We start from the raw sequence: 241,578 nt of genomic DNA, 5'->3' as shown, positions 1-241,578 counted from the left end.
AGCATTCTAATGTTATTGATGATAGTAAATCTCATGTACACAAAGGTTCAAATCAAATCACTTTATGTTATCATACCAATTTGCTCTCACAGTCACGCACGCCAAATTGCATTAAAAAAAATTTCCAGTAAGAAAGTCTTGCCAACTACCAATGGATACATGTTTTGGCAATTAACCTTAATGAAGAGCATATGTGTACTAGGTATAAGGATTAAAAAGTACCATCTAAACAAGAATACTATGTCTCTACAACAGATCTATAAATTGATAACAGACCTCTCTTTTATAATAAATCATTTGATTACAAAACACCACATTGTGCTTCCAAGGTATCTATCAAGACTCAGATGTGTTCCACTGGTCGCAGCTCCTTTACTGTAACAGCTTGACTTCCACAGCTCCGTGCTGTGTTCTCATTGACCTCCGGTGGAAACACTGATAGGTAGACCGAAAGCTGCAGCTGATGTTACTACCGAGTTTCTAATAACAGAGGAGATAACATGTCTGAACAAACTGATGCAGACAATGGCACCGTCTTTGATGATTCACCAGTGTGGCTTGGTTCTTCGTTTCCTGGATAATAGCACTGGTGGGTATTATTGCTCTTGGCTGGAAGATCTGACACGTCTAAGAGATTTAAAGACAAAACCTCACGATTAAAAAAATGCGACAGTCTTCCACATCCTTAATTAAAGAAAAATAAGTAAAATAACACTTATCTTGAATCTAATAGCCTGGTGAAGACATTTACAACATTACTTTAGAGATAAACATTTGCATCATTTCAGTCTTCTGGAATCACATTCCTTAACATGTTGTGTGTGGTCCTGCTTTTACTTAACTTTTCGAAATAATAGCACTTTACCTTTCAAGCCATCCCATAACTCTCTATAACAACAGGGTTCAGAGGCTTTACATTCAGTGTTGAATACCACAGTGATGAGCTGCTGCTTTGCTTACAAGACTTATAAATGCGTGTGTGTCTACAGATGCACATCAACTCCGTCCTTAGAGTCTCATTTCTTCAAATGAAAGATGAAGTGATCATCATTAACTGTTCACCGTTAACACTTTTGTGCTTAAATGAATTTAACAGCTTACCATTGGGTCCCACAGTACCATCAACAAAGGCATTGTTCAATGTTTTGGGATAGACACATTCATTTGGCTGAGAATTAGAAGAGAAGGACGATACTCTCATGCCTGTGCGATAACTATAAAGCTTCTGTTGCAGAGTTTCAAAAGATATTCGTCTATAGCGTGTCTCTTGTTCTTATGATATGCATGTCATTATAACTGTGGAATAGAAATCCACCGAAGCTTTTATTGTCCTGTTTGTGTTTAAGGCCAAGTGACATAGAAAGAGGTTGTGGTCTAACTCTTTATAAATACATAATTTCAAAAGGTGCCTAAAAGAACATCTAACTGCGGTCTTGTAACAGTCTTTTATGTATTATTGTTCATGTCTTTCTTGTTTTGTCTGCTACATTACATTTATAATTGTTTCACTCATAGGGACTTGTATTACTATTGCTTATGAGCTACTGCAGGTGTATAAACCAACATCACTGAACAAACACAGGACAATGCTCACTCTCACATCCACACACATGCTCGCACACACTTGACACAATTACATTATTTTTTATCTTATCTTTCATTCTTTCTTCCTTTCTTTCGTTGTAATGTAATGTCTTATTCATACTTTATGTTTGTAATTTTGAAAAATTTTAATATTATATAGGTGGAGGCTTCAAATAAGCCCAGTTGGCTTTCTGCCTCCTCCTGCACTGTGATATTCATTTATCTCTGTTATGTTTGTTTGTTTTGAAATTTTATTGTTTGAATTGTGCAAATAAATAAATAAATAAAAAAAAATAAATAAATAAATAAGGGAAGTCATAGAAAGTCACTAATAATAGTGATGTTCTAGAGTATTTATCGAGTACGAACTGCTGTCATTTCAATGCATTAGACACTTACATATGCAAGTATCTTCTTGCAACTTGTATCAAGCTCGGTATCCTTCTTAAATAAAAGAGAAAATACTGACTGTAGATGTGGTAAATGACACAAAAAAGTCACATTTCAGCAAGTATTTAATAAATCAAATTGGTAGATTTGGGGGACTTGAAGCAAAGTAGCTCAGTAAGTATGTTTTTTACACCAGTCAGAACATGGAAATCAATAGTCACAGGTGGGAAATGTTGAGGTCTAGCTAAAGGGGGTGTGTGTAGTGACTGTATAATCCCTCCTATCATTTGTAGACAGATGACTAAGAAAATCCTCACACTGTGTCATCTTGCACAAACATTTCAGGGGGTTCTATCTGTCTCATTTGAATGTAATGTTTATTCTTATCCACCGGATAAACACAACAACTCTCTGAGGTCCTCTAGTGTTTCGGGGTAGAAGTACAAATTCATTTTACATCAGCAGTTCCTGCAGAGAAAGCCTAAAATGTTAATATCAATTAATCACCTCTGTGTCCACTTTGAGGGAGTCAATGAATCTGATGTGTGGATTGCTATGATTTGACTTTATTGGTGCCAGTACATGATTAAAAGTAAAGTAAATGAAGGTTCCAGTAGAAGGCACAGCATGATGAGTTTAAGAAGAGGCAGCACAGCCTCTACTAGTGCAAGTTACGTGCAAAGTGTGCCAATGTATATCTGTCCAACAGAAAGTAAATGTAAGACTGTGTGCTTGTTAGAGTGTGTATGTGTGAATATTGGTGTTTACAGTATTTTACAATATCTGAAAGTATCTTGTTCGACAATGCATACTTTTAATCTATAGACAATTAAACAACATCATCTGACTTCATTACAAGTTAATAGAGAACATTTTACTTTTCAAAGCTGAGCATGACAATGTTGCACCAGAATATAAAACTCATAGAAATTATTTTCCAGGGAAGAAACCTCTAAATTAGAGTATAAACTTAAGAGCGATATAATTAAGAATATGCAATAAATAAGATAACAGAAGCTGTTTACTATGATGTGAGTGTATTTTTTTGACATTTGTGTAGCCTGAGATATACTACTGCTCCCCCAGTAGAGGGCACCACAGGACTACAGTGGTTTGTTTCATTTCCAGTCACGCAGTATGACCAAAAATTGTGTGGTTTCGGAAGGAATGGTATTTGATCTTGTTTTTAAGATATGACTGTCATCATAACAGCTGAATGGAAATCCACTGAAGCCTTAACCAGACAATTGTCCTGTTTGTGTTTACAGCCAATTCATGTGGCTGCAGACAGAGAGAGAGGTTAAACGTTCCTCTTTATTCATATATATGGCTAAGGGAATATTGTCAAGGCTTGAAGTCAAACTGAGAAGACTGCACTGAACATACTTACAGTATGACAGACCTGACCATGTTGCGTGCTCATTTTTAACAACATGTCATTAAACAACATCGTCCCCAGAGAGCAGCAGAGATTCAGCCAGAGACTCTAACTGCATTTGAGATCAACTCGTAATTTTGTTCTGCCTTGCGTTGACAAAAGCTTTGTAGGTATTAATGAGGAATGGCCACATATACTGTATAACATGAAGAAAACAACAAGCAGAGTATCCAGAGAAAAAGTCACATTGTAAATGTCAGGATTTAGATACTTAAAGCAGAATGGAAACCTCGTGTTCTACAACAAGGCAACAGTAAAGTTGCCTTGTTCAAAAACCAACAGAAAGAGTAATGCCTCCCATCAGCTATAAGGATGAGTGTGTTGTACAGAGTTCAGCCTATACAATTAAGTGTAATATACAATGAGCTGCAACACTTTGTGTATGGGTGAAGTTTCCACTGTTGTATCACGCACTCTTTCAATGTCCTTTGTTTTACACCCTGCTGGCTTTTGCCGTCATGTTCAGACTTGTCTGTTCGTGACACTGCAAAAAGTGGAGCAATAATGGGCAAGTCGTGGATTAGAGAGTCCCTGTCCTGCCCATCCTAATGTTTTTGTGAAATTCATTCTGGGTTATTTGTTATTGACACATCATTACGCTTCAGTTCTCAGACATACACAGCTGGTAACTAAGCCACTGCTGCGCTTTTATCAGGCATGTGAGAGCAGATGAATAGATATCCATTTTACTTGCACAGATTAATAATACACACACCCATCTAGATGTGCTCCTTTCATTCCTCAAGATAAATGAGTTCTGCAGTAAATAGCACACAACGCCGCATGTGGAAAAAAATAAAAAAGGCTTTGGGGATTCCTCGTAATGGGTGAGAGGTCTTTTCTGTCCTCAAGGGCCTTTTGAATGGACTCCAACATGGTCTGGTTTTGTACATAATCACATAGACTTCCCTCTACAATCCTTTCAACCCCGGTGGACACACACAAACTCACACACACACACACACACACACACACACACACACACACACACACACACACACACACACACACACACACACACACACACACACACACACACACACTTCAGTGAATGGCAGCTTTCCTCACTCCAGTTAACTGCAGGGTGGACAAATGTACATAAAAGAGTTGAGAGCTGAGTGAAGGGAGACTTACATCTCTGGGTAGAGGTCTGTGATGAGGTTCATGTCTTACTGCCATGACACCTGCTCCGGTGCATGATTCACAGATGTGTTGGAAAGTTTCCTGCTGGTCTTTCAGCTCATTACTGCATCTCTTCATATCTGCATTTTTACCTGCGTGAATGAAATACACACTCATTGTTAAAATGTATGTTTACATAACTGTTGCACCTTGTTTACAATTTGCAAAGCTAAATGCAAAACACGTTAATTTGAATATATTTGAAACTTAATTATTTAACACTTTTAATTAGGCCTATACAAATTAATAAATGGATATTGATACAATCATTTTGTATCAATGTCCAGCTTGCATTTGTACCACCACTTAGTGTGACAGAAGAATCAACAATGAATTGATTTCTTTCCGCTACTCATTTCGTTTTCATGCACTCTCAATCGCAGCACAATGGTGTCAAGGTCTTACAACCGACTCAGGTTTGTGGGAGGTGTGTCCTGTACAACCAGCCTGTTATTTTGACTGTAAATATACTAAATATCATTATTACACAAACTCGTAATGCTATGTGTGTTATTTATTCATTAAACAAGTCATAATGTCCGTTTTCAAGTACCGCTATTTGGAAATCACAAATTAAAACATTAATAAATCTCACGCTACTGTATCTGAGATAGGCTATTAATTTGTATCACAGGATATAATTAGTTATAATGTAATATGTTGATTTACAATGTTTCTAAAGAAATCAGGAAAGAAACACAATATCTGTGCTGTGTGCGAATTAAGTTGAAAGGATGTACGACAGAATATGGAAGGATAGTACATCAGATGATGCAACTGGCCTTCATTCCCTCATCCTTCCATGAAATCTACTGCCTCTTACCTTTGCACTGATATTTTACAGTGCAGATGAAGAGTCTAAGGCTGCCTCCCTGTGTTTATTCCTGACTCCAGTGTACTGGCACGTGATGACAGAGAACTGGCAGCCTCTTTCATTCAAGAGGCCTTCCCTCTGGAGGCAGTCTGGCTCACCTATCTGTGTGTGTCCGATAGACTCATAAAATCCCCGGCTCTTGGCTGACCACCACATACACCCATAAATCTCAGTGTGTGTGTGTGTGTGTGTGTTTCTATCTCACCAGTTGAGTCAAAATGTACATGTGTTTAGATTTATGAATTTGCCCCGAGGCTTTGTTGTTAGGAAACCAACAAATCAGTAAGCAAAGCCAGTATATAGTCACTCGGTCACAACCATAACTAGGTCACAGCCCTGGGTGTGTGTGCGCAGATCATCTTCATCGCACACTTCCACATACAAAGTGGAGAATTACAGGAAACGTCAGTGGGTGCGTCACAGTTTCAGTGTGTGTGTCTGAGCTTGTCTGAGGTGAATTAACAGCTTCAGTCATGTTCACTGCAGCCCTGCCTTCCTCTCCCTCTCTCTAGTTACTTTATCTTCACATATGCTAAGGGTCTTGTGTTTGTGTTGTTTGTGTGTTTAAGGTCTACTCTTACTGGGCAAACATGCTCCGTTTTCCTGAGTGAGGTTTTGTCACTTTGTCTGAGCTCCTGGGTTGACCCTCACACACACTCTACCACATGTCCAAACACACACCTCAAAACAAGCTTAAACACAATCTTTTCCAGACAAAAAGCGGCTATAATCAATATCCTTATCGTAACAATGGATCACATGACTACGTATATGTGAAAGAAGCTGCTTAGTGATGGACTCACGGAGAATTATCACCTCTTCAGAGCTTTTTAGCATCTTTCAGCTCATTGTTTAGATGTGTAGTTCACTCTCACCAATTTCATCAGTGTAGCCGTTTTCAGTGAAAAGTCTTTTAAAACCCCATCGTACAGTACCTGCTAAACAGCAGACAGACAAAGTCAGCAGTTATCTGATGAACATGTGTTAAAAACACATCAGTGAGCCACATCACTGCACCGGGAACATGTTCCTTCATCAGAATGAACATGGGCTCTTTGGTTTGTTTTAGGGTTGATCCCATGTACACCATCCTGCTGGAAACACTCACTAGTGCACCAAATATGTATTAATCCACTTAAAATAGTCCCAAGCAAATGTACTACTTCCTGTGTTTGAGTACCATTTGCTAAAAACAGCAGTGCTTAAGGAAATGACCAAGCCTTTTTAAAGAATATATTTAATTGTGTTTCTTTTTTATAGATGAATGTCTTCAGTATCACAAAATGGGCTTGTTGGGGCTGAGTGTCACAAAGAGGATATGAAAGTCAGAAAGTATCAGAAAAGGACTAACACGTTGTTGGTTTTGGTCTTTTTAGGGTATTAATAACAGCCTTATCCTTTAACTGTCATACTTGTTTCCATCACAGTATTTATGTAAAGTGGCACACCTCGCTGTAACAAGCCCTCCAGGCAGAGGTCTGCCCAGCAGAGATAATGACAAAGACAGAGAGACAGAGAAAGCTCTGCCTCTCAAGAGTGACATTTTGTAAACTTTGAAGCTCTGAGTCTGTATATAGAAGCCTGTGAAACCGTCCTGATGTGTGTACCGGCTTGCTGGCCTGTTACTGACATTGGTGGGCTCTCGTGGCGTGTTGTCTTTGTGTCGGGATCCTGGGCCTGGCACCCATCACACACAGGAAACAGGCCCTGGCCCTGAGCTCCACATTAAACACACAGGAAATACACACAGGAAACCGTGTCTCAACTCCTTGTGCACGGCTCACACACTCCTCCGCTCCTGCATGCCTCTCCTCCAGATCCCAGAGGAGGGCCGGCCGCCAAAAGCCCTGCTGCACACTCAGCTGACAACCTGTCTAATTTCTTTGCCGTGTGTACAGTCTGCCGTTCACCCTCCGACCCCCTCTCTCCACATCCTCCTCAGCCCCCGCGCCAGACTCAGATCTACCATGAGCCCTGGAGCAGAATCTGTTTTTTGGAAGGCAGGAGTCAGGCCAGAGTTCACCATTCTTTCTGCAAAATGCTTCATGAATTCACTATCATTGTATTAATATTGTTACAAAACTATACTTTTGAATAATACACCTTGATGTGAACTGATGCTTAAGATACATTTCTGGACATTCTTCTCAGAATATGAGAACGCTTGTGCACTAATAATGTCTTTGCGGTCTATTTAAGGTGTTAAAATCTCTACAGCTCAAAATTGATCTCCCCTCGGTTACCCCTCTTTTTTTCTCGTGAATCGTCTTTCTCCTGGACTCTCCACAACTTCCGGGAACATCACACTCATATTTCCACTGTGGGATACATCTCAGTCCATTTCATTTAAAGCATGTAGAAGGGGAAATGTTAGCAGAGCCATAATGCTGTGAAACTGTCCCAACATGCAATAGCAAAGTTGATCCTGTCAACTCAGCTGCAAAGTCACATTGCCCCGTGGCGCTAAATTCACAAAGTTAATAGAATGAACCATGGAAAAATCAGTCATACAAATACCCTGACAATAAGTCTTTCTTTCTTCTCTGCCCCCCTCCTCTGCAAGCTCAAGCCATCATTAAGTCCTTAGAGACTAGATAATGAAGACTCTATCTGTTTACTGTTGATTAATCAATGTCACGTTTAGCTCTGCTGCTTTGGGTCAGCTCTCCTGCTCAGAAATATCTGTTTCACTCTGGTGCCAAAAGCCCAAGGCACTTATACCGACTCTTCATCAAACTGGGATAAAAGTATTGTCTTTTGTTTTCTTCTATAACCAAATGTAGCCTATTCACATTGTTTTTCAGGGTCTTGATTCATTATCTGTATGAAAACAACACCATAAACTCTGGTATATTGTATTTGTCATTAGTGAGGTCCAAACTCTATTTCAAACGATCTGGATCATTACTATGAATATACTCACGGAGAGCATTGTGTTAACTTTGTGAATATATCTTATAATAACCAATACTGATGTAAAAAGACTACATTGTCTACATCGTTGACTATGAAGTGGCGCTGTTAGTCCTGTGACCAGTGAGTGACCTCTGAATCAGAGCAGTCCTCCACTAAAGAGAGTCTTGGCCAGTGGTGAAAAGCAACTCAATACATTTGCTCAAGTACAATATCAACATAGTGATGTAAATAATAATGCACCCAATAATTAGAATACAATCAAATAATGTACAGTACTGTATGTATGAGTACTTTTCCTTTTGGTACTTTAAAGTATACTTCAGTGCTAACACTATTGTACTTAATAGAATATTGTTCCATCACAGGTATAGTGATAATACTAAAAATACTAAAAATAATACTCATAATCATAATAATAATCATAATACGCAACCCGGAGGAGTCTTTCTTTACATTTTGACAGGCACTCTCTTCCAAAACAATTGCCCGTGCTCGTGAGATCAAGATCTTTATGTCATGTTTCCACGAGGCAGTGCTTCATGGAGGCCACTAAAATCAACACAAGATAAAAGTCTGATGTGGTTTTAAGTAAAAGACCTCAGTTGTTCACCATTGTCCTCAGCTGACTGGTTTCTTCAACTAACTGGTCAATAGACTCTTTCTCCGGCATTATTTCCCTCTGTGCAGAGAGAGGAATGTATTGATGCCGAGGGGCCTCTTCATTTCCAAAAACCGAAGCATTTGCTGAATGTTATAATGCCGGGGTTGTTTCAATCATTAACCAGCATTTACTAACGACAGTATGCTCATTCCTCGATAAAACCACTCGTAAAAATAATCACTAATTGACTTTAAAAAATCACATTTGTCCAAGACCCTGCAACTGGTCATCAACTAATTGAATAAGAGGGAGCACTCACATTTAAATGTGAACCTCACTTTCATCCCATTTATCAGTTGAGTCCTGTTTCGATTGCCCGTCCACCATCTGGTTCACATGTCTGAGTTTCCAAGATGGAGCCATCCATCAGTGAGACTGAGGTCTCCTGAATTTTTGCTCTCTCTTTCCTGTATTTTATGATCTTATTTAGTGTCTCTGTCTTCAACTTTGTCTGGGTTTCTTTCCCTGGTCTTTCTCTATCACTAACAGGCAAACAGATAAAATGAGCACATTTAATGTTGCACAGCTACTGGGGGTAAAAGTTAATCTCCTGAGGTTAACACAAGAGCAATACTGCAAGCCAGAGCAACAATACATTCCTCACAAACGACATTACATTCTTTTCTTTTATTTAACATCGACGATGTGTGGTAATATGTGCTGAAGCTAAAATCTTACATACAGCGTTAATGAACCATATGAGATCATTTTGAGGCAAAACAAACATCAGGCTGCATCCTGTATGTGATCAGAGATGAGGAGAGACTCAAGGAGAGCACGTACGTCTCAGAGTGATAAAGTGTGATAGATAGGGGAACGAGACAGAGTCACGGTCATGTTTGATAAAGACATGCGCTGTCTTTGATTCCTTTGAGCTTGAAATGGAAAGATGGATTAGGAGTTTCATCTCAGAGAGCCAGCGGGCTGTTCATATATCCTTGTGACACTTTGAGCTGTGACTTAATTGAAAACCGACTCCTGGAGTTTCAGCCTATTCTGCACCCCCCCTATCAGCCCCCTGAGGTAGACTGACCTCTCTCTCCAACCCCTGGTGACCTTGTGTCGGGACCAGAGTGCCTGATTGATACTCACCTGGTTTTCATTACTTATCAATCAAAACACCTCTCACTCCAGCCGCCATCATTTCATCAAATGCAAAGTTAGACTGAAATGTCTAATGTTAGGTGGGTTATATTCTTTGAATTTCGAACATGAATAGGAAATGTCGAGAAAGTCTACATGTAACTTAATACACGTGACAGCCTGTTTGTTCTTCTTTGAGCACGGTCAGGAAGCCTGTGTGTGTGTATAACCCCACCGTTTTAGTGACCTGGTGTGGAGAATCAGATAAATGACAGGTTAGCTCTATGTAAAAGCTCATCATCTGTGCCTGTATTCTGTTACTTGGCGCTGACTTACCTGACATGTGTTCAGAGAGCAGGATCCAGATGGAGGCACGACACATATGAATAGGAATGGCCACGAGGATCTCTATTACACACAAGGACAACACACACACACACACGTGCACATCCATGCGTCTGTGCGCTAATCCTCTCAGCTGCATCGGAAAAGTAACAAAAGAGAGGTCCCATTGGCCCTCATTTTTCCATTTAGGAAAGTTTTTCTGAAATGTGAAGTGTGTTTTCTGGGAATAAGGGTGCATGTGACATATCAGCCGGATGTTAATTAGGCCCTACGCTTACTGATAGAGCATGTCCAGAGGCACACTCTCACCTGCTACTCTATGTAAAGTTATTCTGCACAGCATTTCAGTACAACATGATTGCTCTCTCTCTCAAGGTCTAACCTGGCTGATGTCCATGAGCTTAATGATCCAAAAAGCAAACAGCCCTCACAGGACCATTACACCATAACAACACTCTCCGTTTACACCTACGCAACGTGACCTGTTCAAATCACTCGCCCCAAGTATATTCAACATAACCCTCATCCCCCTCATGTATTCTAGAGTTACCATACTAATTAAATGTATCCCAGCAGAACACTGTAAATGCCCCTGGAGCCAGCACAAGATTGGCTACAACTGAGCAGAGAGAAACGATGGTCTCACTGCACACCTCATGTCGTATATGTGATCTTTTGTTATGGTTACAACTAAAAGAGGACACCATAGTGAAACCCAGGCGTGTGCTATGTATGTGCATACATCTGGAGAAAAGCACACCATGTGTTCATGTTCACTGTCTGAATCTGATCCTGTGCCCAGACTCACTGGGTCACTTAGTGCTCACATAGTGTCAAAGAGAATTTGTCAGCTTGTGTTCTCTCATTAGTGACGTAAAATGGAGGTCGCTGAGGTAGAAGAATATATATTGTTCTTTCAAATTACATCTTCTAAATTAGCTGCAGATTTTCTGAGATATTTTGTACGTGCTATTTCAAGCTCAAAAATGAAATAAATGTGAATATAAAATGTTAACACCCTCTAATCAGACCCCCCCCTCCTCGCCTCTCCCCACAGCATCTATCGTTTGGCTGGCTCTCAGGTGAAGTGGTCTCACAGCAGTGTAGAGTGAGGCGCAGGGAACATGCACATGCCATATCGCTATTTTCCCACCTACTGTAGCTGTCATATTTGCAGATGCTTCGTCGAGCTTTTCGTGATAAGAAAGTGGCCGTGGTCTCATCTCTCAGCCCCTTGCTCACATATATTCTGGAAAAGAAGGAGTAATGTTATTTGAAGAATTTTAACTTAATTTAATCATTAAAAAAAAGTAATTAACATTTTTAAAACATGTCTGGGGGGGGATCTTTATGTCACTTCTCAGTGTGTGTTGAGACATAGTTTCCATGACAGAGGGGAGTGACAAATACAAGCGATCTGTGCGGACAGTGTCAAAACACACTGAACTTATAATACGCTGCTGGATGGAGTCAGGTCACGTTGGCCCTCGGGAGGGTGTGACCTCTGGGTTAACTACTCAGCAAAGTGCTGTAGGTCATAAAACTAAACGTGCGAGAAAAGGACCATTAATGAGGAGCGCTCATTGTTAGGGCAGGACTGCTGCTGCGATGAGGTGCATCTCTCAGCCGAAGACCCTTCCTTCCCTGTTGCATTGTCTCATATATGGAACAGGATGGGGCCTCAGTGGATCCAGCTGTCATACAGCACAGTAAGCGCAACCACATTCCAGCTGTGGCCTGATGTGATCTATTTTGTAAGGCAAACAGTTTAAACATCTCAAAACAAGCAAATGTAAAATGATACGCTATTATTCTTAGTACATTTTATAGCCGGTATGAGTTCAACAGTCTCTTCAAAAGGCAGAAAAGTCATCACTAAACTGTTTAAAACATCAAACATTTATTTGAATATTCTCTAAAGCAGTCTTCATATTAAATGCAGCAGCTCACAAGCTATTTTATCTGTATAAACGGTCAAGTCATCTGACCTTGACTTCTGAAGGTAAATACTAGCTAGCGAAGCAGGTTTGAGTGTCTGAACTAGTAAGTCAGTATTGAAGCTGCTGCTGATTTAAAAAGCAGGAAAAAGCCTCTTTGATTCCTGTCACATCCTCTGGGTTGAGCCCGGGGCCTTGAAGCCTGTTGTGGTATGTGGTGGGTGTGATGGCGGTGTGTCCCGTGGGAAATATTGTGTTACACTGCTGGTTGTTGGATCAGAAATAAGAGTCAGGATCCTCTGCTGCAAGGATTTTTTTTGATCAGTGGATAAGGCAGTTGTTTTAAAAGTATTGATGTCACATTGGGATAATATTCCATCATGCAGTGAAACAGAGACGTAAAAAAATACCGTACTCCTCCATACATTTCTTCCTTTAAGTGGGCCTGTGTTTGTACTTAATAATTATTGTTGTCATCTTTTTTTGGTTTGTTTTGACATCACACATCATAGCACACAGTGAGGCCTTTGGATACATAAGCCATCTGGGCAGTTTAGAAAAGGAGAAGAAAAACAACCAACACATTCTCAATGGCATAAGCGTAATCCCGAATAATGAGATAGAAAATAAGCATGTAATTAAAATAATGATCAAAATGACTTGAACGCAGAGATCACAGCCTTATGCTTTAATTTTGCTTAAAAGTATATACAAGATCGGGAGCATTTCGATTGCTTCTCAGTGTCTCTCACCATGGCGACGGCTGAGCCGGAGGCTCACTTCTAACGGTGGACCTGAAGGGGAACCGGACGGTGGATACTACGCTTCTGACGTGACGCTGTCGGTCGGCACAGCATTATCATCTGTAACCGCAGTATGAGAGCAGCGGCCAGCTAACCAGAAGGGCACGCTCACATGCACGAACACGCATTAAAAACATGCACGGTCGGCCCGGCTATGTCAGCAAAGCACAGAGAAGCTCAGAGAACAACACACACAGAGGGAGAGCGACTTCATTATTCCACTACATCTTTTCATAGCAAAGTTGTTTGCTGCTATATTAATGCTCTGAATCCTGTAAATTGCACCTTTAAAGTGATGCTTTAGGGCAATTACTCTGTTATTGAATTGATCTTCACATGTAATCATAAATCCAAATACCATCTTTCACTAAATATCACATTTTCCATTTCCCATCTATTTGGAGATCGGTGTTCTTTTGGGTTGGAGGGGTACTGCAGGCTCCTGAGCAGAAAGGGAGAGAGAGGAGTGCAGCAGCTCCGCGTTGATTCCTGACAGGCCTTGCTTTGTGTGGAGGGCCGTTTCCTGCATTCACAGGAAACGCTCATATTGGAAACAGATTTTCTCTGACAGTTGATTTGAGCCTAAGCCCGGCTGAAACCACTCTCAGCTGCTCCAGCTTGCACGCAGAAAAGGGAAGAAGGAATTGAGGGGAGGGGGCAGCTTTGAAACTCATCTCCCTCATCTTACAGGGTGTGGGGTATTTCCTCCATTATTTTTCTGTTTTACAACCACATATTTTCCTTCTCTCTCTCGCTTTCTTTCACTCTCCTCACTAAGTTGCTGCCTTTTTCTCCTCGTGCAGGGCTCATGTTTCACTGCTGAGTGCTGTTTGGTTTTTCAAATGTCAACACACAGGAGCCTGCCTGGGTGGAGGAGTTTTCCCATCCTGAGCAGCACAGTGAGGGTCCATGCGGAGCTCTGGTCAGATGGAACTGCCAGACATAAATACGGCATGCGACACACCATCACAGCACGCTTTTAAACCCTCAAACAGAGGATCTGAACATCGCTGTGCAAGCAGCTTGTCATCTATCGGGTATATAAAACTGTCAGGAGAAACCAACTGACCCTGGACTCAACCCAAACATCTCTCTGCTGTATGCAGCATGTGGAAACACATGCTGGGAACATGCACGCACAGGAACATGGGTACATTCTTATATACGGTAACACTGAGAGCCCATCAAAATAAAGTATTACAATGTGTTGTTTGGATCTGAAAGCAATGAGAACGTATTGTGAATTTGTTGTTTGGTTTGGCTGTTAAGACGAGGCATGATTAGCAATGTGAGAAAGACAGATGTGGTTGTTTCTATACTGATGCAGCAAATGACTACTCAGGAGCCATCTTCAGTCTGTCCAGGCATCACCCAGTAGCCATTCCTCATGGGTGCTGTAACCTGGATTACCATGGTGATAACCCTGAGGTCAAGGGAAGTGTGCCAGGGGCGGGACCCCCCACACTGCAGGCAGGGACCCCAGGGGCCACCTCTTAGGAGACTATTGTTTACCTCATGTCATTTCAAATTGGTCAAATGGATCAAGCAGAATACAAAGTTAAACAAGAAGTCTGCATTACGTTCTCCTGTCACAAGCTGTTAATAAAACATTGGTCCAGAGGGTCATGGTACAGTGCAGCTATCACTGGCTAAAAATATCAAAAACTCTACTTTGTCAATCTGATTGCAAAACCTCAATGTTTTACAGTGTGAGGTATCTTATGCATTTCAGTTTATTAGGATGGCTATTTATTCCAAGTATGATTGATGTGATATTTTTACTTCTGCATTTCAAAATACTAAAACTGAAGTTCAATCTAAATTGTCCAAATCAGAATTTTTCGATTTGATTGGGATTTTGGCTGTTCAATAAGAACATTCAATTATTTGTTCCTTTTTTTCATGTAGACCATCTGGCAATCAGAAAACCCATTGGCATGAGTTTCAGGCAAAAGTTCAGCATCACCACCAGCTCATGATCCACGTAGAAGACATGTAAACCAGTTAGGGTTTGTCATTTTGCTGCTGTGGTCGATCCTTGAGGATTTCCCACCTTTTCCTCCTGGTGTTGTACTTCTCTATCACCAATCCTCAACTCAGTGATCATCCTTTATTTCAGTTCAGCCCTCTTCTCTCCTGCTGCGTGCTGGTTTGGCCGACTTACTATATTTTGTCCTGCCGTGCTGATGGGCGGGGCCTCATCTTACCTTCCAGGTGTCCTCAATGAGCCGTAGGTATCCTAGCAACCTGGCAGTGAGCTGCGTCTTGGGGAGCCGAGGCAGATGTGGGTGCTCAGTCCACACTTCATCAGAATCGCCTATATCATTCAAAACAACCCTCCTGTTGGATCTTGTGTTTTTCCCACCATGCTATAACTCCATTCATGCTTTAATTGTGGCACAATCCTGACAATCAACCTCACGCAGCAATGCACATAACACAATAACCAACTGAGGACAGGGATAAACAGAGGGGGCATCTGCTTCAGGCTAAAGGCTTCTCTAGCTCTCATGTGGGAGACAGCGAGTGTGTACGCAGAGCCCTAAACTTGTAGTCAGGGAGCTCTAATCAGGGGTTAGTGGGAGAGAGGTTTACCTTCCATCATATTTTATTCACAAGAGTGCCACGCTGCCCAACAACATGTTGATTTTTGGACGAGGCTTCAGGGTGTGTGCTGTAACCTTCTGCTGGGAAAGAATGTGCTCTCTCTGTGTCATTTTGTGCCTCTGCTCTTGTCTATATTTGAACATGAGAATCTCTACTGTGGTAAACCAGGCGCTTTGCTCTGGGGAGGTTTTTCTTGGCGTGGCTGGTGATTAAATACTGGGAGAGAGGAGAGCAGCTGAGCAGATTGGATCTCTCACCACAAGCCAGGTTTCCCAAACTGCACAAACGGCCCTGTGGTCACAGCTAGAGGAGAGCTATTATCTTACGGACTGCAAAGTATTTTTTTATTTCACATTTCATGTGTAATTTGTTTTGTCATGATAAAAAAAATAACATTTAATTGTCTCTTATCAAGTACAATATGGCAAACACATGCATTTGTATAAGATAAGGAGCAATGCAAATGTCAACAAAACATTTAAGTTCAGCAAAGATGTGAAATCTTGAAGAAATGAGCTACAGAAGCAGACATGTGTTTATGCTACACTTCCTATTTTTATTCTGCCTATTTTCTATCTTGCCACCACCGGTATCTTGCTTGTCATCCCTGTGCGAACCTGAAAGTGCATATGGTTGTGATTTTGTTGGCCTGGATCCAGGGAGAGTCGCCCAGTTGCCCACTGCATTCAAAAGCTTTTCACACCTGGGTGTCAGGGGAGGGGCAGCTGCTGCACAGAACCAGTGCAGCACTCAAACATCTATAATGAACTGTTCACCAGCTGGATTTAGATCAGCAATGGACCCCAAAGGATACAACATGTCCATCTAATATACATGAAGCTCACTAAACATGAAGCTAAAGTTAGCAGCCGGTTAGCTTAGCTTAGCATTAAGGCTTGAAGCAGAGGGAGAAAGCTAGCCTGAATTTGTCGAAAGGTAGAAAGAAAAACTCTAAAAATTCGACAATTTATAATGTATCTTATATTAAATATTAATGGGACTGACTTGAATTCAATGTAAAAAAAAAAAGCTTTGATAAAGTTAGACTACGTTTGCCATGTTGCTGTAGCTTAGCTTGCTAGATTTCTCTGGGTGGTAGCTTTAGTGTATTTAAGATAGAGTAACACTGACTGAAATGAAAGAACACTGAAGTTACCTTTATAAACTGTAAAGAAAAATTGCAACGGTAGTTTTTTCGAGGCAGTTTAAGGTCATCTCTTTCTAGTGCTTTTGCCATATGCAACTTGTAAAAGCTCCCAGCCGATGTCTACTATAAATGCAGAAGGATAGATAACAGAGCTACAGAAACAACACAGTGATATTTCTGAATCAATCTTCATGGGGGTAGCACAGTATTGATTCAATAAATCCTAGTACATTCTCTTGATCTGGACTATAATAAACAACAAGAGCAAAGAAGGAAAGAACGAACCCTTCCTTTGTAGATTGCAGTCTGGGGCCAATTATCCTGATTGGACAGGGCCTGCTGTGTAAAGGTGATTACATCCAACACACCATCAGGTGTGGGACCACATGAAAGACCTGAAATAAGAGATGGGTAGTGGGGGGGGTTGGCATTGGCGTAGTCAAGCTGTTATTCACTCAACAACATTAGAGTTTAGTGTTGTTCACAGCCAGACTAATTTAAATCGGATTCCTTCACAAAATAGTGCACCATTTTCAAAAGTAGTGAAGCAGAGTGCTTTCATTTCCCTGATGCTTGCGGCAAACTAGATTTTACAAGGAGGTTAGCAGTAAAAACAAATATGTGGGACGTGTTACTTTGGTGGAAAGGCAGCAGCCCATTCATCTTGAAGAATAGCAAAAGTTAAGGCCAGATTTAATTTTGGGCCAGCAAAAGCATACGAGTGTTTCCACTCAATAATATCAGGGAGCAGGCATGTACAAGTATTTCCTCCAGTAGCTTCCTGTACCCCCATTTAAAGCTGCTAACACAATAACTTTAGAAAAGGTGCTCTTCTTATAAAGTATATAGAAAGTATCTGCTTTAAAACACCCAAGGTGTGCTTATGGTGCACAGGTATACTCTATGATAAACAGCATGATAAGCCACAGCTGTCAATTTCATCCAAATATGGTCTTGCATACATAAAGCGAAAGCTTTCCTCTCTATATCTGCCTCACTTGCTATTGTTTAGACAAGTTGCTATAAACGTCCGGCCATATAGCAGAAGTTAACCACTGCATTTAAACTCACCAGCGTTCAGTGCTTCTTCAGCCCTCTCCTTATATAGACCTTGTTCATCAGTTTTGTTTGGCTGCAGCATCTCATTTCCTCCAGAGCGGCGGACAGCGAGCCCCTCTGAAAGGGCAGCACTCGGGGTCCATGAGGTCACTGGCTGCAGGCTCCTTTTAGCTCTAGTGGACCCTTTTGTCTTTGTGAGAGCCCCTCTGTTCTTCCTCTCTTCACATTGCCACACTTTCTTCTTACATTATTAGCAGCTAAAGTTCCAGTTGTCCGTAGAAGCCTGTGTTGTAAAATGCCCGACTACACTGAGGACCAGTCTGTCACCACTGACCCTATTGATCTTCTCCAACTACTGTGACATCTGCTCAGCACTAATTGAGAGAAGTTTCATGTGTACAACTGTCAGACACTATTGTGCCAGACTGTTGTAAAACTAATTCTCTCAATGGCGTTAACAAGTCTGTGTTGTTTACTGGCAAACACCAGGCAGGTACTAAAAAAAGATAACAAGATACGTCCAAGATAAGTCAAAATAAATGTTTGTATTATTCTTTTTCGTATTGAAATTCAGCTCTTAATGTGCTGACTGGGCCATATCTTGTCTTATGGATGACTTAATTCATCTGCTAGAATCAATGTTTTAAAGAACGTTTTTCATTTAAATCAATTGTTAAAGGAAAATTTTGATATTTTGGGAAAGGCACTTATCTGCTTTCTTGCTGAGGATTAGATGAGAAGATCAATACCACTCTCATATTTGTCCATTAGATATAGCCTAGCTTAGCATAAAGACTGGGGAAACAGTTTTGTAAATCAAAAGCAAAGAAAACAATTGTCATGAGAGATTTGTACATCAACTCAATCAAGAAACGACTGAGAATTGTAACCTTGAACTACAAACGTCCATTTGAATTCATAAGATCTCTGTGACAGGGCATATGCCCTGCTGCCGGTCGTCTGCACTGTATGGCACATGGGCGTCAGATATCCCAGCACAGAGAGCAGACGAAAGGGTACACATCACCTCAGAGTTCAGGGGTCAAGAGGAGCCACACTTCCTGTTGCCTGTCGAACCCCTGCTGACTGCTTTACTGGCTCTCTCATTGTTCAGATTTATCATCCCTGCCATTGATGTGGCCTCTCGCAGAGGCCATTAAAGACCAAAGAGCATCACCCTAAACCAGATGTTTCACCTGACAAAGTCCTTTGTGCAGTCTGTCACTGAAACATACAAAGTGCATGAAAGACTGATGGGTTGGTGAACAAGGTTTAGACGTCACCAGCCAACATAAAGCACGTAAATGAAAGGATCTGTCCAGGTGTAGGGCATTCCTGCTATGGTTTTAATTTGAACACCCACATCCCCCATTAGAAGAATTATACATACAGTATATAATAAACTGATAGATGAGATGAAAGACATAGATGCTTTGTGTTCATCATTCTTCAAAATGAATAAGTTCAGGTCACATTACCATAATTACAATGACCAAAACTCAACCATGTTGCCAATACTATCACACTGAAAAATGCTGATGTTACAAAATCTGCTATGGCTTTAAGTTGTATTATTAAGTTTAAGATGTTTTATCATATTGTAAAAAGTACTGTAATGGGAAACTGAAGACTTTTCATCCCCTGTTGGACATAACAATATGTAGACTCAACAAGATTGTCATATCACACACAGGCAGCAACCTCCGGGTCTGAAGTGCCTAAAACTTTCATTTGTTCTAATAGCCATCAGGGGGCAACTCCTCTAGTGGCAGAAGAAGTCTTATTGGAAAGAAGTGAGAAAATGACCTTACTTCTCACTTGATTTATTAATTCAGTACAAATTGTAAACATAAGAGTCTCAATCTCCAGTTTCAAGTCTTTTTCAATACAGCGTGATGTTCATGGAGTAAATGATGTACTTCTTAAGGGTGAAATAGACGATAAAGCAGTTATGTCTTAGAGCGGGGCTACTTTGAAGGCCCCTACCACAGCGGTGTCTGGTCTGGGAGTTGTCCACATTTTCGTCTTAGCACTTTAACCTTTTCACAGTGTGTTTTCAGTTCATAAAGGTTGATTGTAACCGTTTTGGTCGACTAAAATTTCTTATTTAGTGTTTGGTTGTATTCACCCTCTACTGTAATCTCTGGTTGCAAAAACCAACATGGCGACGGCCAAAATGTCGAACTCGAGGCTTCAACATCGAAGTTCACAAACAAATGTCACTGTGACTACATTCACTTCCTATATAGTCTTTGATTACACATTAACATGACACACATGGCACTACTGAATGAACTGAAGTAACGCCAGGGGAAGAAATAGCATCCAAGAGACCTGAACAGAGCCAAAACCTCTGTCAACAAATATTTAACTGGATAATATTTTTAAGACCGAAAAAGATCATGAACTGGGAAGGTAATGTCCCCAGTCCACCACCAACAGTTTAAGGACAAGTATAGCATACAACATGCATTTCACCCATAATTTAGCTGTCAGAACCCACTATGCACAGCTTATTTTGGAGTTATTTTGGTGGATATGTGACGTTCTGTGGGACAGCTCTGTGTTTGTTGTGGGTGAGAGAGAGTCCTCTAACGTCCGAGGAAAGAGAGAGCAAGAGCACAGAGACTGTGGGAAAGTCGGTGTGCAGAGCCTGGTGTGGTCTGATGATGTGAAAGCTCTCTTGTCATTCTGGAGTCAGGGTTGTAGGATCACCACCCTGCTGCTGCCTGCTGGGTTACAGAGGCTGGATGTGGCTGCAGAGGTTGGTGGGGGGGGGCTAATGTGATGACATCAATCCTATTAAGAGAGTGCATATGGAGAAAAGCAGCTGTACACAAAGAAGCACAGTGTTCACCTCTTTGGTCTAATAGAGAAGTGTTCCAGATGCCAGTGTGGTAATGACATTAGCATCTAATCAAAGGCAGCAGTACAGAGTGCTCCCAATGTAGATGATGCACATTTATGCTTGTGATGGCAGTGAGGTTTCTCATTTGCCCAATGGATGAAGTGGGGCAGAGCAGTAAACAAGCAGCATTCTCTCTGAAATTTAGAATAAAAAAAATATACTCGAAATGAAACCCCTTTGAGAGAGATATGTCAAATGAGGGACCATTCTGCTGACTTAATATTGATGACAAGTTGAAATCGTCATTCTCAATTAACACCTCTGCAGGGTTCACAGCTGTGTGACTGACTAAGCATAAATACAATATGTGCTTCTGACAAAACAACAAATCTTGTGCCGTGACATGTAAGAAAACAACACATCATATTGCACACGTCTACAATTTATTTTTCCTATAGTCAGCAGCATTTAAGTAATAGTTTGATATTTTGAAAACTACTCTTGTTGCCTTACTTGTCGAGAGTTAGATGATGAGAAGATAGTTTCTAAATATGAAGCTAAAGCTGGCAGCCAGTTAGCTTAGCATAAATACTGGATAATAGAGTCCAGCACCTTATTAACACGTTACATCTTGTTTGTTTAAACCGTACAAAAGCAGAGTATGTACTGTATCATTTTTGTTTTCCCACTGTTTACACCCTATGCTAAGCTAACCGGCAGCTAGCTGTAGGTTATTATTTACTGTGCAGTTTGTGCAAGAAAGGGATTAGTGTATTTCTCTATTCCTTTAAAGAAATACAGGGCTCATTGCCAAATCGCAGCAGTATAGATACATCCCACCATTAAAACTATTTTTTGCAGTTTAATTGAAATATTGAAAATCAAAATCTCATCTTGAGCTACGAGTAAAACCCATTCCTGGCCTAATTCAGCTGGACTTGCAATAAAAACATCAAACACAGCATGCTTGTGTAGTTTACCACTCAGTAGGAATGTGGGTGTCAATTGCCGCTGAGCCAGTGTATTTGATCTGAACTTAGCAACATGCATTACTCAGCCTTGCAGAGTGACACACCGCTGAAAACCAGCCAAGAGTGCAGCCTGAATTCACTGTGTCAACACAAGCATTATCTGGGGTTTATTTGCTCTAGTTTTTCTGATGTATGTGTTTGTATTCAAATACAGAAGGTGAAAAGGCAGCGCAGATAACAGAATAAGAATTATGTGATTAATAGTGCTGATAAGATGATGCCGGGATGAGTGAGCTCTGTTAAATGAGCTGATATGGTGCTGAGTAGAAGCCAGTGGGAGAATCGACTTTCATTTACATCTAATCGTGCTTTCGATGTAATCAGGAAAAGCTTTTTCTTGCATATCGTATAGCTTTTAATAGTTTTCGTCTCGTTTTTCTTCTTGTTGAGTCAAGGACTTTCAATTTTGTCAGAGGTCTGGAACTGTGTTTGGGGGAGGGGACAAGTCACAAGGGGACACAGAGGTGACAGAACTCAATGGCAGAGTAATTAGCAACACAGCAGTCAGTCTGTGTTGTCAGATGTGAAAGCTGCTGTACTGTTCGGCCCTGCAGCTACAGACCCCACGGTGCCACGAGTCACCACCGCCGCCACCGTCATAAAGTAGTCAACATCACAAGATTATTGCTTATGTGCATGTGTAAGTGTGTGTATGTATCTTTGTGTCTCTGCATAATAGATCGCATGCTCAATCATTCAAATTCTGGCCAAATGAGGTCCGTTCTGATGCTTCTCTTTTCTTTACCCAGAACTTTTTTTTGTTCAATTTTGATTCTTTTTATCATCGAGTAATCTGATGATTAATTTCTTAATAAATCGAGAATCGTTTTGTCTGTAAAATGTAATAAAAATAATAGTATAAAAGGGAAAGTGAAAGTCTTTTTAACAACACATAATTGCAATGTACCTCTGAGAAAGCCTGTCACCAAAGTGGACCGACCTGCATTTCCATTCCTTGAGCCATGTTGCTCGCATAGCTGGAAAAATCAGTTTCAACATTTAACTATCAACAGGCATGCATCAGTGACACCAGTAGTATTTTTCCCACGCTGCATCCTGCTTGGATGCTTGCTCTCGTTACGCAGCTGGTTCGGCCGGTCTGGAGTCGGATTGATCAGAGTTCCCACATTGCTCTGCCTTGGGTTTAACAGACATCCATCCCGTTTTCTGACTCATCATGCAAATCATCTGTTATATCATTCACATCCTTGTGAGGGCGTGGCAGCAGGAGGGACAGCAGGTTATTTTTGGTTGAGGCCAACCAAGATCCAGAATGATGTTACAAGCAACACACCTGCTGGAAGATTTATTCCATCTCATGCCTGGATGGTGACAGCGGAACATTACAACTAACTAAACTGTCTACAGCATGTTGTTGTGATGCTGTGGGTCGTTTAATTTCAGTTTCCCATCCACTCTGACCTCCTCCCAAGCATTAGCACAGTCATGTGTGTGTGTGTGTGTGTGTGAACAAGTCTGGTCATGTGATGGGCTCAGTCTTGCTATTGAATTAGTCTGTTTATCAGTTCTCAAACACTGTTGTCAGATGAGACCAATCAGAGGGTCCAACAATGATAGTAACCACATGATGCTACTGTGCGTCTCTCTGCCCTATTACACAAAAGTGTGACTCTCTTTAAAGTAACTGGTTTAACTTAAGAGAGTAAGTTATCACTGGAAGAGTCCAGCTAAAAACCAATACCGTTTATAAATGAAAGCACTTGTTCATTTACAGTAACTGTTCCCGCCACATTATGACTAACCTGCACTATTAAAACAGTACTTTTGTGTACAAGTCACCGAACCTGTCTAAGTGTCTGGTGCACCATTGAATCAGCTAACGGATTACAACCAAGTCAAAGGTTGAAATTCAGGTTATGAACTGTAAAACTGGTTGTTGTTGACAAATGTTTAAGTTTCACTCTGACTTACATTTATACTTATCATGTATAGATAAATAGAAACTTTGTCCAGAATGTAATCATACAGATGGTTTCGCACATGCATGGGTTATTCAAAACTTTATTAAAAGAATATGAAATGCATTAGAGCATATAGGACTATAAAAATAACTATTCGTCAGTTGACAGTTTTAATCAACAACAATTTAGATGATTGATGAATCGTTTAACACATTTTTAAGCAAAGTTACCAAACATTTGTTGGTTCCAGCTTCTAAAATGCAGCAATTGTGCTTTTGTTCTCTGTTTTGTATCATTATAAATTCAATATCTTTGGATGTTTGACTGTTGGTTGGACAAAGCAAGGAAACTGAAAATGTCTTCGTGGGCTCTTTTGGGGTATTTTTCACAATTGTTAACATTGTTGACAAACAATACTCATTAGATTAATGATGACTGATAAATGACAAACATTGTCCACTGCTATTACCCTAAGAGCACCAGTGTACAGTAGCCTCACAGCGATCAGTATTCAATTCAACGATTCAAATGTACCAAAAACTACTGGACCAGGACGATGTGTGCAGTGTCAAATGGGAGGGAGTGAGGAGGCGAAAGGGGCTGAATCATTAAACTCTAAGTTTAATATTTGACTCCATCAGTCGTACAGAGGCGTTCACTCAGTCATGCGGTTTGCATTAAGACCGACAGCTTTGTTTAAAATCAACAGTAGTCCAGGTGCGGCAGACGGCCATCTGGTGCCTGCAGTAGCCCACCTTCACTGTGGCGTGTGTTGACACAGGGGCCGCGAGGAGGACGCGTCTCTCTGCCAGCCAGCATTTTTTAAATCTGCTAAAATACTGCTGCACTGGGAGATTTTGTCTCTGGTCTCTGTTGGCTGCAAGTGTACTCTATAATAGTTTACACCAGATAACTCAGACCAGAGGGGTTGAGTGTATTTTAGTTTTGAGCCAAAGAGAAAGAGGTAATGCGAAAAAAATGTTAATAGTTTCTGTGAAATACATATTACACTACCCTCCCAAATATAAATAATAATATTGTCAGTGAATTTGGTTGAGGGTGGAGGCATCTGGCCTCACACATGATCACATTACTTCACCTTCTGACCCTCCCTTACCCACACGAGGCCTTTTCCTCAAACCCACAATCAGCCCAGCTGATCCTCTGTGACACATGATTTGAACTTGGGTTACACTTGGGTTATTTTCGATACGGCTGTCAGCTCCTTGTAGAATGATAGCAATTATTAAAGGTTTGCCATTCAGCAGTGGAGCAGTTTTAAAGACATTGTTGAAGCTTAATCACTGACTACATGCACATCTGTTTAATAGAGATGCCTACATTGAAACCATGGTGGTTAAACTGGTCCAAGATGACCAAAAAGGGGGTTAATATTTAGAGTCACGCTGCAGTTCCTCTATACTCCAGCACATTAGAAATAAATCTCTGAAAATGTAAACAAACAACCCGAGGAGTATCATTATGATTATAATTTGTGTGACTGCATGGCCTCCGTGGACATTTTCTCTCATTTTTTCTCAGCATTTGTATTTACACTCAGCCTGCTCTGGCATATATCAGGACAAGAGGTCACTACACAAGTTCAGCCGCCATAACAAATTATCCATAGCCAGACACAGTGGGAGAGTAAGTCAGCCATGAACAACGGGTTAGACAGCAACTTAAAGCAAGGTCTGCACAAACAAATAGCACATCTTCACGAACAAATCCTTGCTCTGATGGGACAAAGTTAAAATGCTAATTTGTTTATAATTTTTTGTTGCAGTGAATTCAAAGGACATCATACGATTGAGAAGATGAGATGAAGGGGGATGTCAGCAGGAAGTGAAAATGTCAGAGACAAAAAGAGTTGGAGGAAGCGGGAGACTGAGAGATCTTTGAGACCACACAATGTCTGCTTTCTGTCTGTCCTCTCAGCGCAGCCCATCTTAGACTGAAGAAGGACTCTATTGTGTGGACGTCTAGCAAGGGTCTTCTGTCTGGAGCTGCGGAAGGACAGCCAGTGGCATGGCCATGCTGTGGAGCACCACAGGAAGACAACTTATCAAGGTCACTCTTCTGACCTCGGTTTCCTGCTCACCAGAATCACCAATTGTGCGACCGAGCAGCTCACAGGCTTGTCAGAATTCTGATTACAGCTTACAACCCAGATTCTTCACTTTCACTCAGATCCTAAACTGTGCTCTTGTTCATCTCTCTTCTGGTATTTTATTCCTCGTCAGCATATGCTCCTTCCCTTCCCTCTCCTTCCTCATAGTGCAGAATGTATGTCTCCTCTCTCTACCTCCTCTTATCTCTCCACACCTCGAGTTCATCCGACTATGAGCCAGGCAAGCCCACTCTCCCACACTGCCGTGATGCTGCCTGTGTCTGCGATATTTGGGCAAGACAGAGGTTGCATTACTTCCCCTAGCTTTGAATGTCAGTCACATGAGCTATTTTCAGCCAAGAATGATGGAGAAAATATGAGGGCAGATATTGACATTTATACATCAAGCATCTTATACCCAGGGGCGGTTTTTAAGAAGATCACATGCTGGTTACTTTGAGTAAAAAGGACCCCACTATGCCCTATAATCAGAAGACATTAGGAGTATGTGTGTGTTCTTATGAACAACATCTTTGCCTCCTGATTACTCTGCCTCATTAACTGTGAACTGTGAACTTCTGTGTCTACTGTATCAAGGTATACAATGTGACAACGTTTGTGTGTGAGAAAGTGTGAATATTTGTGTTTGGCAGTGAAAGTGTGTGTTTGACTTAGCCAGGCTGCGGGAGGGGATGCCTTGCCTGTGTGACTATAAACACACATTGGGCCATGTGGTTGTGAATGGACTCTGAATGCCCAAGACTCTTTCACAACAACAAATGCAGGGAGCTTGTCACCAGATGTGACTTAGGCATCTTCCACAGGCTTTGTTTGGAAAGCCTTCTTTGTGGTATTTATTGTAACCATTTTCAAACGTTTCCAGTTTTAGCCCTAAAAAGTGAGAGAGAGAGGGCTGCACGACGATAACGTTGAATCTACATATAGCTGTATAAACAAAAATAAATATGAGTCTCTGTCCTATTGTCACAAACAATTGCCTTTTCCTTGTGGGCTCTAAATTCTTTTAGACACAGATGGGAAAACTGCTTATTTATGCCAGTGCTGAAACATGAGGCTCTGCAAGAAATAGAAAAAGCATTAATTGTCTCCAGAGAAGCTAATGTTTTTTCCGTCCTCTTTACTGTGATGGCTTTCTCTGTTTTTTCCAGAGGCTGCAGGCTCTGCTCTGTGAACGTGCTGGCTGCAGGCTCTGCAGAGACTTGCGGTTTCAACACTGACTGAGCCAATTGTGTGTGAACTGGGACGTGACACAACACAGGCTCAGGCAGGTCCCGACTAACGTGCAAATATGGCAAATTCACAGTAATAATAGATGGCAAAGAATGGAACTACATTCCAGAGGTGGTTGTTTATTCATGCTTGAAAAAATATCTGCAAGACAGAAGAGAAGGACTCTTTGTAATATTACAGAATTTTAGAAAGAGCTTAAATGCAGCAAAAAGCTTATGGAAGCACTAATGCTATTATGCATATGGTGAATGGAATATATATGGATTGTACACAGTGGATCACAGGAAGCAGTAATATCACAATAATAATAAGTATAAGTATAATTGATTTTCTGCAGTGAAGTAATTGATGCAGAAACGCAGCTGATTCTGCAGAGAGCCTATTTAATGTAATTTTTGTAAAAGGTTTAACGTTGCTAAAACCTTTTGTGCTCATGTAGGAACCGTTCAATCTTGTATCTATGCTGATGCCGTAACCAACCAATCATTGACATGAGCACAAGCACGGTGTGTTATTTTGGCCTCTAACGAGGCAGTTTTATTTATGCTATGGAATTGTGGGTTTGCTTGTAAAGCCGTGTGTTTTAGTGAACAGGGGAAGTAGGGTCTGACCTAAGAGGCCCTGTTTAGCCATGAGAACCAAACCAATGTCCTCTGGGATATTTCGCCTGTGTCATCTCGTCTGTTATGATTCCCATGAACCTCGTCGTCCGGTTTATAGTAAGCAGAAGAAGAGAGCAGCTGTGTGGTTTCTAAATAAAGCTTGTGTGAAGATCCCCTGAGTCCCCTTGTTCAAATCTTATCTGGTCACAACAAGGAGAATATTACTGTGTTATGTACAGTATATGTATGTATTTCACAGCTATGAAAGGAGATGGCGAATGATAGGGACTTAAAAAATGATACAATTATATTTTCATTATTTTTGAAAGATCATAACTAATGACAATTAGTGCTAAAGTACCTAAATGCTGTATATCTACTACAGCGAAGTCTGTATTTTATTAAGATATATACGAATACAAATTGAAGTGAATTAATGACTGCGGAAATTATCTTTTAATTCTGGCCAGGGTATAACGGGGGAGTTTTACCCAAAAAGAAGGAAAGAAAACAAAAAAAGACATTAAGCACATTCATTATTTGTTAGACTGCAGGCTAAACACCCCCCACACTTCACTTCCTGTCCCACTCTCTGCTGGCTGATAATAGGAGTAGCCTGTGAGTGTGTGCGTGTCTCAGCAGTCATGAGAGGAGTCCCTCATCAGTAACATAAAGTGGTAAATAGATTGTCTATCTGTGACGGAGCATTTTTCTAGTAGACAAGCTTTTAATCGTCCACTGGTTGTCCAACAGATATGGAAGCCAAACAGTGCTGGGCATCTGTCCAAGTATTTTAAACTCTGCACAGCTTCATAGACATTTTGTTTGGTACATAGGCCGATATCTGAGACAATAGGCCCCCCGGGCTCTGAGGCGTAAAAGGCAGGCGATGTATCCAACAGCACAATAATTACATTTTGCAGCATATCAGCATATTCACCTACATCTCAACAGGATTTACAGCACAGGGAAACTGAAAGCAACAGCACAATACGTAGAAATACATTCACCTGTATCTCAACAACACAGGATTTAGCTGGTACACCAGCCAACAGCTAGCACATTAATAAAAACCACAGTTCTCTGCAAGGCATGGCTCTAGACAACAGGCTGCCCGAGGTAAGATTTTTCCTTTGGGGGGCCTTCCATATTTTGTATCTGTGTTTGTGTGTGACATTAATTTAACACACACAAGAAGGGTTCTTTAGGGTGATGACATCAATAAATATGATGTACGACTTTCGAAGCTATATTAAAAGCCTAAATCAGGGGTGGCCAACCCGCGGCTCCCGAGCCGCATGCGGCTCTTTGCCCGGTTTCATGCGGCTCTTACGTTCATATCGAAGTTTGTATTTGTGTTTTTTTAATGTGCGTGTTCGCTTCGCTTGAGTTAAATACGGTATTTTCTTCAAACGCGCATGTGCGGCCACAGATTACGTTCCTCGTCGACCCATTTAACGCCGAGACGGACTGTTTGAAAGCCCCGCTAGTCACAGATGAGGATGCGGCTGAGTTGGAGATGATCGATCTTTGTGAGGAGGACCAACTCAAACCTGCTTTAAGGGACGGGACCATTGAGTTCTGGAAAAGTGTGCCAATGAAAAAATACCCCAATGTCAAACGGGCTGCGCTTAAGATACTGTCAATGTTTGGGTCAACATACGTCTGCGAGTCTGTGTTTTCTACCCTGAAACACGTGAAATCAAAGCATCGATCTGTTCTGACTGACACCCATGTGAAAGAATTGCTTCGAGTGGCAACAACGGAATACAAGCCAGATTTGAAGAGGATTGTTCAAGGCAAGGAATGCCAGAAGTCCCACTAAGTAACATGCATAGTAAAAGAAAAACCCTATTGTAAATTATTATATTTTTGTTTGTGGACTTGGTTGAACTGAGAGTTTGTCTGTGTGAGACAGTGCACACAATGTTCATTGTTGAAAATGACTGGCCTGTGGTCTTAGGAGTCAATTTCTGTCATTATCATGTTGGTGTGTGACATTTACAATAAATCTGGCTGAGCAAAGGTATGTGTGTGTGTGAGGAAGGGATAGGGTGATGTTCATGTGTGCCCATGTGTATGATGTGGCTCTTTGCAGTAACACAGTAAAAAATGTGGCTCTTGGTCTTTGACTGGTTGGCCACCCCTGGCCTAAATGAATTATAAAATAGTCTTACCTTGTGCAATTAATTTTTCCTGGCAATAAATAGGGCACCCCTGATTTTTGCAAGAGGAGGGCCCCAATAAGATATTCAAAATATATATTTTGTATCTTCGTGATAGGATTCTCACTTCGTGCAACGTACAAAGGAGCATATAGTAGAGTGATACATAAACATATAAGGTTAGTGAATGAAGGTTGTCTGACATGCTTAATACTTCAAAGAGCTTTTTTCAAAAAGTACCAAAAAAGGCCCCATAAACAACATTATGGGGTCTTCATGAACCATGACTTGTAAATGCAAAGTTAATAACAGCGTCCCACTGGAGCATTTGGCCGCTGGATCTGGGCCCGGTTCACCACAACATGAACCCCTTAAATTCTAAATTACGCCTGAACTTGACAAAGCAGTCCACTGGGATTCATTCAGAACCCAATGTTAATCACATACATTAATTTTCTTATCTTTCGTTTTTGGAGGAATTTTGTTACGTACACTGCAGTATCCTTTCATTCCAACGGACACTTGCTTTCTCTGGAAGCATCGCAGCTTGCCAAGTTTCTGTACACATGACGTAATTCCCCTCTGATTACCCGGTAAAATGGTTTTGGGAGGTGTGGAGGCAGTTGCAGATCTACATGAGCTGAGTCAGCAGCCCTCTGATGTAAAAGCTGAAGAAACTTAAAAACAGTGGCTTTCTTCTTCTTAACAAAATGAAAATAAAATCACCATTGTGACAACATTTATTCTGACATCTAGATACATTTCTAGATATTGGTAATAACAGCCATTAAATCTGCTGTGCAGCAGGTAAGCCATGGACTATTGTTCTACTGGTTGAATGTGATAATCGGGCGTAAAACACCATTAATTTCTGACCACTTTCTCCCATTAGTTGTTCACCTGGACAGAAAATGACCTCTCATCACTGTAGCTCTGTTCACTCATTTCATTTCCCATGAGCACTTTTGCCTTTCACACATTTATTCCCATTAGTGCAGTGAAGGAGTACAATGGTCGATAACATTTAAAAGTCCTATATTGAAACGATGATTAGAACAACTGTACTCAGCAGCACAAACATCAGCATCCACTATCCTGCACTGCTCAAGCAAGGAACCTCGAAGCTCCCTTAGATGACACGTGTAACTGTCAACTGAGATGAATTTAAGATCCTTTTATTAAGTACACGGAGCAGTCGTCCTGAACATGCCTTCTATTTTAAAGGTAGCAGCTCTAATTAGAGCTTGTTTCTATCAACACACACCAATCACAGAGATGAGGACACATCCATCGGAGGACACATGGCTCATCTTCTCCTTCTGTGTACTGAAGGGATAATTACAACATGGGTGATGGGAATGAGGGATTAGTGAGGATGAGTTCATGCTCACAGCACCCAGGACTATCAGTGAGGACCAGGAAAAAGAAAATCCTCACCGCCGCTTTTAATTAACAGGAGGTTTGTTGTGTGTCCGCTACATTAGACTGGGCCACCCTGTAAGTGTGCGATGCCTCAGCAGAGCATCTTGTGTTTATGGCAACTGGCACTCATATCTGCCAGAGTCTCACATGCTCTAATCAAACTGTGGGTGGCAACATTCGTTCATCCTTAACAGCTAGAGAGGGGTGGTATTTTATTAAGCTGTGGTGATGGGCAAACTGTTGAGCAATCTTCTTGGAGCTTCTTTACGTATGTGTCTACCTTAAAGTGTCCCTCTAAAGGTGGTTTGATGCATTAACAAAGTGCGGTGGCAGGCTCACAGGATAATGCAGTCGTGAATGCTGACTAATTGCCATTATTTACAGAATAATGTCTTGGCTTGTAACGGGAACGTTTACATTTTAGAGATAAAAGTATTTAGGTGGACCCCAGCTATGCCATCACACACAGCTCCTGTCCACATATCTGATAAAGGAGGACATATATATTTAATATGGTGGTCAGAGCAACGAGGGCAAGTAGCTGAGGTTAGTACTGCAGCAGGCCCCAGACCACGAGGAGAATGAGCTCAAAAGGTGCAGAAGAAAGAAAAAATCTAAATGCACTTGTCTGATGGTTGGATGAGGTCACGTGAACTTTTTCAGGAAAACTCATTTTCAGGGACGTGTAGAGAGAATCTGCATGTAAGAATCAGTGTTGAACTGATCTAGCTTCGTGAACTCTCCCTTCCGCTGAACGTACACATCACTGATGCAAGTTTCACCCACTGGATCACAGCCAACCTTATATTTGAATCGTGCTATCCTAGTAAACTGGCTTCAACAACTAGATTCTTTCACATACACCTTTTTCTGTCTGTTAGCTGTGGTGGTTTAGTCTAATTGGGATGGTTGTTCATTATAATATGCATTAGTGTAACCTCAATTAACAGTAGCAAGGGATTCATTTCCTACCATTGAAAATGCTTCATGTCTACTACTCACAACATACATGACAGGCGCTCCTGCTATAGACATACAGTGTGGAGACTATGTGTAGTAGAGATGAGTAATGGCTGGATCCATTGCTTCCACACTCTTCTCCTCTCAACTCCTCTCCCTGAATGATTCTCAGTCAGCTGGGGATGGTGATGTATTGATGCACTTAAACAGCTGCAGACCACTGGGAACCAGCGTGTGCTAAAAAAAAAGGAAAAATCAGCAGTAGAGCCAGAAAAACCTCTGGAAAAAGTGAACACAGATTATTTATTCCAAGTTCTCTCTGCAAAAGGTATTCAACGTTTCTATCGTGGGCTGATACACGGTTTTACAAACTTCCACTGCAGTGTGAATGTTATAGATGTGTCCTGATAGGTGACATAGATAATGAGGCTAAGACTAACGGCACCCACTAAGAACCATTCCTCTTCTGTAACCTCCCATGCCCTCAGTATCAGACATGATTGGTGAGGCTGGCTGCAGCCGGGAGCATGGGAATCAACAAGAACCTTTTCATGGGAAAATTCTTTATCTTTATAATGTCTGGTGCTATTTCTCTTCTAAATTGATGAACAAAGCGAATAGGTGAAGCCAAAGGTGAAGTGATCATTAGCTTATCCTGGCTAATGTGTATTTCACTCTTTGCGTCAGTGTTTTTTTTTACCCTCCTCAGTGGGCCTAGAACTGATAGTACCGTATACCAATGTGTGTGGATGAGTTGGCACCACCTTTGTGGCTAGCCCACAATAAGAGCAGGGCCCATGTTAAATGAAGCAGGGGGCTGTTAGTGAGAAGTCATGCTTCATAAAGCAAAGGGAAGAGTAAACCTCTGCTCCATCTGCAACCAGCTGCTTCACCTCTTTCTGCATGGACACATGGGGAATTACCTCATCAGGCACACGGCGCCCTGTGTTGATACAGCCTCTGTTTCTGGCCTGTAAATAGCTTTGTTGCCCCGTTTATAGCCTCTCCAAAGGATTCAACTTTTCGTTGAGTAAGAAGAGAAGCTTTTTTTTTTGAGAACGTTGAGTCCCTTGGTATCTAACGAGTGCGCTCCAAGTTATGATCTAAAATGGACTTTACAAACTCAACTGCCCTTATTAGTCCTGGAATGACTGCATGTCTTCTCCTCTGTGATATCATCATGTTTTTTAATTTATCTTTTTTATTATAAACCAATTAACCATGCATTTACAAACTCCACCATGCCTGCCCAGAGTATTACATTTCTAATGAAAACAAATGGACTTACATTCCATAATAGCCTGCCGTAATCCGGCGGTCCGGAGTCGCTGTTGAGCAGTAATGAGCAGTAATGAAACTCAGATGACTATGGCGGAAGTTTTATTCAAATAAAAAAAACTGTGTTTGTGTGTCTTCTGGGAATTCAAAATGATATCAAACAAACATACATTTCCTGTGTCACATGCAAGACACAGATAATACAAATAAATAGAGTTTAAATTATGAGAACATCTTTATTTCCAGTAGCTTAGTCACAGCATATAAGAAGTGAAAAAAACAGTCATATCAAAAATAAAGTGACTCTGAGGATTGTCCAGTCTTTACATGGCTTTGTGTCAGACGTAGCCAAGGATATCTTTGCAGATTATGGGCTGTCGGCTGCGTGATTTCAGGAGGGCTGCAAAGTGGTAAAACTCTGTGTTCATCTCATTAATGCCTGAGTAAGACTGGTGGAAAAAAGGGACTTTGGGCTGCGATGCCAAGACTGGACAGGACAGACGTTTTGGGGCATTTGCAGCTCTGTTAATATTTGCAGAGTCTGTGGATCTCATCCTCACTCTGTCCTCTACACTCTTGGAAAGCCCGGCCAGTTTCCTCCTCATGTTGACAAAGAAACCTCTTCCCTGTCTTGAATTTGGCTTCAGCTCAGTGGGCTCGGGACACTCTGGTAAGTCCATCCAGTTCTGTATGAGGTCTGCAAAGCTGTTGTCACCCAGAACCAGAGGTTGGCGGTTGCGTCCTCTGGTCAATAAAGAGTTCGTCCAGTCCTCTGGGTCGCTGACCTCAAACGATGTCCACCTCTCCAGACAGGCATCAGACGTGGATTTGGGTCGAATGCGTCCACTTGCTGCTCTGTTTGTGCGGAGGCAGGCTGAAGATGACACCCGCACGTTCCTGGTCCTCCTGAGAACCACCCCTTCGTCCTGCCATGACGCCTCAGAGTAACCTGAATCAAACTCCAAGCTTTTCTGACTGCTGGGAGAGCCCAGGCCCAGCCGGCTGTTCAAGTTGTCCTCGTCCTCCTCCAGATGGCTCGCCAGGCAGCAGGCCGAGTCGTACGTGCTGGCCGTGCTGGCATCAGACATCCGCAAGCGTGTGCGCTGCTCTCGCTGCAATGCTCGCTTCTGACAGGCCCGCGCCACTGCCGAGTGGCGCACCAAAGCTGGGAGTTGGGTGCTGAGGGGGCGTTTGGCTGCGGGGCAGGTTTTGCGTAGGTTTCTCAGGTCTTGCAGTGACCTCATCATGTACTGCATCTGCTCCCGTAAGCAGTCGCTTGAGTCACGCAGGCAGAGCTGAGGAGACAAAAAGAGTGAGAGTCAGACACAAGTTGTCAATACACTGTATCACACACAGTGGCACATCAGCAGGTAGAGCACTGACTATTTCTAAGCCTTTCTGATGAACTGCTGCAGAACGGATCTAATAATAGGAGTTTGAGTAAATGCAGAGGCTGTAGGCATGCTCAGGCTTGTGAGTTTCAACTTATGAAACACTCTCTTGTTGTAATGTTGGAGGCCTGCCGACCTGCTGATCAAAGAATACAGGTCATCAATAGACCAATTTCAACACAAAGCAAACTCATCTGTCGGTTAATTTACTCGACCGCACCAGCGACATTAATGAACGCCCTATTTTCATTGAGTCAGGCGTGATTCAACTGAAAACCCCAAACACATATTATTACAGGGAGAGCTGTACTAATGTCTAACCTCAACTATTTCGACATCCTGAGACAACTCCAGGGGCAAAGCAAAAACATCTGCAGTATATCAAGTGGTAACTGGGATCTTGTGGATCTAGATTAAGCTACAGGGGTCCTGCCTCTTTAAGGGTGCAGCGGGTTTGCCTATGAAATTCACCAGTGACACAGTGAGGAATATAATACTCCCGTTTCCTCTCTGACTCACTGTGCTGATTGGCCAGAATCAGCCAGTGAGCAGCGGTGGCTCAAACTCAAACTCAAACAGGGAATAAGAGATCATGTGACAGTGTGTGTGTGTGTGTGTGTGTGAGAGTTTAAGGGTAGACGTGAAGCAGAGGAAGAAAGATGAGGTCCCATATTCTTTGTAAATACAGTCTAGCCTATTCTGATCTCTTAACACTGCATGGCTGGATAAGTTAATGTACTTCATATTAGCAAGTACTGCTTTACTATATGAGTTTGATTGCTTCATTTAAATCAAGATTTAAGAACAGCGATGTAACATTGTGCGATGCTTCCATTTAAATAAAAGAGCCAGAGGTGAGATGTGTGCGCACAAACATCAGAGGGGAACCACAGGATACAGGTTCATGTGCGTCCATAGAGGTCACATCCAACACAAGCCAACACAACCAATGTCAGTCTGCTAACCTTTAAACCTGGAATGACCTCTCTGCTCTGAGTCTACACAATCCATTTGAGTATTTGACCCTGCTGCAAGACCTTCTGCCCCCATTGGCTATTCATCATAACTCTGTGAGATGTTGCAAGAATTTGAGAAAGTACCCAAAGCTTAGGTTTTATATGGATCCAACAAAGCAGGGTATGCAATACATGTGAAAACACTCAATAGTTGATCATATAAGGAAAATAAACTCCTCATCAAAAGCAGTGAATGTCCGTAAAACACCAACAAATAAACTGTTGTTATTTACTCCAACAAAGCTGTTGTGTAGCTAGAAACTCACACTATGGAGGCATCTGAGCATCATTGACCGTTCAGCCGTCTGCTGCATTGGCAGATGTTTTCTCCATATGTTGGGCGACAGCCGGACGGATTTTCTATTCAGGTTGTACTAAATAAAGTTAGCATATCGAGATGCGCAACTACTAGTGACCGCTGTCTGAAATAAAAGCGCCCCAGTTTTTATGCTTAAAAAAGTTAGTATAAAATAGATTATTAAGAGAAAACGAACTCACCATCTCTTCTCCTCTCATCTGTAAAACTCAGATCCTACAAGAAAAAGAATGAACCAGTTTTAAAACAAGACAAACACATGCAAACACTGTAAGAAATCAGAATAGCGTATAAAAAGTAGGCTAAACAAACACAAACACTCACTTCAAATGTGGCAGTTTCCGTCTAAAGGGAGTCACATCCCCCGTTAAAAGAGGAAAATGTCCCGGGATTGTTCAGAAGGTGTTGCGGGCTGCAGAGGCACCAGAGGGGATCCTTGAACAGAGGCAGATGTGTGCTGAGTGAAACGCTCAACTCAGCTCGTCTCCTTTTTACAGCTCCGCGCTCTGCGGCCAGTCACTGCCACTTGTGTCTGAATGAGCCAATCAGAGCGCAGGAAGCTAACACGAGCCATTTACAAGCCCACCTCTGCGTGCAGCCAAACACAACTGCAAGAGAGACGTGAGGAAAAGGCCCCAATTCTTAAACCACCAGAGTATTACAAAATATGTATTTTCCTTCTCCCTCTACACTTGATTCACTCAAGTGATTTGGAGTATACGTTAAATATAAATATGTTTTTTTTTTTCACTTAGGAAATCTTTGACTTTAAATCTGCTTCAAATGCATTTCACTTCATCTATTTTGTTGAATTGGGTGGAATATCACAACTAAAGATTGTGACTTCTGTGGTCCCTTTGAGTTTGTTCGGTTCAAGGTTTGCAACTTTGTGTCTCTGTCCATGATTTCATGTATTGCATCCATCTTAATAGTAAATGTGCCAATTACATCCTGGATTAATGATTTGGTCTATAAAATGACATACAATAGCGTAGACAACTTGCAGACAAAAGTACAATTTCCCAACAATCCAAATATATTTGGTTTACCAGATTAATAAGAAATAATAAAAACACATGAAAGATGCTGGAATCAGTGGATTTTTGCCATTTCTTCTTCAGCAATTGATCCATTTTCTGTGAACGGTCTAATCAATTAATTGTTTCAGTTCAATTGTGATGCATTTGTGTGTGTAATTAAACCTTGTGAAAATGCAGGCAAGACATTTTTTCATTTCCAATAAATTATTTTTCTTTTGCAGGATTCTTTTTAAGTTACATTGTAAAACAATCCAAACCATTCCATTGCTTTTTTGGCTGCTTTTAATTCTAGTAGATAGAAGTCCTGCTGGTAGCTCATTGCCGATCACTGAATCAGAGCGTAAACAGAATACCTACATGTAAATAGAGTAATCTGCCTCCTAATTGGGCATTGAGCCTGTAACCCTGACAGTCGTTTGGCACTCGACCTTCCATTCACATTATTCAGTTAATGGATGTTTATGCAAATCTAAAGGGCTGAGAGGAATCTCATCTGTTCATTTCTGTTGGGGGTACATCCAGATCTGATGGTCCGCTGTTCAAGTGCAGATTTGTCTCCACAGCAAGTCCAACATTAGCATACAGGTACTTGCGGCATGTCCAAACCTGTGGAGCCGCCTTGACCCAACATTCTGTTCTCATTTGGCTCTTTTAGGTAGATTTTAAGCACTTTAAATACAGAATATCTGTCTGTATTTTTCTGTATCTGTATTTTTCCCCGATTGATTTCTAGTGTCTAATCCTTCCACATATGTTCACCTACAGCTTCAATATACAGTATAAGCTACAGTACAGACTAACATTGGAGTTTAAATATAGCTATTTGACAGAGTGCAGGTTCCTGCAGAACTCCAGTCTTTCACTAACATCAAGATTATGCTTCTAAAAGATAATAATACCCGTTAAAGATGGAGCCACCTTCACTCTGACCGCCACCAGCACATACACTCTACATTATGCATTAAGTAATTACGCAGGGCTTTTAATGGAATTGTGATTATTTCAATTTTCTACACAAGCCAACCTTTGGTCTGATAATTCTACTTTTAGGAATCCCTAATGGATATAATTATTATATGAGTTGGTACTTGAACACAATCCATTAAGTCCAATGAATAGTTTACTCTCCTTCTTTATAATACTTGATTGTATAATGCTGATGTTTTGTCAGTTTTCTCTGGTCACTGCATTTGTAAGTATTGCAGTAGTACGGGTCATTAAGGCTGAGCGCTCAGATAAACAGTGTTTTGTTCTGTTGTGTTCAGCCGTACAGCTAGTACCATATTTGTCCAACGTTCATCAGGATGAAAGTTTTAAAGCACCAGATTTTATGTTTGTATGTCACTGTCTTTTAGTGAATCTTGGAATTTTCACAGATATTATTGCAGCCATGTCTCACAGCTTGAATGCATGAATACTTCATTTATGGCAACATTTAAACATGAAATGTCTGTTTCAGAGATTGCTTAAATACGTCAAACAATAATCTTGCCTTTAAGAAATGAACCTTTACTTTGAAAGATTTACCTAACACAACAGAACATGTTCTTATACTGCTGGGTGTGCAAACACTGAAATGTTATACTGGTTTTAAGCCAGGAGTTTTGCCTCTGAGAGTCTGGACGGCAGAGTGGGACTGATCGAGTCTTTCAGATGATGAACTGCAGTGCCCTCTAGAGAAAGCACTGCTGAAGGGTTTATAAAACACGATTCAATCAAATCAAGTGCAGTTTTGTTACCCACTTTTTTCTGTGCCTGCCTGTGCTTCATCTCTTAACAAATAATGCTCATGTGATTAAATGTGTAATAATTAAACGTTTTCCCTGGCCTCCACTGCTAATTGAAAAGAAGTACGATTGTGGTCAAAGAGTTAACGATACGAGCGACTGGATCAGCATTAATTGAAATTCTGCGAGGCTCGTCGGGTGTTCAGTGTGTGAGGTGTCTTTATTAAAAGCTGATCAAAGCAGAACTCATGGTCGGCCAGTGCAGTCATTGATGATGTGTGTTCCCCGTATCTTTATGGTCATCAGAACTCTTCAAGTAATCGAATAAAGCACAAAAAAAACACAAAATGAGTCATTTCAAACAGGCTTCATTTTGTGACCTGTTAGAGAGCTGAACCACTTGAGTCTGAGTCATTTCTCTGAACTCACCCTGACATTTTTACAAGATGGTAGTAGCGCCACATGTAGCAGCGACATTAATGTTTTATTGGTTATTTCGGACAAATATACTGTATACATCATAATTCTTTACTATTGATTGTTGCAGAAGTATGTCTTGGTAGTATGAGCATAACAGTAACACTGTTCAGTGACGTACAGCTTGACTTGCTAGAGGATAGATTTCAGTTGAAGCACACCAGTGGCAAGGTATATTGAATTGGCTGAAAAAAACACTTATACACTTCTATGATATAACCTTCGAAAAAATGTGCCGAGTTCCTGAGCAACCTTATCTAAACTTTACCTATTTGCATGCAGTAGTGTTCAACAAAATGTGCCTAGATTTCTTTATTCACTCTTCATACTACCTCTGAGTTGAAGCTAGAGATTCTTCCCCCAGGAGAGCGTCGACAGGTCCGCTGACTTGTCTCCGCCTTTTAGAAAATATCTTTTGGGGCATTTTAGCTTTATTTCAAAGGTGAACAGCAGAGGGGTCAGGAAATGACAAGAAAGTGATAGAGAGACGAGTAATGACACACAACAAAGGTCCCTGGCATATGGTATGTGTCTTCACCGCGAGGGCACCTCATCGACCCTTGGCCAGTACTTTTTTCGATTAATGATTTTGTATTCAATAGAATTGCAGAAGTTACAGTCCATGCTCCAGAGAACCTCCGAGGCTCCAATGATAGTACACACTGTATTGTCCTCTTTATTATCTATCTCACTGGATAAATGCATGTATAAGGCTGCTAGTTTCTCTGCCACATGTCTCTGCAGTTCTATGTCGTTCAATGTAGCTTGTGGTTAATCCGTCTCAAAATCAGTATTACTATTCTGGGAGGCTTCAGGATGAGTGTGGGGGAGCTGCCATTAAGCTAATATGAGCATCATTGATTAGCCTTCTATATCTATATGATAAGCTCTTATCTGTGAGATATGGATTACAACAGCCTCTCACACACTTTATATGCTTCTGAATCAAGACATGAGACAGGCATATTGTAAATGTGCATCTGTCAAATGAGGCTGTGTTAATACTTAGACAATAAATATTAAGTTTCCACAATACTAAGGTAGATAGTCTTATTCTGTCTTTATACTACAGCCCAGAGGTGTCTGAGACTATTTAGGTGCATGTGGACACGACTAACAGCAATGAGTCTCTCACACTTGCGGACTACAATCATTTTCTCAACAAACTCCAGTTCAGAGACAGACAACTGCAGGTAAAGGGAAAGATACAGTTCAGCTCTGCATCTGGACAACCAGTTGGTGACTAGATCTCTTAACTGCGTAGAGTGGGATGTCCTCGTCATGGGGTTTTAGGTTCATTACCAATTAGGTAGTTATACTTAAAAGGCACACTTTTGTTCGAAAAAAAAACGAAAAACATACCTTTGGGCAAAACTGAGCTGAATGAGACTGAACGCGTAAATCTGAGGTCATCTGGTAAACGGTTGAGTGTGAGAGACTGTACGGGCTTGAATTGGTGTGAATATGAATGGGACTGCACTTTGACAACGTCAAATTATGTACAATTATGGGTATTTATTTGTACTATTTACTCCCTGATTTGAACGTATTCCAGGCTCTTTCCTCACCAGATGAGAGGTCATTTTAAATAATCCATTTCTCGTTTTTGTCAAAACAGCTTCAATTAATAAATTCAATGTTTGATGAATAAATCTGTAATATAATCTCTGATTCCATTCCTCTTGATGTTATTTGTTTTTATGTTCCATCTTTCATCCTTAATGTTTCTGACTAAATGTAATATTTCAGGCTGAACACACATGTGCCGTCCTCTTTGTTTACCCTCTTTATTTTACGTCTCCATGCTTCCACTAGTAACCCTGTGTTAAGAGTCACATTACTATGAATTGTGGGTAATTCCCTTGGGCAAAGTCTGCATTTAATGCAGGGAGGGAGCACGCCTGAAAATGCGGACATTGGGATTGGGCCTTCGTCTCTGGACCCTATGACGGCATGTACTGGAACATTCCACTAGATGGTGCCATCAGCCTGTTTAAAGACTTGTCTCCAGTGGGAAGCTGCGGTTAGGTCGATGACTTGTGTGCTTGTGTTTTCTGCATAAAACTGAATCATTATACCAAATATGTATGTTGCAATAAAACATAAAAGTAACTAAACAGAGAGGAAAAACAATGTGCAAGAGTCAGGTGATCTCTACTTTTATTTAAATTAAATCATAAGACTTTTTAAAGCATTTTAATATTTACCAAAAACACTAACCTTTTTCTGAATTAGATTTTCGTCTCTCATTAATAATCACTATATATTCATAGGTGCTAGGCAGAAAATGCAAGAAAAATATAGGCGCACAGTAGGTCAAACGTACTGAAAGCATATCTAGGAATCGGTTGTAAACAGAAGTCAAGGCACAAACATACTGCAACAGACATGGAAATGGTACTATAAAAAGTGACAGAATGTTAGGTACACACATACTTTAAATATCAGTTAGAATTTTGCCATAATTTCCTCCTGCAAGTGAAGCTTTTTTTTTTTTTCCTTCTTTTTAACGTTTTAACATTTTTTATTTTCATTTTAACGTTTTAACATTTTTTATTTTCATTTTGTAGGAATGTTAGATAATTTGTGCAGATTACAGAGCTAATATTTGCCATGTTGAGTCATGCAGAACAATATACAGTTTGGCTATGAATGAAGAACTTATGTAAACATTATTAAAAAAAAAAAAGCACTTTCCTTTATCAATCATATTTTATGTCCATGCCTGTGCTTCATCTCTTAAAAAATAAGATTCATGTGATTAAAGGTTTAATAATTTGCACATCAGAATTTCTAAAAGTAAAATGAATGCATTTATATAAAAAAAAGTTTTCCTTTGCCTCTAGTAATTGAAAATAAAGAAGAAAAAAATAACCAAAATACAATAACAAATGTGAATTTTTGTGGTCATAGCCCAAAGAGTTAACGATACGAGCGACATTTATTGAAATTCTGCGAGGCTCGTCGGGTTTTCAGTCTGTGAGGTGTCTTTATAAAAAGCTGATCAAAGCAGAAATCGTGGTTGGCCAGTGCAGTCATTGATGATGTGTGTATATTCCCCCTATCTTTATGGTCATCAGAACTCTTCAAGTAATCTAATAAAGCACAAAAAAAACACAAAATTAGTCATTTCAAACCGGCGTCATTTTGTGCCCCGTTAGAGAGCTGAACCACTTGAGTCTGAGTCATTTCTCTGAACTCACCTTGACTCTTTCACAGACATGTTTTTAGAAGAGGCCACAGTCCTTCAGGTTGTTCTTGATGATGACGTCAGTGACAGCGTCGAACACAAACTGCACGTTCTTGGTGTCGGTGGCGCAGGTGAAGTGGGTGTAGATTTCCTTGGTGTCCTTCTTCTTGTTCAGGTCCTCGAATTTGGTCTGGATGTAGGCCTGGGCCTCCTCGTACTTGTTAGGTCCTGAGGGACAGAGAGTGTTTGGAGAGCTCGAGTCTGCTGAGTTCCTTAAAGTGTCACGTTTTCATAAGCCACTCTCATGTACAACCATCATCTCTCACAGGAAGTAGATTTGTTTTTCTGAAGATCAACTACCCAGCGATGTTTGAAAACCCACACAGCTGTTCTGGAATTATTTCCAGAATCCTTAAAAGACACTTCTCAATGTCTAGATAAAAGATAGTTTTCTGCTCAAAACAACATTATGTCTTTGCTTAATTTATATACTTGTATCATCAGTTATACTACTATATTGAGGTTACTTCTATTATCTTACATTCTCACACAAAAGACGACGATCATATTCTTTTTGTGTTGTACAAAACAAGGAAAGGTAATTTGGGGATTAGTAAATATAGTCGCAATTAAAGAAATAAGTAAAAAACTCAACAACCTTCTAAGGTCTTAAAGATTGTTGGGGAATCATTTTTCCAGACAAACTGATGATTATGTCTGCGGCTTAAATGTAATGGTAATATGTCAGAGGCACAAACTGGGGCGAGATGTTGCCCGGTTTTGATTCTGTTACGGGAACAAAGACGTACAAGAAGTGGAAGTACCACATCCTATAAACAGAATATTTGACTTGCTTTAAATAACTGGGAAGGTTTGCAAAAGGGAAGGTTTGTATTGAGACATTCAGACTGTACCGTTGTACTCGGGGAAGCAGATGGTCAGAGGGCTGTGGGCGATCTTCTCCTCGAACAGGTCCTTCTTGTTGAGGAACAGGATGATGGACGTCTCAGTGAACCACTTGTTGTTGCAGATAGAGTCAAACAGCTTCATGCTCTCATGCATCCGGTTCTGGGTGGGACGGGGGCGCAAATGTGGAGATAAAGAGATTATTAGAGAGCACAAGCAGTGCACATAAAAGAAATGAGTTCACTGAAACCCAACCTCTCCTCACCATTGGGAACATCCTGGGAATGGGCTCTACTGCAAAAAACACATGCAAGGCTGCAAAGAGTGTAAGCTAAACTCACCATCTCCTCGTCCTCAGCCAGGACCAGGTCGTAAGCGCTCATGGCCACACAGAAGATGATGGCTGTGACTCCCTCGAAGCAGTGGATCCACTTCTTCCTTTCTGACCGCTGGCCTCCAACATCAAACATCCTGCACAGACACACACACACACACACACACACACACACACACAGTATAAACAGGAGAATCAACACTTTCATGCTGACAAGCTTCAAGATCCCCGTCTCCCTGTCTATACACTGAATACATTTCTGTGTCCTCGTCTCTTCGGGGCAGGGTGTTCTGCTGCACAGGCCTTGTCATTTTTCCTGGCATTTGTTGGCATTTTGGTTCAGTGCAGTTGCTGTGGCAACAGGCGGCCTAAAGGCAGGTTGAGGCACGGCAGCGGCAGGTTTTCTCACTAAGCTCCAACATGACTTATTCATGAAGATGGAGCGTACCTAGATGGATGAGAGAGAGAATGCTCATCTGGACGGTGCCACGTTGAGGATTTTCTCCATCTTACACTGGGAGGAAGCTTCTCAGCTGGCAGCTGAAGGTGGAGCGTTATCATTCGTAGCATCGCAGAGAGACACATTTGTTCTTCCTGCTCAGCAGTTTTCACTTTGCAGAATTTGGCTCATTACAGAAGAACTTTGAGTCCCACGAAGGGCCGGCTTTACGCCGAGTAAGCAGAGCTCATAACAGTGACACACTTAAGACTGTTTACCTCAACGGTGCGTTCATCTCCAGCGATGCTTACGTAAGCTGAATATATCGCGGCAGCGCAGCAATAAAGAGGTGCTAGAGGTAAACATATGCAGGTTGGATTTGGTCCAACTGTCTTCCAAAGAGAAATAAAATAAATCAAGACATAAATGTGAGACTTAAATATTACAGACAGACACACACCTTTTTATTTCCACTGCCTTGAAGCAGCAGTAGTGACTGATGTTGCCATCAGATATAAAAAAGGTACAACGTGTTTGTTTGTGGTTTTATTCCGTTATCTCAATGGGGATTATATGTCAGAACACATAAACACAATGATGAAACATTCACATTGTAGAAATAAGAGAACTTCTGAGAAGCGCGGCTGAAAACCGTCATTCAAAGTAACAAACTGAAAGGGTAATAATGAGCTTGTATTCCTTCATTTCTTTATTGATATGCGTAATCGTGCTGTGGTAACTACTCCGTTACCTACATATGTATATTGTTTGTGTGGGGTAACAAAAAAGAAATTCCGTTTCTGTGTTTTCACTAAAAGTTCTGTGTTTGTACTTCAATGAAGGTTTTTCCTTCTTCTTCCCAGGTTGAACAATGTGTACGGAGTCCTCATTGTAACAGTTGTTTGGGTTCAAAACATCTTAAGCTTAGCTGCTGAAATGAGGCAGCAGCTTCACAAATCGGAAAACAAATGTTTTCCTTTCTTGGAACTTTATTGACTTACCAAAAAGGGGAAGCATTGTGCGCTGGCAAACACACAGAACACTCTTAGCACAAACACAAATGCATGACTCTTGAGCGCGCACACAGATTTTCTACAGTCGGCAAAATGTCATTGATGATCATCACTGTCAACAGCAGTTCATATTTTCACAAGATATGCATTTCTGATTGCTTTCTGATCAGGTTTTGAGTCTGTTATCGTTCTGTTTAATTAACACAGTGATGCACTGAGGACGTGTTGGAGATCAAAAAGGGTGTCCTTTTCTGTGTGAACAAGTGTTTTACTTCATGGAAGAATATTGGCAGAGGCGGTTGTTGAATAAATTAGTCGGGTATAACCTTTTGCAGGTGGAATGAAATGTTGAGCTGCATAATATCAACCGATTTGCACCTCTAACAGTGTTTCACAAAACGAGCGGTTGCAAACGGTAAAAGGGGGATTCTTACTTGAAGTGCAGGTCCTTGAAGGTGAAATGTGTTTCCACAATGCCGGTGGTCTTCACTCGGGTCCGCAGCACATCTTGCTGTGTGGGGATGTAATCTGGCTTGCCTATCCTCCCCAGGTCATTTAGGTAGCTGATGGGAACACGGACATAAACAAGATAAAGTACATTTCTCTCACAGCTAGAAAGGGGTCTTACGGTGTCAGGGTTGTTTCGAGGTTATAAGACTCATCTGTTTTTTCACACAGACATGAGAAGGACTCAAGGTGGCCCTCTAACAGCGCTGTGTCGTCTCAGCACAGTCGGGTTCAAACTCACAGTCATATTACATGAGCTGATGAGCTGTCACAGAACAACACAAGGCTGCTGCTTTACCTCCGCTCACTCCACCCCGTTTCACCTCACTTATGCACATTCTTCTTAAGGAGTCATAAATCATTATTTCATACGTGTATAAGTTAAGGAAACATTTTCTGAAACTTTGTATCTGCTGACATTCTGAATGCCTTAAAAAAAAAAAAAAAAAAAAGCACCAGCTCCACTCACTGGTAATTGGAGAGTCTGGTGTATTGTCCGTGAGAACCAACCCACGCTATTGAATACAGAGATTGCAAAGACGTACATCACATACAGCACTATCACAGCCAATCACACAATGATGTTGTATGTAAACACAGAATCCTGCCGAGGGACACTGAGGTGCTAGTCTTTTCATATGCACAGGGTCTTTTGTTTAAGTCGTCTGATAAAGTACGACAGCCGAGGCACGGCTCCTATAAACTCCTATTGTTTCTGCCCTTCAATGTAATGTGTTGACATTCTGCTTTGTTTGACAATATTGTCTGCATATTTTGGCTTGTGTGTGTGTGTGTGTGTGTGTGTGTGTGTGTGTGTGTGTGTGTGTGTGTGTGTGTGTGTGTGTGTGTGTGTGTGTGTGTGTGTGTGTGTGTGTGTGCACACAGACATGGCCAAATAAAGTAATCTGGCTTTTCAGGCCAGCATGCCTAAAACCTGATAAAAGCACCAAATACAAGACCACAGTCAACTTGTACACATATATTGTAACAATGGGAGACACAAAATAAGCCAAATGTATTTTATGTAATTCTTTCAGCACAATATAAAACTACATAAAAAAAAAAAAGAATAGGTTGTATAACAAAGTGTTGGTGCTGAATGTAATCCCCTGCAAGCCAGAGCCTGCGTGTAGATATTAGAGCCTCCGCACCACTACTTCATGCCACGTGTTTGACAGTTTAATCGTTATCCTCCTCCCCACAGAGAGAGGTTTAGGCTGCTTTCGGAGTCCACACATCAGATATTGTAGCACTGCTTGATTTGGCACAGGGTTTATGAGCCTTGAAGATTAATTGAATTTGGTCAGCTTACACTCTAATAAAAGAAAGTACTCGACTGCAGTGTGGCAGAGAATCATCAATAACCAATCAATAATGGCTGTTTCATAAGATTTTACAAGAGATGTTACAACCACCACTTTTTGTCACTGAGTAAACAATTATCAGAGAACTGATGTGGAGCCGTTATAGACGTCACATTGCTGCACACACATAACAGGTACAGTGCAGGGACAGACCATTTCATTTTTACACATCCAGACGTGTGAAAAGGTCTTCATTCCTGAAATAATGGCTGATGGATCCATTAGTTTCAGAGTGCACAGTACATGTCCCTTTCTATCAAACCAGTGAGAGAGAGAAGAGAGAGGTCTCTGTTAATGTGAGCTGTGCCATCTCTCTCTCTCTTTCTGTATCTTTCGCTTCCTTTCTCTGGCTCTCAGCAGGTGCTCAGACATGGATTATGGTCTCGTACGAGACTCATTAGTCCTCTCACATAGCAACCGACTATGTCACTGTCCACTCTCTCGGCCCGTTAGCGGTACGCTTCCAGGTCCCCTCGGCTTTAACACGAGCAGCGAAGCAAAGATGGAGAAGTTATGATTATAGCGGCCAAAACAAACAGAGAACAATATCACTCCCCCTGGAAGTTAAATACAGCCGTGACTGCGAAGCAATCATTTGTGAAAGACTTAACACTCCCCTGACATTTTACAGCACATTCTGGAGGTGTCCTGGTATTATTAAAGGCTTTTTGTATGAAACAGAAATCAGAGCAGTTAATTCCTGCTGCAGCTTGGTGGTGATCGAGGCTAGAGCTCTTTGTTTTCACTGGATTTCCATTTTCAGAGCAGCAGTGCATCCCAGCAGGTCAGAGTGATAACCACCTCTCACCTTGTAACCAGCAGCCTTTCACAATTACCTCACCCCCTCTCCCTGTTATTATACTGGTGCATTATAATAACGCGTCCAAAAAAAACTGAGTGCTCAGAAAGGAGCATCATTGAGGTAATTAAGACCCGCGGAGCGAGAGGCTGAGGTTGATGTGTTGTTGCGGATTAGCCACTGGTTAAACCAAAAAGTAATGCCTTCACCATTAATAACTGCAGCTGCTCTCTATGGGGCCCTTCTCCGCAGCCTGTGCTGTGACGCAGAGATTATTAACAAAATGAGAAATGATCCAATAGAATCCAGCAGAGAAAAATGTTAAACTACTAAAGCAGACAAGAGTAGTAATAGTGCTGGTAGTAATGAATCCGGTCACCGAGGTTTTCTGTGCACAATAACGGTCATTTTATTTTGAAAACCCGATGCTAGATAAATTAGCTTTGATGTTATTTGATGTTATTAATGCACTCACTAAGCTGCGGAGTCATTGAGCTGGTACTCTCTGGCCCGTGTGAAGCAGCTCTGGACGCCGGCGTCAGCCCACAGTCGTTGGATGACGTTGGACAGATCTTCTGGCAGGATGCCCTGCTCCTCTGCTGCTGCTGACAGGGCAAACAGCTGGCGGGCATCGTCCTGACAAGAAAAGACAAAAAACATTAGATAGAAAGAAATGTGAACGCATATTAACCCGAATTCTTTTTATAAAATCGGCAAAGCTGATAATTCAGACATGCATAGCTTTATTTAGGACTTTCATTTCATATGGCTCGTATTCCACTCATCTCTTACAAGGCCCAGTAATGGTGGGCCTCCATGCATTTTAACATGTATGATTCATTTCTCAGAGTGCAGAATTGCGGTGAAAGGAATGTTTAATATATACACCATGTATATAGTGTGGTTCTCAATACTGAGGTTCATGGCTAAACTGAGGCTTTTTGGAAAGTAACCCGCAATACCAAGGAAAACAAGTACAAAGCATAGATTCATTGGGCTGGTTGTTTTCTGCATTAACTTGCCTGGCAAACGTTAATCAGATATGGTAAGTGGTTTTCAGCAAGCTGACTTGCCAAACTACAAGCAATAGCTTGCTTGTGTTGCGGGTATCTAGTTAAAAACACCTGTCTCAATTTGCTTTACTTAGAAATTGCAGATAAGAGCTACAACCACTGGAAAACGTTGCACGATGGAAAGAAAGACTGCATTTTTCTTTCCATGTAGTGTAATTTGAAGTTCGTCCACAGCTTAAGTCACCTTCAACGAACCACTGTGACCCGTTGTGTTTGACATTGGCTAAGGGCTAGAGAGCAGACTTCCATGTATTAGTCAACCATTATCTGACCCTCCGCTGTATCTCAGCTTTAGGTCACAGTAAGTACGCAGCCCTTTGCTGTGTACCACGTGGAAGTAATCAAAATCCTGCGACAAACACAAGCAGTTTTAAATGGACGTCAGGTGAGCAGAATGCAGAATACCACGGCTTTGCATTTTCTGTAGAGTCCAAATCAAACCTGAAATGCAGTCATAAAAAATGTCTGCAACTTCTGATGTGAAAGCAGTTGACAGCGGGTCATGGAAGAACTGATACACATTTGTTAAATGTGACATATGCCGTCAACTACTAGTTGGTTACCAATAGTTTGTAGCAATTGATATGTTTGTCAAACAATGAAAGCAGCTTTTTCCCTGTAAAAAATAAAGAGATCAGACGAACCAGTTCAGTCACACACAGATTTGTTCAGAATATTGCTGAATGCCGACTCTGGCTGTGAGGCAAATGTTGTCTTTTTATTTGAAATCTGTGAAATGTTCCAGGATACTCAAATAACTCTGTATGCCATTGCAGTGGGGGAAGGTGTTTCTCAAATATACTAACTCACACAGTCCAGCAGAACTTGTCATGCAGAGCTATAGCTACCTTGGCAGAGCCAATCCTGAAAATATACCAGGTGGTCAAAAAGCTCTTTCCACATAAAAACCATGTTTATCTAACTCCTCTGGAATGAAGTTCGACAGGGAGAGGGACATTTGGAGAGAACAAAAGGTATCAAAGACGTACATGCAGTAAAGATTATTAGCATTAGATTAAAATGATCTGTGAGAATAGGATATATGAATCACATTTATGAGATAACGGGTCTGTATAAAAATGTTCTCCTCTCATGAGTAATGCCTGAATTTTACTTCTGTCATCCTATCTCCCTGTGTGTAGATGATTTATTGTTTCAGCAGCTCTCACACACACACACACACACACACATACAAACACACACACACACACACACACACACACACACTCCCACACACACGAGCGGGGAAGTAAAATGCATGGTCCTACTGGAGTCCATCTTAAGCATCCCAGAGTTGAATTCCAAAGAGACGGTCACATTGCACTCTTGAGCTGCCTCAAATCCTCAAGGTTAGATATGGGCTGTTAGGATGGCGGCAGAGTGCAGGCTTTGGTGGCGATTAGTAGAGATGATATCACTGAGCTGAGTGCCGGTATATTACACTGTACTTAATCAGGTTCCCAGAACCTTTGTTACCTTCTTTAACATGGGAACAATATGGCGCTTAAAGCTACTGTATGGCTGTATCTGGAATAGTTTTTAATTAAGCTAAAATACTTTAAATTAATCCAAAAAAAGGCAAATAGGTTTGAGATGGTTAGTAGTAGTTCTAGTCTCTCGAGTTACGCTAGCAGACACACAGTCTTCGTTCAACAACAACGCTACCGCCTCGCTGTATTTCAAAAAATAATTTCACTTCCGACTCGCTGCTGCAGAAGGTGACGGCATTCAATAAGTTACCCGTCTCAGTGTCAGATACCTACCGCTCTAGTAACTTCCTCATAGTCGATCTTAAGGTTGCCCATAGCTTTGATGATGGCCATAATGGACTGGATTGTGTTGCTGTAGACAACGGCTCTGTACTGCTTGCACTCATCTTCTGAGTATCCATCCTCGTGGATAATCCTGAGAACAGAGACCAGAGGAAGGGAGGGGAAGAGCAAGAGAAGAAGAAAAAAAGATTAGTATGTAATTAACAATGTCACAATGAAACACTATAAGGACGTTAATACTTACGATTACTTACATACAATGGTGTAAAATAGTGACTAGACTTTTCCCCCCAGCTTTTTCCCAAGATCTTGCCCAAACATCTCATCTCATTATGAAAACGTTGTCTAGTATTTGTTACAATAAACCTAATTAAAAAGTGTAAATGTAATTGATATTTCATTAGATCCATTAAAAATGCCTTAGTCCTCCATGTATGAGATCACAAATCACAATACTGCTAGTTTGGGGTTCTGGGGAAATTCAGATGTTTTTGTATCTCTCAGCTAGAGGACACTAGAACAAATATTGACTTGCTTTTGGAGCTGTGGACAGAGATGGAGAGAAAGAGGCATGTGGTTGAAAAAGCATTGGGCTGACACAGAGACTGCTGGGCAGGAAACCAAACAGAACCATCTCCCTTGGCCTGTCACGGCCCAGAGACAAGAGTCACACGGCCAGGACGCTCATTGGTTGTGTGATGAGCTGAATGGGACCTCATTAAAATGCAAGGGAGCCCCCTGTGCAACAGTGTGAGCTGCAGCCAAGAGCACTGAAAGCCTACAGTGTTTCCCCCACATCCAAACAATACTTCAAATACTTTCCATACAATCCTTTGATCGACTTGATTGTGAAGCACTTTGCAAACTTTATTTATTTAATTTAATTTCTAAGAATTTTATCGCATTCTCACATTAGGTTGGCACATGTGGACGAGGTGTAGCTGGACACAAAGTGGGATATTGAACACTTTAAATGTAGACTAAATATTGCTGTGTGAAAGGATGAACTGCATAACACTTCCAGTGAGTAATACTCTGGAAACCACTTCTAGGAAAACAGTACAACCAGATATTTGATATAACGCAAGATTAGATGTAATGTAGATGTAAAAACAAAATGTGTTGTTGAAGATGGTCGTGGCTACATGTTGGACATGCTGGGGTCTAGACTAGGGGTGTGAAACTCATCTTTGTTCATGGGCCATATAACAGCCAATCAGCAGACTCTTATTAGAACAGCACAACCCCCGGTGGACAATGAGGAAGAGCGATGCATTTAATTGAAAAATGTAAATGAACGACTTCTCTGCAATTTTCATACTTTGAAAAGTTATCCAATGGGCCGGATTGGACTCTCTGGCGGGCCAGTTCTGGCCCTTGGGCCGTATGTTTGACACCCCAAAGAACTAAGAAAGAAGAATGTTGCCATCTGATTTTACTATAACATGTTGGGTACGTTTAATTTATCCTTCGCACTGAATCAGACAAACTGAACTGAAAACTTGGCCATTGTAATCATATTGTATAGACTTTGTAAACTGCTTCCTTCTCATTTAAATATTTAATTGATGCCGTGTTAAAAATAACGTGCAAGCATAGCGTCAACCAGGGGTACATTTTTAGTAGAATACAAAAAATGTTTGATTAAATTGATATATCCCATTATTAATGCCGTCATATCCTGTGGCGGTCACATTTTTGTAAGCATAATTATCCTTTTTGTCACATCTAAGACTAGAGTCAACCGAAGGGATTTTTTTCTTCTCAAGAACTTCTAAACCAGATTAAAAGACCATCATTAGTACAGCAGCTTCCTGTGACTCACAGAAGCATAATGCATCCTTTTGTCAGAATTATGAATAGAAAAAGCCCACACATAGTATCTCTGAAATGTATTGTTTTCCATCTCACAAAAAAACACAACCAAGGAAAATGTTTCCTCTTACAAGTGCGAGTCTAGTGCGGACTGTTCGTTCTATTTTCAGGTAGCCATAATAATTCACTTGTACTCTATGTGTGACGAGACGACAGTGTGCTAAAGGGCTCGATAGACCTTTTCACGACAGTCATTTTGATATGCCATATCCAGGTCCAGGGCCCTAATATTGTCTATGAATCATTCATGTCATTCATTTCTTGTGCTTTTCTTGCTATGGCAAGACAAAATGGAAAATAAATCTATAAAAGTGGGTTTAAGCAACCTTAGTAAGTGGAATAAAACGTGTGAAAAATCCAAAAACGTGTACAGAAAATATAACTGGGCCATCTGGAGACGTCATCATCATCTGTGTTTTGTTTGTGTGTATATACATGTGTACACCGGGGGGGGGGGGGGGGGGGGGGGCTTTTGTTAATGATGTATCAAAAGGAATAGTAGCATCAAGCGCGTAGGTGTTCACTGATGTGTACATTTGAGCGGATTTTAGGGAACAGAGTCTCTCAGAGATTTAGCAAATTGCTTCAGTGTAGCAACACTAAATAGGGAGACTAACGTTGAGTCATCAGCTGTGGAAAAATGCACATTTAGCACCAGCTTCTCAGCCCTTGTTTTAAGGACACGTAGGGAGTGTTTCAGAGAGACTGATAAGAGCGAACCTTCAAAGACAGAAAAGCAGCCGTGGAATTTATGCTTCACGACGCAGTAATCAGAGATTAGGCTATACAGCAGGCAACAAAATACTAGACTGTAGTTCCTGCCCTGCCAGTTGTCGCTGGTCATGTCAGCTTGAACATATTCAGCCATTTCTTTAATTGCCAAACTGGAAACTTTTAGAATTATTGATTTTAAAACATCCTCCCACAGTAAGTTTCAAGTGGCTCACTTCATCTTCATGTAGCGAGCTATTATGGTCTTCCTTGCATGATTTTTGTTTTATAAACATCCTTTGAGAAACCTTACGGACGGAAGCAAAAACAATCAGGAAATGTTCAGATGCCGGTTAATCATGACATGACTCACTGCCTGTCGAACCTCTCAAATGTTGTGTACTTGTATAACTGCTCATCATTGCAAATGAGAAATAAAACGAATCATAATTCACCAAATGCATGTTCAATTTCTTGGCTTGAATTGTTACATACTTGTATTTCAGTGTTGAGAAGCATTGAAAATCATCTTTTGTACAATCTGAATAATGTTGCCTGTCCTACCAAAGCCTTGTCAGATCAGTACAACAATGGTGGGCTTTCTTTGCCAGGATAATTCTGAATTGCCCACTTGCAAAAACATGACTGGGAACACATTGAATTAGCTGGTACCCTAACAGGTGCCAAGATGAACCCTGGTATCTGCTGTGTAGATGTCAGAAGACATCTGTATTCTGCCCATGTGACTCGACTCCCCAATCGATTTGGCCAATCACTTAACAACCGCTTCTCTCCTCCTTAATGCTGGTGATAAGTGTTCACGGTGCAAAGCCTGTTAATGGCCTATTTCAGGCCTGTTGGCTCTGAGCCGAGCAGTGCCAAGCTAACTGGGCCAAACTTTATTCATTACTCATCGTATCAGCTAGCTAAAAGACTGCATTTATCAGAGGGGGGAAGGGGCATCCCTGTATACAATGTCAGCTGCAGTGCAGAGGAGGATATAGCGATATAGCTTATCTGTGTGTGTGTGTGTGTGTGTGTGTGTGTGTGTGTGTGTGTGTGTGTGTGTGTGTGTGTGTGTGTGTGTGTGTGTGTGCGTGCGTGCATGTGTCCTAATAGAAACTATGCCACCTGCTTTACTTGAATTTAAATCATAAATATTCATATTTTGAAAGTGAAATTAGTTGCATCTTTTATAGTTGGAATGTGCAAAGTGAACACTTTCAGAGCTTCCGGCTGATCTAACTGATGTGGACCACAGAGACGAGAACCCTCCCACTTATGGACTCATGCTTTCTGCTTTCCTCAGATCATCTGTCCAGTCTCACTCTGGATTTTCAGTTAAACAAAAACAACAAACACGTTACATGCCAATAATATAAAACGTGTGACAGGCCTCGACAATGCTCGAGTTTAACAACCAAGAGTTTTCAATCAAATTATTGGCCGTGGGGTTTCTAACCGGTCTACATTAGACCTTTCTCTTGTGCGATCGGAGCAAAAACGTGTCTTACGTCACACAGGCTGTATGTTGATGTATTTGATTAAAACCGAGTGTATCAAGTCAGACACTAGGATCCCACATTAGTCAAATTAAGCACAAATTTTAAGCAAAACATTGGTCAAAGAAAATGCTAATTAATTAGCGGTTCCATCTACTACTGTAATACGAATTTTGGGGGCCAAGTCTGTTTACAGGACAAGTCTGAAATCTCAGCCTAGTTCCTCATTAAGAGCTGGATACACAACAGCATCAAGTAACTTATCAAGTGGAACGCCACCTCTGGGGAAGTGCTCCACAAACTCAATACCCTCCACTTTTAAGAGGCTGTTTCCATTATGACAATTATTCTTTTATTCCTGTGTTTGCATTCAGGTTTTTCAGTATGCGCAAAATTAAAACATGGTTCATGGGAACATGGGAGCTGACGAAACATGGAAAGCACCAGAGATTCAAACCTAGGATATTATGATGTGAGGCGACATTTGTGCTGCGCACTTGCTTTAATATCTACAAATGAATGTGCTGCTATAATACTTCAGTGTAAGTTTATGCAGTAGATACTGATAATCAAATAAATGTTGGAAAACCATTTATATGTAATTATTCCAAATAGATTTAATTGTGCTGTGAAACCATATTTTAAATTTGTCAGAGATGATGGGAGGAAAAGCAAAACAAAGAGCAGTCACTCACTTCATCTGCTTCACAATGGTGCTCTTCCCCGACTCTCCAGCACCTGCAGAGAGAACAAAAACAGGCAAAAGGTTAAAAATACACTCCCGTTGGCTGAGAAATGTAAACAGGCAGCCAGCGAGGCCGCCTCACATCTGGACCCTTGTCTTGCTCCCCTCCCTTTACCTCCCAGTCTTGCCTGCAGCTCGCCAAGAGATCTCAGTTCTCATTTTCGTCCTGGACAGACCTCCTGCTCTCTCTCTTACTGTACGGCGATTCTGCTCAGTTCTATCTGCAGTCTGAATTCAAATGGTAATACGGAGCTCTCTCAACCTCGAAAAGGAGCAAAAACCAGCTGCCATCATACTCCCCTCTTCTTTTTACGCCGCTTTATTATTGTTACCATTTTGATGCAAACATCTTGCACTGACAGGATATGGGCTTTTCTTATCCACGGCTATGTTTATTCTAATAGCCTGAGGCCAGAGAGAGCGCATCTGCCACAAGGAATCTAACACTACACCCACACACACACACACACACACACACACACACACACCCAGGGGTGACTGTCAGTGCACTTTCCATTCGTACTCGCCTGGGGTCTTTCTGGGATGACCCTCAAAATACACTACTACGCAGCATGCGGCACGCACATGCAGACGAAGGCCTCTGGGTAGGAATGGGCAAAGATAGTTTCCATGGACAGCTGTCAGCTCAGACTCCTTCGTGGTATAAGAGCTCAGACTGGCTGATAAGAGCACAACGTGTGGTTGGCCTTGAAATAAAGACTGTTTCAACAAATATCCAACAGATTTCGACAGTCTAACGGTATGGCTGTGTATCAAGGCCGAACAAATGTGACCACAAATGTAACAAAACCCAAAAGGGTCTGGGTGGGTGATTTTACCTCCAGACACAATGTGACATTCTACATTTTACATCCACCTCATGCTTCTGAAGTGCCGACCATCCCCACCAAGCAGTTTGCAAATCGCACTGTCCATCTGCTGTACAGTCTGTGGGCGATATTGTTAAGCAGAAGGAAAAGTGAGAAAAGAAACGCTCTCTCCCTCTCTGGCTCACTGAATACCTTGAAATCAAAACTGTAAACAGATTCCCTAATGAAAGAAAAAGTGAAATAACCAAGATGCCGACTGATTCAGTGGAAATGAGCAGTGTGCATTCCATATAAATCCAGCTGTAGATGGAATACTTTGCTGTGAATAAATCACATGTGCCACTACAGACTAGCTTTGTTTGATTTAAGCTGGTTAAAACCACAATATTGGTTTCAAGCCAAAAGGCCATCAAAACAGTTGTCTCATAAAACTCCACACACTGAGGTTTAAGCACTAATATGGCAAACTAATCATTTTGCAATTCTGCACAACACAGCAAGACACACAAAACAGAGTTTGTTCCTGGAGCCTCTGTGGCTCAGAAGTAGATACGAGAGTCTGGAGATAAACTGCCAGAACATACATTCTAGACCTGTGATTTCATAAATCTGACTGACCAGGGCCGAACTAGCGGACATTTCTCTCATCTAACACACACACACACACACACACACACACACACGCACACGCACACGCACACGCACACACACTCCTGAGAGTAGTAAACATGCCCTTTGGAGTTTGTCCAGTGAACCTCAAGCTGCTAACAGTTAAGAGACGAGTGTTGAAGTTTGGTGCTTCTGCCGCTTTGGTTTGCAAATAGCTAGCAGCTCTCTTTATTGTATAATACAAATACACTTAAGCTCTTGGTAGACTTTGAATATTCTCAATTTTCAAACCTTCGCGTGTGGAATACGTCTGAAGTTCAAATGAAATAACTGTAAAGTACAGTCTGTTCCTCATTACACGTGTCAGTGACTTAAATGTGAGATGGACAACACTCTAAAAATGTAACTGACAGAACAATGGATCGGAGTATTGAGTGGGGTTTTATGTACACCCCAAGAAAGATGCATTGCTGCTACAGTAATCCTTGTTACGAGTACTTCAGCGAGCACAATGTACTGTACACATACATATGTGCAGAGGCCAGTGACATCTCTGCACTGCACTGTTACACTTTAATATTGCATTGTTGCTAGCTGGCGGTAAAAGGCTGCCAACAACTGTACGAGCGCTTGTACTTTAGATGGTTTGCAGAATTCCTACAGAACTGGACACACTTCTTTTCTACTCATCAATCCTTAACTGGATGAAACACACACATTTAGCTGCTGAGGAATCACAGAGGACGCTGTCACTGACGTGATACGAGTTCAATCCCTGTCAAGATTGGGCAATAAGCATGTTTGTTGCTGGTGGTTCTGTGGGGAGAACTCCGGGCCTGATGACAGTTGGACTCATCCCACTGATCCTGTCGCTATTACGCAACACTCTCTGATCTGTGGCTAATGTTGCATTAGCACCATCGCTCCCTTTGGACCGTGGAGGCTCAGGACTGCAGCTGCATGCAAACACAAAACACACACACACACACACACACACACACACACACACACACACACACACACACACACACACACACACACACACACACACACACACACACACACACACACACACACACACACACCATTTGCACATGCCCTATTGATACTAGTACGTTTCAAAGATTGTTTGGAAGAAATTGAATGACTCAGCGCTGAAGAAGCACGGCTTCTCTCTCCAGTAAGCTTTAAAACTGTTGGCCTTGGTGACTGAATAGTCATCATCAAGTCTCACACAGTGCCAAAGTAGAAGAAACCAAAAGGTAGACTTTGCTTGGCTTTCAGCTCGAACAGCGCACAAATAAAACACTTAACAACTAAACTTAAACTTGATCTGACCTAAAATATAACTCGACAGACCTGTAACCCATCCCTTCTAAAAATCAAACTGGACTGACACGAAGATGAAATGAGAAGCACATTGAGGCGTTGAACTAAACAGTTTTGACCAAGACGCAGAGGAATCAAGACTGTTTGTGCAGCGCAGGGGATGAAGAAACGTTGAGTCTGTAGGAAAATAAATAATGTCCACTGCCTAGCAACTGGGCAACATGTACGCCAGTTGTGGTCGTCTTTGGGTCATGGTAGAGAATGAGGAGAAAATACAGGCAGAGGGGGAAAAATAGAGAGCCAGTTCAGTCCTTAATTTCATTTGAATGAGACGAGTAAGCTTCTATATGTCTATCACAATTCCTTTACGCTCACTGATAAAATACAAAAGATGATGAAAATGGATAAAAAGGAGGACAAATGTTGGTGTGTGCATGCTTACATATCGTCTCTCTGCGTGTGCTTTGGGAAGAAGGGGGTAATAGCATGAAAATATGCATAACTAGGATAAATCAGCGGGGAATTTGTAAATCTCCCAGCAGGACAGCAGGAAATTGCCTGATTGCAGATGGGTTCCAATGTGACTGGCAGACAGGCAGTGCCAAACAGGGAGACGGGTACCAGGGGAGCCCACAGGATTAACGGGGTCCAGCTGCGGACTGTATTCACAGGTGGAGGTGTCATTAACAGAGACACAACCAGGTCACATGACAGTCCCGGTAAGAGGATGGTCCTTTATGGATGCATTCCATCGCCACATACAAACAGAAACGGTTTTAATCAAGTCCCAGGTGTTACAATAAGTACACCCGTTTCCTCTGTTTGGAGATGAGCAGGTACAGCAGCTGCTGGGAATGAAATACTATCATCATTATTACACCAGGGGGAATCTGTCAGCTCCCACTGTGCAAACAGGTGGCTTTGGAGAATCTTGTCCCGTTGTCTACAGATTCTACGTGAAGAATCTCTTTACAGAGATTCGGGGAAAAGTGATAATAAAGAGGTGTCACACAGCACTACCACCTGTCATCACCCACAGAGTAGAACGTCACTGATGTGGTCCAGCCTTCTACCTGTGCTTCATCAGACATAAAGCCTTGGTGATTGTAGGTCTTTAGGTGTCATATCCTCAAAAGTGAGCAATGGCCATCAGCCCGAAAAAGTGAAGCAAAAGCCACCTGAACATGTGCTGAGGGCCGGGGAACAGGGCCAGCAATTTCTGATTTACACTCATTTTTTTCTGTTTAACAGTGAAACCTAAGTCCAAATAAGGAATTTTGGTTTTCTTTTGCAGAAATATGATCTGAGAGAAGAACTGACAACGCTTTTATCGACTCCCACATTTGACTAGTGATGATACTCGTCGAGAGGAAGAAGTGTGCCAGCCAGCTCTTCTGTGAGAAAACCCTGGCACGCTCGCACCGTCTCTGGAGTTTCGTTATTCAGTGAAGCATGATGAAACTGACAAGTCCGGACATAAAGGGAGGAAAGAGTGAAGGGCACTGGTACGCCCACTGTTCTGTGTCAAGACTGAGGATAAACAGCTTAAAACTAATCAACTTATTTCTTCATCTTCCAGCAGTGCCTATGCGTTGCATCAGCATCACGCAGCGACAGCCTTATCAAGTTTAAAATGTTACCGGTTTCAAAAGGTCTACCTCCTATGGTACGTTGCTCCGAGTGAATAAATGTGCATGTGTTTGGAGCAAGTGTGAAGCATCCTGGTGATACTGGGAGCAGGACACAAAGGAAGCAGTGTGAACCCCTGCTAGCTGAGAACACAGCCCCGCTGTTGATGTTTAGGCCTGGACCGTTCAACGCAGCTCAACACAAGCTACTCACACAAGCTCCGCCTCCTATCAGTCAGCATGACAACTGCCTTCAACAGCCACAGCGAATCGTTTCATGGCCGCGAGCAAGAGAAAAGGCTTGAGGGTGACGCGACTAAAGAAGTTCAGTCTCACTGCTGATGAGAGGAACACGTGTTCAACTGTGACTCGCTTTCAGACAAACAGGAATAAAGACAGTCAGCCCCCAGATTCCCTCACAGCTTTAGAAAAAACAACAATATCAGGGGATGTATCTTTAAAGCCTCATTTCTGATATTTTGAATTTATAATGCTGCAGATACAATTAAAGAATGACAGTTGGTGTTTTGATTAGGGAAAGAGAAGTTGAATTCTATTGTGTATTACAAAAGACACATTTTAATCAGCTGAAGAAGATGCGCACACAATAGGAAAGTATTACGGTGCATTTTTCATTTAGCCTTTTTCTCTCTTCCTAGCTGACAGCAAGCGCTGAGTAACGGTTCGGCCTAATGAGTTACAATGGCCTTGAACACAGTGTGAGCACTGTGTTCACTACGATATAATAAAATCCAATTGAACCATTCTTCTGGAAGTCAATAGTACCACTTTGCACAAAACGGCATATAATATTGTAAGCACATTCTGTGGGAGTGGGTTGTTTGATACTCCTCCTCCAGTATGTTCACAAAGTCCACATTCAAATATGCTTTTGAGCTTTATAGACTGCATTTGTGTAACCAGAAAATGTACTGAAAAATTAATAATGCGTCGGCTCTGATGTGAGAAAAATGAATGCTGCATGCTTTAATGAGACACTTAGTTGACTGACTCTTCTGCTGCCACTGCGAGTGCAGAGAAAGTTCAGTAATAAACAAAGAGGACGTTGAATGCAACATTGGCTAGAGGCAGAGCACAAGGATACTTTCTTAAGTCCGGGCTCCTCCGTCCACCAGATCTATAATGGAATGTCCCCGTGGTCCTTCCTGTCCTCACTTCAGAGCAGATCTGCTGAATAAATCAATACCTGAACCCTCGGTGACAGGCTGACCCATGAATACCAAATCCGCACGCGCTTTTAAGCCCAACTCCGACGACATTAGAGGAAGACACTGGATGTCATGTGGTTTTCAAATCAATATACATTTGGGGAGACTGAACGCTGTTTAGCATATTTGAATGTGATTTCTCCTGCTTTTTTTAGCATGCTGTGTGGTGGCAGTGCAGAGAAGGGTCGCTTCATTGTTAGACATTGCCTCTCATGAAGTCGAGACTTTTCACAGTCTCCTCTCTCTCGCTCTCAGCACCCGGAGACACATCGAGACTCGAATAAACACAACGAGAGGCTTGAATTACAACAATCTCCCCGTCAATATACAGCACACTAAGCATACAGGGGGGAAAGTGATGAGGCAGCTAGTGTTAATGCCAAGATGAGCAAGTAAAGAGATGAAGAAAAGCAATGGCAATTCAAGGAAACCGAGGTAGAGAAGATGGGAACGCGGTTAAAGAGGACAATAAAAACGCTGAGTTGGCAAACTCCAGCCTGCAGCAGGATCCAGTGAGACACCACTACTCCCTGTACTAAACTTTCTGACACTCTCATCTCTTACGCAACAAAATAGCCTTCATCACTTATCCATCTCCCCATTAGTTACTCTCTCTTTATCCTATAATCTAATTAATATCAATTCCCATCATTTCTCAAACTCTCCCTCCCACTGTTCTCGGACGCCTACACACCAGCCGCGAGGCGGCCCGAGCGCCGCCTGTTCCTCTCTGCTGCGCGTCGAGAGAAATGTGCCAATCCAGACTCGAGACCAGAGGCCCTCTGAGAGACACATGTGCCACTTCCTATTCTCAGATCCAATCAAAGGAGGAAATGGAAGCAGCTTGTATAAATGCATGTACACTTAAGAACAGAAAATAAACACACACACAGAGACGGGCCGGGGGTATCGGTCTGTTTGAAAGACAGGGACGGAGAGATGCAGTCTCCTTCAACAGATGGCCACCATGCCTCGGGCTAGGAGCGAGCCTGGGCCGCGCGCCGACAACTGCTGCCAAAGAAGAGAGGGATGAGAAGCAAAGAAGACCAAATCTACTTCCTCTGTGCATATTGAGTGACACATTGTCTGCCACAGAAACTATCAAAAGATGAGTGATTAAATGTTTTAAGTGGTTAGAAGAAGGGCTGCAAGGACCAGTTTGGGAGAACTCGGACCTTCAACATGTTTTATCGAAAATCCCTCTCGCCCCGCCATCAGCAAGGCCCTGCTCATGTTCAAACTCGATCATCAAGTCAAGGCACTGTGTGGTAGTCCTCCTTTAGAGGTTATTAGTCACAAAAGAACCACTTCCTGAGCAATTAGATGGTGTAAAGATCAACCAATTCATATCAGAACATTAGGAGGGGAGAGAAGAGGAGAAGGAAAAAAGGAGACCGCCTTTAAATTTGTCAGAGACAACAACACATAAGAGGTCAATTTAGTGAGGAAAATCAATACAATTCAAGTATCTAGTCTGTGTGATTCATAGTGTATATCTGTATTGTTTTGGGATTGGATTGCAGAGCCATAGACGTGTTGTAGAGTCGTAAAGGTTAATGCCTGGCTACCAGCAATACACCTTGTTAACCTTGAAGGCAAGGATGCTGCACAGACATCCTCCTTCCATCAATACCAGACTGGAGCGCAGACGGTTGCTGAGAGAGGAAGCGCAAATATAAGAGGGGGTAGTAGCACTCGAGTATTGTGTTGAAATGTGTCTGGCAAAAGTGCAGCTGATAACAAAGCATGCATGTTCTGACATGCTACTCTGGAACAAGATGTCTGTCTCCTTATTCCCAGTGAGGGATGTGGAGAGACGATGAAGGAGTCAGCAGCTGGTTGTATGATAGACTGACAACTAGTAATCGTAGAGATTACTAACTTTCACCCGTCTGCGGGTGCTGCTGTATCTTTATGGCCCCTGACAGCTGATAAGGACCCAAATAACATGCAAAAGTTATCTCAATCTTATTTTTCTAGTCAAAGATCAGCCGTAATGGCAAACAATTCTTTAGCGAGATACGATTGTGACGAGAGTATCTTCAATAATGCAGCGTCATGTGCCGGCAGTTTTGATGGGTCAAAGAACCAGAGGAGACATTTCTTTACACAGCAAAAAAAAAACATTCTCAACTCCCCTGGAAACAGTGACTTCTTTAAAAAGTCTTTTCTACACATGCAGCACACAAAGAGAGACGTGTCAAGGTAATTAGGAAATGATATGTTTCCTTAATTGGATAGGTTGAAAGCTGGACGTAGAGCAGGTAATATATCTAAACCACCTGCTTTTCAAGGTCTACAGAGAGGGGAGGCCGGGGCCCGCTGAGACTGAAAAAAAAAAACAGAGGGAGGAGAAAGTCAGCGGGGGTCAAGAAAAGCAAAGACGTTGATGGGAGACTGAGATGAGCGGGACAGCAGACCATTAATCGTAGCAGACAGCAGAGAGGATCAACTGAGGAGAGTGAGAAGGTGAGGAGAGGAAGAGAGAGAGGTGGCCTTAAGAGACCCTGAGAGGACGCTATGGATGGAGGTCTCCCTCTGAGGGGGGCCAAAGTAACTGCCGGGTTTTTGGTCTGAGCTGCCGATGATTGAAACAACCTTGAAATCCAGCACACCAAAGAGTAGACAAGCGCATAAGAATCGACTGTAGAACCACTACGGAACAGGGACGCAATCGGGATCAATCGGGTACCAATCTGAGTCAGCTGACATTTATTACAAATGACTCAATCGTGCTCTTTAAATATGCTGATGATGAGAAAAAAAAAAATAGGTGAGGTCTCTTCCCCGCTCTCATCTATTTCTTGGCTTTGGCCCAAGTGTCTCCTCCTGCCTCATTTCATCAGCTCTGAATGCTAACAGTGAAACCTTTTCGACAGAGCTGTGAGCAGGAGCGGCTATCAGGCCGGCTGCAGCACTGGGAGCAGTAATCACAGCCCACCAGATGGAAGGAATTCATAATTGATGGCGATTTTCAAAACTGTTTGCAGGGATGAAGAAGAGTCGAGCAGAGGGGACGCTGGAAGTCTGCAGCCCAGTGGGCTTTTCGTAATGTGCCGTAACATCTGGAGCAGGCCTCCTCGGCCGTGGCCCACGGCGCTACTAGCAAATAAACACGCTCGTTTCCCTATAAAGGATGACCTACACTTCACAAAAAGTGGGATTCTATGATGACTAACATACTGTAGTAGTGATTTAAAAAAGTCCCAAAATGACTGAATAGCTTGCTAACCAATGGATTCAGCCAACTGCACTGCAGAACAATCTCAGCTGCTCGTTTGAACGAAGTGTTTTAAGCATTTTGAAATCAATGGAAACTGAAATCTATTTGCAAAGAGACACACACATACAGTATGTATTTTGCTCCCTCTATACACTTCCATAACACAGCTGTACTGCAACGGATTACTGTGTATACCTTTCATTTATATCAGTAAATAGATCTGTGCCAATTAGTTATTCAAGTCAATTCCACATTTCACAGAATTACTCAGAAAATAAAAAGGCCTACAAAACACGCACGTGTCGCAAATCAAGACACCGAGATCATTTTATCTGCTGAGGCATGCGTGTCTTTGTCTCCAGCATCCTCTCTCCATTTTCACGCCTATAATTTGATCAGAGCTTATACATCTCGCAGGCATCACACGTATTGAAAGATGATCCCTCTGCATACAAAAACACACATGGGCACACACAAACACACGCACCAGCTACAGGCACATTATCCTTCATCTGAAGCAGCACTTTGGTCTACAGTCAGGGTCAGGCACTGACTTTATACATCATGCAGATGTTCGATCTGCTGCAATGAACAGAAAACACTCAAACACGTCTTTAAAAGGATAAAGCAGCATCCAAATACAGCTCTGCCTGCTACTAAACATAATGATAATTGATATTATTGCATCACATTCCTCCTCCATTTCCGTCTCTCTGCATGTTTGTTCTGTGCTTTGCGTATCTAGATTTAACTCTATTGGAATATTAAAGCTTGGTGTTAATCTCGGATTACAACAACACTTGGTGGTGTTCTTAAATCGTTTTTTCTAGTATACAGGCAAAATGTGTCCCTTTGCATATCTCCCTCCCAAACAATTGAGAAATATCAAATACCTCAAAGTAATCCGTAACTGCAAGCTCCCCCCATCACACGTGTGTCAACAGATTACATGGGGGCGGGGGGGGGGCCTTCTAATTTTGCCTCGCACTGCAGTTTTGTGTCACCCAGAAAGCCACTCCACACTCCCACTACACTCGCAGGAGGAGCCACTTCACACTATCGTCACTTGAGCCTCAGTCTCACTTCCAGCAGCAAAACAAAGCCTGGAGCTTAGCGCCTCTCTCTCTCTCTCTATCTGTCACAACAGCTGCATCCTCCCAATAATGAGGCTGAACCACTGGAAGGAGTGCTAGTATACTCTGCAGTTGATGAAAAACACTTCAGAACATGGATTTGTTCAACTGATCCTTCAAATAGGCAAATTAAAAGTAGGAAAGGTGGTCCCGAGCTCACTGGAGGCATCTGCTGCATCACTGGATGCGGGCCACTGGATACAGTGTGAGCTGCTGATGCATTATACATGCATCCATTAGCAGCCTCCCTCCTGCACTAACCTTTGTGCTCTCGCACACACACACACACACACACACACGTACGGGCACACAGACAGAAGAATGGAGGAAAAAAGGTTCAATGAATTATGGATCGGTGCATCAAAATATAAGCAATGAGATGTGGAACAGCCATGGTATAAACATGCTCAGTAACAGACAGTGAGGCAACAGTTACATAAGCTTCTTGGATACACTCTAACATATTCATGGTGAAATCCTGGAGGTAAATCAGAGAGTCTATTAACTTCATTAGGCTAAATGACAGACAAAAAAAAAATCATCTTAAGCTATTTTGGGTAATCAAATATGTATTTTGAAAAGAGGCATTCATTTGGCTTTTCATTTAGGGCAGTAAACCTTTTGAAAATAACCTTAAACCTGCAAGTTATCACACGTAACCAGAAGTTTAAGGTTTATGCACCTTTGGTCCGCGAAGTCACCGGCCTCCCGATCTTGTCTGGGATGATTAGTCGGGACTGAAAGGCCATCGATCAAAGAGCAGACGAGGCGACCGAGGCTGCCCGAGACGACCGGCCTTCTCCCCCGCTCTGAAACTCAGAGGCTCCCGCGGCCTTGAAGCCCGCCGACATGAAAGGAGCGACCAGACCTACGCACCTGACGTGACCGGAGCAAAAGCGTCCTCGCTCAGCATTTCAATTCAACTTTAAAATGAGACACCGTGAATCCAATTTGAACTTTCAGATGAAACCCGTTCTCTTTTAAGTTGAACTTTAAAGCTAAATAATAAATGCAGCAATTTAGCAAACATTTAAAAGTTTTAGCATTGAAGAAGTAGACATTACATGACCGTTTGAGAAATTCTTTTTAACAGCTGGTTAGGAAGAGGAAAACTTCCACTGCTGTGCTGCATGATGCTCATGATATCGAGATGACACCACGTCATCTATGAAGCAATCTCTCTCCGTGTGTCTTTCCTGCTTTTGGGACATTTACAACAAGATTGGGAAAAAGAGTTTTGCTCATAAAGCAAACTGTACCGTGTATGTTATAATTATCTACATGAAACGATGAATGGTAGCGGAAGAATATGTGTGCCGTAAGAGGCCGCAATTACCCAGGGGAAATAAGACAGGAAGTTTATTCCAATTCTGCGCTGCTATAGCAACCTAGAAAAAAAGCACAGGAAATGAAAAGCGTTGAAAAGGGAGGTTTCTCAACGGTTCACACGTTTTCCTCAGAGCACACAAGATGAAACTTGCTTTGAATGAAATGATTCAAATCGATTTGTCACTTTATGAAGGCATTCAGCAAGTTAATAGTCTCAACTTTCACACTGAGCTCATGTTACATTTGCAAGTTATGAGTAGCTGGTGAACAACAAACTCTTCAATTCTGGTTCTTATACAGTGCCTCTCTTCCGTGTGCTGTTATATGTTGATATTCAAGGTTTTGACTAAAGAGGCTCACCGACAGGTAAAACAATATATTGACGAGAGATGCAACGACACCGATACTGATATTGGTCCGATACCGAAGCAAATATATGTACATTATTGTAGTAAAGAGCAATTCAGTACACAGCGGCCTCCTGTTCCAGCCAGTGGAGGAGATGTCTGCAAGCACATGGAGATGCTGTACTACAACAAAAAGCTATCCCTGTACTGGTGTCAGTTGATCTCAGATGATGAGACTCACTGTGCAGGCGTCATAGAGAAACCCTCAGTCCTTTATTCTCATTTCAAGAAGCTGTGTTGATGAAACAACATTTGTGAAACAGAAATGTAATTAATAAGACCTGAGTGATGAGGTAAATGAGACCATACGTCATTAGCAGACTTCCTGTAAAAAATAGCTTCCTGTACCGGACTGAATAATTCCTCAAATTAATGCTCAAGTTTGCATATAACACCATCGTGGTTCTGGCCTGGTCTGTGCTGTGTGCACTGGAAATAAACATGCATGTGAGGCAACGCATGACTCCATGAAATACAAGACAAAACAGCATTTTAAAAACTCTAGGGGCATAACCCTGCGCCTAGACTTTATACTTTCTTTTCCACATTTTAATGACTGACCCACAATTGATCCTTCGCTAAGTCCTGCCCTAAGTCCGGCCAATCACAGTGTAGCATTGAGCAGCTCCGTCCAGGGTCATGCAATTGTGTCAACAACAAAAAAAAGAGCTGGTTTTATACATTTTGCCCTAGTCATGGTGAAAAGTTGGGCCTGGGGCACATGTAATAGTGAATCTGGTTGGAAGGAGACTTCTAAAACGTTTCTACGTAAAAACCTGAGGAGCTAACATTAGCAGAGTTACCTCAGCATGAACCCTTCTGTCAGCTTCTCTCTGAAATCGCTTTCTTGTTTTTGTGATATTTACTGAGGGACCGCGGTTGGTGAGAGTGTGGCCTCCACGGTAGCTCTGACAGCTTGACGGAGTAGCAGAGGGGGGCGGGGCTTAGCGAAGGGTCAAGTACCTGTGTACTCTTCTCAACACACATTGTGCTACGACTGTAAGCCCGTTTCCTCTGCATCTACGACTCTGATCATGTTGTTTATCACTGCAGATAAGAGAAACGTCTGTCACTGCTTTTCCCCCCCAAAATGTGTGTTGAATCCATGCTGGTATCCCTGGTATCCCTTTACTTGCATGAGACAGCCTGCGGGACTGTGGTTTTGCACTTTAAGCAATAAACCTAATACATCAGCAGAGAAAAAGCTATTATGTACCAATCCACACTTCACTGAACCCTTTCCCACCATTATGCTATAGTATAGGCCACCGTACACATGAGGGGAGGCATGCAGGAGATGATTGAGAGGGGAAAAGATCAGAAAGTAAGCAGTTGTTTACCTCTAACTATTTTGGTAAGTCTCAACACTACAGACCTCTGAGATTCAGGACAGGTCACTTGTGTTAATGTTTTAATGTAATGTGTTTATGGTAGCCGTGTGGTGCAAGCACTGACAGAAGCTGCCGTTCAGAATCCGTTCAGACACATTTAGCTGAAACGCAGCCACAAACTAATTACTTTTTGACATTTCGACAACAGTTATGTAACCCAGAGAGAGTAAGCAAATGTCACCAGAACACTAGTGTGACATTTAATATACAATATATTGAAATCCTTCCATAAGGATTACTCACTACCACTGCTGGTTTCAGGAAACCTAACCTTATAATATTTATTTTCAAATCAGAGTTCTTTTAGCAAAGTTTACTTCTGATGAGTGTGGACTGAGCCGTGACTACAGACACCAGCATCACTCTTAGTGGAAGAGAAGATTCCACATCGTGTCGTGAAAGATCAAACATACTTAAGTTATCTCTGTGTACGGTTGCTGTGTGTGCGATTGTCCTGCCTGTGTGTGAGCGAGGACTTCCCAGGAATACGGAGCACCGCTCCTCTCACAGAGAGCTCTTTGTGTGCGCACGTTGCCCCTGAACTGGCACGTCTGCCCAAAGCCTCATTGCAGCTTTGTTTGGCTCGCTCTCCTTTTGTTTATTCCACTTCCTTTCAGGTTTCCTCTCTCTGCAGCTGACCAGAGCGACGGCCCCGCACTCTCCGAAGAGACTCAGTGAGAGACAGACAGGCACCAGACAAACAGACAAGTGCTCTGTGGAGTGAATCCGGTTAAGAATGGGGCAGAGAAACAAAAAGCTCTCCTAACACTACTTTTATTGTTGTCACTTTGTCTGTTACAAACTTCATAGCAGATAAGAATGATGGCCAAAACTATGCAAATGTCGGAAATTTCCCTTTAAAAACAGCCACCAATGCGAGCGCACACAGTCACCTTCATTGCCGTCGGTGACATCCTCTCCCCAGTCGGCCGTAGAGCCAAAACACACTTGTTTGCTTTCAAAACACACTCTGCTCCAGTGATAATCGCCATAGAAACCGGAGAGCTGGAACCCGAAGCTATCGGGACCTTTTTTCCACACTTTAAACATTAGAGTTCACTGAAGCCAACACGCCAACAAGACGTCAAACACGGGGTCAGAGATGATCCACACAAAGCAGATTAATTCATGACCACCGTCACAACGCAGCCTGGCTTCACCCGGGAGACAAAGGAAAGGTGGAGATAAGGAAGGAGTGTTTTCATACCTGAATTTATCCAGAGTCACACTGGAAGCAGCCCAGTACAACCACAGTCTGATCTAAAAGGCCCGAGTAGAACCATTAACCAGTAGAAAAGTTAGGGCGCAGTGCTAACAGTATGTAAGAGTTGTGTCACCATTTCAGTTTACGTTACTTTTATATTGTGATTTACATTTACAATTTCACTGTCCTTCGTCCTTCACGAGGACAAAAAAACGACGGTGGCTCACTGCTTAAGGGGAAGTTGGCGTCGAAGGAAAAACAAGAAATAGAAAAAGGAAGTCTTTTCAAGGACCCTCCTCTTTCTAGCAGCGTCTACAGGAAGTCAGAGCAAACTGAGGTCAAGCCGAGGGACGAAGACACGGCGCTTCAGGGGTTAAATTAAATCTCCCGGTAAACATTCGTCATTCATGAGCAAAGTCTTATCATGGACCAAACCAAACAAACAGAAATCGAACAATTCAAAAAGAATGTGGTTACCCGAACGCTCTGTGAAACACTAACTTCCTGTCTACGAGAGGAGCGTCAGAACAGTGCGAGAGATAATCCGGCTTGAAGAGAGACATCGGAAGTACTGCAGGGTTCTAGAGTGTGTGGGCTGAACTTGTGGTGGGCAATGAGTGCAGGTCTGGAAAAGATCGGGGGCCTTGTCACACTTTGTGTAGGACACACACCCAAATAAATAAATGTATGTAAATATATTAAGTCATACTAAATGTTTGATATAATACACCATATATGTGACTACACTCCTACGGCTTTAGACCACGTCGCTGTCGGAAGTATCAGCTTCTTGAGGCGACATAAGCTGAATACACATTTAAGTCGCACTGTTTTCACATTTCTTTGCCGACAGCTTATCCCAAACTCATAAATAAAAAAAAGTCAGTCCCATTATCGTTATCTGGATCTTGTTTTCATTCTGACAATGAAGCAAAAATAAAATGTTGCCGGCAGAAAAAGCAAGAGTTTCGAGCTGAGGTCCTTTTGCCGACTTCCAAATAGTTATCACATCCTATGAGTGGCGCTTTAAGGCAGGAACCGGGGTGGCCTAACTAACGGCTCTCTGCTGGTTCAAGAGGAGAGGAAGGATAAATGATCGATCATTTTCATGGCAACTGCACTGAGAAGTAAGACTATGTGTGCATTGCATAGTTGCAAACAAACAAGTAGTGGCACAAAGATGCGTTTCTTCTCCTCTCTCTCTCTCTGCTGGAATCCAACAGCAGATATAAAGGAAGAGGAAGGTGATATTTTCTCCTCTCTTTGCCAAACCAGTCCATCTTCCAACCCCTCTTTTCTTTTCAGTATTATCGAGATGGGGCTATTTCATTTTTTTGTTGATGCAGTGGTTTGTCTGGCTCTGTTGTGCCACATGTTCTGTTACGTCAGGCTGTATACTAACAAAAGGAAAGAAATCACAGCAGTTTTCTCTCTTAGGATGGACTGAGAAGTCTTTTTGCCTCCAGGGTTAAATGTAGACTATCAACATAATGCCCCTACATTTTAGAGGCATTGTAGGCTAATTGCCCACAATTTATGCAAGGTTATAGTAATTATGCTTTTAAAGAACGGGGCTGTTCCTCTGAATAGTCAATATTTGTTCACTTCACAGTGTCATTGTAAGAGATTCATCGGTCAGGATATAGCTGCTATACATCGGAGTAACCACAGAGAACGATTTACAATGAGCAGAACAACGCGGCGCTGTGAGAGCACCCCCGGACACAATGACAGCCTCGCTGAATGGTGTAATAAAGCAAAGTTTAGTGTAAAAAGGTTTGTGTAACGGTCCACAAGGTCAGTCGTTTACGAGCAGGGAAAGCACTCGCAGCAGTACATCAGTTTGACAACGATATATATATTTCTGGTGAAGAGAATTTTTAAAAAGGCAGCCATCCTGCTCAGATTCATGATATAAAAGTTTCCTGATGAATAAATGATACCTCACAGGTCACGGTTGAGGTGTCACCGGTGTGGGTTTTTTTCCCCCTTCACTTTAACCCTTTACGTCGTGTGCTTTCAGTGCTTTCTACAGATAATTAGAAGGTAACATGCCACAAGCATCACATGAGGAAACACCATGCGTGTTTGCCCACCGGCCAATCACATTCTCAAAAAGGGAAACGAGACAAAGACGAGTACAGCCGGACATCACACCAGTCTGTAACAGCTCGTCTCTGGGTGCGTCTCTAGATGGTGGGTGGCGTCTTCACGCTAGTGGTGTCTTTCATATAATATAGTACTACAGTCCATATAGTCGGTGCAGTGCTGGTGTTCATGCAGGCAGGTATAATCTAAATAAATATGATATAGATGTGAAAAGTTGCACAACAGTATGAAGGGTGTTAGTCCGGTACACTCCCCTCTGCACTAATGACTTGTGTGTCTGTACGTGTGAATACAAAACAAAAAAGGGAGCAACGGAACACAATACTGATGTCAGCATAAACAGCGTCGACCCAGACAGCTGAGTCATGCATCTCTTGGCTCCTTTAATTCCTCTCTCCTTTCATGTGAAAGGTCACGGTTTGATCCTCAGACGAATGTCGAGGTCCTATCTTCCCTCGTACCGCGTTACGAATTAGCTCTTTTCAATCGCACAGTAACCTTCAGGAGCCGACATGAACACAGGTATAGGGATCAGGGGCCAATGCGTTTACAAGTTAAGAATCCGCTCTGAGGAGGAAAAAAAAAAAAGACTACAGTGTCATTTGCTGACAGTAATACAAAAAACTGAAAAGTAGTCTAATTAATGTAAACGTTTGAAATCAGAGGGAAGAGTGAGGCATGAATGGATTGTTTATTTTGGCTTTTGGCAGCAGCAGCTCAGAGCAATAACTCACGGTGCGTCTGTGGTCTGACCCGGCTCACTTCCTGCCTCACAGGAAACACGCTGCATCGCCCCAGCCCTGCCTTTCCTGTTCCCTCCGCCTGTACTCGTACACTCACACAATGTGCCTAAGTTGATGACCGTTTCTTCCTCTCTTTAAGGTAACACCAATCAACTCACTCACGCAGGTAACTATCACGTGAACATAACCCTAAACTGGATCATTGTATCCTGCAGGGTATATGTGGTATCTGAGAAATGAACGTTAAAACTCTAAACATTGAAACTGTAGACGTTACAGCTCATAGATCCGCCTTCTGCTTTCCCAGACTGCAAACCCCGAACTACGTCGTCTTTGCTCCTCCTGAACCACAACATGAGACTCATCGAGCCAATGGAAACACAGAGAGTAGAAAACATCAGGATTACACATGTGCATGGGCTGAACTGGGCTGTAATTTAGAAGTGACATTGTTAACAAAGACGAGAAAAGCTGTATTTAGGGTCCCTTAGACCAGAGAGAGCAGGGAGGCCCTCCCCCCACACTGCTCCACAGCCTTTAATCAAACCTGAGCAGAGAGTCAGTTTTCACCACAGGCCATAGAAATGGCTAAAGATTTGATCTATGTGATTCTAAGAAAACTGAGCCATGCGGAACCAAACCTTCTTGAATCTGATCGGATATTTCTTTGCATGTTGTCACAGAGAGTCGCAGGCCTGACTGTGTTGCAGTGGGTGTATTTTTTGGGGTTTTTTTGCAGGCAAAAAGAGAACAACAGGAAATCCACCATGCTGCAACTGGAAGCTTTTGTGGGCAGGTGTGAGTCAACGCATGGCCTTCTGCATTTGTCTCAGTCTGCTTTTAAGGGCAGAGAGGAGTGATCAATACACAGATACAAAGAAAGGCTCTGAGTCACGGCCTATACTCGGAACGTTAGACTGACAAATTCAAAAAACTATCAACACTACTTTAAAAGTATTTACTGTTGAAAATACTCAGCTTCCAGGCCTTCAACCAAACTCAAATCAATATCACAATAGGCTATTTCGGATATGCAGCCTATGGTATTACATCTTTGCACACGCACTGCAATTAAAGTGGCATGGAAGCATAACAAGCTGTGCTGCTGCCCTGTTCTTTAAACTCATCAGTACAGCTGTCAGCTCTCTTCAACCTAACTGGCACAGCTCAGCCACCGACTGACAGCAATCCAACACTCCGACACTTTGTTATCATCTCTGCTCTCCCCTCAGCCTCCTTCCTTCTCACTGCCGTCCATAATTCCTTTGATATCTTTTCATGTTCAGTTGGAAGACACCTAAATCTGTGACTTCCCTTATCTTTTTTATTTTTTTGTGCGTTTGTTTTTTGTTTGTTCAACACACTGCAGCCCATTTGTCCTTTCCTCCACATTTACATGACGGGATCCTCTGTCTCCTGAGGCTGCCAAGAAGAAGGATTCAGGTCTCATAGCTGAGCCACTCCAGAGCCGACCGCCATCTCTCAGTCACAATCACACCAACTGGCTGACAGCTCTGCAAACTGCACCAGCGTGTTGTAATCTCACAAGAAAATAAACAACCCATCAATGAAGATATTTTCATAACGTGCTGCCCACCATAATCCACTGCAACTTGTGTTTGTACCACACATTGCTATAGTGCAGACAGATCCAAGGCTAAAACATTCCAATCAAAAGGAGAATAAGCAAGACAAAGGTTTGGGACTATTCATAATCTATTTGCCATGGTAGGAATCTACAACCAAGTCCAAGATGTACAGTACCACTACCAGTGATTCAACCCTAACTGATAAGAATTCTGCTTATGGGTGTAATCAAAACGCGCTATTGTCTTAATCTGATTGCTCTGTATTTGTGTGCATGCATGTAAACATTGTCAGGTTATAGCTGGAAATATTGTATTCATTTTTCCTCTATGATTGCACTTGAAACTGTTATCTTTATTTTGCACTTAATACTCTGTATTTAATTCACCATTTGCTCTCATTTTACTGTGTAAATGACAGAAAAGCTGTGGACTGATTGTGGTGCCCATTTGAACACATACCTGTTCTTTTTATAAACACATCAGCAGCTTCTCTCGTCATGCACATTTTTTTTTATTGCTTCCTGCACAGTTCAAACACCACACACACACACACACACACACACACACACACATATTGATCCCAGAAAGGAAATGGCGAGAAAACAACATGAAAGTTTACCCTTATTCCAACAAGTCACGTCTGAATTCAAATATACACCAGACTGTTTCTGAGTCACAGCTTTGTGGCTACACTCCAGCTGAGCTCCAGCTCATGTCTGATCATTCTTGGTTTAACAGGAATAGTTAACAGTGACCCCCGGCCCCACCCTCTCTCTCTGTTCTCCTCCTCAGTATTCCCCGGCTAAAAGGAGCCTCAGTGTGGGAGCGCACCAAACTGAGGCCCCAAAGAAAAACCACATAATTACAAATCACAATAAAGCCCTCAGTGATGTGTCCCTGCCAGAGGCTCAGCTGCACCCTGCTCTGCTCCAGCTCCGGGCTTCTTACACGGCCCCCTTCCTTTCACTACTCTCTTTCAGTGTGCTAACCCATGCCCTCCTTCCCTACCTCACCCGTCTCTCTTTCTCTCGTCCCTGCTGTAAATCCCCCCCCCCCCCGCAGTGCAAACTGGTTGTTTAGATCATTTGAGGAGAGCTGCACTGTTGAGCAGCATGAAGTAGAATTTGCTGGAGAGAAAATCTGCAATAACTGATTTTTTCAATTACAATAACTCCACCACAGTCACACAAACTCATACAAAAAAATAAGCTGTCATATTAATGTACTGTACCAGCAACACCAACAGGGGGACGGGTATACTTTCTGAGTGAGCGCTGAACACAAATGTGCTTTTATTAGGATTCGTGCCAGAGCAATACAAATCTAATACAGAGCTAAGCTTCCAACTCTCAACAAATAAAACTAAGCTAATCGCTAAGCCGCATTCAAGTGTAAGGGGCAAACATCTCCAGTGAGTTAAGCGGTAATTATGGTTCTATTATTCCATGGTGGGGGTCTGACAGTGAGGTCACCTTAAGAGACAGTCACTTGATTAAAACGGCCATGCGTGTTACTGTGAGAAGAAGGCAAGGGCAGAGGAGTCATTGTTCAAAATGATTAAGTGTGACTGACCTCAGCTTTGTAGACTTGGCTCACAGACATATCAATAAGGGAAACTACACAAGTAAATATAATAAACAGACCGTAACTTAATGATTAACATGTTGAGTTTCTTTCTGAAAATGGTGCACATTTGGTGTTGGACTCAACTGAATGTGATAGCATCTAACTTAGTCCCCAGAGCGGCAGTGGAAAAAAACCCAATGACGTATGTAACTTTGGTACTATAGGGTCGGGCGATAGGACGAATACATCTTGGCCAATTTTTGTATTGCTAATTTAATGGTCTGCCTCCAAAGAACGAGTGAGAGCCACTGCTCAGCTGGCGAGGGCGACACACACCTGCGCAAATATATCGGTTGACTGTGGTCAGATATATGGTTTTAACAGATCACCCAACCCTATAAAAGGTAGCAATCAGCAGGAAAAATACTGTCATGTTTCTAAAATGTTTTGAACTCACATAGACAAGACAGATTGAACCATCATTTAAGTGAAATCTTTCTTTCTCCTGTATCCTGTCACTGCCCCGTATCCTTATCGAGCCACTCTCCAACTACTGTAGCTACAAGCCTCATGCCAGAGGTTCAACGGTCAAACGTGGAAATAAAGGGTCATAAAAAGAGAACGGGTTATCATGATTTTTATGATCATATGCGTCGGGCCATATCTAGCTTCAGAGTTATCTTGACTAGTCAGCCAATGTGATTGTTTATGTTTGAAGCCGGGAGAAGTGTGTTCTTCGGTACTTATTTTCTCTCTCTTGCTCTTTCCTCTGCACCACCGGGCACACACTCACCGATACCTCCCTGGCTGTAGTTGCGTTCCTTTTGTCAGAGTGTCCTTTTAATGATTACACCGACACACGCGTCATTTGAACCAAAATGAACTCCCCCGTGTGTGGGAAGGGATTCTTAATAATGTGGATGAGACCATCTTATGCTCCACTTATTAGTTTTCCTAACCTCCGGCTCTCTAACATTAAAAAAAAAACTGCACTAGGAATGGAAGGCACACACAGCTCCTGGCGCTATTGGCACAGTTGTTGCAATTGAGTTATTTAAGAGGAAAGTGCTCGACCGGAGGAACATCCAGAGTCCACATTAAAATGGAATAGAAGGAATGATGTCAAAGTGAGGATTGAGGAAAAGTTAATCATTTTAAAAAGGGATTTACAGCCCAAAGCGAAATCTAATCTTTATGATGGAATTCTTAACCTCGTAAGAAAATAGTACAAGTGACTTGCGGCATGTTAGTATATCATACGTGAGGGAATAAAACCTTGTTTCTACTGGCATGTTAACACATGTCAACATGTTGGTGAGATCCTTTCATAGAAACCAGCCTGTTTGAAAGGAACCAGTAACATTTGTTTCCTGGGAATTTTCCCTCATTTATGTTGTCTTTTACCTCCGAGTCATTAGTTTGCAGCTGAACATTGAACAGAACAACAAAAAACACAGACTAGTCAGGGTGAAGTTATTTTCACTTTCAGTGCAATAAGGTTCTTTCCCTCCCCGATAATAATCACACATACAAACATATGCAGTATAGTTCACAATACGGGCCTGCACACACACTTCTGTGACCATAAAACAGCTGAAACACGAGCTGTGAGTCTGTTTTCATTGAGACTCTCACACACACACACACACACACTCACATACACACACACAGCAGTAGCAGCAAAGTAAAAACAGCTCCCAGGTTGCCAACAGGTCTGATTAAAGCCTTCCTGGAGGACATAATCTCCCGAGGCCGAGTCAGCGTTTTCTCCCCATTCCCTTGAAGATGACGACTCGGGTGATAAAAGCGAAATGCCTTTCCTAAACCATTAGCCAAAATTGGCCCATCGATGGCCAGGTGTTGCTTGTGTGTGAATGTGTTAGTTTGTATCGTATGGTGGACAGAAATGCTGTTGACAATATTTCTATCACAGCAAAAAAATCATGATGATTGTGATGACATTAGTTTTGTCACATCTTTTACACACAGTATGTTATTTGCTGTGTTATTATAATACAACACAGCAGAGTGGACACTGCTTATTTAACCGTTTAGACCACCTGCTTTAAATACAACGGTTCTGTTTGTATGTCGTCTCCACCGTCCAGAGTCTCTGTGGGCAGGAGACACAGCGACAAGCTTCGACATGCAAAACTAATAAATCGCCTTTTCATCACGAGGGCACAGAGGAACTCTCAGCCGACTGATCATATTTCCCGGGAACGTCTGAACGGGTTTTAAGTTGAACATTGTGCATCGAATTTGAGGGAACGTCATTCCACGTTTCAAACTGTACGCCGCACGAAAGCCCTCCATCATACACACCAACAAATTCACAGTGGCAGCCTGCGTTGCCAAGGATATCTTTTTAAAGTTGTAGAGCTTGGCATGGGGTTTCCATTATGCCCTGCTGCTTTAAGAGTTGTTATTTTTATAGGGTGGGAAACAAAATACACCAAAAACATATTTTACGGCTCTGCTACATTCCTTCCAAAAGTCTCTCTGAGCTTGAGGGGCGCATTTCAGGACAATAACAATGATGACCGAGTATTATGTCTCAAAGATGAGTTCCAACTGTCCCAAAGTATCACAGCTAACTCTTTTGTTTAAACTCTAGCAGACACAACATGTTGTTGGCCCTTTTAAGGGGTGTGTAGAACATGTGGCATTTTTACGAGTAGTCTTAACACTGCCGATAATTCTCAGAGAAGTGGAGAGGAAAAAAGAAGGGCAACTGCTTTCCTTTATTATAGGCACAGGGATTTTAAATGCAAAAAAAAAACAACCCCAAACTTAAATCAGACTTGTTTCAGGGCTTCATTGTTTTATGACGAACAGTGGTGCCTACAGTCTGAGGACCAGAACCAGAGAACTGACACAGGATGGGCGTGCTGGTTTCCTCCACCAGCCGAACAACAGACTCACATCTACTTCTCTTTTACATGCAGCCAGCTGAAAGAGGAAGTGACAGATTGGGGAGGGTGACAGGTGGCTGAAACAGGAAATGACATCAATTCCATCCGCAACACAGTTAACAACCGTGATCAAAAATGGTAAAAGAGAGAAATAGAGAGATCTTAACATGATAGCAAAAGAAAGAGGTGTATTGAGTGATGTCCCAAACCTATTCTTTTATATATGTATAAAGTACAACAAATTATAATTACTAACCCTCTTTTTTTCTTTTTTCAAATCTTCAGAAATATGAGGAAATCCAATGAAGACAAAGAGCTAAAATAAATAGTTATGGTTTCAATCTCCCCTCCATGTGTGCCGCTCCTATTTGATAAGCGTGAAATGGCTTCTACAGAACAGAAGGAAGCTCTGATTGGTTTTGGAAGGTGAACACAGTGTTTTTGATACTACGTTATTTGATATATATATATATACATACATACAAAAGAGATTAATTTCCTTCAAAACGCAAGTCTAATTTTTTGGCATAAATCGATTTCACAGCATCGACTTGAGTCTTTTGGTGCCGTTGATCTTGGTGGGGCTATTTGGCTCCGAGTGTAAGAGTGGAGAAATTAGAAAAATAAATTCAGAGAGCATGTCAGGCTCCAGAGTTCTAAGACTGCATTCACACCAAATCAAATCAAAAACACTAGCACTCCCATTCATGCAAATGTGGTTTGGGTATTTGGGCTGCGGCGGTGGGGACAGCAGGGTGGGCCCTTCATTGATTATAAAAGGCTATAATGTGACTGTGATCCAGTTTATTTATAACCAATACTGTGAAACAGTGTTAGAAGAAACCTGTAACGCCTTTTCACAAACCACATGGGCATTTCGACTGTCTGGTTTCTCAGTGACCTAATAAATGTCAACTGTTACCTCATTTAGGTTTGGGTTCATTGAGATTTAAATAGAAAATATGAGAATGTTGATTTGAATATACGGATCTCATTGAAGTTCACTTTTTCAAGAAGTCAGAGGGACCTTACAATAAAAAAATTAAATAAAATCACAGCAAGGCTTTACGTTTAGTTTACTTATGATTGAGATGACATGATTGGAGAATACACACCCAGCAAAACCTTTTAGAAAGAAAAGGTTTGGATCAGAGATTACAATGAAGTTTATGGATTATATAGATCCTTTGAAGTTTCTAAACACTGATAACTTACGTAAGAGTGCAAACGCTTGTCAAGCTATGCAAGGGATTAGCATGCTATTAGCAAGTGGCCCAATATTTAGTGGTCAGATAGATACATGTATTTAGAAAATGGGCGCTATAAACACAAGCTTTTAATGATCAGTCCATTGGTAATCAACACGTTTAACAGCGTGCAGCCATGGACGCACGCTGGTGTTTCGGTTTAGTGAGTGACCGTGTTAACTGGTGAGTCTCAACCGAATGCATCTGTGGTTGCTCGTGGGTTACAGCAGCTGTTGAAAACACAAACAGAACAATGTAGGTGTCCTCGTAAAAGGCCCTCCGCTTCATTTTAAATGCATACTCTACTAATCTGTGTGTATTATCTACACCAACCATTTACTCAAGTTACTACAAGCAACCACGGACGCATTCGGCGGAAAGTCACCAGTTAAACAGAAACACTCGGTACTCCGAAACGGTCGTGATCATGTCGGAAATTCTGTAGAACGCGAGTCCACTGTTGGAATACATGTCATAACCGGACAAGTTGATGCCGTTAACAGTTTTAAATCAACGTTTAAAGCTTGCTAACTCGCCTGGATGGCTGGGGGCAAAACACCACGTCCGTTGCCAACATGCGCGTGCATACGTTTGATGACGTCGGCTGTAAAAGGGTCTATCTGAACGGTTGTTAGAGAGCGAGGAGCTGGGGACAGACGGTACTACTGCAATGCATTGCGCTCTAAGTTAAAGTAACACAGTGCAGCTGCCACAACATTATCACCCTGAGCCCCCTGGGGAAAGAAAACACACCCTCACCCAGTGTGACATTTGAACTATTCCCACCGTCTATCCCCTTCACACGGACCCATGCTGCTCGAGTTATGTTAGGCACCTCGCTCGATGCCCCTTCTTCACTGATAAACACCAACAGAAGCCAGAAGCGTGTGGAAAGCCAGCAGATCAAGTGGGGTGTAGAAAACTTCACAGAAGTGAAGATGGGCCACACTGATGGAAGAGATTACAAGCAGCTCCCCGCTGCTTCCTGTACCTCTGGGAGAGAGACTCCTCCCCTTTCCTCTGATGGCGGCTTTCTGACACGTTTACCACATCACCGTTTCACATCTCTGCAGCGGCACAAAACGTCTCATCAGCTAGAAACTGCCTGCCTCGTTTTCCCCCCCATTCTGCACTTTTTTTGTTCGTCCTTCCAAGTTTTCTCGACCACCTAGAAGACATTTGAACAGCAGCTATACTAAAAGAAGAGGTGAAGGGACTGAGAGGGTCGAACCATGGCCGCACTGACACTGAGTGTTTTCACCATACCGGAACTTCTGACTTCCCTACAATGCTTTGAAAATATCGATATTCAACACCATTTGCAATACCACACAGAAAAATTGACACAACTTAATGAGGGCGTAAAATTCGAAATTAGTGGTGTGTTTGTCAACTCGGCAGCTACCCGTGTATCAATACAGTGGAAAATTAGTTTTGAAACTGTTTTAATAATCCAGTATAGATATGTATTGATATTTTTGTAAGACTTGCTCAACCTTCCACTTGGTTAAATATGAACTGTGGCCTGCCCTCTGCTTCCATCCTTACTTATTATCTCATGAGCTTTTCTACTAGGATTATGTCGCCAATTAAATTCCTCCTCTCTTTCTTCTTCTGATCTCCACAGTAGTCCCGCCCACTTCTCCAAGATTGCTGGGGTAAAATGTACCAAAAAGTCACATTGAAAACGGAGAGCTATTTTCTTTTATTTTTTGTACATTTGGTTGTTTAAGTGTACTTTGTCTGGTTTCAACATATGTACACAAAGCTGAGAGTGCAGGCTGGCCCCCGGGGGACGCCCAGGAGCACCGGCCCTTCCAGTGCAGAAAAATGACCCAATGCGGATTGAAGGGAAGTGAAGTGAGCGCATTTCCTATACTGGCAAGAAGAAGGAAATGGATTGTGGAAGGGGGATAATGGTTTGCTGTATATGTGTTTAATGAAATGATCAGACAAAGAAAGCCCCAGTCCCCCCCCCCCCCCCCCCCCCCCAGTCCCCAAGGGTGCTTGTAGCAAAATAAAGCAGGAACTTTGACATTTCTGGTGACGCTGAGGGGGGGTCATGAACTTGAGGAGTGGAGAGTGTTTTTTCAGGGCCCTAGCAAAATAAGCAGCACTACAGGGAACACTATATGGACTTTACAGAATAATGGCAATCAAGTTTGGCTTGAAACTGGAAAATAAAAAGGTTTTTCTGGCCCTGGGGCAAGAAAATGGAAGAAAGCCAGAATAATCACTGATGTGCATTAGCAGGTCAGCTAATCCAAAATACGGAAAAAAAGACGTCTTCTCTTGCCCTTAGTGGTATCTAGTCATGCAGATACATTTGGATTTATTCATGATGCCGTTAACAGTTTATAGTTAACAGTTTATTTATTCACCCAGGTTTTCAGCTCTGCAACCGCCCCAATGCAATGCAGGTGAACACAACTTTTGTTTGTGGTACTCACATTCAGCTGATCGTCTGACCACAAACACTGCCCTTGTTAATCGGGATAGCTCTGGATAACGACAGGCAATGTTTGTTGTTGTTTTTTTAATCATTTTTTGATCTTTGGTAGAAAAAAGCTCCTATTGAAAAAGTGTGTGCCAAAATCACCACAGTAACATATTCTTGCAAAACCAAATGACTGATGTTTGAGTACTTTAAGCAGCAAAAAGGGAATTCACATTCAGTGTCAACTGGGCTGGCTCTAGAAGCTCTGCCAAATTATATCTGCAAGGCTGCATCCTCTTATGATTTTTTCTTCTGTAATTTGGGTGAACTGACTTTAAGAAAAAACAAAGACATCAAGTGAACTCTTTTGTACATTCTGTATCCGAGCCCATATCCTTCTGCCTCGCACTAAGAGCTTTGCATTTTGCAACAGTTCCGGTGTCTGTGCAGGGCTGTCTGCTGGCCGACAGGCTGCAGTATCTACTTCCCTCCTTCTGCACACATTATCGGAGGTAAAGGGGGGTGCACAGAGAATTGGGCTTTTGTGATCTAATCCTATGTCAAAACATCTTCACACCCTGTGGTGAACGGAACACCCAAGGTGAATCCTGAGGGCTGCACTCAAAAAAAAGGCAGCTTACTCGCCACACACCTCGGGATGCACACAGGACACAAACTGCCTTTCCTACACTAAATAATGTAGGTATGAAGCAGCAAAGACATGCTGCCGTGTGGAGGCAAGATTTTGAGGTATGGGTGGAGGATTTTCTGAGCAGAGAGGGTAGTGCAGCCACGTTCCCTGTGGACCTGCACTGAGACACGCAGTCTGTAGGAGCAGGCTTTATCTGAGGAGCTCTCGCTGTAATTGCAGGATATTCTAACCCCTTCACATACACACTCTGCTGACCGGTGCGTCATACGGCTAATTGGGCGGCACTGTGGTGCAGACTGTTGAGTAAACACGGTCAAGTCATCCCAAAAAAAAAAAAAAACATAGGGCAGCAGCTCGTTTGATAAACCTTACAGAAGTGGCACATTTTTGCAAAAAAATCCGCTACAATGTAGCCGCTAAGTAGCGGATGTTCAGATGAGATTTCTTGTGTGCTCCGCTGCCAGAGTAGGCCTTCAGACATGGAGCGGTTTATACCTGAGGAGCAGGTCAGTCTGACTCGGTGCCTCTATAATCAGTCTGCAGTAATTACACCCACTGCAACTCAGACACTAATAAGAGGGAGGAACTCGGTGTCTATGCAGCACAGACCGCATGGGCTGACCATTGTGTTGTCATCAAACATGACTATATACAGTAAATAGGGCGACTATTTGGGCTACGTTGCGCTGCCTGCTTGATTTTTTTTTTTTTTTCCAGAGAAATACTGCAACCTCATTTTAAAACGTTTTATTTGTGTTGTGTTTGACTTCTTGGGTGTTTCTGATCACATGTCCTTTAACCTGGAGAGGTTTAAAAAGAGGAACTGGAGAAGGAGTTAAGCCTGACCGGAGCAGCTTTCCAGAGTTTTGCAGACGGGTCAAACACCTCTAATCACCAACTGAGATAAGAGATAATAACAGGATCCGAGCTGCCTGCCTCTCTAACCATACTACCACAGTAGCTATAGCTCAGGTTTCCCAGCTCAACCAATGGTAGCAGTGGCTGGGCTCGTCGATAGAGGCCCTCTTTCTCTGATCAATACTGAGTCTGCAGCACTAAGCCTTGAGAAAGTTACCTAAACAAAGCATTTAGAGACACGAAGGTAGCCGTTTGTTCTACTGGAACCCACAGGTGCAGACTGCCTTTGAAGATGTGCGACAGTGGTTACAACCCAATACAATTAGAAGAGCTGAAATGTCACCCCAGGGTGTCTGGCTTTGGCTCCGGAAAATGTATTTGTGCTATGAATGGAGAGGCGCCAATTTCACATAACGTGGTCAGAGCCGACATAATCATCAATGTGGGATAAAATATATTGAAAATGTATGAGATAAAATGGTTGCAACTCCTAAAATGAAGTATTGTTAGTGCTGCACTGCAATGTTGCTGCTGTCAGCAAATAGATAAAACATTACAGAAAACACACAATGTAGCAATATATACATTTAGGTTCTATTCAAGGTAGTGTGTGTATGGGTTCAATAATGCCGTAAGAGATACTGCTCTTACTATTACAGACACCCCATGCTGCTGTGACAGTATAAACGTCCTATATGTAATCAGCAGGTGTTTAAAACTGGTAGTTATGCCACAATTGCAGTTGGCTCACTCCTTTTGATCTTTTTGGCATCTGTATGGCACATACTTCATGATTTTCACAGCAGGTATTTGATAGTGTTCATAGTTTTCTAGCCAAGAAAGCATTGAATATGGTAGTATCCACTATTCAAGTGTATCTACCCGGATGTTTCGTTGGAGTGCATCTCCCTACTTCCTTTACGAAGGCTTTAGCAAAGTATGCAGATGAATGAGCAGGCGCCCTCACGCACACTGCAGAGAGCCGAGATAAAAGAGGAAGTGAAAACGACTGGTTTCATATCATGTGTTCTTCCTTTCTTCGGTGGCAAAAACCATTCACTGTCGGTTCATAATAAAGGCCGGTGTCTTTAGGTAAAAAGAACAGTCAAGGTGACCGTGCTAGAGTTATACAAGCTTCTCTTTACAGCCCCTCTCCACACCAGGATAATATATTCTTAGCCTGGAAACATTAACAGCACATTTCTCATTCCGTGGCATGAGGGATGAAACGTGGCTGCCGCCTTCATTTTAGGCTAACCATTTCATGCTTTGATCAGGAATAATACCAGCTGCAGGCTAAACAGTATGGCGGCCTCACCGCGGCTGTGGAAATGGAATCAGATTCAACACAGAAGCAACGACCAAGTCATGAACCGAGTCTATAATGTGTACTGCAGCGAGGGCCTGCTACATCATGTCATGAAACAACAACACCTCCGCCGATCTCAATGGAAATGAATAACAGCGCCGCCACACTGGTTGTTTTTCCAGGACTTTAAATAGAACATGATCAGCATATTTTTCATCATCTTTATTTCCCTTCATTTATCACCTCTGCCCCGTCAGGCTGACAGCTGTGGGGGGAAACAGGGAGTATTCCACTCCACACTTGTGCTGCATGCTTCTTTAAATGTGCACACACATCCAAGATGTTTTTAGTCAAATGTCTTTATATTCATGTTAGAGGTAGATGTGGCTTTCTACTGTGGCCACAGGCAGCATGCACTCAGTATGCCAGCATGTTATTTACATAACAGCATTGCCTATCAAGCCTCTGAGCCAATGTGTTTATGTACAATTAACGCAGAAGTGTGTGTGTGTGTGTGTGTGTGTGTGTGTGTGTGTGTGTGTGTGTGTGTGTGTGTGTGTGTGTGTGTGTGTGTGTGTGTGTGTGTGTGTGTGTGTGTGCTGAATCATGCAGAGATATTCCCTACTACTAGGCTGCTGTTCTTACAGTTCAAGCAGAGCATGCTGCCAATAGGAACTTCTCATTTGTGCTGAGCTGAAGGGTTGGGAAGCCAAAGAATAGAGAAAATCAACTTAAGTGAGAGGAGAATTTATGACTGTGGACGGGGAGGAGATTAAATGTCAATCAAAGAGCAGAATCAGCAGGGAAGCCTGTGAGTGAGTGCTTCCCGTTAATGAAAGCTTAAGCCTCGGCGGTATATGAAGTCCTCTATGCTTCATTAACTAATGGCTTTCTCTGGGGACATCTAACGAGACAAAACTATCTAAAACAGCCTTCTTTTAGGGAAAACGACGGAGATCCTAACTTCATCCGTTTGTGGACACCAGGTAAAAGTACTTAAGTGTGAACATTTCGATGAAGCGGTTTGTGGTTAGACTTCCTCTGCTTGCTGAAGGAAGGCAGCGGTTCAGAGTCGATTCAAAAAGAGTTCCGTCATTTCAGTAGAAACGGGCATCCTTCGACTTCCACACCTCGTCTCAAGAGTCTCTGGAGTTTGCTTTAGGAGGGACATGAGATTACAATTTCCAAGTCAGGCTTTATTGGTGTGGCCACTTAGGAAGAAGGGAGACTTCTCTCAGCTGTGCCAACAGATACCATGGCAGCAGATGGGAGCGCTGAAAAGCATACCTGGAGGCGTGATGTAGCACCTCTGGAAGGATGTCACACCTCGGTCACACATACTGCGAGACAGATCATGATTTCAGCTACAACCACAAACCTATTATTCAATGGATCACATCTCCCAAGAAACAATAAAGCCCTGAAACACTCTCTTTGACTTCACTAGAATTTACATTTCACTTTTCAGAGACCAGAAAATCCTCCTCATAATCCGGATGCAGCCTTTGCATGCCGGGACACCTTTTTATTGTTTTTTAAATGCACAAGGGGAAAAGTCTTTCTTGCATGACGTGAATCTTTACGCACAAATTGACAAACCCGTGGCTCTGATTCAGACCTCTCCTATAATTCCTCTCAACCCTCACACACACACACACACACACACACACACACACACACACACACACAGCGCCGGATGGTAATTACTGATATGAGACCTGCTGTACAAAGCAGAGTATGTAATTAGCCTTCTAACCAGGGGCACAACTTAACAAGCAGCCGTCTCTTCAAAAGACCCAGGAGACAAGAACACAGCATGTGTTCCCTCTCAATTTAAGCATCACTTCCTGTTTTGTGTCAGGAGAGAGGATGACATATACATTTGTGTGATTCTGTGATCACCAATCTGTGTTAACTAAATAACCAAACTACTTCCAATTGACACTACAGAAAGGAGGGTATGTTTTGAAAGTGGGGGCGAAAAAATGATAATATTTCAAGTATATTTCTTCGCTCACAGGATCAATATTACTTTGAACCCGAGCGTATGTTCAGCGAGAGGTTTTCAATAAAAATCACAGTCTATTCTAACAAAACTGTACTGATTCCCTTGGAGCAATAATTACAGTAACTTCAGTGTGAATCACTGGGTGTGAGATACAACACATCATGAGCAGGGCTTTAATGGTTTTACCTATTAATACATCAAAAGTATTAGTTAATAAGCAGCAGCCAATGATACTTGCTACTTTCTTTCTTTCTGCATGTCTGAGCTGCAAATCAAGTCAGGTTTGAAATCTTAGTGTGGAACCATCTCAAATGGATCAGTAAAGATAAGAAAAACTAAATATGGCTTCAATATTAAAAGACGTTGCAGACAAAAGCAGTATGTCCAGTCGCTTTATGTTGCATTCACAAAGCAGAAAGTCAAAGGAACCAGGGAGACATTTGAAAGCCTGGGAAAGTGTCTATTTGCTACCAGTATACTCTCAATCAGTTGTTTAGTGTTTACGTGTGTGTGAGCTCTGGCCAGTGCTGGGAACAGTCAGGGCTGTTCACCCTCTGTCCAAACAGCGGCCCACTCATTATCAGCAGACCCCGGCTCACGTCTGACCCCTCGGTTCAGCCCTGGTGGGAGGAAACCACGGCAAATGTAGAAGACGGACTATTTTTGACCGCTCTGTCCAAAAGACACTCTGCTCTGAGCTCTCACTCAACATCCAGGGTTTAGCAATTAACGCCATCTTTTAGCTGGACGGGGACATGTGTTCAAGGGTGGTGTTTTAGTGTCCAAAACCTTACAAAACATGCTGAATAAAGCACATTTGTCTCACAGCAGAGCCTAGAATTAAGGTCAGAGGGCACCGAGACATGCTACTTTTAACATGTCAACTTGGGCGGTGGCAGGTCACACTCACACACAAGCTGCATTTTTTTTTTTCTGCCACGTTTGTCTCTTAAGGAGATGATTGAACACTTAAAGAGTTCTGGTGGAACTGAAAAACAAACAAAAAAAACGCTTCAATGGTGGCAGTATTTGAATAAAAGCCACATTTCAAAAGGGCAACATGTATTAATAGAATGTGTCACCAGTGTAACTTACTCTTGGGCTTTTTGTCTGATGTGCTGCTGTGTCACATTTGTACAAATTGGTCAAGTGTTTCATGCTGTTGCGCAATTGGTCTGTAACCCTTAGTGTGGTACTTTAGTGTCGGCGCAGACTACTCACCCAGCAGCAGCAGTTTCACTTCTCTCGCCGCCTTCTCTCCATCTTCTCTCAGGTTTTTATCAATCATTTTAGACCTCTCGGCCGCGGCTTTATCCTCCTGACTGACTGTACACCCCATGGTTCCTAGTGCGCGCTTCAGGACTGCTGCTTAGTGGGGAAATATCAGCAGGAAAAAAATATATATATATTTATGGGTTGTGTCCGAAAAAAAAACCCTTATTTAAAAACAAGGGTTGAAGTTGAGTAAAGGCGACTTCCCTTTCTGATCAAACGTGACGGAGTCTCCTCCTGCGACGAGAACTTGGATTTCTAACGCACGAAATTCCCAAACACTCGTTGGTTATTCAGTCAATCGGGCCAGCATTGGTGGTCTAATGAGAATGGAGAAGTTCTCGAGCAACTTTTTGTGGACGGTTGACTTTTTATCGGATTGGGTTAGTTCCCACAGCAGACCATTAGAGCAGATTAAAACACACGAGAACGAGCCACGAAGTTCAGCGCAAAAAAAAAAAAAAAAAAAAGTATTCCAGCTGTTGAAAAGCGAGCACACGGATTCCTGCTGCCAGTGAGGCTTCCAGACACACACACACACACTACCCGCTTTTCACAGGAGGAAAAGGAGAGGATTTTTTGGGTTGTTTTTTTTTAATCCCTATTTGCTGTTGCGCATTCTCTCCCCGCGTTGAGATTTATCACGTTTGAAGCCACACCCGGAGCCGCCGTGAAGTTCCCCTCCGTCCGACACACAAACAGCGAGACAGCGCCGGCGTCACCTCCCAACTCCACAGCAGCAGGGCCAGCCCTCACCAGGAAAAGAAACGCCCACTCCGAGGGCTTCATGGGAAATGTAGTCAAAGGCGGGCAAACGTTTCATTCGAGAGCTGCCGCGCAGTTTCATCTGCATTATACTGCCTCAAGTGGAACAATCTGGGGGTGTATGAGATTCTACAGTTGAGAAGAGAGATTAGAGGTGTTTTTTAATAGCTTACATTTTGGGGTTAAAGCTAGCACCATTAATCAGTGTACCTGTGGATGCCCCCCCCCCCCCCTTCACAACCTACTGTTTTAATACATACAACAGGATTGTTTACGTAGGTAAAAGTAGAAATACCACCGCGTAACAACACTCAATTACAAGTAAAAGTATTGCATTCAAAGTTGTACTTTACTAGCTACAAAAAATATGAATGCCTAAATGTAGCCCTCTAGAAATATATAAAAGTAAGAATACTGCAGAATCTCCCCTCTTAAAATGTTATATTGATATAGAAATATAATTGATTATTATTATTGATGCAATAATACACAAACATCATTTTAATGTTGTAGCTGGTTGAGAGATGGAGCCATTTTAACGAACTGTAGATCTAATAGGTTTAACAGAAACATATGTTTATTCTTAATCTGCAATGTCATCTGTAACTACCTTTAGGATAACATAACTCCACAGCTAATGCCAAACACAGCACTTTAGTGTCACCTTGTGGACCGGCTCCTGACCCTCAAGAGACACATTAACAACTCCCTTTTCTTACACCTTTTTGTCCTACAAAGTGTTACTGATTTAAATATTACATGAATGAAATATTTTTGGGCATAACAATATTTTTTCAGGTTATACAATGCTTACAGCTTAGCCACAGTGGTCCATTTAAAGCTGTTAACATTTTTCGTTGAAGTTTATTTTTATAATCATCATTCGTGGAATTAACGATTTATATAAAATACAAAGAATAGTCTTGAAAGTCTTTCCATATTTGATCTCCTGTTTCCAGATGGCCATATCTGACAGATGATGAGAGATCAACGTTTTGTTACCTCATTATCTTTATTGCAACATTGTTTACAGTACAATAACTGCCAGCATCATATTAAAATATAAAGAGATACAAGAAAATCAACATGAAATGAAGGACAAATGATTACATTGATATTTTTAATTGGACTAAAACTTTAATAGCTATCTACATTGTACAAACTAGATATGCATATAGAATATAAAGGGTATACATTTATATACAGTATTTATAAATGCTGGCAAATATTTAATATGTTACTATTCAATCATACACATTTCAATAAAGCGCACAAAGAGGGAGATTAACAACACTGAGTTCTAAAAAGAGGTCATCAGAGATCATCTTGTATCCGCCACTAACCCAGTGTATCCCCTCACTTTGTTGCCTCGTGTTTACGTCTATTTTTTTGCATGTTGTGAGGTTTACGTGTGCACCATTGAAAAACTCACCAAGGTCAAACCAGGAACAGAGAAGTTGGGGATAAATATAACACTTGCATTGGTTAAACAACACCAAACACTATGTTATGCCCCAGTGGCTGATTCACATGATTCCCTCTGCATACACGTACATTAAGACAACCAAATATCTAGATACAATGGATTAAAAGAGGTTTGTTTAACCAATTGACTGGACAGTACTGACTTATCTTCACGGCACTCACTGTCGTCTGGTGTAACAGAGTTGATCATAAAAAAATATATTGAAATATATGCCAGTACACCAGCTCACTAACAACTCAGAGTTAAAAAGTTACTGTCTGCCAACAAGCAGCGAGGAAGTCAGAAACAACCCAAACGTTACCACTGATGATATGCCACTGACTATAAAAGACAAATATAAGAAAAGAAACCCACATCAAATCAATCATTAACAGGATTTGTTTTTCATCACTGGATCAGATTCAACCAAATAAACATTAAACATGAAGTTCAAAACAACAGTTAATCTATCAACGGCAGGAGAGGAATACTAGAATTATACTTGATCAGAGTATAGGTCCAGGTTTATCACCACGAATGCTTATATAGTTCAAATACAGTGGAGCCATGTTTTCTTTTTTTAAACGACACGGACACCAGTACATCCAACCGATTAGTTGTTTTAGCTACAGAACGGACCAGAGGAGGAAACGAATGGTAGCAGGGGCTCACAGGGAAACTAACCGTGACATTATTTCAAGTAATGTTTGAGAAGACATCCATATTATACCATCGATGCATTGCTAAATTGCTCATAATCTACATTAGATTGATTACATCACCAACGATTTAGTTATAAAAAAGGGACATGCCCTTAAATCACATCTATCGAATATGGGATTTGCTTGCGTTTAATCTTATTAATGGCAACAAGACGTTGTGCTTATCAGCGGAAAGTGCTATTGCTAACCACAAACTTTTCAAAAATTGTTAAAGAGACAGTCATCCCATGTCTGTCATTTCTGTTAGGGATCAAGCTTGTGCTGGACACAGAAATATTTACAGACATCAAACTGTTACTAACCACTTTGTGAAGTGACCCTGTTGTTTTTTGGTTATCTCTGAATACTTCCAGTAAATGTTCAGAAACAACACATCTTTCAGGGAAAGAAATCTTCCCTCCATCATTACAAACACTGAGCAGTGACTTTTGTTTTGTTTTCATTTAGTTTATCACTTTTATCTGTACAATCCAACTGATGAGGTCTTCGGTATACCATTCCTTTCTTTCATTTACACCACAGTAACACTGAAAAACAAAACTGCACACACAAGGCATTGTTTTATGTGGTGATCTGGACAAGCCACGAGTCATTTAAAAACCTTCCTAACCCTGAAATGACGAGCTGAGGATCAGGTCATCAGTCCATCCTGCATCTTCTGAGATTCCTAATAAAAATATACATCTTGATCATATTGTGTCGGAATGTTTTGATAAATGTGCTCACAACACCACATACTGTCTGTGTGGTTTAGCACCCCGCTCGGTCAGAGGCGAGAATGTTGACAACTCCAAACCCTAAAATAACCACGTTAGTGGAGTAGGAGCGAAAGGGTGCACACACTAAAACATCAGTTCAACATTTTCCGGTCTTTTTGCTATGCTAAGCTAACCATCTGTTGGCTGCAACTTCAAATTTGCTGTACACGGCATTGAGAGTGGTATACATTTAAGCGTGTTTCCCGAAAATGTTGAACTATTCCTTTAACTTATCTTTCTTTCTGTGCAATAGCTTTTACCACCACTTCCATCTGCAGTTGCACAGAGTGACAAATATGTAGTTATTCAAATAACTTAATAATAATAATAATAATAATAATAGACGTAATAAATTAATAATTGTCCATCATTGAGTAGATTTTTGTCAACAGTTCAAATGGAGGTGCCTCAGATGGTCTACTCTAATCTGAGTAGCAGATTGCAGATCGTAGATCATTTTAGGGAAAAGACAGGGATGGCAGTTGATCACAACCAACGCAGGGACAGGCGTATAATGATAGCTGCTTTCTATATTGTTACCTATCTAGTTTTAACATCCATCTCACAAAGCACAGCCTCCAAATGTCAACATTAATCTCTATGCACGTGGCCAATTTTGTAAATTCAACGATCAACTTTGCAGTCAGTCGACCGGCCTGGATCTGCAGTCACTGGTCAAGGTAGGGCATGTTCAACGTCAAACATAATTCAAAGTAAAAACTTTAACATCACAACACGGATCTAAATCAACAATATAAAACCTGGGGGAAAAAATGGAAGGTGGTGCCTAGTGACCACTGCTGGCTTTGCTGCTGCCTGATGTCCAATCAATGATGATAAAGCTGAGGCTCATTATCATAAACAGGACGCCTATCCCAGCAAAACAGACGGCCTAGAAGAGAGGAGGAGTGAATGAGTTAAAGAGAGTGACGGGGGGATAGAGGGATTATCGTATCGCATCCTTTTCCGACAGCGTCACGATATTCACAGTAACTGCCATCGTATATCATTGAATACGTGAATGGCTTTAACCAGACATTTTTGTCTGTAGACAAATCAGATATATCCCATACTGATATCGGACATCGGATATAGGTCCGATACTGACTCAAATAGCTTGATTGAGTATTGTTAACAATATGCCACTCTGGCAAAAAGTTGGATTGGTGCATCCTTAGTAAAAATCCCAACCAATACTATTTATTTAGTTTTGGTTGACACAAACATTGATTTGTGAGAATAAAAACAAAACAACAACATCATACTGCAGTTAAAGGGATAGTTTGAATACGTTGAAGTCGGGTTGTAGGAGGTACTTATCCATAGTCGGTGTATTACAGACAGTAGATGATGGTCCGCACGCTCCCAGTTTGGAGAAACATACAGAAATACCAACACAAGAGCAAAGCAATGCACTGCTGTGGACTAAACAAATCAATATCCCTTTAAGTGTACGCCACACTGAGAATATTTTCACCGCTTTATCTTGTTGACAGCCATTTCTAAAAGTGAAACTTATTTATGCTCTGTACAGTATGGATAATTCACAGAAAATATTCTTTTAGCTGGATAAACCATGTTGTGATGCTGCCCCCGTCCACAGCAGTACATGGCTTTGCTTCCGTGCTGAGTGCTCCTGTCTGCTTCTCCAAACTGAGCGTGTGATGACCATCACAATCTACCATAAACATCCCCACTTCAAAACACAAAAACTATCCCTTTAAGTTTCTCTTTACATTTGATTTTAAAGGTATATAATGTTATATCCACCTACCCTATGTATACAAAGCAACCTGTTACAGTAATCATTCTATATTTATCTATATTGTCTTACTGTCATGCTCACCGAACCCAAAACTAAAGTTACTACTTTGAACTTAAATTTATGTTTTTCTCATGGGATGCTCACCATGACTTTGGGGAAAGAGCGCATTGGCTCCTCTTCTTTGGGAACAATACGAAGGTAGAAGACAGCAGGGAATATGAAGATGAGACAAGGGGCAGATGTGGCACCTGGAAAGCAGAGAAAAAGCAGAAAATTATTCATGAAACTGATTTTCCGTGAATTCTCACTCCCTTCAGTTCTCATTAAGTGCTGCTGCAAGACTGACCGCACTGTAGTGATGATATGGAAATCAGAAGAAATGGAAGGGAAATAAATTGCACGCATAATAATCTACTTGCATGTATAAAATAAATATGAATATACATGCATAATCCGCTAATATATAGGCTTCAAAGAGATCCTGGAAGCTATACTCAGGATTTGTCAGGGTGCATCTTCTAGTAACTGAGTCTGTCTAAATGTCCCAGCCAGTGCTGCTCCCAACCTACCAATGACCCCAAAGATGCCCAGGATGTTGGGAGCAAAGATGACGAGCATGTTGATGAAAGTGAGCAGAACGAAGGCAATGGCGGTGTGACGGGGCCAGTTGAAGGTCTTGTTGGGAAATGCCATCTGCTGGATTGCTCTTCGCACCTGATTATAACAAAAAAAAAGAAGCAATTTTCAATTGTCACTGCGTGAAGAAAATAACTTCCAAGACTTTACAGGAGGGAGCCAATGTGTGAACTAGAGGTGCTAAAATTGTACTTACAGGAAAGAGCACAATGGGTACAGTGAGTGTGACAGCAGTGAGTACAGCCACACGCACGCACAAGATCAAAGTATCATACGGGTCAATGCGACTGTAGGTGTGAAGCAGCTCTGGTTCCACTTCACCTGGAAGAGATTTTAAAAAAAGAAAATAGAGTAGTTTGAATGATGGAAGAACACTTGTCCTTTCCTCATATGGTGATAACATTAATCAATAACAATATACTTATAATACAAGTCAAATATTAATATGAACTGGTATATATTAAAACAATACAGATAACAATAATGCAAAAATCATGCTTTATTAACATCCTAAATATAGGTAAAATGCTACTGTATTCAACAAAACCTTCATAAATCATGATATCTTTTCATTGCAGTGGATTACATTAGCGGTATATTTGGTTAATGTAAGGTCTACAATATGACCACTAGAGGGGGAAAATGCATCACGATAGTTTTATGGCCTTCAGGATGACTGTTCTGCTAGATGTAGTGATTTGTGCTGATAACCTTGTGACATTAAATTAAAACAATCAACGTAAATGGAAAAATAAATTAAGACGCGCAGTGAGATAGATAGATATATTTATAGATATATTTATAGATAGATAGATAGATAGATAGATAAATAGATAGAGACATATTTATAGATATATTTATAGATAGATAGATAGATGGACGGATGGACTGATTGATAGATAGATGTGCACAATGTTCTGCGATGGGAGGAGGACCAGGCCTCACCATAGAAAGTTAGGTATCCAAAGAGGGCAGCCAGAAAGTACATGACGTACATGACTGCAATGGAGATGTTGGCCACATGCTGCATCTTTTTCTTGGTGGGACTGAAATCAGAAGATATTGCCATGTGATGTCACACGCACACACGCACACGCAAACATAAACTCATACGCACACATAACATCAGGGCATCCTCTGTCATATAGAAAGTGTGTGGCACAGTTGAAAAAAAACAACAATCTTCAGTTGTGGGGCTTCTTGAACTGTAGGAAACTGCAACAGGCAGGATGATACATTCTAACTAACGACATGCCTCATCATACAAGCAGTGTCAACGCATTTCAAAATAAAGTGAAAGCAGTGCATGTGACTAGGTTATGATCAGCCAAGCACAAATCAGACCTTTCCTCTTTGCTATGCAACTGAGTTATTGTCCAAAACTTTGCAGGAGTTTTCCATCATAAGAACATACTTGCGCAGCTCTGTGTAGATGGGCAGGACCTCGGGGTGGCACACAAAGGCGAACGCCAGGATGGGGATGGTGTAGGCAGTCTGAAAATGAACCCCAACAGGTCACCATAGATACAGCAGCGCCATCCCAGACGTCTTACCACCAACCTCGCGCTTTACTGCCCATTACTCCCTCAGATATATCACAGAGAGCTAATTGTTTCCCTGCGATTAACTTGGGCCGGGCCAAGTTTTAGCCTATTTAAGAATGCCTTACTTGTAAGCTGCTGAGCAGCAGGGATTGGTCTTTTGAGTCTGGGTTAGGAAAGTCTCATACATCTTTAAGGGACAATAAAGACTTGATATGAACAACCGGTCAGTATTTACAAATGCTCTGGAAAGCAACATTGTTTCAATGAAATTAAGTGATGTAGAGTTAAAACAAATTAAACATCCAGCTGTCATTAAGAGTCCTTCGAGAGTACTTTCCTGTTGTGAATGTATGTACTGGGTGTACAAAATAAGGGTACTGAGAGAATTGTGAGGTCTTTCCCATTTAATTCATTACCCATCGCTCTGGCCCACAAAGAGCAAACTTGATGATCTCACTGTAAGCAACAGAATGTCAAAGCAATTTTTATTCCTCCGCTGACAGGAGAAGACAGGTCGGGGGTCACTGTCAATCTTTGATCCTTGCATTAATCACAGACTATTGTCTATCATTAACAGCTTGATAAAAGCCCTGAGTGCTTCAAACCAAGTGCAATATCCATGCTTGGATTGTGAACCGTCACTGGCAACATGCTAAAGATGACTATGACACATGTGGGTGGCGGTCAGTGAACATGACAGTGGAGGTGGATTTGCAGTTTCAGACCGAGTATCATGCGCAAAAAAACCTACTTGTGAGTTTAGGTTGGCCATTTTGGGAATACAGGCAGGATCAGGCGCCCCACCAGGATCCATGGCACTGATATTCAGCCCAGTGGCAGTGCTATTGAATGTAAAGTCCAGAAATGGACACGGAGTATTGAACTTCTTGTAGATGACCTGTGCAGTGCAGAGGAGAGGCGTTAAGCAGCAACAAAGTCTGTGGGACACAGTTAGCATAAAGACAGGCTGAAAATATGGTACTGAGAGAGAGAGAGAGAGAGAGAGACAGAGAGCGATGCGTGGATTACAGATCGCACAGCCAAAACTAGGTCAGCGAAAGACAAGAGAACCAACACAGCCTGGAACCGCAGCATGCAAACATTAGTCCATGGCAATGAGTAGAGAGAGTAGGGAATACTAAAGAGATGGTAGGAAGGGGAAAAAAAGTGTTATGGACTGATCCCAGTGCACGTGAATATGCTACCTTGATGTTTCTGCCAAACAGACAAGAAACAAGAAGCAAGACATGATGCCTAGTTTACATGTAGGTATAGAGGACGTACCGAAATGAGGAAGAAAACCATGCAGCTCAGGGAGAAACCACTGGTGTATCCCAGGTATCCTAAAACACAAATGCTTAGGGTTAGGGTTTGAAAATAAACAAATGCTGCTTATTTCTAATTATTAATCACTAGTGCGGTACATTTTCCTTTTGAACTGTATCTTCTGCTGTATGTTCTTCAAGCCTTGTGTTGAACTAGACTGATTTAAAAGTGCAACATACGAGATTGGGAGCATTTCAATTGCCTCTCAACGGCTCTCAACATGACGACGCCTCAGCCAGTGGCTCATAGCTAACGGTGCTAACAGCGCTAACCAGGATTTATGAAGAGAACTTGATACGGCGTCAGCGCCCCGTTCATTCCTCTGAAAGTTGCTCAGTGGAGCATGGAGCAGTTCTGATGAAAATGCCCACATCTTCCAGCGATCTTCCGCATCCATGGGGGCCCATAGAGCAAGGGCACTAGCGATTCCTTTAACCTCACCTCCCAGCCCTCGGTGCAGCATCGTTCTCGGGCTCATTCACACGATCGAAGGACGGAAAAATAACTTTTGGCTATGAGCGCATTTTCCAACTTTTAGGACCTAATATGGGGTCTATTCATGTATTTGTAGTTGATTTACCTAAAGAAATATTCATTCAATAAGATACAGACGTCTCTTCCCAACTCTTTTTGCTCCTTCAATGTGCTGGGAGTCGGAGCTCATTACTAGATTCTAACTGCACCGACTGCCTCTGTTGTCCTTGATGTCACAGCAGGAGACAGACTTCTTAGAAGAGGTCAGCCAATATGCCCCCTTTTCACACTTCCAAACTGGCTCTCCTCGCTTTTTTATTCCTCTTTCAATCTGTTTTGGTTCATGTACTTTCTCATCTAAAGCGCTGAAATGCAGACAGACCCATATGACCCTTGACCAAACTTGCGAAAACACATTGGATTTGTGTTAAAAGAACAAAAAAGGCATATTAATATAAAAAGAGTAAACCCTCTGCAGTCTCGCAGTGTATTGGCAATTATCAGGTATGGCTGCACAATGAATTCAGGTGTGACTTGAAGATGCAGGGGTATAAGCCATGTACCAAGGGACATCTCAGGAGGACAACAGTGGGAATGGTCACGGAAAGAAGAAGAGAGTGGGAGGGGAAAGACTCTCTCTGCCAGTGAAAATGTGACTTAAACAAATGCAGAGTTCAGCTCTAACATGGAAGCTCTAAAATAAAAACGAAAAACATCCAGGATCTCAAACCATTGCATTACCCCTCTTAAAATACCTGAAAGGTATGGCATTAATTCAAATGTAGAAGGTGCCTTGGAGGAGATTAAGGATTAAAGGCAGTTAAGGAAACATATTCAAGCACAAGACCAAGATCCAAGCCTTGAGGCTGAAGTGTCCTTGAGCAAGTCACCACATAAAACTCCATGAGCTCCTTTACTGCTTCTAGCCCTGCAGGACGTTGGGATGAAGTAAGTTGGCAAGCAAAGGCCACATTTTATAAACAATATTCATGGCTTAATTCCCATATTTTCATATCTGAGGACTTTTAAGCATTTTCAATTTGATTTAATAGTAGTATAGTTGTGTTAACATTACAAAACATTTGTTAAAGCAAGACTTTGCAAGTTTTAAGAGAAAAAAACACATTCTTCTTCTTAACGGTGAAAGGTTGGATTGGATTGTCTAACATCACCGGCAGCTTTTGGTGGCTACTGCTAGCAAACTTAGGGTAAATATTGCTGCTTAACACACATTGCGGAGTCAGTTGGCAGACTCAGTAATGTCACTTGTGATGCCGTAGCTTAGCATTTTTGCTAAATGCTAAACAGTCCAGCATTTAAGATAATCCCGTAGTTGTCGTTTGCAGCTGCAGTGGCCGCTGTTCAGCAAGCTACATAGTCTGGCTTTAACCGATTCATGCAAAACGTAACACAACACAGAATTTGAAAGTAAGCCCAGAATAAATCACTAATGAGATGGGATTCACTGTGAGAAGGACATGACATACTTACCTAGCTGTTTCATGAGAGCCAGAGGTAATATCACTGCAACAGATACAATGATCACAAGGTAGTTCCCGTTCATGTACCATTCACTGCAGAGAGGAAGAGAATTAAACGTATTGATTTAGAATTACTCGGCTCAAACACTCCTCTCCATCACGTTAAGCATTTGCACTGTGTCAGATATTGATTGAGAAGACACACGGGGGGGGGGGGGGGGGGGGGGAGTGTGTGAACAGCTAGAAACTTTAGGTGCACACAAATAAGGCTTACATGGTGGAAAAAGCAGTTGCTGATTGAGGATTATTTTGCCACAACGATGCCAAGTATTTTTATTCACAGCTGAATAGAAGTGAACACAAATTAATCACATGGTCGCCATATAATCAAATTTCTAGAGTGGAAAAACTAAGCCTCTTTCCTCCCTGTACCACTGGACACTAAGAACTGTGGCTGTAGCTGGGACACAGAGGTCATGTCCTCTGTATTGTTCACTGGAATATTTTTAGGAGAGGTAAATACAACACACAAATTACACATGGTTGCTTTATACTAAATATTTAAACATTTGACAGCAGAAATAAGAATTATAACCCAGGCTTTGAGATACAATTTAGAGAAAATTTCACGAAATATATATAATGAAAAATAAAATACACAAAGTGAATGGTCAAAACATTTGACTGACTTTTTTGATGGCGAGTCAAAAACGGATTATTTGATAAACAAAGAATCACAATACTCTGCAAGGATATGAGTGACTGACTGCATAACTGAATGGCTGGCTGACTGGTTAGGGCAGAAAAATGGAAATATTATACTATATATATATATATATATATATATATATATATATATATATATATATATATTATATTATACTTTTTTATAATTTGACTTGTTTACTCCTACTACTTAGCATGGATTACACTGACATGGTGTCCACTGACTGACACAGAGGGTAGTGGAAACTAACATTCAAAGGCAGTGTAGCTACATTCTACTGCCAAACAAAATAAAAACCCATCATGACTAAGTGGATGACATGTGAGACGTGTGGCAAACCATATGACAGACAGACTGACACATGTTGCTGCTTCATGCACAGCTATAGGAAACAAACCTCTGTGAGCTATTTTTAGATTGACACAGTAGGGTTGATTCATTTCTTGACTTGTATTAGGTGGGAGGCTCTGCAGAGACGTTTTTGGCCACACACACACACACACACACACACACACACACACACACACGCACACGCACTTCTCAAAGAAAAAGAGGCTCATCTATCCTCTTGTCATCCTGCCCTACGGCCACCTGGACCAGGGTCACAATATCTCACCAACTCTGATACACACTTACACAAAAACATACAATATTTTACAAACACGCAAATGCACAATCACTAATAATCACAAATGGTAATAAAAGCTTGATAAGCAGATATACACTCTCTACACCAAAATACCAGCGGCTCTCTGATAAATTGACTGGTTGAACAGGCACACAGACACAGCCTCAGGTGTTAAGTGATTGTGCGTGTGAGCTGACCAGGGTCAGCAAAACACACACACAGAGACACGAATAGACACTCATGTGTGAAGCAGGAGGACAAAACAGAAAGGCCCATACTAGACAGAAAGGCCCATACAATACAATGCAAGGCAACGGCCATGTGACAACAACTGTCTGTGCGAAGGAATTCATTTTCAGTTTTTGTTGACTCTGTGCCAGTACAAGAGCACAACAAACTACCACAAATCACAGAGTTGAACTAAAATATATGACACTGTAGTTAAAGAACTTCTTTTCAGTCTTCAATCATTTTCACAGAAAAAACATGCAGATCGGTTTTAATGGATTTGTTTTTCATATCATTTTATATTCCTAGGCATGCAGACATTCTTGTATTTTCTGATGCAAGAAGACACTGTACATCATTTACGTTCCAGAAATAGAAAATAGAAGGAAAGGAAAATATGGTGAAAATACTAATTAGGTACCAGACAATTAAGAAAACAAGCAGTTACATTGTTTGCTCTGCAAATGTTTGTTTATTTATTATTTGATATTCATTTGAATGTTTGTACTATTGTTTATTTTCCATTTTGAATTTAGATTGCTTTTAAAAATTCAAAATAAACACTGGATTCATTGATTTTTTTATAAAATCCCCAAATCATGATGCAGAGATGCAGTCAGCTCTATGATTACAGTATAATCATATACTATTATGAAGTAGTATTTGTTGCAGAGCTATTGTATTTTCTTGCATCGGATTGTGAGGTGTCCCTGTTATTTTGTCCACCCCGTGAGCAGTTAGCAATATAAACACAGACCCATTGACGGGATGAAATGCCACTGGGACAATCTAGTTTGTCATTTTAAATAAACAGTGATTGTTGACCATGTCCCAGATCACTGCTAAACAGAGAACGCAGAGCTGACACCAGAAAACACTGTGGACATGTTGTCACACTACATCACCTCTATAGCGACTACATGTAGTGGGACACATCAATCTAAGCATTTACGAGCAAACGTGGTAGCACGTAATAGATTGAGGAAAGCGTAGTTCATGCACTTTTATAATAAACTCCCATTTCTCCCCCTTCCTCCTCAAATACTTCTCACAAACGATGAAAAGTAGGTGAAGAGAGGCTCTAACTGGGGTAAGGGTTAATGTGTAAGAGGGTAACATCACACTTGAAATCCCATCCAAAGACGTGAGTGTTGTTTGTCTCTGAGGCCACCTGCACTGGCCAGTGATATCCCATGGTTTACGTTTTCAGCCGTGGAGTCTAGCTGTGTTTTGTCAGTGGCTGCGCTGCTCTCCTTCTCCAGGGTCGCTATCACAGCTGTTCTCACGCCAGGTGCTCCCTACATCCTGAGCATCACCAGGCCCGCCAACTGGCACAGCCTGACACAACTCTTTGTTGAGGCTGAAATCCTTGTACACGCAGGACGGCGGCATACGGTCCCGTAGTGAAGTGGCGGGATGCCCACTACAATTTCTTATCATGAGCAGGTTACTTTTTTACCTTTAGGAGGCATGGCAGTGTTTACAGATGTGACACTGATCCAGATGTATGTCAAGCATTAATTCAAGTGAGTAGAATTACTTTTATTTCAATCAAGTTTCTTTGGCAGCGCTGTAGAAAGATACACCAGTTGTTGTATTTCTGACAAAGTCGCTGCTCGAGGAGTGTTTGCTGTAGTGTTAAACTATAATTGCTCTTACCACCAGGGACTATGGGCATTTCTCATTAACTAGGACTGAAATCTTCAGGATTACAAATTCAAAGATATTGTTTCGTGTGAAGTTGAGTGAAATAATTAAGTATTTGATTTTTGATTTGTTTATTTTTTGCCAGTGATTTTCTCACAAGGACCTGAAGTCTTATAGTATGAATGAAAACTTTGATGTCATGTATTGACCACTCACCCTGCAGGTTTATCCACCATCAGAAAGGCCTGGATGACCAGAGGAAACTCAGACTTGACTATGTACAGGTAACTGGACATGGCTGTGGAAAGGAGATACAAACGATGAGTTAGTATTCAACTACACGGTTACTTATACAGTAATACTCCCAAGCTTCTGATCTTATAATAGAATTATCCCAGAAACATCAGAAGAAATTCAAATAAATGTGTAAGTGTGTAAGTGTGAGGACAGATGGAAGTGTGATCTCACCTCCAATGTTCTGCAGCGTGATGGCAATACCTGCCGCCATCTTCCCCGGGGTACCAAAGGCCCTGTAGCCGAGCTGCTCATACGCACGAATACCTGAGCCACGAAAGCCAGATGAAAAGCATTTTATCAATGTGTTCAATTCATACTAACAAGGTCTAGGACTGTAAAAAGAATGTAAATCTAATTATGGTCATACGTTACAACTTGTTGTGCAGCAGGTCATAGAGTATTATGTGTTCACACACTGCAATCTTATCATATCTGACTTTAAAGGGTAATTTAGAGGTTTGGCTATTTTGCAGATAAAACCACCTTTGTTGACAATGAACAGTCCGACAAGAGAGATGAGAGCGCTTTCCCTTAGGTGCGCTAATAATAACCTGTCAATGTGAGCAAAATCAAAAGTGATCAATGATTAAAAAAAAGAATAGGACCACCCACACAGATGATGTTTCTGTCGAGGTTGTGGATAGTTTTCTAATTCCTCAACATAAAGATTTTCTAACACTATAAATTGGTCTAAGAACACTGACTGTATTCGGAAAAAGGCAGAGGAGATTTCTGTTGAACATATTCTTACGGGAGGTGTAATAGTGTTGTTTGGAATTTAACCTGAAGCAACTCAGGAGGCATCCAAAATAATAGGAAGCAGTAAGTCATACCTGGATGAGATATATATGATGTCAGGTGCAAGGAAAGAGCTCAAACCATTATCAGATATCATACAAGCTCAGATATCATACAAACTAATTTTCACTGCTACCATTGGTTAAGCAATATCGTGGCATCGATGTACACCCATTTAAAAGACCGCAAATTTCCTACTTGCTTAAACTGAAAGTGTTTATTTTTGCAATGTAGTCAAGATCTTAGGTCACGCAAATGGCTTCTGTTTAAAGTGCCTTCTATCAGTGCAGAGGCTGGCCAAACAAACCTGTTCCAATATACTCCATGGTCCTGGAACAATCCGCAGACAAGGCTTATACTTGAGACTATTATGTTTTTTTAATTATTTTCAACTTAAAATAAAGGAAGTGGTCACTGCTAGCTGCAGATGCTTTAATTAACTGACAAAACACGACCAAAATGCTGCCTTGTTAATAAATACATAATCTGATGTTGTTGTCCTATTATGTATTGGATGCTGCTATTTGACCTGTCTGGGTCTCACTTATCTGGGCACAAGAGCAGGAAGCCGTAGTTTTCTCTTCTATCTAACACTCTGTGTGTACCAGCAGACTGTGTATATGTTGAACGTGTCGATTAGAAAGCAGCCAGGGCACAAGCTATTAATTGACTGGAAATGCACGGGTTGCATTTAAATGCAAATGATAATACATTGCATGAATCCTTGAATCAGAAGATGCATATTGTCAGGATACATACATACCTACAATACCAGACAACTTTAGCAGTAAATGGATGGAATACGACGAGAGGACTGCCACCACTGTTAGAAGTACCCTGAAACAAACAGACATGCAACAACAGACATTACTGACAGTATTACTGCCTCTTCTTCTACCTGCAAAAAAACTCAATTTTATACTCATTATACCAAGAATTCTCATTTCTCAACAACTTCATATGTTATATGTTTACAGCACACATTACCCTGCAGGCTATTTATACAGCTGCAGCATAGGCATACATTTTCTGCATGCCGGTACATAGATTGTGTTGGAAGAGCAGAGTCCCTGTGGCTCTGCTTTAGCCTGGATTGTTACTCAAGCTGAGACAAGGAGGCTGCCCTGTCAGCCTCTCTGCCCTCTGACACAGTAAGTAAGCACGTACACACAAACACACACACACACACACACACACACACATAGACACACACACCAGATGGACAGTTTCAAAAAGAAACGTTTCCAACGCAATGCTGAGATTGACAGAATGAGAGAAAATCCTCTGCAAACATTAATCTTCTCATCTTTGTTCATCAGTGTTGGAATAACCCACGTCAGTCACAACAACAGTCATTCCTTCCATTTTCAGTCAGAGTTGTTTCCTCAAGAGGGAATAGACTCGCCACACAGACTCATATTAACCGTTTTTTACATTGTTATTCCTCTTCATGAGGAATTTAGTGTCTTTTTTTGTTTTTGCCTGTCCTGGCTCTCTGTCCCTGTCTCCAGCTCCCGCTCACTTCCCCCCCAGGCCATGAACCCTCCTCTCACTCCCCAGATCTGCCGTCCTCTAACCGTCCACCAGATGCCCTAAGACTCTGCTGCCAGTCCCGCTCACCTGGCATCCCCTCCCACCTACACACCTGTTGCCATTTCCCTCATCAGCTCTGCCTGGCCTTCCCCGTCCTCCTCCTCACCTGCATCTCATTCTCTCGTCAGCCACTCTGCACATAGTTCCCCTCCTTGCGTTCCTTGTCAGATCATCATAATTGCTATTCAGTTTCTTGTTACCTGCAAGCTATCTGCTATCTTCTACCTGTCTGCTGGACCCACTGCCATTTGGACTCTTGATCACTGTACGCTTTTTGACAATAAATAGTACTGATGTAGTGATTACGTTAAATTATTTTGCGTATTTCTGTTTGGTTCCTTGGATATTGTTAATAATGCCAACATCATATTGTTGGAAAAATGACACGCAGCCTATTGAAGATTATTTACATGACAGTAGCATGACCAAATAACTACTACTTTAACATTAATGTTCTTAAATTAGCCCGTGAGGTGCACAAGCTACATCTTTTACTTGGATTCAACATCTGTGTTTAAGAATCATCACTTAATAAGTGAGACTTTTGTAAGAATCCACAGCATGGGGGAGTTTTGTGAATGGGTCCCTGATCTACTGACTTTCCCTGACCCAGTCCAACTATTGTTACCATTGGCCACTTTAGCTCTCTCTCTCACACACACACACACACACACACACACACACACACACACACACACACACACACACACACACACACACACTCCATTCCTCTCTCCTTTTGGAAAAGCCAGGCCACACGTCTTTCAACTGGACTTCAACTCTTGGCCAGTTAACAGGGGGTTTTTTTGAGGGGGGGGGTGTAATACTATGTGAAAGAATGTTGGGCTGACTTGCAGTGGAGGATTTAGTTAGTCAAGTGGCAATGGGAGGACGGATCTGCTGACAGTCAGACAGACTGACACACTTGGGTAACTGTAGCTCTGCTCACAGCTTTCCGCCCCGCTGCATTCCTCGCGGGCCAAGACCACTGACCGGCTGAAGCCTCTGCACCCGCCAACAAAACTCTGTGTGATATGAAACATCGGGCCATAAGGGAAACTGAAACAAAACACAGTCCAAAATCTAGACTAACAACATCGCTCTTCATTTTATTTCTTTTGAGAATATATTTATGGTTGTATGGTTATCATTCAAAAGACTTTAACGATTATGAGCAAATGTTGACATATGTGGAGTGAACTGATAGATCGACCCTCACAGATCTCCCCCTGGGGATGAATAAAGTATCCATCCATCCAAAAGGTTCAGCAGACGACCCATCAGTGGAGATAAATGAGAACAACCATTTAACAAAAAATACTCAGCAACAGGCCTATTATTTTGCATGTTGGTTTTTATTTTGCATTTATTTACCTCCCCGTGTTTGACCAAACATGGTCGCCTCATTTGTAGGTCTTCTGTCCCCTTAAGGATCAGGACCAAAGGTTCAGAATGACACTGTTAAGAAAAAAAGGAAAAAGGCAAAACACCAGCCTGGAGTCCAATGTGAAAAAAAAGAAAGATTGTCACTGACCCTGCCTGTACTTCTCAGTACCTACTCCATTGTTTGATACGAGATCGTGCAGATATTCACACAAAGACTCGGCCTTTCATCCCTAACAGGACGGATAACTACACGCTAAGTGTTGCATTCAGTCACGTACTATCAAATCGCACAGGAGTAGGTTGCGTGTTTTCATCAGAGTTAAATGGGGTTCAACTCAGCTCCTGTCCTGGTGTCAAAGACATTGGTGTTCAGCGACACAGAGTTCAGCCAGTCCAGACAGCAGACAGCGTGAAAAGCCACAGTCACACAACTCAGCTCAAAATAAGAAGCTTTCTTTAACACGTGAGATAAATCCTGACATGAGAGAGCTCAAATCACGTCCTTGGGGAACATTTAAACCTAGCTTTACATTACTCCCAGATTGATGGAATCATGAAAGGGAACATGAATATGCTTTCACCTTTATGTTGTGTTGAGTTTGGTATGAAATGAACAAACTGCCTCTGGCCTACAAAGGGAGAGCGCATCAAGTTTTTCATCATGACTACAAATCCACTTAAAACCAAGCCAAGATTTAAACAAACATCCCAAAGATTGCTTCAACTCTCACTAATACTCTGTATTGTCATTTCAATTTAGGGATGCTTAGTTAACAGCAGTGCCTGCATTTTCTAAGAAATATAAATCTGGAGGGCTTAATCTTTGTCAGAAAAATACTTTCCTCAGCCAGTTTCCGCAGCGCACACCTAACAATCTCTAGCACCACTAGGAAGAGGTGTCGAAACAGCACGAGGAAACGAGCTGGGGAAAGTGTTGATGTTGTCAGTGCCATCTGGTGAGATTACCCTCTGGAGAAACCAGCCTGATTATTCTTGAGAAAAAGACAGAACACAGCTGGAAACCTCGTGAAAAAAGTGAAGATTTCAGAAGCAGTGAGCGCATGAAAGACCTAAATGAGCACGCAAACCTTTGAGAGCCCATCAGTCCGATATTATACCACCACCAAGGTTGAATTATATTCCACCACAGAGCTTCATGTTTGCATGTTTAGGCAGAAAATTCAGGCAGGATAAATCTGAGACCGATTGGATGGTCAACAAAAGTGCCGATGATGAAGCTACTCCACTACATGACACCCAATGAAATGGTGATGCTTGTGATATTTCCTGAAAGCATGCTACAAGTCTATAAGCTTTAAGGGCTGGAGATATTCTGTATTTTTCTTATTGTCGATAAATACCATAAAAAGACTAAAACAACTGTGATCACTCACTGCAGCTCAAATGTCAGAAGACCTCCAGTGAATTTAAATAAAGTAGAAAAGGCATCTGCATTAAAATAGAAATGTTCAACCTGAAAGCTGCAGTCGACTATGACGTCTTTATCCTGACAGACAATTCTGCTGCAGAGGTTTTTATACGCTAAGCCCCTCATATGTACAGCACATACGCCAACTGGTTCCAGGCAGAGAATCAACCACACAGAAACAATCTGGTTATTTGTGCATCCTTGATTACGATTGCGCCTGTTTATAGCGCGAGTAAATGATTGCCAGTAGCTTATTAATCTGGGCCTTTATTTATCAAACAAATGTGCCCTGTGTCATCGGCCTCTTTGTCATAACCAGGGACTACAAGACAATTACAATACAATTGGATGCTATTTATGTGTGAAGGAAGAAAATAAGTCAGACAATATCTGTGAGACTGTCAGTCACTCCACCAATATGAAATCATGGAGTTACATTATTGAGTGTATCTTATGCATTTGAATATCTTACAAAAACAGGACGACTCCTGTGTTGGCCATGGCGTATGCCAGTCCTAGGATTCCACTTCCCATGATCGCATTGCCAAGGTTGAAGACAGACATCCCAAACGAGGTTTTCCCCTCAAACTATAACCGATGCAAGACAGGGGAGAGGAATAAACATGTTAGGTCATCTGATAGTGCATGCAAGTCCATCTATCTATCAGATAGATAGATAAATAGATAGATACTGTATATATAGATATATATATGTCGATGTGTATATACTGTATATATAGATATAGGAATATTGAACTTACATCTGTAAATTGAGGGGTCTTCTTGTCATCCATGCCCGATGAGAAGTCCTGGCTCTCTGGGAGGTTGGCCTCTGTATTCTCAGTTCTGTGGGGACTAATGGAAAACAAATACTTGTCAAAGCAGTAAACACTACATTAAACAAAAACAGTCAATACTCTTTATAAACTATGTCATTTCTTTTTTTTACAGAACAAGCTCTGGTTTAGAATAATTCCTTTACTGTGTAAAAGACGCACACTCTGAAATATAACACACTACAATACGAACACATTCTCTGTTCCTTATCAACAAGCATACCTATCATTCTGGGCACTGTTGGGTACAGTTCCCCTACAAGCAGTGTAGAGAGAGTCCATCCATCACCCAGCGAGAGCACAAAGTGGAAAAACAACACCCTCAGTCATTATATAATCAGGAAAATAATGCAGTGAAGGGACCATCTATAAATGATCATCTGTATCTCAGAGAGAGATTTTAATGAACCAATCAATTACATAGTAAGAAGACACAAAAAAACATTGTTAGACAACCAGTGACATGACAATTAAGCATTTAGCTATCTCCATTATCCAGTAAAAATGAGTGTACCATGACCATCACCAGGCAGTTAATGGACACACAGTATTTGCAGTTACTGGGATTGTGCTATTTTGTATCTCCACCTCATGTATTGTTAGCATTGAGGCCTTCCATTTAGGCAATATTTTTTGTAATAATTTTATCTGATTCATACATAACTAACAGGTACATATTGCGCATTGTATCTTGCTTCTACAAGAGAGAGTCAGGTCCTTCTCGTGTTGAAGGAGTAAACATAAAGATTAGTCAAGGAACAGGCACAGGCATGCTACACATGACAACTATCCTATTTCACTTGATGTTCTGTTAGCACACAGGGTGAAACGTGATGTGACGCATTAGAGAAAACATGTGAGGCCTTCGGTAAGTGAATCAAATCGCCTTGCTTAAAATGTTTTTTTACATGCTAAGATTTGTGGCAGACGGCGGCTCAGATTGCACAAAAAGTAGTGTTATGATGTTGGATGTTACAGGTGTTACACTGTGATATGCAGATCCCAATGAGCTCAGATTTTTTATATATGATGGGTGTTTTTACACGATGACAGTTTTCTACAAATTAGATTTGGAAAATTTCAATATATCGGCACATATTGAACGGTAACCCCTGTATCGTGATATGTATTGTATCGCCACATTCTTGCCAATAAACAACCGTAATTCTAAAGCGATCAACGAAATAAGGAGGATTAGACTCACTTTTCACCGGCCTCTGCAGATGGTGTTTTGGCCGATGCTGTGATCTCCTCCTCATGGCCTTTTCCATTGGGAATAGCGTTCACCTCAGCAGGGGCCGTTTCCACAGAATCCGCTGGTTTATCCTCACTCATGTCTGCTGTGGTGCCTGCGTGTGTATGTGGTAATGAGTCTGTTTAAATGTGTAGGTGTATGAGGCTGTGTGAGTGTTTGAAAGGTGCTCTGAGGTCTTTTTCCTGGGATCTGTGGGGAAAAGAAGAGAAATCACAAAATGTAGAGATTTGTGGTTTTGAATGGACACTATACAGTATAAATACCACAGTTCAATAAACTAATCTTTTAATCAGAAACTTGTACACAGACCAAATATGAACATTGAAGGCCCTGATTGGACCTTTTCCTGAAGATGGTGTGAACGTGTACAGACTTTAATCTCCCTCTCTCTCCTGATGGCTTTGTCTTAACTGCTAGGGTGGAACAAATTGCAGCTTCATCTTTCATATTGTAGCATGGAGTTCTAATGAACCAGACTAGCAGGGCCTATCATTTCTTTATTCTCTGTGTTACATATGTTAGAATATATAACAGTCTAAATATTAGGATCCCAGAGAGATGAGCTTTTTCTTGAAAGTCACCTGAAGAGGATCTGAATTAAGGATGTCAAAAGGACATGTACAATTTCTGTCTAATGACAAGCCTGTACCTCCAGGTTATTTTATTTATTTATTTTTATAAACAGAAGAATTAAAAAGATCCTTTATTGTTTGCATTGGGTTTTTTTAAGAATCCTTTAGATTATCAAAAAAAATGCAGTCCCAAAGCTAAAAAACTTTTTCTTGATATTTTGGAGATTCTGCAACAATTTGTAACTGTTGCTTGAGACTCAACATAACATTTGCTTTTCTTGGGTCCAAGGACGGCTGTAGCTCAGTGAGCGGGTCGTCTTTTAACCACAAGGTTAAAGGTTATGTTCCCGATTCCTATTGTCCACATGAAGTATCGCAGCGAGACACTGACAGCAGCCCACTGCTCCTAAATGCTGAGGATGGGTAGTATGCAGAGGTCAGATTTCATGTATGTACCCATATATACGTATGTGGCGATCATAATTGACATTGACTGCATTGGCACTATAGCAATGCTTTCATTCCAACAATAAGAGGCACGTGAGAAGATAACGGATTAAAGTGAGTCTGTATCTTCCTTATTAAGGCCCAACGGGGACGTGACTGAACTACAAATCTAAGAAAAGGGATGTCAAGATGGAAAACATACACCTTGCAAACCTATTAAAGTACTTAAGTGACTAAATTACATATTGTAGTTGTGGCTTAATCGGACTGACGACAAATGAAGATTCTGACCCAATTGACCCCATTTAGAGCATGCCACAAAAATTAAAACTGTGTCTATACTGACAATACCATTTACTATACTGATACTGTAAATATGAATGGGTGGAAAAAACATGGGCAAAATCCAGCTATGTTAGTGAAAATATAGAGTTGACAGTAAATGGACGTTTGGGCAAATCCAATGAATAATTGACACATCAACTGACAGGTCTATACGCTCAGAGGAAACAGGGCTTTCAGAGAACTGTGACACACTGGGCTTTGCGTCAGGCCTCTATTTCCTGGGCATCCTGCTGTGATGTCTTAGCTGACCAGCTGACTTGTGAGGCCTACAAAGGACATGTATCTCCTGGATGCAGTTGACCAAAGCCCCCCATCCGGCGGGCCCTGAATGATCTCCTTTGCTCTGCTGCATAAACAGCAGTGGGGGCTTTAATGGAGAGCACGTTGGGGGCCATAGAGGAGGAACACTCACAAAATGTTTGAACCCCCAGATGAAAAGAGAAGAACCAGCTAGGACCAGCTCCGAACCAGTTCTAGCCGTCTTTGTGCCTTCATTTTTCTGCTTGTCACTTTTCTCCTGGTTTTCTCTTTTAGTGAGGAGGGTTCAACTGAACAATGCTCAGGGTTTTCTGTAGTACCATTCCTGGCAACCACTCAGCTGTCCCTTTTTCCCTCAGGCCTCTTCCGCTTCGCAGACTGGCCTTTTAAATGTAGCTTTCTGTAATATCATTTTAACACATCAAACGCAGTGTGAGGCGATGAATACACCCTGGTCTTGGTCTTGCAGTCCTCTGAACCTGTCCTACCAACCACGTTGCTGTGAGCTCCACTGCACAGCCAAGCCTCTCGGTGTCTCTGGCTAAAGCCGGGCAACGTGGTTGGGCAGCAAAGCACAGTGCACAATGGCACATGTTGTGCGGTTTCCTGGGAACGGGTTAGAGAACAGTGCTACTATTGTGCCAGGCATCATTATACTGCTGGGGCCCCCTTGGCTGTAGTTCGCCAGACCACTCGAGAGGCTGAAAAGGTATTTCACTGGGCTCTAGTTGAAAAGACGCCACCTTGGATTCAGCAAATGCCAGTATCCTGTATTCATGCACAGTTGTAGCAGGGTTGCTGACGGTAGCAATGGCAGAGGCAGGGCCCTTGTCGAGGGACAAATCACTGCACAGAACCACACTGCCACTCAGATAGTCTACAACTCACGGGGAGGTTGGGGGGAGCCATTCTAAGACAATATGCGATGGGCTGTCCGGCTACAAGGGTGCCTCTTCAATGGCCTTAGGCGGTGGAGCTTTCAGCAGACGTGATTGGACAGAGTTGTGACTCCAATCATCAATATATTCAATAACAAAGGCAATACATGACATCCTTGGAAGTAGTTGAGTGAAAACACACTAATTCAGTGAGTAATTTTAGGAAGCTTGTTCTCCAGTCCTCCGAGTTTGAAGCAAATGAAGGTGAAGATGAAGGAGCTGAAACGCAGTGGGGAAAATCCTCATTTAAAAGTAGGACAAAGTTTTGGCAGCAGATATATAAATCCCAATACCATGTATTATTTGCTAAAAAATATACTGAAATATCACAGATTCAGTTGAAGATGTGGATATCGTATGGGACAAATCCTGTAAGGTCAGGTTCAACTACATGTATTTGCACTAAATGGAATCAAACTAATATATGATTATATATTATAATTATATTATAACCAATTATTATAACCAAGAAAATGAAGGAAATGAGAACAAGCACAAAGACAATTGAGTTCAGCCCCCCGGGCTTGAACACCAGTTACCAAAGCACCATTGTGGAATATAACAGAGGAAGAGTTGTGTGTCCATGAGGAAATGCTCAGCAAAACTGAAATGCTCTGTACTCTGGAGACTCCATGTAATCCAAAAACACATTTGCAACTGTCTGCTTGAGCAATTACTGTTTACCCTGATTTCAAAATGGGCCATATCTAAAAGAAAAACATTTGTCAGATTTGTCAAAAAGCATCAATGTAACTGAACCACAAGACATTTTTAAAATATCCACCAATAATAACGTGGGTTTATTTTGTGTGTTCATTTTCCTAATTGCACCCTGCATTGTGCAGAACATAAAGAGGCTGACAGGGTGATAATCAATCTGCCTCAGTAGTGCCCTCTGTTAAAGATACAGATTATCGCTTCTCAAGAGCAGAAGCACAGTTTAACAAAGCTTTATAATAGAAAATAAAACAATAGTTGTATAGGAGAAAAGAAAATGAGAATAGACAATAGAAGGACCAGATGGAAAAAAGATTCTCATTAGAAATCCAATGTTTCCGCACTGGTATCCATCTGAAACCTATGCAAGAGTTAATCCCACTTTGTGATGCTCTTGGTGGGAGTAAATGAGTCTTTTCACAGCAACAGCAGAGGCTATGTTTATTCAAGCCCTCATCCAAAACAGCACCTCAGTTTGCCAACACACAGCGAGTGCATGCGCCTCCGTTCGCAGGCTCTGACGTAGGCAACTGTGCTGAGAGACGTCATCCCACGAGGAGGAGGCAAACGGAGCCAGGCAGTTCCACTGATTGTTATTCCTGAATGGATACCTGAACCAAATGACGCAGCGCATGCTGATTCATCCTCACTTATTGCTATGCATGTGTGCATTTGTAGTTCATTCAGTGAATAATGCACTGTGTGTATTTGTGTGTGTGTGTGTGTGGGCAGTTTATGCAATGAGTAATCTCAAAGTATAATACTGCCTCCTCTGTCACTACTTGATGACATTCTCAAAGTCCTCTGCCCGTATAAGCTTTCTTAATTGAGTCTCCATGTAATTTTCAGAGACTCCTAATCTGCTAAAGTGCATGTGGACAGTCATTGACTGTTTTTCACTCTTTTTTCTCTCCCACCCAGGTCTATGGATGCACTAAAAGCAGAGCTTTTAAATGCATTAAAGAAGCTTGAATACCTTGTCTTCACATGGAATCTCCTTAAAATAATTTTGAAACACGGCAAACCTACAGCAATTGGAAATGAAAATGAAAACTCACTTACGAAAGGATTTGCTTTGGTGGCACTACAGCATCCAAAGCTAATTCCTCATCCTCCCTTTCTGCCCATGAACAGGAAGAGATTTCCTGCAGATTAAGAGATCATGCCCACTGATGAGCAGCTAATAGATCTATCAGAGAACATTTTATTGTAAAACAGTGAGCTGAGACTTGGGACCTCTGACAGTCAGGATGATAGAGTAGATCAGATTAGGGCCCATCTCGCTCGAGCGGGAAATCAGGATCAAACCGCCCAGGTCACTCCACACTCTCTTGCTCCTGTATAAAAATAGCTGCAGAGGAGTGAATAGCCTCACTGTAACCCCTACGTCATGTCACACTCGGAGCTCTGTTTAAGTGCCACTGTGCCCTGCAGCTGCCTGAAATAAGCAGTAAACACTCCAACAATCCAACCACCATCTGTCTGTATTCTGGTTTTTCACACGAGGGTGAACATGGACATAAATACACATGATGAAAAAACACACACACGCGACAGTCTAACTACGCGACGAAAACATTGGATGAAAATAGAGCGATCATCACCATGAAGGATTACACTTGGTGTAGAACAAGATGTTTGCAATATGTGAGATGTGTCTGTGTTGCTATTATTCAAGAGCATGGGCATGAAACGATGAATGATAAAATCACTTCAATTAGGGATCTGAGTGGATTTTGAATGAATTGAGCAACTATAGTGCCGTGTTTTGTTCCCACCTGCAACAACAGCTACGATTTGGCCCTCTGACAGTCTTCTTCTCCACAGCAATGGCGACTGAGGCTCATGGGTAGTGTAGTTTTATTTTTATGTAGTTATACCAAATTTGCCGAAAAGTTGAAATACTCAAAAAACATACGAAACATAAACCTTTAAGAGCAGACAGGTTATCCAGGAGGTGTTTTCAAGTCTTCAATCATTCTCGCTAAGTAGAGCTCTGCTCAGGTGGACAATGAGGCGAGGTTACAGGGCTCCATGAACTAGTAACAATGACAAAGGTGAGAGCTCCCAATCTCTCTCCCATTATTTCCTGTCATCCCTCTAGTGTTGCCTTTCTAAAGAAGGCAAAAATATGCCCCACAAAAAAAGTATTATCTCTATTTTCTCTAGTGGTTTTAATTGACTTTGATAAATAACATTTTTCATAACATCCACCACACACTGAGCAGAATATTGTAACTGTGTGTTGGAGTCTCATTAGACACTACTTGCCTTACGGGCCTCTGTATCCTCTGTTTCTCTTCCTTTACAGTGTTGTCTGGCCATCTCTCTCTCCCTCTCTGCTGCAGGCCCTGAGTACCACTGTGATTAGCCAGCAGGAAGAATAGAAGATTAACTTCTGACTAAGAGATGTGTGTCAGTTTGTGAGATGCTCCTCATCTCCAGGGTCCTTATAAGCTGTTGTGAGATTCACACGTCAAAGACTATAAAATGATGTGGTCTCTGTTTGGCAGTGCATTTAAATATCTACTGTCATGAGGAAGGTATTATCTCACAGCGAGTCTTTAATCAGGATTATTGTGTCTGGTCAAAACAGGAAAAAAAAGATTGCAATAATTTGCCCTTAATTCTGATGTGTGTAGGTACTGTATGGAATGGTGAATTGCATGGCACACTATCAACAAAACGTATTCATTTATATATTTACACATAAAAGACAGCTGTTAATCATGTGAATGCATTTTAAATAACATCCAAATGATGCAGTATATTACAGATAAGATCTCTGATGGACAAGCTTGAGACTATTACAGAATGTGTAAAAAAAGAGGTTCAAAAAATGTGGGGATGTGGGTGACATTTGTTCCACCAATGGTTGCTAAGTTTCACCATCATGTATTTGATTTCCTGCGCTCCAGACCGTGCTTCAATGAAACAGTCTAGCTTCTTTTTTTCTTCAATAAATCGACTGAAGCTTTTAGTGCAGGTCAAAGCAGGGAGACAACTGTTGTTGGATTCACTGATTGCTGTCGGGAGAGAATTTCATAAATATAACAAAAAGGTTCTAAAATACATTACCCCCCACTAGCTTTAATTATTCCAGTTTTGACATCAGTTTACTCAGATTTCCTGATGTCAAAAGGTTGGTGAAACAGTGGGCGTCACGCACACCTCACAATTGCAATATACCGGATTTGACTGTTCTCTTTTGGCATACAAGGCGAAATCATCTTTTAAAAAGTTGGTTAAACAGGGAACAGAACCAAATTCATGCTTCAACGGCTATTAAATAACATCTTAAATGTTATAAACAGGCCTCAGAGATATGGGTATGTGCTGGATTGATTCTGGTCTCAGTTTGGAACCCTGAACTTGACCCAATACCAAAGTTATATTCCACTCCATTTCATCCACTCGCCAGGCTAATGCAAGAAATCAGACCCTGTGTGTTTCTCTTCTCAAAGTGCATTGTCTATATGCTTGCAACACATGACACACACACACGGACGCAGATGATCAGCATAGTCAGAAAGACAAAGCGAGGAATTTATTTTACATTTGGAAATAACCAAACACAAGCCTTTAGTTGTACACAAACAAAAGCTTTACACGACAACTACTGACCCAAATCCTAATGATTTAAGACACATGTTGTTTTCCACAATACTCCCTCTTTAAGACTATATTTGTTGATTTTCTGTCGTCACTCGTTTGGTCACTTAGATTTGTGCATTTCCTCTGTTTTGTCTCCTGGCCCTGCTGGCGCGCCGTAGCTCGAGTATGACGGGTGTGTGTACCGTACAACCTAGAGCGAGGCATGAGGCAGTGTGGATCGTCTGTCGTGTCTCGTGACGCACCTGTGTGTCGGCACCAGACTGATGACTCACTGAAGATGTGATTTATTTATAGAATCACACAACACGTTGTGTCACTCTGGCTCATCTCTGACACTGGACACCCCACGGACAAGGAAGGGACACTAGAGCAGCAACGTAACCGCACATAGAAGTCCAGAGACTTCTTAAAAACAGTGCAGGCGGGACAAGTGAAAACTGCTTCTGGGACGAGCTTGAGGATATGAGCGTAGCCCTATGAGAGAAAACAAAGGGGAGCGTGGCAAGATGCAGGACTACAGTAATCAACTCCATGTTAAGGTTCAGATTTACGTACATGAACATGCCGGGAGCTGAGCTTTGCTTGAATATGCGCTTTGAATGTAATTAGCATCTGATTCACTCAATGAGACGCACAATGCACGCTGCAATGTCTTGATTAAACATTCAAACGATATCGTGCATTAGCCAAAACTTTTCATCCTCTTTTTGTTTGGTGCAATAAAATAGTAAAGTATGGTCTTCATTCATTATTATTGCATGTATTTATTTATTTATTTCTTTTATTATTATTCAATTCAGTGCAGTTCCCAGTGCAATCTTTTGGAGATATTTCCATTTATAAGTAATTGTTTGTGTGAAGGACATAATGTTTCATCAAGCAGACTTCCTCCTGTTATTTTCACAATCCTCCATTAAACACATCTGTATTTGCCTTAGATGACAGTCAAATTGTGGCTCCAGGCTGCCGTGCACGTTGGATACGTAGTAAAACACACACACACTTCTCCAGGTGCACCTGTAATAATGCACTAAAAGCGTTGTAAAATAAAGCCACTTGTTGACTCAGGGAAAGTGTGAGTCCAGAAACAGACACAGCCGATCAAATCATTCGAGGTATAACCGGTGCGGACACAAACGCTGTTTACAGCAAGGATGCCGAATGCCATGTTGCTCTCGCGGTGATGAACTGCTTCGAGATATTTGACAGGTTATTACGATTCTGTACAGTCCTACATCTATTTCAACAAGATAATTTGTGTGTCGAACAAATGATTCACTTGATTTGAATGTGGCCTGAGCCCTGTGGCTCCTCGGCTCACAAGCTGTCTTCATCACCTCTGTGCGCAACACAGTAACACCGTGCTAGGCTGCTGAATATAGGCAAAGCTGTGTGCTTTAATACAAGATGCCACATTGTGTTGTCCAAAAAATTGGATTATACATATTTCAAAAGAATATTAACCCACAATGTGACATTGTGTATTCATTGTTTGTAGAAAGGTAAGTACAACTTGTATGCCCTTTGGTAATTCAGTCAACCTCGCAACTTCCTGCTTAACGTACAAAATTAGTCATAATTTAACTCCTTTATGCACTGAAAGAGTTTTCTTCACTCTGCTAAGATAAAATCAGGCAAACAAGTGTATCTACCAGAGGCAACTGTGTTCTACACGGTCCTACACAGTAAACAATGCTTTGATGAAATGTTTATTCCACATACCGTCTGAATTATAACTATATCTGATGCCATGTTTCTGTTGTGGATTTGCCTGTAGATGACATTTAAATATGTTAACTTTGGGACAGCCAATGACTGTCCATTGTCCCTGTTACATAAACAGGGTTGAAACAGAGTGAAATGTCAGCAAAGAAGGTGTAGACTTAAAATAAGATATTCATACATACATTACAAAAACAGCATACATTTAGATAAGTGATGAGATAACTGGGTTGGATGTACAGTAACTGTGTTTTTTTTTTACTTACACATGTCACATGTGCTTCATTCATTCTATCTGATTTCATAAAGAGTGATAAGAACTGGTCTGGACAGGAACACAATGCTGGAATGGTAATGTCAAATCAAATTTGGCCTGTTCTCAGATTGCTGTTGATTACAGCACTGGAAGCAAATGCCAGTATACTCACTGCCAGGCTAAGAGGTTTGCAAGTCATGGGGAGAGCAAACACGATTTGCACACTCTTCAGAATTATTTTAGTACAACTGTATGAATATATATGAAGAATATCTGACAAAAAACATATCACACGATGCTGCTGACACACTGTGTGTGCAAATATGTCAACAAGTTCGGCAACAAAGTTCAGGACAAACTGAACCACTGAGTGGCCGATATTGAGAGTTTTTATAAAACTGCTACTGATAAACTAACTTTTCGAAGAAATATAAAACAAAAATAAAAAATATGTATGTGTCACTGCTCTGGTGGACAAACTATTAAATGGTGACTCTGTTTTAAAAAATATCTTTGGCATTTCTGGACTTCCATCTCTTGTAATTTTTCAGCTGAAATATACCGATACTAATACATCTGCAAGCTGAGATCAGCCGATACATCAGCCTGGCTGATTTATTGATTTATTGATTGGGGTCCAATGGAAACTTCTCAAACTACTCCTGCAGCATTATCCACTTCCACGCCAAAGATGTATACCCCATGAGCATGCTCAATTCAGTAGGTATCTCTGCAACACAATATATAAACATTGTTGATATAACACTGTAACCTCTTGCGACCTCTTCACCCTTCATTCTGTTGATAGTGTGAGTTCCTTTTTTGGATGTTTTCAACTAAAATTCTTGCCAGATCTCACACATTGCACCTTTAAGAAGTCCCTGATTATAGGGCTGCAACGAACGATTATTCTCATGATCAATTCATCTGTAATAATTCATTTTCTTGTTTGGTCTGTAAAACATCAGAAAACAGTGAAAATGCCCATCATATCTTAGGGCAAAAGGTGACAATAGAAACCTGTTGTGGAATATTTCTATGTAGATGCGGGATAAGAGTTGATTAAATAGACAGAGTCTGATAAATGCTCAAAGTATTGTGTCAATGTAATGCTTGCAAGCAGGAGAGTGGGCACACAGACACGTATCTCAGTGAACTGTGCAAACCACTGTCAAAGAAATACAAGGCACATCATGTTTTATGCATACAAAAGGTCACGCCTTTAGTGACCTCACAAAAAGGGAGTATAGGGTCTCTGGACATGGGTTGATTTGTTTCTGCTCCTTATCTGTTATCTCCAGGTGCGATCAACTGGGGGTCAGTTCATGCAGAAACAGGAAACAGTGGTTCCCTGTTTCTCCTTTTAGTGTGCATGTAAACATCAACACTGGAAAACCGGACCTAGGTTTTATGACCTGATTCACCTCTGTAGGAATGCAGTGTTTATCTGCATCTTGTACCTTCCCCTCAGTAGAACACCCATCTTCCAAAACATCCCAATATACTAGAATATATTTTACCATTACAAACCTCAAAATGTTCAATTCATTATAATGTGAGACCACGAAAAGTAGCAAATTCTCATTTGAGAACCTTGAATCATCAACTGTGTGACCGTTTTGCTGAAAGAATAGTTGCAGTTGACTTTTTCTGTTGATCGATGAATCAACTATTGGTTACAGATCTACCTGTTCATCAGGTGTCTCAGTACAGGAATAGCAGTTTTGGACCCAGACGCAGAGATCACTTGACGAGGTCGCAGCAGGTGGTTTAAAGGATTTCATTTAAGAAATAAAAAGAGTCCAAAAACAGAGCAGCAACACTGGATTACTGGGAAACAGGCTGGACTACTTAACACAGGGTCAGATGACAAACTGAATGCACGACTAACTGTTAGCAAGACTAACCACTGACACTAACAAAGAAAAAATGTCAAAAACAGTTAGGAAAACATACAAAGACAGGAAGTAAATCTGACATGACACATGGGGAGAGTGAACTTACAAAATAAAACAGGAAACAGAAATCCCTGGACCATGACAACAACTTACTCCATTAGCAGATTGTCTAACGACTGAACATTAGGGACGGCAGTTACACACCGTATGCCCGTTGTATACTAGAACAATAGCACAGGACGCAATCAGCCAACCGGCCTCCCATCCAGAGAGTGCTCCCTCAACACCACACTGCTCAATGCCAGCTCTGTCTTCTCTCAATCATGCGCCCTAAAAACAAAGTACCATCCTCTCCTGGCATCGGCCACTCGTCTCCCTCCTGTTTCCTCCTCATCACATGGGAGGAGAGCGAAAAGGAAGAGCGTGCACCGTGGGGCCGAATGCACTCATTCATCTGGAAGCACAACTCACGCAGTGTTCGACCACCATGGTGGATGTTGCACTGCTGACTCTGTCACATGCCGCAGCACCATGGACGTCCAAATCCCACTCTACTGACAGAGGACTCTGGAGCACAGCCGGCACCCACTGTAAGCAGATCAATGCTCGGCTTAGTATCAAATCCCTCATAGAACTAAGAATTGGGCTGAGAACAATAAGCCAACGACGGATAATGAGCAAAAACACGGCCGAGACTCAGAAGATTGTATTCAGACTTCGGGGTGTTTAAGGTGGCCCATGCGTAAGACTTTCCTCTATCAGTCCTCCTGAAGTGTCGTTGGCAGTTCAATCAACCCCGACAAGAAGCAAGAGGGACTCACACCAAGCGGACTTCCTTATGAGGAGGACAAGTGAAAGAGATGCCCTGTGGCAGTGGTTCTCAATCTGGCAGTCTGGAATAAAACCTTTTGGTGAACTTTGCGTTCCCTTTCTGTATAGTGTCATCTATCCAGGCCAAATCAATTAATTAAGAAAAACAATTACTCCTCAATTGAACTGCCCACAGCTCTTAGAAACAGCCCCTTTGAGGAACCACGCTCATATTGGGGTTAATATGGTATTATGCACACTTTAATAAAAACAGGGCAGGTACATTATTCAGCCAATATGAAGTTTCAATTGCATTAGACGGCTGTTCCCATAAGACATGATGTGAGACTCTGCTCAATCTATTGCTCATTACTGGACAAAACAGTGTTGATGGTACAGTTATTTTCTCCTACTTAGGATGAATGGCAGCCGATTGGTTAGATGAGCTCTAAGTGGTATGACCTTATGCAAGCTGCAATTCATCTATGATATCCCTCAGTATGTCCAAACAACTCTTTCATAAACCGATCTGCACTTAGAAAATGTAGAAATACTGTGATATGACTCAGAACAAGCCCTCAAAGGGACAGATAGACCTTATGGTTTTCTATTCCATCCTTTCTAAAACACAAAGCAGATCACCTAAGAAACTGACACAACATAATTGTTACAAATGTTTTTTGTAACCAGTGTGAGGGTCGAGTTAAGACCAAAATCAAATCCCTGTAAAACTTCAAGTCCGTTCATAGTTTAATACCGTTGACAAAGTCACAGCAGGGTGTTCCTTTCTTCTCACGGTGAACTACAGCCATCCCTTCATGTGTTCATTTCAATGAACTAAATACTGATGCAGGAGAAGAAGACATGGGGCACAGAGCTTTGATCCAATCAAATAGGAACTTAGTGAATATCTATATCTGTCTTATCCAATAGAGAAGAAAAGAAAAGGCAGGAGAAGGAGCCATGAATAGTTCTCATCTACTAACCTAAGATTGAAAGAGAAGAAGAAATACTAAAGCAACTTCTGACACCTTCTGTTTTACCTCACTATAGTTGTGAATGAGGTCTGTGACCTTTATTGCATTGCACTCCTCACTCTTCCCCTGTTTCCTTGTCAGTCGATACCCTTTGTAATCAACCGGTGACGTGATGTTTCACAATATCTCTTCAATCTCTAATCTAACATGTGTACATGTGTAATGTGCATTTTCCACACACATGCACACATGCTTTCACTCTCAAACACGTACAATGATACAGTCTGAAACACACACACATGTGCAGGCGGTGATTACATACGCGCCACATCAAAAGCTCAGCACGACACAGTGCCGGCTGAGGCTGGATTAGTCTGTTCTCACTGGGATTTCATTCTGGGATGGGGTTTTGGACAGAGAAGGCACAAGGGCCCACGACAAGCCAGAGAGAGGAGTCAATTAGAACAGCAGGGGCCAAGCTGGCCAGACGTGATCTCTCCCCATCTCCGGACTGTTAAGTCTAACAGTCACAGTCTCACCTGCTGCCCACAGGCCCTTGAAGTGACTCATCGTGGAGGAGTGAATGACTGCAGGTGACTCTAGAAACCATGCTGCTTGTTAGGAGTTTTATCCAGTCTACTGGATGTTTTGCACCTAGCTGGAAAAATGAATAACTACATTTGCTCAATGTAATTCTTTGTATATGAGAAATGCTAGAAAATTACGTTCTTACATGTGTTGCCTTAAATCAGACCAATCAAACAAAAGTGATACGCAAATGATTAAAAGCAGTATATTCCCTTGTCAATATTATCAGATATAGATTTATATATCTGCATACAATGTATATTATCCGAGGGCTGCTTTGGCCCCTTCCTACTTGGACATGGCCTTCCACCAAAGGCTTTGGTCGGACTATGCAAGATCACCACACAGGACCAGATGGCACCTGTAGCCGAGCTGTGACGTGGTGTGAGCCAGCTGCGGATGCTTCGCCGGCACGACTTCAAAATATGACAGGCAATCCAAAAATGAAGCTTTCAACTGTGCAATGCATTTGCAGCAGCATATAGCTGTGTAGCAACCCCACTGGAGGCCTCACACGTGCATTACTGAAACAGCATCATTAGGCCTGAGTGACAGTCGTGCAGTACAATTGTTGCGTGGAGAGCATGCGGTGGTCATTTGTAGAAATGAAAGTCATAAAAAGCATGCAGGGTCATGGAGGAGCTCCCCCCCCCCCCCCCCCCCCCCCCCCCCCCAATTCCCAAGTTTGATCTCACTAAGCTATTTCATCATGGTAGTGAGAGTGTTGTAATCAGAGGATTCATCCTAAGCAGAGTAAACATGTATCCAGTTAAGTAATCATTCCTGCTGATTCTAAGACAAGCTGCCATGAAGACAGCAATTTCAAAAGGGGGTCTGTGTAGTCCAAGTGGTCGCACTGAATCTCAGTAGTATGTTATCCAGCTGCACATGAAGATCAGGTGCAGCACGGTTTAGTGATGCCCACCGGCTGGGTATCTGGCGACCGAGGACCTCCTTGCACGTCGCTGCATGAAAGCAACCACAACAACGCGGTCTCAACTTGACTTTTACTTTGCATTTAAAAGCTGTTAAATCAATGTCACAAGCGGGCTTTGCAGCACCTGCACGCACGAAGAGCGTCGTTTAGGTTTTATTCAAATGTTATCTAATGTATATTTTCCCATAGCTGTGGAAAAAAAACCTGCTCGTTGATAAGTTTAAAAAAAACACGTTATGTCGTGAGGGCTAAACGTCACCGTTAACGCGTACAGCATCCTGTCAGTGCCTTACCAGAGAAGTACCAGCGTCCTCCTCCAACTCCAAATATCTCCACACAGATCTCGCCTCCGCTCGCTGCTCGGCTCTGTCTCGACCCGTGGCGTGTCGACCTGCCTCTGTCCCACTACATCCGTCCGCTTTCCCTCCAAACTGCGTTCATGTCATGTGTTTCTCACCGAATTGTCCGCGTAATCTTCTCAAAAGTGGGATGTGAAGAGTGCCCCGGGTTCCGCCTACCGCACGCACATCGACCCCAATCAAATAAATGTTGTGTGTGTATGCTGTTGCGAAGCCAGCACGCGCGCGCGGGGACACGAGAACCCCCTTCTTTAGCACGCGACTTTTTCTTTAATCGTTTGGAAATGATGATGAACCTACGTTGATATCGTCGGTCCGTTAAAGGGTCGTTTCCGCTGCTTTTACGCGTTGGAAGTGTAGCTTATCTGTCATTTCACACGGTGACGGTGGCGGGGTATATTTCATGTTGCTCACGGATTTATCGTCGTGCTTGAGCGCGCATTTTCAGACAATGACACTGAGACAGTGAGTGGTCGCGAGGAGACCACTCACCATGCATTTATTCAATCTACTCAAGTGTTTCCCCTTTAATTGGTTCTTTAAAAAAAAAAATCATTTTTTCCACGTAAATCAACGACGTAAACAGCTAACTGAGCTCACTGGTTCCTACGCACGCTCCATTTCTAGGTCATCGGCGATGGCGCGTTTTGATGTCACATTGCTCCAGGGTTAGTCTTTTTTCACTCTCCTCTAGCTCATGTTCATATTCATCTGTATTCATGGGGAACAGGAAGAGCGAAACCCACATTTTCCACGGAAACTGACTCATTTATAAGGGATTTATTACCCAACCTGCATCACGCTCATGGTATAGATCTACCAACCCAATACAATTATGAGCTGAGACATTCTACACTTTCTCCCACAAATACTGTCATCTCACCCCTGAATGAGACCGAAACCACAATTTCCTTTGTAAGCCTGACCTTGTGGAAAGCAGAGGACATTTAACCTCTGGAACATATGAGCTCAACATCTGCTTTGGGGTTGACCCAGTGGGGAATGGCTACCCATAGAGGAAAGGGCCAGAGATGCTGAGAAGGTGGCTGGAGCTTCCCAGAGGTCAGCAGAGGAGCTCAACAGATGTAGGCTATGCTATAGTTCAAAGACATAATCTCAAGTGTGTGTGTGTGTGCTTTAATGGTTTCATTTAATAAGCACTGTCCTCTGGTTGTTCCTCTTCCTTTTCACAAATAACACGTTGGTATGCTGATTGAAGCTCTAAACTAATGAGGAGGAGAAGGTGAAGGCAAAGGACATCCGGCAACATGGCTCTGGAGGCACAGCATTTTCATTCAGCTGTAACTCCCCCTGCTCTTTCTTCTTTTAATGGCGGGTGTATCAATCCCACCTTGCCTCACCTATCCGTCAGCTTAAATAGTGAGGCATGCGTAGTGCTCCAGAGGTATTTCTGAATGCCAAGAGCAGTGCACAGTAAGGTGTAACCATAGAAACTGGGTGTAGCAAAGGTTGCAACACAACACAAGTTAGATGACCACTGAGCAGAGATGCTAAATGAATAATGAAGTATGGCAGCAATTCATGTATTTGAGCTATAATGCCATTCATTGGTCGGGGTACTCTGACCCTATTAATTCAAGTAACTACACTGAAATGGGGGAGACCGCGCACAAAATACTTATTCCAAATAGTACTACATGGTCGTTCTAATGTTATTACAAATACAAATCTACATCAACAAGACTACAGGCATGCTTGAGGTTCCGTCAGGCACAGAGCTTCGAGCTTAACGATAATGTCGCCATATACTGACATGCTCACAGTGACAATGCTAGCATGTTGAGGATTAGCAGGTCAAATGTGTACCATGTTAAACGTCTTGGTTTAGCATGTCAGCGTGCTAATGTTTGCTAAATAGCTCTAAATATAATTTATTCTGAAGAATATTTGAGATCCAAGACAAAGCTGACAGAAGGGCAAGATTCAGAAAAGGTCATTACAATTCTGCTACTTCAGCACCACAGACAGTGCCATGGATTCATCAGTACACGGCACAGTTAGGCTACTGATATTTCCGAGCCATGGTGGGGTCCACAGGCTAACTTGCACAAACCTCATTCAGATGAAGGATCAGTGAGTCAGGCAGACTAGACTAACATGATCACCTTAACCCCTCTGCCTCTGCATTCTCTCTGGGTGACGGGGGGGGGGGATAACATTCCCCTCTCATCCTCCCTCAAATCACCAGTACAGTTGAGGCTGATGGGGATATCAGTTTTGCAGTCATTACTACATATACCAAAGTATTGGACAAACTAAAATGTTATCTGAATATGGCGCTAGATGACATCAAAGCTATTACAATTCATCCTGTGGGAGCATGAATGTCTGCACAACATTTCATTGCAATCCATCCATTTTTGAGTTATTTCAGTCTGGACAAGTCGTGGACCATATGACCGCTGAAAGGCACACAAAAGGTAAAGGAAAATAGTGTCTGGCTGCATTCTTTCCGTCTTTGTGCAGAGACCACAGGTGTACTTTGATCACCAATTTCATTGCTGGTTGGTAGAATCCCTGGCAAAGACATAGCACTCAGTTTTAGACTGCACTGTATTCAAAATAATGAGCTAAACTACATGCAATGCAATGTGCGTCTTCATTATGATGTGTTGATCAAAAGCAGTTTCATTTTGTCCTGCTCTCACCAAAAGAATGTGGTGGCATAGCAAAAAGCGATAATTCACCTTTGCACAAACTGCAATACACACACTATTGAACATCAACAAAGCAGTACAGCCTTCTGAAGAGCTTTGAATGGATTTCTGAAAACAATGGGAGACTGTGACTTCTGGGAGGTCAGGCAAATCTTCATAACAATATTGGAGCTTATAACTTTTGACGACCGTAAACTCATAAGTGGATTTAGACTTTTCAAAGGCAGGTTCTAGAAAAATAAAATGAAACCAGCCAATTATTTTAATTTGTACAAATCTCCTTTCCCTTAGACTGTTAGTATCCCACACCAGATAACAAAAAAATGTCTCTCTCATCTTCGCTCGACTGACTTCAATGAGATTTAAAACTATCTTGACTGTGGGTCTGTTCCAAGGAGCTTCCCTCACAAGTGTAGAGCTTAATTTGTGTCCTCCTGTTCATCCTCCACAGCCCCACAGCTCTCACCATGGACATAATTAGGAAAAACCAGAAGAAAAGATCTCATCACAGACCACTAAACCCATTCAGTATTTTTTTTTTTTTGCTGCGCCCTGCTGGAAGATGCTGCAATCAAATTCAATTAAGGTCAATCTTCTAGTGCATTCATCATGCGAGGTTGAGATGCTCGTCACTGTGTGCTTTATCCAAAGCAACATGGTCCACCTCATGGATGAGCAAGTAATGACCTCGCCGTGGAAATTATGTGGTTATGCAATTACCGGAGAGCAGGTTTCAGTGAGATGGTGCTTTATGTGGGACCACAGGCAGTTTGGTGAAGGTTTATCGAAGCCTTGTGAATCGAGTGTGGCGGTGACTCAGAGTCACGCTGCGTGAACATCAGCTAACACTGACGACACTCGGCGCATGCCTCGGTGACTGCAGGCATCAGTCAGTTTGTAGGTGTTAAAGAAAATGGCACGCCTGCTCATCATGTTTGTTTACATTAATAATATTATTAAATCACAAGGAGAGGAATATGATCCATATCAAATATGTCAACAGTCATTCAATTGCTTATTTTCTTTTCTACATTTTCAGCATTGGTTTCACTTTATGTAGGCTCTGGTTATTCGGGGGAGAGAAATGTTTTTTTTATAACCCTATAATTGATCCCTCAACATTTACAAATGGACACACATTTTTTTTTTAAATCAGTGATTTAAAAGAAATGTAAATCATTTTCTGTGACGTGACACAACCAACCCAACTCTACTAGCTTTTTTTTGCCAGAGCTTTCAACCATATAACATGGTCTTCATCAATGGTCAGCGGCGCTAGAGATGGATCTGTTGATATGCAAGCTTGAAACATTTCACAATCCCACCTCAAATTGTACTTGTTAGATTCTTTGCTTTCAACCACATCACACTGTCTTCATCAGTTTGTTCAACTGACATGGAGATGGATCGTTGTACATGCTGTTTTAGTTAGCAACACTCAAGAAAATATAGTCTCATTTCATTTTACAGAACCGAATAGGACACATCAGTTGAAAACGAAACGGCATATTGTCAGCAACAGTAAATGTTACATAATGCCTCGGTAAGCTAGAGTAATCAGGGAGTTTCTGAAGCATTTATCAAGAGGAGACATCTGTCATACCAGGGGGATGATGTTTGTTATCCTCGCCAGACTTCAATCATCTGAGAAAGTTTTTACAGAAGAAGTTCACAAAGTGTCCCCTCTCCTACACACATAAACATACTTGGGCCACCTGCCCATCCTCCTCTTTTGCCATCAAAGAGCCTGCACTGTATTGTACATGCACGCACACACACACACACACACACACACACACCCCCTCTGGTCCCGAGCATTATTCCTCTCTGCAGGAGGAATTCCCTGAAGGAGCAGCATAGCCGTTCCAGGAGGAGGGAACTGAGACATCGAGGCCCAAAGAGGGAAGAAGGCCAGGGTGAAACAAAGTATGGCCAGCAGTGATGAAGAAAAACACATTCTGGGATAAAAGTTTGGTTTAGTTCACTTGCAATGTAAATCATTTGTCCCTTACACGTGAACTTTTCAGAATTGTTTAAAAAAAGTTCTGATGTCGAATGTTCTGCTGTTTTGTGTTTACCTTGAAGTTCATTAACAAAAATGAACTGAAATTTAAACTTAATGTGGCAATATGAAATCATCAACAATAGGAGGATTCTTTTGTTCCAGACCACTATCACAATATGTCATCTTAGCCATGCTAAGTGACATGGCTCATTGGATGGGGATGCCAGTCAGTCAGTCCACCACTTTGGTCCAAACAACCTTTGGATTGTTTGCCACTAGATTTGGTTCAGACATTCATAGTCCCCAGAGGATGAATCCTAGTCATCCATGCAATATAAATGTAATCATCAAAACAACATTTGTAAAAGAATACTTAATTATTAAAAAACATTTTCCAGGTTTGACATTGTCTTGTGCATAATACCACCAAATACTGGTGCATTCTTAAAACAGGTTATCGTGTTATCAATGTACTAAAAAAAAGTCATTAGATATAACCAACTTTGTTGGTTAATAACATTCAAAGTCAAAGTATCCTCCCCAAACAGAGTATCATAAAGTTGTCTTAAGGGCCCCATGGGAGAAACATCCCAAACATTTTTGAAATAATGAAGTTGACATACCTCATTTTATGAACGCTCAGATTTAATCACATATCTAAACTCTTTCTAAATGAATGTAGCTCATAAGTTCCTCAGTTATTGAATTCAGTTTCCTCCTGTTTGGACAGCTGGCCAGAGTTTTAAGCGACTTGCCTGCATGAGACATCAGTATTACCAGTGTGAGTCCTTCTGTTTGTCATGCATTTATTCCTCATGTTTGTGCACAAACGTCCAATTTATTTTGTTATGACTGTATAACCTTCTCCTTGTCATACTTGTACAGTCACATCCAACATTTTCCTTTCAGCGAGCCTCATGATTTAGTTCTCGTTTTTTAGATTCCATTTTCCATGTCACTGCTCCTCACGTTGAAACAAAACATATCATCCAATCTATTTCAACATTTCATGTTTCCTCTACACCAGGGGCAGTTGCTCTAGTTTCATGAAATGCCATCTTTCCTCTTAAGTGCACAGAAAACTGTAGCAAAACTGTATGTGCAACCTCAGCTGTTTCAGGTCTTTCTTCACATTTTCTGTTTAAATGTTGATAGCAAGGTTGAGTTTTACAGAGAGAGATTTAATTTGTTGCTCTGCAGTTGTGAAATGTAAAAAGCGATACATTATGCTACTTGCTGAGGCAAATGCCATTACTGAAGTTATCTGCCCTGCTCCAGTGTGGCACAGCAACATGTGACAAAAGCAGGGACATAAGGCCTGTTCAACAAGGTTGAACTTAAAAGAAGGCTGCTTCTAGGACTAAAAAAAAGCTGAAATCCTCTACATATCACATTTTCTTTACATTTGGAACATGGTGTACACCGTTTTATTCAGTGTGGTCACTGAATGTGTTACGCAAAACGGCTTAGTCAACTGACACAGATTCTGGTAAGCCGAGCCGGTGCCATGCTGAAAACTGAGTAGGCATTCACACGTGTCCCTGTGAGGCAGTGAGCACGGTTCATTTTGTGCCGCGGTATTAATCAACAGGCAGATCAAAGCCGTCACTCTGCTACTACGGGTTTAGTTCAGTCAAGAGGAGAGCTGGGTGAGCTCTGGACACCTGCTATGAGATCTTGACTGAAGCGAAAAAAAGGGAAGATTTCCTCAAGAAAAACAAGAGGAGATGATTCAAAATAACCTCAAGCTGAACCATTCCGACTGTTGTATTATGACCCAAAACTAGAGATGTTAATCCCCCCCATCCTGTGCCCTGCAGCAGTGAGGACATCACCGTGTCACTGCGAGACAGGCAGGGTGAGGGAGGCTGCTGATGTAACCAGCTGCACAGATATAAAACTACAACCCCAGCAAAGATGCAGAAAAGATTTGATCCGACAAGGAATTCAAGCACTCACATTATTGCCAGCATAAAAACACATTTAACATCATTCGTGTACTATGAAAAATACGAGTTTTGGAAGCAAATATGATCTCACTAAATTCATAATCAGGACATTCTTTAAAAATTCCTTCCAAAACTGGCACTGCCCTCTAGTGATAGGAATCAACACAAATGTATGTTTTTTAAACACCTGTTAATACAACAGGGACATGTATGTACAAAACACACAGAAACAAATATTAGCTCTTTAATCATTTGTCTTAAGTCCTTCACTGAAACCTCGCACTGGAATTTGAATGTTGGTCCAAACTGTTAAGAGTGACAGAGAAAGGCACCACAAATGACTTTAAATTCACCGACATGATCTATCCAAAGGAAACAGGTGAAGCTCTTATCAGGAATGACGGACTAAACAACCACGCTCTGAACATTCGTCATTACGGAGTTAAATAACTGGGAACACAGTCTTCAAGGTGGCAGGAGCTACTGCACTGTATCTTTGTGGCTTAACACAACAGTCTGTCCTCAAGCTGTAGCGCTCAGTTAATAGCGGAGAGGTGGAATGCCCCAAAACGAAAGCAAAGATTCTGTTGGGCATCTACAAAGTCACTGGCATTCCCACTGAAGCGAGAGCTGGTGGTAAAACATGTCGGCCATTAAGCCTCAGGAAAGAGGATATGAAGGCAGCCAATAGAGGGTCTGGCAGAAATAATAGACAACATGTCTGTCTAGTGGGGGATGAAAGATGGAGATTCAGCAGAGAATCGGTATCGTTCCAGTGTTTGTATGATGGACCCGTTCTATATGGTCATACAAAAGTAAATGAGCATTTATATACACAAGCCCAGCCTGTCCTTGAGTCTAAGGATTGTGGATGTATTAAAAGAAACGAGAGCACAGAGAGCAAGATGTTCAAGGCTGGAGGACCAAGTCACTACAATAACAGCTTGGTATTCTCTTACAGCACAACTATACGTGGATTTAAGGAACATAAAACCATAGCGGAGGCTGAACCTGTAATGTCTGAGGGAAACTCAAACAATATTAACCTGACCTCCTAAATTAAGTCTTCCCTTCTGATCCTACAGTATATATCCAAGACATTAAAGAAACATTCTTAATGCACATTGGTGCCTTGAAATCCACATTTAACTAGGGCTGTTTAATAACGGTGTCATTTTGTTGTATTATTTTATTTTTCTCGTAACAATTAGTTTCTTGTAAAGGGAGAAAACATCAAGTATTGTTGAGCACAAAAGGTCAAATTTATTTGTCACGTTGATTCTTTAGATTTTCAAGAGAAACAAAACCTCAGCAGGTCTGAATAATTATATGTACAAACGCTATACAACATTTATATTTACATACTTTGGAATGACAAAATATTTAGCTATATAAAACACCATTATATACATGGAGAAGATGGAAATGACAGTTTGCGTCTGTGCAACTCTTTCTATTCACAGTATCATTTGGCCACAATATGACTATTTCCTGGTTCAGTAGGATTACTTTTCACTCTATTTCCGTGAAGCGTGCAAACATGGCCTTTCGAACAGCATCCTTGTAGGTGTCGGATGCCGAGAGTTCATACGAGCTTCCTTTAATACCCAAGCCTGTGCCCTTGGTCCTTAATGAAGCCTGTGGGGAAAAGACGGTGATTAGCGGAGACAGATTGTATGCAGCTACTCTTCAGGTAACACTGCTAATTGCTATGCGAGTGAAAAAAAACAAACAAACACACACACACACATTGACATGCATATTCCATCTGCCAGGATGCTGGTAGGGAGATAAGAAAGAGGCGAAATAATTTAATTGTTGGCCTGCTCACCGAGATGGGAGCGGTGATGCCCTGCTGGTGGCGCCCCAGACCTTTGCCTTCCTGCCAGCCCATCGCTTGCAACATTTTGTTTCCGATGTTATCACTCGTGAGGCCGTCTTTGGTGGGCTGCTCATAGTTTCTGTTGAAGGGTGAATGACCGGAGGTGTTAGAAATGAAATTTGTGAGAAAATAAATAAATAAATAATCACAGATGTTTGCGGTGTAATGCGAGTCTTACACGGTTGGAGTTGGTGGTTTATAGAATTTCTTCTTTGGTGCAGGAGGTTCAGGAACCCCATACTTCTCCCTTCTCTCTGCAGCTCTGTCTCTGTACTTCAGCTGTTAAGAAAATGACCGCGGCACTTTATCGTGTCCTCACTTTTTGTGACCTCATTGCAAAACAAATAATCACTGATAAGAGAAAGCTTTGTGTAAATTCTTGAGCCAAATACCTCCGTTTCTTTCCTCTCCAGCTCCTCCAGCTCAGCTTCTGTGAGTTTTGATCTTCTTTGAATTTCCAAGTTTTGCTTAAACAAATGAAAGAAACTTTAATTGCCAAATAAATATCACATTCACATATATGTATTCAAGACAGCACAAGATTAATAATGTTCTTTCCATCTTGTACTGAAACTTTAAATGTTGAACAGAATATTCTCAGCTACTTGCAGATTAAACACCCGCTGTTTCTCCAGGCTCACCTTGTGGAGGTCAGAGAGCTGCTGGTGACGCAGCAGAGCATCCTTGGCGGGGAACTGCCGTCGACACAGCAGACAAACCATCTTCGTCCAGTCCGTTATTTTCCCCTCCTCGTCTGCTGCTCTATCGGAGCTGCCCTCCTCGGGGTCACTGTCTCCGTTGTAAGCGGCAACCAGGCCGCTCTGTAATATGACAAAAAGGATTAAATGGTATGAGATTCATCTTCATTCATAATTGTGGAGATAAAAAGGCAAAGGCACAAACAAACCTTGGCTGAAGTCTCCTGCTCGGTGATCTTGAATGGTTCAATCATGAAAGACGGCACCTCAAAACCTCCCATTTGCTGAAAAGGAAGCGACAAATTTCATCAACAAATAACAAAAATAAGCTGCATCGGAGATTCTCAAAGTGGGGTCCCTGGCACTCTGTCAGGGGTCTGTGAAAGGTTTTCATATTCATTCATTTAAATCATCATACACAATAGTTATTCTTTTTGGGGGTTTTTTAACCAAAAGGTTCATAGTTCCACAAGTTATATTTTAATTTATAAAACTACAGTGTAATAGATCATAGATTACGTTCTAGTGTAAAACATTCAAAATCAAATTATTATCATACGATTGTCCAAAACACAAAGGCCGGTCTATCAATGTCAGTCATGATGTGAGCAAACTTAATAATAAACTTATTATTACTTACTTAAACTTATTTCATTCACACAAAAGAAATTCAAAAAGTATGAATTTGAATGAATGTGAGTTCCCAGTTCGCCCCCTCTCAGTCTATATTAGTACCGTTTCAAGTATGCTATGACACTAATACTACGCACAACATACTCGGGGCCAGTAGTCACTACTAAATACCTTTTTCTCAAAGAGGAAGAAACCTGCATCGGCAGCTGCAGACTCTCTCCTTTCCTCCTCCTTGGATGGTCCAAAGCCTTGGAAACTGCTCTTAAAACTTTCTTTTTGCTTATTTAAGGTTTTTGCCCACCGCTCCATGTCCTTTGCAATCTGCAATTGTATTATCAGTCAGTACGGGTATCATTTAAATGATGAGATATATTCCATACGGAGGATAACTTTTGAAAAAGTAGCATTTACCTGCTGTGCAGACTTGCTTTTGGGCTTTTCTTTTCTCTCTTTGGGCTCTTTACTGTTAGCGGCTGAGGAACTGTTGGCTAAGCTCGTGTCTGGTGCAGGGATGTAGCTCCCTTTCTCACTGTCCCAGTAGAGGTACTGCTGAGTCTCAGAGTTATAGTAGTACTGTTGATGACAAGCAGAAGAAATAGGATGTAAAGATCAAACAAATGACCGTGTTTGGCAATATATATTCTGCACATAAAGCAGGACTACGGGGAACATACTTGGCTGCTGGGATCATAGTACAGGCCCGTCTGTGGATCATAATAGTACCCTGAAGACTCCTCATACTGGTATGCTGAGGTGTCAGGGGCAGCTACAGAAACAACAAGAGGACATATGAAACAAATCAATTGTTGATCTATTCATTGACAAGCAGAGGAGCCACAGTGAAGCTAACTAATCTCACCTGTCGTGTTAACAGCTGGGGCCGCACAGACGACAGCTGCAGCGGTGGAAGCTGCTGGTGCTACCAGTGGTGCGGCGCAAACACTCGCAATCTGCTGCGCTGCATCAACAGCCCGCACTAACTGGTGTGGCTGAAAGCGAGGAGGGAATAAATCATGATGTACGTTTGGAGCCACCATACGACACTAAGAGTTGTACATAGATGCCATGTTAATACACGGCCTACCTGTATGGAAGGCTGGCTGATAATGACAGGTTGGTAAACCTGAGCCGTCTGAGATATGACCACACCGGCGGCTGCAGGGATCAATGTCTTCATTCCTGGAGCAGCTAAAGACAGTCGGTAATGATAGATTAGCATCCCAGTCGAAAAAACGAAACAGCTCCGAGTGATTTGACCCTCTTTTTACCTCCGAGTAATCCATCTCCGATGACAAGAGCCAAGGCTTCAGGCTGCTGCTGCTGCCATAGTTGATAATTCTGTCCCGACATGAGGAGGAAAAAAAACCATGACGTCAATCACTGGTCTTCCTTCTTAAAGTCAAAGCCACGATAAAGTCGAGCGTGAACTGACCTGTGTTTGCTGTGCATAGCCATCTGGAAGGGCAATGTAGTCAGAGGCGGTGCCAGAACCTTGCTGTAACTACAAGGAAATACAGAGAAACGTCAGCAGCAACACACAAGAACCCCCAACTAAAAAAAAAGAAGTAAAAGTTGCATTTGCAACTGAGCCAATATTTTGCACAAAAAATGTGTCAATTCAGTTAAGACGTATATAAAAAAAAAGTCCACTAAACAAACCGCCACGAGGCATTTGTACTAAGTCTATGGATGGCAAGAGCTTTTAAAACTTTAAGAGGGAATTTTAAGTGCAACAAAATGACTTCGAAGTACAAAACGGCACAAGTAGAACCCCGATACCTGGCTGGATGACCACTGAGCGGCAGCAATGGCTGTGCTGGCAACAGAGAGAGCGCCTGCTCTGATCCCATCGGGCTGAGTCGAGTCTCTGGAAAGGACACGGAGCAGTTAGATAAACCTGAGATTTGCAGCACACGCAGGATGAAAATGAGCCGTTCATTTGCCTCAACTATGATTGCATTTGAATTACTGCAGGACCAAATAAGCACCCTCCAGCAAAATGTGATTATGAATCTAAATTCAGATATGAAAGAGCTTTTATGTGCCATTTTCTAATAATAGAGAGCTGAATCAAACCGTATGCGTCTACGTCTGTGTGTGTGTGTGTGTGAGAGATGACTCACTTCCTAGCACTCTTGGCATAATCCACACCGATTGTTTTTCCGTCCAGTTTTAGAGGTGGCTGGAGGCTCTGGAGAATGGTGAGCAGCTGCGAAGCCTCCTATACAGGAAATAAAGATGAAAACTGTCAAACGTGTGTACACGCCCAGAAGAAACGTACCGACGTATATCCTGACTCCAGAGATAACGTACCAGGGGAGAGGAGAGCTGAACAAAGGCAAAGCCTCGGTTCTGTCCCGTTTGCTTGTCTTTGATGAGGCGGACGTTGCCCGCTGACAGGTTGGCATAGGGGGCCAAGATGCTCAAAATTCCATCAACAGTTGAAAGAGGAGCAATGTTTCTCAAAATGATTGCTGTAAACAAAACAACGTGTCCAAGAATGAATGTGGAATACGATTACTGGGGGAAACATATTTGAATATGTGGCGAAAAAAGTCACTTACTGTCTCCATTGTAATCTCCTGGCTGTTGAGACTCCGCAGTTAAACCACTGAGTGCTGGCGGCTCTCCATCTGTACTCAGCAAAGACGAGGCAGAGGGACACGCAGGTTAACACTAGTCAGGGCGGGTCACTGACATAAAATAGTGCAGGACCCATACAGGAAGTATTTACTGAGAAGAACAAACTCATACTTATAGTCTGTTGAAGTAGCAACTCACCAACTTTGGCTGCTCCACACCTGAAACACTTCAGCCTCTTCCGAAAATTGTACAATCCACACTGTGATAAACCAATGACAATGTTGTAAAAACATAGAATATATCATTCTGGGATCACAGTTTAGTACCAAATGTATGCATTTCTTTTACGTAGTTTTGTATTTATCCTATTTTTTACTCGGTGTATGAGGTAGTTAGTGTGTCTTGATCTTCTGAATGATCCTCCCGGAGAGAAATACATGAGCAACATAGAGGAAAACATAGACGAAAGACTGGGACGGTGAAACGGAATTAAAGAATGGATAAAATGTTTGGCTAATACCAAAGCTTAGTAAATACATAGCATATTCACACATATGTGTATATCATTACAATGTTGTGAAGGAACAGGATAAGGTGTATCAGTTAAAACAACATAAACAAAAACAGTACAAAAGACAAATAAAGTTGCACTCACTGCGTTGCACAGCCAGTTTTCAAACTTCTGTCTCCTGTTGCTGTAGTGCACCGCAATGCTCTTGCCCTGGATCGCCAACTTGTTCTGCGGAGTCAAAAGCCGCCAGTTATTTCAGACTCCACAGAGAGGAGTGAGAGCAGCTGGAACGGGAAAGAGTGGCTAGGCTTACACTCGTAGCTGCTTAGGTAGAGTGTCTCAGGGAGTGAAAAGGGAACAGAGGTAGAAAGTGAAGTTTAGAGAGAAAGCTGCAGTTCTGTGTACGAGGTCTCAAAACAAACCGCTTCTAAGTGTTTGGGATCGGAGTGCTGCCAGCTCGTCCATGTCTCACTCCAGTCTTCGGATTTTAAATGGAGATGAGAAAATATCCGAGCGACTGAGCTGGAGCAGAATGTGCTATGGAACCACTGTTCAGTCTTCTTTCATGAGGGGCAAACACTTATTCAGCTTAAGGCCCTAAATATGTTCTCATATTTGTAACAGAGCCGACTGAAGAGTTCATTGCATCTCCAAAAGCAAAAAGCCTGTATACAGTGACTCAACACTGAACTCCTAGCATTCAGTAAACTAAGCAGTTGAGAGACTATCATGTCTGAAAAAGCTGCTGTATACAAATAAAAAATCAGACAATTGTGTGATTATCAAACACATTTACGTTTGATAATCACAGTTTTGTGTGCCCACGGTTATGATACAGTCCTGCAACTAAACACCAACATCTGTCTATTGCAAATATGCACAGCTCTCAATGATCAGTCATGTATCGGTTAACTGGGGCTCTAATCTCCAAGAATAACTCGAAACTTGGTGATTGTTGAGGCAACCTGATTGGTCTCCATCCATCGGGTAGAATCTTGCAAGTGATAAAACTCCACGAAGGCGAAACCTCGGCTTATACCTAGAGACAGCATTCAAATATAGACGGGAGGCGTGTTAGTTAGAATGCTTTTGGTGCAACATTCAGACTCACAATGGGCTTGTACACTCCAACTCAAATCAAAAATGGAGGTGGGGAGGGTGCTTACAAGGTTCAAAGGGGATGGGGGGGGGAGATTTTGTTTACCATAACATTTCATGTCTGTACATAAAAAAATGGTAGAGGAATAGTACATACAGTTACCTCCTTACCTGGCGATACTATGACCAGACAATCTATGCGACACAAAGGATCCCCTGACAGTTGTATTAGGAGTAGGTTTTTTTCATGAGTTGCAATAAGTACATAAATAGGGAATGTGGGTTGTAAGACAGAGTGTTGAGGTGAACGTGAGACACTCAGCACTCACCGGTCCTTTTCTTCATTAGGCGAATGTCCACAGGCTGGGGCCCCTGGAGCTGCTCGAGTGATGAGCGTATCTGGAGGTTTGGAGCAGAGGGTCAAATTAATCAGAATACAACTCCTCACTGTTCTGCAACAACGTTTACAACAGTTCTCCATCAGTTCCAATAACATACAGCTAACACTATTGTCAAACTTTATGTCATTTCCCCATTTTGAGAAAAGGTGCGCTGCCTCTTCCTTACTAAGTTAAGTCACGTCACAAAAATAATCTGACATTAGTTGCATTCCTCTAACAAATTAATCGTCCAAAATGATACAAACTGAAGAAATCCTCAGAAATTGCAGTAAAGCCGGACTGAATGAAGCCAAAACCTCCCGCAATCAGCAGATTCACCTCTCCGCCTCTAATACCCTCACACTCTTTGCAAGGGAAATGCAGCTACACCCATCTCCTTACGCTGGGTGTGGCTTTACCCTTAAAAAGCATCAGTGGGCTTACATCATCCTCTGTGACATGAAGAGAGAGGCCCCTCAGCATGATGGTCTTGCTCTCCTCCTCCTCCTGCTCCTGCTCCGTTTTGTAGTCCTGGTCTGGATAATCCCCGTCGTACTCATCATCAGATCTGTCACTATTGCGCCGCTTTCGGCCCCTCTGCTGCAGACAAGAGAAAATAAATAATACTGTTATTATGAACCGAGATGTTTTGTATTTTCCTGTTGCATGTGTGAAAGAAACATCCACAATCCACTCACCTCTGGACTGTCTCTGCGCTCATCGAAACGTTCTCGTTGTCTGTCATCGCCCCATTGTTGGTCATGATCCCTCTCCACGTCTCTACCCAGTCTATCGTGCCATTCTGGATCCTCTCTCCTCCCATCCGAGCCATATCTTCCACTACGTTCACTCCGACTAAGCCTGAAACAGAGAAAAAGGGAGTGTCAGCGCGAATACACTGGATATATGTGCCACTTCCGTATTGGAGGATGTCCAGCTCACCTTTTATCAGCTCCCATGGTTGAATGGAGAAACGTTGGATCAAGGAACTCTGTAGAAAAACCAAAAAGTGTATGAAACGTTAGCTAAAAATCAACCCTGCTGACCGGGCCTTTGCTAACACATTCGCAAGCAGGCCAGTGTAACTAACGTTAGCTTTGACGTTTTATAGCTTCCGAGACCTTACGTTAACTTACGCTACTTAGCTTACGTCAGCAGAAAAAAATACAACTTCATGTTACATACCGTTTTGATAACGCAGACTGCTTTATCTGTTGGTTACCGGAGTGGTTTGAAGCTAGAAGGTTTTTTTTCTTCAGTTTCTGGTCAGTAGAGTCTTCTTCTCTATTACAGACTGATGGCAAACAGATACATTGCGCTTTACCGCCCCCTACTGGTCAGGAGACCACAGAGCACACACAACAAACAAGCGAATGATAACGCTCCATCAAATGATCAAAACATCTATTTAAAAAAAAAAAGCAGAGTAATTTACATTGATTCAATCATATGTCACTTCAAGTGTTGGTTAAATCTACACAGGCCTTATTGTATATATTTATACCACTGACACAGCACTATAGTTTGTGTAAGCAGTTTATAGGAGGCCAAACAGTTTGCCTCGTCTAAAAATGCATGGTCAATAAATCTGGTTCTGTATCTGATTCATTAAGAAAGATAATCAAAGATGTTTAAATCCATATTACTTGTCCTAAACCTGGTCACAATAGTAGGCTGCTTCCCGTTTCTCAATATCTCTCTTGCCATCATTCATTTCTAAATATATGACATGTGTCTATTTGTTATGCTTGTTTCAGTGTTATACAATTCCTTTTGGTCTCTGCACTTTTAATGAATACAATTACTGCCCTGCATATCTATCTTCACTACTTTCATTCCTACATGTGCATCAATGGGAGTATAATAGAGATATGTTAAATTCTATACAATTACAATGGCCTTGTGTTGAACTCAAATTAAATTGTTAAGCTTTTACTGTATTTAACATTTGGAAGCAAATAAAGAAACAGTATGGAACTGCTATTCCTCTTGTATTTGGTTGCTGTAACCTACACCATGTCACCTACTATTGATTGTGTGCTGTTCAGTGATGGAATGTAACTAAGGACATTTCATTTAATCATGTAAGGTACTTGTACATTTTTCTGCTACTTAATACTTATACCACACTACAATTCAAAGAGAAATATTGTACTTTGTAATTAATTACATAAATTCCATACCTTTAGTTAGTTACTTTGCAGGTTAAGATGAATACGAAATAAGACTTCATGTATCCTTAAGGGACATTTAATAATTGACCGGCAGTATCAAAAGTAAATTGATTTATCAGCTGCAACTCAAGTGATGTACAATGATTATAATACAATAATATAATATATATGATTCTGGAATGGGCCATTCTGCATGGTGAGTGCTTTTACTTTCGGTACTTAATGTGCATTTTGATGCCAATACTTTTGTACTTTTTTTAAATGTAGGAGTTTTACTTGTAGATCATTTGTATGCTGTGATATTGCTATTCTTACTTAAGTTACAGAGTATTTCTTCCACCACTGGTGCGGTTATATCTCTGACAGAGGAACCACTGGCTGGCCCGGGCTGACAGTTCCCCCCATCACCGCTGGGTGTCGCTGCAGTCCCGATGAGGTGCGGATGAGCTGCAGAAGCAGAAATCTGCTCTCATCCACAGACAGTAGGCTCTCATCCCGCAACACCACAGCGCGATGGTCGCAGCGGTGGATTCGAACTGTTAAATGTTGTTTTAATTATTTTTTAACTACCTCACAAAGCGTATGCTTTGCGTCCCTCGCAGCTGTGGTAAAAACACATTGCAAGTGGTCAACACTGCGCTAAGGACGACTCTCCAGCTCCCACATACTGTGACCCCGGGCACCAGGAGCAAGGTAGCCAGCTGGTGCTAACGTTACCATTAGCGAACCACTAGCGTCAGCTAATCGGTGGTGGATTACATTCATTATTGCTGCTGGTTTTAGTAGACAACAGATTGTGTTTCTACTCTTTGCCGTGGAGCTTAGATTAGGTGGTTTAACGTTAGCTCTTTAGCTTGTTAGCATGATAACGTACGTGACCTATTAGTAACATTACGGTAATGACGCTGGCTAGCTAGCTAAATGGGCTGACAGCTCTGTGGTTTAGCTATAGCTATGTTACATCTTAGTACTTTAGTAAACTATCCCAATAACAACGCCTTACATTAGTTAGAAGCTTACCCCAATAGTTGAGGCTACTTAAAGCTGTGTTTAACTTGCCTGCTGTGTATTGAACGTATGTACCTTACGCTCGCGTTGCTGTTTCATTCTTCAGTTAAGCTAGGAGGCTGGATGGCTGAGCCGGAGCTTCTGCTGGACTCTAATATCCGGCTCTGGGTGGTGTTGCCCATTGTCTTCATCACGTTTCTAGTCGGGGTGATACGGCATTATGTGTCCATTCTTCTTCAAAGTGACAAGAAGTTGACGTTAGAACAGGTTTCTGACAGGTAGGTCATCTTTAATTGTAAGGTGGATCCTATTTATACAAACAAACACTTGAAAGTCATGTGAATTAATCAATTTACTTTCTTCTCCAAATCCAGCCAGGTTCTTATTCGGAGCAGAATCCTCAGAGAAAATGGAAAATACATCCCAAAACAGGTAGCAAATGTCATCATCCATCTCCGACACGTGTCCGAGTTATTGTCCACCATATATGAAACACACTCTCAACACAAACCCACTGGTCTTTGCACTTTTGTCACAACTACAGCGTGTCGGACAATGTTACTAAATATATCTCCTTGTTTTAGTCTTTTTTGATGAGGAAGTTCTTCTTCAATAATCAAGAAGATGGATTTTTCAAGAAGACCAAAAGAAAGGTTATTCCACCCTCTCCAATGACGGGTAATCATTTTAAGTATTTACCACTGAACATGATGCGATGACGCAAGCTTTAGCGTTAAAATGCACATTGTAAATTAAAAATGTCTGTCATTAAACAATTAGGCTTTCTGTGTTTTGTGCCTGATTTGTTTGTGCCAAACATGCATATATATATTTAAACAGTACTTAGCAAGAAGTGCATTTTGTCTCTTTTCACAGATCCCAGCATGCTGACCGACATGATGAAAGGAAATGTCACCAATGTGCTTCCCATGATCCTCATTGGAGGCTGGATCAACTGGACCTTTTCAGGATTTGTTACAAGTAATTATGTCACTCTCTCACAGATCTGGCAGCTTGTGGGGGCAGAATGTGACCCGCACTAAAAATAACTCTGAATGTGTCTTGCCACCAGATAAGATGTGGTTTTATATGTGAATCCTACATTGAGTTCTTTCTTCACTCTCTTCCACACAGCTAAGGTTCCCTTCCCTCTCACTCTGCGCTTCAAGCCCATGCTTCAGCAAGGAATAGAGCTGCTTTCACTGGATGCCTCCTGGTAAGCTAATAAAACCAGATCTGTACAGATGTACTGCATTAGTTGTTGCGTATTAATCTCAACATGCTTAAGCTAGTGTGGGCCTCTCTTGACATTTGTTTCTGTTTCTGTGTGCGTTTATCCTCTAGGGTGAGCTCGGCGTCGTGGTATTTCTTGAACGTATTTGGACTACGAAGCATGTACTCATTAATCCTAGGCCAAGATAATGGTAATTGTTGCTAATTTTAAGATCATTTTGAATGTTGTGTCGGGTCAGATTGTTCGATGATAACGTGAAAATGTTAATTCTACTCATGCTGATTACCAGAGGTTTCAACAGTAATAGCAACTGTGTCATAATACAAGTAGCTATTTAATTCACAGGAATGTGAGCATGAAAACAATATTTAATTTCAATACACACAATCTGAGGGTTACATTTTTAAGATTTAGCTTCAGATGCATCCTGGTCAGTGCTATTTACAAATGCAAATTGCATTCAGATAATTATTTTTTATTCCCAGAAGATGATTACTTCAACTTATGTTGTTCAATCCGCACAGGTGCAGATCAGTCGAGGATCATGCAGGAGCAGATGAGTGGTGCAGCCATGGCCATGCCTGCAGATACAAATAAAGCTTTCAAGGTATATACCGCAGTGGTTTTAGCATAATTAATTAATGTGGAGGGGCTTTGCTCGGTTGTTCATGTGACGTCTGTCCTCGATTTCAGGCAGAGTGGGAGGCACTGGAACTGACGGACCATCAGTGGGCACTGGAGAGTGTAGAGGAGGATCTGATGAGCAGAGAGCTGGACTTTGAAGGCATGTTTAGCAAGGAGCTGCCAAGCGGCATCTTCTGACGGCCTGGTCACTTCTACTTGGAACCTTCAGTTTGAATTTTGATCAATGCAGGGATTTGTTTTTGGTTAGAGCCCCAGAGATGGGACAAATCCCTTCATGTTATGCAAAGTTTACATTCACTTATTTGTTGTCCTTGTCTTTTCACATGTATTATTACCTTTCCATATAATATCTGAAATGACTTAATAATACACTGGTTCTGCTGCTGTTCCATCTCTTTTGAGACAAGGAGATGTTTGGGAGATATTGAGTGGCTTTTTGCTTGTTGGAATGCATTATTATTAGCTTGTAACTGTATGCCATCATGCCGTTAGGTAATAGAATGTGAACTACCTAGTGCTTCTTTTTTTTTATTGTGTCATGCACAGCTAGACTAGCTGTTTCAATTTCCATATGTGTCATGTTTCAAAAATAGACGTTTATTTTATTATACTTTAACCATCATTAATGACTCCTTTGTTAGATGGATCAGCTGCCAAATGCTGGAAATAGACCCAGAACTGATTAACTGTTGGCAGGGAGAATGTTTGTGTGATTGAAATATTGTGTTTTTGAAGTATGTAGATGGTTTATTTTGTATTGTAACCCCTCTGTGTTTTGTACAGCATAAAGCCTGTTTTGACAACATATATAGTTTTCTTTGTTGCAATGCACCCCAACGCAAGCAAACGTCATCCGTCAGGCTAACTACAGTTTTTTGATTCCCTACAAGATGTTCTGAGGACATAATAATACAAAGTTGTTGTTTTTTAGTAGCCCTATTTGTACACTGCTGGCCTCCGACACATTGCTATATGACTCCTCTGTGATTTCCTGGCGATGCCAGAGCACTCGCATTGGAGTGCTACAGCAGCTCTACTCGATTGTGCAACGTCACTGACCGTAGAGGAAGAACGTTTCCGCGAGCAGAGCGCTGAAGCTCGCTCAAGTCGAGTATGCGCCTCTTCCATTCGCGCGTTCACGAGACCGGCACACTCGCTACATGATGGCCGAGGGAGGCGGACCCGAGCCGGGTGGCGCGGCAGACTCCGACTCGGAGCCGGTAGCCGCACAAATGCCAACCCCATCAACCGAAAATCAAAAACAGACTATCGGGTCACTTTTGAAGACGACTCTGAGAAAGGGCGACGAGTGGTAAGAATCGTCCACGGCCAACGTTACCTGTGTGTTTTCAGCTATCGTTAGCTAGCTAACGTTAGCTAGTGAATAACCGGAAATGCTAACATGCTAAATCTAGCATGCTAACGGAACCAATGGTTGCTAGTCAGAAATCGAAAGCTGCTGTGCTACCGATACTTTGTCCAGCTAACGTTTAACAAGTTTGCCCGCTAGCTGCTAGCCAGCTCGACTTAAATATTTGCATGGTGGCTGTAGTAACATATATGAACGTTGGTTGTGTACAACGAAACTAGCATGACTAAGTGGGTCATTTGTAAATGTTAATGTCGGGGTTGTGACAACTTAAGTGACAATGTCTGATGTGGTAGCTTGTCGGCGGGTAGAATAGGCCCTGGATTCAGATGGTGAGTTTATTTGCTAGTCAGACCGGCTCGTTGTTGGATAAGTAACGTTAGGTATCAGGAAATGGGCCCGTTGACAGGATTATTTTTGCGAGTCTGCTTGTACTGACGTACCAGTTGAAGTTGTCTCACAGGTTTCTTAACCGGCCAGCTTCCGGTATTGGCTAACAATGTTTCAGATCCTAAAGACCGCCCAGGCCTGGGCACAATGCAGCGAGTTGTTTTTAAAGAGGTTTCACTATTCAATTTTTCAACATAGAAATGCGAGATAAGCAATAATTTAAATAGCCTTCTGTAGAAATTGGCCAGAGTTATATTGACTATCAGCTACTAGCTACTGAGCTAACAACACGTTCATCTAGTTGTTGAAAGTCAGTTTATGCCTATATAGTGTTTCATGAAACTGCATTATCACTAAATAAAAATGGACTTCTATCCCATGGCGTTCACGCTGAAATGTAAGATTTTCCACAAGCATGTTCACACTGTTTCATAGCTTGGGGAAGTTAACCTCAGGTTAAAGGGCAAAGATCAAACACCTCACTATGATTGACGCTCCTATGTGAAGTATTGATTTTCACTGACTTCTATGAATGACCCTAACATCATATTATGTGAATGCTTGCTAACAAGTCTACTAACTGGAGGAGATTCTCTTGGGAGGAGATTAAGTCAAACTAACTTGCTGTTACAATATCTGCACATGCCAAGGCAGTTTGGTATTGCATCATTTTCTGGGTTAACATAGGACTTGGTGCAATGTCTCTCCAAATTCCATGTATCACCTCTCGATCCTGTGCTGTCCTTCCATATCATAAACATATTAGGTGACCAAAAATGCTTTATGAATTATAAGTCTTACAGGTTCAGAAGAAATGATCGAGGGTCTTTCAAAGTGTGATGTGTTTGTTATTAACTGTTCCCAACCTATTTGTTTTAGGTATCTAATAGACAGCCGGTGGTTCAAACAGTGGAAGAAGTATGTTGGATTTGACAGCTGGGACATGTACAATGTGGGAGAACGTAGCCTCTATCCAGGACCAATTGATAACTCCGGGCTTTTCTCAGGTAAAACCTTCATCTGTAAACAAACATCTATTGGGCTTGGCTTGCGCTTGAGAACAGCACACATCCCACATAGAGATTAAACGAGCTGTACAGTCTGTAGTCATCCTTTTTGTTATTGTTTCCTTAAAGACCAGGAGACTCAGGCCCTGAAAGAGCACCTTATCGATGAGCTGGACTATGTCCTTGTACCCACTGAGGCATGGAAAAAGCTCGTCAGCTGGTACGGCTGTCTGGAGTGCCAGAGACCCATCGTCAGGAAGGTAACGCTGTTGAGGATTTTCTTTTTTACTTGACCATTCGCTTGTGGTTAGGGTTCTTAAATGTCTTCTTTCTTCCCCAGGTTGTTGAGCATGGCATGTTTGTCAAGCACTGTAAGGTGGAGGTCTATTTGCTGGAGCTGAACTTGTGTGAGAACGACAACATGGACAATGTTGTTACGCGTCATTTCAGTAAAGCTGATACTATAGGTGAGGGCTGACATGAGTTTCTATGGATTCAACTTTGCATTGAAAGTGACGAGATAAATGGCTGCCTACACAAACGGAAATATCATACATTGTCAGTCATTAAATGTGTTTTGTGTAAAAAAATAAGCAGGAAAGATAATAATCAAGCCTCGCAAATCCCTTCTTTTCAGACACTATAGAGAAGGAGATGAGAACGCTGTTCAATATCCCATCAGAGAAGGAGACACGGCTCTGGAACAAATACATGAGCAACACCTACGAGCAGCTGAACAAGCCAGACAGCACTGTACAGGATGCTGGTCTCTTCCAGGGGCAGGTAGGTACAGCTGTGGTATTCAAATACCCTTCAGATTACCGATAGACTCCTCATTTCTTTTGAAGAACACCACGGCCCAGCAGTGCACTGGTACTCACTGTGCATACATAATTAATGTACAGGCATGGTTCAGAACAACATGAACTGTAAGAGTCTATTGCAATACAATACATTAGCTATGTATACAATACAAAACTATGGGGAATATCAGTTACTGTAGAGGTAAGCTAATACCTCTGTGACATTCCCATCAACAAAATGATCTCTGAAAAGGAAGTTTCACTATTCAATACTGTTTTATTAAGTTACATTAACTTGTAAGTGTTCATGCTACTGTGCCCATACTCGTGTACACTGTAGTCACAAGTATGCAATGTGAAAGGTGAGAGACAAAGTTTCAATTCATCACAGCAGCTATTTCCCTAAAACTGCAAACTAAAGCTAAAAAACAGACTTAATCACACATTGAAGTAAGTGCAGTTGATAGACCCACCTCCAGCTGCTGAAGGTGGCAGCACTCGACACACATTAGTATTAATTCAAGCCTGAGACATGATAGCTTTGACATGAAGGTCAGTTTTGCCGGCTTGGCTCTCAACCAGCTTGTTTTCCCACAGGTGCTTGTGATTGAGCGGAAGAATGAGGATGGCACGTGGCCCAGACAGGCCTCCCATCCCAAGTAAGCAAATACCTTGTTTGTTTTGTCGTTCTCTAAGAGCCTGTAGGAATATAAATTATATCCTAGTAGTTTTAGAGAATTTAAAATATATATCCAAACATTAAATGTAGTCAGTATTTTTTTTTTTTAAACAAATGTTAAACACTGTCTTGCTCTTGCTCACCAGATCCAGTACTACCCCATCCAGGAATTTCACTACCTCCCCAAAACTCTCCTCCAACTCAACAGCCAGTATCTCCTCAACAGTAACCAATGGAGACAGCAGCTGTAGCCCTGGCTACACACTTAACAACAGCACATCCTCTGGTAACAGGCAAGTGTCCTTTTCTGATTTTTTCCTCCATTCCTCCGTCCTTTACCTCTGGTGCCCATTTTCTGTGTGCTTTATGTGGCACCGACTCATTAGAACCAGCAGTAAACTTAACTTACTGTTCTTTTGTACCACTTGCTTCCTCAGCTCCTGTGCTATTCAGTTGTTACATCTCCAAAAGACTCATTGTATGTTGTGATGGAACTTGCACATCAAATGTTTCTCTTGCCGGTGTTTTGTAGAGCAGATTAAAATGACAGTCCCGCACACTACTCTTGCATTTACGACATTTATTGATTCAGTACAGTCAGTTCAGCTCCTCCAGACCTCCATCAGAGCACCACGTCTTTAACAGATAATTCATCTTCTGTTGCTCACCATGGAATTAAAAGTATGTTCTTTCCCTCTTCCCATAATGTCATTAGTTCTTTTCTTTTCGTTGTTTTAAGTTTGTCAGTCTTTCATTTGTAAATTTGTTTTGGGTGTTTTTCGTTTGCTTTTAAATGCAACGCTGTGTCACCCAGTAAAGCAATGCAAGTCAACACCCATTTGAAGGCGAGCTGGTATCAAATATGTACGAACACTACAGTGCTGTATCAGCATAAAGTTAATTCTATTGCAGAGTGCAACATGTAATAAAAAGGTGCACTGTAACTGTGCTGTTGCAGCATGGGTCATCGTGCTTTGCTTACTTTAAAACACATTATGGCCTTAAAGTGCTTGCATTTGCTCTTTCTGGAGTTCTCTGCTACCTACAGCTCAGTGGGATTACTGAAGAGTTGATTACTTGTGACTAACTGCACGCTAGAGACACTTTGATATTCAAAATGCACTCAAAATAAAAGATGGAACATTTGACTGAATTTCCACATGTCATAGAGACGTCTTTTAGTTAGACACAAAATAATTCAGTTATTTAAAATGTTGCATGATCGTGAGTTTTTGGGTAGAGTGTGGTGGTGACAGCGTGGCAATATTACTTGTCAATTCATAGAGGTACGCATGACAAGTGGTAGTAATATGTTCTCTTGAAGTGTTTTTATACAGGTACCATATCTGAATGTCCTGTTTAAACACACATGGCTTCATCACAACACTGTGTCTTTAATGATACCCACAGTAACCTTTCTGCTCTTCCAACAGATTGGGGGGCTACAATTCATACAGCTCCTCCTACAACTACAGAGAGTCACAGTCACAGCCTGGCCTGTGTGGTCTCAGTAATTTGGGCAACACCTGCTTCATGAACTCTGCCCTCCAGGTAAAAACGCCACAGATCCAACTTCCATTCAGAGAAAGTCAGTTGCCAGTTTTGGGGTTTTTATGTTCACACTATCCATCTATGATTCCTCTTCTTCCAGTGCCTGAGCAATGCATCTCCACTCACAGAATACTTCCTCAATGACCAGTATGAGGCTGAGATTAACCGGGAGAATCCGCTGGGAATGAGGGGGGAGATCGCAGAGGCCTATGCAGATCTAGTGAAGCAGATGTGGCTGAGCCGCAGCAGCTACGTGGCCCCACGCACCTTCAAAGTGAGACTTCTTCTGAAGAGAATGATTTACATATCAGTTATCCATTCATAATCTTAGAGGTACAAACAACATTCATCTCCCCCCCCCCAGACCCAGGTCGGACGTTTTGCCCCCCAGTTTTCTGGCTACCAGCAGCAGGACTCCCAGGAGCTGTTGGCTTTCCTGCTCGACGGGCTCCATGAAGATCTAAACCGCGTCAAGAAGAAGCCTTATCTGGCCCTGAAGGATGCAGAGGGCCGTCCAGACGAGGTAATGGAGCAGACATAGAAATGGAAGAAGAAAAGGGAAACTAAAAACTGCAAAGACTCATTCTGGTGCCGGAATATGACGCTGCTTAAATATTTATATCCACAGCATTCCTGGCTTTGTTGTCTTTTGATTCCTGAAATTGGCTTTAAATTTCATCGAGATTGACAGAGCTGCAAGACACAGCATAGGCTTTTATTATGAAGGAGCATATTGTGTGCTTTGATCTGCTCTGTTTTATAAGAACAGAGGAAGAAAATGCTTCAATGAATTACTTAACAATATCTAGTCACACCTTTTCTTTCAGAGGCTTTGAAAGGTCATCTAATGAAAGTCTTTCTCTGTTGTTTGTGGAATTACAGATTGTTGCAAAGGAAGCCTTGACGAACCACCGCTTGCGCAACGACTCTATTATAGTTGATATTTTCCACGGCCTCTTCAAATCCACTCTGGTGTGCCCAGAGTGCTCCATGGTGTCTGTAACCTTTGACCCATTCTGCTACCTCACACTGCCTCTGCCCATGAAGAAGGACCGGACTATGGAGGTGTTCCTGGTGCGGTCAGACCCTCAGTCCAGACCCACACAGGTGAGGTGGAACTAGAGTTCTAGCTCTAGACTTGGAACACCTACAAATGATAAATAATACCAAATTACTAATACTAGCACTTTTCCTTCTTCTTTGTCTTACAGTATCGAGTGGTGGTCCCCAAACTGGGAATAGTGACAGACCTGTGCAGCGCCTTGTCCAAACTCTGTGGATTCCCTCAGGAAAACGTGAGAACTGTTTTCTTTTCTTACCTCCAGCGTTTCATTTTCTTTACTCTCGGTTGAAATGGAAAAATGTGCTAACTTTGCCATTTCCTTCTCTCTAGATGGTGGTGGCTGACGTTTACAATCATAGGTTCCATAAAATCTATAGACGGGATGATGGTCTCAACCAAATCATGGAAAAAGATGACATCTTTGTGTAAGTATTGTTGTCTTCAGTGAGTCACTGTGGCCACTGTTTAATGCGATAGTTGTATTTGAAGCGCCTGCAGGGGTCGCTAGCGAGCCATCCGGCCTCTCGCTCACTGTGAGCTTTACTGGAGCTCTCAGCAGACGAGAGGCTTTTACTTCCCTGCACACACATTTATTTGTTTTATATGTTTTCGAGTTGTCTGTACATACGTATGTATGTCACTGTCCATTCTCGTGAAAGGGATATCTCGGGAAATTTCTTTAAATTTGGCACAAACTTAACTTTCACGTAAGGATGAACTGATTCGAATTTGGGGGTCAAAAGCCACAAAACTTATTTTTTTGTCATAACACAAGAATTCATGTGTTAATTATGACAATTTCACACACGTCTAAAGGAAAACATGATGAAGTTGGACAATCCTGCAGGTAAACTGCAACATGACGGAGGCATTCAACCGCAAGGCTTTAATTCTAGTTCTCCTGTGCTTTAAGAGCCTCTGCTAAAGACACTACTAGCATACGGCTGTATGTACTCCATACTGCGGTCATCAGTAGAATGCAGTGGACGGATTCAAATACGTGTGTGTAATGTTTGTGTTCTTTCTCTTTGCAGGTATGAGGTACAGGAAGAGGACAGCGAGAGGATGAACCTGCCTGTCTATTTCAGGGAGCGCCACTCCAAGCATGCAGGAAGTTCCTCAAGCACCATGCTGTTTGGCCAGCCTTTGCTCATCACCGTGCCCAGACACAACCTCATAGCAGACGTTCTCTACGACAAGATCCTAGAGAGAATTGGGTAAGGACCTACTGTGTGGATAGAAAGGAGGGAAACGGCATGGCAATAAAAAAGTGAGTTCTGAGTGTATTTGGTGGTTAACTTATCGCCTCTGTTCCATGCTGCAGGCGCTATGTAAAACAATCCCAGAGCCCTAACGGTGAAAGCAGGGCCTCAGCGTCGGCCTCAGCGTCGGCCTCAGCGTCGGCCCCAGCCTCGGCGTCGGCCTCAGCCTCGGCCCCGGCATCGGCCCCGGCATCGGCCTCGGCATCGGCCCCGGCATCGGCCTCGGCATCGGCTCCGGCATTGTCTTCGGCCTCGGCATCGTCCTCGGCATCGGCCTCAGCCCCGGCATCGTCCTCGGCATCGGCCTCAGCGACCTTTGCCAGCTGCAGCCAGGCTCCTGAATGTTCCACATCGTCTAGTCTCAATGCCGGCCTGGGGGGCTGTGGCAGCCCCCTGTCAGACGGGGCCTCGTGCAGTGCCAGCTCCAGTAACGGCAGCAACCACTCAGGGACCTGCAATGAAACTAATGGGTTATATGATGGTAATTATCTAAGATTCACCAAATTCAAAGGAAACCTTGATCAGCTATGCAAAGAACTGCAAAGTGATGAGATTTCATTGTTGTCTGTTCAGGTGAGGAGGAGGCCATGGACCACCAGGTGAGTCCAGAGCCAGAGAATGGCCAGTCTGAAGAGGATGAAGAAGAGACCTCTGACTTGGAAAAAAGAGACTCAGCCAAGCAGCGCTCTTCACCAGCCAAGCTCTTCACTTTCAGCATCGTCAACTCTTATGGCACAGCTAACATCAGCCCGCTGCCCTGTGATGGAAATGTCCTCAAACTTAATCGTCAGTGCTAATCTTTTTGAACTTACAATTGTTCGTTTTATTTTTCAAAGCCCCTTTGTGTTGACAGAGCCTCTCCCTCATCTTCCTCTCTGCAGCACATTCCACGGTGGCCATCGACTGGGACGCAGCATCAAAGAAGCTGTGCTACGATGAGCAGGAAGCAGAGGTCAGTAGGTTGATAGTCAGCAGAAAAAAACCCTGTGACCAGACATGCAAGCAACCTATTTATATCTGTGTGAATATTGTGTGTAGGCCTATGAGAAGCACGAGAGCATGCTCCAGGCCCAGAAGAAGAAAGCCACCGTGGCCCTGAGGGAATGCATCGAGCTCTTTACAACAATGGAGACACTTGGAGAACACGACCCATGGTAAGGGCTCACAGCTGCAGCCTAGTTCAGTGTCAAACCACTACTCATGTCTCCATCTTTGTCATATAAACATAATCTGTTTTTTTTTATGCAGGTATTGTCCAACATGTAAGAAACACCAACAGGCCACAAAAAAGTTTGACCTGTGGTCGCTGCCACGCGTTCTGGTCGTTCATCTAAAGCGGTTCTCCTACAACCGGTGTTGGAGGGACAAGCTGGACACAGTGGTGGACTTTCCCATCAGGTTTGCAGGAGGCATTATTGCTCATTAACATTATTGTGAACACATTTAAGAACAAACGCTTAGCATTATGACGATACCTCATTACTGAAAGTTCCTTTCTTTGTTAATCATTAACATTAGTTGTGCATTTCTTTAGAAAAGAATACGGATCAGGTTGTGACAAACGGGAGCTTTGGATGCTCATTAAGTTTGTCATATTTTAAGAATAGTGTTCTGAGAAAGTGCAGTATCGGTGGCGCTGGTACACCAGGGGGAGCTGTAGCCTGACACAAAGTGACCTGAGGTCTGAATAAGGAAATACTGTCTTTATTGTACTTTGAAGAAATGGACTGTTGCCTCAGAGAACTGGCATCAATACATCCGTGTCCTAACTGTCCTTATCCGTTTTAGTTGTGTAACTAATAACACTTTCACCAGGAGCCTTTCATAGCATGAGTCATTAACCCGGTACAAATGGAGAAGTTGCAGCTATCTGTCTCTGTTTTTATGTGTGCAACACATATCGACTCGTGACTGGCTTTTAAAAACAGCTGACTCGTGCTCACTAAGGTTAACTTAACTATACAAGCGGCCCACATGCTGTGTTATACATTGAATGTGACTTTAAGAGAATCTTCTCTTTTGTTTCTTGGCTGTTTTAGTAGGTGGTGTGTTTCAGTGCGGTGCAAATGCCATTTTATTTCCCTGTGACTGAAGATCTGTTCTTTGCAGGGATCTGGACATGTCCGAGTTTGTGTGCGACCCGAAGGCCGGCCCCTACGTATATGACCTCATTGCCGTGTCAAACCACTATGGAGGAATGGGAGGCGGTCACTGTAAGTCAACTGTTCTGTCATTTGAATCGCTTTGGAAATCACAGGCCAATATCATAAAGAGCTGTTAGTAGCTTATTTTAACATACAACTATTATAGTTTCAGCCGGTAATAAACTCCCTCTCTTGTTCTTTTTGTTTGTCTTAAAACATACACACAATATGAGTCAACAGCTGGTCTGCTGACCAACCACTGTCTCCATTGACACTAATCGGTTACATTTTAACACAGCAAAGTGTCTCGTGCATCTTCTTTCTCTGTGGACTCATTGTTAGTTGTCTTTGTGTTGGCTTTGTCCCTTCAGAGTAAACAGGTGTGCATGAGATTGTTTCTCTTTCTAGATAAACAAATGAACTGAACAGCTCTTTGTTTAACACTTATTTCCTTCTTACAGACACAGCCTATGGCAAGAATAAAGTGGATGGAAAGTGGTATTATTTTGATGACAGCAGCGTCTCCTCTGCCTCAGAGGACCAGATTGTGGTGAGTTGTGACGCTATAATGTTTATAAATGCTCTGTGTCCTGTATTTGAATGCCTCCAGAGATGCAGTGTTTGGAGATTTATTTCTGTCACTGACTGATGTTTGACTCAGATAAGCTTTCAGCCCTCTCAGCTTTCTGTCCTTGGTGTCGAGTGTCCCTGTTGTTGTATTGTAACCGTGTCCTTGTTGCCCCACGCAGACTAAAGCAGCCTATGTGCTGTTCTATCAGCGCAGAGACGAGGAAGCCCCCTCCAAACCTCAGCCTTCGGCCTCACTGGGAGGAGCCCCGGAAGCAGCCGATGACCACATGGACACAAACTGAGGAGCCCTTACGCGAAGGGACACGCACTGAAACATATATATGGCAAATAGAGACACTCGGACGCACACACAAAGCTACTTTAGTGACAGAGGACTCCACAGACTTAACATTATTAACCCCACCTTCCCCGTATTTTATTTGATTTCTGTCTCGAATGTTGTCAACTAGAGCCAACGGCCTTGTCAGAAGAGTGACCTGAGAGACTTCTTCCCTGCAGCAGATGGCCGACTGATTTCTGATCATAGCTTAGTCTGGAACTAAAGAGGAGTACGGATAGAGATCCTCTCACTGGATGAACAGAATGTTAGAAGTGCCCTCAAATGCGTAGATAAACAAATGTTTCTGTCAGAAATATTAAAAAAAGAAGCCAAATGCACATGTTTCAACCAAAGCGTTCCAAGGTTCTTATGATTAAAATATATCAACTGTTAAGCCGTTAGCAGGATACTGGCATTGTGCCTAGATGTATCTCTGATGATCTTGCTGTGCTGAGGGAAATGCAGACTCGTGACAGTGTGGTGTACACAGAACAATACATGCCATGCTTGTTGAACGAGTCCTGTGACCTTATTCCACCTGCGTAGAGCGGATCTCTGATCGGCACCGCCGGGCTGCCAGATCTGTGTTGCAATGTAAACCACAGAGGGGACGTCTCGGTTCAAGGTTTAAGATCTGCGTCTTGACATGATTTGTGGCAGAAGCAGTTTTTCTTGCTCTTGTTCAGCCATCTTTCTTTTTGTTTTGTTCTGTGATGCACAGAATGGGCTCTGCTGCCTCTCAGACGCTAAACTTATGAGAGGAGTCTCACCCTGCTAATGATTTTTATTGTCCTTCTTTTTTTTTTTGTAATGACAATGCAAAAGCGGCCTTTTGATTCCTGCAACCTGACTAAAGAAGGGGGCACTTTGAATTCTCCATGAGTACATGATCTACCTGCTTCTGGTGCATCAAGAGATCACAGGATTGTATGATTTGGCCGTAGCATTAAGGGCTATGGTCGGTCATACACTTCCAGATCATTTGAATGTGTCTTATAAGCATATTTTCATTGCTGCCTGATCAGACCCCTGGCTCACCTGCAATGGCTTGTCCTTATTAGTCTTGTACATTAATGCAGCGCTGTATTGAAATGGCTTTTATTTGATATCCTAAAAGCACACTGAGTGAAGCAAAATAAAGTAGTATAAAAGCGGTGCTCTTCTTGATGAAGCTTGAACTTGCTCCCTGTCATTGGGAACAATCTACACGTGTCATCAGATGGGGTCGGGGCAGCAGTACCTTGACTGAGTGCAGCCATTTGCTTCCAGTGGTCACAGTACACCGTTCAGCCGTCAAGTAAAATAAGGCCACGTTGTCTCTGTTGGTGGCGTAAGAGAAGAGTCCCTGTGTCTCTTTACAGAGACACAAGTACCCCAGGAAGCAGTTATAACAGGTGTATAACTGTGAGTGGGTATGAAACACATTTACTTCTACTCGGTCTCAAGGGTCTTTGGGTGAAACCAGATGGCAGTTAGTACTTCATGGATCTATTCCAGTAAGTCTTGTTCTGTGGCATAAATTCTGCACTTTGTCGCATTACAGCATGTTGATATGAAGGACCAAGTGCCCTTTTTGCTGGTTGGTCCCGCCCATCAAGTCTTTCAGAGATGACTACCTAAATATAATCATTTAAGCCTATGCCTAGAAAAGCTTTACATCATATTTGCAATCCTAGATACTTGGTTGAAAACAAAATCCAGCCGCCGAACGCAGCGGATCTTGTTTTCCCTCTTTAATTGCGACAGCAATTCAAACTAAAAAAAATAACCGAAGACATGTAAATAATCAGACTATTGAAAATAGGTGTAAAAAAAATTCTTGTCATCATATTTATCTTATTGCCAATATCTACAGTATTTGTTTTTAATTGAGAAATATTTGAATTCAAAGTACAATAAAGACTGGAGGCCTCAACAAAGTGGTTTGTTTGGACTGATTACGTGGTAGTTGTGGAATAACTATTGCAAAATGATCTTTTATTGGCACGTGATGCAACCTTGATTTAATGCCGACTGATTGCAAAATGAACTGATGTGCACTCTGCTGTTGGCCCTCTAACAGCACAGTAATCACATTGTTGGTACAAACCCAGGGTTCCCTACAGAAGTGCTGGATGGGCAATTTTACCCATTTACTCAAGATCATGTTTTTAAATGCAGACTAAATTCGGCCTTTATCATGCAGGTCGACATAAATATATATTCAAAAGAACAACATCAAATATTGGTACCATGATTTCACTGAGACAGTCAGGAAATAGATGAAAAAAAATGCATTTATTGGTCCTCATTACAAATCAAAACACAGCTGTGCTTTGCATACACACAAGGCAGCTGACAACATTCAGGCTTTTACGCTGCATCAGATACCCTCCTCACAACTAACTTGGTTTCAGAGGATGTCTTCATATTGTAAAAGAGCAGAACACAGCCATCATGTGTAGGAGAGCACAGCTGGTCTGGACAAGTGTTGCACACCATCTACAGAAGCTTTGGGGGGGAAGTAATGAGCATAAAGGTGATGAGCTCATGTTTACACACGTGGTGCTGAAAAGCTGCTACAAGTGGGTGAACAACACTGATGAGGACGGGCGGTTTAGTTTGCCTGGCTGAGGAGCTTCTTGATGTCCCCCTCGATGTCGCTGGTGAGGAACCTCCTGCTGTAGCGCTTGAACGGCGCTCCATCCGACCCGATGAGGAACTTCTCAAAGTTCCAGGCCACGTCGTTCCTGCTGACCGGGCTCCAGGTGATCAGCTTGGGGTCGGTCATCAGGGCGGATGGGTCGTCGCTGGGGAATGGCATCTTTCCCCTCAGGAACACGAACAGGGCGTGGGCGTCTTTCCCGTTCACATCTACTTTCTCCAGGAGCTGAAACTTTGGCTCAAAGCCATTTCCAGGACGGACATACTTCAGGGACAGGAGGATTTCCTCATTCTTGCAGTTCTCCTGAAAGGGTCAATCAGAACAATAAGAGTGACTGTGTTACATTTTGGGAAGCAGGGAGGTCCAGGTCACTCTAAGAAGTCCCCTTGATAAAGTCCAACATGGCATTATGTCTCTACAGACATGTATTACACAATTATGTTTTATGAGGGAAGTGGTTCAACAATGAAACAATAACGGTTTGAAGTTCAAGTGGGATGGAAAACTTCTCTGTACTTCAGCAGTCCCACATAATATCAATACCACTCACTCCAGGTTTGAAATTGGAAACAATTTAATGGCTAATAGATCATTTACATATCGGTTCTGATCAGTAAACCATTCTATCTAACTTTTGGTTTAAGGCTGTGATCCCACTGTCTTCTCTATCTTGAAGAGCACTTCCCTCTCTAGACGGTTTAACTTCCTGCTGATTTGAACCATCATTTCTGTAACCGTCTATTAATGAGTTACTACTGTTGTCATAAAAACGTAGTTAATAAATGGCATATTGCTTATTCTCTGCATTACAATTGTGAAGCGGAACACGTTGCATGCATTACGTTATATAAGGAAGAACTTAACTCGTGTTTGGTCACTAACACTACCACAATTTCCTCTTTCCTAAACATTCAATGCTGAAACTGCATCTCAGAGGAACTCAGTTCCTCACCAGCACAACGTATCCTTGAGTTATAAGTTTACTTTTCAAAATGTTAATTAATTGGTTTAGATAATATAATAATGAACTTGAATTAGTGGCTGTAGCAGATACTTATTGAGTAAATATAAGACAAGCTAAACCTCAAACCCGCCAGTAAACTTGGATATATAAAGCAAGTTTAAACCAGGAACACAACTCCTTCCACCTGAATATATACCCTAGAAATTCATTATAACAATATATCTGTATGCTGTTGTATAATTGTTGTTTCAAAATTATAAACGCAGGTGAGCTATTTCAGGGAAAATATGTCAAACGAATAAAAACAGAAGCTATGAATAACCCCAGTATGCCTGAAAGTGAAGAGAGTACACCTGGTGAATATAACATTGTTTCCTCACCTGATGGCCGAACTGGTTACAGGGCACTCCCAGGATAACGAGCCCCTTGCCGGCGTACCGCTCGTGGAGCTCATTCATCTGGGTGTAATCCCTGGTGGTCGTACCTCAGAGAGACGCAACGTTCTCGATGAGGACAACTTTGCCCTGCAGGGAGGAGAAATTAAACGTTTCTCCTGTTAACAGTTTAGCCGAGAGGTCGTAAAATTTCGCAGCCATTTTTGCCATTCTCGATACCTATTCCTCTGTGTTGAGAGTCACAATGATCCCTTTATATGCGAGTCGCTCTACTTTCTTGAGCAAGCCATGAAATATAGCCAAAGATCTTGTATTTAGCGCTCAAGATGGTTCACTTCCTGCAGCCTACGGGACGGGATTTGAAGGTTCCAATATACCGTCACATTAATATGAAAGTCATCAATGATTGTATGTCAAAATAAAATCATGCAAGAGTAAGTAAACATTTTTGATTTACTAAACCCTGATTATAAATGCTTTTACACATACCATACCATGAATTTAGTAACTCCATGTTGACATTTTATCTTTAATTAAGTCAAAAGGTTGCCTCAACATGATTACTGAATTTTGTAACATCCCTTTTGTTTTTCCTGGAAGAAATGATCCTGCTCTTTTTTTTCAAAAAACAAAACGGCTCGTAAATCACGACTTGAATGGACTATATCGCTGTAGTAAACCAAGTGAGGCGAAGAAGGAAGCAGGTAGCAGTGAAGCCGCTCAATGTACAACACACTCTTTGGATTAGTTGCGCAGGTACATCGCCTTGGGGAGGGGTTGTGTGTTTCATTACACCGCGTATCCTGGAAAAAGTAATCGTGAGTGAATATGTCGGCAGAGTTCTCACCCCGCCCACCAACGGACAAAATGGTTGTGTAAAACATGCAATCTAATGCTAGAAAATTAGGGACCGTATAACATTTGTTGTAGTCGTTGTAGTGTAGAAAGACGGACCACTTTTAAAAGCACAACATTAACTTCAGTCAACAGACTAACTTATAAAGGAGCTATATATACAATCTATAGTCGCTTTATTTGATTATTCTCAGAAGAGTTCATTTCTTCACAGCTGTCCCCCTCGGTTCCTTAAACTCTATGAAGATCATCTAAATAGATGATCCCTAACCGGTTTGTGACGCGCAGGACACCTTTGGCGCGAGAGTTTGTTTTGTAATTTCTGTGTCTTTAGCTTGAGTCGTAACATCGCCGTCTGTGTGTTCGTCTGTCTACCAAGCGTACGTCTCACTTTTAACATTTAACATAACCTCGATATAACGCCACATACTTAAATATGGCATGTTTGTATTGTAGCGTTATTAGCTAATTAGCCACATTATAGCAGTTTGCTGTAACATGTCCCCAGTGAAGTACACTTGTTATAACGATACCTTAGCTTGTTTGCTACTGTCGACGCTAGCACGGTCTAACGTTAGCCATTAAAAACCTTGTCCTTCATATGTCATCAGATGATGCGTAAAAAGCGACGCTCGTCTGTGGATAAAGGAGAGGGAGCAACCACGACGACTAGTAAGTGTTATGTAACTTAACATCACAACAGTGTATAACTAACCTATGTGTTAGTACAGGGTTTAAGATATCCAAATTCTCAGAGGCCTGTCATTATTTACATTGAGAGTGACGTCACATCACAGGAGTATGACATCATCTAACATAACAGGGTAACATCTCACTCCCTTCATTAACTGATGGCACCTCGTCTCAAGTATTGTCTTTATGTGGAGCCCAGTATTCTCTGCTGGATTCCGTTTTATTTAAGGTTTATTCTCTTCTCTCTATAGAGGCAAAGAAGAGTCGCACCACTGGTCGCAAATCAAAGCAACCTGCTCCAGAGGAAACTAATGAAAGTGTGTTTGGGGTCTTTCTTCGAGAGGCAGGTGTCACCTTGAAACAAGGCGGAACATCCAATGAGATCGGTAAAAACACACTCAATCCAAGTCTCAAAACATACCAAGCCAGTGAATGAAGTTAGTTTCTGATTTTTCTGGTCCTTATCTTTTCCCCCTCTAGCTGTCGACCAAGTCGTTTTCCAAAAGAGAATACAGAAACAACTACAGAAGAGTCCCAGGTACCCGGGGGTAAGTATACGCTATACACCGTCCCTACACAAGATCAAGGGTTTTAACACGAGGCGGTTGTGTTTCACGGACATTTCTTTGCTCAGATTGTGCAGGAGTTCACCGCTGGATTGGAATCTCACATTGAGGACCCTGAGCGCTTTAGGAACTGCCTTCTTCCATGTGTCCCACGATTGTCTGATGGAGACGCCAGGTGACTCTCATATAAACACACTCAATGCTAATAGAGGCTACGTGGGCAGAACTTCTACAGAGGAGAGCTACGGCCTAGACCAACCGTATGTCAGGAGTCCGACTGTATGGTGTGACATACTGACATGTTTTTTAATCTGTGTTGCAGTAATGGCAGCTCTTTTCAGGAAAGTCTGCTACGCATGCTGTTGGGGATTGAGATGCTGCAGGTGAGATGTTTTCATAGAATCCATGCATCGCCCACAAAATGTATTTTTCTGCTGTAAGGTGGGCAAATGTGAATTGTGCAAGTGCATATTCCACTAATCCATAATCTACTTTTCTTTTTCACGCAGACCTTCATCATCAAATCCTTGCTCGAGAAGCTCCCTGAATTTATGTTCGATGGGTCAGTATTTAGTTTTTTACAGCATTTTAAACCGTTTTACACTTTATCTTTTTGCCGCTGTGTTATTTTTCTAAATGTGAACTTGTTCTGTCCGTCACAGCACTGGAGATGGAGGGCTCAGTATTCCTCACACAATCATCAACCAGTTCAAATGGCTCGACCGAGTTGTGGACAGCAAGGTAGTCATTTCTCTGATGATAGGGATGCATGTGAGAGCCAGTCACAGATATTTAAAGTCAATAACAGTGTTTTTATTTTTGCTGATCTGTTTAATTAGACCTGTAATCATCATCACGAATGTCTAGACGGCGAGGTCTTCATGTCAGCCCTCTTCGTGGCCGGTTATTTTGCAGGAGTTGGCGGCGAAGCTCATGGAGCTGGTGTCTGTAGCACCGGTGGAGGTTCAGCGTGACATCATCAGCAGTCTGCCAGAGATACTGGAGGACTCCCAGCACAATGATATAGCCAGAGAGCTCAAGTATGTGCAGTGCATCTCTACTACACATCTGTGGTTGTTGTGCTGTATGAGTTGCTGTTTTCATCCCGGTTCTCTGTAGCTCTTTACTCCAGGAGAACACTCAGCTGACTGTCCCCATCCTGGATGCCCTCTCTAGTCTGAACCTCAGTTCCTCATTACTTACTGAGGTAGTACACGCACACACACACACACACACAGATTATATTTGAATGTCACTGTGTTGTTACCGGTCACTGTCTGCTCTCTCAGGTCCGTGGAGCCGTCATGGTCACCTTGGCTGCTGTGCAGCTGGAGGACCTACCGGTGGTGGTGAAGTTCATCCTGCATTCTGTCTCAGCCTCTGATGCCTATGAGGTCAGACTCAGAGTCCACACCATTATGCAATTTCGGGAACACAAGATAGTAGTTGTGCTCTGTATATTTTGAAATCAAGAATGTGGCGTGTGTGTGTGTGTGTCCTGCGTGTAGGTGGTGTGTAGTCTTCGTAAAAAGCTGGAGCTGGAGCAGTGTGTCCTCCCCGCTGTGCTGCAGGCCTCTCAGAGCCGCATAAAGAGCAAAGGATCCGCCGCGTAAGACAACACAGATTCCAAATCCCTCACAGCTATTCATCGGTGTATTTAGTCAGGAAGATATTTTGAAGTAGGCGTGAAGGTTCTTGGTATAGTTGCATTCCTGAAGTTTAATGGAGTAAGTCTGTTCTTGGAGCAGGTCCGCTTCCACACCATCAGCTGGCAGCAGCCAAGACAGCGTGACGTTGACACTGGACGGCATCAAGTCGGCAGTGCGATTCCAGAAAATGATATCCGAGGCTTGGCTCAAGGTGGGAAATGAATCAGTGTTTTGTTCCCCCTTGCTTTAATTGATTAATAAATGCTGATGCTTTTGAATGACAGTCTTGTCAATTTCAGTGTCGCTTACTGAACGATCACTGTGTCGTTTTTTAAATCAGGCAATAGAGTCTGTGGACGAAGAGGAGGACCATAAGGTGAGAGTCATCTCCTTAGTTCAGGGTATCCAAAAGTAAACAGTATAAATGTGTAAACAGAGCACTTACATACCATTCTGGGCTGATGTGCCCACACATATACAATTAACAAAATAAAAAAGGAATTTATTCATTTTGACGACAGTTGTTAATGAAGTCTGAACAATGATAGAAACATTTATCGCACTGTAAACCAACTGTCATCTTCAAAAGCAATCACAAAGTTTGGACACAATGGACATTTTAACAATCAAGGACCTGTCTGAGAGCTATTTCTATGTGTCACATTTCTGTGTGTCTGTGGACCTGTCTATCCCTTACAATGTGCTCGGCCATGTCAGGTAGTAGATCTGCTGGTGCTGTTCATCCTCCACTCCACCAACGCCAACCAGAGCCGGCGGGGGGCAGAGAGGGTGCTGAAGGGGAAAGTGAGGACTGGACTGATCCAGGAGGCTCTGCTCCAGAGGACCTTCAGGGACTACGCTCAGGTGGGTCAGTCTGCAGACGTTCAAGAACGTACACGTTCAAATACAAAGACAGTAGCACCGTGCATTTTGTTTTTATATATATTATTATTATTTGAAAGATTGGTTGTATTAATCAATGATGTCGCTCTAGGTCATGCGAGGGTATTTCCCCTCCATCCTGGCTCTGGCTCAGAGCTTGTTGCGCTCCCCTGACCCCTGTGTGGTGCCTTTTGGTGGACACATGTACCGACACTCGTTCACAGCTTTTGACTCTTACTGCCAACAGGTGGGTTTGGGATTCATTTTAGCCTTAAGCCTGTTTATCTGTTGTTTTTGCCGCCGAGTCATTTTAATTCCGTCCTGTATGTGTTGTAGGAGGTGGTGGGCTCTTTGGTGACCCATGTGTGCAGTGGTGTGGGTGGCGAGGTGGACATGGCTCTGGAGCTGCTCTTGTGCCTTGTTACAGAAAAACCCTCAGAAATGGCCCTTTATGCAGTTTTTGTCAAGGTAAGGAGGCGATCCTTATACCTGCTATTGTATTTGCTCATCAAAGCGCATAAATGATGGATCTGAGCTTTCAGGTCATTATATGTATATACAATTTTAAATGTTTTTCCTCATTGTTATGAGAAACAAAACTATTCAAATAAATGTATGAATGAAATTTGAGCTGAAATGATGGACCGACAGCAGATGGTCCCTGGTGGCTTTCTTACAAAGGTTTAATATTGTTGCGTTTGGTTTAGTTTTTAACTGAGAACTACATTTGATTCAGGGAATCTTAGATTACATGGACAGCCTCACACCCCAGCAGATCCGCAGACTCTTCCACCTCCTGAGCAGCCTGGCCTTTGGGCAACAGCAGCAGGGATCTCACATCCAGGTAAACATTCACGACATAATTCAGTCTTTTGTTCTTGACCACATCTCCCCCGCTCACCTAGCTCTCTGACTCTGTTACACTCAGGATGACATGCACATAGTGATCCGCAAACAGCTCTCCAGCACTGTGCCCAAGTACAAGCGCATTGGCATCATTGGTGCCATCAGGATTGTAGGAAGCATGGGGGCCATCAGGTAAGAGGTGGTACTCACAGGCAATAGACGTGCAACACATTTTTCTTCTTCATTCTGTCACTTTCTGCCCCCCCCCCCCCCAGGCTTAAAGGGAAGGAGTCACAGAATGGGTCGTTACCTCAGGAGACGCTCAGACAGGTACATGTTCTGCATTAAAACAATCAGAATGCACAATGTGTGTGTTGCACGGATATTACAGTTTGTGATTTCTTATTAGTTTGGTTTTTATTTTTTATTTTTTCATTTCAACATCACTTTTATTCTAGACTCTTTTGGAGAAGTGCAGCAGAAAGGTCTGCTTGAACCCATCGTAATTTGGCACAAGGGAAAAAAAAAAAATCTTCTATGTTGTTTGTTTGTCTTTAAATCCATCACAGTTGTCTAAGGCCAGGGTGCAGCAACAGTGTCCTTGCAAAATAGATAGTGGGAGGGGAGGAGAACTAGCCGGCCAATGGCTACTGTGGGTCTGACTACTTTTTTTGTGGCTTACAGTTATGGTGAGTTATTGAGTTATAGCTGCAGTCCATAACTTCAAGTACATACAGATAACAGTAACGTTTTATGTTCTTCAGCCCTAGATTTAGTTTAATAGGGGATAAGGGTATATCATATAAAACAATAAGTATCATCCAAAAGCCTGTTAATCCTTATTTTGCATTTAATTTGGCTTTATAAGCCGATAAGATGACTTTGGTTAACATTTGTGTTTATACTTTTGCCATCTTCTTCACTTTATTATAGAAAGCAGTGGGACTTGTGAATAACTTTGATATTAACCTTTATATAATATACAATTTCTACCCCAGGATGGTATATATAGTAAATAGATAACCCTTCATTTGGGGGTTGGGGGTCCTGTATTCAAGCCTTTCGGTTACAGAGTCAGTGTCTTGATTCAGACACTGCACACCAGCTACGGGTTACAGCAATGACTTCTCCTGTCGCAAACTATAAAAGGCAGATTATTATCAGTTGAGAGCTGAGACCTGAGATGTGTTTCCTCTTCATTCCTGTTACACCTGTCCGCAGAGCGCGCAGTGAACCGTAAGTACCTGCAGTTGACTGGTCTTTAGATATCTTCGTGTACCGCTTGTTGCAGGTGACGGCGCTGTTGGAGCTGGTGAAGTCCAGCAGTGAAAGCTCACCTGAGGCTGCAGCTCTCTACTATGATGAACTGGCCAATCTGGTGCTGAGCTCGAGCCTGGACCCACAGGTGCAGGTGTGTCTCCGACAAACACTTCCCGTTGTTACTCTCTTCGTGTACAGTGTCTGATATGCATCCAACAGAAGACACAACTAAGGCATCATTAAGCATTCTGGTCGTGTTGTTCTCCAACCAACAGCAAACAATCGGAAAGAGTGTCATAGAAGACTTCCAGGGGGACTTTGTGGTGGATCTCAGACCAGAAATATCCGGGTTAGTGATGGACAGCTGGCAGCATAGGAAATCGTTTAAATAAGCATTGATTCCTGTAACTCCTGACATGTCCGTGTGTCTCTCAGTTCCTTTCCCTTCACGCCCCGTGTGATGTACGACCTGGAGGTTGAGGGCAACATTGTCATCGACTTACTGCCGCTACTGGCCAAAGATCTCCAGACCAAAGGAGAGCAGCAGAGTCAAACCACAAAGGCCCACAAGTCAGTCGCCTCACTCCCACCACCTTTTAACCAGCTCCGATGAGTGATGACAGAATCTGTAGTCAATGATGTATTTCACTTGCAGTAGAGTCAGATTTGCAATTTCAGTTCATTTCATAATATCTTCCTGTGTTTTGTGGGGACAGGCGAGTGTCTCCTCTCTGTCTGTCTCCATTTTTCCGCCTCCTGAGACTCTGTGTGCACAAACTGCACCAGGGAAACCTGGAGGAGATCGACGGCCTGCTGGGTGAGGACGTGGAAGTTACACATTTCTTCTGAAAACGAGTTTGATCGCATCTCTATGGCTGTAAAGTGATTTGTGTGTGTGTGTTTGTTTACATTTGCTGGACCACAGGCTGCCCTCTGATGCTAACGGACATGGATGTCATCGAGAAAATTGAGAGCCTGTCAAAAGCTGATCGGGAATTCTTCTGTTCTTTGCTGTTTCACGCCATCAACTGGTTCAGAGAGGTTACTGCATGTGTTTTGATTTTTTTACAACACCTTTCTTAAATGTAGCTAAGACACGAGACTAAAGCCTGTTTTGTGACAGGTCATAAATGCCTTCTGTGAACAAAAAGAAACCGAGATGAAGATGAGAGTGATGACCCGTCTGCAGAACATCACCTACCTCCAGTCACTGCTGGAGAGGGCTTTGGCAGGTGAGTTTTGGATCCATCAACACTGAGCATCTAAAGATCTGCCCGTTGTGCCACGTGGTGTCAATTCTTTTAAAAATGTTTCAGAAACACCTGGCTATGTTCCACCTGTTGCCAACTTTGATGGAGAAAGCCCAGATGGGGTCACACTTAGTTCTGCTGCTCCTGTGAGTAAGGCAAAGAAAGGTACCGGAAGATATTTTTCCACATTAATCAAACCAATTACTCATAATAAGGAATAAATACTCACATGATTGTCTAACTCACATATGTTATTTTAGATGGCACAGGAAAGAAAAGGAAGGCCCCTGGTAAGAATTCCTCAGAGAGCAGCTCTCAGCTCGAGGAGATGACTGAAGCAGACAAAACTCAGCAGGTAAACTTCAAACCCCACGTATTAATCTCGTTGTTATGGAGCTACGCTAAAAAGGGGATTCTGCTTGTGCTCAAGGAGCAGCCAGAGAAGGAGAAGGAGAAGGAGATGCGGCAAGGTGTCAGTCTGGTGTCCTACCGACAGTTCTTCAGGGAGCTGGACATGGAGGTGCTTGATGTGCTGCGGTGTGGCCTGCTGACCTGCTCACTGCTCGACTCTGAGCTCAACACCAAGGTAAGAAAGGGACTAAGAAGGTTTGTAGGGCTAAAATAATATTTCCCTTATTATTATTTACTATATCAAGGCTTTCAAACTTTAAAGGATGACTTCTGTATTTTCCCTTGTTGGTGTGTCCAGACCTCGTTCAGACTTCCAGCTCAAATCCATTTTTTAGATTGTATCCAGATACATTTTAGATTTCTTTGCAAATTGGATCCAAACCACATTTGGAGGTGGTTTAAAATGTGATTCGGTCTTGTACAGATGCGTCTCTGTCTTTTCGCGAGAGTCACAAGTGTCCGCATGACATAAGTGATATCACACCATCAGACACGGCCCTTCACTGGGTTTCTGTGAGGCAGGTCTTCGCCTGTCTGTGCACATCCAACATTTTCTAAATACACAGACAGTCGGTAGAAATGTAGAGCGAAGAGGAGCTTTGAGAATGTCTGTTTGCTGTGAGGAGAAACAAGCACGACTTGTAAAAGATCCAAATGTTTCCTCGTCACGATTCTGCATCAGCTCACGTGCAACGGTCCTTGCGGATAACCGAGGCTTAACATCGCAGTGTATTTACAGCCTCCTCCTTTGCACCAGACAAACTCCTGGACCTGTTTAAAACATTGTTGTAACCATTAGTCACTTAGACATAGAAACATGGGATATAGGGTCCAGGTTGAAATACTTAAATTACCCTTTCAGATTAGGGGTGGGGTTATTCAGAGTACATCAGCTTACATATGTGTGTGTGTATATATATATATGACAGATTGTTTTGTAGTGAAATCATTGTCAATGCAGTTTTGAATCTATTGCACAAATGTAAGCAACACATGCATCAATACACAGGTGTTCTACATCTCTGCTATTGTTCTGTGGTTGAGGTGCGGGAGGAGGTTCTGCTGGGTCCTGCTGAGCTGGTGTTCCTGCTGGAGGATATGCATCGCAAGCTGGAGTTCAGTCTTACAGCTGCTCCCGCCAAGAGACCTTTTTTCTTCAAGGTGCAGAAAAAACCTTAACGAGAGAAGTTATGAAATACCATCTGTTTGCAATATTCATTAATGATTTCTTAGGTTTTTCTTTAATACAGGCAAATAAAATGAAGGCCTGAAGAAAGTACATTTTCTGTCCTGTCTGCCGAGACGCATTGGGTGTCTATGATATTTTGTTCCAACTGTATAAAACTAATATGCAGGCTCATATGAGACCAAACCTAATGACATATTTTCTTGCGCAGGGACGGACCGATAAGAGCGTGGGCTTCTCCCATCTACAACAGCGGAGCTCCAAGGATATTGCTTCCTACTGTGTCCAGCTGCTGCCCGCCCTCTGCTCACACCTCGAGAACTGCCACAACTATTTTCAGGTGCAAAGAAATCTGTAGATACAAGTGGAGAGCGTACCTCTTTCTCCCAGTTGTCTAAATAAATTGTTGTGTTTGTTTACATTTGTGAATTTGTTTCCCCCCCCAGACACTGCTGTCTGAGAACAACGGTGTTGTGGACGGGCCCGCCACAGATGTTCAGGAGCACCATGTGATGTCATCAGGCTACCAGCTGCTCCTGCAGGTCCTGAACACCACCTTCAGCTGGTGAGGAGGGGACATTGAATCGTTTAACTCTATAGAATTACAGAGCAGTAGGCCTTTGGAAGAGTCGGTGTGTCTAGCTTCTGTTTAGACGGATCTACGTCTGTGTGTGTTTGTCAGGTCTGGATTCAGCCAGCCAGGACAGCGGAGCTTACTGAAGAAGGCGCTGGGAGTTTTAGCTGAACGACTAAAAGAGGAAAGTGCTGATTTGACCTTGGGGCAGCTTGTAAAGTGAGTGATAAAGTTTAAGAGACATAAAACGCAACATTCACACAGGGATGAGGAACTCTTAATATCAGAATCTTCTCATAAAATCGAGTGGGTTTAGTTGTGTTTTTGCCCCTCTTTTGCTCTGTTTAGACACGGCTTCGAGTACCTGGTGAACTTCCGCAGCACAGTGCCAAGTCTCAGCACAGCCCTGTGTCTCTCCCGGCTTCTGTCCACTGTGTCAGAGAAAGGAGGCAACCCTGCTGCCTACAGAGAGCAGACTGGTCAGTCGGACACGTTGCCTCACTTAAATCAACTCATCTGCGATCAATTGGACTGTGATGATAAATGCCCGATTTGTCTTCCAAGCTTCTCTAGCTAAAAGATTCCTCAGCCAAGACTGGGTGACAGCCAGTGGAGCGAGGGAGCGAGGGATCAAATCCAATGAGGCACTTCATACTCTCCTAAGGTGTGTCTGTTTTTCAGAAATCAATTGTGCACAAAACAAAAGAAAGTTGCATACAAAATTGATGGAAAGTAGCAAAAACGTATTTTTGTTTTAGAGCCTGTCTGATACATTGGCAATAGCTTTAAGGTTATCACACATACTGTGCATTGTGTTGTATTGGTGTATATGATGCCTGATAAGATTAGATGAGAGAAGATTTTCAGGAGCATCATCTCTACAGAACCTTTTGAAGAAACATTTATTTGTCTTTTCTCCTCTCTCTGCAGAATTTACCTGGAGCATGTCGACGATGTCCTGAAGGCAGTGGAGGAAATAACTGGAGTGGGAATCCCTGAGCTCATCAATGCTTCGAAAGATGAGAGCTCTGCATCATGGCCCACTCTCAACAGGTAAACCACCATCACTTCATTGTGCTTAGTCGTCTCAGGGCAAAATGGAAGGCCGCTGGTGAGTTAGTGATTCTACAAAAGTAGCTTGATTGCAGTTGGATTGATTCATGTGCTCCTGCCATCCAGCACTCCAACTGTGATAACAATACATCAATAATAATCACATTAAAGAGTTTTTTTTATCCATAGCGTTATTATTTATGTTGTAAATTCTTCCATTTTTTAAGGCACACATTCCTGGTGTTCTACAAAGTGTTGATGGCAGAGCTGGAAAAGGCCATCAGGAAGATTCCTGCTGGCAAAGTCAGTGACAACACTGAGGTAAGCCATCAGGTGTTTGTACACGGTGTTCTCTGAGAATTAGGCCGTAGTGCCTTTTTGTGCTTAACTAACTATATGTACGTTGTGTGTTTTAACTACAACAACATGTGACCCATGTTCTCCTTCAGGCTCAGAGTGAGAAGCTGCTGACATGGACCCTGGCTGTCAGAAATCTTCATGTCCTGGTTGATCTAGTGAAGGTCTGTTGGCATCATGATCTAATGGCTGTGAATGTCATTTAACGTCATCGTTTTCCAGCATTCAGTCCAGTATCGGGTCATATTTTGATTCGTTTTCGGTTAAATTAGATGAGCAATCTCATCCCTTTTATCCCATCTATTCTTTTATGCATTTGTTAGTCTTTAACATATGTGCTCATCTGCTCACGTGTTTGTGCTCTAATCTCTTTCCACAGGTGTTTGATTCTAGGCCGGTGCTCAATGTGTGCCTGAAGGTGAGTTGGCTGTGAGTGCTGAGAAAGATTTCTCATTCAGGTGAAACGGCTGTGACTCTGTATTGACTGATTATAATGTTGTTATTGCCAGTATGGCCGCCTTTTCCTGGAGTCTTTCCTGAAGTTGGGGATGCCACTACTGGACAACAGTTTCAAGAGGCACATGGTACGCATGAAATGGTGTCACCTAATACAGCTTGTAAATGTCATATTAAGCTGAACGTTGAATTGTGAAATGCTGTACAAGTATGGCCTTTGATATGTCGACCGCACTCTGAAATAGTTGTCATGATGTAATTACTTCTGCAAACAACAAATAACAGTATACTTTACGCAAAATAATTTGCCAGGTTCCTGATTTGATATAAACAAAAGTAAATTACTGTAAAAGACCAGAAATTAACTACTAATCAATTTTTTTAGTTTATCCCAGAGAGAGTTTTTTGAGATACCTTTTCTTTATGTATAAGTGCACGTTTTCTTCTTCTGCTTCCCTATATTATTCAAACACGGGTTGGCACTAGAGCATGGCTAAGCACAGAACACAACATTCTGTGTTGTTGTGTGAAACATGCAAAACTAGAAAGGTGCGCTCAGTAGAGTGCAGGTGTCCGCCAGGTGTGTCTGCAGCGACCGCTGCTCTATCGTGGGATTGAATCAACACAGCCAGTGCTGTAAAGCGTCGTCAAACACTTCATTTCAACTTAAAAAACGAGCGGCGATGTAACATTATACAAGTATTGGGCTCAAAGTCGTCATAAAACACACTTCAAACAATTGTGCCAAAACACAAAGGTAAACTCACCAAGCTGTCTGCCCGCGTAGCACTGGTAGTTCCTTTCAGCCATAGTTTGCTGCAGCACAATGCGAGATTAGCCGTGGACAGACACAGAGGTGCACGCTCACTCAGTCACAGACGCACAGTCACACACAAGACTAAACACATAACCTCTCCCCAGGCTTACTTCTGGCGGAGATAATGAAGTGCTGACATTGGGGTGACTCTGTGTGATGCTTTGCCTTTTTAAGGAGGATGTCCAGGACCTGCTAAAAACCTTCCAGCTCAGCACCCGGCAGCTCCATCACATGTGTGGACATTCTAAGGTAGCCACAGTTCACACAGTTTCTAGCTCATTCATTTCTAATGTCTTTAGTTGGAGACATCTCTCTACATGTACTGGTGCCAAATCTTTCAAAATGTAATGAATATTCCTGTTAAATTAGCACTAATTAACCCTGTCATAATGTCTTGGTGCCCAGATTCAGCAGGATACAAGCCTGACCAGTCACGTACCAGCCTTAAAGAAGAGCCTCGAGCTGTTAGTTTACAGAGTGAAGGCCATGCTGTCGCTCAACAACTGTCAGGAGGCATTTCAGATTGGCAACCTGAAGAATCGCAACCTGAAGGTACAACATTATTGAACTTATAGAAAGTGTCTCTGTACATATTTGTTGGCTTACAGTAAACAAACAATATATGCTGCAGGGTGAAGAGATTCTTTCTCAGCAGTCACAAGAAAGTGACGAGGAGGAGGAGGAGGAGGAGGAGCAGCAACGTTCCCCGCTGCCTCAGGACCAGTCAGAGGACGAGGTACCTGCCGTGTTCAGGCATTGTGTTCACATCTGATACGGGAATAGGATTGGATGAAAAGATGAAAAGTTTTGATTCTGTAACATTTTAGACAACAAGACCGAGAGTTTACTCCAAACAGCAGTAACTTGACCAAGAATTAATTCAACAAAACTTACAAAAATGGTGAAAAACTGAAGAGACCAATAGGTATTAACAATGCAAGTCACAAATTGACAATGTGTTTACACTCATTATACTGTAACTAGTATTAACTGGTGTCTTTCAAATCAACAACAACAGCCTGGGAAATTTGAGAGATTCAGCGGCAAACCCAAAAATCAGGGAGTGTACGTTGTAAACAAAGGGAGAAAGAGAAAAAAACGTAATAAAACCTTCTTCATTATACTGAACAATGGATGTAAGTAAATACAAAACAGATTCATGTGTAAATAAGCATAAAGTGGCTAAAAATATTGTCAGGAGTGGGGACCACAACACAGGTTTTCTTTGAAGGTATAAGCAGCACACAGTAATAACGCTGTCAGACAAACGACGTGCCTCCACTGCTGCTGAGTAGGTCATTACTTTGTGAAGTTCAAACCAAACAGTTCGGCTAACAGGCAGTGGAAACTCTAAAGGGCTGATAAGATAACTGTTGGAGCTCTGTAGCACGCTAATGATTAGTGGCCGACACAGTTAACAGGGAAAACACCTGATGTGGTGTCAGTTCCGAGACCCCATGTTACGTAGTTTCTCCTCGATGCTTCCTGCTTTATGCGAGCTGGTTCACAGCTTTAATTAAGCATGTTTGCCAAAGGTTTCTCGTGTGCTTTTCTTTAGGCCCCGGGGACTGACTCTGAGGAAAGTAAGACAGTCAACAGAGAGGAAGATGTGGATCAAGATGATATTACAGATGACTCTGATTGACCAAACAATACACTCTTGGTTTGGAAGTGTCTTTTTACATCAACACTTTCTAAATGTATTAAATACTGCTCCTCAATGGGCAATGCATTTATGTACTTCCACTGGTTTTATCTTCTGTTGAAGATAAAACATGCTAAACAGTTTCCACATTAAGTATGGTTCTTTAAAGACATGTGTTATATGCTTTCTTCTAAATAAAATAGAGATTATTGTGAGATTGTTTCAGTCTGATTTGTCATTCAGTATAAATATAAGAACACTGACTTTTTTCACAGACTAAACACTGACATACAGAGGGACAGCCCCGATACGCTTTAGTTTGAAATGAAGGCAAGCTATGTCTTTAATACCTCCTGCAGACTCATTTGTAAACATGTTAATGGTGCAATGTTCGGGATTAAGAGCAGCAAAGACTATTTGCAATGTAAAGATATAGTGGAGTTATGTCTACATGAGCAGAGAACGAAGTCTCGCTCCCTCTGTGTACGTTGTATCCAGAAATCCTCCTTTCTTTGTTGACATAGTCAGACTTGCATACATTTTAAAGTTATTCTGCTTTTATAACTCACAATTCCTCCTGGTAGGAAGATGCCGAAATTAAAGAAGTGAACTACATGCATGTGGAAGGAAAAATGCACAGTTTAACAGTAAGAACGTACTAACCCAAGCTATTCAGACACTAAAGTCAACATTTGTAAAACAACTGAGTCAAATTCACAAATGAAAACTGAGCTGTACAATATTTTAGAGAAAGTCTCTGTCTTGCATTATATATCACATTCCTCTCACATGATGATTAAGACACATCACATGATCTAATTGGGTCGGAGCTGAGCTCGAACACATTTACATGGTTAATAACTTGGACTCGGTCCAACTCAGGTCCTGGTCTGAAGTCCACCAGTGAGGCCCTCTACTGCAGGGATACTCAGTTTGCTTTGCCCCGGGGGCACCGTAGTAACACGACACGAGGCCTGGCCCAGTTAATAAACACATAACAGACATTCAGGGCTTAGCCTAGACCCTTTGGCATTTCTTATTCTGATAAACAAGCTCTATTAGTCTAATTTGATGCTTTAGTTGCACTCTGGCAAGCTATTTACATTCAAATCACACACAAAATCCCCTTTGAATCAGTTTATATCCATTGCGAATTTGACAATATGTGGCGGGACATGATATGCTTGCAGTTGTGTATCCATCAGCTTGTTTTGGCAGTTTTCTGCCCCAAGTGTTTAAAAATGTATTAATGCAGCTTTACATTTGGTCAGTCATATTAAACTGCCAGAACAGCATGCGGATTTGAACAAATCCCAGGAAGCAAAGAAAGCTATCCTCTTTGTTTTGAAACATCTCTCACACCTCCGGTGTTGGGGAGGAGCCTAACTAGTAACAGAGTTATGTAATTAAATGACACAATAAATGAAAGTGTAATCCTGATTCTATCTTAACTTGATTACAGATGTTCTAGCTTTACAAATCCCTCAGCTCCACTGGATTCTGCTCAAACTCGTTTTGTAATTCGCTTCATATTTTGTCCTAAATGAATTTCCTTAGTTTGAAGAACTAAGCAGGACTTTGCAATTATGGTTGAACAAAACCTTCAGTGTTTGAATCCCTAAAAGCAGCCCTGACAACTGTCTTCAAGCACCGACATCCTCCAGATAAGTCCCTTACATCATTTATAGAGCACGAGAATCATAATATATATGAATGAAAACAAAGAAAACCACCGCTTTTTGTTACAGCGCTATCATCCTTCTGCACAGCTCTTGGGCTGAACCACCGTAAATAAAAGAGGGAATTAATTTGCCATGAATGTGTGTGCTGTACGCACCAACGATGGCTTTCGTTGATATATAGGAATCAAATGTATTGATTGATATTTATAATGTATATATTTCATATTTTCAGCGGTGTGATTAATACATGCAAATTAATAATTAAAAAAACGCATTCACGTCTCCCCCTGCTATGGACGAGAATGGTCTATCCAGGAAGCGTGTCCTGTGTTTGGGGAAATACCGTAAACAAACTGTCTCTTCTGTCAACTTGACTGAGTGTTTTGTATTTCATTTCAGGTCATTGCGACCGTGAATCCTAAATTCAACACCGTCTTTCGAATAGCCACGTTTGTTTCGGTCGTCTGAAGCTGCTTGGACCACAGTCTCGCTGTGTGTAACCCGGAGGAAGACGTGTTTTAGGCTTGACAGATATCCCTTTCTTTTTCTTTTTTTTTTTTGCATCTTTACGTTACCGCTTTGAGAAGAGAGAAACCATGTCTGATTTAATTCTGGTGCTCCTGTTGCTCGTGCTGCTGGTGTGTTTGATTGTGACAGTGGGGGGCTTCGTGATGTACTCGGGACTACTGTGTGACGTGATCATAAAGACCGGGCCACCTCCTGTCAGAAATGTTACCATTGCTTATAAGTTCAGAGAAGGATCGTACAAGGACTGCGGTGCAGCCTACACAGAGAGCTGCAGCATTGGGCCAAAGCTCAACACCGTCGGTGTCTTCTACGATGACCCCAAACAGGTGAGGACCCAGGACCATGGTCTCTGGCAGTCTAACTACACAGTCCACTTGACCTCGTGACATAACCACAAAACACAATGTACTTTGTTTCCTGATAAGATGTCACAGATGGTGTGATAATGCTTTGTTTGACCTGGCCAGAGTCCTAAAGGCCATAGCGAGGGGTTGATGTTATGTATTCACCGTTTCAGTGACTCTCTAATGAGTTCTGATTTTGTATGTAGTGTTTGCGTCAACAGTCATTTTTTAAGGTCTTGGAGATCAGAAAGTATTATATAAAATAGGAACAAATCATCCAGAGGCCAAGTTGACATCTTTAAATTGCCTATTTGTTTCCAGCTCACGTCCAAAACCATATATATATGACAACTCATCACATTTAATAAGTTTAAACAAGCAGATGTTTTGCATTTGTGCTTTAAAATCTACAAAAATTAGGAAACAGTTACTCTTTAACTGTCATTCCATCAAATAATCAACTTGTTGTTTATCTCTAAAAAGTTGTGTAAGGTTTTACAATGCCAGTGAGTTTCTGATGGGATTGTCCTGTCTTTAGGTCTCGGAGATTTGATATGGAAATGTAATGTGCAGTATAACTAGACGTCATTTACTGTAATCTAGCCTGTATGGCTCAAGGGGTTAAATGTACAAGCAGCCTTTTGAAGGAACTGAGCCTGGATGATGAAACCAGTCAGCTGTTCAATGCCACGTTGCACTGTTGATATTTTCCCCCCTCTCATCTTTGGTTCCAGGTCGCTTTAGCGTTTTGTCCGCTTCTGGCTCAAAGACTGTAACCAGACTCCAAACAAGAAGGGCAGACACAGCCTCTTCACATGTGTCTGAAGAGAGCTGATGCATGTCTGCGTGTGCCCTTATTGGTCTAATCTAAATGGTTCTGAAGTTACAGTCACAATCCAGATGCAAGACGCAATGAATCTCCCTTTGTCAGTCGGATCCTAATCCAAAAACCAAACCAAATTCCGTATAAATGGGTCATTCCCCTTCAGCTTTCATTTCACATTCCGCTGTTCATCACGAGTTTTGTTTTTAGTCAACAAGACATGTGCCCACAACAGCTGCTTGTGTTGATTGAGTTCATACTGATGCGAGAAGAGTACTCACACAAGGTAACATTTCACAAAGGCAGAATATAGCCTATCTATAGCGTACTCCTTGACTTAACAACAGGATTACAATGTGGTTTGCTCTTTGGTTAGCTCTTAGCTTAGCTTGTTTTGCTTTGTTGTCCTGCTGACATTTGCGTGCTGACTTTGTTGTGGCCCGGGTCAGGTAAGCCATCTGATAAACAGTGTGCCAAAAGTGTAGGAGAACTACGGTGGCCAACAAGTGGAAACTCAAATGGCCCTATCTAGAGCCAGTGTTTGGTTTTGTCCATTCTGGGCTCCTGTAGAAACGTTGCGACCGCTCCATGACGAGGACCTACGTATGTAGATATACACTTCTCATCCTAAGTTAACAAAAACACAAAGATTCTTATTTTCAGATGATTATATACTAAAGAAAACCGACGTATTAATATTATTATATTCCTAACCCTAACCCTAAATCCCCATAAATGCTAAAACACTGTTCCTTTAAGTCAATTAAAGCATGACAATTGATTAAAGAATGTGGCACACTGGAGCACTTTGTGTTCGTCTTTCTGCCTCTGTAGAAAGCTGTCCTTCTTTTATATAAAGGCTTTTAGTGGAAACCCTGACTGTGAGTCATACCAGTGGAAAGTTATGGCAGGAGGCTCATTGAGGATATTTTAAAACGTTTCCACTGGTCTCAGAATTTATGGAGAGTCTGAATCATAAGGGGCCATTATAGGATGTTCAGCAGTCTCTGCAGGGCAACAAGATGTCTATACATATCCGACGACTGGGCTCTGGGGTCTGTGTTTATTTTCACATAGTCTGAAGATGTATGGACCTCTGACTTCCTTTATGGAGATAAATTAGATATCACAGTAATAAATAAAGTATCAAAATACTGTCGTTAACTGATTCAAAGTTTAGGAGCCCAAATTCAAATGTTCCATCAGCCTTTGGCTTCTAGTCAGTTAGAAAAGCTTTGTCTACTGATTTAGAGAATACGACCCGTCGGTTTTCTTTGTCTAGCTCGTGACATGAGAATTTGTTGACCTTTGTTTACAAAGGCCAAGAGTCAGATTTCTCACCACCAGCCGCACAAGTAAACTCAAAATGTGACAGATGCCATTTGGCTGAACTTTGGCTGAGACGTAATTTCTAGTAAATGTTATTACTTGCTTCTATATGACTCAGTCAAAAACTCTAATTAAAGAATGGATACGTTTTAAGGGGATTAGAAAGTCAACTCTTGTTGCTACTTTTGCATGATTTACAGTGGGCCGTGCACCATGCTGTATTCAGACCTGACTCAATACTTAAGGTGGCCTCTGCATCGGGTTTAAACAGAGTTTAATGTTGTTAAGTAAGTGAGTATACTGGTACCGCAGCCTCCACCCTGCACTGTTTGCTTACTGCGCACTAGATGGCAGTGTTGACATTGGGACTGAGTTGTGTGGGAGGTGGGCACATCCTAAAAACCACATTGATCTTTATAATTAATGTATTACCATGTCATAAGTAGTGTGACTCAGCCTCTCATAATTAATTCAGTCAAAAATGGATTTCAGATCTAAGTAGCTGTGTGTTAATTGGTCACTGTGACACTACTCTAGTGGTTTTCTAGCATCACTGGTTTTCAACAAATTGCACTTATTTGCATTCACCTTGCGTTCAAGTTTTGATATAATCCCTGTTTAATGACTACAATACAAGCCAGTACAGGAGCAGCATTCAGAATGAACCACAACAAGTGATCAAATGAATCACTGGATGTGGGTAGAGCAGGCTTCGGTTCTCGTGGATAAACCAACCGTATGCTTGAAGTCAGGCATCTCTCTGGACTCCAGAGAGTGGACTGTTTGATTTCACTGGTCTGCACTGGTAAAGGGGTGTGGTGGAGGCAACACCATTTAGCACTAAATCATGTCGTGCATGTGTGTGTTTGCATGTAGGCTTATAATTGCCACAAGTTATTATTACAGTAGAGCAGTTTGGCTCACGAGTCAGTCAACCGGACATAAGTCTGACTCACCGGATATATGCTGTGGGTATGAGCCTGCCATTGCCCGTCTACTTTAGCTGGCATTCTCTTCCCCTTCCACTGTCGGCGCTGTCTGTTTTGCAAGGGCAACGTCGCTGCCGTCCTGTGCTTAGCGCGGAATGGTTTTAAGGGGCAGTGTGTAGGATACGGTGACATCTGACGTTACAGATTGCAATCAACTGAAACCTTTCCCCTGTGACAAGCGCCCTATCAAGAGCCAGTATTTGGTTTGTCCCTTCTGGGCTACTGTAGAAAGATGGCGGCCGGCTCTGTGAAGAAAACATACAATCAATATAATATTCCATTTTCGTCAAAATATCCCTCTAACTGCTGCACACTGATAAGGAAATACAAACGAGCCATATATTTAACCGATACCAGAATGAAACCGTTTGGAACCAGAGCTTTCTTTAGTGCTGACAGAGCGCTTTGGAGCTAGGTCTCTCATTGCGAGGCCTACCGGACAGTGACCCACAACACCGAGGGTTACACTTTAAACACACCTAACCATTCAACGCAGAGTTGCCTCAGGCAGTAATGGGGCTTCGACACGAGTATTGATCAAATTCCAGTCTGGATAAAGGAGCGATTAACTCATTGAATTCCTGGGTTGAGGCACTTTGTTATGTTGTAGAATGGCAAGGAGTAAAACAAATCCACAGGCAGAATGCTCCTGAGCTAAACTCATGACTAAGAGTGGACAGCAGTGGATGCTCGGAGGCCAGCGTGAGTATCATGAGCAATAAAGCACTAGAGAGTAAGGGTCGTGTCTTATCTTTATTATATTTATAAGACAAATCTATATGGTCAACCATTATGCTCTCTGTAATAGATATGATCAACGTCTGTCCGTACCTGGTGGAGCTACACATACAGCTGCCTCTGACACTGATAACATGATGTGTCTGTATCGAGGCTAAACTACAGCTGCGGTTTGGTTCATCCTCTGATCTGCTGAATTTCCACTTTGTTTTGGCCTCTGACGCAAACCCACTCGTGGCTCCCCGTGATGACAAGTAGGAGAAAATAAAATGTCATGTGTAAACGTGTTTGGGAGTGGCAATGACAGATGAGGCGAGGCGTTGAACCGCCTTGGAAGAGGGGTATAAATTTGCAGGAGTCTGACTCACCTTGAGAGCCTTGCAGTGCTCCAATTCATCAATCGGAATTTCAGATCAGAGCGCCGAGCATCGCTGCACTCCCAGTCAAATTTATTAGCATTTTTACTGCCGCTTGTCTGTCGGTCGACAGCAACAACATGAAAGGGGGGCTTCTGGCAAGGAGCTGCCTGCTTTTAAAGGTGGATATGAAATGAGAAATAAATACTCTGAAGTCTGGTCCCACAGGTCTTCAAGTCAATACTATGCACAATTGTGGACATGCAGACTCTCCCTATAGTAAAGCACCCCATTAATGTTCATGGACATCTCTACACTGAGTGAGATACTGCAAAACGAGAAGGCAGAAATCCAGACAGAATCTATTAAATGGGGAGCTGCTTCTTTATCCCGGCACACAACTGTTGAGTCTATTTTTAGGATGCCGTTTTGATCCGTTTTGATCGGTTTTCATAAACTATGTAGAAAGGAAAACATTACTCGACTCAAGCTGACGTGCTACGATTAGTCAGTGAAACAAGATGGTGAAGAATGCCTTTAAATCATCTGCGCCATCAACCCTGTGACATGAATTTGCTCTTCAACCAGTGTTGTGATGCGCGAGATACTGAATTGCACAGGCAAATATTCATCAGAGCTGCTTAAAGAGAGCAAGGAGGTGGAGGAAGTCAGTCGAACATGAAGGAAGTAAGCCTATGCAGAGGAGGGAGGGATCCATTCATATCTCCTTTCAGAGAAGATTATCTCCCTGCTCTGTGACATCTGGCTGGAGGAGTGCCACACTATGTCCAGCTGGCCAAGGAGTGGTGAACCAACTCAACGACTGTGGCGAAGGAAAACTGAGTCCTGCCTCCAGCAGGCTGCTTATCCATGCCAGTAATTATACATGCCAGAACTCCCAGGATGCCACGTGTAATTACCAGCTACGTCTGAGCACAGCCTAAAGGCACAGTGCTGCACTTGGGCGAAAAGAGGCACCAAGCCTGAAAGGGCCATTGGGGCCTCATCACTGCAGATTATATATATAATATGTCCTCCTTTTAAAAGGAAGGGGCCCTCAAGGAGGACATATTGATGTTTTCACAATCGTAACAAGCGGTGACATATTCAAGTAGCTAAATGTTACGTCAGACAGTGTGATTGTTGTTTTTTTTCTTTGTCCCCAAATAGTAAAAATGACTTTCACTGCATTTGTTTGGGTCAGCATAGTTGCTTCACCGCTATTGCTGCTCCATTAATTTAGCAAGCAAACAGCCCATCACTGTGTACCTGTGGTCCCAGTGCTGTGTAGCCTGATTAGTTTCAATTTCCCTCCTGGTGACTTTGTCTCTGCTGCTGCTGTGTCGGCCTGTCGGAGGTCGAGCGGCTTCCAATCAGCCGAGACGGGTTATCGCTCTGACACACGGAGGCAAAAGACGTCTCTTGTTGAGATATTGCTTATCTCCGTAGTTTTCTCTTCTTCTTGCGCCGCACTTGTCGGGTTGTTTGCTGATTCTTGGAAGTGCCATAAACACCATCTGTCTCAGTGCTCCAGATATAATAAGAAAATTAAACTGCTGAACAGAGAGAGAGCTCTCCGGCAAAGGCAGTGATGTGTATCGTTTGTGTGATGAATTCATCCGATGCATTTGTGTTGTGGGTGAAATCATTATGCGCTCGTCGCCAACTTGATGTGTTCTTTATGAGGGCTGCATTCGCTGCTTGTCGTGCTTCACTGCAGACGTTGATGTGAAGACGGCCTACAAGTCCAGAGATGCCCCAACATTTGCAGATTTCGTGTCTGCAGTGCAGTGAAGGACCCTCGTACAATCACAGCCTCTTAACTCCATTCTGGCATAATGGTGAACCCAGTTTGCCAACAAGAGCATGTGATGTTTTGCTCACATTTGTGTTAAATGACACATTACATTTAGTTGTTGAATGGCATACTAAAAGGCATGCCTGTAAAAAAAAATCTACTGAGAGAAATGTATTTATTCTTTTGAAGTTTCCTGCCTCACAGCAGTGCTGCTGCGTTGCCTTCACATAGTTTATGTGGGTTGTTTTAAAGAGGTAGCTGATGTTATGCTCGTTCAATTTAAATCGCTCCCACTCTGCTAGTTTAGCTTCGCATTTTGACGATCAGTTGCTTGGCAGTTGTGTTTTAATGAGTGTGGCGATGGTCCTCGGTCAGGCGGAGTATGGTGTGCTAATTATGATCCTGTCTTTACAGTAAACACAGAGTGTTGTCTGCTTAACTTGTTTGTCCCTGTGCTCCCCAACCTGCCAACTCTTCAGAAATGACCATAAACCGTAAACGGGGGCCAGAACTTCAACTCCAACCAATGCATACCAAGTGGTGAAGACATGCAGGGCCAAGAGGAGGAAAGATGAAGAGCGTAAATCCTCATTACGTGTCTGCTAATAAGGAATTACCTCTTTCAGCTATACCTTTTTATTGTTGGAGTGCTATCATCAATCAAAAAAAAGGCCCTTGTAGCCTCAAGCAAAGAATTGCTTTTGAAATTACTTTCTTTCCCAACAGGTCCTTGGAGACCTGGCTTAGGGGAATCCGGTAGAGATGGGAATGGCACCATTTGTGAAGGGAAGCCATCTTAGGGTCCCATGGGCCATGAGCGCTACAAAAATTAGCTGTATAAGTCTTTTTCTCCCAATTTAACGAGCTCGCTTAGCATAGGGAATTATAAGAAATGAATGTTTGCTGTACATGAAATCAGCAGAGACATATTCAGATCAAATTAAATATTTGTGTATATCTTGCAGATAGCTTGAGTGTACATTTAGTGGAGTTTACTGTTAACTGGATTGTTTTTTTTCTGCAGCTTGCTACAGAAATAATAACAGTTGCAGTGGTAAAATCTCCACAGCCTTCCCATTATCTGGCTGTTTGCTTCTCACCCAGGTCAATCAAAAGCCACAGTCTGCTTTCCTCGGCTACCTGTGAGAGAAATGGAATCACACGCTGTCTTACAAAGTACAGCTTTGGCAGTACCTGACTTTTAGAGTGCAACTGCCCAGCGTAGACAGCGTCTGAGAATTTCTACCTTTTTGTGGTGGTAGAATTTCAGACGCACACAAAACAACTTTGGTGGGGAAGACGATACAAGTCAAGTACATGCTGGTGTTCCTCTCTCTCCTAATTGCCTGTAGTCTCTGGGGTGTGTTGTCTGGCGGGAAGCAGAGATGAGATGCAGTCAGGGCTGCTGTTTGTTCTTGCCAGCGTGTGGGATGTGAATGATAGCTAGAGCCCTGAATGATATCATTAGTGAACTACTGGTTTGTCTAACACACTGTAGTCTACCAGTGCGGAGAGCATGAGAGATGGCGAGATGGCGAGATACTGAAGCAAGACGGTGGGAGGACAGTTCTTATCCCCTGTGTGTTTGAATGGGTATTTTTTTTTTGTCTTATCATAGAGCACCAGTGTTGACGAGGAGTAGCTCTGTACATGAGGTTGTTTGGCTGCCCATACATTTAGTGTGTTCATGTGGGAAAAAAACGGCTCTGCAGACCAACCCCTGCACATGAATCCATTTAGATGAGAACAATTCAGTTGTTTAAAAAAGTCCAAGAAACAAAGGTCTTAGACATTTTGAATGATATGGTATAATGGCCTTGGTGATCATTCAGTATTAATGTAATGATGATATAATCATGTTGTGTAATTGCGTAATTAATGACTCCAAGCTAAATGTTATGAAAACATGTTTTCATTCCATTTGTTCCAGTGTAGGTTTTACCTCCTATGAAGAGCTTGTTCAATGTATTTCTATGCATGTGTTTTTTTTTTTATGCATTTGACATGATGATGGATAAAGATGTCACAACAAGCATTAGTAGGACGTGTGAAGCTGTTCTTAATGCTGCAGTCACATGGAATCAGGCAGACTGCTGGTGGAAAACACCTTCTGGACTGCACAGGGAAAACAAAACATGCATATAATTGCTATGGTGGTGGAATAAGATATATTGATTTTGTGTCAACTATGTTATGTAATTAATGCGTGTAGCTATAAAATGCTTAATATTCTATTGCAAACTTAAACAACTTTCTCCGGCGTGAGGGAGCTACGTAACATCGTCCAGAGGCTGCAGAATGTTAAGATAGTTTAACTTTAGACTAACTACTGTTATTGTTGCTGGTGTTGTGTCAAAGTCTGTTCCTGTTACGAATAGTGTTTCACACATCTTAAAATGAAAGCGCCCCCCTCTGTGGTCAGCGTTAGGGATAAGGGTTGGTTCAGGTTTAGGTAACGGAAAAACACGTATCAACAGGGAAACAGGATTCAACACAACACTGGTGCTGCTCTTTTCCACTAACATGATATCCAGATCGCCGTAGACCATCTGCCCGATTCCATGTGAACAGCACGGCAATTTCTTGAGCTGAATGCTAATGTCTGCATGCTAACATGCTCACAATAACAGTGTTTTGTAATGATGTCTGGTAGGTGTAATGTGGACAAAGTCCACCATCTTCCATTTAATAATTAGCACGGCATATAAACATAGTACAAGTACAGCTGACGATGATGGGCACGTTATTAGTTTTGCAAGTAATTAGTCAAAGAGTTACCCACACAAAGCTAACAGCCTTTGTGACTGCCTGTATTAGCAATGACTCATTGCTTCATTGTAAATAGATCTAGTGTACCTCATGTTGCCTTCAATGAATAATTCCCTGTCAAAAGCAGGTGATCTGTGCTCTCTGACTCACTGTTGAACATGGTTGCAAGGGGCTCTGTCAGGTGACAGTAAAGATTATCTGCTCATGCTCAGCAGGCACTGTCGGTCATTATTATTACCCACATGATGCAGACATTAAGAGGCACCGAGGGTTAGGTTGGGCTCCTCGAATAGATTTATCTGAGCCAGGGAGTCTCGCTGGCAGCCAACAATGCTGAATTACGGCACAAAAGCTGCTGTACGAACAAAGTGGGACAGTGGAAAGCATGACGTGTAGTAGCAACACAATGCAGTCAAAAATAACCCCGAATGTGAGAAATGAGATAGAAAAGAAGAGAAGGTTGTGGCGGTTAGATGTGATAATTGTGCAAGGACGCCAGGGACATGAAGATGAGTGTTGCTGACTCCCATCTGTGTCCCCTCAGTGCCAGCCCTTCACAGACGGCCACTGTCACAGAGCAGAAACCAGCAGCAAGTCTTAAGGGACCGTACCAGGGTTTTTGTATGTTTTTATCACATTTAGTTCAGATCACATATAGTGTACTGTCTTTGTTTTGGACTTTAAAAGTTGCTAATCCTGCCTTCCATGCGGCCACTGGTTCCCAATTTTAAGAGCAAAACTAAAATCCTGCAGAGGCAAAACTTGCTTGAATTGGGCAATCTGTTGCCGTGAAGATTAGCTTTGCATCTCGTTGTGTCAACATGACATTATTTTCATACTGTACAGAAATGACTGGAAACCAGCAGGGTTTTCTGAGGCCTATTAACTATTCTATTATCTTTTGTCATGTCGAAATGAATTATTGTAATATATTTTGCCCGTCCATGCCTGCCTGGAAGACAGAAAACATGTCCTAGCTAAAATACTGTGACAATATGTAGTAAAAAGGGCAGACATTTTAAGTGTACATATAAGTTTTTTATTAAATTGACAGAAATATGCAAAAAAAAGCCAGTAGAGTCCTTTAACAACAGCTCTCACTCTCAATCTGAAGCTCTACAGACAACAAACTGTCTGCAAACATATGTGAGTAGGAGAATCTGTGTCTGATCATTGTCTGACTGACAATTTCCTCAGTGATTTTGATTCTGTCTCTTTCACATCTGCATGCAGACGTGTGGGCACATTAAAGGTGCAATATAAGATCTGGACACATGCGCCAAACCAATAGGGGGCAGCGTTTCATCTCTAGTCCTGGGTCAATACAATATACATTTACAGTCATCAGTTATCAAAAAGAAAGAAGCTAACCACTAACTAGCAGCAGTACAAGAATATGCAGGATTCAAGTAAACTTCTGAAACTCTGAGAGCCAGTAACATTGCTGATATCCATTGAAAACCTTCTCATGTAAAAAAAAAATTGATGAAGTAAAATGGTAATACCAATGGTAATAATAATAATCTTTTGATTGGAGCACACTGTAAAAAGACCCTTGCTTTGCAGCACAGATGCACTTTGAACTGCTAGAGTGGTGACCTGGCTGTTGATAGGTGGAGTGGGATGTTTATCAGAGCTGGCAGCTCTGTGTTCAGTGACACACAAACTATGTGAAGGTGCAACGTCCCTACAAGTTAAAATCAAACAACTACTATTTTTACTTCAACACACGTGCAGCATTATCAGCACTAGTGACACAGAGGTAACATCCCCCTCTCGCTGGCCCGCCCTGCTATTTTGATAATGATGTGTTGTAAACCAATGACAGGTGGGAAAGAACAAATTGGTGGGCTCTGCATGCTTCATTCGTCTATTGCAGGGTTCAGTTTGTTTTTGTGTGGTCATTTTTAGTCTTTTTTTGCAAACAAATTTAAGATAGAAAATAATAAAACGATCACCTCACTGTAATGCAGTCACGACGTCCAGGAAAAGAATAAGTCAGTCTATGTCATAATCATACAATAGCCCAAATCTCAGCTGGAGCTAGCCTCAGGTCATAATATCAATATTATATTAATATTTTATTCAATTATCTTTTGACTTTTTGCTATTAGAGAGAGAGAGAGAGAGAGAGAGAGAGAGAGAGAGAGAGAGAGAGAGAGAGAGAGAGAGAGAGAGAGAGAGAGAGAGAGAGGACGACATGATGCAACAAAGAGCCGCGGGTCAGATCCGAACCCGCTCAGTCTTTTTTAACCCACTATCTACTAAATGGACAACTTTTATGAAAATAAAGTTAATTAAAAGGTTCCACATAGTGCAGCAGTCTTTGATTGGCTTATTTTCAGTGTTTTGCTTTTATTTATAGATCAATATATACCTGTCTCGATTCTCACAGAAATGTGCTACAATATAATACAATAGAACTGCATTAAACTGTCTCATGGTTCCTCCAACTGAAGCCGCTATTGTGTTCGATGATTGTACAATAAATAAGAACGGGTTTCTACTGGTGACTCTCCGAAGGGTTTAAAGTGGATTTATAGATGTTTCATCTCTCATCTCTCTGTCCCCCTCAGAGGCCAGCAGAGAAATGTCGCTACGTGGTGGGCAGTGTCCTGTGTGAGGGGGAAGAGAAGCCGGATGAAGAACTGCAGAAGATGTATGAGAAGTTTGGCTTCAAGGTGTTCTCTCTTCCTGAAGTGAGCCACGCTGTGACCACCAGCTTCGACTGCACCACCCCTCTGTCTCACGTGGTGGGACCTTACAGGGTCTACCCCAGGCTCGCTTCCTACATCGAGGTACAGACCATATGAGAATATGTTTGCGCAATGTGGATATACCTGTAATCGCTGGAGTCATCCATAGCCTCCTTTAGCTGCATATATTCCAGAATTAGTCAAATCTGCAATTAGTTAGTTAGTTATCAAAAAGGATCAGTGAGAAACAGGTGTAAAGGTTTAAGCAGTGTGCATGTCTCCAGTGTTTACAGGATGTCTCACATGTTTAGCAGACTGTTTCTCTCTATAATCATTACGTATATGTCCTCTTTTCTTCCTCCTGCTTGTCAAAAGACCCACACTCATGTGTTGTTTAATTCATTGCATGAGCAGATGAGGTCTTTAAAGTAGATTAAGAATAGATGAAGTAGTAAATGAAGGTATGCCTGAGTCCCACGGCCCATATGCTGGGCTACATGTCCTCAGGACAGGCCTCAAAAAGCTATTGACATTTAATGATGACATTTACACACATGGATTCATTTTGGGGCATCCCACTGCATGAATAATGCTCCACGTGTGTGAGTGCACGCACATCTGTCCATCTGTTTGTTCAAGCTTCTGTCTCTTCACAAAAGGTAAAACTGACCCACTTCCTAGTCAGTAAATGTACCATTATGTCTAGAAATTGTGATGGCTTTTTCTCACATTTGCCTTGTGTGAGTGGAGCTTTTCTTTCTCATATTCATGAAAGTCGGAGGCAGGGTGCTCATACAAAACTACCCGATGGCCAGAGAGTTTCATGAGTGCTGAAATTCATTGGGATTACTCTCTAATTTGTCAGCAAACTGCAGTGTTTGAATTGCCTGCACAAACCCAATGAATCATCAGCATGTGGTGCCATTATGCCATAGGAATAGGCCAAGTGTTCACTGCGTTGCATTGAGTCCTCCGTCTGTTGTTGTGTTGAGCACAGGAAAGTAAAGGAGGCAAGGTGGCAAGGATGCCGAGGATGGGAAGGATGGCATTGTTCATTGACTGTTTCCAGCTCTGTCAGCATATCGAAGCAATGCGATAGCCCTTGTGCAGCAGGCAGACCGTTTCTGGAAGGTCTCAGTTGGTTGGTTATTGGCTTTCATCCTGGCCTTCTTCCAGAGACTTTATAAGGAAAAATGGTAGTGATGAGTAGGGTTGGATTTTCTAATGGGTTTATTTGACCAACTAGAAGTTGCTAGTGAACTGACAAGAAAATGATCTCCCTCCGGCTTCCCACCCAGCAAACACTAACAATTTCTTTGTTGTTATCACAAAAGTCACAAAAGCAAGGACCAAATGTGTGATATTTAGCAGGTTTTAATAGTGATATCAGTTCTGATCTACAAATAAAAAATAAAAAAAACCCCGCTGTATTATCAGTTTATCACAGTTTACCAGCCATCTCAAATTTCTTTTGCAGTTTGCTCTCTGCGGCAGTATGCACACTGCAGCACCCGACATCAGAGGGCAGGACAAACTCTAACATGTGTGCACTGACAGACTAAATGATCTGAAGGCATAGAAATAACATCCCTCAGTGTTCAAATTTAGTAGTATTCCCTTTTAGGCGCCCGTGTTGTTACATAATCATGGCCAGCGTAAGTGTGCATCTTTTGTGGGCGCGCAGCTCCGTCAGTCTGAAGTCTGTCAAGCTAGCTGATGTCACTGCAGGGAAAGCCTCAGTTTTTACTCTCTTACACTTGTCCGCCGTGACGCAGAAGTGCTTGTCGCAGTCCATCAATTGACCTGAGTTCCATGACAGGTTGTTAAGGAGCTGCTCCTGGACAGTCGATGGGCTAATAACACACTAACGTCACGTTTGTGGTTGTGGAGGGGCGAGTGCGCTATGCGGTGAGGCGAATGAATAATAGAGCATTCTTTAGAGAGGCTTAGTTAGAGGGCGGTATATGAATGTGCTACAAATGTGTGCCTCTATACTGTATGTATGATTAATTGAGTAGGTTTTTAGTCTGATGGACATTGAAAGCAGAGAGACACTTGTGACGTAGCTCTGTTCTCTGTATTTACTGTAGATCCAGGACAATCTAATGAATCTACTGACAATCTCCTCTATTTACAAACACATAAATGGAACATTGTGCCTGATTTGATTATTTTTTGTGGCCTCTTGGTGACAATGTAACAACCTAACATTATTATCATTTAAAGTAGATATGGCTAATTTAGTAGATATGTGTTGGCAAACAGTTGCTAAAGCATCTAGCAGACACAGGAAAACATGAACACTTAATTTGAAGTCACGTTTTTGGTACCTGGCAAATGTTCAATCTTTCTTTTAGCTCTGCTTTGGTCTTTACCAACTCCTGAGGGAAATATCTGGCGGCTACATACTCTCACTAGTTGCTAACTGCAGGCTGTTTGGCACTGAGCAGGTAGCATACAGTCCGTTCATACAAGCTTTTTAGCTGCTGCAGCTTGAAACAAAGGTGATTAGAAGCTTGAGACTGAACAATAAAGTTGTGGGCAGACCGAAATGATTTGTTAAACCACGCCAAAATGCAACGTATCACCAGGAATTATTACCTGACAGTATCACCAGCCTATGAAGTCGGAGGTTCATTAGTTGGGGGTTTGTCACCACAACACCATTCACTAGACATTTGACCAATGGCTCATACAAAAGTATTGATTGGGGCACCTTTTTAAGCTTTGAAATTCAAGGTCAGAAAAAGCAAACCAGTGCCGTTAGCAGGACCGAGTAGGGCGGACTGGTGAGGTGTGCTCTCTGTCTGGCCACGTGCCCAGCTTTTTCTCAGAGACTCTGGTACACTTCCTGGCCTCCCAGTGCTTATCAGAGAGTAGGTTAAGTGCATAACTGCCCTTCTTTTCACTTGAACACTTTCTCTCCAGTCCAACAGCGTCTTCTCCACACCAGCTTACCTTTCCTTATCTGTGCGCAACACATAAGCTAATACACGCGCACACACACACACACAAGGTGGGATAGTTGTGGCTTAAAAGATCGGAAGTAGGTGATTTAATCCTGATGTTTTTAATGTTCTGTTAATAATCCGTATCAATGAGTTTGTGGGATCAACAGAATGTCTGAAATCGTTGTAATTCGAGCTCAGCAGTTGTGTATTCATGTGGATCTAAATGAGAGCAGTGAGTGAGTGTGAATGAGCACAGGATGCTTAGGATTGTATCATCTACTAGTTAAAAAGCCTGACGGTGAAAGAAGGAAAAAAGAAAGGATAAAGAAGCAGCTTTCACGCTATATTAAAGGATTCTGTCAAGCCCTGTTTGATCTTTGTGTAAGCATCTATTCAGGACCTAAAGAATGAGATTGAACAATCATTGTGGATCTTATTTTGGTGGCAGCGTCAGGAAATAACTCCCAGTAGCCCCTGTGAACACAAACGAGATGAGAAACCGATAGCTTCCATCCATTTAGTAATCCATTTATCTGAATGAGGCTTAAAGCATCACGAACGCATTCTTTTTTTTTCTCTCCTCCATTTCACTCTATACTATGTGGTGCCACAGTTTTGTTTGCCTTGCAGGTCCCACAGCAATTAAAATGTAGATCTGTAAACCCCCTAGAAATGGGGTTGTTTCCTCTGGGGTAATCCACAATTGTACAATTTGGATGTACCTATTCTGTATGATTCTTCATATTGTGTTTATAGAAGACATATGTTGTTTCAGGCAAAACAGTCTCAGTTTCAGCCCACAAATGCAGAATTGGAAAAACTTAACTAGGTATCAGAATTTAAGCACATTCGTGTTTTTCTCAATTTAGTCTCTTGAAAGAAATTCCAAGCAATTTATCAGTGTCACAATGATAAACAACAAGCTCAGTCTAAAGTAGTAATGTGGCCATATGGGATAACATACACAATGTTAGGTGAATGGGTTTGTTTTTTTGCCAATATGCGGCAGGTGAAGCTGTCACGGTGAGGAAAAGCCTTCTTCAAGTCTCTGGATGTCTTAGAGAGGGTGCCACCTGGAGACCCCACATTTACTTATCAAAATGTATTTATTCAGTCTTTATTTTGCCAGAATAATCCCTTTTTAGATACCACAGTTAACAGACATAAAAATAACACGATAAGTTAAAAACATAAGATAAGATAAAAACATTAAAAAAATCACAATAGAGACGACAGACTTTAAACAATCCAGCAATTGCATCAAGACAGTTTGTGTAATATTATATTACGCAAAGAAATATACACATTTTCTGTTCTGCGGTTGTATAATGAGGACATACCAACTTCCTCATACAAACTTCTATGATGAGTGCGTAACCGGAATCCGAGACTTATCGTAACACAGTACGATATCCTGAATCTAACATTTTCAATAAAGATAAACTTCCATGCGTACATAAAATATCACCATCATCAATTGCTGATAGAGGCCTCGCTTAAATACATTTTTTTCCTTGCAGAAAAAGCATTAAACACTCTAGTCTGTGATGTTTAAAAGACAGGTTGACCTCATTATTTACAGTAATAATCTGATCCACATAAACATCCGTTGGCTACACCTCATCACTTATCCACACACTGATGATCGACTATCATCAGATCATCCTGTATCTCTTGGACTCTCAGGGAGGAGCTGTGTTAAGTGATCCCACCGCTGATGGGGGTGAGTTGAATTGGGTAACTTAGGACGCAGCTGGACAGACCCGATAAAACCAAAGGGTGAACTGCGTCCGAGGTCTTCAACTCTAATCTCCAGAGGAATTTTTTAACATTGTTAAGCAGGCGGTGGGTTTTCTTGAACTTGTTCTAATATCGTCGTCAATCCTCGTGGGACTAAAGCGTTGGAAATTCCTGGACTGTGATATATAGTTTAACATCTGTAAGATCAAGAGGAAAATCGTATTAGTGGCATCTCTCTCCTTCTGACTGCGGTGAGGTTGAGCTTTGGTTTCGTTTGCAGGCAAAATGGAGGTGAGTCATCTATGTTTTCAAGTTTTTTAGTTCGTGGCACCGTCACGCTTTACCACTGCAACTTTTTGATTCATCACCTGCATCCTGCTCATGGGTTATTCACCAGCCACTCTTCTCAATCGTCTTTGATGTTATTATGTGTTTAATTTAAATATAGAAAATGTGTTTTGCTTGTCCACAGCATCTATATTTCATGCAATAGCCTGATTAGGGGTTATCCAGTGGAACTGAGCTGATTTCAGGAGTACCCACAGAGGAAACAACAACTGAGATACCCTTCGCTCTGCTTAGACGGTTCTGAAATGACTTGTTAACTATGGAGCTGTACTTACTTTTATTGAGGTTTACTTTCAGCAAATCAGAATAGTCTTGGTTTTTTATAATATTTAGTATATTTCGTCTTCTTTGCCTGTCTGTCTTTATCTCAGTCTTTGTGTCTCGCACCATGTGTGTGCAGTTGATAAACTGTATGCCGCCCGTCAGTCAACCAGCAGGAGAATGAATGGGGAATCACAGACACTCCTGTAAAACAACTTTACTTCTTCCACCCATTGTAGCACAGTTCTGTCTCACTGTGTCTCTGTCTCTAAACACACACACACACACACACACACACACACACACACACACAGACCATGTATTAATAATAATCCTGAATCATGTTACGTGGATATAAAGCCAATTATTTTCCTCGCAAAAGTCAGTTGAAGGAATCGGCCCACTCACTGTCTCACATCCCAGCATTTCTGAACATCATGCCTTACATTACAGCTCTTCCCCTGCCATCGAGCTGACAGTGCTGAGTTTAGGTGCAAGTCTGAGGAATGCATTGTTATGCAGATAACAACTCTGTTTTTGTCTTTGTTCTATAGCATTTTGACACCCCACCCACGGAAGCCTCTGGGCTCATAGATAGAACAGCTATACAAGGGTTTCTGATTTCCTATTCAGGATTATTTCAGCCATTGTTCAGAGATTGTGTTTTGTTCCTTTTTGTCCTGCCTTTCCCACCTGTCTCATTGTACAAAGTACATGGTAATGCAATATGCTAATAGGCTTTCTTTTCCTAATTATTTTTGGATGGATGCTGGTTGTTTCCGCAGCAGAGAGGAAACTTAACAAGAAACAGTTAACCGGTAATATTTCCACACAAGGAAAGAGGTCAACGCATACGAGGGCATGATCTGCAATTGCACAAGCTGAGTCTTCGAAAGTAGGCTTGCAGTCAAATATTTTTGAGGAATAGTTTGGTTTTTAAGAATTACAAAAAGAAAATTCTCTTCTCTCAAAGTTAGACAGCAGCTTTGTTGCATCTCTGTATGTATAGTTAAGCTTATACTTCAGCTCATTTTATGGATATCAGTGGAATCAAAGAGGACATCGTCACCATATGGTGCCTTCAAACTGGAAGCCATGCAAAAGCAGGCATTTGTCTCACCTGGGACGTGACACAAAACACTTTTATAATACATGCACAAGACTATAATCATCTTTTATTTTTGCAGTTTTTGCTGCCCCAGTGACACCATGCCAACCCTCATGAGGCACTCGTATGCTTTCTACCGGTAGACTCGAGACCACAGGTCCTGATGCAGCACTATTGGTCCGACACCGTCGTCTGCAGTATCATCGGGCATGTTGAGGTTTTACACGGTTCTACGCTGACCCTCGCAGCTCCTTTTTGTCAGGCAATGAGAACTTCCAACCAGCCCAAAGGGAAATGGAGGCGAGGGGGGGGAGAGGGGGAGAGGGGGAGAGGGGGCGAGGGGGCGTGACAGGATTCTACATCTTTAATGCCTCCTGGGCTCAGGGCGCAGACTCTCTTAACTGCTCTCTGTTCAGCGATTTCTGCGTGGGTTGGTGCAGGATAGCAGGGGTTGTGCCTGCGATGGCATCAAAGCCCAATGAGAGTCAATAAGTGGAGTGTGAGTTTGTGAGCGAGCATGCGTCTGAGTGGTCTGAGTTTAAATGCAGGTTGTGGTGAGAGCGAGATAAGTCTCCTTTATTATTAATGCTGTCATCCCACCGCACTGTTCCCTCCATTACATTTCTTTTATTGGTTAACACCTTTTGAAAAAATAATAACCTTAACATAACAGAACGCAGCAGTCCAGAGGTGGAGGCAGCCTCTGACCGGCAATTCTTCATATTGTGTGTTTACAATTAATATGTCTTGTTATCCCCTCACTGAGTGAGTTGACAGAGTGTGGAGGAAACACTTGGCTGTAGATGCGCAACGCTATATTTAGACACCAATGAAGCTCATGACAGTTTCATCACTTTTTTTTCATTTTCTTTCCTACAAAGCAGTGGGCTATGATGTGCTGAAGCCTTGTCTACACACTGGGCTCTTCCCAAAATTTCATAAAATGCCGGCTTTCCTGTTTGCTCTCTGAGACTCTCTGAGAATTGCTGCAGCTCTAATATTCAGTTATTATCTGTTTTTCATCAAGAGCTTAACACCTACACCTAGTGCATGAGCACACTACCTGGCTCATAAGGATTCCATAATTGAGGATCAGTAGGCTGACTGTCATTTAAGTACAATTCACAGGTATTAATATTGTACTTCTTTCTCCGCTACATAATTGAAAGCTATAACTTTATGATTTTACATAAGAAAACATGTGATTGACAAAACGGATGTATTTCTATAGATTAAACCACCCAACAGTAAATTAATTCGTCAAAATAAGCTCCACCTCGACCAGATACAACATTGAACTTCTGCTTGCATGTTAATGCATCAGTAATAATATTCCAGTAATATCATATATATATAATAATATTAGATGAAGCTATTCTTCTTAATAAGTATACTTTTACTTTTGTTACTTTGATACGGAAGTACATTCTGCTGCGAATAGTTCTGTAGTTATTATGCATTTTTACATTGAGGTACTACTTCTTTTACTTGATAAAATGATCTGAAAGCTTCTTCCACCACCGGGCTTTTTAAAGCTGGACCACTAATATGCATATTTTGATTTTTCAAAAGTTTCATAAACTTGTCTTTTTGACAATGAAGCTCCTAAATTTGGCCAAGTCTGTTTATGTCATCAACTCAAGTTCTTTGCAATGGCAACAGTACACATAAAGAAGGCCGCCGCTCTAACCATCCTGCTCTGTTGTTTTGAATAGGAATGTCCGTTCTACTTTAAATTAATTTCTATGGTTTTCTGTTACCTCCAGTCTTTCTGCTAAGCTACGAGCTGGCCTGATGTTTATACAGACATGAGAGTGGTATCATCTAATCCTCGACAAGAAACCAAATGAACGTATTTCCCAAAATGCCAAACTATTCCTTTTAAGTATTTGATTTACTTCCACCTTTCAAGACCACGTTGTAAACATTTGAGCAGTCCCAGGCTTTAATCATTCTGCTGCTCTTGTAGCGTTGCTCTGAGGCTTCTATTGGTAGTGACAGTCCAGTGATGCAGTAAGTGAGGTTGACAGCAGGCAAAAGCGTTTGTGGTGTTCTTATTGATTCCTGCTTCCCTTCCGGCTCTGGGATACTCTTCCCTCTGAATCTCCAGCTGTGCATCAAACACCATGCTGCAAATTAGACTTTGTCTTGTGAGCTCACTCTTGACAGGTAGTGTTTTCACTGTGGTTTCTGTGTGACCTGTGTGTGTGTTTCCGCTCGCCTGCTCCACTGTGTGTGCGCACGCTGTTCCCATTTGGCTTGCTGTTAAATTGGCCTTTCACATTTTTATGACCCGCCCGGCCTCACCTATCGATATGTGAATAATGGTTCCCATGGCAATATTGTGACTAAGGCAACAGTGTATTGGTGTGTTTTGATAGGAAACCGCAAGTTCCACATTCAGGTATTTTGTTCATATGAGTTCATGTGAAGGTTTTAAGGTGTCCTTGAAATTGTGGTAACTTTAAAATGTGCTTTTTAGCTCCTCCTGTGATGAATAAATGCGTAACACGTTATGCTCCCTTAATATTCAGCACTGTCCTTTTCTTTCTCTGACCTGCCAACCAATAATGGTCTATTCGAATGTGTGGGCCTGTCCTCTTTCATCTGCATGCACAATGACAGCTGAAGTGTGCGACCAAGGAATCTAGACGAGGTTAAATGGCAAAAAATTGTGTGTTTGTGTGTGTGTAAAGTGTTTGTTCATCAGATAACTCAGTGAGGTTTATTGACTTGACTTCAGCTTATTCTATCCAGCTAAGCCGACAAGGACATGTTGGCCTTTTAAACAGAAGTTCACAGCCTTTAAGAAGTAACTTTGGGCTCAGTCGCAAACTGATGCGTTTGAAGTGGCAGGCTGTGGAAAAGTGGGTTTGTGAAGATTAGGCTTATCTTTGCATCATCATCCTTACAGGAGGTCTATGAGGCAGTACACTCTGCTTTGGTCGGTTGCTTTGTGGACATCTCAAAGAGCAGAGTGGGGAGCAGTTTTATTTTGATCACACACATCAGATATAATTGTGGCACTCTTGCTATCTGTTAAAGGTTCATTCAATGTCATTCTACAACACAAGGTTGCACAACGAAATGCCAGTTATAGTCCCTTTATGACACACAAGAAGAAACAAAAATGTTTTTATGATGGAGTACGGAGGATAAGCTGAGGAGTCTTACAGCCTGTGGAAAGAAGCTGCTCTGTTGTCTGGTGGTGTGACAGCTGTGCAGGAAACTATTTTAGATGGTAGGAACCTAGTGCAGAAATGGAGTATGCGTTAAAATAGGCACATGATGTTTAGTAGAGACTGTTTAATACTGGAACCAGGTTATACAATCAAGATGTTGAATTTCCACCCTATAACGTCTTATTTCTAAACCACTGCCAGGACCCAATGGGCCCGTTCCTGAGCCATATGGTTCTTATCGGATGGAGCATATTATTCAATTACTTTTTTAGTTCATCACGTAGGTGGTAAAACGTTGTTGCATTTCAGGCACGGCTCTACTTTAAAAATGTGCCTGGACCTGGGTCAGGGTGGACCAGTATGGGTTCTGGTCTCTCTGGGCTTTAAGTTTTCAGCCTGATACAAACTCTGCTCTCAATTACACCACTACTCTCTTCTATCAAATCCAAGTTTGGTAGCAAGTTGACTTTGCATTCAGGTCTCTTTGTGGTTGTGATCACTCTGAGGTCTGACACTAGGTACAGTACTATGAAAATGATAAGACAATAAGAAGTCTGACCGAATAATGTTAACAGTTAAAAGAAATATTAAAGATAGAAGCTGAAAGAAAAGTAGCTGGTTCACCTAAAAGGTTTAACCCATCTTAAGTTAACCTGGAGTTAAGCCGGAGTTGTTGCTTACTTTAGGGATGACCTCCTTCACTTGAATCAGCAGGTGGCAACAAGACACAGGACCTCGTCGTGGGCCTTGAGGAGTTTTAGCTTTTATTTATCAAGTAAACTGTGCACACACTGCGCTGCTACCTTCACAGCTCTAATGTAAGCACTGACTTCATACTCATGGTCCCACACACACATGCTCTCTCTCTCTCTCTCTCTCTCTCTCTCTCTCGCTCTCTCTCTTAACCGGACACTCGCTAATGTTATGCCGGACTTGCAATAGACTGGCGGAAACCGTGACAGAGTATGTCAGGCAGATACTTAGCAGACCTCACAGTTAAACTACAAGACTTATTGGCAAAGTGGGGCACGCGTCCACGACAATGCACAGAACTTCATGGCTTCTAACTCTCCCGGTTGGGTGAACTATAGTGACACAGTTCACTGCGTTGGTGGTAAATGATAGATTTAACCCGTTTGAGCAGCCGGGCGGCTTGCTCGGCACTTCAACCACAGAACCCCTGAATGCAAGGCACTATGGTTGTCTGTCAACAAAATATGGACGTACTGTATCAGGTCTTTTCGTCTGCTGTATTGTATGGATACTCCTTCCAGAACTATGATTTAATGAAGAAAACTTTGTAATTGCTGTTTGCATCAAAATATACTATACTTTTACATAACAGCATCAATTTAGTTAATGGATTGGGTTTTTTTCTCCACTGGAATAAAGTAGAAAACGTGAGTGTGTCGATGTCAGCCGTTTGCACATTGTTCCTGGCGTCTCATAATGGTTTGGGAAAGTTTTACAAAATGAGCAAGACAAAATGAAAGAGGCTGTGTTTTCATATGGTAATCAGATAGTATCTGTGTGCTGTGTGTCATCCCTGCTTTAGCATTTGTGCCTGCGTTGCAAAAAAAGTTGTAGATTTCCCAGCAGTGTCATCGCAGAATAACAAAGCAAGCCCGTGTGGATGTGTTGGTGAGCAGAGGGTGAAATCTGCCGCGCTCTACTTTTAATTCTCCCCAAGTCCGCTCCACAGCCGTGCGACTCTCTCTTCAATCAAAGGTCTCTATATTTGCCCACAACTGATTAAAAAGCCTTGATCTCCATCTCACGCCTAGACCTGACCTCCAAGTCGGAACTTGCGTATTGTCCTATGGACCACATGAATCCGGTCCCTTCTATTAGTCACCCTGCCTCTCTAGCTGTCCCGCAGTGAAAAGGCCACACCGCCTTGCCACCGTGGGTGAGCAAATATTAAATAGATGCCAGATTACTGAGAAAGACCCCTCTGGGTGGAACATACGGCAGCTAATCCAGAACCCCTCCTGGTTGTATAGACGCAGGAGAAGAGGAGGAGTAGAGGTGTCAAAACAGATCAGCTGTTGACATTTCATAAAATGTGTATTGCTTTTCTGTCTCTTGATTTTATGGCTGTTGTTATGCTGCAGACCTCTTTATTTGTTTGTTCTCCAGTGGATGCATACTAAGATGCTGGCCTTATGTAAAGTGGCTACACAGACACACACTGGCCTTTGGGCACTTCTGTACCAACAGCAGGGGAAAAGAGTGTATTATGTGGGGAGACAGGGCATGCTGTGTTTATGTGGCAAAAGAGGTAATAATCTGGTAACGGTATGCTGGATGCTGTGTAAATGCAACTTGTACAACAATGATACTGTGGTTCTGGTCTCCTCTATTTTGCATTTGTGTTCTGTCTGTTTGACATTTGCTTTACTTCAGAGGTTATTACTATAATTATACTATGTATATGTATGTAGCTAGGAATGTTTGCTAAGTCTAGTGCAAACAGACATCGCAAACCTGTACAATCCCATCTCACAAAAACAAACCAAGTAGTGCAAGGAGGAGAAAATGGTCTTGCTTTAGGCTTATTGAGAAGTACTTTATTTAAGAGATTTTTAGAAATCCAACCACTGATGCTCCAACACAGATGTTATGTCTGCGACAGCCCAATGACAGCAGTGTCAAAGAAGCCCTCCTATCACCAAAGCTCTGCAGTGAACAGGTAGGTCATGATAATGAGGGCAGTATAATAGGGAGATACTTCATTGTTATGTCAGAGAACCATGGTTATATAATAATAACCTTACATTATTTTTGACTCTATTGTCTGAGAAAGATATAATGAAACTATAGCACAATGCTCTCTGAAGCTGAACCTCCAGCACTAATAAACAGAGCAGGATTAATAGCAGGCAGCACCTACACTCTCCGTAATGAGGCTGTGAAAGTGTGGAAATGGCTCATGTCGTACACGACTGAATTTAGTATTAAATCGTGTGAAGCGGAATCCTTTATTGCAGTTACTTAGTATGTTAAGATAAAACACGGAATATCTTACAATCAAACCTGCACTTTCATCTCTTCTGTCCTCCTCAGTGCCAGCATCACTGCCCACTTGCTACTCTGGCATCTGAGTCAAATGAGTTGAAGGTCTGGCAATAGATGCTGTGTTGTCTCATGTGAAAGTAATTGTCAAATACCTTTTCTGTCCTTCCTTTCTCTGTCCCAGGCAGCTTCACAATCCATGTTGTTTTTGAACCTGTGGTCCATTCTTGTTGCCTCCATGAGAAAGGAAATGTCATCGTCCTTACCGTTCCATTTAATGGGATTAATAGAAGTCTTCACGGACTCTACCAAAAGGAATATAAAGAGAGAGAGAGAGAGATCAGAAAACAAAACCAAATAGAAAGATAGTTAAATGTCTAAACTCCAAACCTTTTCTATGAAGTAAAGTTTATCATTTGTTGGCAATGTGGCCAGTTTCTTACCAGATGTTTTACACTTAAATGTAAAATATTTAAACATTATATATAGATTTATCATAAAAGTGAAAACTTTTCAGCTATTGTGACACCAGGGGACATATCTTCAGTGTTTGTTTTTTGTCTTGATTCATAATGGTGTTTATGACCCAATTTGTGGTTTTGGATTGGTGGTCCCATTTCTGGCAGATTGTTTTCCAAAACTGGAGCCCTGTTGCAACAATACCTGACCTGAAAAATACAACCATCTATCGAAGTCTTATTGATTTTTCAATGATGATTCTGGGGTTAGCAATCCAACGTGCAATGGTAATTTAAGCCTTTAATGAACGCCGCAGTGGGCCTTCTTGAGCAGCCAGTGATGGGGAGTCTGTATGCTTCAGAGAGCAGTTTGTCCTTATAATTAAGCAGTTGTTTACTTAGGACTCTCATCCTCTCTCATACTCACTAGGTGTGTGTTTGTATCACGTCTATGTTCTTATATACTTTATGTATGCATCCCTTCCTGTGAGCAGTTCATTCTCACATAGAGGCCAGTATTCAAATATTAAGTCTCAGTAAGAAATAGACAGGTGCACTCAGGAGATATCTTGCAAACAAACTAAATTAAACTCACAAAGTGGTCTGCCCGCATAGCACAACATACTCTGCAGTGTGTGCACTGGTAGTCCAAAACAATAAAAGTGGGCAATCTGATTTACCCCCACTGTGTCTCTGGGCGCAGAGTACCGGCTGAGAGGCACGACGCATTCAGCTGTGTCCTCACTAGTGGCCCCTACCGGGCAGGGGCCCGTAAATAGTGGTGAGTTAGGAGTGAGCAGGCAGGCAATGGCAGTATAAAACAGGCAATAAAGGATTGAGCCACTGCAACCACCAGACGTCCTTGAGCAATCAGTCATAACTGGTCACCAAAAATATTGTGCAGTTACTGCTGCAGAATATGAGATTAGCCACGGACAGACACGGAGGTGCACACTCACTCACAGACGCATGCACGGACACACACACACACACACACACACACACACATACGAGTGATCTCCTGGTGGAGATCATAAAATCACATTGAGGCAGGTGAAATTACCTGTAGCCTACTACATTCCTTAAGAGAAATACAATTTTCAACCCTGATTAACTTCAGTCGTTTTTATTCTTTGCCATCCTCGTCAAGTTACAATCAACAGTAGCTTTACACTTCAACATTAGCTCATAGCAGCAAATTAATGGAGCAGAAGAGAAACATATATGGGGATTCCACTGTGACAATGCTGTGTAAATGTCAGCATGACTGCAGGCAGATATAAATAAATGAGACAATATTATCCGCGAGGGATTGCTGTGGTGCTCAAAATGCAAGTTAGGTTGGCTGCCACGAGTGAATGAATGTAGCTGTAACACACGTTTACACTCACATTCACGGCCAATTTAGAGTTTCCAGTTTATCTAACCGTTATGTCTTTTTACTTTTGAGAAAACTTGAGCAGCCGGGGAAAACTCATGCAGACACAGTGAGAACATGCACACTCTACACACAACCAGCCGGGTCACGTTTCACTTTATATTTCAGCAACTACTCGAGATGCTAGTTGCTGAAACTCATTTCATTCTCTCAAACTCTGGGGAGACAGCTTGGTGACGATCACATTTGCCTCATCTCCATGTTTGCCTGCACTGTAAGCCTGTTTGCAGCTGAACTTGCAGGCAAAATGACCCATCAGCAGCCAGTATATGTACTAGTGTTGCCAAACGTAACATGCTTCATATAATTTAATCACCACTAGTTCTGCACTCAGCTGGCGCAACATTCAAATGACACAATTTGTGTTGACAGTTTATATATTTACATACTTGAACTGATATTTTGCAAAGTAAGAGCACCACATTGTTTGAATCATTAGTATTTGATGTAAATTGATTGTAAGTTGTGTTTTGCTCAAGGGTAAAAATGATAAATGATGCAAAATAGTGCCATGTCAAAACCTCTTATTGCGCCTTTACTACATGTGAACAAACTCCATGTACGTGAATGTTCTGTTTACATTTTTTCAGCCCCTGCACACTTACTGTATGTGACATTATAGCAAGCAGCAGCCTAGAGCTGAAGTGGGAACAATCTGTGTAACAGATGCCTGGTGAGCCATCCCTCATTAAAAGAGATGAGACATCAGTGGTTTGTACTGCGAAGCCTGGAGAAATGCTTCATGGGTGCAAATATTGATTCTGTTTACTCTCTCCCAGCGGGATGAATGTTGTAGATCCATGTGGTTGAGTATTTGCTCTGATTAGTGATCAAAGACTGAAGTCATTCAGATTTATGATGTTGACAGTGGTCATAGAGCTCATTGTTTTCAATTTGTAAATAAAAAAAAATGCATTTATTTGTGTTCGTTTTGAATATTAAAACGAACACACAATTAAATAGAATCAATTCTATCAATATCTGGATGAAAAAAAAAGAAATGCTATACTGCAGACACACTTTGTGTTTATTGTTTGTTTTATTACTATAAAGGACTTTCGTGCATGTTCAGCAGCTCATGTTTGCCTTTTCCAGTCTTCATTTTTCTGAGCTGCGCTGCTAGATGACATTGTTTGCTTCTTAACTACAGTGAATTATGTCTTTTTAACTGCAGTATGAAATACAGCTTTTGTATGTGTGAAAATAAAAACTATGTGAAAATTGGTTAGCCTTAAGCATTCATTCGATGATGTTCCGGTTACACTGTAGTTCTATGAATTCATATTTATTTCTCAACATTAATGAAATCATTCACCGTTTGATTTCTCGAAGATAAAGGGATTAGTGGGTAGCACCTTGTTGTTCACTGGAGTTGTGTTTTCCTCCGACAGTGAGCGGCATAGTGGTGTGTTCAATGCCTGTTCCGATGTGAAGCTCTTCTCACTTCTCACCTGTTTGTAAAGCTGCTAAATGCATGCTCGGGTGATGAATGGTGTTGATTAAGAGACTGTGTCAACATCGTCTTCTGCCTGCTCTACAGCTTAACCAACTCCTAACAAGAAGGCAGCACGTGGGAGAGGCAGGAGGCTAATTTGTTTATTTGTGACTGTATTGAAGCATGTCCATGAGGACATGTGTGGATATGAATGTTTGAAGAAAAAAAAAGGGTTTATGCATTTGCATGCTTGCATTCGTGTCACTACAAGTGGGCATGCGTGTGTCTGTGGATGTGTGTGTGTGTCATTGTTAAGCTGTGGAGAGCTCATGTTTTCTATGTCACCAAGTGTGCAAGAAATAAATAGAGCTCAGAGATGCGTGTGAGCCGCTTGATTAGATAAGGGTAGCAAATTGATTGTAAGCGTGTAGTTGTCTTCATCGGAAAGTGCCACTGATTGCGGAGGCGGGTAAGCGTGCTGTTGCCTAATTTGATCACTCAGTAGCTAATGCAGTCTGCGTTACGGCAGCCTTTGCAGATTGGGATTAATGTGGCAATAGGCTGAGCAGGAATGGAGAGGTGGAGGAAAGTTAGACGGCTGGTGATTACACACGGCAATGTGATCAATACAAGTTACAGAGTGACAGAGGCCCAAGCACTATCCATTCACCCCCTGTGGTCCATATGTTCTCAGAACACATCAGACATTATGACTCCAGCCAGCGCAATACAACAGATTTCATTCATTTCTTCTTCTTTTTTTAAGTGCAACTTCCTCCTCAGTTCTAACTTAAACATTTACAATCATTTCAATAAAATAATCAATTCAAAAAAGTCAGTCATGTCACATCTCTGTTTGTGCACATGCTGGAAGAAGATGAAATACTGGAAACCACTTCTCAAAACATTTCTCCGCAATAACACCACAGGGTACCTTTTTAACTTTTTATAAACATTATTTAACTCTTATGTCCATGTGGTGCTAACATCTCTTCTTTCTTTCCATTAATCAGTTCTGCATCAGAGGCTAATTATATCACAGAGTAAGATGTGCATGTTGATTTATGTGTGTCCTGTGGTTGACTTCCGACTGACCTCATATGAAATGGGTGAGAGGAGACGAAGGGCTGGTTATCACAGGGATAATAAGGGTGCTGCCTGTCCCCTATCCACTCCCGTTAACTCCTGTCACATTCGCTTCTGAACCAAAATGCCACATTAGCATGCCTGAGACCCAATCCCACAGTGGCATAGCACTGACAGCTCTCATACCTGCGCTGCCTGTAGATCTCCTGTTCAGACGGAGCAGCAGCTGACATCATGGTTTATGCATCTCTTCATTGTTCATGGCTCTTTAGCAGTATCAGACGGGCAGTAAATGGCTTACAGTAGAAAATGGGTGAAGTGTGAAGAAAAGTCTGTTTAAAGAAGGATCCCTGGGGTCTGTTTAGTTCTGCCAGCATGACTTAAGAAGATGGTAAAGGGCTGTGTAATATCTGTAAAGAATAGACAATCAAGACCAAGCTTGTAATCACAAAAAAATGCTTTTAGGTTATCTCCAACAGGATTGAGAGATATTTGTGTTATCTAATGGATCGTGTGGACCATGTTTGATGCTGAGTACCATTTGTAATGTGTCACAATGTGTCACAACTGGCAAAGAGGGCCTTTGTTCCTGAGAGGACAATGAAAGCTGTGCTTCATCCTTCACCTTTCACCGCTACAGCTCCACTATCAAAGCCCAGGCATGTTGCGGTCAGCAGTATCATCCAGCTGGGGAACGGGCCTTGGCCATAAGGGGTTTAGTGGCTCTATCAAACAGCATGATACTTTTCTTACCTTTTTGATTTTCTATTCAAAGAGGTTTGGAATCAGAACCTACAGTATATGTACACCCACCGTGTTTGTTAGAGTGTCAACCATATGCCGCCTTCATCTTCGTTATCATAACTGAAAGGACATTTGGAGAGCACGGACTTCCGCCAGAGTGAAATATGATGTCTGTATCACAGACACGCTCCAAAATGTAATGCGTTTTCCTTGACCCACGATACACCCTTCCAACAAGTTTCATGAAAATCGGGCCTGTAGTTTTTCCGTGAAACTGTCGACAGACAAACAATCCAACATACCGAAATGAAAACATAACCTCCTTGGCATAGCAGTAGCATGGTGAAGCTATAGCTGGACGTTTTACGGTCTGGGTTGACTGAGAGGACAGATGCAGGTGGCTGAAAAAACAACAACATTTACTCGGGGCTTTCATTGCAACCAAAGCTGACCGCTTCTGTTCAGGGCTCACCATAAGATGTGAAAAATACTACCCTTCACTTTGTGTGTGATTTACTTCCGTTTGAAGCTTCAGTAACTTCACCCAATACTACCAGCTGTGTTAATGCAAACCTTCAGCTTCTCAGTGGAAGTGGTGCATTAGAGTTTCTCCACCTTCAATAGTTTCCAGTAAAGTTGAATGAAATGGCTCCAAATGTTTGTTTAACCAATAATTCAGGCAAAGCCTATAGTCACATTTTTCTTTTGCAAATAGAGAAACATAGGCTGGCTTGATTTTAAATGATGCTATATTGCACGACCGGTAAAAACTATTTGTTAAAGCTTTTTGTATATTTGTTGACACTTTCAGGACTGTTAATTTAACTCGGGTCGCAATTCGAAAGCATTAAGTGTTTTTCAGTCTTCATAAGTAAAGGCCTGGGGCCGTAATCGTACAGCTTCCTCGTACAAAGAGTTGCTCCTAGTGAAGAAATTCAAAGAAAATTCTTAGAATTATGACATCTTTTAAGAATTTCCCCTTACAGTTAAGACTAGATCCTGGTAAAGATAACAATTATTCACAAAGCATCCTTATCCTCAACAGTGCTACGGACTCTGTAGAGGCTTAAGAAGAAGAGAAGCAGAGGCAGAGAAGAAAATGCTGGAACATATTTAAACGCTGCATGACAATTAGTTAATGAAACGCTACAGATTAGATCGGGCACATCTCCCACCCAACGCATTAACGCTATAACGCCAGATATTTGGTAAATGGAAAATAAGTGTTCGCTGGTTTATAGATTTACGTGCTGATCTACACCGTTTCTTATATATACTGGCCAGCAATCACAGAAACTGATGAAATCTGAGCCATTTTCCCCTGTTAATATCAAATGGATTAAGTACTAACATTTCCAGCATGGTAAATAAATGTAACGAAATAAATACAACAACTATCTAAATCACTACAAAGCTAAGAATTTTTGCTTGAGATTTTCAGGCTATTAGGAGCTCATTTTCAGAATGTTTATGAATTCTGTACCTGATACACTTAACTTTACCCGTTTCATTCTTTTGCCTGGAAATCACAATTGACTAACTTGTGCAGCTGAAAATGTTTAATATAGAAATTGTATTATGAAGGGTCACAAAATGATGAGAAGAGAAACGGTACTAATAATTCCTGATCACCGACTGAAATACATTTAGCAGTGTTTGCGTTGTACGGAAAACCTTGACGTTTGAAATCACCATAAAAGACCATCGCTGATAATGTACTGTGTAAGGGGCTGTTCGCATGTTGAGTCTAAAAACGTGGAAACCGGCAGATGTGCTGCTTTCATCCTTTTTATCCAAGGTGTTTGGGAGGTTGGGCTCCTGCCGTTACTAAGCAACAAAACCTGCATGCTGTGATGACTTTGCGGTAATTTAGCAGTGAGCTCACTGATTAAACTAAATAAAGTCAAACCAAAAACAGATGGATTCCCAGCACTACAAATCCCCCACAGTCGCTTTGCTGCTCGATTGGTCTGTGTTAGTTTGGCTGACCTTTCAACCGGATGTTGTGACGTCCTTGGACGGAAACATCTTTCCGTGGGACAGAAAGTAAAGCTCTGGGTAGCCGTGCACTTCAATGATTAGCTACTCCTCCATATATTTTACCATAGACTGATATTTATGGAAGAAAGAAAAGAAATCTGCCAGCCGGGATTGGTTGTTCCTTGTCACATGACCTGCAGCATTCAAAAAATGGATCTATTTCTCTCGGGGCGCCGCCATCGCGCCTTCCACACGTCTACTTTGACAACAATGGATTTCAGGGCGCAAAAAACCGTGCCATGTGATCGACCCCAACAGTATATTTCTGTTATTTTGTCCATTCCCTATATTCAATATGATGTCACTCATAATCAGTTTCAGATGATCTTGTCTGGTGGCACAAAATCCATGGAATATGAAAGGTTTCTCGAATTTCTCACCTTTTTTATTGAAAATTGCTCATACAGCTGAGATTTCTTTGGTTTCACAGCTAATATGACAGAAATGATTCCTCAAAATACACCAAGAAAGCCGTGCAACAGGAATTAACCCAGGGATAACATCCAATAAATATGTAAAGATGTGTGGAAAAAAAGAAGACTTATATGTTCCTTTTAAGTAGCACTGGGCCCTGGCACCAATATCAAATAATTTAGCTGGTGGAAGAGAGTGGAAGAGGGAGAGGGCTTTTCATCACGAGGGGCAGATGTGGTATTTTAACATTCAACATGCCACAGGTTATGGATCAGCAGTCCAAGGCACATCCCGCTCCACCTCCTCTGCCCTTCACATTCCTCATAGATACTTTCTTACCACTGCGAGCACTGCATGTGTCCTTATTGGTCTGTCCTCCCGTCCCATGTCCACTCTTGGGCAATTTCCTTGTTTGTCTGCAGGGGCTGGAAGAATTAGGACCAGAAGGAAAGGTTAATGTTGCACAGGAAGGATGTCAGAGTGTCAGGCTGAGTCAAACAGCCCTGTGAGCCCCATGTGAGACAAATCATTACAATTGATGTTTTCACTTTTGGTCCAGCACCTATGAGTGAGATGAGCTTGTCCACACACACAGGCTACATGTCCTGTACAATACATGGGAAGGTAATGGAAAAGAAAGACTCCATTTGATAGAGTTTTGGACGTCTTCTCTGAAAGGAAAATGATCAGGTCTGTATCTGCTCTTACTTTTCATCATGCTGTTGTAATAAAATCCAGCTTATACCATGCTAACAACTAGATATATACCGACTAGTGATTTACTTACATTTCTCAGTGAACTACATCTGCAGCAGTATAATGAGAAATGAATATAGTGCACAGGCTTGTGTCGGGCAGTGGGCATTTTACAGCTGATAAAATGCTTTAGACATCCTACCCTTCTGACCCGAGGTCCCTCACAAATGCAGACTGAGTGCCCATTCCTCTGTGTACTGAAGTGAAGACAGCTAACGGGGCGACTCAATTTATTAATGCCATTCAAGAAGCCGTCGCTCAGAGGAATGAGGCAGAGCGGGGCAGGGTGTGAAATACCACAACAATCTTCATGGCACTGAGCGCTTTGCTGAGCAGGATGGCAGGAGGCGGTGGGATGCACCCGAGTGCAATGAAGAGTACCGCGTGAGCAGAGGAGTGAAGAGCGAGCTTTACCATGTAGACCGCTAGACGTCCTCCTCCTCCTGTGTGTGTGTGTGTGTGTGTGTGTGTGTGTGTGTGTGTGTGTGTGTGTGTGTGTGTGTGTGTGTGTGTATGTAAATGGTTGCTTCTATGTGTGGCTTATGGCATGTAGCTCACCTACTGGGTTCAAGCCTGAAGGAGCAGACACACCTTGCAGCAGGACACCAGTGAGCTGTACTGAGCTGCAGATCAGGGATGATGACCGTAAAAGCAGATGTGAAACAAAGTGGATAACATACAGATGAGCGCTAGAATATGTGGCACAGGTCAACTTGGTAAATACTAAAGGATATACTGTCATAAGTGTGTTATTGTATGCTGTAATCATTCTTCCTGTCCATACTACCCCTGAAGAGATTCCTTCCCAATGGCAGTGATGGGGAGACAAAATGTACAGGCCTTGTTTTGTATTAAATTCATTCACTGCGGGCCTCATTTACACCTGGTATAATCATGTGATCTGTATTCAGTATCTGGATTATGACATCCGTTCCACGTGCCTTTTGCATTCACACCTGGTATAAATAACCGCTTTCGCTATCTCGATGCTACCCACATCGTGATTGTATCTGAATATGCTAATTAGCTACGCAGACACACTGTCAACATACATGGCGTGTCCCAAATTTTTTAAGAAAGACTTGCTAGCTACTTGTATCCTTTGCTGGGCTTTAGTTGTTGGGTGACGCTTTAAACAGATTGCATTTACACCTGGCTGAAATCTGACAGTGATGACAGATGACAATGTGTTCTGCTTGCATGTACACTTTGTGTCAACGTTATTCTTTCTTTGTCTGTAGATCATTTTGAGACTAATTGAAGATACCTGCTTGGTTTAGCTGACCCAGACTGAAGAAGCCTTACATTAGCTTCAGCTGAACTTCACAATGCATTTTAGCACAACAAAAAAGGAGTAATTTTGTATTAGGACAAAAATGTTGAGCTCTTTTTTAAGATTAATTCGTTCTTATAACTTTACTATATGAAGATAAATAGACCTGAATACCAGTTCATTTAGCGGTTGTAGTCTTTTGATACGAGTGTGTTGTTGAGAAATGATAGTCAACACACACATATTTCATTATATTCACTATATTATGTTATATGTCGGTTCTTTCCCATATATCAGGCCTTTATTAGCCAGATATTGGTAAACTGATATCATCAGACATAGAATGGACTTGAATTCACTGTGTGTGTGTGTGTGTGTGTGTGTGTGTGTGTTTGTGTTTGTGTTTGTGTGTGTGGGGGTTGTTCTGCTTTTGCACATGTCTGCTAATGGGAGAGAATGTAATATAAATAGAGTTTTCTTGGAACCTTTACACACTGAGTGGGAAGCTGAATTTGTTTCAGTTATGTTCCTCCCGTTATAGCTAAAGTAGGTGCGTGAGTACATGCGTCTCGTATCTCTCGTCACTTCATCTGACAGTTTTAATCAGGCGATGATCTGCAATCAAGTATGCTCCCCGTTTGCTGTACATTAACATTAGTGGTGACATATCGCCATCACTCTGCCCCTGTTGAGAGCAGAACAATCTACTGTGCCTTCATCCATCTCCCTCCTGTCACCAGCAGAGACTCGGCTGTGTGGGATACTTTCATATGAATCCACTGTCCCCTGAGACTCGTTGGCAGCTTATTGTTCTCCATACTCTCATGTCTTAGGGAACTTTTTCATATTCAGCTGAAAATGAGGATAAATTATTGCATTGTTTTATGTGGAGAGCGGGGAACAAATTTACATTTTCTTCTTTCCCTGATTCATTTCCATATATGCAAATGTTCTATGTTTCTCTATCCATGGGCAGCTGGACCGTATGTTTTCTGTTTACTTACATCGTAGATGTAGTGTAATAATGTAGAGATTTAAAGGATTACTTTTGCTTATAGCGGATGCTGAGGTTTCACATGTTACATAAATAATAATAATGCCACCCAGAATACCATGGTACCAAGATGGGGTTTTATCAACATATTTACCATCAGAATTCCACGAGAAAAGGAATTTTACCTTCCATTCAAAGAAAGAGTTTGATTTGATCTCATAAGACTGGGTTTGATCCTTTGGTAAGTAGGGGGAATTTACTGGAATTCATTATTTGTACGGGATTTCCTGTGTTTTTGATCTTATTTCATGTTTGGCAGCCAGGCTTGAATCATCTCTAAAATGTTTCATCATCTCACTGGCATATTCAACATCATTTTCATCTCTGTCACAAATCCCATTAACATGTTGAAGTTGACTCGGGGGCAAACCTTTTTTTTTTTTTGAGAGAGAGACTGAAGATGAAACCATTAGCCAAAAGAATGATGTTCTTGTAAATGGGTTTTAGTAGATAATATAAATGTATTCAATTTTTTAAGGACAACGTGCAAAGTAGAGATCTAAACAATTGAAGTATTGAGTATATTCGAAAACCAGACAAATTCAGAGAGCCGTTCTACCGAGCCTGAGCAAAACAACAAACAGTTGTCAACATAATGACAGCAACATTTGGTGTATTAAGTGAAACGTTGCTTCTGGAAGACAAACAATCACAAAATCACTCGTAAACAGAATACATGCTGTGCCTGGTACCTGCAGAGAAACGTTTCCTTATTTTTTTAGCAAAACAACATTAGCCATTTCTCTTTTGACATCACTTTTTAATTGCTAGAATCTTGGTATAGAGATTGACACATCCAGTGTTGCTTGGGGCCACAATTCTTAAAATATAAATCAGAACCAGTGGGGCAATAATGTGGTAATCCACATACAATTAGTTTGCTATGTATAAAGATCAAACAAACCTTTTTCGATGTAGTACAGTGTGATTATTGTCATGGTCCTTGAGTGTTTGAATTTTGTTAGTTTCACTCAACAGCTCTCCAAGATCAAATGAAACGGATTGAATAATGGGATCGTTATAAATACATGCGTGTTTAGCTATTAGCCATTTGCAGGCTCCTTACATATAAAACAAACAAACATGGTAAAGTCATCACGAATTGTATGTTTTTGATAGACAGAAAACACCTCTTACACGTGAGCGGATGACAGACAGCTCAATAACACACGGCAGCACTGGTGGCATTTCTGCTTCTCTTCTCATTGTGCTCTTTTGAGAGAAGCTTCAAAAGACATTCGGCAGCCACTCCACGCTCCCCCCACGTCTTCTGCAATCCCTTAGATTATCAAAGTATCTGGGCTCCGTGGAAAACAGAGGGGGGATCTTTTGGCAGAGGCGGTTGCCCTGGCAACAAGCTCAGTTAAGTCGGCTGCCCAGAGCAGAGGTAAAACGCGCAGCTGACTAAACCACGTAACTGGAAATTGGCAGACAGTTGACAGGTTGGAGTACCTACCCGTCTTGTCCCGGCGAGACAATCAGGGTGAGAATGGTGTCGGAAAATAAATCCTGTATCTTAAGATCTGTTTTAGAGGATAGGCTGGCTGATATATCTTTGTACCTCTCACGCTGATGAAATAAGAGATTCTGAAGGATGGTGGTATTTGAATTGTGAGAGTTTCCCCGAAACATATTTTCTCTTTTCTTAAAGTTTCCCCTCTTACCTCCTCCTAGAAACGGTATACTGTAGTGCTTTAATGACGACTTCCTCAATACAAGTATTGAGATTTCTTTCTGCTGCTAACAGAACATTTGACATCGGCTGTCAAACATACTTTAGCAGTGCGTCGTCTTGCACATGTCCTTCTTTTGTATTTTGTGAACATGTGCTTCCGAGCTGCTGTCATTCACACCATATTGTGTCGTGGGCGGCCGAGCTCTTCACTTTTCCTCACATCTCTGTGCAGCAGTTTCTTTTAAGGACGACTGTCAGGCTGAAGTTGGTGCCATGTGTTTCACTGAAAGAAGCAGTCAGTGTTGACATAATCCATCATCTAAGTTCTGTCAGCCCCAGTAGAAAATTGTCCACACTTCTCAAGCTGCAGATTTATCTGAAGCCCCATCTTTCTTTCCGGTGAGCTACAGTGAAATGTCTCAGTATTGTATTTGAAAGGCGTTGCATCCCGTGGACTGCCAAACCCTGCATGTGCTTTACAGCTCAGTACATTCTGCTTGGTAGACACAATTTATTGATTTTCTCTTGTTTGGAACATTCAAAATCTTGAAGACTAAATAATGCATGTAATTCATGTGGTCTGACAGTTCCTCTTGTGTTGACCTGAGCAGACCCTCTTAGGCCGGATGGTGTTTGATCTTGACTGAAAGCAACATTGCTGCTGACATATAGACCTGTCTGGTTTCCTGAGGGATAAATAGTCATTTTTTGACAAGTTAGGAAAACATGGAAAGACCTGAAACTAAAGATCCAAGATGACAACGTCAAATCAAATGCAGCGGCACAGCACTTAATGGACACACGTCCATCTCATCGGTGTCACTGTGTCAGGGGTTAGGTCTCCTGGGTCATTTGTAAGTTAGCAAACTGTCTCTACATCAGGAAATGCTGACTATTGTTACATGTTATAGTAATGCAGCATCAACAACATACAGAGTATGAATACAACATTGTAGAACGATTTTTTCTCCTTAAATCAATGAAAAAGAACAACTTAAGTAGCAAAGTACGAAGCGTTATCTTTGATGTGTAGCTTAAGTGTCTTAAAAAGTGCTTAAAAGTGGAGAGACAGTAGCTGAGGTGACGCTTTGGACTGACAGACAGAAATAGTGCAGTGAAGTAGGCATGCTAATACAGTGTTTATTTCCCCTTTTAAACAAGGTTTTTCTTTTAGGAGGACTTTCTTGGCCATGTAAATAGTCATTTAGACTCAGTGAGGTGTGCCCAGATTTAACGAATTCAAACAACGAACATGGCTGTTGTTCGCTGTCACGCTAGCAGCCTGTGGAAGACTCCGATGACGAGCAATGATCGACGGGCAGGTAGCCATCCAATCACTACATGCAGGCGGAATGAAATGATTGGACGGGCTTATTACAGTCCTGCAGGTTTTTTTTTTTCTTTTTTTCTGTCAGAGCATTTGATACATTGATCGAGAATTTCAAAATATATAACAAACATGTTTTTGAAGAAGATTACCAACCTTTAACTGTCTTTGTGGAACTTGATTATTTTGCTCAATCCATCTCAACACGGCAGCCATTTTAAAAGTTAAAACATCCTCAAGTGTCATTTTAAAGTTAACACGGTCAGAAAGGTTTTCATTGTCGAGGTAAAATGTATCAAAGTGGAGTTGGCAGGGAGAGAGAGATGGACTCATGAGATGTGAATTGAAATGCTGCCAGACTCACATGTGTATGAGGCCAGCCGGTCAGCTTAATGAAGGATCCAGCAAATGAGACATTTATTTCCTGATTTTTGTATTGATGTTGCTGGACTCGACAGTCCACCAGTCGACCCACCAGGAAAACACCCACTCCTCCAGATGGCCCGTCTGCCTCTTGATTGCCAATATCGCCGCAAGCGTTATTCTTAACTAAAGCAGTAGCATCAAAAGGCAAGCACTCGTTTAGACTTCAACATTTAAACAACTAAAAGATTATCACAATCATACCATAAAAAAAAAAATGATCGCAAAAGAATGAGGTTTGAAGAAGAAACTGTGCCTGAGAGAGAATCCTCAGCTCTTTGTAGGACTGCCTGGGATTCACTCCCTAATAAAACAGAAGGTGGAAAAATACAGAGTTCTTAGGTTTCTACATCTTATGTAAAAGAATAGGCAATAGGTCAAATATGGCTTTTGTTTAAATTGTTGTTTTTACTGTAAAAGGTGTCTTCACCGTTAAGAGTTGGTTTAAATCATGACAAGAAACCTATAAACCTTTTTTTTGTCTCTTTTTATACAGCATATCATATGACTACATACGGTTGCTTGTCTAAGAGTCACGTTCTCTGTTATTGTCTCAAAGCTCTTTTAACTGTGAGATTAATCTTCAACTTCTGTCTTTTATTCTTTTTTTCCTCTGTAAATCTGTTCTTCCTGTATGCTTCACCTTCCCGCTCCATCTTTTGGTCTTGGTTTCTCTTTCACTGCACCCATAAAACACAGTCATTAGAGCAGGATCAGGCTGAGACGAGCTCAGAGGAGGCATTCACATAGGAGCTCTGTCAGCAGAAGGGACTGTTAATTGTAACCATTAGGCTGCCGTCCTGCCATACTGACAGAGGGAGGCCTATATGGTTTAAACATGGCTCTTGCCCCGTAGTCAGCAGCAGGGCTAAAGCGACTTCAACTCGGATCCAATAGCTTCTGTCTTTAAGCTGACACCAGATCATCCCTCCCTGTGTTTTTTCCCTGGTCTTTGGGGATGAAGGCGTGGAGCTGGAACAAATTGTTATCTTTGGTACCTCTTAAAAACCATGCCATTAGTCGGAAGATCTGTCCCGGTTTCCTGTTTGCTTCTCTCTGTTTCACTCACACTGATTGTGGCCATAGAAGTGAAGTCTGTTTGCCTTCTTGCTGACCGCACTGTTGGCAGTATGGGGGTTAATTGAAAGACTCAAACATAATTAAACTCCTATTAGTCGCTGTACTGTGTCATAATTAGATATTGGCAATACTTTTGCTTTGAGGACTATGTGATGTGATGGGTGTCACATTGGCTCATATTCAGAGTAGAGAAAGACGTGTACAGCAGGAAATTATCAGCAGAATTTTGTAGCTTAGCATTCAGACTTCAGCCTCGTTTTTCAACCCAATGTGCCCTGAATATGTAGCCATTCACGAGGAACAGAGTTTATGTTTTACCCATATGTAATATTGTTCTTGTCATATTTTCTTTTCTGCTTCACGTCTCCTCTGGACAAAGGTTGTAGGTTTTCAGATAGTCTATGAGGAAGTCGTATTCGCTTCTTTGTGGGCTCATTAATGCATGCTCTTCTCACAATTGTAATTGTCGCTTAGTCATGCTAAATGATGGCTCTGTCTTTCCACCACTCTGCTCATGTGGGATGCCATTGGTCATCCGCTAACTTTTCCTCTAGTGCAACTATTAGGTTGAACTTTTTGGGTTTCAGTGAAATGCCTCAACAACTATTGGGTGGCTTGCTTTGAAATTTAGCACAGGAACATGGTTTTCATGCACAAAGTTCTTCTGGTTCAACTCTGCAAATGTTCAAGCCTTTGTGGATCCATTTGATGATCGGCATGACCTGGCAGGGCCTGTGAAATGCTTTGGATTTAGTTCTCCATCCCAGTCTTGGATTCAGCTCTATAGGCTTCCTAGAAGATGCCATGTTGAACTCCCAAGACACAAGAAGGATTTTGAAGTCTTAGTATTCTGCTCTGGGGCTTTTCAATCACCCGCATGCCCAGGAAAAGAGTAAGGGGAAAAATTGTAAAAACAGGAAGACCGGGACTTTACTGTCTCAGAAGAAGAGCTGAGACTTGTGACAATTAGTTCTACCAGTTACCAGTCTGTGTGGCAGGGCTTTCAGAAAAGCATGCTGTCTTGTTCAAACACACAGAATTTAATTTAAAATGTATGCTCAAGGAGCCAAGGTTACCAAACAAACCATATATGTCAGGTTGTGTCATGGAGAAATGTGTGTGGGCATAAAAGGATGCACAAGACATCTAGAATTTTCTATTTGACGTAATGATGCTGTTAAAAAAAAACATGGGATCAATTAAATATTAAAACCAGCAGATATTGTAATTTACTTTAATTTTTAGTTTACTTTAATGCAAATTCATGGAATATTTGAAGAGAAAATGAAGGTTCAAGAGGCCTTTTTCTTTTTATTCCTGTCAGTTGAATTTCATTTTGTGAGTGCACCATGGTCAGATGTGTGCTTTGAGCTGCCCTCTTCCTGTGTGAATGCCAAGGATAGGTACCCATGGTTTATTCATGGGGAGGTGGTAGAATGCTTGATGACTTATTTCTAGGGCTACAAGGCCAGGCCGACTAGGACTTTGTGAAGGACAATAGATGATGTGAAGCCTGGTCAAAAAAATGCTGTTGCTCTCGTTTGATTAGGATTTGTAATGTTTGGCAGGAATGATTTTCACCCATCATGTCTTTTCTATTCTGTGCAGGTCTTTTCTTTCACTCATTGTTCTTTGTCTGTCTGTCAATTCATTATTTAGCCATTTTCACAAAATACCAGACAGAACTAATTACTGCTACATTAATCACACCTTTTTTTGGCCGCAATACTTGTCTTTTTCTGCTGCCTTTCGTACATTTTAATCATGTCTGGACAAGATGCACGTATCAAAATTGATTGGCTGCTCATGTCTCGGTACGGTTGCCACGGTGACTTAGACGGAATTAGGTTTTGTGTTTTCGTGAGCTTCATTTTACCGGCTGAAAGTGAACAAAAATGCCACTTCTGCAGAATTAAAACCCTCAGGTCAGAAATGATTCACTATAATTGCTCAGTCCCACTGGCCCCACCTCCAGGTGCAAAGACACTGCAGCGATGTGTTGAGGACTTATTATGTGGAATATATTTATGGTGCTCTGTACATCAGATGCCTGCAGGAAAAAATAATAGATAGTCCAGTCTCTCTCCGTCACACAGCCACTGTCCACATCCCCTCCTAATTGTATCTAATTAAAATATAGATGTGAATATCGCTAACATTAGACTCCCAGATTAAGATCTCAATCAGTGGAGGGAATCTGCCTGCCTGTTTAAAATTAATCACTATTCATATTCATGTATCTCCACAGCTTCCTTTCCATGCAATGGTTCACTGAATTTTGAGCTTTTAATGGCCAGGACTAATTGACTGCAAACCTCTCCAGTGGTTTACTTAATGGCCTCGTGCTTTCCGTTGAATCACTTTTTTGAGGGAAATCTCACAGCTGCTGTAAAGTCACTGTTTGCTTTTTAGTGAGTGTTTACTTTAGGCCTTGAAGGCACATTTAAGTTTCCTACTTGAAGGCTGCATTTAGAGCTCAGAAGGAACTCTGCATCTCACTCAGCGTGCAAGCAAAGAAACTGGTTATTGTTGTTTTTTCTGTAGTAACCTAATTTCCTAAACTTTCTGTAAAATGAGAATCCACGCCTCTGTAAACTCGGTATGGGATTAAAAGAAAGCCGGTAAGCACAGCCTGGATTCAGACTGCTTTTTAAAAGTGGTTATTATTGGACAAAGACAGTAAAGTTTTTCCTCTGAAGTCACTTTGGTAAAATGAAAAGAAAGCTCACTACTCTTAGCGTTGTTTCGATGTACACACAGACTGTACATAAAAAGTGGACGTAGATGTCGTGACTTCACACATTGGTTTGTGGACTGCCGTTTTGAAGCGCTGACTTTGGCCTTTTGGAAGTTGCCATCTTCACTTTTAGCAACCATTGAACATGAGTAATCATATTTGGACTGCGGAAGAGTGACGTAGAGACGACGTATACGGCGTATACGGCTCTGGTAGCGGCAGCGACCTGTCAATCACATGGTAGCCCCGCCCTAGAACATACCCTGCTTTATCGCCTTTTTATTCTAAGCTGGACCATAATTTACTCAATGAACCTCATGCTGTGTTGAAGAAGACTTGAAACTAGTGATTTAGACTCGTTTACAATATTTACTGAGGTAATAAATCAAGTGAGAAGTAGGGTCACTTTCTCATAGACTTCCATTCAATCGGAGTCAACAACCAGAGTAGTCGCCCCCTGCTGGTCAGTAGAGAATGCAAGTTTAAGACACTTCCACATTGGCTTCACTCGACGGAACTGAAGGTTGCCGCCTGGATGTACACAAAACAATTAAAATATGTCTAAAAAAGTCAGTTTTCAAAAGCTGAATAGAAGACTATTACTAAGACATGTGTGCAGTAAGTCAAAGGGTCCAAACAACAAAGAAGAAAAAACTCTCAGATTGCAGCATCATATATCACTAATGCTGTGTTCCAGTCAATTGAAATGTCCAACTTCTGAGCATTCCAGGTCCACAATGCCAAACGTAAACCTAAACCATGACTGACTGTGACAAACTCGGCATGGTAACGTGTGTGTTAGGGGGTTATAATCCACAGTTGGGAGACCAGCTGCTCTTATTGCCTCTCGCCAGCACACCAGATCAATTGTGGAAGTTCTCCGGAGACCACAGCAGCTGCTGACAGAGTCACTATACTTGAAGCTCATCAAGTATTTCTTCTTATTGATTGCTTGGGTGCATGGAGAGGTTGCAATAAACCCATCTCCCTGCCTTGCCCTCCTCCAGCTCCACAGCCTTTATAGCAAAGACATTTTCAGCCCTCAGATCTCCGCTACCTCCACCCACAGACGACACCTTTGCACCCCTTCCACTATAGGTCTTGGAAGCAAGATGAAGGAGGCCTGGGCGTGTTGAGACGGATGCAGAAAATAGCCCCACTGCAGGCAGAATGAAAATACACTGTTCTGGGGAAGTGTGTGACCATAAGGGACAGTCTGAATTGGACACCTCTACCGAGGTGCGAAGTAGAGTTTTTGTCTCTTTCCACAGATAGGAAGGGGAGGAAGAGGTTATGGTGGGTGTGAGGAGGGTGGCTGTATTAGTGCAGTGGGAGTAAATGGAACAGGGGAGAGAGACAACTCGGGGGATTGTCACCATGAGTTGCCCGGCTGTTGTATTCATTTTCCTATTTGTGTGCCTGGGGAACAGGATGACAAATCATCCACCTATAAATAGATGTGTGTGTGTGTGTATGTGTGTGAGTGTGTCCATATATTTGTGTGTGTCTGAAGTGGCTTGTACCCATATGTATGGGCAAGGGTCTTTCTATACCTTTCCGTAGGGTCCATGCCAGTTGAGGGCTGTTACTGTGAATACGGGACTGAATGAACGCTCTGTCTTCCTTTCATTATTCACCACCGCTCCTCTGCCATATCTCACTTCTCTCCCCTGTGGGGGAGGTGTGCTGTCACTTATTCTTTCTGCTGGCAAGACAACACCTTTTTTCAGTCGTGAGGATCAGTAGTTTCTTCAAATGATAGTCGGGGACGTTTTAAGGAGAAATCCATCGTCTGATAGTCTTTTAGGTATTATCAACCTGTGATGCTGAGTTGTAATTTAATTTTTGTGCATATTCTTCCTCAAGCCACCTCATCATCTTCTTCTTCAATTGATGATTTCCTCCAATAGGAATAACTTTGAGCAGCACGGAAGCAGCATTAACTATTTTCTTTCAATCAAACCTGTGAGCATTGGCACCGTAGCTCATTCGTTACCTTTTGGCTACGTAGCATTGGGTTAGCTAACATTAACCATTATAGACCAGGACTCTAGACCAATTGACCAAGTGGCCTAAGAAGCTATATATGGAAGCACAACGAACATGCTGCATTTCAACTTTCTCTTCTACGGGTTGCTAACAGTACAGTTAAAGAGGCAGTAGTGGTTTTCTGCCTTCCTCATTTTAAGGATCAAATGTGTGACCTTCTGGATATGCAGCAGTTCCCCTAAACGCCATTCCATCCTGCCATCTTGTTTTTTTTAATTAAAATGTATCCTTATATCTTATTCTCTGCTCCATAGCTGGTGCCCACTGAATCTCAGGGGTTGTGATACAGCGTTGTCATTGCCTTCTTGTTGCCTACATGTTTCTTCCGCCTGCTTGGCCTACTTACATTTAAGTTAGTGATTTTCTGAATTCACAAGAATACCTTCTGACGTCTCCTAGACAAATCCACAGGACCTTCAGTGTCCAGCTGAGTTTTATTTGTGGTGGAGAGAGTAATGAACCTAAAATAGTGAAAGTAATAGCAGGAGGGTGCCTTTCTAGTTGTAACAAAAAAAGCACAAGCCTTTTACTTGCTGTAATAAAGCATCATCTAGTTTTTGGAGAGGGTGATAAGAAATTATTTATTTTCTCTCTGTTATTGATTCCTGCATGTATGTTGATTGAACTATAATGCTAAACTGTTGTGTGGGGAAAGAAAGCGCTCTTCTTCCGTTTTGAGTGAATGACACCAAAGTGTACCATTAATATAGATCACTGAAAATGTATTTTGAGAAATGGTAAACCATCTAATTGAATCTCGTAATTGTTGTTGCAGTAAATATTATAAATGAGATTAGAAAATAAGAACAAAAATAAAAAAGAAGGATGCAGGGTACATTGTCAGTAGCATATCCACCCATCAGCACACACTGTTTACGTTTTATCCTTTAGACAAACACTACAGTGCATCTTCAAAAACACAGTTTCAGTCAGACCTCTTGATATAGAGTGAGGTTTTCCATCGTCTCTTATCGCTTTTTTTTTCTGGCCATGAGCCAAAAGAGCCACTAAGCTGTAAAGAAACAGAGAGAGATGTGACATTAAAAGAAGAGCCACGCTAATGCACCGATCTTTGAAAACGGCTGCTTGATGTCGTGTCTTTCAAGCCACATCTGGAAGTGGGAGATTGTTTGCGTCAGTGTTTTTCATCAGATCTGAGAGGACTGAATACACTTCATATATGAAAGGCTGCAGTACGACATAGAGTGTCAGTATTGAGCTCTTCTGCTGTACGTATGGTTCAGTTACTCCATAGCTATGTTTGTATTTGATAGTTAGTTAAGTGATGCAGTAAATCAAGCTCCAGGGGTGTTGTTGTGGTTTACTTTCCTCTTATTGGTATTTCTATTGGAGCAGCTGCCAGAGGTCAAAGACACTATAAAACCCCATGAGACCCTCACCCATATCTGTCTGTTTCTGTCCCCTTCAACCCATCTCACACACACACACACACACACACACACACACACACACACACATTCACATGAGCATCTTTTCTCAGACAGTTATCCTATTTTCTTCCTTACAATTGTTTCCTTTTGTGGACAGAACATCGTATTGCGTCTAGGTATGAGTAAAACATTTTCCATACCATGAGTTTGTTCAACTTAGTTTTTCCATCTTTCTCTAAAGTTCAGTGGTGTGGTTTAATTTGGTTGCATCTGTGAGAAGCTGTTTGGGTTCTCTCAACTAAATGAGAAGATTTGTGAAGATGATGAACCTCATTTTTGATTATTATAATTGCAAGTATACTACAGTATTCCTGTGAGGCAGCTTGGTGAGCAATAATAGCAAGAAATGTGATGCTTTTATTGATTTAGTGGGAAATTACTGCTTGTATCTTCCACTGGAGGTAAAAGGTGAACTATAGAGTCGTACCCTGGGGGTGCAGGAGATTTAGTGTCTTGGTCAAGGGCATTTTAGAAGAACTTGTGCTTTAACCTGTGTCCTTCGGTCTGTTATATGACGGTCTCACAGCTGGTTATGTCTTTCTCCTGCACATTTACTTGCTAGATTAACTTCACAGCTCTTTCTCACTTTACTCTTTCTGAGATCCTGTATATTCTTTACTGTTTCTGTCTATCCAGTAAATTCAAATTAAAATACAACCCTTCCAGGATAAAGCAAGACATCATAGATTAATTGTGTCTTAATCAGGCATCATGGTAGATATAATAATCAACAAAATGTGAAGGGAAGTTCTTCTGAGGTCTTCTCAGTTTGGTTACAAAGCTGCTGTGCATTACACAAGGGCATCCATTTATTTTTCCAAACCGAACTTCATGGTTATATCGATAGCAATTAAAACTAGATTCTTTGTGGACAAAATCTGTCCGTGGACAGACAATTATTATGATGTCTTACAAAAACGTGTTCCTCATTTTGTCGTGCGTCCAGTAAATGTCTAGCATGTATCCATTTCCACTCTTTGCATGCATACAGTCTTTTCCAAATAAACTTCCTTCTTCACAGAAAACAACTTTGTTCGGGTTTAGGCAACATCACTACTTGGTTGAGTTTAAGAAAATATCGTTTAGTTTTAGACAACAAAATATACTTTAGGTTTATGTTGGGTTTACGAAAATATCTTGGTTTGGGTTCAAATATCTACGTAAGTTATGTGACAAATAAATCAAAGTTGTCACTTATGGTTACACAATGGGCGCGGTCAGTAGTCTCCTGAACGAAAGTCTGGTGTTTTTACCCATCCACCCCAAACTCCTCCCTATGCGGCATTTGATGCTCTTTAAACTTCCTTATCTGCAATACATATAAATTGATTTTGTATGCGAATAACGGTGCTTTCTTTTCATCGCTATAGCTAAGAACGGTGTATGAGAACAGCCTGCACTTCCTGATTAGTCATTGATCCTTGACTTTGACATAGATGAAGAGTAAAGCAGTCCATGCCGACATTGCCTCAGGCAGTGACAAGAATGAGATGGAAGGACGAGCTTTAGTGCAAAGTAATGAAAGAATGTGTGCAGTTAAACGTCGTGCATTTTCTCGAGTTGTCGCTATTTTTCAGGTTGCTAACAGTCCGATTAAAGAGATATTTGGTTCTCTGTCTTGCTCATGGACACTGACAGGACGTGACTATTGATGGACATGGTGAGGATCAAATCTGTGCGCTTCTAAATATGGAACAGGACTTCTAACCACCAACCCCATCCTGCCACCTTGTTTCTGAACTAAAATGCATCCTTAGATCTTCTTCTTCTCTGCTCCATTATTGATGAATCTCAGAGGTTGTGATGAAGAGTTGTAATTGTTCCTTCTTGTTGCCTGTTTCTTCTGCCTGCCTTGCCTCCACTTAATTATATAAGTTTCAGAAACTAGGCTAAATACTACTTGATATTTATGGCTGACACACTTCAGAGCAGGTTTCAAAACAGAACAAATTAAATCAAGATATTTGTTCAGACTGGTGCAAAACTCCTCCCATCAATTTCTCAAACCTGTCATGTAACCCATAGAATACTAAAGAGATAAATAGTACTTCAAGTGGTGCTTAGAGAGGCTCACAAAGTAAACTACACTCTCTGATTTCTCTAGTTAGGATGCTTTCCAACACTCAGAGGCAGTGATGACATACAGCAATGGAATCAGGTGTTGTTGTTTTTGGTTGAAATTGAAACCCGTGTACTTTTTAGCGCTTGATTGCACGTAATTAAAAAATATATGACAATGATGTTCAATGATGATCTTTTTGGGGAATATTATCTTTGAATGAAAGGCAGTGTGATTTTCATACAAAAAAATAATATTTCGTACAAAAAAAGGATCTCATATTCTCCATCTATTTCTTAATCTCCACCCATTCAAATGTAACATGTTTAATAGACAAAACACTACAGTGCAGCGAGGTCATTAATTATTAAGAGCGAGGTTGCATAACATAGAGAGAAGAGCCAGGACTGAAAGTGACCCATTTTGTAGAACCACTGTCAGGATAATTTAGGAGCAGGTAATGGGCTGTAGTTTAATGGTGCTGATACCAACTGGTTGTTCACTTGCTGGTTCTTTGCTGGATGATGTGATCAGTGAGGAGAGAATAAGTGGGATTGAGTCTCTTCTGAGGTGGCAGGGAGGAACGACTGACCTGTTTTTTAGACTGTTCAGTCTCATCCGCCTTCGTTTCCCGCAGGAAAGCACATATTATTCAAATCTAGCAGCTCCCGGACACAGAGGCAGGTTAAGTGGATGCTTGTTGACTCCATGATAGGCTATAGGGAAATAGATGGCACCCAATCAGACAGTAGACACGGAGGCTCAGGCCAGAAAAGGGCACCGGGAGGAAATGGAACATTTTGCTTGTCGTATAATTAAAACATGCATGCCAGGAGTGAGTTTTTATTATGATGGGGACAGTTAATCTATCTTCTATTTCTTTATTTATTTCCCTGGTGAGAGAAAATATGGATTACTGTGAAATGTGCCTTCTAAAGATGAGACCTGCTTTCATCAGCTTATCATTGTTTAGTAAGAGATGTTAGTTGTGTTTTCTTGTGTTTTTCTCTGAAATACGACCGTGAACAAGAAAAATTAAATAATAGCCAACTAATGATAATAATAATAATAATAATAATAATAATAATAATAGTAATCTAAAATAGATTTCTGTCTTATAACATGTAAGAAAGAAAGCTTATTTGATGTCCTATTTTATGTACTAACTTATGATAGTGACTTTGATTACAAACACAACTAATAATACATTTACTAAATAAATGTACACGCCACTAAGCCCCGCCCCCATACAGAGGCTAAGTCACGCCCCTTCCATTGTCCCCCACGGGACCTTATTTTGAAAAAAAAGTACAGTAGTCATTTGCAAAAGAGAGATATTGTTTGATGAATTTGCTATTTGCCATGAATTGCACATATGTTTGTCTGTTTTAAAGATTTAGCATTTCAAGAAAGTTGCAGTTGGACATAGATTTGTTGTAGTATCATTTAGTTTTGTGTGAAACCGATCAGTGAACTACATCTCTCTTCTCGCACAATGCACATCACCAAAATGGATGTTACCTTGGCTTGCTAGCTAGCTAGGTAACTTATCTATATCCAATACAATCATCATATGTGTAATTCATGGCACACATTTGTCTCTTGCCATTGACTACCGTACATATTGTTTCTGAAATAAGGTCCCGTGCTGATCAACCGGAAGGGGCGGGACTTCACCTTTCAGACTTCTGGCTCTCTGGCAGCACAAATGCAGTTGTTAATATTTGTGGTACCACTAGAAATTCGCTGTCATTTTTATACGGAAAAAAGCTTTAATTAAAGTTGTAATATTTGAAGAGGTTGTATGGCAGTTTGTTTATATGCGTAGGGTTTGTATACATTTTTGCAACAGTGACACTGTTTCTAAACAGACACGGAGCTGGGAAAAATATCTATAAATTACCATCTGTTTTGAAGCAATTCATCATGTTAACAATGTGATAAGAAAGAACCTAATAGTCACATGTGGAGTTGCAGAGTTCTCTGAAATACATCAAAGGGAAACTCTGGATATCAAAAGAAAGTGGAACTGAAATTATTAATCACAGATCAAACAATGGAGAATACCAGCAGGGAGGGACGTATTTTAATAAACACCTTGGTGTTTATTAGAAAAGACTTAAGTTGGAAAACTCTACTTGATATTGCAAAATACCTCAACAGCTCTTGTCAGCTATCTTTCTGGGAGGAACTAATTATCAGCAGAGATTTATGCCTAACACTGGTTTCAGATGGGTAAACCAAATACATGTCAATTACATCGCTTTGTTTATTCAAAGTGATGCAAAAATCATGGCTTCCGTAGGAAAAAAGACCTACACCGATCTATCAATAATGAACTAATAAGTGATACTCATACAATAAGCCACAAGTACACGTATATAGAAATAAAAGAATCTTAAAATTACAAAACTAAAGACAACAATGTGGCTTTAAAGAGGCCGACAGATCACAGGACCAAATCAAATTAAACCTGAAATCCTATTTCACTGAAAATATTGTAAACTACTGAACTTATGGACCAGAGCGATGCATGATATAGTCATCCAAAATGTTTCCACTGGATCGCCTGCTTAGCTTCAGTTATGTCAAAGTAGCATTTATTACCTACATGTACAACAACAACCTACATGAGTTCTCAAACGCTGAAGAGACGCAAGCCGGACACGTCTCCAGACTCTCTTAGATCTCTCTTATTGTGACATAAGAATAAATAACAGCTCTGTTACATGCCACGATCATAAACTCAAACAAAATAGCCGTCACGTAAGGATGTTTTGCAATTTGAGTTTGAGTCGGCTTCTTTGGCTCAGTGGGTGTGCGGCTGGGTTTGCCTCTATGCGACCGGGTTAGCTTGCTTTGCAGCGGCTCTCGCTCGTTCTTTGGCTCAGTGGGTGGGTACTCATGAATAAGTGAACTCCTGGACTTCAGTGTCGCATTTGTCCTTTTGTTGTCTCCCATTTATTTAGTTGCGAGTTGTTGTCTGTGCTTTGTGTTGCCTGTTGCCTGTTTTTAAAAAAACGGTGGTTGTCGGTGCTGCATTGGCTAATGGGTTCGACCAATTACAGTACACTTACGTTACTCGTGGTTCCTCTTTTGCTGGGAGAGCAATGGGTGTGTTAATCAGTAAAATCACCTGATATAGTCTCTGGTGGAAAACCTGCAGTCCCTGCTGGCACGAGGGTTTAACAGAGAGAATATGATAATTATGAACAAGTTACTGTTTCAACGGGGGAAATGTTTCTGTCAGTAAAGCACACACATATATTGGTACATATCTTTCTCACATGCTGTTTTCTTTCTCTCGTCTATGACAGTATCCCTGGGAGACGTGTGTGTGTGTGTGTGTGTGAATGTGTGTGTGTGAGAGAGAACTGTCTTTGTCTAGATTTCCCTGCTCATTATCGGAGCAGGTTCAAGGAGATGGGTACTCATTTGCATAGGCAGCTCTGGGGCTGGAGCCCCCTTGTGTGGCAGCCAGGTGATTCATACCAGCTCCCACAGTCTTATTTTGCAGAGGATTAAATTAAAACCAATCAATCAGCCCAGATCACCCTGACCCAGAGGAAAATGAGTCAGTGGACTGACTGGTGTGAGACCATCTAACATGTATTTGCCCTCTCGGAATAGCCCAGAATAGACATATCTGTCGCACACCCATGGCACTGTCACAGGTCTGTACATTCACTTCAATTTAGAGACGAGACATTTATGCAGCTCTGAGAATGTTCACGCAGAGAGGGGCCGACCACGAGAGCATAAAAATTCCAATAAAGGGAGTTGTATTGCATTGTAGGGTGTGATCTATCTGTAAACATAAATACACGTTGTAAAAACCACAGGAGATCCCAAACAAAGAGAAGTGGAACACAAAAGTACTATTTAACAGAAAGGAGACATTCATCCAGCAGCAACTTTATAGAAATGAAACCTTCAGTCTGTTTACTTTGCAAATAGTATTAGAGCAAGTTCAGTATCTGTTAAAGATAATGGAGTCTTGGAGAAACTGCTTCATTAATTAATTCCTGCAAAGTATCTCATACTAAAACATTCATGTGTCACTTTGCGGCCGATCATTGCAGAGACCGGGCCGTGCAGCTCACCCAGGCCTCCTCCTGCTGCACTCTGACGGACCATCGAAGAGCTCACGTCTCTGCAATACCCTAAGGACCATATAAAAGCATCAAGCAAAATGATGCACGGTTTATGTCCTCTTTAGAGGAAATATGATGTAATATTTATAAACTCTCCACTTTCTGCACACTCCACAGGAGGGTGCAAGTGTAGACACATAGATGTGGATGGTAATGGCCTCACATGGGTGGGCATTTCCATATTAATGGGCCAAAGAAATAGTGTTAGGTCAGCAACGTGAAGACATTTTAAAGCTACATATGTCTGATATTTTCATCTACGTTGTCATGTTGTTGAGTGTATGAAGCAGTTGACTGAGCAGAATGGCGGGACCTCTCATATGCACACTACTTTAATCTGATTAGTTCTTTTCATATGATTGAACACTAGACGCGGTTTATAATAACTTTCATGTTCGTCTCTTTCTCTTTCCAATCCCAGCACGATGTAATTATGAAAGGTTAACACCTTCACGATAAGAGGGACCTGTACAAGTTTGTAAAGCTGTGTTGTGCAAACTTGTACAAACTGTGTAACAATGCCTCACGTGATACATCTAATTGTCCGCTTTGTCTTTTTTTCTCCTTCACAGGAGAGGAAGCTGTGTGCATTCCCGACTATTGAGATCTGTAGCCCAGATGTCATCAAATATATGGTTCCACTGTCTCGCCAGACAGACTTCTTTGTTCCAGAGATGAAGGAGGAGGTTAAAACGGATGTTAAAGAAGAGGACTCTGATGAGGACAGGGGAACTGACATTACAGGTAATGTGTACTCTGTCCCTCATACCCGGACCTATCTTCACAGCGCTGTGTCAGCGCTAAGGAAAGGTCTGGCTCCACACATTATCTTTCTGGTATAAGGGGGTATAATATGGCTTGTTTGTATTTCTTTAACCCAATCACATTCGTCTTAGCGGCACTAAACTCAGGATTCAGCGGCGGTGCCCTTGCAAAATAGCGCAGATAGCAAAAGGGGAGCAGAATGCTGCGTAAGATACGTAGCCAATGACAGACTTATACCCACAGTCTACAGGTGGTGAGTCTAACTAATTCCAACCAAACACTGTTGTTACTGTTGAGCCCTCATTAGTATATATTAATGATTGACAGCATTAATCAGAAAACACAAGTCCAGATACTAAAAGAAATGTCTGTTTCACTCAAAGCAAAAACTTCAAAAAGTTAAAAGATTCATCTCATCACATGGCAGCTGTTTTCTGTCGTTATTTGTTGTTTCATCTTATTGCAGTCTGATGAAGCTTGTTGACAGAAACACAGGTTTCTGCTCTATTGAGACGATGGCTTGGAAGGAAACAGAAAATATGTGGCAACTTTTACACAGATGACATGTGATATATGATATATAAGTGTGTGTCTTCGAGCACAGTGTCTTCTCTGCCGCTGTTACTCTTTCAAACCTGCGGGACCTGAAGGCAGTATTGACATTGTCACTGTACAGATCAGTAGAGAAAGAAGATTGTATTGGTTCGATGGGATGGAGTGGGTGGAGGTGGGCTTATTTACATCAGGTGCTGTCATACTGAGCTTAGATTATGTTACATCCCTTGTGAACGCAGCTTAAATGTAGAAGACGTATCCGGAAGAAGGTCTTACATGATCTGTACATGTTCTCTGGTCTTCTTCTTATTTATATTGGGGTCGCCATCGAAACACGGGTAAAACGCTTTCTTCAGAAGGCAACAGCACAATTTTCAGCCGTATGCTGTCAGAAGACAATCTGTTGAACTGAGAGTCAAGTCTATTTACAACTATAAAATAGTTTGTCAGCATTGCCAGAATGTGACAAAGTTTTGATTATGGCTTGCTTTTCTAACGAATGAGAAAGTTAAGAAGAACTGACAAAAGTGCTTGATGAAATTTCACTATGATAATTCAGATACAATTAAAGTTGCTCGTGCATGTTTTTGTAATCTTTTAATGAGGGTGTCTTTCTTCCCCAGTGCACACACACACACACACACACACACACACACACACACACACACACACACACACCATCGTTCCAACACCGTCGTTTTTCTGATTAACCCACCCAGTTGTGGCTCAGAGGTTGAGCGGGTCAATCAGAGGATCTGCGGTTCAATCCTTGGCTCCGCTAGTCCATGTCGATGTGTCCTTGGGCAAGACACTTAACTCCAAATACCCATCTGAATGGGTATGAATGATAGTCCTGATGAGTCCCGATGTGGCACCTTGCATGGTAGCCGCTGTCGTCAGTGTATGAATGGGTGTAAATGGGGGTGAATGTATAGTTAAAGCGCTATACAAGTCCATTTACCATTTAGCCATCAGACGTGAAGCACTTTCTCCATATATTTTGAGATTGTTTTAAACTATGTTTTTGAATTTGGCTATTTAAATAAATGCAAAACTTTTGTTGATCGTCTAAGCTTTTCATCAAAGTGGAGCTTCAGTCAAACATGGCAGATGAGATGATACATTTGATCAAGCTGCAGCACAATATTTAATCACTTTTATTGGATCCATTTTGCTGGAAAATCCAGTGAAGTGAAGCCTAGCAGCTTTTGGAGTTCCAGAAAGGGTTTGACATGAGCGTTAACAGCTCATGCAGAAAAATCAAAGTGTTAGCAGTGGTTAGTCTAACACATGCCATGATGGCGAGTGGTTTCTGCTATACATGAAAATATCCCAAATCTGATCATTAGCATCCCTTACATCCCTTACTAAACAAAGGAATTTAATGTAAATGCTATACATAACAATCCAGTAAACAAATAAAAACAGAGTATGATAGGGAAATCTTTATTTTTAAGGAGATATATATATATATATATATATATATATATATATATACAGTATAAATTAATTATTGAGTACAACGTCCATGCCGGGATGGGTGTGGTAGCTAAAGGCGGAACCACAATAAGTATGCAGAGTTTTCAGACAGAATTAATATCCTGATAAAAAATCACCTGAAAGACAGTTACTATCAATCATCAACAATCTAATGTCTTGTTCATCAGATGGAATCAAGTAGTGGGAATATTACAAAAGAGGAGCTTTAGATAAGATCAAGCCTTTGGGATCACAATGTAGATGATTTGGCTACAAAAACATCCTCATATGCTTTAGGCTCTGTTTAAAGGAGTGTGTTTATGTTCCTTTGGAAACACTCGTCGCCCAGGGCCTCTTTATTGTTCACAGGAGCGCCGAGAAGGAGCTATTGTGTGATTGGTGGTAGCAGAAACACAAATTGAGTTTCAAGAGTGACTATATTTCTATTGCAAAGTTTGCAGTAGCCACTTGTGAAATTAGAATGTAAACTTATCTTGTTTGTTTCTTTTCAAAGTTTTGTTGAATGTCTTTAAATGTGAAGAAGCTGTTGTTCTTGTTGAGGTGTGCATTTTCAACAGGTATGTCAGCTCAGGTATTATGTGTTTATACGACAACAAGAAAGCAGGTGTGTGGGTGTGTGAATGTCTTCCTATTTGTGTGCAGTTTTCCTCCACCATGACTGGTTTATCTGAGTGTTTTTCTATTATGTGTTGGTGTACTACATGAGGTTTAGGGCAAAGTAGCCACTCTCCAAAATGGAGACTGTGAGTGTGTTTCTGTTCCCAGATACAGCTGAACTTTCTTAATGAGAGACAGATCAATCAGTGGATCTGAGCTTTGTCTGGCAATCCAGCGGTGGAAATCCTGCTCCGGCACCTCGGAGATTGCCTTCGACTTTTCATCTCTCAACTCCCGTATCCACATTATAGACTTGTCTTGAACATAAACTCTGCTTGTGCCCGAACATTTGTCCTGTTTAACATTTTCACAGCACACTGAGAGCAAGTAAACACTCAAACTAAATGAGAACACTTTTATGATGATCTGGTGATCACAGCAGCTACTGTTTGTGCTGCGAGTTGTTAATCTTTTGAGGAGACAAACCAGCCTCAGTGTTAAACGGTGTCTCCATCACAGAAAGCCACAGGGACCCAGCTAAGGTACAACCTTAAGAAATGTGGCAGGCTTGTTCAACTAATTTGATATTGGTATCCTTTTACTTAATGGCTATTTATTTTTGTTTGTAATCTTGGTATAATAACACATCACCATGTAATAATCTGCTATTAAAGTGTGTGATAATTGTGGCTATGTTTTGATGTTAAATGTGATACAACGAGCCCTAACACTATTGACTAAGAGACATGAAGTGTGTTTCCATCCATCTTTCCTTGTGCCAGAAAAAAAAAAAAAGTCTATACTTAACTGAGGTGGTAAATTTGGCATTTCAGTGAAAGCAAAATGCAATAAAGTGTAATAGAAACAGAATAGATTATGACATGAAGCTTGAGAAAGTGCTCTAAATCTTCAACATCTGAGACGAAAAATAGCGGCAGCCAGAAAAATCAGATATGTGTGGATTGATGAGGAGACCGTAACCTTCCTCAAATTTATACTTGAAACAAACAGAAATAGCATATTTACCTCCGCTAAGGAGGTGATGTTTTCAGTTTGGTTTGTTTGTCTGATTGTCAGCAGGATTATGGAAATATTTTCATGAAACTTGGTGGAAGGCTGTAGCATGCGGGCCAAAGAGGAACCCATTACATTTTCGGAGAGGATTGGTCTTGGCGGAGGTCCGCACTCTCCGAGTGTCAATCTAGTTACATCATGTTTGCCACGTCATTTATGTCTGTTTGAGGTTTGACTGGTGCCCTTTTAATAACATCATATTGTCCAAATTTGCACATGCCATGAAATACATGTGCAACAATACATTTAGAATACATGTGTTTACTTTATGATGAGTATCCTTTTATGCTTCTTCCTCCCAGCCCTAATTCGTAAACAAGAAGATCCATCTACTGCATCACCTCTTTAGCTTCTGTGTATGCACTTTATTGCCGCACTTCTCTTGCCTTCCACTCAGACTCTGATTCTCCAAACTCTCAGCATGCCTCAGCCCTATCTGTCTCTAATTACCTCCTTAAAAATCCTCTCCTCTGTTCCAAACAGTTGGAAGAACAAGACCTTGATTCGCTGCTAATAATCCCAATGGGCCCAATTTAGCAACTAATTTAGGGAAATGCTATCTAAAAGACTTTCAGAGGCACAGCTGGCTTCAACCAGGGTACCAATTTCAGGACTTGCTTGCAGTTGTAGAGGGGGTGAAAGTTGTCCAGTGTGTTGAGGCTCTTCCTTGGGGGGCTGTCCACCCAATTACCCTAAATAGACCCATTATTTCCCGTAAAATTCCTAGTATTGTAAAATGAGTCTCTCTGGAAAAGTCATTTTTACTGCAACATGCAAATGAAATATAAATCACTAACTACACACCATCTATACCGTCTGCATTTTAAAGCAATACATCTCAGTCGCATGACATTCACACCGGACCTGATCCACTGACGACCATTCCCAATGGTTTTGTTTGGACCTGTTAGCTAATCAACAGGCCTATAAATGGATATTATAAATAACCTAAATGGACCTCCCATTTATGATATTCTTCACTGCTGACAGGATCAGATCTGCTGGATGTGATAATTAGATTGCTGAGTGATGTTGAGATTCGAATGATTGACAAAGAAAGACCGACCTCAGCGAGGAGCTCGGAGACTCCCTGTTTATTGTATTTGAGTCCCAGATGACACATTTAGTGCCAACACACTTCGATGTGTGGATGAGATTTATTTGGAGTGTGAAAGCAGCAGGAAAAAACGGCTCGGACAATAGTGTGTTCGTGTCCTGTGGGATAGTCAAGTCAACTGGAGTTAGATTTCATTTGTGGAAGACACTTGATATGGAGGCTGTTCATTTCAAACCAAATAGGATATATTAAGTCCATATAAAAAAGTGAAAAGCGTCAGTATATTACACAAGTATAGGAAAGGCAAAATTGTCAAATAATACAATAACGATCATAAATTGGAAAAACTTGAACCCAGAATTCGTCACAGAGGTTCAAACCTGCTTTTTGTCATTTGACACATTCTTTTCTCCAGTTGCTGAAGTGTCTTCTGGAGGACCAACGGTTTAAAGCTCACTGAGTAATATTTGTTGTGTAGTTGGGAGATGAGTTGTGCTCTTACAATTTTAATTCTTGATTCCTATTTTCCATTTTAAGCAACAAAGGCCTCATACCTGTCATGTATGTCCCGTGTTTCAGCTGTGCTATTTGTTCTTTGTATCTTTGGACTACCTGACAATTTACTTCAACCTTCCTGTAAGATTTTCATATTGCTGGCTTTTCCTGCAGTTTCTGTGTTTAAGCTCACGACATTACAGCAATTACCTTCTAGTTCACTTACACACAAATGCCTAAAAATAACAGTAGAAAGAGATAATGAATGGCTATTTGATAACGGAGCATTGTAGATCAAAGGCCAATTAGAATCAGGTTCAGGCTGAAAACATGTGGGTGAGGAATTCGCCATCAATTAAGCTAATGGGCGTTGTTGGTGATGATTTCAGATATGTGTTATATGCTACAGACGGCCGCAGCAAAATCTTCCCTCTCTGCAAAGGTAGCCGTAGCGTAGCACAATACAGGAATGCTAGATGCAAGTAATGTTGCTGACATGGCGATGACTTGTCTTTGAGTTATATGAAAGATCTTTTCTCTCTTTAACAATAATAATGGGGTTCCTCTGAGCTCAGCTGGCACATAGACTCCCAAAGAGCTTTAATAGTCAGGTTCAAGCTGAAGGCAGCGGGGTTTGTATCATTATAATATAGTACCTTAAAGATATCGATCTGGTGAATTGTAAGTGGCCAAAGAATCATAAATGTTATTATGCTCAGCTTTGATCAAAGGATGACAGAGAAAGATAATGCTTGTACACACATCTTTACACCCTTGCATCATCTACAATGAGGTTTATTACGAAGCGTAATGCTAATGTTGGTGACTTTATCATTAACCTTTGATTCTATATGAAAATAATGTTGTTTCTTAGCCATGCTGGATGCATGGCTCTAAATGGTAATTTCAGTCCTGCAGTTGATCCGGTCATACTCTAATATATCAACAATTACGTTTTTTTTTTGTGAAACATCTTAACAACTTGTGGATGTACAGACATCGTCATCGTTTTTAGAGGATGAATCTCATGACCATTCCTCTAGCGCCACCATGTTGATTTGTGGTTTTGGGTCAAATAAAATATTGTCCTAAAGGATCAATTGTAATAACTTCCGGGTCAAAATGTTAATTTGTCCAACACCTTGGTTTAAGACTCACTATGTCCAATAATTCTTTAATGTGGGGTGAACATTTAGGAGGTACAGTAATCAGTATAGGGTATTTCAAACTGTATTTTTCATTGTTCTCTTTTGGAGGTAGTAATGACTTCTTTACAGTGCCACCAAGGGAAATCAAATTAGCTTGTAATAAATCAGCACACCTGTAGTTCCCTCTAATTGAGATTTGCTTGCCTGTAATTGTAGTTTGTTTTTTTGCACGCTCACAGAGCCTATTTTATATGTGTCTTTTTTCCGCGTTGCTGCAGGTGCAGACTCCCACAGTGATGTGAGCTCAGTGAGCGGCGGTGTGCCCTGGGACAGCAGAGAGACATCCCTGGCTGCTTCCACAGCCGCCTCCCTGGCTTCTTCCCTGCCCCTGAGGGACGTAATGGATGCAAATGAAGACATTAAGCATAGGGACAACAGCGAGAGAGGCTCAAACGAGTCCATGGGCAGCGGCTCGTCCTTTGAAGAGCTTGACATGGATCAGGAGGAGCAGGAGGCGGGAGAAGAGAGGGAGGAGAAGGGAGATGGAGATGAGGCGGAGGACCCCGAGGGTGAAGACGCAGCTAGAGAAGCGGTTGAACTGGTGGCCGAGAAGAAGGAGCCCGTGGGGGATGGAGAGGAGTAGGGAGGATGCTGAAGAGATAAGAGATGAGGCCATGTAACACTGGCATGCTAGAGAGTTTCTCAGTTGTCGCTGGTTATCTGTCATGTAATCTTGTTGGTGGATCTAAAGCTGTTCATGCCATGACCACCATGCCGTATTTCTGATCCTTCTAATTCTTTTTTTTGAAGCCTGTACTTTTTGTTATGGTGTAATCTCTTTTTTTTTTTTTTTTTTAAATCATTCCCGATTCTATATTTAAAGTCTGTCAGGATAGGACAACAGACAGCCCCATTTGTTGAAGTCTTCTTGAGTAAACCTAATTTTCTCTGCACATGTTGTGTGCCGCAAAAGAGAGGCAAGATTTGTTCAACTCTATATTTCATTTCAAAACTGTAATCGTGTGTGAATCCCTGCCGTTCCTGTTCACATCAGGGGTGATACTTCGGTTTAAAATATACTTAAATAGGAGGACAGTGATGCCAGATAACCTGCATCATAATATAGCATAATCTTGCTCGTGTGTGAAAGTTGATATTGTACCCCACTTTCAAGGTCATGTTTGAAGATTTTAATGTAACGTGTTGGTGTCTTGATATGCAGTAGTGATGGGGTGAGAATGTGCAGGAGCTAATGACGTAGACATTTTGATGGACCTATTAAGTGTGTTATTCTTTTTCTTCCAATTCGGACAGTATATATCCCACAGGGGAAAACTCTGAGGGAGAAAACAATTGCATCAGCACCAGTAAAGTAACTTCACCGTAGCCTCCAATTCACCAGGAGTATAATTTCAAATGTGTAAACTTTTCTACTTGGATACTGTAATGTACAGAACTTTATTGTCTCACTGTGCTCAGATAATTGCTTTAGTTTTTTAACGTAATGTTCTCCTCTATAGTCGGTTTGTTGAACCACTCTACAGTTCTGTTTGTAGCCAAAATTCACTCTCTTCCAGAGACTAGTTGTGATATGTTTGTAGGTTGAAATTGTTGGTGCTGTGAGACATTGGAAGTAATGTACAGCACATTGCCATGGCTGTGTCTTTCTGTCTGTATTAACATTTTCAAATGAAAAGTAAAGTTGACAGGAAGAAGTTGTGCTTAGATTTTGTTGCACACAAAAAACCTAAAAACCTTATTCCATACAGTTAAAATTGAGGTTATTTTTTAACAAAGCCACATCATTACTGCTCTACTCTGAGGACAATTCTTATCCATTTTTATTTGTCTGTATCCCAACCGAGAGAAGTTACAAAGTGTGGGTGGCAGTGGGACACATTGTTGTCGAAAAGCTAGCGCCTAATAACTTATCGAGCTCTCTCTTAAGCGCTAACTGCTTTCATGGTTTCACATTGTAATGACTCTCTCTTGTCGCTGCTTCTTTTTCAAAGAAGCTCAATAAAAGATAAAACTTTCAAGAAAGAGCCAATAATGGCATAATTTATGTTTCAGTTCAGAAAATTCAGTAAAGCTATTTTAAGATTTTCTTTAGGGAGCAATTTCTTCCGGCACAATTAAAATATTGAATCAAAATAAAACAAATATGGAAAGCACAAACACTCTTAAAAGACTATTACAAAATGTTCTCCTGAGCAGGAACTGCGCTATTCTAAGCAGCATTTGAATGAGGGGTTTGGCATTTGTGTCGCAGTTTATTTAATCAGCTGAGTACAGCAGCAGAGGAAGAATAGGCTCCAACACACTATTACTGTTTGACGGACACATATCCACACATAGCCAGTGGTCTTTAATGAGCATCGTGACCTTTAAGTACAAATGTTTTCATTTACCCATAGTAGGAACAGTGATTTCACTGTATTACACCATCAACCAGAGAGAGAAAAATCATTCTTGCTTCTGCTCGGGCCAACATAATGGTAGGTATGGGTTTATCACACAAATATCATATATTACAGTTATATTAAATGATACATTTGAGGTCATTTAGAAATTTAAGTTATTCTTACATAATTTGTCCATCACATGTAAAATGTCAAGCACATTACATATATGTTCATTTTATGTTCTTATGTAGAAAAATGGATATCGACCACTACCTCATACTGTATGTTATTATTATAAGCTCTCAAATGTCTGTATGTAGCTCCAAAATTCAATATTGGGCTGACATTTGTAGACATTTGTTTCCATGGCGCGGAAAAGAACACAATCCTCAATAGCACAAGATACACAGTAGGTGACGAATCAAAATATCGTTTGGAAGAAAGGTGATTGTCCCTCCAGTAAAGTTCTTGCACCTTGGAGTGTAGGAGCCCCTTATTGAGACACTTTATGTTGTGTGTTTTAATTTGACCCTCCATCTTTACAATGTTCTGTTCTTGCATGTCTGCAATATAGAAGTTGGCTGTAGAACAAATCATAGAAACTACTATGGACATATTACCCTGATTGTTCAGACCAATGGAGAAGTCAAGTTATAAAATATCCCACCTGACAGTCTGTCTTGTGAATAGACTCTGAGATTGGTGGCTGTACTGCTGACAGAGGTGTGATCCATCTGCGGGGACAGATGCCCTCACCACATGCCTGTTGCACTTTCAGTTTTTAATCTTGCCACCACAATCTTTGTCCAAAGGCAAAAATGAACATCAGCCTGGAAGAGACTTGCGATGACACACTGGGTCAACAACTGATTTGATTAATTGTGAAACCCACAGGGGTGTTGGGCAGCTTTGATAGGGTAGACTATCGCCTTCCCATGATGTTAATTATTAATCTCATTACATTGCACGTGGAAAGAGACTGGGGGGGGGGGGGGGGGTGGGGGGGCTCAACATACAAATGTAGATGCTCAACCACTGCGTGTCTGAAGCTGCTTTCGTTAGAGGAAAGGGTCTAAAAGTGCATGTCCCCCATGTGCGCATCGCTGTGCCATCTGGGGCTGACCTCACACTCTGCCGTGCCGTGTCACAACTTGTTTGCGGCTCCCAAAGAAAATTGTCGTCGCTGAAGATGAGCGGTCTCTAAAGAATCGTTATTATAATATACTGTAGCCCCCTCCTGACCGCTTGAACGAATAAAGGGAGCGACTCTTTAAAGCGTCTCCGCATCCGATTCAACAGCTTACAAACTAGAACAAAGCGGCTGAAAGAAATCTTTTCCACCATGCTCTAAATTACATAATGTTCATTTGCGATGAAGCAGACTATCTCCGGCACTGTTCATGCGTGGAGCAACCGCGCCTTCGTTCAGGTGTCCAAAGAGAGTTGAGGCTCTCCTTTGTTGATGGCTCATCTGAACAAGATCTTTTTTGAAAATATTGAAATGTTACTGAAGAATTTGCATAGCCTGCTTGAGTAACAGGTAGAATTTCAACTTTTGTGTCCGATTGCCGCGTTTCTTGCGCGCCATAGCCGATAAGCTGTCATCCTATCAGGCTCATAAACGTCACATTTTTTTCTAGATTGGGTCTTTACATTTATATTTCCCCACAGTTGATGCTCAAAAAACGTGAACGCCTTTTCCCCCCCCCATCAGAATAATGAAGTGGGCGTCAGTTGCATTTGCTTAGGAGATGTGAATTTTGAACCGCTGTCAGCAGGATCCGACCTCCAGGTATCCGGGCAGGCTCGTCGTTGTAGTTTTGAGTGTGGGGTTTTTTTTTTTCAGAACCACGGACAGCTCCTGGCACGCGGCTCAGCTGCACGCTGTTCAAACTTCAGGCAGCGGCGCACTCGCCTCCTTTATTCATTCATTCTTCCAGCACCACTGTAGTTCACATCCACGTTGGTTTTAGGTTTAAAAAAAACTCAAACACTGCTGCAAAGGATATGCCTTGGGTTTGCAAGCTCCATTCATCACACGGCAGCGCTGGAAACTGAGGAACCCTGCGGGTAAGATATTTGGTGCGTGTGTGTGTGTGTTTTGTATCGACTGATTTGTGCATTGGATGCCTGAAGGTACATTTTTTGTGAACTTCTACGATATGGTTTGTAGAGAGGGAAATATTTTAGTATTCAGGTTTGAATTTGTTGAGAAGTTGACCTCACCTTTGTAGTTCACATCCTTAAAGTATATTTGTGTAATCTAAAGACAAAGGGGATAGAGGAGTAAATGCGTAATTTGTCGTTTTTTTGTCAATATTCTTTTTGTTTTTATTCACACTATTTACGATTTTTATTTACCGTATCATGATCACATTTTACACAGCCATGTATAGCCTACTCGCTGAACAACACTCCACATGTGCGAGGCTGCTGACAAACTACTAAACAGGCTCTGCAGCACACGATAACCACCATATCTCCGATCCCGCTCAATTGACAAATCACTTTGTATGATAAAAAAGTGCAAAACAGTATCGCTCGAAGTCAAAAGTCAAAAACTTGATAATTAGTTCGTGTGGCGTTGTATAGAAGTAGATGGTCTCCATAAACACGGTTCATCATTTGGTTTGGTTTCAATCGTCGGTGTCATTTCTTAATAGTTTGAGGATACTCAGAAAATGAATAATACTCTTTATTATTGTTGTCTTTTTCATCCCGAAATAAAAACAATAATCATTATTGATGTACCAACGTCAGTGCAGATTAGCATCATGCTGTTGTAAATTAGCGTGAGAACAGTGAGATTTTGCATGTGTGGCTATAGATGGAGTGATTCTCTGTAATTCTGCGATTATCAAGTCATCAAGAGTTCAAAATACATTTTTAAACACACTAGGAATATAATTGAAAACCCCAAGGCGCAATTATTTAGAGGCTGTGTTGATAATGCTGGACAAAGTCATTATAAGGGAAGCAAAATGTACTGTTGATGTTTCCTCCAGTCCCAGGGGCATCTGTGCTGCATGTTCAGCAGATAAAACACAATAGAAACCCCCTCAGAATGCAGTGTAATCAGTTCATCCAACACACAGTTAATTAATTAATTAATTAACACAGAAAAAGCCTTTAAATGACCATTAGTATATGAGTCTCTGATCATTTATTTGTTCAAGCCATATAATTAAGCATATTAACAGCGTAAGTCCTCCTTCTATACGACTGAGGAGACATAATGTGTGAGCCCAGCGTTCACTGCTAAAGATGTTGATTACAGTCAATTATTCAGGTCATGCTGACTGAAGAAGACCGTGCTCCACAGCCATCATCTGAATTCAGAAACAAAAAAAGTAACATGAGGAGGTGAGGCTGTCTGACCTTTACTCCCTCCGCAGCTCAGTCCTGATTGCGGTCTGCCTCACCTGTTTGTTTTGAGTTGATGCTAAGGGGACTCGTTGACAGTGTAACATGTGGACGGTGGAGCC

General features: G+C 41.8%; 9 protein-coding genes across 9 annotated transcripts; 4 read left to right on the top strand and 5 right to left on the bottom strand.

Annotated features, from left to right (window-relative positions):
• Window positions 1–33,603: 33,603 nt before the first annotated feature.
• On the bottom strand, window positions 33,604–36,791 carry LOC306715666 (PAK4-inhibitor inka2-like). Its single transcript, XM_079186111.1, has 3 exons — window positions 36,663–36,791; window positions 36,521–36,554; window positions 33,604–34,910 (listed from the first exon to the last, which is right to left on the bottom strand). The coding sequence occupies exons 2-3, from the start codon at window positions 36,536–36,538 to the stop codon at window positions 33,954–33,956; spliced, it is 975 nt and encodes a 324-aa protein (XP_079042237.1). The 5' UTR covers window positions 36,539–36,554; window positions 36,663–36,791; the 3' UTR covers window positions 33,604–33,953.
• Window positions 36,792–42,015: 5,224 nt separating this feature from the next.
• On the bottom strand, window positions 42,016–89,513 carry LOC306693920 (guanine nucleotide-binding protein G(i) subunit alpha-2-like). Its single transcript, XM_079156597.1, has 9 exons — window positions 88,779–89,513; window positions 55,763–55,805; window positions 50,971–51,112; window positions 48,610–48,770; window positions 45,899–46,027; window positions 44,020–44,149; window positions 43,687–43,840; window positions 42,786–43,000; window positions 42,016–42,677 (listed from the first exon to the last, which is right to left on the bottom strand). The coding sequence occupies exons 1-8, from the start codon at window positions 88,894–88,896 to the stop codon at window positions 42,810–42,812; spliced, it is 1,068 nt and encodes a 355-aa protein (XP_079012723.1). The 5' UTR covers window positions 88,897–89,513; the 3' UTR covers window positions 42,016–42,677; window positions 42,786–42,809.
• Window positions 89,514–93,326: 3,813 nt separating this feature from the next.
• Window positions 93,327–110,669, bottom strand: LOC306694002 (sodium-coupled neutral amino acid transporter 3-like; the record flags this gene model as incomplete). The annotated part of the gene is made up of 16 exons (XM_079156696.1): window positions 93,327–93,431; window positions 94,449–94,552; window positions 94,874–95,018; window positions 95,137–95,261; window positions 95,886–95,986; window positions 96,355–96,434; window positions 97,236–97,382; window positions 97,769–97,827; window positions 99,776–99,858; window positions 103,212–103,293; window positions 103,464–103,556; window positions 104,854–104,927; window positions 108,971–109,086; window positions 109,260–109,353; window positions 109,558–109,590; window positions 110,539–110,669. 16 exons carry the CDS (start codon window positions 110,667–110,669, stop codon window positions 93,327–93,329), a joined length of 1,572 nt encoding a protein of 523 aa, XP_079012822.1.
• Window positions 110,670–132,852: 22,183 nt separating this feature from the next.
• Window positions 132,853–140,745, bottom strand: LOC306716118 (RNA-binding protein 5-like). Its single transcript, XM_079186696.1, has 25 exons — window positions 140,631–140,745; window positions 140,388–140,436; window positions 140,144–140,306; window positions 139,890–140,045; window positions 139,395–139,464; window positions 138,933–139,006; window positions 138,112–138,195; window positions 137,655–137,715; window positions 137,438–137,506; window positions 137,187–137,347; window positions 136,997–137,094; window positions 136,653–136,740; window positions 136,306–136,374; window positions 136,142–136,211; window positions 135,958–136,061; window positions 135,733–135,862; window positions 135,548–135,639; window positions 135,285–135,446; window positions 135,045–135,194; window positions 134,450–134,524; window positions 134,184–134,363; window positions 133,935–134,009; window positions 133,721–133,821; window positions 133,492–133,621; window positions 132,853–133,298 (listed from the first exon to the last, which is right to left on the bottom strand). Exons 2-25 carry the CDS (start codon window positions 140,402–140,404, stop codon window positions 133,173–133,175), a joined length of 2,505 nt encoding a protein of 834 aa, XP_079042822.1. The 5' UTR covers window positions 140,405–140,436; window positions 140,631–140,745; the 3' UTR covers window positions 132,853–133,172.
• A 1,262-nt stretch (window positions 140,746–142,007) lies between these two features.
• On the top strand, window positions 142,008–145,273 carry emc3 (ER membrane protein complex subunit 3). The gene is made up of 9 exons (XM_079185688.1): window positions 142,008–142,312; window positions 142,734–142,905; window positions 143,002–143,059; window positions 143,212–143,305; window positions 143,504–143,608; window positions 143,762–143,843; window positions 143,972–144,051; window positions 144,386–144,468; window positions 144,555–145,273. The coding sequence occupies exons 2-9, from the start codon at window positions 142,751–142,753 to the stop codon at window positions 144,681–144,683; spliced, it is 786 nt and encodes a 261-aa protein (XP_079041814.1). The 5' UTR covers window positions 142,008–142,312; window positions 142,734–142,750; the 3' UTR covers window positions 144,684–145,273.
• Window positions 145,274–145,651: 378 nt separating this feature from the next.
• On the top strand, window positions 145,652–157,649 carry usp4 (ubiquitin specific peptidase 4 (proto-oncogene)). The gene is made up of 22 exons (XM_079185212.1): window positions 145,652–145,818; window positions 147,145–147,272; window positions 147,402–147,532; window positions 147,613–147,739; window positions 147,910–148,055; window positions 148,673–148,734; window positions 148,901–149,047; window positions 150,188–150,305; window positions 150,406–150,579; window positions 150,670–150,828; window positions 151,188–151,412; window positions 151,517–151,600; window positions 151,699–151,793; window positions 152,403–152,585; window positions 152,693–153,111; window positions 153,204–153,416; window positions 153,512–153,582; window positions 153,669–153,784; window positions 153,879–154,028; window positions 154,740–154,843; window positions 155,236–155,324; window positions 155,524–157,649. The coding sequence occupies exons 1-22, from the start codon at window positions 145,667–145,669 to the stop codon at window positions 155,644–155,646; spliced, it is 3,216 nt and encodes a 1,071-aa protein (XP_079041338.1). The 5' UTR covers window positions 145,652–145,666; the 3' UTR covers window positions 155,647–157,649.
• A 293-nt stretch (window positions 157,650–157,942) lies between these two features.
• gpx1b (glutathione peroxidase 1b) lies at window positions 157,943–159,954 on the bottom strand. Its single transcript, XM_079184523.1, has 2 exons — window positions 159,673–159,954; window positions 157,943–158,631 (listed from the first exon to the last, which is right to left on the bottom strand). Exons 1-2 carry the CDS (start codon window positions 159,895–159,897, stop codon window positions 158,281–158,283), a joined length of 576 nt encoding a protein of 191 aa, XP_079040649.1. The 5' UTR covers window positions 159,898–159,954; the 3' UTR covers window positions 157,943–158,280.
• A 906-nt stretch (window positions 159,955–160,860) lies between these two features.
• On the top strand, window positions 160,861–174,329 carry fancd2 (FA complementation group D2). Its single transcript, XM_079186090.1, has 43 exons — window positions 160,861–160,922; window positions 161,154–161,214; window positions 161,487–161,621; window positions 161,716–161,783; window positions 161,870–161,976; window positions 162,124–162,184; window positions 162,311–162,363; window positions 162,464–162,542; window positions 162,717–162,841; window positions 162,921–163,008; window positions 163,091–163,195; window positions 163,310–163,410; window positions 163,550–163,661; window positions 163,791–163,826; window positions 164,168–164,314; window positions 164,445–164,579; window positions 164,669–164,800; window positions 165,069–165,176; window positions 165,261–165,370; window positions 165,454–165,508; window positions 166,470–166,589; window positions 166,714–166,787; window positions 166,874–167,008; window positions 167,155–167,255; window positions 167,364–167,479; window positions 167,562–167,670; window positions 167,755–167,853; window positions 167,949–168,274; window positions 169,144–169,260; window positions 169,497–169,625; window positions 169,732–169,850; window positions 169,968–170,078; window positions 170,208–170,338; window positions 170,424–170,523; window positions 170,790–170,912; window positions 171,140–171,233; window positions 171,362–171,433; window positions 171,649–171,687; window positions 171,779–171,853; window positions 172,717–172,791; window positions 172,948–173,094; window positions 173,174–173,278; window positions 174,101–174,329. Exons 2-43 carry the CDS (start codon window positions 161,154–161,156, stop codon window positions 174,185–174,187), a joined length of 4,422 nt encoding a protein of 1,473 aa, XP_079042216.1. The 5' UTR covers window positions 160,861–160,922; the 3' UTR covers window positions 174,188–174,329.
• A 1,889-nt stretch (window positions 174,330–176,218) lies between these two features.
• tex264a (testis expressed 264, ER-phagy receptor a) lies at window positions 176,219–237,781 on the top strand. The gene is made up of 4 exons (XM_079186176.1): window positions 176,219–176,723; window positions 188,120–188,341; window positions 229,070–229,241; window positions 235,967–237,781. Exons 1-4 carry the CDS (start codon window positions 176,466–176,468, stop codon window positions 236,329–236,331), a joined length of 1,017 nt encoding a protein of 338 aa, XP_079042302.1. The 5' UTR covers window positions 176,219–176,465; the 3' UTR covers window positions 236,332–237,781.
• The last annotated feature ends 3,797 nt before the right edge of the window (window positions 237,782–241,578 follow it).

This window comes from Pholis gunnellus (assembly GCF_910591455.1).
Source record: "Pholis gunnellus genome assembly, chromosome: 3".
NCBI classification, from domain to species: Eukaryota; Metazoa; Chordata; class Actinopteri; order Perciformes; family Pholidae; genus Pholis; species Pholis gunnellus.
This window is presented reverse-complemented; position numbering and strand designations above follow the sequence as displayed.

Bases quoted from the DNA above. Each gene is read 5' to 3' on its own strand.
- LOC306693920 (XM_079156597.1), bottom strand. From the start codon at position 88,896: ATGGGGTGTACAGTCAGTCAGGAGGATAAAGCCGCGGCCGAGAGGTCT. The intron at 55,806-88,778 runs GTGAGTAGTCTG...TTCTCTCTGCAG, and splicing joins AGTGAAACTGCTGCTGCTGG to GTGCTGGAGAGTCGGGGAAG. The intron at 44,150-45,898 runs GTAAGAATCCCC...GTGTCTGTGCAG, and splicing joins TTCAAGGACCTGCACTTCAA to GATGTTTGATGTTGGAGGCC.
- LOC306716118 (XM_079186696.1), bottom strand. The intron at 134,010-134,183 runs GTGAGCCTGGAG...CATTTGTTTAAG, and splicing joins AGCTCTCTGACCTCCACAAG to CAAAACTTGGAAATTCAAAG. The intron at 133,622-133,720 runs GTAAGACTCGCA...ACCCTTCAACAG, and splicing joins AAACCACCAACTCCAACCGT to AAACTATGAGCAGCCCACCA.
- emc3 (XM_079185688.1), top strand. From the start codon at position 142,751: ATGGCTGAGCCGGAGCTTCTGCTGGACTCTAATATCCGGCTCTGGGTG. The intron at 143,306-143,503 runs GTAATCATTTTA...CTCTTTTCACAG, and splicing joins TCCACCCTCTCCAATGACGG to ATCCCAGCATGCTGACCGAC. The intron at 144,052-144,385 runs GTAATTGTTGCT...CAATCCGCACAG, and splicing joins AATCCTAGGCCAAGATAATG to GTGCAGATCAGTCGAGGATC.
- usp4 (XM_079185212.1), top strand. From the start codon at position 145,667: ATGATGGCCGAGGGAGGCGGACCCGAGCCGGGTGGCGCGGCAGACTCC. The intron at 151,601-151,698 runs GTGAGAACTGTT...CCTTCTCTCTAG, and splicing joins GTGGATTCCCTCAGGAAAAC to ATGGTGGTGGCTGACGTTTA. The intron at 152,586-152,692 runs GTAAGGACCTAC...TCCATGCTGCAG, and splicing joins AAGATCCTAGAGAGAATTGG to GCGCTATGTAAAACAATCCC.
- fancd2 (XM_079186090.1), top strand. From the start codon at position 161,154: ATGATGCGTAAAAAGCGACGCTCGTCTGTGGATAAAGGAGAGGGAGCA. The intron at 161,622-161,715 runs GTAAAAACACAC...TTCCCCCTCTAG, and splicing joins CGGAACATCCAATGAGATCG to CTGTCGACCAAGTCGTTTTC. The intron at 167,256-167,363 runs GTGAGGACGTGG...GCTGGACCACAG, and splicing joins GGAGATCGACGGCCTGCTGG to GCTGCCCTCTGATGCTAACG.
- tex264a (XM_079186176.1), top strand. From the start codon at position 176,466: ATGTCTGATTTAATTCTGGTGCTCCTGTTGCTCGTGCTGCTGGTGTGT. The intron at 176,724-188,119 runs GTGAGGACCCAG...TGTCCCCCTCAG, and splicing joins TCTACGATGACCCCAAACAG to AGGCCAGCAGAGAAATGTCG. The intron at 188,342-229,069 runs GTACAGACCATA...TCTCCTTCACAG, and splicing joins GGCTCGCTTCCTACATCGAG to GAGAGGAAGCTGTGTGCATT.